The sequence below is a fragment of the Rhipicephalus microplus genome, chromosome X (assembly GCF_043290135.1).
Source record: "Rhipicephalus microplus isolate Deutch F79 chromosome X, USDA_Rmic, whole genome shotgun sequence".
NCBI classification, from domain to species: domain Eukaryota; kingdom Metazoa; phylum Arthropoda; class Arachnida; order Ixodida; family Ixodidae; genus Rhipicephalus; species Rhipicephalus microplus.
This window is the reverse complement of record NC_134710.1, coordinates 27178299-27466656: the sequence shown is the minus strand read 5'-3', so window position 1 is coordinate 27466656 and position 288358 is coordinate 27178299.

The following is a 288358-nucleotide window of genomic DNA, read 5'->3' as shown; positions in this document are numbered from 1 at the left end:
AGTTGTAACGTTAGCCAGCTGACCAAACTTGGGCGCGATTCGACGCATCTTGAGCGTTTCAAACGTTCGGCAATGCTGAATGACGTCGGACACATAACTGAGGCTTTCTTTTCCAATTAGAAAATTATACACGTCCTCAGCTATCCCTTTTAGCGGATGCCCAACTTTGTCCTCTTCCGACATGGTAGCACAGACCAACTTGCACAGCCTTAACACTTCTTCTATGTAAGTGGTGCATGTCTCACCTGGTAGCTGTGCCCGTTGCGACAGTGTTTGCTCAGCCCGCTTCTTTCTAGCAACCGAGTCGCCGAAACACGCCCTGAGCTCTTCAACAAAAAGATCCCACGTCGTGAGTGCGTCCTCGTGGTTCTCGTACCGTACCAGTGCGGTGTCGGTCAGGGAGAACACTACGTTGGCTAGCATAGCGGCTGCATCCCAACCGTTGGACTTGCCCACACGTTTGTACTTGGTGAGCCAGGCGTCGCCATCTTCTTCGGCTTTTCCTCCGAAGGGCGGTGGAACTCGGTAGTACGGAAGCGGGCCAGATGGTGCCGTCCTGGAAACCCCTGCTTCTTCGGGCATGTCGAAGTCACTCACGGCAGATGGTGGGAGACCGGCGAATCGACGGCTTCGTCGAAGCTGTGGCAGTGATCGTTCCGTAGTTGAAGCGCTTACCCAGCTCCTCCACCACTCTGTTACGTTTGAAAGAGACTGGTAGACGTTGAAAGGGGCCGTTTATTAGGTCGTGAGGGGCAGCTCAGAAGCGGCCGACTGGTTAAAGATCCTCCTGATCCTCTTCTTCCTCTCTCGCTCTGGGCGAGAAGTTCGTTCACCGTGTACGCTTCTTTGTCTTCGTGCATGCATGTATATATATACGCAACAATATGATTATGAGAGACGCCATAGTGGAGGGCTCCGGAAATTTTGACCACCTGTGGTTCTTTAACGTGACCCCAAATCTGAGCAAACGGGCCTACAACATTTCTGCCTCCATCGAAAATCCGGCCGCCACAGCGGGGATTCGAACCCGTGACTTGCGGGTCAGCAGCTGAGTACCATAGCCACTAGACCACCACGGCGGGGCAAGTGAACAAGTTGATGTATGGTTTTTAGTGCCTTAACTCAAAATATACTTCGTTTTGTTAAAATCTCTTGGCTCTGATTCAGTCTTTGGACCACAATCGGCGTTTGTTGACGCACTAAAACAACCTGTACTTAAAATGTCGTGTTTTCATACTGGGTTTTGGAGGCTGACACTTCAGCCTTTCGTATATAGCCGGTGGTTGCCTTTCTCTTAGCAAGGTTTGTGACGAGGATGTAGGCCACTTGTCGTAATTGGTTCGCGTTGTAGACTTTTATATATATATATATATATATATATATATATATATATATATATATATATATATATATATATATATATATATATATATATATATATATATATATATATATATTTATAAAGCAACCAGAAAGGATGAATATCAGCCTCGGCGTGTTCACGTTGGGAGCTGACTGCGTTTTATTTATATAATACCGCCACGTTGAAAAGTTCACGCTAAAAAAATTTCTGCCAGTTTTAGATGAGGTATAGTTTCCTAAGAAAAAAAACGAAAGTGACTGTTCGGGCAAAAGCTCGCTAGAAATTTTCTTTTCGGTGACCGCACATTGATTTGCCCTTCTTACCCGGTGCGAAAAATGCGCCCCTACAATGGCGCAATGAACAATGTCTTGGAGTTTGTCACTTTTTGTAGCATATGAGTTGCACCAACTTGTTTAAAGCTGACCTTAAATCGTTCCAAAATTTTGACGTGGTGCTAGCGTTGACGTCGCTTCTAGGTGAACGAGCGTGCTTCACAAAGCAAGGTGTCCAACGATCGCCAAGGAACGTCTCGGGCAAGAGATCGAAGTGGAACATCGTGTTCAAGCCTTTTATCGAATAGAAAGAGAAAATAAGGAAAACAACATGAATGAAAATCTTTCTAATATGAAAAAATTGCAAAAACAAATAAAAAAGCACAATGTCTTTACCATCTGACACAGATTTCACGAAAATTCAGCCATCGATTGTCACTCGGGTCTTCCACGTGGCCAACCAATTCAAGCGCCACAAACAAATCGCGAAAAGGAGACTAGACAACGGATTGTCCTAGCTTTAGCGCACTTACGCAATTTGCCCTCAGGTGTCGAATCGATTCGTATTATAGGCGACAATCGGCACTGTTGTGACATCCTGGCATATGTAAGAAAAAGTGGCGGGCACGGGCAATGGGAAGATACACGTGGTTAAGTGTGAAGAGTTGCGAGGAGGGCTGTCGTATCTGTGGAACGCCCGTTGGCGACGCCCCCGGTTGCGGCTGCGAGCGGCAACAGCGCTCCGGCCGTCAGAGCCTGCTGTTGGCCCGAAGAGTGAGCCCGCAGTCGCTCGCAACAGCGGTGGCGGGCCCGTAAATCAAGCGCGTCTCTACATTCGTCTTGCTTAGCACCACAACTCGAACGGCTGCACTGCGTGAGCGAGCTGCCGTCGGGGGAAATGGACCATTCCTTTTTTTTTTCAGTGTTTGGCTTCCAAATTTTCTTTGGGCCGTTTGCTGTTGCCGATGTCTCGTGGCCCGGATGGCTCGAGACGAAGAAGCCGAAGATCTGACTTTTGGTTGAGGAGTGGTCGAATGGTACCATACGCACTCATTTCGTATCGTGAGAGATGACAACTATATATATATATATATATATATATATATATATATATATATATATATATATATATATATATATATATATATATATATATATATATATATATATATATATATATATGTTTGTATGCCATGACGAAGGCCATAACTTTGGCAATAAAGCATTGTTTTTCGTTTGCTCGTCCGCTTCATCTGATGACATAACTCGACCGAATCCAGGAAGACTTTCAAGATATATATATATATATATATATATATATATATATATATATATATATATATATATATATATATATATATGAAATACAATAGACTGTCTTCTCAGCCGGAGGCGTAGATACCTCCTTTACGTGACGCAGGCTCAACAAGTAAGATGGCAAGTAACTCTGAGAAAAATCTTAGGCTGCAATACTGGTCAATGGGCAAAGTGCCCTTCAAAGTAATGCAGGTACCAAATAAGAAAGAAAGAAAGAAAGAAAGAAAGACGCTGGCGTCTGTCTCCTTGAGTTGTCTCGTGACAAAACAACGAAACGCTGATTGCCAGCGTAAAGGTGTAGAGGAAAAAAACAAAGGGACACAGGACGCTACAGGCCGATAGAACAGAAAATGCCCAATAAAGTGCAAACAAACACCACAAATTCACGAGCCATTAACAAGCAAAACATTCCCGAATCCCATCCTTGCAAGGTGGGATTACAACCGGAGCCTACGATTTCCCTCCATTCTTCTAGGGGGGGGGGGGGGGGAGGAGAATCCGCCTAGCATTAAGCGGGCCAATGCAGCAACAATAAGGCGAAGGCAAAAACTGGCGCGTGCCGTGCCAGCAAGATCTAACCCCGTCAACGTCGAGTATCAGCGCTGCAATGGCTGCGCCCCTGTCTTGGAATCCGGAAGAAGCCAAACGCTGGACAGGCTACTTATCGTGTCAACCAGAACCACGCCGTTAAACGGCTGATGCCGGCTTCTAGACGGTATGTGTGATTCGGTTTCTTTGTTTGGTGCTTTTGGGTAGTTTTAGCATGGGTATATTGGAGCTCAGATATTAAGAGACACGTGGAACTTCCGGTAGCTAAGGCCACATAGGCCTTTCATAGCCGTATCGATTGCGCTGCTGACAAGCAGCACTCCTCCAATGTTTGCCGCTAAAATCTCGCTGTAAGCAATAAGCAGCACTCTATATTTAGGCTCAGCAAAATTGATAAACAAGAAATAACAGAGATTAGCGCAGCTGCCACCATTTCTCTAAATTGTAGGAGGCTTCAAACGCATGACTTCTCTGTCTACAACAAACAGTGAAGTTTGATGTTACTTTAAATGATTCGACTTCTTGTCTAGCACCATCTACATAAAGACAGGAGAGTTACGATGTTCTTTAAGGATGAAATAAACACCATAGAAAGTACCAGCGAAGCATATTCTTTCTTTATTTAGTTATATATTCTACTCCAAGCATTTGTGTATTGTTATTACCTTTATTTTTTTGCCGCTTGCCCGGCCCCGATGGTCTAGTGGCTAAGGTACTCGGCTGCTGATCTGCAGGTTGCGGGATCAAACCCCCGCTGTGGCGGCTGCATTTTCGATGGAGGCGAAAATGCTGTAGGCCCGTGTGCTCTGATTTGGGCGCACGTTAAAGAATCCCAGGTGGTCGAAATTTCTGAAGCACTCTACTATGGCCTCTCTCATATTATTATAAAGGTTTTCGGACGTTAAACCACACAATTTAATCAATCAATCAATCAACCAATCAATCAGTCAGTCAGTCAATCAGTCATTTTTTATTACTGGGCAACATAAAAAAATTGAGCATCTGAGGTCGGTCCTCTTTACCGCTACATCCCTGCAGTAACTCGTGCGTTACACACGAGAACCGGTGCGAATCACGTAGGTCTACATAGAACTGAAAATATACAAGGTCTGCCTTGACACTGCCTCCAAAGTTCGCAGCTGCTGCTCATGTTCTTACATGACACGCACACCATGATTATCATGTCTGTACGTACGTTTCACTTACCTTTGTTGTCCGTTCGCCTCACGTAAGACCAAATTTGGTATATGTGAAGCTAGCGAAACGGCTGCAAGCGCATCATGAGCATTACATGCAGTACTGTTCTCACATGACACGCATGTCATGATTTTCACGTTAAGGCCTGTCACTTATGTACGCCAGGCAGTCATATCGTACCCTATCACGCTTTTGCAACATGCCATGTGAACAAAACCACCGCTAAAGCAGCAAGACCATGACATGTAAATCATAATATTCATGACAATCGTAATGATTTTCATGTTATGACTAGTAACCTGTACTCGTCATATAGTCATGTTGCGCCTTACCAATTTTGGTATAGATTACATTATCAATACGACCAGGACTGCTAAATGTCGCAGGTGGATAGATAGATAGATAGATAGATAGATAGATAGATAGATAGATAGATAGATAGATAGATAGATAGATAGATAGATAGATAGATAGATAGATAGATAGATAGATAGATAGATAGATAGATTCAAAGTCGCCGAAGTTCGCTTAGAAATACTTCGCAAATAAAAGACGACGAGTATATATACTATAGGGCTGACAAACTAATAAAGTTCAAGCAACCCTACAATGACGGAAAGTCATCAAGTGATCAAAGTTTGCAGGTGCTGCTCGAACGACAACTTTCCCTCACCCCCCCCCCCTTTTTTTTTCAGCGTTCCTTCATCTTCGTTCACCCGATTAAAGACGTGCGCGGCGTTTCCTCTCTGCTTGAGAAGCCATCGAAGGCAGGCCTCCCAAGCGGGACGATGTTAGCGCATGCGCCCTTCGGGTGACCGCGATTGCAGGCTCGTTTCAACGCGATAGCGTCAGACAGCTCGTGTCGCAGAAAACCCGCAACCGGCGTCGGCCCCGTTGGTTGTGAGCGAAAAATAGTCTGTGCGTTCTGTAACCGAAAAATCAAGTTACCGAGATAGCCGCGGGAGGCCGCTACTTGTCCACGCGTGCGCGTGCGATCACATTGAAAAAGCCGTGCATTCGAAGAAAAAAAAGTGCTCAAGGTCGCAAAGCGCGCGTGACGTTTTTCTGTGGCCCTGTCATTCCTTCCTGCTTAGCTTCCAGCGCTTTCGTCGGGACGAGAGAAGAGATAATGCAATTGCAGCATGCGACAAACCTTTGTAACTCCACTCGCACCGGACGAATTTTTAAAAAATTTGCTCTCTTGAATTCGTGAGGCAATAAGCTCTTCTAGTGAATTAATTCCACGGTTACTTGAAAAGGTGTTTCAGGGCTCCTTTAACGCATTTTTTCGACAGGTGTCACGACGAAAATGAGCCCATTCGGCGAAAATAGCACGTGCTGGTTCAATCTACTGTGTGCGTGTTTGTGTGCGTGCGTGTGTATGTAACAAAACATAAGTATGCACTTAGCGCTTGAAGGGTGCGCTAGGGGCCGGATTTCGCTGTCGTGTTCAACTCTTAAAGGCGAAGCTTAAGGGTCTCCAATTTGTATTTCTACTTTTGCGATTCGTTTTTACCCAGCACTCGCACGCTTTCAATTGCTTGCACGTAAAGCAGCGGTTGACGTTATCGATTTGGACTTTACACGGAACATGACGGAGATGGCGAAAATCCTCGGAGAGTGTACAAAATAATTGCTATCGCCATAAAAATGCGACTTAGTTCTCCAGGCCAAATGATCAATGACCGAGCTTCACGACAACACGGATTCTTGTCGTCTATTATATCGAGGGCGCATGCAGTCTTTATGGTGTTTATGCTGAATAGCTGTTTAAATTGTAATTATTCATCTTGATTTTCATGTTTTCAAAACTGCGATTGATTGATTGATTGATTGATTGATTGATTGATTGATTGAGTGAGTGAGTGAGTGAGTGAGTGAGTGAGTGCAAGCGTATTAAGATCCTACTGCGCTCAGAGCATGGCCATTGTTGAAATGACGTTAAACGTCACACGCATGCAAAATGTTGAGTACGTGCGGATAGTGGAGAAATATTGTTTGGTGGTCAGGAAATACGCATATTTCGGCAATAGATAAGGAAGCACGACTCAGCGGCCTGGGAAGGAGGAAAATATAGCGGAAAATAAAAGTATGCACGGATATGATGCGAACTTTCCCAGACAGAGGTACTCACACCACAGAACGACACTTCGGGGTACCTGTCTACCCGTTAGACAAATGGGTAGGTACTTGGCGGCAATGGTTATCGAACCCAGTATCTCCTGCTTTGGAAGCAGACGCTCTAACCACTTGATCACAGCGGCGTACAGGGGCGGCTGGCGTTGTTAGGCCATTGCCCCTCGGAGCAATGGTCTTAAAATGCAGCGCAAGCGTTCTGACTTGCAAGTAAAGAGGTGAAACAATATGCCGTCATGTGCGTCGGCAGAGGGGGGGGGGGTGCAAAAGAGGCACTTGCTCTCTTGAAGCCACACTTGTCCCCCATCCAAGCTAAACCAGCGTTGCCCACTCACTCAACTGAGATGCGACACTTGTGTGCACCACCCAAGACGAAATCCCGTTGACGCTCATGTATGCTGTTTGTTGTTTTTGGATGTGAGCACAAAAAAAAAAGAAAAGGTGATTGACAAACAAGATTTAAGAAGAATGACAGACAAACAAATCCGCATCGCTACCCTCACCGTTTCTTGTGCACTGCCTACGCCAACACCGCTGCATGCACACACCCGTGGCTGTGGCTCGCGACATCTCAAGAAATCGAGAGGCAACGAGATTCGTTCGCTTACTTCTGTTTTGGGACGTTACGCGTGGCAGCCTAGAGATAGACTGTGCTAGAGTGCATCGACTTAAATGTGCTCGAGTAAACCAGTGCGCGAAGACACTGACGCTAACTAATTTCATTTGCCATGGAATGTTTACTGGCATGTATCAGGCCAATAATCAAAGTCTGCGTACAGCTTTTTCGTGCGCTGCTATAGCTATGAGTGCTTCATCGGTCGGCTGACCTTTCCTTGTTCTGTCTTTTTGCCCCATGCCTTGTACAGATCTTTGGGACCCTCTCTTTCAATGCCTCTTATGAACGTAATGAAATGAAGCATGCACTCAGTGCTCGGTTTACTATCGGCAGAGCTCTTAGCCATAGTTTAAACGCAGCCGCCGTTGCCGGGGACAAGACTGAGCAAGACATCGCTTTAGGGGCTGAGCTACCAAACTTTCCTGCTTCCTTTTCTAAGCAGAGCACCTTGGCCCCACCGAGCCATTGCGGTTGGTTCTGGCCCTGGCGCGAGGGCCATACATACAGCATTCCTCATTCAAGCTGCCCTACAACGTTCAGTGTCGAGCGAGCCACGCACGCGCCTTGGCTGTTCGCGTGAAAAGAGAGGAAGGAGGGCGCGGACATGTGCGGAGCACGAAGAGCTACTCGTGATCGATGGGTCGCCTGCAAGGGTCTCCAGCTCGCAACAATGGCAGCGACAGCGATCGCCTCCCTCGACTCAAAGGAGCGGCGGCGACGAGCCTCGTCGGCACCCGTCCAAAGACAAAAGGGAAGTCCGTGCGAAACGCCGTGTAAGCGTGCTCCGGAGAAAAGAACGCACTCCCCTTGTCGTCCCCAGCACGCTACTACTACTGTACCCCGTGGCGCTCATTCGAAAAAAAAGAAAGCCGTTTTAGTGAAAGCGTGTTCGCCCTTCACCGTGTCTTTCTGCGTCAGAATAGCTGGACGGAGCTTGCAAAGCGCCCAAGGTGCAGTGTTGTATACGCACTACAACAGAAACGAAACCTCGTTCGTACACATTTTTTAAACGAGTTCCGGTTACAAGTTTCTGCAATGCGATTAAAAAGAACGATGGATTGAATGCGAAAGCAATAAACTCGATGTAGTGGTAGTGAGGCTATAACTGATAGATTTCGATACATTTCAAAAATTGGAATGTGCCATTATAATAATGGCACACTTGACTTTTTGATGCATAAGTGTAGAGTGTTCTATAGAAAAATATAAATTATTTGCCTAAAGCTTACATCAACATGGTCTATGATAAAGGCCTACGATAAATAAATACACTGAAACAAAAATGAAACTAAATAGCTGAGCGGCAACAACGCCTGCCTTCATATTGCGGATGTGATTTCAAATCTCGCCTAGAGATTTTTTTTGCCAAGAATTACTTTCTTTCTCTATGTCTTTCTTTCGACCTCTTTTTTCTTGTCCTATCAAGAATTAATGTTATCGCATCCAACGCCGGACAAATCAGTTCAGGGGTTCTGAGAGTGATGTAGAAGAGAAAAAGGATTAAGATCACAGGCGTACGCAGGAACCCCTTCAGGGGGGGTGGAGGGTGAAGGCACTATATGGGTCTGATTCCCCCCCCCCCCCTTTCCTCGTTGCAGCGCACCCTCTCTATTTCCCAATATAGAGGGAAGACTTTGCGGCCCTCTCTTAGGTGACCAGGAGGGGGCGCCCCCCTGCCCCCCCCCCCATGCGCACCCTTATGATTAGGATAGTGCGTGCTCGTTCAATTTGATGATGCATTTTCTTTTGACAACAGACAGGAAAAATCAAGCACAGCAGCTCTGCTATAAAGAAATCGACTGTGCTTCTGCACGCGGCAGGACTCGGCATCGCGGGCTTCTCTGCGCCGGGCGCCTTGAAATTAGAACCAGGATGCAGCAAAGCCAGGTGCGTGATGCGGTCGGCCATGCGCCGCTGTTCTACACGATGTGCTGCGTGCAAGCGCACGCCTCTTGAATGCCGTGGAACGCTTACAGATGGAACACCGTTCCTATTGCCGTTCCCCCTGCCGTTCCGTCATAGACATAACGCGCCACCATTACAGCTCCGCCGATCGTGAACGGTGGCGTGCCTCCATTCCTCCTAAAAGTAACTAGTTCCTAGAACGTCATTCCTTGGAATGCCGTTCCATAAACTACTGCCACGGTGTGCGTATTGCTTTTAGATAAAGGGCCCCTAAACCAAAGAGCGGAATCTCCCTATACCTCCCGTGTATTAGCTCTCGGCAGCAGCAGCGCCACTTTTACCACTGGCGGTTGCCAGGCATCCTACTAGAAGTAAATCACGAACCAAAAACTTCTGTCATGACGTCACATGTGAGGTCCGCAAACATAGGGAAAGGAAAAAAAACCGAGAGTAGGAGGGTTGCCGCGGAAGCCCTCCTTTTTCACTTCGCGCCCTACCGCGGTGGTCTAGTGGCTAAGGTACTCGGTAACCGCAGGTCGCGGGATCGAATCCCGGCGGCGGCGGCTGCTGCATTTCCGATGGAGGTGGAAATGTTGTAGGCTCATGTGCTCAGATTTGGTTGCACGTTAAAGAACCGCAGGTGGTCTAAATTTCCGGAGCCCTTCACTACGCCGTCTCTCATAATTATTTGGTGGTTTTGGGACGTTAAACCCCACATTTCATCATCCTTTTTCACTTCGCATGCAAGCGGAATGCGCTCGTGCCTTCTTTCAAGTGTCGCTTGGGCAATGTGGGCATAAAATTTTATCTTTTTTCTCATTTTGTTCGTGGTTTTCGAAGAGGCAAAAGTTAAGCTGACTGATTTCTCAGTAAGACGAAACTCCATAGGCACAAGTAAAGTTAATTTTTTTTATTGCACGTTTTGCATAAAGCAGACATACACGTATTGTGTAAGTGTCAATCTATAAAACCAGCTCGAACTTACAACTGACATAATATGCAAGTATTGGACCCAGAATATCCTAACCAATGCGAAAGTTGTCAACAATCGCGATAGGAGAGTTCTTATTTGACTTAATCATATTTGTTATGATGGCGCGCATAGTTTTTCTTACAGAACTTGAGTAGCAAACGAGACTGAAGCCTTCAGAGACAAAGAGAGGCTTGAAGTGATCAGGTGTTCTTCGAGAAAGAACGTTGCTGAAAACAGTGTTTCGGCATGTTGACTTGTCTTCGTCAGGGCAAGCATTGCCTCGACGAAGAAAAGTTCATTGTGAAAACGTTGGCTCCATCGACATTCTCTGCATTCATTGTCGGCGTCGATCATCTGACACGCTACACTGAGACTGCAGCTTTACCGGCAGCGACCGCCCACGAAGTTGCACTCTTCATTCTGGGCAGCTTCATTCTCCGCCATGGGGCTCCACGGGAATTACACAGTGATAGGGGTCGAGTGTTCCTGTCGGAGGTCATCCAAGCTATTCTCGCTGAATGCAACATCATCCACCGGAAATCAACCGCATACCATCCACAGACGAATGGTCTCACTGAGCGGTTCAACCGCACACTTGGCGACATGCTGAGGATGTACCCCTCCTTCGACCACTCTAACTGGGCCGCTGTATTACCTTTTGTTACTTTCGCTTACAACACCGTGACACAAGCGACTACCGGTTTTTCCCCGTTCTTTCTGTTGTACAGCCGCGAACCACCCACCCACTTGACACCATACTCCCGTACCGCCCTGATGCATCGGAGTGCTTCCCGCTTTCGGAAGTCGCCAGATACGCTGAATACTGCCGTCAGTTGGCTCGGTCTACGACAAGTGAGGCTCAAGGTCTACAAAAAACCCGACATGACGACGTTCATCATATAGTGCCTATGTTTGGTACTGGCTCCCTTGTGTGGCTTTGGGTGCCCCCGCACGTTCCTGGCCTTTCTTTTAAACTTCTGGCCCGGTACCATGGTCCATACCGTGTCATTGACGCAATCTCGCCGGTGAATCACATCATCGAGCCCCTAACACAATCGCCAGATTTGAGCCGTCGAGGACGCGAGACCGTATACGTCGACCGTCTCAAGCCCTACTACGACCCCCTCATTGTGCCTACTCCCTGAGTCGCCAGGATGGCTACCCTTCACCCCGGGGGTATTGTAGTGGAGCATACACACTAACGCGTATGCGCCTTCCAAAGAGAACGAAAAAACCCCGTGCTCTGATTGCACGAGGACCTGTGCCACCTTTGCCAACTTGCCGTACGCCCATTTTCCGTCGCGGCCTCGTCGCGACTTCTCTGGTTTAATAAACGTCATCACACAAGCATTTAGTCAGTCGCATGTATTATGAGTGACACTATCAGAAGACTTACAAAATTTTGAAACCGTGGCTACAAGAATTTCATGAGCAGGAAGCAGCCTATTATTGCTTGACATCATTTGAACTACACGACAAAAGTAAAAGAAAGTAAAACTATGTAGCAGCATCAACTCGAATCGAAGCCTTTCAATGAACGCATTTTTCCGACAGGAGCATGGCCGCCATCTTCACCAATTAGTCAAGCGATACTGCACTTCTGCCAGTCCATGCTTGCAGAGAAGGGGGTTTACTCATAAGTACTCCTGCAAAACCAATACCGGCTCAAATAAAGGGCCGAAATTCTTGTGCTCACCCGTTGTCTTCAAGAAACGCTAAAAAAGCTTCGCGGAACTAGATATGTCAGGGTTAGCACACCGCAGAGCCACGGAAAACACGTTGCCATCTGCGATGAATGCATCTGCGATGAATGCATGGTTGACTTGTTCGGCGTAGCTCACTATGGCTTCCTTTCTCTGTGCGCCACAACTTGTATGTTGTCTTGATCTTTACTGTGGTTGACACACCGACCGAGCGAGATAACTGAGCGCGATCGAGCATCTAATGTCGCTAAGCGAGGGGCGAGAAGGAGCAGATGCAAGCGCTAGGAACGCAAGTCAATCACTTCCGGCGCTTCGCCTGATTTAAAATTCACGAAACAATAAGAAAAAAACACATAAGCAAAGGAAAAGTTCTTTACATGGGTATGATTTTTTTTTAATTTGCAAAAACTTGTGAAAGTCAATAAATGCGAACATTCACGTTAACTTCACTCCGTTCAACCGTATCTTAGGATGCGCATGCAGCAACGGCTATACGAGGGTGCATGTTGTTTGAAACCGAAACTAGCGCTGAGTTTCCGGGGCCTGCCTAAACTACACCGATTTCAAAAGTGAGACAGTAGTGTATTTCTCGCCTTGAATGTCTTTTTTACAGGCGTTATCTCTCTCTCGCCACGTATTTTTCCAGAAAACATGTGCAATCTGAGAAGTAAGCCAGTAAGCTTTGAGCTAGCCAGTACTTCACGCTTTTCGACTACACGCTGCCATCTCCGCTTGCGCAGTCGCAAACGCAGCAAACCAATTGATATAGCATTTCGCGCAAAATATTCATGCGAGACAAGGCAGAACAGGCGTGCGACTGCATGGCAAAGCAGGGTGCACGGGAGACAATTCGCAACAGATATATCTCGTATATCGACCAATTGAGAGCTTATTTCATTTGAACGTGTATGGCCAAACTGCTGGCGTCACGAATATGGCCGTAAATACGGGAAATACCGGGATAGAATAATGCGTTCGTTCTTCGCATGCTTTAAGAGCTTGTTTAGGCGCCCTCTAAGTGTTTGCGAAGCAATCGAAGATGAAACCACCTTGCATTGGGGATCGCCGAGTTACGAAAACGAACAGGATGTTTTTTTTTTTTTAGAGAAAGAGGGTGTACACCCTTGCAGATTTGCCTTCTTTCACCCTCGTGAAAGAATGGGTATCTTTTCATGTTTTTTGCAAAGGAATTGATGATGACCTAAAGCACTATAAATTTAGTTGCGGTCTTTCTGCGCACACAAGTACATATCCATTTTAAGTTAAGCAAATAGATAAATAAATAATTGGCAAAACGATAATGACGTTTGAAGTTACTGATTGAAACTGGAGTAATTCAATTCTTTTAGTATATTTCAAATCTGGAGGTCCATGTCCCCGATTATTACATGCCGCGTGTCTCAGGAAATTACGGCAGTTGTGATGTATATCTAAACTAATTCTATTAAACTAAACGCCCTTTTCTCAAGAGAAAAATAAATATTCCCAAGAATTTTTTCCTGTAAACTTGCGCTCGCTTCGTTATTCGCAATGAAGTTAATGTAAATGACGCGAACCCAACTCTTTGTGAAAACTTCCTGAAACATCTCCAGCAGAAGCAAGCGAGATATATATTCTTTGTCCCATATGCGACAGAGCAGTGCATACATGCGACGCATTTAAGGCAGCATTGGATTAATACATCCATGATTGTAGGTAGCGCGACACATTATTAGGGACATGCGCAAAAAGTACAAACCCCAAGCACTTGTGGTTTGTCATCTTTGTATCTGCCCGTATATATGAAGCTTCCAAAGTTGCGGGTTCGAGCACTGTCGGGACCAAGCTGTTTTTCCGTATTCTTTACTTTCTTGACATCTATATGACAATGGCCACAGTGTACTTGAAGGGGTACATTTAACTTTCCCTATATACCTTCAATATCTTCGTTATTTCCTGGTTTTCGGTAAAGTTTCATTGTTAAGGCTGTGTCAAAAAGAAACCGAGCCCTCAAAATGTCTTTCCTTTGTTCAATGAGATATTTGGGAACTACTCGATGAGATGACATTCAGTAATCGCTGACATCAACTGCTGGTACCACGGTGTAAAAGACGCACCTTTATTTTTCTTGCACCTTTCGAAGTATTGTACTTCCGCGTGTCTTCTTCAAAACTTCTTTCGAATCCGAGTTTGCTTGTTCTAGGACTCTCAAAGCTTTTCAGAACACACTTGTCTCTTCCCTTACTTTCATTTTCACTGCTGTTATTACAGTGACCAGATTTGTAGCAAAGGAAGCTTACAAGGGAAATGACAGAAACTTCGTTTACGAATATTAAATGCAAAACATTTCGTATATACTGCAGACACTTTGAACGTTTCTATCTACGTATATATCTAACCGCCTAAGTCTGGGTGATTTCGTTGTCACCTTCTTAACTTTGGGTGAACCAAAGTTAGCATGGAAGGGTCAGAGGATATGACGATGAACTGTCTGATCCTGACATGGATAATGTGAAAACCCCATCGCGTACGACTTCATACCCTTTCCTACACGCACACGTGCGGCACCTACCCGGGTGCCGTGGGCCGCCTTATGCGGGTATGTGCACCGCAGGTGTTTGACAGTTTATATCTGCCGAGAAACGGCGAGAACAAACAACCGTTGCCGGAAGAGCAGATGATCATGTCCTCGTCACAAAAACGCCATCACCCTGAGGAAAGCAGCGATGACGAAGCAGACGAACGGCGCAAGCTGGTCCTAGCCAATCCTTCCGGTGGAGAAGGACACCAGCAAAGGCAGTTCGGAAAATACTCATTGCGTCAAGAAAAACCGACTTTGGCAGCGTTAACACTACGAATGCAGAGAATAAATATTTTGGACCCAGCAGTAATTGAACCCAAGCATTCTGTGTGGAAATAAAGTATTGTAAGACACAGCCATGCCAGGTCTCGGAACTGCTCTGGAAAAGGACCCTACGAAGGCGTGATGTGGGTGAAACTGAAACGTCATCTGTAGTTGCAGTCATCATCATCATCATCATCATCATCATCATCATGATCAGCCTGGCTACGTCCACTGCAGGACAAAGGCCTCTCCCATGTTCCGCCAGTTAACCCGGTCCTATGCTAGCTGCTGCCAATTTATACCCACAAACTTCCTAATCTCATCTGCCCACCTAACCTTCTGTCTCCCCATAACCCGCTTGCCTTCTCTGGGAATCCAGTTAGTTACACTTAACGACCAGCGGTTATCCTGTCTACGTGCTACATGTCCAGCCCATGTCCATTTCTTCCTGATTTCAGCTATGATATCCTTAACCCCCTTTGGTTCCCTAATCCTCTCTGCTCTCTTCTTGTCCTTTAAGGTTACACCTACCATTTTTCTTTCCATTGCTCGTTGCGTCGTCCTCAATTTAAGCTGAACCCTCTTTCTAAGTCTCCAGGTTTCTGCTCCGTAGCTAAGTACCGGCAAGATACAGCTGTTATATTGCTTCCTGTTATAGTAGTTGCAGTACTGTCGTTTTATTTTATCAACATTACATGTGTACTCTAATGACACACACGTCTCTTCAGGTGAGCGTAGGTTCTAGTCAAGCGCCATCCAATATGCTGGTGTATACGTAGCAGTTTACCGTGGCTACCATCCTCGCAAGCGCAAGCGCTACATGTTGGTTTACCGTTTCTGGTGCTGGTGAAACCAATCTTGCTCTTGACGTCATTACGCAACTATAAACGAACAATTTAAAGAAAAGCATATACGACTGCTCCGTACACATGCCTGTGCGTATAACATTTGTACATATCGAGTCATTCCGTAACGTTTCGATCAACAAAAAAATTATAACACAGTCACCTTCCCTCTGAATGCTCTACATGACATCGATTCGCCTGGCACGTGAGATCTGCTGAATTTTTCGGATGCATTTTGCGACCCCTACTTGCTATAAGAATAGTGGGATGGCCTTTGTAACAGCGCCTTCAAGAGCACGGGTGCAATCAATCAATCAATCAATCAATCAATCAATCAAGCATAAACAAATAATTAAATAAATAACTCAGTCCCTCAGTCAGTCAATAAATCAATGAATTCTTTGAAGCACGTTTGCTTCCGTTGCCACTTTAAAGTTTGGCAGACACCGGAAAACACACACAGTTACTCTGTACAACTGCACAAACAAATGATAGCAGCTTCTTTTCTTGTGCGTTGAGTTCTCACTTCATCCTCCTTTTCTTTGCGTCCCTCACTGCAGCTCTCGCAGTGCTCCTGCGAAACACGCAAGAAGCTGGGTCCGCGTTCTCACGTACGTTCTAGCAGAGCCACTGAGTTCCTAAGCGAGATGTAGAGTGGCGTAGAGTAGAGAGAACACAACGCCGCAGGCACGCGAAACGGCTTTTTGGTTCGCGGCGGGACATGCATGCTGATGGCGGAGACACCCAACGACGAAAACTGCACGCGAACGCCGCCGCTCGTATACGAACTCGCGGTCGGGGCCGCACGGAGGCTGCCGCCGCCGTCGTTAAGAGCAACCAGGCGATGAGCGGGAAAGTCGCACAATTAGTCGGCCACGCACTTCATTAGGCGGCCTAGGCCGTAGGACCAACAGCTACGCGGCCAAACACTGAGCAAGCTTCGCCCTTCTCGGGCCGTACGCAAGGCGAATAACGCTCTAGCACAGCCATCGGTGCACCATTGATGGCCTCCCCTCCTCCGGCGCTCTCATTTCAGACGGACCCCGCCAGTCGCACCTGGCGGTGCATGAATACAGATGCGGACCACTCGAGCAACGGCAGCTCGACGCCTCACTGACTGCCGCTCGTGGAGCCGGCGACGATCGGGGTGATTTGCTTACCGCCCGCCTTTCCACCCGTTTACCCATTCGCTTAACCGAGCCCGACTCCTCGGAAACAGACCATGGGCACGCTAAGCGTGTAAAGGGCGCGGTACAACACTGAGAGAGCAATCATTGCCTCAGGACTGCGGGGGGTAATAAAGCCGGCTACGCGCACGGTAATATTGGTCGTTTGCGCGCCTTTTGGTCTTACGAGTTCCCGTTTGCGTGTTTACCACCAATGCCGGAAAGCGGTGCATTTTTCGAATGCCCATTATGAGGCATCGTTTCTGATACGGTGGACGACATGAAACACTCATATGTTTTTTTCGTGACAAAATAAATAATGCCACTTGACTGCGAGAAAACATCAATTCATCTTTATTATATGAAATAGACAAAATCTGGTTGCAGTCATTAAATCATAGTGCATTGTTTTTTTGTGTAGAGTAAAAAATGTGCTCTCAACTAATACGTCATAATGGCTGGATGTATAGGCGCGTAGGCCTGTACCATCTTTAGCTTGTATCTCTTTTCAAGTTTTATTACAATACCTGCCACCATTTAATTAATTCTACAGTATTCTCCTATCTTAACAGCTATTTTGTCGTGGATTTTTAACCCCACTCCCCGTTCTCTTCTGTCAACCAAGCCATGATATCAAAGGACGTGCCCATTTTGTTGCTCTGTATAGGTCTCATCTGTCTTTTTAACCTCATTGAGTCGTTTAACATCCCATTCAACACCCTCTAGTTCATAAAATAGTACAGCTAGACTTGCCTCACTAGATAATGCTTCAGTGTTAAACGTTGCAGAGTTCAGATTCCAATGGCGGCCTGTCCGCACCCACAGATTCTTAGCAACTTCAACTGCGTGGCAGATATGGCCCCCGCCGTGTGGTCAGTTGCTTCGCAGATGCTAGGGATGGCGGGCTGAAGGATGGCGGGCTGAAGGAGTTAGTAGCCAGATAGTGCACCAAGGGGGCCAATCCTTTTCTGGTGAGGGAGTGGGTTACCGGCGGGGGTCACCGGCGAGGCCGCACCCCAGGCCTCTTTAATGCAATTCCATCATCACGCGGATAACCTTTTTTCAATCCGGAGGCAAATTGCGCAGCACCAAGATTCGATAGCGTAGAAGTTGAAAGCTCTATGAAGGCGTGAAATTGGTAATGAGTAAGGTAAAAACGCAGGATACTACACTGATGGTCGACATCAATGACAAGGTAGTGAAGAAGCAGGCTGTAGACAAGGCAGTAAGGGATTATGGCATCAGTACGGGAAATGTCAGAGGGGAGTTATTAGTACGATTAGCAGAACGCAATAATTTACGGATATTGAATACCTTCTACTGAAAACAAGGGAACCGTAAGTGGACATGAAGGAGCCCTAATGGCGAAAGTAATAACGAAATAGACCTTATACTGAGTGCACACCCAGGCATCGTGCAGGATGTAAAAGTGCTTGCCAAGATACGATGCAGTGATCATAGAATAGTAAGATCTTGAATTCGCCTACACCCGAAGAATAAGTAACAGAAATTGATACGAAGAAAGCCAATCCATGAGCTAGCGCTGAAAGGGAAAGTACTGGAATTCAGGGTTTCACTTCTGAACAGATATTTGGCTCTTATCGAGGAAACCAGCCTTATCGCTGACGCAATGAATGATATATCAATGAATGATATAATACAAAGTGTGCAGTGAAAGTTGGAGGTACGGCAGTTAAGCAAGACAATAGCAACCTAACGAGGAACTTCATTGCGAAATGTCAAAGCATTAAAGCATCCAACACAAACGCAACAGACAAAATAGAACTGACAGAGCTTTCGAAGTGGTTTAATAGGCGTAAGGCATCCAATGTAAGGAGGTATAACATGGAGACTATTTAGCTTGTTCTAAAGAACGGAGGAAGTGCCAAATGGTTGGAGAGGAAACTTGCTATGGACACAAACTAGATGTATGCACTGAGGGACAAAGAAGACAAAGTAACTACTAATATGGATAGGAAGTGGCGTAGTAGTTTTGCAGAGATCCGTACAGTAGCTGGGAAACCATGACCATAATGCAAGAACTAGCAGTACCTCAGATAACATCCCACCAGTAATGGCAGAAGTAGTCAGGAAAGCGTTGGAGGGAATGCAAAGGAGCAAAGCTGCTGGTGAGGATCAGGTAATATCGGATCTGCCGAAATACGGACGACAGATTGTCTTAGAATAACAGGCCACCCTGTTTACGAAGGGTCTCCTTACGTGGAGGGTGCAATAACCTTGGAAGAATGCTAATATCATCTTAATCCATAAAAAAAAGTACGATAATTAAGGACCTAAAGACAAAAGGCCGATAAGCTGGCTCTCCGTCGTACAGAGGCTATTTACAAATGTATATGGCAACCGACTTAAGACGACATTAGAATTCAATCAGCTGAAGTAACTAGAAGGATTTCGGACAGGCTCCACAACAATCGACCACATTCAAGCTATCAGTCAGGTAATAGAGAAATTCTCAATATTCACCCAACCACTATACATAGCCTTCATAGATTACGAGAAGACATTTGAGTCATTACAAATATGAGCAGTTATGCACACACTGCGGAATCTGGGCGTCGACGAAGCATATATAAACATCGTGGGAGATATATACAGAGAATCAACTGTCACCATAGTGCTCTATAAAGAGAGTGACATAATACCAATAAAGAAGGTTGTAAGACAAGGGGATACGATTTCCCCATGGCTATTTACTCCGTACTTACAGGAGGTTTTCAGATGCCAAGAAAGGAAAGAGTTAGGGATACAAAATGATACGAAATAATGAAAAGTATCTTAATAACCTGCGCTTTCTCGATGACATTGCATTGCTGAGTAACTTAGGGGACGAATTTCAATTTCCTGTTACTGGATGAGATAGGAGAGCAGAAAAGTAGGTCTTGAAATTAATCTGCAGAAAACGGAAGTAATGTACAACAACCTCGGAAGAGAACAGTGCTTCGATGTAGATAGCAGTGCACTCTAAGTTGTAAAAGAGTACATTTGCTTAAGGCAGGTAGTAACCACGGATCCAAACCACGATATTGAAGGAACAAGAAGAATAAGAAAGGGGTGGAGCACATTCGGCAAGCACTTTCAAATCATGACTCGTAGATTGCCTCTATTCCTAGAGAGGAAGGCGTATATTAGCTGCATCTTGCCGGTACTTACATACGGAGAAGAAAGCCGGAACAAGACTCCCGTGTGGGGAGCCGAAACGTCTTTTTAAGTTTTGTGTATTTCACCTTGGTCGGCGTTTTTGTTATTTTGCACTATGTTTATCCCCGACCAGACGGGATTCCGTCGGACTCTTGGCTAGAAAAATATAGGTGTCACCATAAGGGACAAAAAGAAAGCAGAGTGTTTCAGGGAACAAATGGATGATGAAGACATCACAGTCAAAATCAAGACAAAAAATGAAAATGGGCAGGAACGCAGCGCGAAGGCAAGATAACCGCTGTTCATTGATTGATAGATGTGTGGGGTTTAACGCCCCAAAAGCACCAAATGAATATCAGAGACGCCGTAGTGGAGGGCTCCGGAAATTTCGACCACCTGGGGTTTTTTTTTAACGTGCACCCTAATCTAGAACACGAGCCTGCAGCAGTTTTGCTTTCATCGAAAAATGCAGCCGCCGCACCCAGGATTCGTTCCCGCGACCTGCGGGTCAGCAGCCGAGTACATTAGCCACTATAGACCACTGCGGCGGGGCTCCATTTCATGTATACGTTTTGCAATAGTGGTAAATAATGAATATATTTAAATATTACTTGTGTATTCTATACTGATTTGTTTAGTTTGTTGTGATTTGCATATATAGATTTGGATATTGATTGACAGTTATTATTAACAACTTACACTGTACACCCATGTATTCACAACATGGTATTCCTCCTGCTTGTACTCTGTTTTTTTTTTACCTGCTTAACAAACTTGTATGCCCACCTGCTAAGGTCCCGGAAAGAGACTGGTAGTAATAAAAATAATAAATAAAACAGTGGTTTGTGCAAACGTGAAGGTATACGTTTACGTACGTATACGTAAATCTTTATGTATGGTGAGCTTAAAATTTCTAAAACATGCGTTCCGGTAACACGGTACTCGCAAGCCGGTCTTCCAGTAATACGGTAGTGTTAAAATGTGTACGCGCAAGCGATAGTCCTTTATAGCGCCGTTAAACGAAGCCCGATGGTGATAAGAACTATAATACAGGCACATGTCTAATGAATAGTCATGCGCATCTGCCTTTTTCTAGGCCTTTCCGGGAACCGGGCAACGAGACGCCGCAAACCGGCACTCATCGGCGGTCGTGGCTCACGCGTTCAGGTTGAAAAATATGGGCGGCTGTGCAGTCGACCACAAAAGTTTACGGACCACGGCAGCATGACCAAAAGCTTTTTCGCCACACTTCCACTCCGTCAGCGGCGATTCACAGCACCGCAGCGCCCAAAGACGCATCCCTCCCTTGAGAGGATACTGACACAAAAACTGTCACCTCGCGTTTTTCTGCGGCAATGTGTTGCTGAGGGCTTGTTAGTCATAACACGACACACAGTTTGCAGCAGCACGTGACAGACAAACAATTACAGGCCCCTCACAATCGACCAGTATCCGTTTCAGTTTTAGAGAGCTCCAGAAACGAGAAGCCTCCGAGTGCAACCGTCGCCACCTATGGTGTGTGCAGCTCTCTACCACGTCAGCACACAGAACTATGGCTGGCTACCGCATGGCCCACATCAAGAATTACTTTTAAATTATATACGGGACTGCAGTGACGCCAAACCCCAATCTTTTCAAGTATTGCGCTACGGCCATGCACTCGCGACCAGCCGCCGAAAAAAATGGAGCGTGGGAACAAACACGACAAAAAAAAGAATGTCGGCAATGACGTCATCATAACTTCTTTTATTGACTTCAGTGGGTTTATTGACTTCAGTGACATCCATTTACCTCTGCCCATTTCAGTGACGTCAAGCGCCTTTCGGGTATATGAACAGAAAAACCTGAACTTTCTGGCCAATTTCAACAGGCTCTGACATCACTTCTTGTGGAAACGTAATATATTAAGCAGCGGGGATGTATTTTAATGAGTAATATACGTAGTATTTACCTTACCAACGAAAAAGCACATATAGTTAACAAGGAAACCCCCAAGCATGGCTCCGTTGCACAGGCTGGCACACCACAGCTTTGCGGGCGGCGCTTGTACTAGCTTCTAACCGACTATAAAGCGTACACGCATTGGCCGTCAGCGCCAGTGATGCATTCGGTAAGCCTCGCACTCAGACACAGCGCGCTGCAATTTCTGCATCATAGTTCTAAACGGAATGCGATAAAACTATCTCGATGCAGAAGCAAGTGTCGTTTCAAAAACGTAAGTTTTGTATTGTTTCGATCACTTGATTAGCAAGCGTGCTTGGAAGTGACCGCCGCTGTGTAAACTTTAAGCTTTGGTGTTTCCGCTTAGTCGCGAGTTGCGCCGTCTCTTGCGAAATGTTTCTGTGCGTAAATGTCGGTAGAACGAATTCACTGCGGGTGGATTACAGCGACAAGTACAACGGAACACATTTGACCAGTTAGCTTGAGCTCTTAGGCAAATGTGTGTGTCCTGCAGAACCATCCAGACAGACAGCGTTCCTTCGAGATTGTTTGCATGGGAATGGGAATCGAATACAGCTCTTCATTTATATTTTCCTAAAAACTCATCAACAGCGACAGCTTCGGCGCTTTCTGCGTAACACGCTAGCTTTACAGTTTGCATATGCAGCAAAGAGCCATTGTTCCCTAAGCTTTCGTATAAGGCGGCAGTCTTTCTCAGCCAGGTTCTTTACTTTTTGTCAAAAAACAAGGACACGTTCAATAGATTAGTGTCATTACATTGCGAATGACTGAGGGAAGTACAGGCAGTTAAATATTCTGGAATTGATCTTGGCACTAATTGTTGTGAAGTAATCACGACAGTTGCTAAAGCGGTGCAAATGGCACTTTAAAAACTTTCCACAATTTTCATGGTTTCAATATGTATCTCAAAATTAGTTTGTGTAACTTGTTCATTGTTTCAAGGGGAGCGGGGAGGGAGGGTTAGACGTTATACGGTTTATCGTTCGTAGTTTCTCTCTCTCTCTCTCTCTCTGATTTTCTAAAGAGTAATTACAGGGCAGCCAAGCCAGTTTTCTAACCTAGTTAACCTGCACAACTAGCGGCGCTGCACAACTTTCTCTCTCTCCTCCTCTCTCTTTCTCACGCCCATGGCTCTCAAAAATAATATTTTTAAGGTTTTTTAAGGTGGAAGAACCACCATATGATCTCGAGGTTGAGGAAAAGTTCCCGATTATTTACACCACTCAGGCTTGTTTAACGTGCATTGACACTGGACAGCGGTACACGGTGGCTCCGCCGCGGTGGTCTAGTGACTAAGGAACTTGGCTGCTGACCCGCAGGTCGCGGGTCCAAATCCCGGCTGCGGCGGCTGCATTTCCGATGGAGGCGGAAATGTTGTAGGCCCGTGTGCTCAGACTTGGGTGCACGTTAAAGAACCCCAGGTGGTCGCAATTTCCGGAGCCCTCCACTACGGCGTCTCTCATAATTATATGGTGGTTTTGGGACGTTAAACCCCACAAATCAATCAATAAGCGGTACGCGGTGCTCTGGCATTTTGTCTCCATCGAAACGTTACCACCGTGGCCACAAAATGGAACCTGCGTTTTTCGGGTCAGTGACGACCTTTGCCTTGTCATAACATAATATTTTTTGTTATTATATTTGTTAATATATGTAGTTTAGGAGACGTCAGCGCTCTTATATAGCAACGGCTACTTATTTTCGTAGATACTATGATACGTGAAAATCACAGCAACGAAAAGAAAACTACGCAGAAGAACACCAAGGGAGTGCTCATACAAGTCATTATAAACCAAGCACCAGCTTTATTGACAATCTCTGTCACTGTGGATGGCCACCCGGAGCGCAAAGCAAGGGCCTATTCGCTCAAAAACAGTCAATGCGCACACGTAAGTTGGCAGCCTCGATGAAATACCTCACAAAGTTGTTCACGTGTTGTACAATTCGGGTGAAACACACTCTTGGTCCCGTTAGGATATACATGGACGACGACCATACAATTTCAGGGGAAATCTTCTAGACAGTATAATGTGCACAAACTTTCCCATACCCAACCCGACAGGCTCAATGCGCAAGTTGAGCAAAGAATATGACCTCTACACTAAATGTCTTCTTGATTGCGCCGTTGAAAACTGAAAGAAAACGGAACAAAGCCTCTCATTGCCCTTCCAAAAGCACATGAATGTTGCGTTCTCCTCGTGCGGAAAAAGCCTCTTCTTCGCTATATGATCTTCTTGTTGCGTGTGCGACTTTCATTTGTCTGATTCCTCGAACGTAAAGACAAAGAAAGAAAAAGGCGACGAGACGGAATTGCCCGGGTGCCCGGGTCGTTCTAAATCAAGATGAAAGCGACTACGGAAACGATGATGGCTTGCACGGAGGAATTTCTCTACAGCTAGCCCTGAAACAAGCGAACACTGGCAAAAACGAAATCGATCGCCGTCTGCATTGCTCTCTTTTTCTTAGGCAAAAGAAACTGGGACGTATGTTAGTGCTCTTCTCATCTTCGTGGAGGCCATGTGCAGGGCAAGAAGACGCGCTCGCACCTAGAACTATTATGAGCGTCGCAGGGTTCGCCCCGTCTTAGACGACGATTGCGCAAGCACAAACGTTTTCGCTAGCAACAGCGAACCCCCACGGATGTGCTAGATGACGTGGTTTTTGTCATTCTGCCATTAGGCATACGCAATAATCAGGAGAGCTGCATTGCAAGGACGTTACTTAATACCATAGATATCCAGGACAACCATGGTAACGCACTCGCTCTGGAAATCCCTGCCGTCTAAAACACTTGTTACATATCACTACCTGAGATCAGTGCTGCATTACCTTAATATTTAAATGAAGTTTAAGAGAGGAAGAGTTAGGAAGCCTAAATTACCTCCTAGTGTGTTTTAACAGCGAAAGCTGTTATGACATCACAACAAGGGTCACATGCGCCTTAGTTGTTAGCCGCCGCCGCCGCCGGTGTTCGTAACCACTATCACGCTAAATGAGGAAGAAGAAAAAAACAGCAATGTTACGCTGGGATTTGATCCCGCGTCTTCTGCATGCCAGCCCAGTGTTCTACCATTGAACCGTGCCGGTGATTGATTCTCCGTTGCAAACTGACCCAAGGCAGGCTTGATGTTGGGAAAAGAATTACGTTACTATGAGTAATAAAGCGTTTTAGAACAGAGAAAAAACAATCAGGCGTGAAACAAAGTGAATTGCTTACCGAGTGGATCATCTAATGCTTTAACCCATTAATAAAGCTTCAGGCATATTTCACCATCGTCGTCAGTCACAGCATAAAAAAATTGCATAAAATGTTTTAAGAGGGTCTAGCGGGTACCACACTTCTTCGAAGAATGATGAACGATGGCAATGTGAATTCCTCCCTATTACACCAAACTTATGATGATCTATGGCATAGTGGTTACCCTGCAATTGCGCTAAGAGCAGTTACCCAGAGAGTGTTAAAAAAAATTCGGCAGATACCACGTACCTTGGAAGGAAGGAAGGAAGGAAAATAGAGGGAAAAGAAAGGCAAGGAGGTTAACCAGCCTATAGGCAGCCGGTTTGCTACCCTGCGCATGGGAGAGGGATGGGGGAGATGAAAGAGAGCAGAGAGGGAAGATAGAAACAGCACATTCGGCAGCACATGCGCGCACACTCAGTCATAGTCCAGTCTTGTCTTTCGCGGTGTGTGACATTGCTGTTACAGTCGCTTGTTCAAGTCGGTGTCGCGTAGGAATTTCAACAGAGCTTTCGTCGCCTTCTGTTGCAGTGTCTTCTCTCGGGCACTTGACAGAATAGTGTCCACAGACATTTGGCTGTTGTCGATGCGCGCAAAAGCAGACGCCAGTGACTGTCTCTGGATTTCATACAATGGACAGTCACACATGATGTGGTGTAGCGTCTCTTCGCAATGGCAGGCATCGCAGAGAGCGTTGTCGGCCATTCCTATGACAAAGGAGTAAGAATTTGTAAATGCCACTCCTAGCCATACGCGATGAAGTAGGGTGGCTTCTCTTCGGTCGAGTCCAGTGGGCATGCGGAGAGCCATCAAATAGGACAGGTGGTGTTGACGATTCGTATCGATGCTTGGTGGGCACCATAGTGAAAACGTGATTTCACGCGCAAGTCGTCGAAGATTACTGGCAGCATCAGTCCTCGAAAGTGGTATGGCTTCTTCTCGTGTTCCTTCAAGGGCTGCCCGCGCGGCAATACCGGCATGTTCGTTCCCTTGGAAATCGATGTTATGCGAAGCATGCGAAGGGAGGGCAACGAAATGGTAATTGTTTTTATCAGCGAAACGTTATGAAATGAAGGTAAATATATGTACAAATGTTGTACGAGCTGATATATGTGAAGCAATCGCATGTTTACTGCTGTGTATAGCGATGCCAACAGGAACATTGGTGTTAGTAGCACCAGAAGTGGTAGGCTGATATGTAACGCTTGTGCCGCAGAGGATGGTGGCCCTATACACTGATAGATAAATGAACTTCAGCGAATGGCACGTCACTACAATTTTCGTTAACCCTACGTGACGATTACATGACAGGGGTGCGTATGTACTGTTTATAAGATTGGATAGCCAGCACTGCAAGCAGAATTAGGGTTTCACAAACGTTACAGTGTACTTGAAAAGCAGTTCCGAGACCTGGCATGGCTCGGTAGTAGAACGTTTGATTTCCACGCAGAATGCTGGGGTTCAATTCCTGCTGGGACCACGATATTCAATCTATGCAGTCGTTGGGTCAACGCTGCCGATTCCAGTGTTTAGGGCAAAGCTCCTTAGGGTCGACCTAATTGGCGTCCATGACACGCCACTAAACCCAAACAGAAACTGAACACCCGCACAAAAAAAAACAACAACATGCGAGCAAACAACCGACTTTAAGAGTAATCAACTATACGACAGCACTATACATAACCACCCGTGCCGTCCATCTGTCCGTCCATTCATTCATCCACGCATCCATTCATTCTTTCATGAATCTGTCCGTGCGCCCGTCTGCCCTTCCGTCCATCCGTGCGTCCGTCTATCTGTGCGTTCACTCATTTGTGCATCCGTGCAAACGTCCACCTATTCGTTTGTCCGTGCATCCATCCATCTTTTATAGTAGTCGGGGACTTCAACATAGGCGTTAATGACCTTAGCACCTATAGGTTCACCCACTCATCCTCATTCACTTCGTGGAGATGCACTGCTTTTTCTTAACGCACTCGATTTAAAATTACCAATATCTGTACACGCCGTTCTTTTCTTGATATTTCCATGTTACTTCCTCAAGTTTTCTTATTACCCCGCTACGCTGTACACGATTCTCAGCGCCAACCGCGCCAACAGTGGTTGAGAAGCTTCAGGGCTGCCGTAGATCATTTTGTTGAGATTACGCCCACGTCGTGAGCTTTTCAGATTACTTAGAACCTAAGTCGCCGCTAGAGATAGCGGTAGAATGTTCGATGGCGAGTATATAAATGCCGGCATGCTTCGCCGCTTGTCAGTGTATGGATGGTCGATGCTCTGCTCACCGCTATCAGTGCCAGCGTCTTGGTGTAAGCTGACCTTCTCTTTACAGGGCCACACGTTTGGCCCGAATAAGCAGCTTATTATTACACCTGTAGTCTGCTCCCTTCGTCCACGTCACGACCCCGTGACAATATAAACTGTCAATCAGATTGCATTTCACTTAACTATACAGTTGATCTTAACTCGACGTGGCAGCTATATCGTATGAGTACATAAGCGTATTTAATGTTTATAAAAGTGTATAGCCGTCTAGTACATCCGCACTTGACGCTTCACGAACATTACGGTCTATTTGAAAAGCAGTTGGGATACCTGACGTGGCTTTGTAGTAGTACACTCTATTGCCGCGCAGAATGCTGGGGTTTGATTTCTGCTGGCACCTTGACATTTTTCGTTTACATTCGTCGGGTCAGCGCAGCCGAAGTCAGTTTTTCTTAACACTCTCTCGTTCAAATTAACACTCACCCATGCACTTAACACTCACCCATGCCTGCTTTCGCAATTCCTCGGTAGATGTGAAGTGTAAACAACCTGTGGCCCATACCCGCATATCAGTGGCACATACCTGCCCCTTGGTATGTGCCACTGTCGGGCGGAAAGTGTTTGACCGCGTACTCGACGGGATTGTCACATTATTCATGAGATTACCAGTGAGTCGTATTGATCAAACCTCCGTATCTTCATTAATAACTTTGGTTTAACCCAAGTTAAAAAGGTCATCACGAGAACACCCAGACGGAGGCGGCTAAATCGATAGATGCGTAGGTATATACGTAGAGAGCGCCAAAAGTGCTTGCAGTACGCAAAAAAATGCTTCAAATTCAAAAGGCTTTGAAAGGCCGTTCTTCCAGCTTTCGCTGTGACAATGCTGCGTATTGCGCAAAGGCATGGCGTTTTTTTTTTAATATCTACTTCTCATTCATTACAACGGTACCAGTAAATTATAAGTCGCCGGTGTTGTCGTAGCCTGTTCATGATGGAACTTTTTAATATATCAGCCTTATAAGCAGTCACTCAATCAATCAATCAGTAAAATTGCCGAGCAACAACCGAATTAAATGCCTGAATAATGGCTCACGTATAAAGTGACCACCAATATAAGGCATATAATTATGAGATTTCACAGAACAAAACAAACAATCCTATTGTAGCGAAACTTTGGCGGTTGTTTAAGCTAGGCCCCTCTGAAGACCATCAACACGAAAAAGTGTGGGGGCAATTTGCTTAGGCAAGCGATCACAAGTCGACACGATGATTTCGGGGAGCACTCATTGGTGGTTTATTTATCTAATACAACCTAAATTTACACAATGCACTAAGTCGCAAATACAAAACACGAAAATTGATGGCATACCCCTCGGCTTGCATGACTGGTTTCCGGTGGTGAGATGCGCTGTTGACCCCCGAGTCCACTCTCCCGAAAAAGAGCCTGAGTCGCTGCTTAAATAGAGTTTTTCAGCATCCATGGGTGCGCAGACCGTGCGGAATACCACTGTTTTGCACCAATTGGAAAACGGCTTATTTGGACCAATCAGGCAAGCCGAGGATAACCAATCCCACAATACCAACACAAGTTTTCATGGTCGTGTGAATCCTGCGTCGCAACAAAACTGTAACAGCTTCTTGAAACAGGCACATTTTTTATAACAGCCTTGACGCGCAAACAAGTGCTCAAATTTTGGTCCCCGATTGCCCCGGAGGACCCAAGTGGCGGCTCGCTCGTTTGGGTTGGGGGTGGCAGTGGTTAGAAGAGGAGAAAGGCGCCTAAATTTCTGCAGCCTGGTCGGGAGCACGGCGCAATGCCTGGTTTGGGGCGCGGGGCGCACAGTGACCGACCGGATGCAGCTTTTTCTCCTCAGACTCTCATTCTTCCTCGAAGCTCCCTCCTCGAGAAAAGTCGTTAAATAGCACCTCTAACAAGAGCATCTGGCAAAGAAAGAATTCCAGCTGTAGCTCAAAGAGAAAAAAAAAGCTTTCCGCAAGACATTGCCTTCACGACACTATTATGATTCTCTAGCTTAATTCAGGATAAATTGAGGCTACCTTGGGTTTTGTACCTAAATCTCAGTACACGTACGTTTCTGCGCTTCCCCGTGACTTAGATTGAGATCTGAACCAGGCGCTCACTACAAGTCATAGCCCAGAGTGAGAAGTAGTAGTAGTAGTAGTAGTAGTAGTAGTAGTAGTAGCAGTAGTAGTAGTAGTAGTAGTAGCAGCAGCAGTAGTAACAGTATACTAGGAGTTACGGGAAGTAGCAGCAGTTGCCGGAGCATTCGTTCGAGTGTTTATCATCACCAGCAGCCCCATTACCATCAGGATCGAACGTTAGCTCAAATCGAACAGTCATGGCTGTTTGTGAAGCATACTCGTCCCGCATCCGAGAGATATCTGCATCATATCAAGACCATAATAATTGTTAGGGTTTAACGTCTTACCACCATCATATTAATATGAGAGATGAAGGTTCCAGAGATATGGAACATCTGGGGTTCTTTACCGTGCACATAAATCTAAATACATCAGCCTCGGGCACGTTAGCCTCAATCGAACGTACGACTGGCCCTTCTGAAATTCGATCCAGCGATCTGTGGGTCAGCAGTCGAGCACGATAGCTACTAGACCAACGCGATGGGTGTCAAACCAAGTCAAGCAACACTCGAATAGGCTTGATTCTCGCGAACTTCCAGTATATATACGCAAAACGCAATGTACGGAAACAATCAAAAATCAAACACTGTGAAATAGAGATTCAAACGATGAAAAAATACGGCTGCTACGTGGGTGTGAATGTGGGTAAATCATACAAAATTGATATTCAGAGATAGAGAGAGGTAAATAAAGGAAAGGGAGGAATTTTTTTATTTGTAAGGAAAAAAACGCAGTAAATAAACTTTTCACTTGGTCTATAGAAAAGCTTTTGTTACATGTTTTGTGAAGTCAAACCATAACAGAGTGACTACTGCAACAAGGCCACGAAGGAAATGTACACTACTTATGCCTGGTATTTTTTTCGCAGCACATAATTGTGCACATTCTTGGAGCATGGGACACTGCGTAGTGTCATGACTCATGCATCCCCTTAAAATCAATCGGTCAGCTAATTATTTATTATTAATTGATCAGTTATATCTGACTACTGCAATAATAATATCGATAATAATGATAAACATTGATAATGATAATAATGATAAACTTTAGATTTCAACGCCGAAGTTGGCGGTTTCAGTATCAAGGCAACAACAACAAAAAAAAAAAAACGGGAAGCCCAGCGCACTGAACGCAGTAGAAAGCTTGCCATGTCGGTGACCTGTGAGGGCCACTGGAACTGCGTATAGAAAACCCGGCGAGCCGCTTCACAGTCTGTCCTCTGTCGGCAACGGGCCTCGCACAATGGCCATCGGTCAACAGAAAAGTGGGCAGTACGTTTGCCAGGCCGCCAGGACCGAGTATTTGCTCCGACGTCTCACGCAGCGAGCAGGCATCGTCCGGTGGCTGTCACGAAAGCCGCCGAGTCAATATCGCATCCCCCGTGTCCGGCTGGCCCAAGTTCCTCGTCCTTTCAACCATCCGCTCATGGGCAGCCACGGCTGGTTTGATTGAAAACTTGGTGCGGCTTCTCAGAAGCGGCGGAAGAGAAAGAGATCGGCGCACGTCGCGGCAGTTCCACACGCGCACACGGTGATCATCGGGCCGAGATGTGACCCAGTTTGCAAACAAGCGAGAAAGTTGTGGCCGCAGGTCACTCAACTATAACTTATTTACCCCCAGATTTGCCTCGACGGCTGATGACCAGGCTGAGTCGTGCCCATTTCGCACACACCGAGGTGTTTTCGCGAAGCTTTGCAGCTCGAAAAGTGTAAACAACGAAGGCTTGATGAAAAAACGATTTCTTTCCCGACGCCACTGAACAACTATACCGCCGTTCCAGAAAGTGCGTGAGTTTCCCTTCCTTGTGCCACCAGAATTCTGGAAGCAATAATGAAGCTTTGCGGGAGTGCATGCAGGGACAAAGAATCCGATTGTGGCGAAAGATTACCAAATCTTGCTTGAGCGGCAGGCTTCAATTGATGTTTGAAATGCGAAGGGCACAATAAAAGAACAAGCACGAGTAACTACCCCAACGAAGAAATTTGAACTTGACGGCTGGTGTTGGGGGAGCTTCCGACAACACAGAGGGACGTCATGAGTGGAGTTTTTCGATGGGTAAAAATGTATCCATCCCCACAACAACCATGCCATTTATTAATAATAATAATAATAATAATAATAATAATAATAATAATAATAATAATAATAATAATAATAATAATAATAATAATAATAATAATAATAATAATAATAATAATATAATACAATTTTATAAAGCTGTGAGAGAGAAGAGGAAAATTGAAAATTAATAACGTAAAGGTATACATGCGTGCGACAAAAGTGCAAGCCATTCTGAGGCTCTACCCTAATATTCCGGAATTTGGGAGACACGATGGATTTTCGAGGACGTACAGAAAGCTCACTGAAGCCCCTGTTGCAGAATATTCTCTTGGAGCGGGCCAGACTATCGAAGAGGACGAAGCGGAAACAGGCATACTCTAGAAAATGACAGCTTGATCTTCATGACGAACTAGTGGGTCGTCACCGATTAACGTCAGCGGACCAGATATTTTGTGACATTTGGTGCACAAAACCTGGGAGACACCCTTTCGGAGACTTCCCTGAATGTCACGACCATGGCAACCGCTGACCATTTTCGGAAGAAGCGTGGCTGGATCAAAACTGGTGTCACTCAAGCCCTAGCATTGTTATCGGACCTTCTGCAGCAACTGGATCCTGATGCCTCCCAGATTAACGGCCACATGGATTTCCTGAAAGATAAAGAAGCAGCACTTTCAAGGCTCAACGAAGTCATTCTGGTAGCAACGAACAAAGAAGACATGAACCACAAAGTGGAAGCAGCAAGAGAGTACAACGAAAAGATTCTCTACGCCGTGTCACGAGCCACGTTCAGGCTACTAGAACTTGAGAAGGCAACCAGAGCGCAGGCGCGAGCCACAGGACCCAAGCCAAACAACTACGAACTTCCGCACTTCGGCAAAGCAGCAGGACATGTGAGAGCACACCGTCCGCTTGCGCTTCAACTGCCCCAGCTCCGCATGCCAACTTTTCATGGAAGTCTTTGTGGATGGCTGTCCTTTTGGGACCATTTCATTGCTACCATCCGCAAGAATACTCAGCTGTCACGCATTGAAAAATTCAAGTACCTCCTAACCTACTTAACCGGGAGCGCGGAACGAGCTCTTGAAGGCATTCGCCTACCAGAGCAGAATTACAACCTTGCAATCGAGACCCCTCACGGATCGCTTTGGACGCCAGGATCTGCTTGTGAACGAGATTGTTGGCCATCTGCTTGAGCTAAGCCCCATGAAAACCTCGTCACAGATTCTACGGCTTCGTCTGCTGCACGATAATCTGCAGTTCCATGTTAGTGCCTTGGAAGGCCTAGGAGTTTTGCCCGACCAGTACACTGTGGTCTTAAACTGTGTCCTGATGCGATGTCTGCCGGAGGATCTCCGCCGTTATGTACATGCAGAAATTGAAGGAATCGCACTGCGCCTCGAGCATCGCCCAAACGCCTGATGACCGAACGTGGCTAGCTGCGGATTTACTAATGTTTCTGCACATTCAAGTAGAAATCCGGGAGGAGGGCTGGTTACAGCCTCCTCATGTGTTGCAAGAGGAACCCAAGACCCACATATCCGAAGAAATGTATGGCACAGAAAATATACCATCAGCGTCCGTACTAACGGGGTCAACCTTGCCTGTAAGATCAGCATGCCCACTCTGCCACAGGAAGGATCACATGATCGCTGCCTGCAACGCCAACCTATCTACTAAAAAGAAGCGGGCAAGGCTACAGTACACTAATTGTTGCTTCCACTGTGGAACAAAAAACAACATCGTCAGAATGTGCAATAAATCGTTCAATCTTAGGTGTGGTACCTGCCAGCACCGCCTCCTGACGATTCTGTGCGAGTTATCCAGGCCTGCGGGACATTCACGGCCAAAAGATGAGTCATCCTCGTCTCACGAAACTCCGTCAGGTATCATGCGAATGGTCACGACCGCCCGAAACAGTCACATCGAATCTACTCCTGTATTATTTCAGACAGGCCGAATTTGGGAAGAGTTCCGAGACCGACGACTTCTTGTGCGATTACTGTTGGATAGCGGCAGTCAGCGCTCATACATTCGTGCAGACCTGTCGAAAATTCTTGACTGCTTCGTCACGGAAAAATAAGAGCTATCTCTCGTCAAGTTCGGCCAATGTAGGTCATCGATATGAATATGCACAGAGCGTGTGAACGTGCGACTGCACAGCCAGTTCGACGACTCCGCAATAACCGCCGAAGCATTAACGATTCCGTAATTAGGCACCATCACAAGCCCAACACTCGACCCCAACATTTTGCACCGGCTCGACAAAGGGGGTACAACGCAGCTGACAGCTCTTAACCAAATACGTAGCAACCGGACGAGATTAGTATCATCATAGGATTCGACGCCTATTGGAAAGTAACCACCGCTAAAATCCACCACGTAATCAAAACGCTAGCAGCGATAAAGACAATGTTTGGCTGGATGGTACAGGGGCCCTTGTCGTCTGACAGCATCCAGCGCCCGTCTAGCGCACTGTTTGTCTTGAGCTACAATTCTTCTGCAACGCACATGGACATATACTCTATGTGTCATTTTGGTGCCATCAGGAGAAATAAAGTGCCTTAATAAACCTCAAACCAGCACCACGATCTATCTGTATGGGAGCAACGTATCTCCTCAGGAAAGAAGTGCCATCAGCCTGACTACGTGGTTGCTGGCGGCAGGAACTTGGAAGAGGCGGAGTCCCTGAACAAGCACGTCGATGCTCATCACTGCAGTGTGCGTTGACGTCGTCGGTGCCAGCGTGTGCATTGTGACGCTATACTTGAACAACTCGTCTCAGACCGGCCAGCTTTTGGGCGACCACCACGACAGGCATCGCGTTTTCGTAATTCTGCATGCCAAGCACGTCAGCCTAACGCACGTGAAGAACATTCTCCGTCTTATCAGCATAGGTTTTGGAGATGGCAAGGGGTGCGACAGCCATGAATAAACGGCCGTTGTGCACAGCAACTCCCGGTAGCAAAGCAAGTGCATTTCAACACAAACTGTGCTCTCGCTGGGTACAATTCTCCTTGACCCCCCTGGGATGATGTTCAATAATAATCCAGATCGGAGCACGGAGCAACCTGGAGTGGTCCAGACTTCATCGATGCGTGCGAGTCATCTTGGCCCCCTGGGAGGACGTTGCAGAATATTTTCTTAAAGTGGTCCAGAGTATCGAAGAGGACGAAGTGGGGACAGGTACGCTATAGAAAAGGACAGCTTGGACTTCATAACGATTGAATGGGTCATCTCAGATTAACGTCTGTGGAGCGGTTATTTTGTTACAGCATCTGTGTCGATAAGGGATGATACGTTGGAACCATTGACAACCATCGCAGCGAATAGGATGTTTGGGTTTACAGTGAAGACGACCTCTCCCTCCGATACATGTCCTTGAAAACAAATATGCGGCGGTTCTCCAAGTCAGGCGTCAGTCTCATAGAACTAATGTAACGGCTGATCTGTCGCGCAATTATTCATGTACGGCAGGACACCCTCCCTAGAGAATGATGTTTAGTTTGTTTGTGGTGGTGCATCTTTCAACCTGATTATATCGGTAGAGTCAGAAGGAATGTACTTCAACCCTTGAAGAACCTCATCGGACGTTACAGGCGCCTTTGTTTTCATCTGCATTCAACTTCTCCTTTTCATTTCCTGTACTATATATAGGTGACACGATGCATGGTCCAGGAAGTTTCAGATCAGCATCATACAGCTACTGTTGTTTTGCGGAGTAATATTCGAGCAAGTTCACACAGTTTTTCATATATGCTTGAATACATTGTCCGCAAACTCTACTGAATTCTTTCCGAAGACACTAACAACGTTGTCCTTCCATGACTGCCATGAATCTTCTTTATGTTAGACAAAACGCTATTAAAAGCATTGCTTGGCATATACAGAAAGACATGCTGACATATTTCGTATTTTGTGGCTGTACGTGTACTAGTGATTATGTTCACATGCACACTCAAATGCGTTCAACCAATTATCAGCACCAAACCTGCCGTCAGAGTGTCCGGGTTTCCTATCATATGAAGAGTCCTGTCTGATGCCAGAACCATAAAGAGTGGTCCTTGTGGCTACTGTAGTTGCTGCTTTTGCAACCACTTGAACTGAAAAAGCACGTTCCAGCAGCTTGACGTACTTGTATTTACACCAGAATGAGTCGAAAGTTGCTCCTTATTGGTGTTTTGCATTTTCAAGGCTTAGAAATTTGAAAAGACAGATTAAACTTAAAGTACCCCAGGCGATGACCTCGATAATTGGCTTTTTGCCAATGGTGGCGATGGGTTTGCTTCGACCAGCTGTTGTCATCTCTTCTGACGCTGCGACAAAATTCTCGCTATTTGACTCATAGCCTGCAATCAGTAACTGGCCGTATACCGCTGTGTGATGTAGAAGGTCACCCACATTTTCCGGATCTGTAAGAGGCTATGCCAAATGTAATGCGGTTTGTTTTCAGCCGTGCTTGCTTGCTTGCTTGCTTGCTTGCTTGCATCTCTGCATGTGGTTGATATAGGAGAAAAATTTTAACCTTAGATGAAAGAAAATGAAGTACTCAGTTGTCTAAGGATTATATAACATTATATTGGTATGTAATCAAAATATACAATACAATACAATTAGTCAGAAGAAGTAATGAATTTTGATTTCGAGGAACTTCACATATATATTCTTTTTGTGCCTTTAAGATTAAACTTGCAGACGGCAATGCAGACGTTCCTGTTTTTATGGTTCAGAAGAGAAGCCACAAGGAAAATAATATTTTCAGAAGCGATCCTCAAATTCCCGATTAAAAATTTGAAATGATTTTTTATATGGTTGGTGAAAGGACGGCAAGGAAGTAAAAATTGATGTTTTCATGCTCATCCTTATGCAAAGGAGACTGCACATAAACATACCTGTATAAGCCATTTTGTTTATTATCTTCCTGGTTTCATCTACTTCTTTTTTAGGCTCTTCTTTCCCACATTCTCCAACCAAATTTCTTTAGTATTTGCAGTACACAATAAAAACAATAACAATTCTTATTTTCACCTTCATTAGTATACATCACAAATAACAGGCCTGTCAAAGACAAAAGCGGGCTTGCAGGACTAGGCTGGACACATCGACAAAAGAGAGACGGGACCCAGCGATGTACATTGAATAGTTTGTTTCGTATATTAATAACCGAAAAAACTACAAGTACGTACTTTATTGACACCACATTTACACAATAACATGGAAGAATTGAAGCGATGGTAGCAAGACAATTAATTTAATGGTAGAACATCAAGCCAAAAAGAGAGTTATTCTAAACAGTTTTATATCCGGTTTCAAAGAAACTAGAAAAAACATGACAACTGGTGCAGCATTAAAGTGACCTTTGGATATCGTGTTAATTACGCTTTGTTATTGCAGAAAAACCTTGCCATAGAGTTCATTAAAAATAATGGAGACACAGACCTTTCTAATAGATTGGCTATATCTTGTTTAGACAAATGGTACAGGAAAGTTAGAAGTTTTTCTCAATACAAGAGAGGCTATGAAGCGTAGAAACGTGGGCAAGCTGGTGAGAAATAATTGAATATAAAAACAGCACAACAAAAAAAGACCGACGAAGATAACACGCACATCCCCGACAAAGATTTATTAGCGAAGCGATGTACATATATACGATAGAAGTGTCGGCTTGCGCATAAGGGTGCAGTAATAATGACAGCGATAACAATACCACCGTAAACTCTCGTCATTTCTTGATTAAAGAGGAAGCTAATACACAACCTAAATTTCGTAAGTAGCGCAATTGAAGGAAAACCTACACATGCCCTGTGAAACTTTGTATGTGATGAGCCTCAATAATCTCACGCGTAGCCTGCGAGCGATGTTTTCTTATCACTTTGCAATGCTCAAAGAGGGGCACGCCACCGCAGTCGCGACAGTGAATTTCAATGTGTCCTTAATCTGCATTGTGCACATTGTTGTGAGTCTCTCTTAAATGATTGTTTAAAGACATTACTGTTTTTTATGCATTTGTTTTCACAAGATAACCGAAGAAAATACAAGGTTGATACAAATGGTAGCGAAAGCTCCACAGAAGCTGATGCGTTCAGAAAAAAAAAAAACGGCTGATGCGCTGCTCATGGCATTTAGCGTCATATCTGCGAGGAGGGAACACTTCCGGCAGAACAAAAAATAAAGCGTATGTGACGTAATAGCTGGTGAACAAGTAACGTCATTTTGTGTGTACTAGCGCGAAATTCGATGTCAGATTTTTGAAAGAAATTCACTTTCTTAGTGCACAGGGAACGTTTCAGAAAGAAGACAGATAGGACACACCGTGCACTTACAATCATTTTATTGCGCAGATGGCGGGAGTATATATACAAAGTCAGGGCAATGAGATGACATACCAAAAAAAGACAAAAACTAATGGCGCATGTGCCAAAACATTTTATTTAAATCTTGAAACAACAATTTAACTGAAAAAAATCACAGATTTGCCACAAAGGCGAAAATATGAACGCAATAACAACAAATGGAAAGGCCAATTGAAGAATGGCAAGCAGATTGAAATGTGTCCCGCGTTTCTCACGCACAAATGACGCACGAAACGTTCTCAGAGGTACAGATGAACGCGAATAAGCATCTCAGTTGTTACATCGCTGTGTCTGAAAAGTGCGGCTCTTTTCGCAAACGGAGACTATGCAACGAGTGAAGTGACCTTTGTGCACCAGGTAACTTCAACGCAATTGTTCAGGTGAAAGCCTACGACATACGATTGTCCCCACTGCGAAATAAGCAAGTGCAAGCGTCCCCTATCCGCTGGGTAAAGTACGCGTGGCAGAATGAGAGCGCGTGCCGCCGCTTCGGGACGATCTGGTGACGCGCACTCTATGCGCAATCTCCCTAGTAATGCTGAAAATACAATAGTTCCCCTAAGGTGCCCATCGGCAGTGGTAAGTGGTAGGTATAAATAGCTCACCGTTTGAACGCTGAAAGTGGTGCTCCTTGGTGGCTCAGTGACTAACGCCTCGCACTGACAATTCGGAGGTCGGACGTTCGATTGCGCGCGCCATAGAGCCTTTCACTGTATAATTTTTCTTTTTTTGCGTTTTGATATATTTATATGCGTATACATATGCGGTAAATGAGGGTGACGCCAGCGGCAAAATCAAACCGAGAGTGTCCATATATTTGCTATCGCAATAATATACTTGTATTCATTGTCCAACACTTTAACAGACGGGGCTCTTACACACACAGTTTCTGCTTTACGAATAAAAAAACGCTTCGTTTATTTTCCATGCTCTCTTGTTCCTATATTTGTCATTTCTTGGCAATCATCAAACTTTGGGGAGCCCCCACACTGGGCACAGTGACTTGCCAGGTGGCTGTACACTGATCCGCGCATGAGATTTACCTGGGCAATCCTTTAAACAGCGCCCCATCTTTCTGATGTAGTATCGACCACATGATAAAGAAATCAGATATATAACGCATACTCTGTCTTATCTTTCTTCTTTCTGAAATGTTCTCTGCGTGCTCAGAAGGTATATTTTTTTAAAAAATCCAATATCAACCAGCCCAAGTAGCCACTCTCTTGATCTGAAGTTCCTTTTCCTAGGCTCCTGATCGCTAAGAATTCGCGCTAAGGCAATCGCCGGCGAGTCCTCCACGAGTGCGCTTTAAGTCAACGCCAGCTAATCTGATACAGACTCATGACTTCATAGTGAATAATGTGTACTGTGTTGACTTTTCGTCGGTTTTACAAAGAAACTTTCTTTCGAAGTTTTATTTGGCATTCATGGCATCTTTCGCACATCAATTAATGCAACCAACTGGGTATATCTGTCATATCTGCAGCGTTGCTTATTTGCTTCACATATACGCAGGTTCTTTAGCGGGCACAATACTTGTGCTGTCGAGCTTTAACAAAATGGAATGACGCCTACTCACAACAAAATTATGGCATTTCAGTTTTATTCAATGGTCACAACAACTCGACTTTTTTACACTGCACGCAATCGCAATAAGCACTAAAAGTCTTCGGACACTACTTGCGTTACGTTTTTTTTTTTGCATTATGATTCAATAAATTATTGCTATGCGTATGCGAATGGAAACATCCGCATTGTAGCGTAATAGATAACTTGGCTTTCTGCCCACAGCAGACGCAAATAATCGTAGGCACTGCATCCTCAAGAAGGAAACCTGGATAAACCTGGCTGCAAGGTTACTGCTGGATCAAAGTCCAGCGAGCACTGTATTCTAAACCATTACCCTTGTTGCTTATCTAGAAGATGGGTCACCAGGCTTACGTTTGTTACCACTGCATTCGTGCACAGCACATAATTTTCGCAGGTACCAATGAAGCCCCTTCGACACTGCGCTCAAGACGTTAACCAACGATAAAATGCACCTCACAATTTCGCTCACAGCAGAAAATGCAAACAAGTGCGGAACACTCAAACACATGAGAGAGTGTGTCATTGCATACAAATTTTACGAGCGTGCCTTTCCATGCAGTTCAAGGGCAGCAGTGAGTAATAATCAAGGTATGTGTAAACTGGCAGCGTAAGTTCCATAGAAGCTTGAAAGTAAACATTCGACAAGTAATCTCCCAGTTCCATGGAAGCCCATGTATCCAGTAGTTGGTGGCTCGTTGCCACCTTTGCCGTCTACGTAAGGAGGGGACAACCAACAACAAATAATGAATAAAAAAGAAATATGACCCCGCTACAAAAGCGGTATACCAACGTCGTGCATTAATGCTACATGGCACAAAATTGAAAATTTTCTTGATTGCTTACGTTTTACGTGCCGCTATAAATGCGCGATTTTATTGCGCCTTATGGCTCGCTATTTGCGTGCGTGAGAAAAGAGGAAGACCAACTTGAAAGACTGAATATGCAAGGTTTTTTTCTTAGCCGAGTAGTAAACTTCTCTATATGACAACAACTTTCCTTCCAAATTAACTCATATACGTTTTTTCTCTCTTTCTCCGTTGTGGTGAAATTGTGACAACTATTCAAAAGCACAATAATATATTAGTTCAAAAACTCACGTTTCCTAATCGTGGAAAACCGTTGCAGTGAGACAGCGGCCTTGAGAATATTGCGTTGACAACCATAGAGCACAACATCTTGTTGCTTAGCGCGCCGTATTCCCCGTCACCAAAGGCGAGGGGACACCGGCTGTGAGCTAGGAGGGGCAGTCGGCAGTCACAACCGCAGCTATCTACACATTGTGTGAACTAGTTCAGCTATCAAATCTCACGCCAGTGAACAGCACACCAGCAAATAAATTACTGGAGGTACGCACGAAACTACCACGCAAAAGTGAGCGATGCCTCATTGACCCGGCAATGAGCCGAACTAGACACAAGCCAAGGCCCATTCAAAGTTCGGGTGAAAAGCTTGTTCACAAGCTATTCCCACCTACATCAGCATAAGGAGTTATAGGAGCTGTTATTGAAGCGTGACTATGTGTGGAGGGAACAAACAGTAACAGTGAAAAACCAAGTTTGATTGAAAGTTGGCGCTATCACTATGTTTTAGAAAGGACAATTCTTTTTTTTTCCCAAACAATATTGTGTAGCTGTAATGAGCAAAGAATTTATGACAGCCTTTCGTTATAACGAAAACTTTTTTTCTAGCACCCTCTGCCCATGCACGCTATTATTAGTCAGTGCAACCCTTGCGCTGCATTGAAAGAAGCGCTCATAAAATTTGTCTGCAATGGCACACCCTCTCACGTGTTTGAGTGTTCCACACTTGCCCACGTTCTCACTTGCCCACGTTCTCTGCTGAGACCAAAATTTTGAGGTGCATTTTATCGTTGATGAAGGTCTTGAGTGCAGTGTCGAAAGGGCAGATTACATTTAACACCGAGTGCTTTTATCGGTACGTGTGGAAATGATGTGGTGTGCAAGGATTTAGCGGTAACAAATGTATGCCTGGTGACCCGTCTTCTAGATAAGAAAGAAGGACAATGGTTCGGAATACAGTGCTCACTGGACTTTGATCCGTCAGTATTCTTGCAGCCCGGACTGGCCAGGTTTCCTTTCCGAGGATGCAGATTGATTGATTTGATGATTGATATGTGGGGTTTAACGTCCCAAAACCACCATTTGGTTATGAGAGACGCCGTAGTGGAGGGCTCCGGAAATTTCGACCACCTGGGGTTCTTTAACGTGCACGCACATCTGAGTACACGGGCCTACAACATTTCCGCCTCCATCGGAAATGCAGCCGCCGCAGCCGGGATTCGAACCTGCGACCTGCGGGTCAGCAGCCGAGTACCTTAGCCACTAGACCACCGTGGCGGGGCTTCCGAGGATGCAGTGCCTACGATTATATGCGTCTGCAGTGAGCAGATCAACAAGTTATCTATTACGCTACAATTCTTATGTCTGCAATCACATACGTATAGCAGTAATTTATCGAATCATATTGCAAAAAAAACGTAAAGTAGTGTCTGGAGACTTTTTGTGCTTATTACTATTGCGTGCAGTGTAATAACTTTGAGTTATTGTGACCGTTGAATAAAACTAAACTGCCATAATTTAGTCATGAGTAGGCGTCATTTCTTCCAGTTAAAGCTCAACAGCACAAGCACTGTGCCTGCTAAAGAACCTGCGTATCTTTGAAGCAAATAAGCAACGCTGCAGATATAACAGATATATCCAGTTGGTTGCTTTAATCGATCTGCGGAAGATCCCATGAACGCCGAATAAAACTTCGAAAGAAATTTTCCTTGTAAAACCGACGAAAAGTCAATGGCAGTACACATTAACATCACTATCAAGTCATGAGTCGTTATCAGATTAGCTGGCGTTGACCTAAAGTACACTCGTGGAGGACTCGCCGTAGATTGCCTTAGCGCGAGTGCTTAGCGATCAGGAGCCTATAGGAAAAGTAACTTAAAATCGAATTTCGCGTTAGTGCACACAAAATGACATCACTTGTTTACCGGCTACTTCGTGACATCCACTTTACTTTTCGTTCCACAGGAAGTGTTCCCTCCTCACAGAGATGGCGCTAAGCCCCATGAGCAGCTGATCAGTCCCCATTTTCTCAATGAAGCATTCGCTACCAGTTGTATCGACCTTGCACAAGCCCTGATAGTAGATTGCCTAGATATCCGCCCCCCCCCTCAGTTCTGGCACTGGAGCAAAAGATGTGGCAATCAACCATTAGTCAAGTGTCAAATAAACCGTTAAGTTTTTAGTTAACTTTGGCTTATAGAATATTACGACTATTAGAAAAAAAGATATTGATTTTTTTGGTTTTGGATAATTTGCCCCTCCTCACCTAATCTCGCTTTCATAGTCGGCGGGTGTTGATGCCAGTGGCAATAGGTTTTCGACACCTTTCGTTCTAAGTTTCACGACCGATGTAATTTGACCATGTAATAATAGCGTGGGCAGAGGGCTCCAGAAGAAATGTTTTCGTAATATTAAAACACTGTCACAAATTCTTCGCTCATTACACCTACATTATATTGTTGGGAGAAAAACATCACTTGTAAACATGGTGATTGCTTCGACTTTGAATCAAACTTAGTATTTCATTTTAGAGTTTGTTCCCTAGCTCCATACACAGTCGCTCTTCAGTCGCAGCTCCCAACACTCCCCATACTGATGTCGCTAGCAAGAGCTTCTGAACCGCTTTTCGCCCGAACTTTCGCGACCTTGGAAGATACATGACAGCAGTGGCTCAAGGAACGAAGCGCGTTCGGCATTTCACAAAGCATCTCACTCTTTCTGCAGCTGGTTCATTCACAAGCTTTCAAAACTTTGATAGCTTTTTCGGAGCGAAAAAGCAACTGTGCTACCAGCACGTTGGCATTTTTTTCAGCATATACGAAACGTTTTGCAGTTACAAGACTGCAACCTATTTTTTTATGAACTTGCACATTTTGAGACCGAGATTGCCGTTCTTGGTACTTAATTTGCTTCAAAAGCTTTGCCGCTACCACAGAGATCCAGACTTTCCGGTAACGAGCGCTGAAGAGGCGCTCAAGAGGCGTTTGAAAGGCACTCAATTTGTGCTTATAAACTGCGTTGCATCGACTGCGGACATGATTGAAGGGGCAGTGCATCTTTATTTGAACTCAGAGCTGGCCCCGGATGCTCAGTTCTAATTTCAGTTTGAGGGAACATGTGCGCTCGTATAGTGGTGGCCGGCATAGAGTTTCGTAACATACACTAGAGGTAACTCTGGCGCAAGTGTCTATGGGAGCTGCAATAGGCTGATTGATTGATTGATTGATTTGTGGGGTTTAACGTCCCAAAACCACCATATGATTATGAGAGACGTCGTAGTGGAGGGCTCCGAAAATTTCGACCACCTGGGGTTCTTTAACGTGCACCCAAATCTGAGCACACGGACCTACAACGTTTCCGCCTCCATCGGAAATAGAGCCGCCGCAGCAGGGATTCGATCCCGCAACCTGCGGGTCAGCAGCCGAGTAACTTAGCCACTAGACCACCGCGGCGGGGCTAGTTCTCGGCTGGTGACATAAAATCGCGCGTTTGAACCCGGCCATGGAGGTTACATTTCAATGAATGCGAAATGCTAGAGGCATGTTAGGGAACACCAGGTCTTCCAAATTGCCGGAACCCACCTCTACAGTGTGCCTCCTAATTATATCCTGGTTTAGGGACGTAATATTCAAGGTGTTATTTTTCAAGGCTGATGGCAGAGAAGTTGTCTCTGAAGATCTAATAATAATGAAAATCACAATCCCCAACACTGTGCCCTGATTCCACTGCTGCAAAGGCACAGATGTACCCTGAATACCTGCTGGTTTATGCATTTTCAGAAATATTGAATCTATCAAGCTCGTCTATTGATAAAGTAGTAAGGAAGGCGGAAGATGGTATTGACTTACTTAATCCAAAGAGGCCTTTCGGTGCCACGTAGCTCCCTAGAGACGCGCGCAAAATTTTGGTTGCAAAGATCAGCTGTGAGCGCAGTCACCAGTAGACACGTCGGTAGGTTTAGCATCGCTACTGTTTATACCTCTAAGGTGGTGTATCAGTGACATCCTTCATATCTGGTTTCTAAGAGCTCTCTGAAAGTGATGTTGAAATATTCGCCACTTTGTGGATCGGATAAGGACCACCACTTTTTTTCTAGCGATTATGTAGGGGATACCAAATGCTGCATTAACAGGGAAGCGTTTCAATCGTTTCCACTGTAAGTTTAAGAAGGGTAAGAGCGCACTGAATACGAATACACAAATAAAGGCCCCACACACACACACACACACACACACACACACACACACACACACACACACACACACACACACACACACACACACACACACACACACACACACACACACACACACACACACACACACACACACACACACACACACACACACACACACACACACACACACACACACACACACACACACACACACACACACACACACACACACACACACACACACACACACACACACACACACACACACACACACACACACACACACACACACACACACACACACACACACACACACACACACACACACACACACACACACACACACACACACACACACACACACACACACACACACACACACACACACACACACACACACACACACACACACACACACACACACACACACACACACACACACACACACACACACACACACACACACACACACACACACATAGCGCTACTTTCAACAGTTTATTTTTGTGATGACAACTCTACTTATAAGGCACAGCGATAAGCACAACTCCTGCGCAGAAGTAACCGCAACATTACTACGCATCATAATGGACACCAAGGAAATCAAATTCCTTCTTCGTCAGCATGATAGAAGGCATACTAACACACCTGTCACCCAACTTTTCAATCTCTCCTGCCTCTATTATCTCGCTTGTAAGCTGATTCCTATCATCTTCGTCAGCGCGATAGAAGGCATACTAACACACCTGTTGGGTGACAGGTGTGTTAGTATTCCTTCTATTGCGCTGACGAAGAAGGAATTTGATTTCCTTGGTGTTCATTATGATGCGTAGTAATGTTGCGGTTACTTCTGCGCAGGAGTTGTGCTTATCGTTGTGCCCTATAAGTAGAGTTGTGATCACCAAAATAAACTGTTGAAAGTAGCGCTATGTGTGTGTGTGTGTGTCCCCTTTCTTTGTCTATTCGTATTCAGTGCGCTCTTACCCTTCTTAAACATGGAATACCAACATGCCCACCTTTCCACCTTGGTGATCCACTGTAATCTATATTGGTGATTGTTTTGAAAATATCTAGGGACAGACAGTTCTGAAGTTAGAGGAATGAATAATAATAATAATAATAATAATAATAATAATAATAATAATAATATTAATAATAATAATAATACGGATTATTCGATGTTAAAAAGAGAAGACGAAAAGAATCAATGAACATTGTCGTTCGGCTATTGTATGAGCGATGCGATTAGCACAATTTTACCGCTAGAGACGCCACGTCTTTGACCTTCTCTAGAATTATGTTTTTGGGCGACATCGGCATTACACCTTCCACATTCCTTTTAGCGTTTTTTAGCGTCTAAAACGCCGTATTCCTCACTTAAAGAGCACATCATGAACACAGAAACGTGTGCTTGCTACGAATTTCCGTAAAGCGTGAATTTTCGTGCTGCACAAAGCCACCTTTGTCGCTTAGTATCTTGTTCTAGAGAGTAACTTCATTCCGCATCCAGGAAATTTGTCAAAGCTTTTTTATCAAGGAAAGCATTCTTTTACAATTATTTTCTTTTATCAAGGAAAGCATTCTTTTACAATGATTTGAATGTATCCACATTCTACAAACTTGGGTACGTAGACTAGTGGTTATGACACTTGAGTTCAGTGTGCGCGGGCCTGGGCGCCCAGCCCAGGCCCGCGTGGTGAGTAGAGTGTCGTGTGTACGGTGCTGGCTTTGCGCCTTATATAGTTCGCGTCGAGGTTCAAACATTGCTCACATCCTGCGACACTCATACATATGGCGTGGAACGTGCACGCATTACAATTCAGACAGCACAAACACCCCAGAGTTGGTGGAGTCCCTCCTACGTGCCTCCGAGCCAGAAGACCAACGCTGCCTCATCCAGCATGTGGTGGATGCAGCGGTACCTCAAGGGAACCCCACCAACCTCATCTGAAATAGCGCAACCAGTCTCTGTACTGGTCCTCTTCTTTTTTTTTTTTGGGGGGGGGGGATAAATATATCGCCCCTACCACCAGCCAGCAACACCAAGAAAACGTCTGTTTTGAACACCTTTTTTTTTTTTAATTACGATGACTGTCTTAGGTAACAGGGGGACGGACGGACCGAGAGTACTTTGATGGAGTCGGAACATAATTGCGAACGCAATATATAACGTATTCACGAGAACAAGTTTAGGCAATTTATAAAGCTGCTGGTGGCCACGTTCAACCAGTCAACACTCAAAAACGAGCGTACCACTTACTTTGCTGAAATGGTAGCAGCCGCGTGCAAAACGCCCGTATAATATAAAGCTTCTATGTATAAATGATGTGAGAAGCCACTAGAAAGATTGCACAAGCGGGCTTCTCCCCCACATTAGTGCTTAGTGTGGCGAAGGAGAGCACACCTATGTACGCATGCGAAGCCCACTTCCTGTGAAGTATAATGACCTGACTATGCGAGTGTTGACGTTGACTACGCGAACAGGTGTGAATATCTTGCATCTGGTGTTGTAATCATCCAATGACAGTGAGTAATGTGATACTGGAGGCATGACACCGAATTCGTTCCTGTGTGCATATAAATATTTTTACTTATTTCTCTATATATCAATTTATTTATTCATTTTTTATTTATTTATTTGTTTATTTCTGCTGACTTGCTTAGGAAGCCATAAGCAGGAGTGGGTTGTACAAAAAGCTACAAGAAACAAAAGTAATGAACTGTGAATACACATTGTGGGAAAAAGGAAAAAAAATGCAAAGCGATCTGTCTTGAACAGTATTTACAGCGTGTGAAATATTGGAAACAGTAAATAATAACAAAACGCAAAGCATTGCAAGTGAAAATGCCGGCAAGCAAACACATGAATAAAAAACAACAGAACAAAAGAAACGAACTGTAGCTAATAAAAGTAACAATAGAGGAATGAAAAAAAAGAAAAACGTGACAAGAATGCGCAAAACAGCACTCGATTACTTAGCGCTCAGCTCAGCAAAAAAAAAAAAGAATATGTTTGTGTTGAAACACCTCGTGTCATAGATTAGTGAGAGCATGGACGAAAAACAATATGGTTGAGCTCTGAAGTAAATATTCAAGCAATTCATTTCATTCATGGATGGCACGAGGAAAAAAAGACTGTTTGAAGTGTTGGTTCGGCAGGAATATTCAGTTAATTTGAGGGAATGAGATGAGCGAGTAGGGCCCCGGCCACACGGTTTGATGTACAAGTTCTTGTCCATTTTACCGTGTTCGTGGTGAATCATGTATAACATTTAAGCCTTTCTCGATGGCGTCGTGTCTCTAGAGGTTCAAGATTCACGTCTTGTATAGTAAAGCACTTACGGGTGTGTGACGATGATAGGAATCGAAATTGAAACTGACTGATTTTCGTTTATGCTCTCGATTTCACTTGTGGTTGACTGGTTGTAGGGACCCCAGACAGGAGCAGCATATTCTAACAGTGGCCTAATATATGTCTTATATGCCAATAATTTTATGTTACTCGTGCATTTAGACAAGGTCCTCTTCAGGTATCCAAGATTTTTCTTGGCTTTATTTTTAATGTAAGCTGTATGACAATTTTACCTAAAGTCCGACGTGATCACTAGGCCAAGATATTTATATTCAGTAACAAACAATATGTTGTGACCGTTGATGCTCTATATAAAGAGTAATGGATTTTTTTTTGCGTGTTATGACTGTCGTAACTGTTTTTTTTCAGGCTAAGGTTCATCTGCCATTCTAAGCACAATGTAACTATTGCGCATAAAGATGAATTAGGCAGAGCCTGATCTACCTCGCTGCGAATTTCTTGGTAATGTATACAGTCGTCTGCAAGCAATCAAACTTTAACTTCTATGTTTTTACTATGTCATTATTAAACAGTACAAAATAATAAACAGTAGAATGTTAATAGTAATATCTGGGGTACTACACGTCATAACCATGATATGATTATGAGGCATGACTTAGCGTACGATTCCGGACAGTTCGACCATACCGCGTGTTCTTTCACGTGCACTAACGTAACACAGTACGGGTTTCCGGCATTTCGCCTCATTCGTAATGCAGCCACCTCGGCCGGCATCTAATCCGGGCCGAGCGCCACAAACAATGTACCACCGAGGCAAACATACATACAAATGTTGCCGCGTGACGAGACAAGATGAGACACACACACACCCATCTATATAATAGGTGAACTTTTGTTTGGGTTGTTTTACCGAAGAGGAAAAAAAAACAAAACGATGTTCGTGTTTTTGCGGCATTGATTGACGCCGCATAGAGGGCGCGCGACGCTTCGATTCGCTGAACGTAGACTGGATTGACACGAAGCATCGCCTCTCGAGGCTCGCAGTAGCAGTGCACTTGCTCTGCGTTGAGGGATCCTCGGAGGGAGGTCCGCTCTTTCACAGGAAATAAAGCATTCGAGGCCAGAAATTAAATTCCGGTTAACCGAGATAAAAGGGCAGAAAAGTTCAGGCTTTGCATCAAATGGTATCCCCGTCGTTTCACTCTTGTTCGGCTACTGTCCAAACTCTAAAAAAGTGGTGTTTAACTGAACATCAGGCCTCGAAACTGCTGCTCGCAAGCAAAAAAAAAACAGTAACTATTTTGGCAGAGGCAGCGCCTTCATTGAAGTAGGAACAATATAGAACCCAAAGTATAACTATTACGGATGTTTCTGCCATGAATTGTATTTTCAGATACCAAAGCCAAGGTTTTTTTTCATAAAGTTTTTTTTTTGCTTCAATTGCGCTATGTTAACTCGTCTACAGGAGAGAAAAAAAACTTCTATCAAGCCTCAGGCACTCTCAAGTTCCAATAATCACCATTAAGAGCAAAAAGGATATCTCGGCGCATTTCAGCGTAAAGAACATGCGGTATATCTACTGACTTATGCACTGTATTGAACTTTACTCTTTTCATATAGGGGCAGGGAGCGCAGATGCAACTATTTTCAGTGCACGCGTGACCAACCAATGCAAACGCACATTTGAGTTGGAAGCCTTGAGAGCTCAAAACGGGCTTTTTTCTTGAGCTAGTTGGCACCATCTTGCCACACTGCCTTCAGAAAGACCATGGCTATCGAATGTGCTAAGATTTAAAACTATGTCGCCTGCCTTCTGACAGGATTCAGCCCCACATATATGCTTGGGATAACTGCAGGGAGCTTCATTCAGTCTACGTGCAACTTTCAGTGCGAGAAATCAGAAAACATAGCTCTCATCACCTGCCCGTGGTTTTAGACTAATGGGGTTATACGAATCGTGAGGTGTGTGAATTTTTGTGCGTGCTCTCCCCTCTCTTTTTTTCTGTATGTTTAGAGCTCCCTCATCGTTTTCCCCATTGTAGCTTAGCATACCGGTTCTTCTATACTGGTTAGCATCCCTGCCTATTCTTGCTCTCCTGTTCCTTCTTTCCTTCATTTTAGTGAGTACAGAATAATACTGCTTAACACAGTATCATGCATACGTTTATAAATACTACTGATTCATTCGTCCTGTGATGTACCACGTAATTATTTTTATGATTTCTTTTTCTTCAACTTACTGTAGGTCGTCAGTGGGTTATGGACACAATTTTTCCCGTGAAATTATCATTTCACGTGACTGCTCTTAAATTTGTGCGGACATAGAATGAGTTAATAGTTTGGAGTTCTTTGACGTATTGTGACGTAATAACGCTAGTTTTGTTTGCTGAAGCTTTCTTGGCCGGTTCAGGAATTCCACAGTTTCCACTGAGAGACAGCGTCTCATTGCCAGAACTTTGAGTAGTTCAAATGCTTCGACGGAGCCTATTCACCTTGCTTTAGCGCACAGGTGGTGTCGTTCAATTATGTCGGGTGAAGTGAAGTGGAAGCACCCCCCCCCCTCTCCCAGACGCTAAGCGAGTATTACCACGAAGAAGTTTGGCTCGAATTGATCAGGGGAAAAAACCAAGCTATTTAATCTAAAAGTGCACACAATCGATTACTTACGAATACAACACACATCGCAGTATTCATTTGATTAAAGAAAAAAACCTCAAAACTGGCGTTTAAACTCCTCATTTTGCGATACGCGATGCTGCACCCCACGTTAACATATCCCGGTAAAGATTACTGTTGCGCAAGCAACCACGACGGTGGCAGCTTGAGACGCGGAGAGTGACGACAGAAGCCTTTCATATAAAAGAAGCAGCTTATATATTAGAACAAGGGGTTATCGTTCGTGGCTGTAGTATCGACATTACGAAAGCCAACAAATACGACTGGTTACTGTCGTTTGTCAGGGACAACTTCGAACTCGTATTCTACAATGCCCCAATAAGCCAAGCCATCCGCTGCGCTCTTTACTGTATCCCTTGTTTTCCTTGAAGTTTGTGCAGCAATTCAATTTTTCAAATTTTCCACGCCATCCACACTGCACATATGGTATTTGAATTTTTTTTCTTGGCCATGGATCTTGTGAAAGTGGCGTTTATCTATGTTCTGTTCCGATGATGCAATTATACGCGGTTATCAGCTTTGGTTGAAATAAAGTATTATAAAAAGACACTTCGAAAATTCCAAATATATATGGCAATGTGTGAAAATCTCGGTGGCTGTGTTGCATAAGTCTTGTATGCAAGAACATTGCACTTTTCAAATCGTCGTAAATCACTCTATATTATGTAAGCGCGTCCACCCTTATATCTACACACGTCACAACGAGGCCTAGCTTCAAAGCATTGTAGTCTGAACTGCGGCACGCTTAATTTTCAGTGGCTGATCACTTCTAACAACTAAAATATATGTCAATAGTCTCGGGGCCATGATAGATGGAAACAGAAATCACAGAAAATGTACAGTCTGCTTCACACTCAGGGCGTGTCATTATGATTCGACCATGATGCGGCCGGCGTGGCAGTCGCAAGAAGGCAGCAGTTCGCGCGTGCGCAGACTCTTGAGAAGCGTAGCGCTGAATGGTTGGATTACGTCATCGGCTACGGCGGCGAGCACTGGCCTCGTTATCGGACAGCGGCGAATTTTATCGTTACGGCGGGAACTGGACCGGCATCGCTCATCGCTTCGCTGTACACATCGCTACCGTCCAAAAGGAGCGCTGTCATCACTGCTGCTGGGGGCATGGCGACTAATCGAGTGAAGTTGGGAAGCCTGACGCGTGCATTTTGGCACCGGGGAGTGATTACTGCCTCATGTAATGAATGTCATCGAAAAGAAGCACGTTCAGGTCGTTATCCTGACCTACAGCCTTCCTCAACTCGTTCTTGTTTAGTTTATTGTGTTAAACCCGCATAGCTGCACGGCAGTCGCTGCAGAGGGCTTAGTTTGTTTTCTTTACCGTGAAATAAATACCAAGCATCATACGTGCTCAATATGTGGTCTTCCCCATCACAGCGTACTGCGGTGCAAACAGAAAGAAATATACGTGAACGCACTCCGCACCACGATGTTTTCGAAAGCGCAAAGGAAACCCCGCCTCGGTTGTCTAGTGGCTAAGGTACTCGGCTACTGACCCGCAGGTCGCGGGATCGCATCCCGGCTCTATATACCGGCTCTAAATATAAATACGAATCTAAATACTTGTGCTCACATATTGTTACTAGAAAAGCTCGAAGACCTTCGCGGAACAGGAAATGTCTGGGTTAACACACCGCAAAACCACGCAAAACATTGTGTGCCCCGATTTAGCCATCTTCGTCTGATGCTTTATTGGCCTGATTTACCAGGCCCACTGCTGCTTCCGTTCGCATTACGCCACATGAAATGTTTTATCTTTGCCGTATTTCTACTTGTCATGCTAACCGAGTGAGAGAACTCAGTGCAATCCAACATCTTATATAGCTGAGCAAGTGAAACACAAGTCTTCCCGTGTGTTGCCCGACTCAAAATTCACAAGATAAGAAATAAAAGAGACCAATAAGCAATCTATTTCTTTTTTAGAGCTGAACCAAATTTTTTTTTGTAAAAACTGGTGAAAGGCAACAAATGCAAACATGCACAATAAGCTGACTTCAGTGAAACAGACGTTAGGATACGCGGCCACCATAGAGTTTCCTAAAATTAACTTGAGGGGACTCTGGCGCTGCAATCGTTCAGCGACCATGGGAATGATACGTATTACACGTATTTGCCTAGTGTTCGTGCTTGCGGGGGACGAATCGTACTTGCGGCTTCGTTTATTGCTGTGTTTCGGTTTTGTTTTGAAAGAAAGATTCAAACCTTTTTGAACTTCGTTACCCGATTCGAAATGGTCATCCTAAAAAAATAAGGTGGCGAAGCGCAACGACTGAACATTTTCTGGTTTTTGTTGCGTGATAAAACAGCTCCAAGCCACACGAACACACACGGATCCAGACGTTCAAAGATTAAAAAGATGTGTGTACTACCCATCATTGCCATGCTCACTGAAGCACAGCCTGTTGCAGCTAGTCTAGTGGCTAAGGTACTCGGCTGCTGACCTGCAGGTCGCGGGATCGAAACCCGGCTGCGGCGGCTGCATTTCCGATGGCGGCGGTAATGTTGTAGGCCCGTGTGCTCAGATTTGGATGCACGTTAAAGAACCCCAGGTGGTCGAAATTTCCGGAGCCCTCCACTACGGCGTCTCTCATAATCATATGGTGGTTTTGGGACGTTAAACCCCACATATCAATCAATCGAACGAGCAAAAGAACGCATGCGGTGAAATACTGTTTCTAAAGCTTCATTACTGCCAATAAAGGATGATAGGTAGGCATCGCACAATGTTTGGTACAAAATTTTTGCCCTACTTGTCACAGCAAAGATAGAATCACAGGTTGCCCGACAATGTGGCCTGTGCGCACCGCTGTTGCAGACCATATAAGTTTCCCAATATACACTAGAGGGAACTCTGGCGCTTGTGTCTATGGGAACTGCAACGCACGGCGCTTCAGCGAGCATGGGAATGATGGGTAGTACACACATTTGTCTAAACTTCGTACTTCTGGTCTGCTTTTGGCTCCGTGTGTGTTCGTGTGGTTTAAAGCTGTTTTCCCACGAAACAAAAATCAGCAAATGTTTAGCAATTGTGCTTCACCACCCTATTTTTTTTTCGAATTGCTTTTCCAAATTGGGTCACGAAGTTCAAAAGAGTTGAATCTTTCTTTCAAAACAAAATCGAAACACAGCATTAAATGAAGCCGCAAGTACGATTCGCCGCCCGCACGTACGAAGACTAGGCAAATGTGTGTACTACCCATCATTCCCGGGGTCGCTGAACGATCGCAGCGCCAGAGTGCTCTCTAGTTAATTTTGAGAAACTCTATGTCGCCGACGGTGGGCTTCTACACCACGCTTCTCATGCGCTTGCGCGAGCTGCAACTGGCGCGCGACTGTAGCGCTGGCTGCACCACGATGCCATGCACTCCAAAATTTCACTGAAATTCGAAACACACTGTACAAGCGCGTGTGTTAGTTGATGTTGTTTCACTGCTTAACTCATGTATAAAAGTCAGCTGTTTCCCCATCTTTTTGTTGTTTCATTTGTGAGCTAAATGTAACCTAAACTTAAATTTAAAACCCTCATTTAAAACGTAACAATTAATCTCAAAATTGTAAGACACAGCTTTCAGTGTTCTTAAACCTAGATTGTTTGGAAAACCGCAGTTTATCTCTGCAAAGCTTGGGACCTTACTCCGCCCACCAGGGAAAGTAATTTCAATACCGAATTACGATCACTCTGTCATCTACTCCTTAAAATATAGAAATAGACACAGAGCGGCACGTCTGGAACATCGGAAGTGCAAAACTGTCAATTAGGAGCTGCATATTTACCTCTATGCAGACTACTACAAAAAAAAAATAACGCGAATAAGAACACATGACACCCAATGCGTACACGTTGCATGCAGGCGATGAGACAATATCCGAACTCAAATGGGAGGCGCCCAAATTGTGGATTTTCGCGTAGCCTTTTCTAATCGGAAATGATCAACCCGCATCCTAACAAGCCCTCAACAAACAATTTGAGATACACAGAGCCAGGATCGAGCGCAGAGGGTGGTCAGCCCGGCTTCATCCTCGCCATCGTATGATGAAGAGCGGCTCCAACACAGGGCGACATCTCGGCAGGCGCTGTCCTACCTGCCTCCAGAGCACCACCGATCGATAGTATTGGGACAAAAGTACGAGACGGCAGAATAATGTGCCCACACACACATATACACACACACACGTGCGCACGGAGCCATGGGCCCAAATCGCAGTCTTAATCGACGGCGGCAGCAGGCGAATGCGCTATATAGGGGGCAATCTATAATAATCCCCGGGGCGCCAGAAACAGCACAGTCGTAGCAGCTATGCCGTACTTTTTCTCTCCTCTTTCTCTATTCTAGCACGTCTAACAAAACCTGGCCCTAAAAGAGCCTCTGAACCTCTTACCCTCTTCCACCTCCCGCACTTGCCATCCCACCGGAACCTCAGCTGCGTTGAATTATTCAGCCTGCCACTAAAGCAGATGACCGTTGCGGGGGGGGGGGGGGGGGGGGTATGAACAAGGTGGCTGGCGTCTATTGCTCGGATCCAAGAACTCACTTTCTCTAGGCTGTGCAGCCGACATATATATATAGTGTTGTCAAAACTGCAAATGCGTGCACGCTCCGGCGGCAAATAAACGCTGCACTCAATTCTATGTGGCCGAGTGGTACATCCGCGAAACGAGCATATGTAAATCAAATTTAGATATTGGTGCACTTATTCGTGTCTTAGATGGTCTATTATACTTCTATTTTCAACAAGCGGAACAAACAATGCGGATGTTCTTGCGCGCCACCTGTTTTTTCAATTTGATATTGCTAGTAATAAAAACGAGGTAACAATGGCGACCACATAAGGAGGCGATAACTAAAGAAAGTGTTTAGTGTCTCACCAGCAAGACCCGTTCAGATTCTGCTAGGTAGGAGCTAAAAAAAAAACGGCCTATACGTACGGAAAATAGGCCAGACAGATATACAGCCCAGAGCCTTCGTGCATGCCCATATATAGACTGCACGCTTACGCATGCATCTAGTCTTTGATGAATCCTGCAAGCCACGAGGAGCTTACACCATCGCTGCTGCCGACGCTTCTACACAGCTTGCGGGCGCTATCACCGAAGAGCGCAGCCGGTGCAGCTGCATTAAACGGATGCAAGGCCGGCGGGCGGTGGCCCAATGAACGTTTCTAGGGTTACCTATTTATGCTTGCGCAAATCGCCATCTGCTCGGTGTTTTTTATTTTGTTCTGTCTTCTGTGTTCTATGAAGAACTGGCATACCTGCTGCAAACCCCATAGCAACCACTCTGATATGTTTGAAGAAACGTTGCGCAAAAGAATCATATTAATGTGAACGCTTACAAACAGGTCACATACACACAAAAAAGAGTGCCATATTTGCGCGAACTTCAGTCAAAGTGTTTGAAAACATAGATCCCAAGTGCACACAACATTCAACAGAGTGACTGTTATCAAAAATATTCGTGTTTGGCCGTTTCCTGAAAGCATGCCAAGGAATGGAAGACGATTGGTAGCGTTCTCTCGCTGCGTCATAATGCATTGCGTCGTCATGAACAACGTTACAAATTAAATTGTTATAAAACATTATAACAAAAATATCAATCGAATACTTGAACTCAAAACTGCACCAATCGATTTTAGTATTGAGCAAAGGCATGACGCAAAAACGGGCGGTACCCGCACGAATCTGAATTCTTTCACAATATTTCAGCTGTATTCTTCGAACGCACTCTGCCACGATGAGATTATCGAGTGGCTTGATTGATTTGTGGGGTTTAACGTCCCAAAACCACCATATGATTATGAGAGACGCCGTAGTGGAGGGCTCCGGAAATTTTGACCACCTGGGGTTCTTTAACGTGCACCCAAAATCTGTATCGAGTGGCTTGACTTATACACAGTACACTACCCGTGTTCCGAGGAATGATGGCTGAAATTTCCAGCCAAATATGTTGAGTCCTCTCTATACTTTCTGAGCAATAAAATGCTGCCACAGTTGTATGCGACACATCCCACTCCAAACGCACTGTGCAGCACGACTAATCACGTTCGTTTAGATTTGGCCAAGACCAAAACATTGCGTTAACGATGTATGGAAGTTGCAAGAAAGCGCAGCAAATGCGTACTATGTTAATACAAGAAAGCAGAACCCTCTTAATGTTGACAACTTGCAATCCTTGCAGCTTAGCCTACACCTTAACATAACGAAGGAAGAGGCATGGTCGAATATTTCTCGTAACCAATGACATCGTTATTGCTAATTCTAATTAAAGCAAACAAGAACGTTGAGAGCAACACATGATTCCAGGAATAACTCGGGTTGAATAATGCTGGCTTCTTCCGCTATACTGTGAAGATGTAAGCCAGCGAAGCTCGAGTGTACGCAAGCACCAGCAGCGACTGCGGCGACAAGTTGTGCGGCAGACGCTTAACGTCGCTTTCATGCCCATTCACGTTTTTTTTTGTGTGTTTTGACGTTCCTTTAATTACAACTCTTCCTTCCAGCTAACGAAACAACACGCGTTCGTTTTTCGATGGAGGCGGAAATGATGTAGGCCCGTGTGCTCAAATTTGGGTGCAGGTTAATGAACCCCAAGTGATTGAAATTTCCAGAGCTCTCCACTACGGCGTCTCTCATAATCATATGGTGGTTTTGGGACGTTAAACCCCACAAATCAATCAATGAAAACGCGTACGGTACATAGTGAGTTCAAAGGGTAAGCACAAAATAAACAAGCACTTTAGAGAAAGGTAATATATAAGAAGCGATAGCACGAACTAGCTATAGGGAACCTGAGAGATGGCAATGCGTAAACATTAAGCGGGAACAAAACTGTTTTTACTGCATTTGTCTTTTTATGAGCGATAATGTGACCGCTTTCACTTTTTTTCTTTTCTTTTAACGTGCGTTTCCTGTGCACCTGCGCCGACTTCGCGAAAGAGGACAGAACTGCCTCAAGTCAACATGTGCCTCGTGCCCGCTTTTTGTAAGCGCATTTACATGCCGAACAGGTTTACATGAGACCAAAAGGCATCTGTTGGCATCACTCTAAACACTTAACGTGCGAGTACGAAAAAAAAATGTTACACCAATGCCGAGCAGCTGAGCACCTTAGCCACTAGACCACCGCGGTGGGGCCAATGTAATATCATCATGTGGAAACCATTATCTGGATCTCGTAAACGACACGCCTTCTTCAGAGAAAAAAAAATTAACAGGGAAACGTGTGTCACCTGCTTTCACCTCTGTTACAAAACAGTCTTAAAACATCAGCATAAACTGCTAGCGACAGCTTAGAATTCCAGCACTTGCTTTCAACGAGCACCGCTTAACACACTGAAGTTTTTATTGACCACGACCTACTGTGGTCAAACTAACATCCCGAACAGGAGGAGGTTTACGCAAGGAAGTCACATTGAAGCCGATAGAAAAGCAAGCATTTGAACAATAAGTTCAAATGTACGTAGTAAATAAATACACAACACTGACAGCGGCAACAAAGGCTCAGAGGGAAATCACTGCCAAAAAATTTTTAAAAAATGCCAGATCTGTGCGGGTTTACGCAAGGAAGTCACATTGAAGCCGAGAGAAGTGCAAGGATTCGAAGGATAAGTTTAAATTTACGTAGTATATAAATACACAACAATGACAGCGGCAACAGAATCTCAAATGGAAATTGCTGGCAAAAAAAAATGCCAGGCTTTTGCGGAACGCGCAGAACAGTCACAGCGAAAGCTGGAAGATCGTCCTTTCAGAGTCCTTTCTAGACATTCTTTGAGTAACGGCTACAAGCACACTTGCCGGCTACACACTACGACATAAATAATAATAAATTTTGTGTAGTAGGCTGCCATTCACTATGCCATCCTTCGTCATTCTTCGCAGAAGCGCCGAATCCTCTACACATTTGCAAGGACTTTTGTGCAAACATTACACGCAGTGGTTGACGGCGATGAAGAATTATGCCTGAAGTAAGCATGCGCCACATTTAATAGGTGATGAAAAACAAGCTTTCGCAATGGGTTGAAGCATTGAAAGACCCACTCGTTGCGCAATACACAATACACCGCCTGGTTGCCCCTATGCTGTTCTAAAACGCTTTATTACTCATATTAACACAATTCCTCTCGCGACATTGAGCCTACCTAAGGTCAATTTGCAAACGAGTTCCAAGCAGCGGCATTGCTGGGTGGTAGAACACTGAGATGGTACGCTAGGGATCCGGATTCGACTCCCACGATGTCCCTGACGTTTTTTACTGAGTTTTTTTATTCTTATTTCGTGCGAAAGTGGTTACGCACACCAGTGGCGGCGGCGGCAGATAACTACGGCGTCACGTCAAACGCGGCCCATGTTGTGATCTTATAACAGCTTTCGCGTTAAAGTAATAAAAAGATCCATGCAAAAAAGTCTATACCTGTCACCGCAGTAAAACCTGCAGAAATCGATGCCACAGCTCATTCGGTACCATAGAGCACTACAGCGACTACGTAACATAACTACAATGTGGCTACATGAGCGAATTACTAAAAAAAAATTGGCCCCGTATCTGCATGTTAATCTGCAAATGTCGTGGAAAGACGATAGTCTTGCGTCTGGAGAGAGTGAAAAAAACGTTTATTTTGATGTTCTGCGCAAGAAAATCAGTGAATGGTGTTCTGGAGGCGCTGCGTTAGAGTGCCTCGAGCGTGCAGTGGAGGCGAACGAGCGCACCAAGTCATGTCCCACGTGAGACATGAGCACTATCTGTCAGTTATCTTGGAAAACGAAATGCACGGCTCTGAGACGGGCGTGCGCGCCCGTCTCAGAGGTGATAAGGTGTAGAACGCAGGGCGATGGGTAGGTGCCACCACCGTGTCGTCTTAGGAAAGCGAGGGAAACACTTGCCTTTTCGTGCAAGCGTTGCATAGTCAGTGCAACGGGATAAACACTACGGTCCTTAGAATTACTTATGTATGCCTTTTCTAGTAAGAGACACACATACAGAATATTGACGTGTTGTTATAGTGCCTCAGATATGCACAACTATTGCTTTTTAACTGACAATCGCACAAGTATCAATGCTGAATCTTGAGCAACATCGGTGGGCGCTGCGGAAGGGGCCGGCCGTTTGGGGTATCGGCTAATGTCGTTTAAAGTGCGCGGTACCGTTAAGGGTGGAAAAACAGACAGACAGACAGACAGACAGACAGACAGACAGACAGACAGAAATTTTTGCGTCGGAGGTCTTCACAAGAGACTATCGCCTTTAAAAAAAATAAAGGTAGCAAGAAAATGGAAAGCAGCAGACCACACCAGCCATCGGATGAAAACTAACTGCGCATCTACCCGTCCGGTCCCACCGCCGAACAGCAGCGCAACAGCATTTCCTCTTCACCACTGATAAGGGAAGCTACTGAAGAAGTCGCATGGCAGGCCGATAATGTCGCCTGCGTGAATGTCTGGCGAAAAATATTGTAACAATAAATTTAGTGCTCATAAGTACTACGCACAACGCGGAATTCCAACATTACCTTTCAATTATGAGGCAAACAGCACTATTCTGCCAAAACGATGGTTCTCTTGGTTCTAAAGATTCTGCTTAACACGGAATCTCTAGAAGGAAACTGCGTTTACGAGGTTAGGATTTTGAGTGAAAGCACTATTTTTTGTTTGATTTTTTAATTTTTTTGTGCAGCGGTAATATCAACTTTTCACCGCCTTCTGCAATGGCTGGAACTGGAGACTTTCCGAGGCCCGGGGCAACTGCCGATAGCAGCGTTAGCGAGATCTCTCTATATCACAAGACAGAGGCGCACACCGACTGGTGCCAAGTGCCACCACCAAGTTGGCCGAGTATTGCGACACCTGTGAAAGAGGCATCAGTGATGGCGAGCAGGCTAGAGCACACCTGTGCTAAAGCACTTGATACGTAAACCAACTCATATTGACCACCTAATGTTGTTAATAGATGCGAACCAGCTCTTTAACTAGCCCCGCCGTGGTGGTCTAGCGGCTCAGGTACTCGGCTGCTGACCCGCAGGTCACGGTATCAAATCCCTGCTGCGGCGGCTGCATTTCCGATGGAGGCGAAAATGTTGTAGGCCCGTGTGCTCATATTTGGGCGCACGTTAAAGAACCCCAAGTGGTCGAAATTTTCGGAGCTCTCCACTACCGCGTCTCTCATAATCATATGGTATATTTGGGACGTTAAACCCCGCATATAAATATTAGCTCTATAACAAGCATGTGTAACGCTGCCCGTCCGTGTATACGTGCTAACGCGCCTCACCACGCTCCCTTCACCGCAGGTGTTCGGGCGGTGCCAAGTAGGTCAGGACTTCCCTCGGAAAGCGCGGTGACGTCCCTCTCTCCCTCGCCTGCCACGCACTCACCACGTGCCACCTCACTCTCGCTTCACCCTCTTCACCACTCGCAACGTTCAAGCGCGCGCACATCGAGTGAACACTCTTTCGGCTGGTTTATCTGCGATGAATAGGACGCCGGAAAGCGAAGCTCCTTCGCCCGCCGAAACATGCGGCGAAGCAGTTTGGCCTAACCCAGCCGTAGACGCCGTTGTGAGGGTTAGCAGAGCCGATAGCGTTCGCGAAAGGTGACGCCACACCTGGAACACCGATGAACCGCGAGCATGGAAAGCCGAACGCAAGCGTCGGCAGTGAAAGACCAACGATACCTACGAGGTTCGAGTCTATTACGCAGATCGCGTTCGTGATTGAAGACAGGGCGCGAGTAACATAGAGGAAACACGAGCCAAGGTAGCAGAGCGCAAGCTTCTTGAACGCGTCGGCAACACCGGCGAGACGGAAGGCTAGGAAGCCGAGCAGAAGCGCCCACAGCGGAAGGCCAATGTTGGTGAATCCTCGACGTCGTCGTCTCCCCGCCGCAGTGATCTAGTGGCTAAGGTCTGCTGATCCGCAGGTCACGGGATCGAATCTCGGCTGCGGCTACAGAATTTTCGATGGAGGCGAAAATGATGTTAGTCCGTGTGCTCAGATTTGGGTGCACGTTAATCTTTAACGTCGGTAGAAATTTGCAGAATCTCCACTACGGCATCTTTATTAATTATATGGTGGTTTTCAGACGTTAAATCACACATATCAATCGATGTCGTCGGCAACATCTTGAAAACGCCACGCGTTCTTCACCAAATCTTCCATCGATCACCTCAACGCTGCTGCTTCGCATCCCATCAGGGATGCCTTTGCGAAGACGTTAATTTTTCCACGTGTTAGTAGCAATCAGCCAAAATTTAGTGTCGTACAGGGCAGGAAGAAAAAAAAGCTTGTAAGACGCTCGCGCTTCGTTTCCGACAGTAAAACGTCATAGCTTAATTAGCCCTTCCAGAGGCTTTGCGCCTGGGTAGATACGTACCTCAAGCCGCGGTTCGAGGAAAGGAATGGCTGCGCCTGTAGCATCGTCATTCCTTGAATACCTACTGGAAGTGCATTCGAGGATGCCTTCATATTGTTTTATTTCATAATTTCGTGAGTTGCCCAGCAACCACTACGCCTCGGTACAGTGTTTGGTCGCTAAGCCGCAAGTCGCGGGATCGATCGCGCCCACGGCGTTAGCATTTGGATGGAGGCGTTTCATATCGCACGCTAGATATGCTGCCAATGGTGACGCATATATAGCATGGCGTCACTGATAGACGTTTGTTGGGCATAGAATAAGTTTGCTCCAGGCAATGCCATGGTATCGCTTTTCAGAGGTTAACTGTTGCAACTTCATTGCATTGCAGAGATCTGCACCGTCAGCTCGTTGGACGCTTGGAACCACTTCTGTGATGACAGTTTTACCTGGCATCTTGCTATCTGTTTTACGAACTTCAGTGGCATTTACATGCGTAAATATTAGTTTAATTAAGACTTAAATTTATTATTTTTGAGTGCTTGCAATAACGCGTAAACTAGTTTATTGTTTCACTTTTCCTAATCATGAAATTTATTAATCATTTTCCAAAGCATGCACTGCATTCGTACTTAATCACAAATAAGACTTGATAGGACTGATCTATATTTTCATTCAAATATTTAGTTAAATTACCTTCAGCAGCTGTCGCCACCCCCGACTGATTCTAGATGTTCCTTTGTACTTACTAAAGAAAAAGCGAATGACGCAGGTATGGGAAAGCTGCATAAAAGTTAACCCATCTAAAGTTATTTTAGATAAGTCAGTGACACACGAAATAAGATTCATCCATGAACAACCGAAGTATATAGTAAGTCTGAAAGGGAAGTTTAATCTCCTACACTAAAGTCTCTACAAATGATAAAGCTTGAAACTGAATTGCTTATATTTCATTTATTTCATTTCATTGATTTTACCCTCAGGGGGCATAAAAGGCGTTAGAGGGGGGATAGGTTGATGATATGTGGGATTTAACATCCCAAAACCACCATATGATTATGAGAGACGCCGTAGTGGAGGGCTCTTGAAATTTCCACCACCCGGGGTTCTTTAACGTGCACCCAAATCTGAGCACACGGGCCTACAGCATTTTCACCTCCATCGAAAATGTAACCGGGATTCGATCCTGCGGCACAGCAACCGGGTTTCTAAGCCACTAGAACACCACGGCGGGGTAGAGGGGGTGGGTTATACAAAAACAAAAAATGCAAAAGATGCAAAATAGAAATGCAACATACTAATGAAAATATATGTTCACACAAATTAAGGTATTACAGGCTGAAGACGTAATCAGTTAGTGCAGCTTTGAATGATGAAGCCTCCTCAATGCAGGTGATGGAAGGGGGAGGGGGGTCGTTTTCGGTAAAAAGGACTCTGAAAAAACATTAGTGCCGCAAAAACGAATGAAAACTTTATACCAATGATCAAGACGCGATGATTTGTATAAAGATGTTGAGATGAGTTGCTGTTTATGTGAATTGTTAGGGTATAAAACCTTTTGGAAAAGACATAGACGAGACATTTTTCTTCGAAAGTTCAAATTTCTTCGTCTAAAGTCCAATTTCATTAGTGACACGCTAGATGTGCGGAAATAGTTTGGGTTAATGAAAAGCGCTGAACAATTTTCAACAGATTCAATGATGGTTGTTAATCTTTTTTGACCAGGCTACCAAACAGCAGACGCATACTCAAGCTTGGGTCTCATTGATGTTTGTAGAGAAATCAATTTAATGACATAAAGTTTTGGAGAAACTGCGTATGTATACCCGAGAGATCTGTTGACGTTGTCAGTAATGTTTTTAAAGAGCGCATGCCAAGAAAGGTTATTGGTGAGCTGAATCCCTAGATATATACATAGTGTTACGAACTTGTAACTTCATACAGTGCCTCATTAGTCAACCTATCCGGCGTAGTTGGCGTCAACACAAATGGCAATAACAAAAGACTAAATAAGGAGTTCCCGAGGCACACGAGCGAGACACTTCGTCTTTTCGCAGGCGTGAAGCAGACTCCACGAAAAAAGTTTCTGGAGGTCTTCATTAGAAGCCGCTGAACTTAAAATTGTAATAACTAGTTAACCAGTGAGTGTCTCTCAATAGGTTCCAGGAATCGCCATGCTCTTTCTGTTATACGTATACGTAAGCCGCATTTACATGAAGGCGACAACTCGCGCATTGCATCGCTAGAGTGTACTAGCACCGCATTTCTGGCACACCGCATTTATGAAAGCAGCCATAATGCACTGGATAAGGGGCGTGCAATTAGCGCGCCTGGCGGGGTTATATTTACGCGTATGTGTCGGCTCGTGCCAGCGCAGGTCAGAGAAAATGGCCTTTGCCCTTGTGCGAGCCTTGCACGGTCACGCGATGCCAAAGAGCAGCAGTGGTAAGAGGAAATGCGCTCCACCTGTACCAGGCGTCGCGCCGCTTTTCCTAAACATACTCTAATAATGATAAGACTGTCGGGTGTTTCACGTGCCGAACCCATGACGTGTTTATAAGTCATGCCATAGTGAATGGTTCCGGAAAGGAATGTAACGTAGGAAATTCGGCTAGTTGGAACGTGCTGATCACGATAAGCGTAAAAAGAGAGAGAGAGAGAGAACAAGACAACAAAAGGAAGTTCATCACGCAAGCGCTGTCTAACAACTGAAAGGTTAAGAAAAAAACATGGCATACACAAGCATAAAGGTATACCACTGAAATTATTATCAATCCCCCCCCTCCCCTAAGCATGTAACCCCGTATGCTGTAAAATAAAATTTCAGCATCCTAGACCGATTGAAGGCTGGCTCACGCACCTGTCTCTTGCATTTATGATTTCAAACACTTCAGCGATTTCACGGGTGCGCTATTCCCTGCGCCTCATCAGCACAGCAGCTGTCCTTAGTTCGGCTGCTCAACCACACTGCCGGCAATTGAGAGAAAGAGGCGTAGATGGTGTACCTTTCAGAGAGCTAGCGCGCTGACTTAGGACCGTTCCACGCGCTTCCCGCACAGCCGCAACGCACGTACCGGGACCCCAACCGCACGCAAGCGGAGGACAAATAAGCCAATTGGCGACGCTCTTTCACGCTCCGCTTGAGTGCGGCAGGAGTGCCAGCACGTGCGTTGCGGCTGTGCGGCTAGCGCGTGGAACGGCTCTTGGACGTTGAAGAAACGTCCAGTCTGCCCAACCGCATGACAAAGGAATGCAGAAGACCACTCCGCTCGCCGCACAGTCAGTGAAACGCATGGAGTGTTTTTTAGTGATTGAATAGTGCTCGAGTCACTGCATTCTTCTTTCTTCCTACTGTCACCTTTTATCTTTCACTCTTTTACACCCCTTCCCAAGCACCACCTCATCTGAGTTGTCAAGTGTTTTTTTTTCTGGTTTTGTACAGAAGCATTTAGAGGCGTTTCACGTGGTTGATCTTTTCCTTGCTCGCAACTCGTATGAGGTGGTGACAGTGTTGACTGTTTTGATTGATATGTGGGGTTTAACGTCCCAAAACCACCATATGGTTGTGAGAGACGCCGTAGTGGAGAGATCCGGAAATTTTGACTACTTGGGGTTCTTCAGCGTGCACCCAAATCTGAGCACACGGGCCTACAACATTTCCGCCTCCATCGGAAATGCAGCCGGGATTCGATCCCGCGACATGTGGGTCAGCAGCCGAGTACCTTAGCCACTAGACCACCACGGCGGGCCCAGTGTTGACTGTTACCAACCATTCAAGTTTAATGGTATTTAGCGTAGACGTACAAGACCTGTTATAATTTTTGCCACTTGGTTACCTCTTGAGCTGTGTGAAAGAAACTAATATAGATGACAATGATGAAGTGGTGGTGTTGAGAAACAATGTTGGTATTGCAATGGAAATCTTCTGAGAGTTAGTTTGGTTTTAGTTATGTTCTACAGTCGTCTCACTTGGAGAGAGTCTGTACATAAAGAAATTGTCGATCTGAATTGGGTGAAGGGTAGCCCCAGTTCTAAGTAACATATTTCTTGGAAACGTGGATCAAACTCTTCAACAAGATTTCGAGGGTATTGCACGACATATTTTTAGATACGTCAATGACTACTTGGTGCTTGTCAATCACGTCAAGTTTATGTGATCTCTCATCCAGTTCCTGATTATGTTTAAGCAAAGGGTCAAAGATTTGTGCTTTACTTCTGTAATCAGAAAAGAAAATGTCTTGCAATTCTTAGATCTTTCATTACAGTTCTTGAGGGATCATTTTTACTTGTATCATTCCCCCCCTTCCGTAAAACCACATTTAAACTATCACTCTGCTTATTCAAAAATTGTAAAGAATGGGTTGGCCACGTGTTGTCTTCATTCGGCTTTACAAAAGTCTTGTCTTCACGCCTATGAGAGTACTGACACCCCTTGTAGAGTTTTTTGCGCCGCGTGGCGCTCGTGTCTCGCATAGAAGCCGTCTTTCGGAGGTGACGACTGTTGAGCGATAGGTGGCATTCTGTTCGCGAGCGGTGATCACCACTATCATCATCATGGTTGGTAGAGCGGTAGCGCCGGTGGTGACCCCTGTCGGAAGGCAAGCCTTGGTGGTGGGCGAGAGAGTTGAGCGAGTCTCTTTGGGCCTGGGGTGGTAGCGCGGACGGTTGCCTCCAGCATTGGGTCTGCCGTGGACGGCACCGTGGGCTCTCTCCGGTGGACCCACGTGGCGAGTCAGGCGTTAGCGACACCGCCTTGTTTGTCATGTTGTTGAATGTTGTTTATTATGGTGTAGGAATGTCTTAGTGTTTTGATCACGATTGCTGTATAGTAATTCGGCTGACAATATCGTCGATCAAAAAGCAGTTAAATAAATGTGTATTGTTTGGTTTGTTTTGACCACGTCTGCTGTGTTCGTTCACTTCAAGAGGGTGGCACTCGCTCGCCATATCAACACCCCCACACGCTGCGCGTGAGAGTTTTTTATGGCAGGCTGACAGATTGAAAGCGGGTGGTTTCCCGCACTTGGTCCTTGTCTCCACTTCCCAGCAATCGTTTTATCGCTTGAAAAAAGAACAAAAAAACGGCCTTGATGCTGCAGTTTTGCCCTCCGATATATGCGAAAACTGTTCGTCGTTACCCTATATCTCCAGTCGATCTCACACTGTTTGAAGAAGGTTGCCAGTCATTATGACACAGATGTTGTCTTTTGTGCAGGCAAAAAGCTGGGAAGCGTGAGGGCCAGAGTTGACAAAAACATACAGAAGAGGCAGGAGGCTGTGAGCGCTAAAGGTTGCTCTATAAATCACTCTAAGTAATTCACTGACTGTGCGAGCAGAGTGGTGTTCTGCATTCCTTTGTCATGCGGTGGTACGTACAATGGGCAGACGGACGTTGTCTCGACGTGCATCTAAGGGAGCACTCAAGCTCTCCGACCCCCGTATTCACAAACGCTCCTCGACTCCACTTTCACCCTTCACTTGACAGAGTTGAGCACTGCGTCACCACTCGGCTGAAAATGACGCTGTGCCACTCAAGAATCGCGACAGACTATCACTGATATGCATTGACTTGCCGTGCTTAGAGATGGCGTTCCAATCAGCTTCCTCAAGTGAAGGCGAAGCGTTGAGTGAAGGGAGGTTCTAGAATACGGGGGTAAATGTACGCCATCTACGCATCTTTCCCTCCATTGCCGGCAATGTGGTTGCGCAGCCGAGCTAAGCAAAATCGCTGTGATGATAAGGCACAGAAACCAGCGCACGTGCGAAATAGCTGAAGCGTTTGAAATCATAATATCAAGATACAGGTGCGTAAGCTATACCCTTCAATCGCTCTCACAGATGCTGAAATTTTATTTCGACAGCATACGCGAATTCATGCTTGGTGGGGATTGATAAGATTTTGAGTGCCTACCTTTATGCTTTTACACGCCAAGTTTTTTTACATTAAACTTTCCATTGTTAGACAGCACTTGTGTTTAACCCTTGCTTGTGTTTTTGCGTTTCTGTTTAACCCTATTGCGTTACAGAGCTAGTGTCACATTAATTCCGCCATCGGCGTCGGCACCGTTGGTTGCGAGCGAAAAATCGTCCGTGGACAAAAAATCGAGAAAGAAGCAAATAAAATAGAGAATAAAATTTTCGGTCCCATTGATGATCGAACCCGGGCGATTTGCATGGCAAATAGGTGTCCTACCACAAATCCACAATGTTAGTACAAGCTGCTTTGAAAAAAAAAAACACTACATAAATGCCAAGTAGTGGAAGGAGTCTCCTTAACGCATTTTGTTCGGACAGGTGTCACGACAAAAACGAGCCCATTCGGCGATTTGTAGACGCATTTGGGAGGCAATCAAACTACGTAAAAAGAGGCCGGGATAGTGCAGCCATCGCCGCTAAAAACGCACAGGAACTTTCAAACAGTTCTAACAACTATGTCCATGTAGCGAAAAACATATCATGCCTTTGCAGAGGCGTTGATCCAGCAAACAGCAAACGCTGGATAATGTGCTGCCATCTGTAAGGAATTGTGATACTCTTTATGCCCTTTCAAAGAAATGCCATTTCAACAAACCACAACACTTGCAAAGATTTAGTTTTTCATTCTCACGACACCATTACAGAAGTGAAGTACTGCAGTTGCCATTTCACCGACCACAAGGCGCGATGCTTGTTGCGGTTGGCCGGAAGAGGTCTCCAGAAGAAGAAGTCGAACAAGTGCGAGATAACTAACGCATCTCTTGATCTTCCGATTGTGCCAATCATGCCTCCTACAGCTTATGTAAGCAGCGAGGTTTAGAAAACTTTCCCTTCTTGAAGACTCATCAATAATCATGATACCAAATCCAGATTTCTCGCACCTACACTTCACATGGAATAATAAATGGTGTCCCACGCGTAAATTGGAAGTCTTGATAACAAAATTACGTTGCCGTGTACCACCTCTTAATTTCTACTTAAACAGGTCTGGTCTGGTGCCATCCCCTCAGTGCTCAAGCTGTAACGAACCTGAACATCTCGACCAATTTCTTATCACATGTCACCGTTTCAAAAATGAAAAACTGCTTTGAAATTTTATTCAAAAAACTAGGAATATCACTTAATACTCCCAATATTTTGTCTTTTGGGGCCATTTCATTGGCACACAGCGACAGGAACATCTGCGGGGCTCTCTGCGAATTCATATATAACACAAGAAGATTACCTTGCTGAGTCAGCGATCAGCTCTAGAATTTTACTAGCCACACTGCCACTTAATATTTAGCTGACACACTGCAATGATTCAACTTTCAGGAGAATTTCATATAACGATTCCACCTCAGATATCCAACAAACTCTATTATTTCTCTCCCCCTCTTTTTTTCTTTTTTTACATTGCACCAAATTATTTTCACAGTCAAAACACAGTAATCATATTCCCCTAGTCTAGAAAATCTGAAGGTATTGACTTGCATTAACCACCGGCTTCTTGGCCAATCCCCCTTAGTGGGTGAGAGCCACAAAAAATAGGGAACAAGCAAGCAAGCAAACTAACGCAAAACGGACGACAGAATGTGACCATTTACGAATACAAGTGTCACGCTTACGCGCACTTCTTAATACATGACCATGCGACTATATCACTGTACAATTTATTTTTATGAAGTTGTTATAAAAGTGCTGTTAAATAGATCGAAAACCTGTACTATTACTATAAACACGTCGCACTTGCGCGCGCGCGCGCGCGTGTGTGTGTGTGTGTGTGTGTGTGTGTGTGTGTGTGTGTGTGTGTGTGTGTGTGTGTGTGTGTGTGTGTGTGTGTGTGTGTGTGTGTGTGTGTGTGTGTGTGTGTGTGTGTGTGTGTGTGTGTGTGTGTGTGTGTGTGTGTGTGTGTGTGTGTGTGTGTGTGTGTGTGTGTGTGCGTGCGTACGCGTGTGCGTGTGCGTGTGCGCGTGCGTGTGTGTGTGTGTGTGTGTGTGTGTGTGTGTGTGTGTGTAACAAAACACATTAATAAGTATGCACTTAGCGGTTGAAGGGAGCACTAGGGGCCGAATTTCACTATCGCGTTCAACTCTTAAAGGCGAAGGTTAAGGGTCCCCCAATCTTTATTTTTTTTGTCTGAAAATTGATCTTTCACTTTCACCGACATCTCACAGCACAGTGGCTTCTAGCATTTGTCCTCCATCGAAATGAAACTGCCGCGGCTGGGATCGAACGCACGACAAGTGGTGATCTGAACAAAACACTGAAAGGAGAGCCAATGAATACTTTAATAGATCCCCGACATTTATTGTGATTGATAGGTGGGGTTAAAGTCACAAACTCACCATATGATTATGAGAGACGCCGTAGTGGAGGGCTCCGGAAGTTTCGACCACCTGGGGTTCTTTAACGTGCACCCAAATCTAAGCACACGGGCCTACAACATTTCCCCCTCCATCGGAAATGCAGCCGCCGCAGCCGGGATTTGATCCCGCGACCTGCGGGTCAGCAGCCGAGTGCCACTAGACCACCGCGGCGGGGCAATGGATCCCCAACAGCTTTCGTCCGAAGTTTTCTTAGTGTTGGTGAGCCCAAAAGTAGTTTATTCTGAACGTATAAGGTATGTATCTCTTAAAAATTTGTGACAGCAATGCCTCTTCTTCCTTACATAGATTTGCATTCAGCTGTACTGAAACAGAATTGTCAGCGCACATGAGTCAGGTATGCCAGGAGCTCGCTGTGCTTTTCTTCCTCTTTGTCTTGCTTATACTGAAAGTTACTCGCAAGATTCTTATAACTTTTTCATTTCTTGGCAGGGAGGAGGGTGAAAGAAACATCATCATCATCTGCTATTACATCTAAGTGCGCATTCAAGTGAGTGCCACGCATGTCGGCAGGCTTTCTTCACCGGCGTAGACCTTATGCAAACATATTTACTTTCTTTTGCTTTTTTTTCTTTGAGTGCTTTATCGTGAATTCAAAATTAAGCTACAATGGCCAGGCGAAGAAATGTAACACAACTTTTAAGCGCTTTATAACTTGTGAGGGGTCTGAAAAAATACTGGGAATACTTTTGCGCAGATGTTGTCCGGCCTCCTTTCATGAAGCATATAAAACGCTAAGAAGAGATAATCTCGAATGCACTGTAATTCAAAGTGGGAAAACTGTTTCACTGCTTTGGCATCTTCTTTCAGCTGGGCTTACAGCCCTTAGTGCTGGACTTTCGAAATTTTAGCGACGGTTGAAGCGAAACCCGGTCCAGTAATAGAAGAACGCAAAGGATAAGACAGGTTATAACCAAAACGACGCTGGGAAACTGCGCTCGCGTTTTTGCAGCTTCACATTGGTTCATCGTCGTAGGAAACATCTCGGCGACTCATTTGAGTGCCGGCGAGTGGGCGGCAGAAAATTCAGAGCAGCAGCCCGAGTGGCACGATTACATGAACGGCCTCCACGGGGCTCAGCCCGTTTGACGACTCGCTCTTCCGTCCGTTTTCCTTTATTCTCACAATCAGCTCGTTAGCGCGGTGCTGCTCAGTGCCGAGAAGGCTGCCCCGTTCTCTGCTTTTCCTCCGTGCACCTATACCGCTATTTTTTGCCACTACGGACGGTGGGGAGCGATAAATTAATTTCTTTAATTGTTTCTCGCGTGCGCTGTTCATCTCCCTAAGCGGTTGTCCTTTTTTAATGAAGCCGGAAAGCAGCTATTTTCTCTGGACGGCAAATGCCGCCAAGAGTTCGAAGCTTTAGTGGCAGCTGTGAGGCATTGATGTTCTGTGCTCGCTTCATTTCACGTTGTTCTTGCCATTCCTCCTGGGTAGAGTCTCATTTCTAACGTTATCTTTTGGGGAAGTACCTTTGTTTATATTTCAGTTACTATATGACACGAGGAAATGTAGTTTAGGCACATGCATGAAACTTTAAAGGAAATAATCTGGTGGCTTCCTTCTAATTCTTTGGCAGCTTTTGGAACAACGCATTTAGCCTATACCCATCACTTGGTGTTTTCATTTACAGCCCCCCTGCCTTACAGAGCAGCCATTCATGCGCCAACCTCTGAGAAACGGAATCACTTCCACTCCTCGGCCTGGAATAACTAAAAGGTAAAGAACGCAGACGTTCAAATAAGACAAGTGCAGAGAAAGGACAGCTCTTCCCTTAACTTGAGTACGTAATTGTGCAGGTTCTTTGAAGGAAAAAATTACCGCCATAAAGTCTGCGACAAGACATTGACACATTATTGCGATTTTTGGAGAAATAGTTGACGCCTGAGATATTGGCTGCTCTGTGGGCGAATGATGATGATTATTATGATGAAGATGATGGTGATGATAATAATAATTATTATGATGATGATTCTTGTAATACTGGCGCACACCCACATAGTGGGATTGGCCGAGAACCGGGATATAATGCTTCGAAAGCTTTCTTGCGATAGAACTGAAAGACTGTCTTCCTCTTCGCTTGGTTAATCGTCTCTTAGGTTGGCTGGAAAGTTTGTGTAGTGGCGCGAGGTGCAATAAATAACAAAATAAATATATAAAAGTTAGAATAAATGTTCAATGGATAAAGTCATGGCACATCCACTGTTTGAACTCCCATACAACTTTATGCAGATAACATATTTTCTAGTACTATAAACCTGGTAATTAAAATGGGTATACACTGTTCTAGTAATGAAAATAAATTAGGTAATTTAATTAACCAAACCTTAATGAGTATCCGAATTTTTGTATTCATTATTCACTTCAACATAATGTGGACATGCACAAATGGCTGTCGCACTATTTTGCAGCATACGTTCAGCACGAGAAAGGCCGGAAGCATTTTTTCAGCTCTTTGTTCCTCGACCTCAAAGGAGCCTATGATAGCAATTTGCATTCGCTGTTAGACACACTTCAAGTGTTTGTAGGCAAGCGGAAATCAACACACAATGAGGCCGTACAGCAGGTACTGAACGCTCTACGTCCAGTGCTTGCAAGCCTTCAGTCGGCACTATGAACCGGCAATGTAGAGCGGAACGTGATACGCCTGAAGTCCTGCGCCCACTTCTATCGAACACAGCAGTCTAGTTTAAGTTTACTTGTTTATGTTCTTTCTTTCTATCTCTCTCCGTTCATCCCTCAATCCCCATCCCCCGGTGCAAGATGGAGACGCTCGTCTGGTTTACTTTCCTGACTCTCGTTCATCTGCCTACTTCCTTCCTTTCTTTCTTGGGGCCGTGCTTGCTGCACTAGAAGGGGTTGGAGTGGATACTCCAACGAATAAATGGATACGCAGCTATCAAGTTACCCTTTTGGCGTGGACGGAGGGCGAGCTCATCTCGTTACGTTTTAGTTGTCGTTGTTTACCTCAGGGTGGTGTACGGGGTGCTGTGCTATTCAATCGAACGCTGAGCGCACGCCATATTCACCTACCAATCAATGTTTGTCTATCAACACACGCAGATGATATCTGCATCTGGCCACCTGCGGTAACTGTCCTGCAGTTTAGAGCGAAGACCCAGAGACTTGTCACTGAAAATTTCTAGTACCTCCGTAGTCTAGGCCAGGATATTTTTTTTCCCGGAAAACGTGCTCTTTTGGCATTTAGGCGAAAACCCATGACGCCCGACAAAGGGCACAGACCCTACACTTTTTTCGACCAACAGTAACCATGCATGATGAATCTCTGCGAACTTGCTTCGGGCCTGCGGTGACACCTTCGATTCCTAGACGGAGCCTCAACAAGCTAATCATCAACCGAATAATACCAGGCATCCAAAAAAAAACAAGATTTGTCAACACCACTTTTTAAGCAGTTCGCCTTACTTCTATTACACGTGAACTGCGAAGACTGTGTACACCCTCTGACACCAATGGCTCCGTCCTACCAGACAGCTCAACTGCGATGGCTGTGATTGCGACGAGATACACAGCTATCAAATTCAGCACAGTTAATAAAACAATGTCAATATCAGCAGAGCTTGCAGCACTTCAAGCCACGCTGCATTTCATTAACGGCAAAATGACACAAAGGCGGACACTTTTCTGCGGCTCCGAGGCGGCACTGCACTCTCTTCTGTCAAGTATACTGAACTGTTCACACGGACAGTAATTTTTTTAGACGGTGAAAATGCTACACAACATCACCGAGAAAGGGCACCACATTATATCTCATTGGCTACTAAGTCACTGTGAAATTATAAGTAATGAATGGGCCAATGAAGCTGCCATTTTAGCCTATACAGAATATCCTTTCGAAAATTCTTATTGAAGAAACAAAGAGAAGTTATTGAGCAATGACAACAGATGGAATCGAAAATACATGACGGTTCAATTAAAATGCCAGTGAGGAAATTGTTGGCCAGTATTAAAAATTCGCCCATGACTTTCAATTGAAAGCCATCAATGAACTCGATATAGATTTATCATTGAGAGAAAATAGAAAGCCATCAATTTCAGTTGAAAGCCATCATTTTGAAAAAAAAATCAATGCTTATGCACACTCGAGAGCGGCTTCTCGCCAATAATGTGGTAGATATTATGACCATTGGTAATTAGGAAACCATTAACATTACAATTACCCACATCTGCAGACCACCGCAGAACTGGAATCGAACTCGGGACCACGTGATGCAGATGTCTCACCTATTGCGCTACAGCGCCACCACGTGAAGGCGAATCTTTTTGCGGGTATATATCTACCAAATGGCTTTGTGCAATTCGTCGGCGAAACTTAAAACTTTTTTTGTGCCATCAGCATTTCTTTCCGCATGCATTAAATAAGCGAATCAATTGCAGGGCTTAATGAACTCGAGACAACAATGGTGAGCACTTTCGGCTCCGACTTTTTGTGGTGCACCATTCCGCAAGAACGATTAACGTGTGTTCATGCGTCGTTTTAGTGCTTCCCCGTAAATCGCGGGTCTTTTGCTCACTGACTGAATTCGCGGATACCAGCGCGACGACGCTGTGTTCGGCTGTCAAAACCTACGTACGTTTCCCGCACGTGCGTGAGCTGTAAGCAATTTCGCTGATTTGTGTCGGGAGGTGCACGCGTGTCAGTGACAGCAGCCTTTTCTCAGCTGTTTGAAGACAATGCGCTTTCGCACGTAAACGTTGCATGGGTATTTTAGCGTGCCTACTCTAACATTTGCATTTCGTACGCGCGAACTACCGCGAGCTGCACGCTGGGGCAGCAGCACCTTTCTAGAATTTCGACGATTACTTATTTCCGCAATTAGAATTTATGTGCATTATTTCGCTATATAGAGTGCTTTTTACTCATTTTCAGTCTTTAACTGATCTTATTTATGAGAAGTGGCTGCTCTTACCTTTATTCAGCATCTCACCGCTGTTCAAGTGAGTGCCGAAACGTGCACCAGGCTCAAGTATGACGCACACAAATTAGCGGCGGACAGGTCGGTCTCCCTCCAAATAAGTAATGCTTCTGCACATATCTTTCGCGAATGTCCGCGTGCAATTGGGGTCAACAAATGGTGCAGAACGAACCTCAAAATCTTTATTGTTACTGCATGCAGTTGCTCTTTAGAAAATTGGGATTTTTATAGCTGGTACATGATCTCCACAGCAGTACACTGGTTGTCTTGGCCGTGGTTCACTGTTGCTGGAATATGAGAACTGTACATAATATTCAAAAGAGTGAGCGAATGTTGGTGGCGTTCACTCTCCTGCTGACTTCTGCACCTGACGTCTGTATACTTGATGTTCAAGTTCATCGTCAAATAACGCAACCACTAATCAAACATCAACCAACCTATTTTCAATTTTGATCTTTCCTTGTCTCGCTGCCTTCCGTTTGTTTCTTTCTTGCCATGCTTTCCTAAAATCATTAGTTCAATTTGTTTTGTAGAACACGAGCATCAACATATAGGCCAGTGTTTCAGTACTGTCACGCATGCACTATAGAGCGGCCGTAGCGCGAACATAAAACTTCTCAGTTTCCGCGGTACTCGCCTCTGTTTTATTTTTCTTCCCCCCCCCCCTCTCCTTCCCGCGCGCGCGCTGGAGAACATAAGCGGGCACGCGTCTCATTTTGTCCTATGAAATATTGCTTACGAAATCATTCTTTCATGTTTTTTGATAGAAATGAAACAATAAAAATAATATTGCAGAATGCTCAACAGAAATATTGTTCAAGAAATACTACGTCAATGGTTTTTTGAAAGAAGTGAGGCAATAAAAATTTTATTGAAGAGTGCTCAACAGAAATATTGTTTACAAAATACTTCCGCAATGGTATTTCCATAAAAATGAGTCAATAACATTTTTATTGCAAATGCTCAACAGAAATATTGTCGACGAAGTATTGAAAGAAGTAAATGAGTAATGCGGAACCATTGATGCCTAATGGTGTCAATCCTTCGATCACAGCCCGACAACGGAAAATCAACAGTCATTTTCGTAAGGGGACCGCGACCCATCAATACCTCTCTCTAGCATCAACGGAAGCTCCAGATGCTTGTTCTTCAATGATCCATGTCACATGAAAATGAGCCGCTTTTATGCATGCACATCTACGCTTCATTGATCTAACGTCAAGCCTTAGATTTACAGCAAAGCTCCGACGAGGTGACGCTACTGTTCTGTGCAGAATATGACTGGCGTCGCGTTTACCTACTCGTATGCGCTCTGTATGTGGATGGCCGACACCACCTGCTGCGTACTCTGCGGATAGAAATAGACAATTCGACATGTCCTGCGTGACTGCCAGGAACATAGCATTAGAGGCCCATCTCTTTCTAATGCACTGAACAAGTTAGGTGACCAGCCTTTGTTAGAGAAAGGAATATTTCGCCATTGTCCAAACTCCACATCGCAAAAGGCTGTGCAGTGCTACCAGGATTCCTGCAGACTGCTGCCCTGCCTGAAGGACTCAGAGAGCAACGCTATCGTGCGTGTGCGTGCGTCTGTATCTTAATTTTTATCTTTCTCCCTCTCTTTTTGTCTTTAACCAACCTATTCACCAACACTAGTGCAGGGTAGCATACCAGATCCTAGCATCCGGTCAACCTCTCTGCCTTTTTTTTCTCTTTTTTTTTTCTCTTGAAAGTGCAATGCATAAGTATTGAAAATATTTAAAAAAGGTGCTTTCTGTAATATAGTTATTAGCGTTATGCAAAATAAATTAATAAAGGTACAAAAAATAATCTTATTGAGGTAGAGCATTTTAATTTTCTGTGGTCTGAACAAGTATTGCAGCTAAAGAAAGCTGCGAAGAGAGTGAAGTTATTATATTCGAGATTTTTAATAATTTAAATCAAAGAAGGTCACCAGATGCCAGACTCTACCTCAATGCTAAGCTGTAGCACCATTTTGCCCCTCTAATGCTATTCTAAATCACGATGGTTTGCTGAGGCGAACAGACACCACTGCCTTTACCTTCAGGTGTATAAGTACTAATAACATTGAAGTTTGATAGCACTACTTCGGCAATGCAAATGATATACTGAAACAATCTTTGACTGCAATTACTTGGGACAAGTAACGTACAGGTAAAAACAAAGTGTCAGATTTTTTCTTACATTCTATCATTCACACATTTAATGCGCACGTTGCTTCGGTCTCCTAATGAAGTAATCGTAACCAAGAATTATGGGCTGACAGAGTAACGCTGGTGTCCCTTGCAAAGGCTCTTAAAATTGTCACATAAACGCGTCATTGTCACATCGCAAGATACTTTGGGTCTGCACTATAGACCATTATCTAATTCAACGAAATAGTCATTCTCTTTTTTTATCAGCGGACAACCTCGTCATTCATTGAACTGCATCGCAAAAACACAACATGTTGGCTCCGAGTTCTGTTATTTGTGCACATATCAATATTACGTGCACAGGGAAGCAATTCATGCGATAGCAACTAGTTGCATTAAACAAGTTTATGCGTATTGGTCCAGCCTTTCCCGAAAAGTCTTCGGATATGCGATCATGCCCGCCGTGGTGGTCTAGTGGTGAGGTACTCGGCTGCTGACCCGCAGGTCGCGGGATCAAATCCCGGCTGCGGCGGCTGCATTTTCGATGGAGGCGAAAATGCTGTAGGCCCGTGTGCTCAGATTTGGGTGCACGTTAAAAAACCCTCGGGGGTCAAAATTTCTGGAGCCTGTATAACCATATGGTGGTTTTGGGACGTTAAACTCCACAAATCAATCAATCACTATGCGGTCATGCAGAACATTCTGGCTCACGCGAAAGAATGCCTTATAGGATTGCCTTATAAGAACGCTTTACACGAAGCAGGCAAAATTTTAAATAATTTTGTTTGTATTTTTTGCCGCTGGTTCAACACCTTTGCAAATCGTCAATATTGACGAAAATTTTGATGTATTTATTCATCAGAAATAGTTTTTGTTTTCAGGTAAGGTCGGTAAAAAGTTTCTCTCTTAGTGTTGAGAAAACGGTTCCCAATATTTCTGGCTGAAATACAGAAGTTTCAAGTTTCTCAACCAGTTTCGGAAGAGACAACACATTGTTTGATTCAACCGCTGTACAGAACCGCAGTGCAGAACAAAAACTCGGTGAGAAAAGAATTGTTGGTATTTAGCATTCTTTTCGGTGACCAAACAGTGGGCCATTAAAGTCGCATACTGCTCGGATGTGCCTGAACTTTCCGACCACGTACCGCTTCGCACTCGCAACATGGTCTCTACACAGGCACTGTGTCGGTGCGGAGAAGGGTGGCACCGCCACAATTCGTATTTGCGACGTTACTCGGTGCTTTTCGGTCTCGCCTACAGCAGGCAGCGCACACACACAAGAAAAGATGCAGCCAAGTAGCACTGGCTTTGAACGCGGTAAACCGCAGACCTTGGTCGCAAGGCGTACCTGAAGAGCAAAAGAGAAAACGCAGTTGCGCAGACGCGCTCAACCAGCGATCGTGGCTGACCCTCGGCCAACACACCAACCAGACAGCAGCGGACGAGTTGCACTGGCTGGCACGAAGGTTACGTAAAGCAGAAACAAGAAAAGTAGAAGGGTACACTAGCTGTGCCCAGCCCATGAATCAAGCCGCTCACGTCGACAGAAAGTTGCGATTGCCCGGCGGCGTCGCTAGGGCTTATGCCTGGTCTACTCCCCAAAACGGCCGCGGTAGGCCGGCGGCAGCTAGGCTCGATACCCGTACGTGCGCCATTCCCCCAGAAAGGAACGTAGCGACTCCGGTTTGGTTCTTTCCGGTACTTCTTCACTTTTCTCTATGCGCTTTTGGGAAATGTCGCATTCCTTTTTCTTCTCAGACTGCCTACATACCTATGGCTCAGTCAGCGCGCTTGCTTACGCCATTTCACCGTCGCCCTGCTTCCCGATTTTCGCACCCTGCAAGGGCTGGGTGCACGACCATTGAACGCGGTTGAGGGGGCCACTAGCCTCAGTGCTAATAAACGACCACGCCACCACTACGAGCACCAAAGCGCGCAACTCGGCCAACTCTCGCACAAGGCGTGGAGTGGATTAAGGGAAGCGCAGTGCTTTCTCGTTTCGGCAAACAGCACACACTCAAGTCAGAAGTCCCTCCACTGACAAACGCAGCTCGGCTCTCCCCAGCCGTCCAGTCGCCGGGGACGTATCTCGACGTGGGCGTGGAATGGGCTCCACAATTTTTGAGAGCGTCTGGGATACGCCGCGCCTGAACCAGCCAACGTGATGAGGATTGCGGAGAGAGGCTCACGCAATTCTCACGAAGCCCGCGAGGGTCCACTTATCAAACCGTGAGGGGGAAACGCGGGCTATCTCTATGAGCTTCCTCGAAAACCAGTGCGGAGCGAGAACGTTGCCATTCGGGCAGCAGCGGTGGCCTTTTGAGAGTTTCGCAACAGGCCGCCCGTTTTATCTGCGGCCCTTGCGCCACGTACACATTTGCGGCCGCCGCAGCCCTTGTTGTTATTTTCATTCGCTTCCAGTGCCACACAAGGCAGTAGCCTATTGTGTCTCGTTTTTTTTTTTACGTCGCTTCCTGCGCACGCTATCAGTTTACCTTACAGTGCCGACACACTTGTAGTGAAGAAATGCAGTTGCCGTTCTGCCCAGTTGTTATTCAAACCGTTTTGTTCAATCTGTATACATTATTATGGATCGATTATGGTGAAATAAACCAAATCTCAAAATCTCAAATTAACGAGAGCAATGCAGGAGCAGCTGTGCTCCCTAATTTTTTTTTTTTACCAAAGGTGATCTGTATTTTATGAACTAGGCCAGAAATGGAGTCTAATACTCAGTAGAACGTCATATCTGCTTCCGAGGTGAATGACAGCAACATAACACAAACATCTCTCTTCGAAAAATGAGTTATGCGTCTGCGGCTTAGGGTGAGGCATATAAAAACATTTGGCAATATTTTAGCAGGAAGTGTTGAGTCTCTCACCTACACACGGTTTCTACAGTTTGACCAAATGCGGTATGCTGATACGTATTCAGAAATGAAAAAAAAAGCGTCAGAGTACTTTCTGCTAACTCAATTATCATTAAACTTTGACCACACTAATATAAGTAAATATCGCGCAAAATTGTACACCTATAGCAAGCATCTTAAACAGTCTAGTTCTGCTGCTCAAATGCAAGCATACTCATAACATTTAGAGAAAGAGATTATTCTGTCTTGCAGTGAGCATTATTTGGTGAATGATGCGATGATACCAATGAAAAGTTCACCTCACTCGCACATTACAAAAGTGAGGTGAACTTCGTTGATCTATGAATAAAATTATAAAAATATTGTAAGGAGCGTGATGAAAATGCTCGATAGGAATTCATCAGAATATCTTGCCTGTGCTATTGGTCGTGCTACAGTCATTATACTTTTGTTAGTATTTAAGCACTCTGCTATTTCCTTTACACAAAAGCTTCTTTTTACCCCAGCTTTAAAAGTGGTGTCAGCTATTGTAGTTTTTCTTTTATTTCATTATTAAATAAATGATTATTGGACAAAACATTCCCCTTTAATGCCCTGACTGTTACAGTAGATTACTCATCAGTACCAGGTTGCCTCTAAAGCTCAAAAATAGTTATCACGAAGGGCTTTGCTATGACGCGCTTTTGTCTTATACAGCTCTTCAAGCTAGCTGTCAAACCGTTAAATACAGCGAATTCACCTTTCACGTTAGCGATTTCTGGAACGATGGTGCCCGCCACTGATAAGCTCTCACATATATCGAGTGGACACAGCAAAGGATCCTACGGCTCAAAGCAAGAAACAAAAGCCATCATCGATGCTTTGCTTGCGTACCTAACATTTCGTATGCATGAGAACCCCGGCCAACTTTTTGGTCTGGACGGTAAAATAATCAAGGAAGAAAAAAGAGAAAAGACCAAAACTGGCAGAAGGCGATAGAGTGGGGTGCGCCGTCTTGCGTGCTTGTTTTTGACGGGCATCGTTTTCTTTTTCTTTTCAGGGCTTCCTTCACTACGTGCTCACGAAATAGGGCAATTTCTGACCGCGAGTGAGGTTTCCGCAGGCGCGTTTCCAGGAACCGGCAATTACACCAGCCGGCATAAATTCACGCAGCGCCGCCGCGGCTTGCACAGCGTGCACTGGGCACGCAACGTGAGGGAGAGGTGGTGTAGGCAGGTTGGCCGGTAGGTATGGACACTCTTCTGCCCGACTTGTGGCTAGCGAAGAACAAAAGAGGGCAAAATAAAAAAAAACTGCAGTGGGGGGGGGGGGGGGGAGAGCTGCGTCACCGCTGCATGACTTGCAAAAGGGGGTGAAAAAGAATGCAGCAAAGTTGCACTACAGAGCATCGCAGCTGAGAAACAAAGCCAAATTGCAAAAAATCTTGCATGGAAATATAAAAACAGAAGTGAAGCAAAATTGTAAGCGCGCTTCCATACACCAACCGGTGGCTGCCTGCTATGCTTTCCCGAGAGGGAAACCAAGAAATCAGCGCTAAGAAACGAGCCGGTCGAAAGAGGGGCAAAATAAAATTAGAGCCGAAGTGAAGCGCACTGCTGCCAAAGTTCAGGGGTAAAGAAGAAGACCAAGAAGAAAAAAAAAAGCTCCTGTGAAGGGTAGGAACGGCGTTGAGGAGCGGAAGCTACATCGGAGATGAAGTGCGTGGGCGGAAGGAGAGCGAGCTCAGAAAGAGTAAAGCAGAGAGAAACGGGCCGGCCCGGCTGTTCGCTGGGCCGGAAAATAGGCTCTCAACGTAGTCATTTCAAGAGGTAGAAACCCGGCAGGCTTCCTAACTAGGCTCGCCGATTTCTGCCGGCCCCTTCTCGGCATTGCAGCGGAGGAGGAACGCGAGCGCGCGCTTTTTGCGCGACGCCATCGCAAGCCCAAATGAGATAGCGGCGCCAATAAGAAACCGGCCCCGGTCCAAAACGCCTCCTTTGTTGAGAGAGTAGACGAAGGGGCAGAGAGCGATGCTTGCGAGGAAAATAAGAGAGCACAGGTTTGAGCAGCGGGAACAAAATAGACGGCGGCGCGCGCGGCGATCTCCGCCGCTAGGTTGTATCAACCCTTTCTCAGGCTCGCAAGTTGGACGATACGACTATACGTATTGATTGATTGATACGTGGGGTTTAACGTCCCAAAACCATCATATACGTATGAGAGACGCCGTAGTTGACGGCTCCGGAAATTTTGACCACCTGGGGTTCTTTAACGTGCACCCAAATCTGAGCACGCGGGCCTACAACATTTCCGCCTCCATTGTAAATGAAGCCGCCGCAGCCTGGCTTCGATTCCGCGACCTGCGGTTCAGCAGCCGAGTACCTTAGCCACTAGACCATCGCGGTGGGGCACGGCTATATGTATTTAGAGCAGTTTTGATGCACGGGAGCGCCGACCCGAGTGTACGACGAGTGAGATAATTAAGAAAAAGAAATAATTTGGTCCAGCAATTATTTTTCGAAACTTGGTGGGATAAGCTCAAAATATTCCCAATAGATTCAAAGAAAAAGGTACAAACTATAAAAAAAGGAGGACAAGTTAGCCAACTCCGGATGGCTCCTCTTCACGGCGGGACGAGGCTGTTGATTTAGTGGATGATCGGGAAAATAGATTCTTTGCAGTAAAACGCCCCGGACTCACAATTTCAAACTCGAAATTCATTGTCGAAGTGTGTATAATATATCGGCAACACAAAACCACCTGGGTTACGGAACATGGCTTTAATTTAGTGAAAATGTGTTATAACGGAGAGGCCTTCTTGACCACAAAGTTATGGCCATTGTTAACGGGCGTTGGTTTTTTACTAATGGTATAATGGTTAATAACTCGTGTGATTCATCGTGGTAGTAAGCAATCGCGTCAATTAGTGAAATCTATGAAACATACGGCATTGTTAAAACCGCGTTGGGAAGGCTGCCACGTTGTGTGTCTTTGGTAAATGATCAAGCAGAAAAGGTTGGTAGAAGGCGTTCAACAACTGAATATGTCGTCTACATTACCACCTGTGCGAGAAACGCCTACGATGGCCAAGCATAAAAAAAGCCCCCATCTACTCAATAATTCCCTTAGTGTTCTACAAGTGGAAGTTTCCGCGTGTGTAGATAAACTCGTTACAATAAAATCACCAAGCTTCTTGCAGTTCCGATATGTTTATTTCTTACATTTTCGCCGATACAAGACGAATAACAGGATTTGGAAAGAGACATCCTCAACGAAATTCCCAATGCAACATTGACCAGGCAGGTTTCCTTAGCTGCTGCAGACGCATGCTTGAATCAGGCCGAAAGTGCTGTCATAACTTTTCCCATTGGGACCCGAGTTTTTCTTATTGGTTTAATGTACAGTGTAGCAAGTGCCGAAAATTCGCAGAGGAGGATTTAAAAATACACTTTTTTATGTTAGCGCGCTGCATGAAGTGAGAAAGATACAGAAGACACCTACTTCTCTGCCGACCGGAGCTGTAGTTCAGCTACCGAAAACCTTTCACATGCTCGCGGGATATTCAGGCCCTCTCTCGAAGGTGTTCTTTACTCGTTTCAAACAAAATTATGCCAAGAAAGATAATCTATACAATTTCAACCAGGAGCATGCAGCCACTAAAAACATGACAAGTGTATAATGTGGTTTGATGTAAAATATGCATCCTGATTCTTTTTTCTACGAGTCCGAGAAAATTATAAAATGTTTGCGTAGGCAGAATATCTTTCGCAAGTCACAGTCTGGGTGGTCTCGGCAACGCGCGCTGCTTGACAGTGACGCATTTCTACAAAAACATGACAACGCGTACAGCTCTTCAAGAATCTTCACGACTGCAGAAATTGGCGAGCGCCAAGTTTTGGGAAATATTGCTTTACATCTTACATTTTGGTGAAACGGACATGCATAAGCTGTATTATCAGGGTATACATGTGGCACATTCTCTTAATTGTTGTATGGTTCTCATTATACTGATCTGTTTATCATGGTACAGCTTTTATTAACCGCGCTGTATGCAGCATCAGAAACTAAAAAAAGTTTCCCTGACAATTATACAATTGCTGCATTGCCCGTATTGTTAAGAACATTCTGATTTCCCGCCGTTTATTTCTGTGCGTGGGTGTTTGTACGTGTTAAGGGATATAAATCTGTTTACTTGCTTTTAAAAAAAAACAAAATGACCATCGATGTGCTTTGGTATGGTTACCCAATGATTCATTTTAAAAAAATGGGAAGAGAACTGCACACAGCTTTGATCAGAAGAATTTAGAATCAGACTTCGGCTCCTGGAAACGCTGTTTAGGAGCTGGCTTTATTTCATTCGTAAACAGGGACTACGTGAGGCAGCTAAGCACAGCCATGCATGCACGGTGAGCTGTAGATTAGAATTCTGCGACTACCCGGCAGTGTGGTACATGTGTTATATAAAGCAAGGGTGTGTATGCAGCCTAATGTTGTGCTCTCATGTTGAAGTGCGCAACTGCTGCGCTTGAAGTCTTCTACCACACAATGAGAAAAGATGGCCTACTGAAAGAAAGTGACGAATTCTCCTGTTACTGCGGTCTCTCGTTTATATGTATCTACATAACGTTGTATTTCAGAGTTTATTTTTTATGCAAGATGTTTAAACTCCACTTATGACAGGCAGATTCAAGTTAGCGACCCGATCCTCTCGACGACTCATGGCTGCAGTCTGTACTGTACTGCTTGAAGACTTCAACTTTCCGATACCACAATATTTTTCATCTATGAACGGGTATACGTAATTTGCATTAACGTGCCCTCTCAGCTATTTAGAGTGCGTAAAGAAGAGCCCCTACAATAGGTTATTTTGGCGGAGTTATTTCCGGACATAACACCCATGTTTTCTTTGCAATACAGTTAGTGGCCGATTTGTTAAAAGCGCATAAGAGACCTCGGCAAAGTGAGATGGTAAAAATGCGCTGCCATAAACAGTCAAGGTACACGGATATAAAAAATACCAGTTTATTGAGGCCAAAGATGACGCCTTTTTTTCTGTTTTTCAGCTTTTTTTTTCTTTGCTGATACAAGCAAGCTAACGGTGTTTCGAAGTCAGCTGATGTACTTCTCCGGCGCGTGAAAGCGGTAATGCAAAGAGGCTTCAAGTTCTTGAAGTCGCCTCGCGACGCTCGCAATTGCTTTTCACGAAGAATAATGTACGGCAGCAACAAAAAAAGAAACACTTCTAAGTTAGTGACAGTGTCGCGCTTCACCACATTAGTGGTCCACCAGACGTGTCGCAGGAAACCTTGCCACCATGATAAGCATGGCCTTCCTTTCTCTCCTCTGCAGCCTTCTCTTTGGTCTCTCGCGATAAAGTAGCAGGCGGCGCCGGTCCGAGTTCCCTCTCAATCTTTCTTTTACCGCTGGCCACGAGCCGTGCCAGTGACAGGATTTTAATTAGATTCTTCGCACAGACAGCAAAAAGCCAGTACTTTTTACCCTGCAACTAAAGACTAACGGAAATGAACTCAACTGAAAGTGCCACACTGCCTCCAGCCCAATGTCATCTTGCTTGTGGTTGTAACACTTGGGGAGACGCACAAGCGTCCCAGACCTGAACACTTTGACAAACGCTAGCTGCCGCTAAGAAAACATCTCCGTTCCTGGACGACGTGATGGTCTCAGCCCTCCGTTTTTTCGACTAGTAGTGTTACAGTAAAACCCCTCCGATGTTACAGCAGATGGGGACTTCCATCGCTCAGAGCACTCCTTTTTCCCAAGAAACCGACTGTTGCGCCTAGAAGCGCGCAATAGCGAGGGACAGCTGCGGGCGACGTAGAGCAAACGCGGCGCTACTGCGTAGGGAAACGTGCAATCCAAGTAACGTACGCATGCATAGCGTTTACAAACAGCGAGCTAGCGCTTTCGAACAGGTGTACATTCTACGCCTCCCTGGGCACAATGTTTCGACGCGCTACGCAACAACCCCGCTTCCTTTTTCTTGCCCACGGCGTTAAAACCTTTGCCGAGAGAGCAACGTTAAACACTTTTTTTTTCTCCTGACGTCTAGCGATCAATCACGACCAGTTCTCCTGCCCGAGTCAGTGTTCAACTCGAGCAGCTGCGAGCCTCCTTCTCTCCCTGGACCTACTTGTAAGGCGGCAACATCGCGCCCCGTGGATCCATTTATTTTGGCAGCCGCCCGACGATGCCGCACTGCAGCTGACACCACTGCGGTCGCCGCCGAGTTATGAATGTGTGCGACACTTCCGAGACATTGCACGGACCACGCTTGGGCTACGCGAGGTCAAAGCCGTTTTCCAGCTTGTTTGGCGGATTGCCCTTCGCCCCTGCGTTGAGTGGCGGCTTCGGTATAATCGACGTGGCTGCGGTGCAGAGCCTGGTTGTTATTAGAGACCATGCATGCGCCTCGTTCCGTCGAGAATTTGATCAATATTCTGTTTATTAGAAACATTCTAGTTCAGCAAGTCGGTGCCCGTGGGTTGCATTAGTGGTCAACTCGCCATCAAACAAAATTTCGTGATCTTTTGTAAAGCGTGCTTCTCCTTTGACACGCGTCACAAAGAGGAAGCCGACCTGAGGGATGAAAGGATAGCTCATCCCATCAAAGCTTGCGTGCGTGTTTGGGGGAGAAGGGTGTGCGTACACGACGGTTACGCGTATACGCACGTACTTGTGATCGTGCGCGAGAGTATGTATGTGTGCATTGTGAGCACAGGCATAGGCGTGCGCGTACGCGTGAGTACGTATGCGATTGCGTGTGAGCGAGTGTTTGTACAATGCGTGTGAAGTATGCGTGAATGTGCGAATCTGTGCCCTGACGTACGTGCATCTACGCCAGAGTCACCAGATGATACCTGGCTAGCGAGCAGATAACCATCCCAAATAAACTTCGAAAAAAAACTTTTTAGTTATCATACTCTTGTTTTATGTAATTTATTGATAATAAAAATATCACTCACATGCAAAATGAGATGAAAAAAATCGGTTCAAGTACTTTGTACAGTGAATATATGCACCATTGTGAACGAAAACACACACTTACATTTTAACATTGTCCCCAGAGTAGTCTCAATTCCGTTGAATGGCTGGTTAGCTGTGTATGATTGACGTCACTTGCTGATATGTTTGCCTTGCCGACTTCAACATTCAACTTCTCAAAGTAATTGACAAACGCCTTATTAGTCAATGAGTAACGCGCTATTGATAAATTTTATGATCAATATTATAGCTATTTGTGCTGGAAAATGCAAATAAGCCCCGAAACCGTCACAAGAAACTGTAAAGTTTTACTTGGGACCTGGGCAAAAGAGAAGCTCAAATCCGCTTATAATACTAGGAACAAACAACTCTGATCTGCGCTTAGTGTGTGTGTTTGTGTGCATAGACACACGTATAAGGATTTTTTCTATGTGTCTGGTTGCATGTGTGTCTATGCGTATACATGCCTGAATGTGTGCGTATTTTCCTGGTTGCGTGTGTGAGTATCTGCTCGTGTGCGTGCGTCATCATTGCTTATGAACCACAGCTTTTGATACGTGTGATTTTTTTTATTTTTTCAACAGCTTGTTTTTGATGAACTTTCAGTCTTCCTTGTGAGACTGCTTCCTTCTGCTTTTTTTTTAAATGGCTGAGCTAAGCTTTTCTAAAACTCTTCGTAAACGTATGATGCACTATATATTGCACGCCTTAAGCTAATCATTCGAATTGCCTTTGCACTGTAATCACTGCCTCTGTACTACAATCAATGTGCATGTATACCACACATAGATAAAACCAGCAATCTATGTAAAAACAACAGAGAGTTTTCCCAAGAATCAATGAAAGCGCACAACATTAAGTAGGGAGAGGTATGCGTGAGCCAAGCTTTCGTATCACTTCGTGATAGAGAGCCTATGTATATCTAAAACTGATAATATGTAACCTGGGGCATGTATCTACCCCAAAAGAGGGTGATAAATAGATCTTAATGTTGATGTTCAAATAGATTTTGCATGCGTAACAGCCTTCGTAAACTTGCATGCGTCTGAGTATTTGTTTACTGTTTGTTCAAGCCTCTATATACGTTGTCCCATAGAGGGGCTATAGAGAAGCATATTTACTGTGATCATTTCATAAAGTAATTAGCGTGATTAGCGGTGCAAAAGGTAGCAAGTCTGTTAAAGTTTCAATTTTTATTTTACCATACGCATTTGCAATAGATTTGAGACGCTACTATGAATGAGGGGGAAAATGTAGAGCAAGAAAAGGTGGGCAGGTCAACCAGACGAGCATTCGGTTTGCTGTCCTACATTGGGGAAAAGGAATTGAGGAATGAAAAAAGGAGAGAGAAAAAAGAGAGCATAAAAATCACGTGAGCTCGAACTAGACTACCAAATGCACATTTAGTTTATGAGCTGAACAGGTTCAAACATGATGTTGCTGATTGGAGTTAACTAGTATTAGTAACCGTACTAACAAATCTGTAACCACCGCAACACTTTAAAAGCTGTAATAACAGGCTCAATTTGCATTGTTCACTAACTACAAATAGCAGTGAGTATACCACCCTACATTTTACTACGCCCCCCCCCCCCTCCTGCTAAGAAGTTAGTGTTGTTTCTGAAAATGTATAGTATAGAGTTAGCGAATATGCCAACCTTCTTTTTTTCTGAGGTTTTAAGGACTTCTAGTACTAGGTAGGCGACAAGAGCCGAAGAATGCAAGGCCAACATACTTAAAGTGTAAATGACGATCAAACTAGTCGAAGTCGATAGCAGACTGGTTTTTAGTTAGCTCGGAACACGGATTTAAAAAGTCTTACAAGAAGTTTGCGCTAGGAGCTCTCATATAGCACGAGGAAAATATTTGAACCTAGAAATGTGAAGCATTGCAACAGCGTTAATGATACACAAGGTCTCCACCAGTCGGAGAAGTCCTTCTAGCATTCCAGGGATTCCGTGCCGACTTCCTCCAAGGGGATACCTATAAAAGGGGTCCAGGGTTGCTACCACAAGGATTCCGAGGCCCCCTTTTTACCAGAAACTCGACCAACGCACGTTACTAGAGCGTAGCTCGGCTGCTCAAATTGTTTTTTTCTTTACTCATTCAGCCGCAGCCTTGCGAAGGCTCAGCGGCAGCCTTTATAACTATTCCTAAGGCTTGCCTCAACAGCGCAAAGCGGTCTGCAAAAGGAGAAAACTGGTAGCAGCGTCGTGGAGAAAGTGCAACAGAGAAATAAATAAACTGAAGATAAAGCTACGCAGGTAGAATTGTGAACAAAGCTACAGTTCACGACAGCGCGAGAATGTTTACTCCGACCGCTGCGCTAACCTCAGCAGCGGCGGTCGTCGTCCAAAGTCCACGCGAGGCGCCAGCGGTGGCCGTGGCTGGATGCGAACATTCTTCACAGTCTACTCCTTTCTGCGCGCGTGTGTTTGTTTGTTTCAGAGTAATTAAATTGCTCGCTGCGTCTCCGCCGGAGCGCGCACGCGCGAGTTTCGCCCCTGAGATGGCTGGGCTTCTGTTTTCCTGGGAGAGCACCCGCTTACTTAGAGCTGCGCAAAAGGAGTGGGTGCGTTCCACCCACCGGGCCACTCTGCTTTGTGTACTTTTCTGGCTTTCAAAGTGCAACTTTCTCTCTACACTGTGCGTGCGGCAAAACAAAAGAGTGAAAGATTGCCCGGAAGACGCAAAAGAAGCACGACATCTTCGCTGCACGCTTGAGCATATAAATGGCACACTTACGCACGCGCGGGTCGGGAGGCGGCACGAGCTCACTTGTTGCGAGCTCTTGCCGAAGAAGCGCGGGCTGCCCCAGTTTAGCGCGACTCACCTTTGCTCAGCCACCATTTTTCTACTGTAATCACGTGAGTGGCACAAACTCACGCATATCTCTTTGCTTTGAGAAGTAACAAATGACTATGCAAACACCTACATCTCTAAAAGTTTATTGCATGAGCATCAATAGCATTCACGTTACAGTTTTTTCCCATTTTCTCGCCAGCGTGATTTCGCTATCAACTGAGTAAAAAACAAAGAAAAAAGGCGAAGAAGACTTAAAAATTGAGCTGGGTAAAAATAAAAAATAATAACCCTGTATATCGATCAACAGTGAACGCAGACAGCAGCACGAATGTGACAGTTTCGTAAGTGGGCACGTGCTAAAGAAGCACTAAAATTTCCTTCATTCATATGACCTGACTCAAACTTGTGAAAATTAAACGCATTTTTCTCATGGTCATTTCAGATATATTCTAACAATTTTATCAAGGCAACATATTGTGATGCATGCAAGCTTTCGTTCAATATTTATTTTCCCGAATGTTAAGTCGAACACCAGTGCGTAAAGTTACAGGGGTTTCTCTTTAATGGAGCAATTTTATGTTGGTCTTCCTTGGACATTCTTTCTCTACCCTGAATCTGCAATGGGTTCATTTGGCAGCTATTACCCAGTTGAAAGGATTCGCCAGCTAAGCCTCACGAATAATGGAGGAACTAAACTTGTCCTTAAAAGGTGCGTTAATCTTCTCTTGAAACTCTCGAATGATTAAGTTGAAATTTTCTTTTATTGTTTCATTCCATTTGTAATGTCCCTCCCAGCGGTTATTTTATTTTTCATTCAACACCAACTAAGCCCCTACATTAATCAAAGCATACTAGTATGACAGATTACCAGGAGTACATATCATATAGCACTGTATCTCTCAACGCGCCGCTAATTAGGAGGTGACCTTTCTTTTTGCACGTATGGTATTCATTTACAACGGCAAGCAAACAGCTTTCACTATTAAGCAGTATTACCGAGCAAACAAAATATTGGTTCAGTTAAAAAACTTTCAGGTTTAGAAGCACGGATATTTAGGCGAGTTCTCACTTTTTGCTGGTTTCTCTTTGTTTTTTTTTATTTAAATGCGAGTTTGCTTCTTTGCCTAAAGGCATTGGCTCGTGCATCTTTTCAGAGTCTGCAATCAGTTCCTCGGGCACAGGAGATCGCGCGCATTCTGCCTGGAGTGGAATGTTGGGCAATACCGACTGGGTCTGCCCGATTTCAGCCCAAACCAACGTATCTCTTGCAATTTCAGCGTCTCTCTCGCTTTTTGCAAGAAAAAGAAAAGAAAAGAGACTAGCGGCAGACAAACAATATAGAGCAAAAACACCACTCGAGACCGACACGTATGCTACCGCTGCGCCGGCAGGTACGCAAAGGTATTGCGATTTGTGCGAAAACCGTGTTTAGTTCGTCTAGCCAGGAAGAGGACAAAAAAAATGAAGTGGCTGAGCGTATCTCCCCTGTAGCGACACGTGTACTGCAAACTAAAAGCGTGTCCATACAACAGCAACGTATAGCGGTCGAAGCACTGTTATGTTTGCTTGGAAGACATGGCTTCTGTGGTGCCGGTGCAGGAAAACATCGAACTTCTCCCGTTAAGGCAACGCATAAACACATACACAAAGTGATCCATGCACGCACGCACGTTCCGAAAAGCCTTTTTTTTTTCGTTGAAAAGCTCATTACAAGAAATGAGAAGTGTCTACCAAAGGAGCGCCTGCTAGTTTTGTCTTGTTGTAGGATGCATTATCGCAAGACGACACTCCGTATTTAAAAGTTGACCCTGAAGGATTATGCCTCACGTGTTTCTTTGCTTCCAGCATCGGAATGCGCAAGTGCACAATACAAATATCATTGCAGGTATAATAGCGAAATAAAAGCAGGCAATACGTTTAAAGTGCCGTATAGTATAGAGACGCCGTGTTGTTTGTCCTTAGAAGAAAGTTGTGTGGATGAAGACAAGCCGAGGAAAACATCATGACCAGTTTGTTTATTCAGTGTTTGTTTTTTGTACCCTTCATGAAGTCTGCTTTTAAGAAGTGTAGTTACGTATGAAAACATTAAGTCACATACAAATTAAAAGGAGACGGTGATTTATAGCTAAGAAAAACAGCAACAAGAAAAGCGGAGCAGCAGAAGTTAGTGTCTGTAAACGAAAATGGTTACCACGATTTGATATTGCGACGAGTTAGTCAAATAAACAGGGTCCTTCCCCCAAGAACATTATCAGTGACTTTGAATATTACCATACGGTATGTTGAAAGTTCCTTGCATCCAAAAGAAGTGTTCAAGTGGTCTATTGAACGCAAAAACGTTTACGCGCTTGCACATGCACCAGCAACAAAAAACAATGCGTGTCTTTACAGATGCGTCAGTGACAGATTGACGACTGAATAGCGCAGTTCGACCGTGTTATACATTCTGCCATTCTGGTAAAACAAATTTACCACTTGTCGCATAAAATATCATCCGCAACAGCAGAACTAGTTGTCATTTTACCAGCAGCGACCTTTACAGTCACGACAAAACACAGTGACTTATTGATAATTCACAAGGCTAATCTCCAAAGCCCTTTGTAAATAGGAATATAAAGCTATGCACGTAAATACAATTTCTTACTGGTCAACGAAATTAATAAAATATCGACACTTGCCAATGGCTTATCGGTTTTGATCTGCATAGACCTTTTGTTACACTTTCTCACTTTTCCATATTGTCGACAATTTGTTTGACCTTCGAAGTTTTTAGCAATAGCCTCTTACATGAAAAAAAAGAATCACCAGGCCTGCGTGGAACGCACAGCAACGTCACAGCGAAATCTGGAAGATCGGCCTTTCACAGCCGTTTTTAACACTCTTTGGGTAGCTGCTGCAAGCACAGTTGCAGGGTACCCACTACGCCATCAATCTATGTAGTAGGTGGGCATTCAGTATGCCACACTTCGTCATTTTTCGAAGAAGCGTGGTACGCACTGCACGATTGTAAGGAATTTTAGTGCAATTCGTTTGTGCTGTGGCAGACGACGATGAATTATGCCTGAAGCTTTTGTAGTCCACAAAATCACCCACAATGGGTATAAGCCACAGTTAATAAGTAAACAAGATCAAGTTTATGAAAGGGGTTGTAGCATTTGATGAGCCACTCGTCGCGCGATGCCAAAAGTGGCGTAGCTACGCAGCTTCACACCGGCCGTGAGATGTCGAGATATCACTCACTGCCGTCGAGGAACGCACGTACTAGTTATCTACCACGGGACGTTTTCCAGTTCTCTATACGTCTATGTGTCTTTGTGACTGCGATTGTTGCTTTAACTGGCTCGGAATGCGGCTCTGAATCTGGATTTATCACCTGCGATTGGGCGGTTCGGTATCGTTGGGCACATGGTCCGGCAGGATCTGGCATGAACCACATGCGAGCGAAGTGCACACGGTGTCGACGCAATGGCAACGTTGTCAGCTTTGTGTTCATGAGCATTTAGGCAACTAATACGCACGGACAGCAGCAGGGAAACGCGATCAAAGATTGGCAATAACGTGCCCGGCAGCCCGTCATGCGTCATTGTCTTCGTTTGTTTCTGGCCCCGCCGCGGTGGTCTAGTGGCTAAGGTACTCGGCTGCTGACCCGCAGGTCGCGGGATCGAATCCCGGCTGCGGCGGCTGCATTTCCGATGGAGGCGAAAATGCTGTAGGCCCGTGTGCTCAGATTTGGCTGCACGTTAAAGAACCCCAGGTGGTCGAAAATTCCGGAGCCCTCCACTATGGCGTCTCTCATAATCATATGGTGGTTTTGGGACGTGAAACCCCACGTATCAATCAATTCGTTTGTTTCATCTGTCTCTCAGCTTGGCTGCTGCTAGGCACACGAACGTCATTACTTTATAAAGTGCGTATTGCATTTCTTATTGAAGCTTTAAACTACCATTTGTAGCATTGTGCTGTTCGCCGCCGAGAGCTCTTTTGTTCTCTTCATTCGCGTATTATTTTCATTGATTGCGCCAAAAAAAGAAGAAAAAAACACAGATGTTTGGAATGCTGCGCAGCACGTATGCGAAAAAAAAATGTTTCCTGGCTCATGAAAGTGAGTCACCGCTTGCTTTGTTAGGTTTTATTTGTGCTGCTTTTCGAATTCAGTGCATGTGTGAGATTGTGTAATAAGTGCCGTTATGCTTAGTATTGTGATCTGTGACGTTCGCAAGTCGCTTAAATCTCTATCGAGCGCAATCAAGGAGAAGTGGCGAATCTAGAAAATAGTTCGTTACCTAAAGCTAGGACGTAACCTACTAAATAAACACTCCTTCCTCGTTAACAGCTTGGGGGATACCAAAAATTGCTTTGTTTTTATTTGCGGCAACTGCTTGTGACTGTCTTTCGCGAAATAGGGATGTAAAGTGTACGAGAAAATTAGTGCAAAAGTGGGATACAAAACGTAGCGAAAAATGTTTCTTTTTTTTTTCGTTTCATGCCCTATAGTCAAGTTCTGCGGCAGCTATACCGCCGTGTTGCGTTGTGCACTTTATGTGTAGTTGCGTGCGTTTATTGCAGTTTACTGTTCTGCGAGTGTTTGTTAATGTCGCCTATATGTTTATTTCTTATATGTAATCTATACTTATGACATCACAGCTGTATTGCCACGCTTTGTGGTTCAATGAGGCTGTCTCTTCGTGCCCGCGTTCATCAAACATTAAGAAAGCGGGCTTGTGCTTACCGAGAATATCACTTGTTAACAAATGTTTTCGCCCTTCCTATGATTCCCATGTTTTATGTAAAATGTGTGCATGGACACACAGTGGCATTGTGTGCCTGCCAGTCTGGCGGTGCAGCTTACACGAAGCTAATCGATGCATGCAAACAACGCTTTAAAAAGATGAAGTACGGCCTCAGAGACGGAAATAGAAGTGGCCTAGAAGGCTGTAAAATTTTTCTAATCGCTAGAAAACTGCCTTCAAGATGATCATTTTGGCGGAAACCATCTCTTAGGTGGCAGTTCCCCCCCCCCCCCTTCCCTGTTTAGTGCGCTGCGAACCCAAATCAGCCGCAGTGCACCAAACGGGAGTGTTTTCTCTTAACGTTTATATATATTACTCTATCCCTCAACCACAATTGACGTTTCATTAACATTATGACCGCATAGGTTCTCCTTCCACTGAAGGTTTGAGGCCTCGCGTAGCTGTGTTTGAAATTTGATTGTCACGCAGAAAGATTCGATTCTTGGTTAGACCCCAATATTCATTTTTTGATTTCGCCGGGTCAACGCTGCTCGTAGTCAACGCTGTTCTCGTAGTTCCTGCGTATATACGAACTGTAAATGATCTGTGGTGCATACTCACATACCATGTTCGTAATTTACTGGTATGACCCACACGTATTTTGCGAAGAGTTTGACAACGTATGAGACGAAATTTCCGCAATATTCCAGTCACAAAAAAGCAGACACATTTTTCAGAACCTCTTACTCTCTCATACCAATTTTCGTCTAAGCAAAGTTAAGAAAGTGATAACGAGAGCAGCCAGAAATTGGCGGCCAGATAGGCTGACACAGAGAAAAAAGACTTTATTGGATGATCCGGTGCACGACTATCCTAGCCCATAGAGTTTCTCACAAATCCCTAGAGGGAAGTGTGGCGCTACCGTGTTTGCGAATTTCTTAACGGGCGATGCTAGAGCGTTGGAAATGACGGTATATGTGTCGGCGAGGCTTGTGTTGGCAGGTAATGAGCGAGGATTCGGCTCAAAAGCTAATACGACGGCGTAAATAAAGGTTTTATAAAACCAAACGTTTATAAGTGGATCTCGTTCACGCGTATTATATTCTAAAATGAAAGTCCACTTACCTTGACGGCACAACAAACGGTGAAAGAAAGCAACGGACAACATAAACGGGGCGAAAAGAACGCTCGCTTTGTCGTCTGCCTGCCAAGTTTGGCGGTCGTTGGTTAGTTCTTCCGCTTCGTAAAATTGTACATCAACGTAGAAGGTAGGTTCTAGTGTTAGATAAAACCCGTCTCTGTGAAATGACAAAAATAAATAGCTTATTACGTGCTTCTTAGTAAGAAATCAATCATTTTAACGTGAAGCTAAATGCGTCTTTGAGGTATACAAATCAGAGTCAACTTCGAAGCTCACGTATCCCGTCATTCCACAGACAGATAGACAGACAGACAGACAGACAGACAGACAGACAGACAGACAGACAGACATACAGACATACAGACAGACAGACAGACAGACAGACAGACAGACAGATAGACAGATAGATAGATAGATAGATAGATAGATAGATAGATAGATAGATAGATAGATAGATAGATAGATAGATAGATAGATAGATAGATAGATAGATAGATAGATAGATAGATAGATAGATAGATAGATAGATAGATAGATAGATAGATGGATGGATGGATGGATAGATGGATGGATGGATAGATGGATGGATGGATGGATAGATGGATAGATGGATAGATGGATAGATGGATAGATGGATAGATGGATAGATAGATAGATGGATGGATGGATGGATAGATGGATGGATGGATAGATGGATGGATGGATGGATAGATGGATAGATGGATAGATGGATAGATGGATAGATGGATAGATAGATAGATAGATAGATAGATAGATAGATAGATAGATAGATAGATAGATAGATAGATAGATAGATAGATAGATAGATAGATAGATAGATAGATAGATAGATAGATAGATAGATAGATAGATAGATAGATAGATAGATAGATAGATAGATAAGCTCAAAGTTGCTGAAGTTCGCTAAGAAATGCTTCGCATTTAAAAGTTGGAGGGCGCTCGAGCATCGCGATAAAGAGTTTTTTCTTTCTATGTTCTTTGTTTCTATGCACTAACCCCATGCCCATCAGAGTTATTTCACCCCACCACGAAGAAATCGGCGCTGCGGGAGACTGGGCGCCGCAAGCACGTGGTCGGGGATCGGAGGAGAAGACGAATCTCAAGCCCACCGCCGTGATGACGACGTTTTTGGGAAGGTGAACCGGGGACTTACCGAACTCGAACGACTACGCAGTTAAAATTGCGAGAAACTCTGAGCCTGAGCACACAGTTAATTTAAACAGCAAAAGCATGCGCAAAAGTGGAATGACCTTTTGTTTTGATGAACAGTGGAATTCTTCCATGTGAACAAGGCTACTTGATGGACGTGCCGGGGGGGGGGGGGGGGGGGTCTAAAGTTCCCAGACTACGCTGTTACAGAAATACATAGAATAGTGGCTAAGGAACTTATTACCACCCCTGTAATTCATCTTATGGTAAAAGTGCGTGCTTTTTGTCACGTTTTATTCGAATGAACGATTCAAAAGTTTGCATGTAGCCAGCTTCAAATGGAATGGGACCTTCGCTGTTTACAAGTGGGTAGAATCAGTGTGTGTATAAATTAGTGGCCAATTTCTGGACGAAGATACAGAACGACAAACAACGGTTCAACAAAAAAGCTAAATGGCACGTTTTTTTTTTTTTGACAAAACAATTATGTTGACTGCTCTGCCGAGAACAAGCGCAGAGTAAAAAGGAGTTTTCTTAGTGACATGTCCAATTAAAACTGACTCTATACGCAGAAGAACTGGTGATCTCCTGGTCTTGATTCTAAAGATGAATTTCACACAGCGAGTGAATAACTTAAGCCCTAATTTAAGCCTCAATGTCTCTCAAAAATGATTGCTGAATTCAGTTCAATTATTAGCACCTGAACTGCAGCTCTTATTCTTATTTTGTGCGTACACTTCGAGCAGCACATGTGAAGTTATACTTGTTCATAAAAGCGCTGTTTGCCTTAGCCACCTAAATGTATTCCGTAATGTTTTTTTTTTCTTTCCATGCTCTTATATTTACTGAAAGCAGCTTTCGCTATTTCTTCCTATTTTGCTGCTCCCCTCTAAATTCCCACTGGGGCCTTCTTACAGTCAGTAGCAGGTAGTTTGCACTTGTATCGCACTCAAATTTATGGACGAAAGCTTTGAGCAAATACATCTAACGAGACCACCAAAAAACGCTTATACAATTACAAAAAAGCGCGTTGCTGAGGTCAGCAAGGGCATAGCTGCACTCGACTAAACACCTCCTTTCTTTCTATGGGATTGACAATCAACAAAGAAATTAAACCATGGCAACGTCTAGTTTCATACATGACTCTTCTGGAAGTGCTGAATTTTTCAACAGTTTGATTTTCTTTTTAAACGAACATTAGCGTAACAAAAACAGGGAAGAATTTATTTTGGACGACTTCGATCACGAAAAATGAGCCCCTCTTAAGTTGAGACTGAACAGCTATAGGCCAATAGCATTATGTGGGGCCTAAGCAAGCATGCTAGCATTATCTCCACATGTCTTTCAGATTTTGCGCCTTCATCATAGTCTCTTTATTATGTGTCCCACTCGTTGACTGCGCTTCGTTATCGTGCGTTTGCTCACGCTCCACCGAATTCTCGCCTGCGGAACCTCTCTCAGAGGTCAGAATGTGCGCAGGCATCTCGTTTGACTGCACTGCATTTAGCCGAATGAAAGCATCAGTGCCATCGCTGCTCGGGCTGGCCCCAATGAATGAAGGAAATTGAAACGCTGCGCGGCGAGATTTTCTGTAATAGCGCTATCTCTGTCCGCTTTATTTCTTCGCCCTTCCTCTCTCGCAGATACTAACACATTCGTCGAATCGCCCACCACGTGCGCTTGGCCTTTTTTCCCTTTATTGCTGGAAAAAACAGTTCGGACGGACAGCACGGAATACTTCTTCCGCTATCACTTCAACGACGCCCATCCACGATTGCTGCCTTCAAGGGCCGCTCTTACGCTGCCCTTCGACCGTCTTTCCCTTGTTCGTATCTAGCCATGTGCCATCGCTCCCGCCTGTCTCTTCATGCTTCTGCGAGGGCCGGTAGCTTCGCGAAATTGGACGTTTAGAAAGTTTCGAATCTTTTATTTTTCTTTCTAACGCGAATAAAATTTATTTCTGCGTTTTGAGGTTTATTTGGCGCAGTGAAAGCAATCGCCAATGACCCTACGTACGAGAGCGCCGAGTTTAAATGTGCAAACTTTTCGGTGAGAAATGAGGGCCGGTCGTTAACGGCCACATAGCACGCGTGCAGAATGAACGGCTAGGGAACATGTAAATGACCGCCGTAATGCTGTTAGCATGAGGTACATATGACTTAGATATTTTTAATCAGGCATATAATCACACGACCCTGCCGTTCTGGCTGGCATGCATAGTAAACTCAGTGCTTGGTTTGAAACAGCGAGGTGCACACGTGAGCTACGTGATCAGGAAATCCGTGGATTCAAATGTTGAAATAAGGCGCTGAATTAATGTGCCATGGCTTCATAGCAAGCGCACTATCATGCAGTTTCATTTGATCTTTTACAGTTGTGGTGGCACAAAGATTTCAGCACAAATATTAGTGCAAAATATATAGGCAGTAGTAACTTCTAAGACTTACCAGAGGCGTACCCCCAAAGGAAAGGCCCCAATGAGTACGACATTAAGTTTGGTTTTATTTTATAGAACATAAATAAACCGAAAAATCCTGCCCTTTGAATATCTATTTCTCTGCAAGGTTTGACGCGGAATCTTGTGAGCTCACTGGCTGCGCAAATAAAAATGACGCCCTCGGAGGTTAGCGCCACATTTTGAATATGAACCAGAGATATTGTGAGCATTTTTGAATAACGTAATGATAACACGGACGAAAGAAAAAAGGAGAGCAAACCAGAAATATGACCAGCGATGTTGGCACATTGCTATCAACATAACGCTTTCAAATAAAGTAATTATATATTGAATTTTGCTCTTTTAATTACAACACGTCACCGCACAGTAAACTGAACAGGCCTCCGGCATTGACGCTCAGACTCCTGTATAGGCCGAAGCCTATCCCAGTCCCGCACTCTTGTACAAAATTTACCCAACAATACAGACGTCAAGCACACGCGCACTTCCCTCAGCCTTTGCCAACTTAGATCATATGCCCTGGCAGGGCCCTGCGTTACGGGTCGAAAAAAGTGGAATCCTGCGCTACGCAGTATGGATTTAAGGACGCAACTGTGGGCATTCCAACGGGCCCACGGCGGGGTGGACAAGGTAGGCCTATCTATTCCGACGTTAGATCGGCCTGCTGCGTGCTACAGTTCACGCCCCGACGGACCTAAATGAAGTTTTTTCATACCCATACTCATATTAGAAACTGTGCAAGCTATCGCACTAAATAGTTTGTTACCCATTCAGTTCTTACTATAGCCAGCACCGACGGGAGTATTCAACTTTGTAAATTTCGCCCACTAATCGGCCGTCTATCATAATCCGTGACTGAATAGGATATAATAATGAAAGCCGAACCGAAAAAAAACATGCACGTGTATAAAAACAAAAAAAAAAACATGCCCGTTACCTCGCGTGGGAATTCGAACACAGGGTGTACACATTTTAAGTCGAGAATGTACGCTCATATTACGTTAAAAGCATGCATACGTCCCATAAGTCCTTACAGCCACTTCATGCGTGCTGTATACGTATTTGAACAAATCATTTCTGGGGATAGACGTTGCTAAGATGACGGAAATGCGTTACGACTGTGGCGAAGAAATCAAAGTGTCGACTCATGCTATACGTTTATGTTCAATTATCATGACATTTCGCGAGTACGAATTTCCTGATTAGCTTCCTTGTTTATTGGAGATGTAAAAAACGAAACAAACAATCTTTTATTCCGCAAACATGCGATGCTACAGATTACGTTTAGTATATATCCTTATTTATTAATAATGGAAAACGTCGGAGCACCTCTCTTTGGAGACCACCGGCAGTAGAGACAAAGTTTTCAGACTAATATAAATAAAGTTATAGTGATTAGCTTTAAACTATTTCACGAGTACACTATGACGAACGCCTGAACAACAGAGCATAAACGCAAGAACAACGCATAAACAACAAAGTGTTTTCTTGGTACGTTGTGAAATGCTTTCGACGTTGTTCGACCAATGGTTTCAGTCCATTGGTCCCAATTCGTCAACTTGAAGCAGGACAGTACAATGAATTGGGGTAAGAATGGAAAAATATATTTGGGCAAGGTGGCATTTCACATAGAACATTCATTGTAGACGTGACTGCTTCTGAGTTAGATAATCCTGAGTGGAGGCTGTGAGGACAACTTGCTTAGGCTCGCGTTTGCGCAGTGTGTTTACAAGTTTAAGCACATCGGAGAAAAAAAATAACACAAGAACATGAACTACAATCGACGTATGAAGCGCGTACTCAAGATCACCGCATGACGGTAGGAGCCGCCTCGTTGCCGTGTGGTTCTGCGCGAAACATTACCTGTAATATAGCCAAATACGTATTTGAGGCATTATTTATTATGTATTTGCTTTATTCTGTGCGGGAATCAAGTGATTGTTTTATTTATTTGAATATATCGTGCAGGCTCAATCAGCCCTTGAGTAAGTGGTTACAGAGGGGAAAAAAGCATTTCAAAGAAAAAAAAAGAGAAAGTCACAATTGAACAGAAATGATGACATACATTTTATATATTTGAAGCTCGCTAGCGGAAGCGAATGTTGATGATATGTGGGGTTTAACGTCCCAAAACCACTATATGATTATGAGAGACGCCGTAGTGGAAGGCTCCGGAAATTTAGACCACCTGGGGTTCTTTAACGTGCACCCAAATCTGAGCACACGGGCCTACAACATTTCCGCCTCCATCGAAAACGCAGCCGCCGCAGCCAGGATTCGAACCCACGCCCTACGGGTCAGCAGCCGAGTACCTTAGCCACTAGACCACTGCGGCGGGGCTATGGAAGCGAATGTTGCCATTTCAAAAGCGCGGATAGTTATCTAGTCGAAGCAAAGCCACAAAACAAATGTCACAGTTACGGCACATTGTCTGAATCAATGAATTCGATAGCAGCACGTCAGACTGTTATAATAAGTAAGGATATGATATTTATAAACCATACGCAATGTAAAGAACATAGTCGATTGTGCCTGAATTGACAACATGCAGTAACCACAACATTTAAACAGGTGTTTTGTACATAGTTGACAGCATGACGTTAGACAGGTGGCGAATTCCAAGTTCGGCATCGAGAAACGCGACAAGCCAATGGTTTTCACGTCGAAGTACATTAATATTGAAGTCTCCAGTGACTATCGTGGGCACATCCTGTAGGTACACCACACGGGAGTTGTGCAGCAAGAAGTTTATGACGTAAGTCCGCAAGGTTCCTGATGAAGCGTAGTACACTATTGCGACGACGAAACTGCGATGGTTTAATGGCGCAAGCGTCATCACAACTCATCTGGGGAAGGGATGTTGAATTTGTCTGTATAAAGTGATCCTGGCGTGCACATTTCGCTGGAAACCAAATTCAGAGGCACGACAGGATCAGCAACTTCCCGAATAGTCCTGAACTTGATGCGAGCAATTATTTCTGCGGCCTCAGAGGAAAAGTGGGGCCACAGACATCTCGAAATTCCCTTTCATTCAACTGTAGGTGCTTCAGGGAACCCACGTCTCCGTTGATCGAGCCGTAGGATACGTCAATGTTGAGAGAAAGCATGTATGGTTCGTACAAACAAAGTACATGCTTTCTTCAAGAATGTTTTATTCTAGTTAATTGACAGTAAAATAGTGACAAATGATGTATATCTATAACTCGCCACTAGTGCGACGAACAGTATAAGCGACGTGGCTTAGTTGCTCAATGCAGCACGCTGAAGATGAGAGGACCCTGGGTCGAATCCCCGGAGGATGCCTTCAAATTTTTTCTTCTGATTTAAATATCTTTGTCTTCTATAAATATGTACATCCTACTACATATGCGAAGCATGATGGTGACGGCGAAATCACCCAAGAGTGTCGCTATAATTGCTATCGCATAAAACTAAGGGCTCTTGAACAATGCTCCGATGACGAAAGCACTCAGTTGCAATGAAATCCTGAACGCATCGGTAAGGATGATCAACTATGACAAAGATGATGCCAAGCACGTTGACGCAGAGCTGCAGCCAAGCAAATGAATCTTGAGTGGTGATAATAATGGGGATGATTAAAGGGTTCAACGTGAGGGTTAATGCGTTGGTGATGGTGGCAATAAGTGATGATGATGAAAGTGTTCAATCAGAGCCGTTAGCAGACGGCCACGTAGACGTTTATGATCATGTTATTAATAATGAACGTGTTGAACTGATGATCATGATGGCAATACTGTAAGTAGTGATGATGATACCTATTATTAAGTTGGAAAAGAGCCGTAGGCGAAAAAGAATTCCCGTGTAGAATATGGACCCAGTGTAACTGGTCTTCCCAGCGCCTACATTTTATGAACTCTTCTCTTTTAGAAGAAAAGGTAGAATTTCCAGGTTTTTCATTTATTCATGCTTTCGTATGTATTGTGATTTCACATACGCTAAAAATATTTACTGGCGCAACTATCGACCATAGCGTACAAAATAATAAAATAGTTTAGTATTTACACCAAGTGGTATTTGGGATTTCGCCATAGAATCGGAATCATTGAAACATTGTAGGTTATTTCTCTTTGACCTACACAGTATATGCCAACCGGCATGATAGTTTCACTTTCTATTTAGATGCTAGGTTTGTCTCTATTTACTTTATCAAGCAATTGTGCAAATCACTCGAAGTGCTTAAGATAGGGGGTCACCACAATGAAAGGCTCAATGTTATTGACCAAATATATAATCTGAAATCCTTTGAAACTTGTGAGAAACCCGGTTTCTTAGTGTGGTATGCTGCGGCTTGTTTTCAAAAGGCCTGTAATAAAAACAGCGCGACAAGGGCGGGCCCCACTGGTTGATTTTTCCTGGAGTCCTGGCACAACCCACTACAGGGGGTCAGCCATGAAACGGACGGTATCCTATTTTTTAGTAATTAAATTGTTGTACAAGCCGAACACGTTGAGATATGAATTGTTTTAAAATTAAGGCTATGGCAAAAAATAAATAAATAAATATAGAAATAAAAAAACACTTGAACAAGATACTAGGGTTTAAAATTAAATGAATTAATGCTTGAGCTTGACATTCTATTCGTTTTCTTTCCCTTTGGGGATCTAACACGGCTTCGGAAACGTTCCTGTTGCTCCAGGGGAAAGAACCACTGGAAGGGACAAATTTAAATCGATCCTATTGAGAGTCTCTTCTAACAATCTTTTCCTTTGATTTGGTGAATATGTCTCGTTCTGCGAGGCTGTCTGAGCACACATAATTTCCGTTTTCTGCGCATTTCCGGTGTGGCAATATCCTGCTCCCACGTATATGTTAACAACTTCAGCTACAAGGGTTAAATCATAAGCATGGCCGTTAATCGTCGGGTTGGTGACGTGCTACTAGGCGTCAACGTGGTTGCGTCTACGCCGAACGGTGCCATGGCTGATGAGGACCAAAGGAGATTGTACAAGCTCTCATATATAAGTGCATAATTATATTCAACTGCTTTAGTGAAGACACGTTTAACTTTCGGGCTATACCAATTTGTATGAGGCATGGATCAGTCATTTTTCAAGGGAAGCTGCTTAATCTGCCGTAATATGTATGTCCTATCAAGGTTCATAACGGATCACCAATAATCCACTAAAAAGAAGAAAGCAACAGTTAGCGTAACACTTGGGTGTGGGCCACATTCCCACTGCTGAGCCCCCCCCCCCCCAAAAAAAAAGGAGTTAGCCCAATACTAGGGAAAAAAAGCAACAGTGGCTGTGAGATTTCATCATCGTCATTATAAACAGTTATGTGAAGTTGGGTGAGTTCAACCGCTGATGTACTCAAAAGCAAAAAAAAGCAACCGTTAGCCCAACAGTCATAGCGTCCAAGAAGGCATTCCCGAAGAGGAAACTGTGATCTGCGATGTGAGGCTTGCTGTCGATTTGACGAAGCGACAGTCGCTTAGTCATGCAAGACAAGCTGCGACTTCATAGGAGGAGCAACGACGAGGTATGTTAAGAACTGAAGATGAAACTATGGTATTCTGTGGAAGAGACGAGCCCCAGGACTTCCCTAGAGTTCAGATTGGAGGACATTCCTGTGATGATGACAAATCTTGATCAAGAAGGACGACTTCTCAATAACAATTAGAGTCTCCTCTATTCGCAGTTGTGGTCACCCTCGGTCAAAATATTCGTCCGGCTACTGCGCCTAAACACAACATTGTAGTTATTGGCTACAACGTCGTAGTGTTTAGTTAACACCTTAGTACTTTGCTAACGTCGTAGTAGTGTAACGCCGTAACTCTTGGTTTAACTTGGCTATAACTTCGTAGAACATAGGTAAAGCCTAACAACGACCTAGAAGCAATCAGATTAGCCTTAAGAATCGTCCAGTTTTGCCCTTTATTTGCTTGCGCGGCTCAATGCTTAATGGAAGCGTCGTCAATTTTCTTTTTTCACGTTCGACGACTTTTATGAGATGAGAAATAATCACTCAGTGCATGCATACTTTGAAAGTGTTGTGTCAATCAGCAAGGCTCGAAAGTCGTCCGTCATCTACGTCAGGCCCATAGCCAAAAAAAAATTTTTGAGAAAGACAGGCACTTGCTGAATGTCTTGATTATTAGAAAAATACACTTCCTTATACAACTAATGTTACATTAAACACCCTGCGCATTAAATATTTCTAGGGGGAGGAAGGAGAGAGACTACCTGCAGGCCTGACCTGCGTTGTCTGAGTTTTGCTGCTCCGTCTGCATATAGTAGTACTCATGTATACAAACAAGCCAGGTTGCGGCCACTGTGAACAAAAGGAAGTGAGCATGGCAGTTAAATTTTGTCATCTGTGTTTTCGTTGCGCTGTTTGTCAAACAGAAGCCATCTTCTACCAATGACCCTAACCGTACGTCATTTTGTGTCATCTAATGTTATTCGGATTACTGCCGTGCGGCTATCTAAAGCGTAGAATCGGTGTTATTGTTTCTCATTTTCTTGCCATTAAACATATCACATTCACATATTCTGCATGTTGAGCGTTTTGAAGCTCTCTTTGATTCGATATCGAGCAGTTATGTATGCGCTTGTTTCCAAACAGCTAAATCTTAATTTAGGTGCTCAGAGTTTGCTTAAGCAGCTATATTCAAAATACGCTCCAACTTTTCATTTCAACTTGGTTAATCGATATGGTTCTACAGCTTGAGAGTTCAAGTTCAGAGAACAGGACTTTCTCATTTTTCGTGGTTCAAGATACTACTAGGGGGCAAAAAACTACGTCTTTGCGTGCCCAACTTATCTACGCAAATGTCATCTTCAAAGTCACATGACGCTGCACCACAGCGGCTTGGAGTTTCCTTTTCTTTTTTGTTTATAAGTTACCTTGTAATATCTCTGTGAGGCAAACTTACCATTTCTAAGAGGTTACTGTGATGTGTGGTGAGCATTTAAAGTGTGCGCCTTCAAAGTCACATATATTATTAGAAGGGCGTGCGCGAACGGCGTCCGAGGCAATGACGACGACGTCAAAGCAATGTCGAGCTCGAGACGCGCGGCGCAAGGTATCAACGTGCAAGTGGCCTAATAATACTTCATCACGGCGAATCCGTAGGCCAAAAGCTGGGCACCACGATACTTCAGCATTACCAATCACTTGCTGACGCGGCAATCCAAAAGCCCGAACGAGAAGCCGATGAGTCGACCCTAAGAAGGTGAGAGGCAGGGTGGGGGCAGTTCGCCAGCGTCACGGTCGTGGTTTGCCCCTAGTGTTTGGTAGAGGTCAAGAGTTGGAGTGGCCTGCTTCGCTGACCTCAAGCTTCGACGGTCCACGGAGCCAGCGGGAGGATACCGCAGCCACCAGGTCATGATCAAGGTTTGCCCCGAGTGCTTGGCTGTGTCCCCTGGTCCGTGCGTACGAGAAGACTGCCTGACTTCCTCGGCGTGGTCTTCAATACCTAGCTTTTCCGTTGGTGCCTACATCTTAGCATTGCCATGCTGTTCGCCGAATTCCTGCTGTACTGACTTTCCCGTGTTTTACTTCCTCTACATGGACGAGCCCCACATAAGCTGCAAGCATCCATTGGTCAGATGGCCTCGTGATAGGCCTAAACACGTTCGTTGCTTTTTCAGGGTTTTTTGTGTTGTATCGCGTTGTGTTCCCGTATAGCATCCTCGTTGTGTGTCTATTGTTGTGCTTTGTTTCCATAAAGTAAGAAGAAAACAGAGAACAGTCTCGTCTTTTTTTTAATTGAGAGCGTTGCTGTCCCCAACGCAACGTCTACTTATTCTAAAGAACCCCATCACAGTTACAAAAAACGCAATGTGCGTTATTCAATAGGCCAGAAGCCTTAGGTTAGCTGTCGTCTGTTGAGCTCTATAATCAGTGTAAGATTAAGTTAAGCGGTTGGACATGCGGGCATGAGGGAAAAAACAAAGGAAGAAGAGTATACACTTCTCGCGTTTCTCAACTGCAGAGAATGATGAGACATGGCGTGTTAAGCACCATCACTTTTCCCGCAAGGACGAGCAGTGCAATAGCTGCCGCTGTAACGCATGCATGAAAGCAGGCTTTCCGAAATGCGAGCTCTCGGGTTGGAGCTCGAACAGCGAGCTGCACGACACTTGAGCTCGAGCGCGCACAGAGGGCGCGATCGGCGGGCACCCGAGCGTCCTCAGCCGCCGGGCAATGCGAGCCGAACCGTCGCTCTGGTGAGCTGCAGCCTCCAGCGAAAGACACACGCCGGCGCAGGTCAACTCGCGATCCCATTCTAATTTATTAACCCATTTTCTTCGTCTCCGATTTCACGCATCACTCTTTAACCACGTTCATGTCGTGCTACCCCGCCCGTATCTTTAGCTGTATCTGTTTTGATTGGTGTCATTTTATCCTGCCCTTTCTCACTTTGAATCTCCTTGCGGCATCCGTTTCCATGCCATTAGTACTGTGCAGCGCATTATAACCGAATCGTGCAGTTCATCGCTATGCTGACACATTTAGTGTTTTGTCTAAGTGGATTTTCTGGCTGACGCAAGTACGTGCCGCTCCAGGCGTGTCATCATGTCCTAAGAGAAGAACCCAGCTAGGACATTCTGCGTGGAAAAGTAACATGCGCTCTTAGCTTCGGTTTCTCAGCGCGCAACTAATGACTTTCTACAGGATGGCTGTACGTCGGTGATATCCCACTCATTCCTCAGCTTTCTATAACGTCAGCAGCTCTGCATCTTCACGGAGTTGTGGCATTTTTTAAGTACTTTTTACTGCAGCTTTTTCTATTTGTAGTTGGTCCTTTCGACTGTGGATCATATGCTATACAGCTGGACGTAACTTTCCCTCTGAAGGCAGACCGATTCATCATCCAGCTCAATGCGGGTGCCCCGGCTGCTTTTTTTAGGTCCTTTTGGCTGAGAGCTGCGATTTCAGGTGATCACGCTCTTCATTCAGGGAACGATCCTTTTACTCCTGCCATCGGCAATGCACGTCTGTCGCTGTATGCCCGCCCTTGTTTAGTTTTATGGACTACCCTGTCACCTGTTTGCTTCATATTAACCTTGTATCTACAGCGGAGGTTGCAGATTATGCTGTTACTTTTCTTTATGCTGGTATGACGCAACACTTTCGAGAAATTAAGGTACGGACGCCTGATAAACACGCATAAATTAGGCACTCGTCGGTATAACTTAACTTCCATAGGCTCTCGACAGAAGAGTAGCTTTTTTTCTAACACACTTCTAAGCTAAGACAGGCTAAGACAGCCGGAGGTAGCAGAGTTACTCCTTAAAATAAATAAATACCATTGTTTATTCGTTTTCTAAACTAAAAATATAAATAAACTGGAATACAAAGTACACCTGCCCAGAAGTAATGACATTACATATACTATCACTTTTGAAATGTAATGAAATAATTTTGAAATTACTTATTTTATGTTCACGTTCACACGCTCACTCCTGGCTTCGGGATCAACTCCGGAGAACACTCGATTGCTCCTCACGACTTACAGATGCTGCCGAGACTGATGCCTTTTCGTCTTTACTCCATCCTCTCCTGAAACTAGCCTGCTGCCCCTAAACCGCCGCTGCATAGACTTGGCGCCATCCTTCTCTTTGGGCCTGAGAATCTAAACCATCGCGACGACATCGTGGCACCACTTCTTCCGAAGCTTGCTTGACTTTTCTTGGCTCAAGAATAGTTTGGTGGTGAATGGGACCTATAGGACTACATGACCTACATTTGTATCGAAAACTCCTCTGTCGTGGTAGAATATGGTAACCAGTTTGAAATCTGTGTCTTGTTGCTGAGTCGTCTGACATTTAGGATAGCGCTGAGCCACCGTCGATCTATATAATATCTGAAGTTTGAAGGTCGACGACCTTCCAGCATCATCAACCAACGTTTTTTTTTTATTTAGAATACTACGTGACTTTTCGTGAGCCTGCCTCGTTCCAACGCTTGAGTTCTTTCTGCTCAAAGGTTGACTCGTCTTCGTTATTTTTCTTTCCCTTTCTAGTCAATTTTCTATATCATAAGGTAATCGAACAGGCTATATTTTAGTGAAATGTAGTCAGTAAAGTAATCAGCGACTTTTTTGAATTTGCTCGCTTGGAGCAATTAAACCATTACTGAATTACTAGCCCACAAAACTTATGGATTCTATCAATTATTTCAGAGAGTAGTTTAATTACTGTAATTTTATTTCTACCGAGTCTGAGGATAACAGGAAGCCTTCATTCTAACTTTGCTGCACCTCCTCACGTCGCAAGTGTGAAAAACCTAATATTCTTTCTGACCGTTTACACAAGATTAACGGATGCTCTTACACAGCATGCCTAACAATTGATTGATTGATTGATTGATTGATTTGTGGGGTTTAACGTCCCAAAACCACCATATGATTATGAGAGACGCCGCAGTGGAGGGCTCCGGAAACCTCGACCACCTGGGGCTCCCCAACGTGCACCCAAATCTGAGCACACGGGCCTACAACATTTCCGCCTCCATCAGCATGCCTAACAAGCTCAACGTAAACTTTGGTTCCAGAAAAGCTGAAATACGCACTTTCTTCTCATTCATTGTGAATCGAGAGAAGCGAGTGTTGAACCGAGTGTTTACCGAGAAAAACTTTGCGTCCCGTTAACTGGCCATCTACTTTCTCACAATACACGCCCACCATAGCGTGCGGTTAACTTATGTTCGTACTATGCTACATTTATTGGCTCTGTTCCCGTTGTGGTGTTAAAACAAAATTCTTTCTGTGGTTAAATTTGTTACTAGCTGGTTTTATTGCTTTGTTCTACCTGCCATGGTGTTCCAGCTCATGTCCTGAGCTCTGCACTGCTTGCACAAGTTTGCCCCGTATACTGGCCATTGTCCCGATCTGTTTGAACGTGTGTTCGCTGTGGTGATCAGTGTACGTGACATAAACTATACCACGTTCCCCTGGAAAGAGGCAGGGCCGGAGCATCTAAGACAAGTGGCGGCGTATGCAGCGCACTGCCACTGTATGAGCTTATACCGCAGCTGAACCTGCAGGAGCCGACGCCTACAACCGTGCGTGTTGGTGCTGTGGGCAAGACTAGTTGAAACAATGTAAACGCGCAGAGGAAGCGATAAAGACACAAATGGGGAAAGGCAGGAAGATTAACCAAAGGGAAACTCCCATACGTTCACAAAAATCAAATGTCTTATTGACAGTATGACACCACGCAATCTAGCAAAAATCTTGTTTAGTCTCTCAAATATTCTCTGAAATTAGGCCTTACGAATCTTCAAGTTTGATTTCTTTTCTTGACGAAAAATCTATTTCTAAAGTTTCGCAAAAATCGCTCGCTACAAAATGATAGAACTAGTCACAGATCACTAAAAGTAATGATTCCTCCTTTTTTTGCGAATACATGCCGGAGATGTTTTCATAAGTACTGTTAAATTTAGAAGGCACTTATAACTACAAAGTGCAGCATTGTATGTAGAAGATTACGCAAAGTACTGCAGGTGCGAACTGGTGCCTGTCGTGTTCGACCAGCGAAATTCATCATTCGCCGTTGGGCCAGGACAAATTCACATACCCTGCGTACACACGAGCGTATAGATAGGCCTGCAGAGCGGCGGAACGTTCTACACCCTTTGGCGATGGCAATTATTCATAGAGAACTACGGTGCCTACCGGGCAGGTAGTTTTATATAGCCGTAGTACCTGTAAAACGAGGAGCACAGTGTGCGCTGACCTGGCGGACCATTAGGTTTCGAAAGTTGCGTGCTCAGAACTATTCTTCGACCCTCTGATTGAGTCGGGTCACGCAAGCACTTCGCAACCGTCGAACCGCCACCGAGATGAACGGTTTCTAAAGTGAGCGCTTTTGATTCCCGCCGTTTGGACGGGCATCGAATGTACACGTTTAACAAACCCGCACAGCAATCATAATCATGGAAACCTGCGCGCAGATGGACGTGGTGGGAAGGTGGCACGGAGTTGAGGCGTTGAAAGTACACCTTGCGTGTATGACATTAGGTTAAAATTAGATCAATCTTCCAGCGTGTAAACTATCGTCATTGGCAAAGCGACAGTGGGTGCGGTTGAAATGGCTGTATCCTCCATCTACTGAATTTTTTTAAGTCGCACCACTGTGAATATACATGCCCACCAACAAACACGCTGGACAATACATAAAGAGTTTTAAAAACCTCCTTTCCCCCTTTACCGTTGAAAAAAGAAATAGTAAAAAATCCACGAAGAGAATGCTGATGATGGGGCACAGCATCTTGGATGAGTATGAAATATTTATGGCATGTTTATTAAATGACTACGATGGTGCCAGGCGGCCGCCGGAGTACATATATACGGACGCCGGTTGCGTCGGTCACACCTCGCGTTGGACAGTCTCAGACTCGACGCTTTGCTTGCGTAGCGTCGATGAGGCCACCATGTTCAATTGATCGTGCAAGAAGTTAGACGCACGCATCGTGTTCCATTCTGACCGACCTGGTTTCAATGGGCAGAGGCTTTCACCGAACACACTTTAGAAATTCCAACGTGACAGATGCACGGACAGACGTATGGTCGGACGATTAAAGTACAGTCCATCTCTAAACCATTTGTGTGCTATGAACGCTTTATGTACGGTATATGTAATGCCAGTGTTTCGATCCAACAGAATGCTACGACAACGATGGCGTCACTGGACATCGTGCGAACCTCAGAAATTTCGCTCCTAAAGAATGACTGTTTACACCCTTGGCTATATCATTACCTAAAGCATGGCTTCATTCTCTATGTAGTACTTTCCTTTCCACACGTTCTAAAGTAGTTAACACGTCACACTTTCACAAAAGTATAAGTGTAAGCTAAAATAATTATATGGCCAAGATTGCCGCTTTTGATGGTGTTGAAAAAGATTTCGAGAGATCTTTTGAGATTGTAGGTTGGTTATAATCATTCGTGGGCTGTTACACTGCACTACACGAAAGGTGCACGATTCACAGAAAGAGTAAGCAGATTAGATACCGAAATTGGCTAGAATTCACTTGAGTAAATAACCCTAGAGCAATAGACTTCCTCTAAATACTTGCCCATGACTTTTACTATCCCCGTGCACTCTAATTAAGTAGCAGAGGTATAATAAATAAACATGGAATCAGCACAATAAATAAAGCGACGCGTAAGTAAAATAATAAATCACTTTATAGTGACAAATTATGTCACGAAATATCTAGTAGCATTGATTTCACGAAAATAGTTTTATTGAAAGCAGAGAAAATCGATCTCAAAAGTTCATGTTTTGTTCCAGCCGAAATTTCTGATAGAGAAAACACGAATTCCAATCTTTGTTTTTAACACGAAAGTGTTCTATGCCGGTGTCCATAAATACCTCAATGACACATTTTCGTCACGAAAAAAAAAAGCGCACGTCGTCAGATCGCTAAGAAAGAAAGTGATGTCACCCGTAGTCGTACATATCACCTTTCGGTCCGCGACAGCAGCAGCCGGGCACACTAACCACTGCTCCACAGACACATATTGTGGACTCTGTACAAACTTTCTTTTTCGCACTTGACTAAACAATAATTTGGCAGGCGTTGATGCAATGAATGATGACCGCGGCCACCGCGATTAACTCCTGTAACGCTCGTTTGCTACGCGTCTGCCTAATTCGGTACGCTTCCAAACAGGAAATTCGTTTTCTTCAACGCATTAAAGCAGAAGTGACACCAACTTTACGCATGTGGCATTTCTTGCGTCAACACGTAGTTATTGATCTCCCAGTAACAAGTCGGTACTAACTATGCCACAGAGGGATGAATTATTATTAAAATATTGATTAGCAAGGCCAGTATTGAACCATATTCAATATGGCTGCAAATCCCGCTAATTTTCAGCGCTGCCAAACGGTAAACTCCCGCAGTCCCACCCCATCTGATCACTTGGCCACACGGAATGGTGACGCGATCTTTAGTTGACATTTCGTCTACTCGGCACGCACGTATCACGGAAAAAAATTGGCATATCTTCGCCACGCCCATTGTCGTCGCCGCCGTCCTCAACGTTCACAAGCGAAGATTAAAACACTGTAGAATGTGGTGTCGCGGCGATTCGTGTCGTGTCGAATTATTTTTGGGTTCGATCCTTTTCTGAGCAGTGATTCTGAAATCGAGGCCGGGCCAAGCAGCGACGAGGCACCTGGAGACGCATGTGTGATTGATTGATTGATTGATTGATTTGTGGGGTTTAACGTCCCAAAACCACTATTTGATTATGAGAGACGCCGTAGTGGAGGGCTCCGGAAATTTTGACCACCTGGGGTTCTTTAACGTGCACCCAAATCTGAGTACACGGGCCTACAACAGAGACGCATGTCTGGGCCACGCTAGATGATAAAAGATATGAACGCTGCGCGCCTGTTACTTGTTCGCGATGACCGTAGCTTCAAATAGTCATATTCACGCTCACCACTTCACGACAAATCACCCGAAACAGCAAAACTAAAACGCAGGATTCACACAAAGGCGCTGCACAAAGCAAGCGAAACAAAGCAAGTGAAGCCGTGGCAGCCAGGTGGTGCCGCCAGGGGGTACCACATGTAGGCACCACAATTACAACACTAAAAGTGCCGACGTCATCGCTGCTCGTTCATCGCCACTCGGTGCCTGAGGCAAGGCATACAAGCTTGCTGAACATGTCAAAATACTGTCGATTACTCATGGCCGACAACACGCCGATGAGCCAATGCTCTCTGCGCTCGGAATATAATAGCTTCTACATAATGGACGCGATTCATACTGCGATAAAAAAACTCATACGTACCAAGCAATTGAATGAGCGTAATATCTCGAGTTTGAAATTTGGTGTCACTGTTCCTTTAACACAACGCGAGGTCGGAGCGTCGCCCCACCGCGGTGGTCTAGTGGCTAAGGTACTCGGCTGCTGACCCGCAGGTCGCGGGATCGAATCCCGGCTGCGGCGGCTGCATTTCCGATGGTGGCGGAAATGTTGTAGGCCCGTGTGCTCAGATTTGGCTGCACGGTAAAGAATCCCAGGTGGTCGAAATTTCCGGAGCCCTCCACTACGGCGTCTCTCAATCATATGGTGGTTTTGGGACGTTAAACCCCACAAATCGATCAATCAATCAATCAATCAAATCAGGTCGGAGCGTTAGCCCAAGCATCGGCCTCGTTCATAGCATGCATCCATACTAAAAGTATCTTTGTAACGCCCGCCTGCCTTTAGCAGCTGTAAAACCAAGTTCAACGCTTACCCTGAAATACTCGTGGCCAGGCTAGAGAGAAAACAATAGGCACGCCACATTTCCCTCTGGTCCTGCCGTGGCGTTCAGCTCTTTAACACACCACGGGATGCCTACCTTAGCCCAAGATCTTCATCCAGTCCGTGACGCTCTTCTAGCTGTCAACACTTTCTTTGATTACGCTCTTACTATATACTACAGCTACCAGGAATTTTTTAGCCATATATTATGGACATTCATCGTCGGGATGAAGATGTCCCACAAAGCGTCCACATGGGTGCATCAGCGTTAAAGCACCAATAGACGCTGTGCAAGCTCTCTCATGTCCCTGTGCAGTAAGCAACCGACTATTTCTGTATTAGGAAACGTCTTACTGTCGTGATATACTCCTATGATGGTGGGATCAAAAGGTTTTTTTTTTTTTTGCTTGACCACATTAGCTAAATGCAATTTTCTGAAAGCTGGTTATGTCTCTGGCTCTCTCAGAAGACAACGTACTTCATACTTACAGATTATATGAACTGTGCAGGCCCTAAAGGACGCTGTCGAAATTGATGACGTCATGGTGACTAGCGCGCAATCTTCGAAGGGAAAGTGTCGCCCCACGGGTTTCCTGTTCTCGCGCTTACTAAGCGTCTTCTTTCAGCAAGCGTGACGTTTCGTGAAAGAGTAATTTACTAATAAAAAATGGCTTTAGAACACCGCTTTATGCACCCCTTCTGACGTTGAGTGGCGTTGCCGTCGCCATCATGGCGTAATCAAAAGAAATGAAAAACTGATTGTCATGAAAGAATATATTAAACATATAAAATATAGCCAGCATCAAAAGAAGTTTCAACCAGCAGTGGAAGTCTTGTATTCTACCAGAGAGCTGCGCTATCGCTCAAAACTGATTTGCGAAAAAGACTCCCTGAATGCAGACGTCATGTCGGGCAAATAATCGCGTTACGATATCGTCTTTTAACGATTGCGATAGTAGCAGCAAAAATTGTACACAAAGAAACTTCCGGTTTCTTCATGTATCAGTCCGTAATATAAAAGCAGAGACCTCTCAAGTTATCTCAGAGTCATCATCATCATCATCATCAGCCTGACTACGTCCACTGCAGGACAAAGGCCTCTCCCATGTTCCGCCAGTTAACCCGGTCCTGTGCTTGCTGCTGCCAATTTATACCCGCAAACTTCTTAATCTCGTCTGCCCACCTAACCTTCTGTCTCCCCCTAACCCGCTTCCCTTCTCTGGGAATCCAGTTAGTTACCCTTAATGACCAGCGGTTATCCTGTCTACGCGCTACATGCCCGGCCCATGTCCATTTCCTCTTCTTTATTTCAACTATGATATCCTTAACCCCCGTTTGTCCCCTAATCCACTCTGCTCTCTTCTTGTCTCTTAAGGTTACACCTACCATTTTTCTTTCCATTGCTCGCTGCGTCGTCCTCAATTTAAGCTGAACCCTCTTTGTAAGTCTCCAGGTTTCTGCTCCGTAGCTAAGTACCGGCAAGATACAGCTGTTATATACCTTCCTCTTGAAGGATAGTGGTAATCTACCTGTCATAAATTGAGAGTGCTTGCCGAATGTACTCCACCCCATTCTTATTCTTCTAGTTACTTCAATCTCGTGGTTAGGCTCTGCGGTTATTACCTGCCCTAAGTAGACGTAGTCTTATACAACTTCAAGTGCACTATTACCTATCTCGAAGCGCTGCTCCTTTCTGAGGTTGTTGTACATTACTTTCGTTTTCTGCAGATTAATTTTAAGACCCACCTTTCTGCTCTCCTTGTCTAACTCCGTAATCATGAGTTGCAATTCGTCCCCTGAGTTACTCAGCAATGCAATGTCATCGGCGAAGCGCAGGTTACTAAGGTATTCTCCATAAACTCTTATCCCTAACTGTTCCCATTCTAGGCCTCTGAAAACCTCCTGTAAGCACGCGGTAAATAGCATTGGGGAGATTGTGTCCCCCTGCCTTACACCCTTCTTGATTGGTATTCTGTTGCTTTCTTTATGAAGCACTATGGTAGCAGTTGATCCCCTGTAGATTTCTTCCAGAATGTTTATATATACTTCATCTACGCCCTGATTCCGCAGTGTCTGCATGACGCCTGATATTTCTACTGAATCAAACGCCTTCTCGTAATCTATGAAGGCTATGTATAGTGGTTGGTTATACTCTGAGCATTTCTCTATTACCTGATTGATAGTATGAATGTGGTCAATTGTTGAGTAGCCTGTTCGAAATCCTGCTTGTTCCTTTGGTTGATTGAATTGTAATGTTTTCTTTACTCTGTTAGCAATTACCTTTGCAAATAGCTTGTATACTACAGTGAGCAAGCTGATCGGCCTGTAATTCTTCAAGTCCTTGTCATATCCTTTCTTATGTATTAAGATGATGTTAGCGTTCTTCCAAGACTCTGGTACCCTTCCCGTCAGGAGACACCTCGTAAACAGGGTGGCTAGTTTTTCTAACACAATCTGTCCTCCATCTTTCAGCAGATCTGATGTTACCTGATCCTCACCAGCAGCTTTGCCTCTTTGCATGCTCTCCAAAGCTTTTCTGACTTCTTCTATCATTACTGGTGGGGTGTCATCTGGGTTACTGCTAGTTCTTATAGTATTAAGGTCGTGGTTGTCTCGGCTACTGTACAGATCTCTGTAAAACTCCTCCGCTATTTTAACTATCCTATCCATATTGGTAGTTATTTTGCCTTCTTTGTCCCTTAGTGCATACATCCGACTTTTGCCTATCCCAAGTTTCCTCTTCACTGCTTTGACGCTTCCTCCGTTTTTCAGAGCGTGTTCAATTCTCTCCATGTTATACCTTCTTACATCGCATACTTTACGCCTATTAATCAACTTTGAAAGCTCTGCCAGTTCTATTTTTTCTGTTGTACTTGACACTTTCATGCTTTGACGCTTCTTAATTAGGTTCTTCGTTTCCTGGAAAAGCTTGCCAGTGTCCTGTCTAACTACCCTGCCTCCAACTTCCACTGCACACTCCGTAATGATACTCGTTAGATTATCATTCATTGTATCTACGCTAAGGTTGGTTTCCTCACTAAGAGCCGAGTACCTGTTCTGCAGCGACACCCTGAATTCCTGTACTTTCCCTCTCAGTGTTAGCTCATTGATTGGCTTCTTGCGTATCAGTTTCTGTCGTTCCTTCTTCAAGTCTAGGCGAATTCGAGACCGTACCATTCTATGGTCACTGCATCTTACCTTGCCAACCACTTCCACATCCTGCACGATTCCTGGGTGTGCGGTCATTATAAAGTCTATTTCGTTCTTATTTTCGCCATTAGGGCTTCTCCATGTCCACTTGCGGCTTTCTCGTTTTCGGTAGAAAGTATTCAAAACCCGCAAATTATTGCGTTCTGCGAATTCTACTAGTAGCTCTCCTCTGGCGTTTCTAGTGCCGATGCCATAATCTCCTACTGCCTGGTCTCCAGCCTACTTCTTCCCTACCTTTGCATTAAAGTCGCCCATCACTATAGTATACTGTGTTTTTACCTTACTCATTGCCGATTCCACGTCTTCATAGAAGCTTTCAACTGAAGCGTCATCATGGCTGGATGTAGGCACGTAAGCCGGTACTACCTTCACCTTGTATCTTTTATCCAGCTTAATTACAATACCTACCACCCTTTCATTAATGCTATAGTATTCCTCTATGTTGCCAGCTATGTTTCGGTGAATTAGGAACCCCACTCCCAGTTCTCTTCTGTCTGCCAAGCCCCGATAGCAAAGGACGTGCCCATTCTGTAGCACAGTATAGGCCTCATCTGTCCTCCTAACCTCACTGAGCCCTATTATATCCCATTTAATACCCTCTAGCTCCTCGAATAGTACAGCTAGACTTCCCTCACTAGATAAGGTTCTAGCGTTAAACGTTGCCAAGTTCAGGTTCCAAAGGCGGCCTGTAGTCCAGAGATTCATAGCACCCTCTGCTGCGTTGCAGATCTGACCACCGCCATGGTCAGTTGCTTCGCAGCTGCTGGGAGCTGAGGGCCGCGAGTTATTTGACGTATGCATGTGGGAGGTAGTGGCCAGATACTGCACCAGGGTGGCCAATCCTTCTCTGGTGAGGGAGTGCGTTCCCGGCAGTGGTTACCGGTGAGGCCGCACCTCAGGCCTCTTAATGCAGTTCCATCAACACGCGGATTTTTTTTCCGGTTGGGAACTGCGCGGCATTAAGAGTATGGGAGACTATTTTTACGTTTCGGAGGGCGCGCACAATTCAAAAACACATCTCATGGCTTTGGATATGCCATGGAATAATATCTGCTTGAGATATCTGGCTAAAAATGCCGACAAAAATATCGATAGTCTGCGGGCTACTCACAAAGGTCTAATAATATTAATGTCTGAGGTTTTAAGGCCCAAAATCTAATATAATTATGATAAATATTGGAGGACTCAGAAAAAGTTGACCATCTGGTGCCCTTTAACGTGCATCCTGCACAAACATCGCACATTACGCAGGCCTCTATAGCATTTTGCCACCATTGAAAGGCGACTGCCACGACAGGGACCTAAGGCGCGACTTTCGGGACAGCAGTCCAACACCCTAGCCACTGTTCTGCCTAGCCGGACCTCGCAAATGCTTGTATTCCCCGCTATGGTTATTAGTATGCGGCGTCAGTAAACAAAACTAGACGTCGTTTAAAGTATCTCTTTGTACACAATGAAAACGTCGGCAGAAGAGTAAAATGATTGATATGTGGGGTTTTACGTCCCAAAACCACCATATGATTATGAGAGACGCCGTAGTGGAGGGCTCCGGAAATTTCGACCACCTGGGGTTCTTTAATCTGCACCCAAATCTGGGCACACGGGCCTACACCATTCCCGCCTCCATCGGAAATGCAGCCGCCGCAGCCGGGATTCGAACCCGCGGCCTGTGGGTCAGCAACCGAGTACCTTAGCCACTAGACCACCGCGGCGGGGCAGAAGAGTAAAATGACAACCAGTGATCACACAATGCTAAATGTTCGACGAGTGTAAGATTGATTGATTGAGTGACTATTTTAACCAGGCGCGACCCGCCATGGGAAATCGGCCATGAAACGAGCCGTGCCTTGCTATATAACAGAGTTTGTTAACAATGTCAAAATGTTAGGCAATAGATCATTTTGAAATAACTTTTTAGAAAAATTTACAAGAAAGAAAGGAGAGAAAAAAAAAGGAGAGACTAAAGTTTTTTTAAAAATATGCTTAATTTCGATAACTTTAGAAAAGATTTATCGCTTTCTACCCACTGCAAGGTGCACAGCCATTAATCTTCACCGATATTAGCCACGTGCAGCAGCAACCAATGGGCACACAATGTCTTCAGAGATGAGTAGGGGGTACTTCGCTTGTTCCTACAAGGACGAAAAGCTTGGAGGACAATTTGATTGATTGATTGATTGATATGGGGGTTTAACGTCCTAAAACCACCATAAGAATATGATAGACGCCGTAGTGGAAGGTTCCGGAAAGTTTGACCAGTTGGGGTTCTTTAACATGCAGGCGAATCTGAGCACGCGGGCCAACAGCATATTCGCCTGCGACGAAAATATTGCAGGACAATTTAGCTTCGCGATCAAGAATAGAACGCGATGGCAAAGTCCGGCACCATGCGCACGCCATCTCAAATTGATAGCCTAGCTTCGGTTCTCGGCGCATGCATCAACCGTGCTATTAGGGCGCGTTCACACTTGGCCTCGAAGAGAGCGAAAGCGGTGGAACTCAGCGGAAACTGGCTCGTTTTGCCACCCAAGCGGCCAGACAACAGGGCTGCGCGGCCGGCGCGCAAGAATCGCGGTCTGAGACCGTTTTTCCCGCCACGCGAAGGAGGCTTTAGTTTCTGCTTCACGGCTTTGGCTGCACTAGACCAAACAACGTGATCTATAACCAGCCGGCCGCAGATTCAACACGGCGGCAAAGGAGTCGATGGCGGCTCGCATCGGCTCAAATCGCGAACTACCCTTCCAGCATGCATGACCAAGATTGACGGCCTCTCCGAGGTCGCGTTCATTGAGAGCCTGGTTTGGATTACGATCACCGAGAACTCTTGAATTAGACGGGGCAGTAGCAGCGAGTCGGCATTCTCTAACTTGTCTCAATTTTCTGAACAGCTAGTTGAATTCGCCACCGCCGCTGGCGGTTAGTTCGCTCGTGTCGTTTCTGGCGTGTCTCCCGAAAGAACGTTTGAAAAGGTGCGAGGTGTTTCTGCCCGTAGTTTTTGTGAATAACTAAAATTTGGTGCCGACTTTAGTTTTCAGAAAGCAGATAGAATTGAATTAATTGTCGAGGTAGCGACGGAAGTGCCGACGGCATGGGGCCGAACGAATGTGAAAATCTTTGACGCGCGTGGCCGTGGTTTTTCGGCCACTCTGACGTTTTTGTAACAACTTCACTTCTGAAGTGTGAACGCACCCTTAGGAAACGACCGACTGTACTCGTGACATTGGCCGTTTCAAACCATCCTAGAAAGCCTACAGCATCTCTATTTGTTAAATACATTCTACGTCATAATTCTTTCTTTTACGAAAAACCGAAGGACTCACTACACGTCCGTAAGGCAACACGCAAATCTACGTAACTGCTCGCTTTGTTGATGCTTTTACAGCTGATGGTCATTAAATATGCATGAGCGTACTGTAACAGTTGCGCATTGAAAAACTCGTTGCGCTATACACATGGTTTGCCGCCTGGCGTGATTCTAAGCTTCTGCAACACAATCTTACCTGCTTTGAGACGACTCCTACTCCATGAGAATCACTGAGCGATTTTTTTCCCAAGCAATTCCAAGCAATAACACGGCTCTGTAGTGGAACATATGCTTTCCACGCAGACCACCTAGGTAAAATTATCACTCGAAATAAACATTTATATTATTTACTTTATTTGCATCTTTGTCTATCGGTTACCGACAAGGTGATTTTATATTTTTAGCGAAGTTATCTTAGCGAAGAATCTAAGCGTCCGTCTATCTATCTATCTATCTATCTATCTATCTATCTATCTATCTATCTATCTATCTATCTATCTATCTATCTATTGAGTTACTGTATATGCTACCTAAAGGTAGCATATACAGTAACTCTAGACACGCGTAGGGTGCCTCGATGCGCGCGCCCTCGCTCGCCCCCGAGGAGAGAACATCGAGGCACTCTAGACACGCGCTCCGGTGTTCCCTTTAACAGTGAAACCCTCTGCACATGCCGTGCACATCGTCAGCTCGGGGTCGTTTCGCTCGTTTTATTTACACCAAAAGTGGCGCTGTGCGACGTCACTTTATGACGCACATCTAATATAGGTGACGTGGCTATAAGGAAATAATAAGTTGCACGTCACGCATAACACGATTCACAAGCCACAATCATGATGAGCTCGCGTTAGTTGTAACCGCTTGATGTACACCCAACTTTATGTTGTGAAATGAGACAGTTTCGCTGAGATATATGACACAAGGTAACGTGAAGTAACGATGTGCATGTCATGTGCGCCATGATTTACGTTCCGTGCTCGTGGTGAGCTTGTGCCCATTTCTTTCGCTTAATATGGACCAAAATGGTGGTGTGATGTGACTGTATATCAAACATACATGACTTGAAATTAGTGATTTGTGAGGTGCCTCTATGATGAACATATACTAAAGGTGGCACAGGGAAATAATGATATGCATGCCATGCATGCCATGACTAATGAAAAGCTCATGGTGCACTCGCTGCCATTTCAATCATTTGATATACACAGATGTTGGCGTTGTGCAGCGTGCCCGTATGGTGAATATATATGGCGGGTTCTAACATGAACATAAATAATTGGAGGTCATGCATGGCATGATTGAATTACCACGCTCATGTTGAGCATGTCATGGTTTCACTTGCTTTATATATGCAAAATTAACTGCATGACCAATATAGATGTCATTCGGTAACATTATAGTATTGACAGGCCTGTCATGTGCACCGCAACTTACCTGTATACCGCCCCTAGTTGGCTGTTTCGCATTGCATTAAATTCCCGGTGCGTGGGATCTGACATAATTTTTTTTCACTCACACAAACAGTGACACCAACACCACCAGAATTTCTGCCAAATGAACTCTTCAACCCTATCGAGTAATGACGTAGTCAGTGCAGTCCTACATCACAGATATTATCATTTATGATTTAGTCGATACTTCATGAAAAGCCAAACCTTCAAACACAGTGGACATTGACCTAACATTAAGCTGGACTCATAATTTGCCATAGGCAGTATCGTAATCGTCAGTGATTTTTTTTTTACCTACTACCATGTAGCGTTCTATTAGTCTGGCGTATACACAAACGGGGACAACTCAACTTACAGATCATTGGTCCGTCACAATGCAACAAGAGCGACACAAAAAAGTATACCTTTTTTACTAAAGGTGAATAACTTAAAATCACTTAAGAATTTACAGTGAAGTTCTAAAAAAATGCAGACAGATACACCTTTACATGCGACTTGAAAAGAAAGCCATCGTTCTGTGGGCCCTTACCATCGTTTGGTCATGAAAGTTGGCACATATAGATGTTTTATGAAGTGCTGAAATAGTGTCAATCTTTCAAACCAATTTTTAAGCCAATCCACTGGCTAGCTAGATCCCTCTTCAGTGTTCCGTATTATCCCCGTTTGTGGCCGCTGTGGTATATAATGAGGAGCAATCGCACGTTTGCCGAGGCGGTGGCACGCTCTCGTACCCATTGCCGCTGTTCGCCTGATGCTTCCGAAGCGTTTTTAGTGATCTTAATGTATTTATTAAGATTACCCCTTATTTATTTGTGTTATTACCTTAGCTTACAGTTACTTTAACCCGCCTTTGAGAATTGGTAGCCTTGCTTTAGGCCTGTGCTAATCACGTGTTTTTGAGCCTGACCGTGTGACATGAGGCCATGGACAAACGACAAGCAGAGCCCCTAGAGTTCTATGCTTTTAGAAGACTGTTTTACGGGTTCGGCTATTATCTTTCTATATGCTATCGTCAGGATGCCTCTTCCTTGGCGTTCACTACACATACGTTGACATGAAGGTACAAGAATTACACTTTCAATCAAATTTGGTACCGAACGTTTCGACGTACATAAGTGGCGTCTGTACTGAAGGAGTCGAGTTCTAATCCTTTCGTGAGAACATTTTTCTATTTATGTGGTGCACATATGTGCTCTTCTGATATCCTTAATGTATGTAACACTAGCCATGGTCTGGTTTCCAATTAGTTGGCCGTTTCTGTCAATTGAGAAGTAGCGCAAGAAATAGTGTATCACTTAAAGTTTCATTTAAAGTCTGAAATACTACATGCTTTATTGCACGAGAGTTGACTGTAATAGCTTGAACTTATGCATTTTGATAGTTATTTTGTAACAGAAATGGCAAATTTAGGTGCTTGATTTGCTCCTCGAGTTTTCTCCAATAATTATTACAATTCAGAAATACACATTAGCATTTGGACTTGCTAAACGTATCCCGCTCCCCCCCCCCCCGTGCTACATTAGGCTGCATAGACCGCTAACTTTAAATTGCATAGGTGCATATGCAAGTGATCAAGTATTTCATGACCCACGTAGGGCTGTTTCCAGACGAACCACTCGACCATTAGGGATCGAATGCGAATCAGCTGTGTGAAGTGTTTTGTTATCGCAATAAGCCCACTTGCAGTCTACAAATGGTATGTCACGTTGAGCTAGTAAAGTCGTTTACCGTATAACATTAGCTGTGTCCAAGCGAAGAGGCTGCAGATTCTACAGCCTTTGCCGGAAATTTCCAAAACTACTGTAGTGTTTTCAAGCTTGGTTGTAATATAGCTGAACCTAATCCGTTATGACAGCTAATTAATGCACCATGCCATCTACTTCTTCTGTTTCCAATCGCAGATCACTGTAAAGCCGACGCTGCACTATCATCAGCGTGGTTATAAAAACTGTGTTTCATTTTCGTATAAAAGTTTGATGATGAATCCTTAAATTAGCAATGAATTGTCTAAGGATAACGTAACAACATTCACTCTTTAGTGCGAAAACCGAAGCATTGACAGCGACTGCAAGTATTAGCTACACGAATGTTCCTATTCTCATCGGCTCTACACAGTAAATATTCGCTTATCAACAAAATTCTCAAGCGTGGGGCTACATGCTTAAAGACAAACATCTCACTGTCGCAATGAAAAACACAAGCACACGTGACCAAATTGTTCCCGCTGCTCCTCACTTCGAATTGTAATAACTTCCAACGCAAAGTGGGCTGAAAGAAAGTGCCCACACAGCCACCAACAATCCAACAATCCAGGCTATACAACCTTCATGCACTCGCCTCATATTACATGTGTATGAAGTTGTTACGCACAATAGTCGTACAAGGCAAGGAAGAACGAGGGAGTTGGCTGCATGGCAAAGTAGTGCAGGATGAATGCACATTTAATATTTTGCGTATGTGGATCAATAGAAAGTATTTACATTATCAACGTCTCGGGAATCACTATTCATGCGTCACGAAGTGCACTAGAAAGGCCATAAACGCCAGGAGAGGCACATTCAGTTTCACCGCAAGCATGTAGCAATGGAGGCGAACAGCAACAAATTGTAATGTTATACGAAGTCAGGCTGGCAGCTAACTATTCTTAGTCCAATTTCACGCAACTCTTCAAAACGCTGGTGTAAGAGAATACTGCCGCTCCAGGGACACTTTTCGCGACAGTCTTGTTCGCGTTGACACAGCAGCACGCCCGCTGATGGGTGCTGAGATAGCGAGATCACGCGTGCGCCAGCGATGGTTTCCGCGCCTGTAAAACCGAAATTCACAGTTGGTGCTCGAGTTGACCCCCTCCCTTCGTTCACATCTTTCGATGCTCGGGCGAGGCCTTTCAACTCTGCTTGAGCGTTCGAGGGCCGATCTAACAGGCAGGCAGATCTTTTCGAGCCCGCTCTGCGAGCGCCGGAGATCGGCTGGCTCGTCTGATCTCTGTTTCAGGCGCGTTCTACGCCCCTGCTCCAGCGCTCCTGCCCACGTGGAGAAGATACAATGCACTGGAGCCTCTTATCAATTTGCATTTTATACAGGACATGACAGCAACGGCTACTGTGATGGCGAAACCCCGCCAAAATTGTCCATACAAATGCTTGCGCAATAATAATGCACTCGTTTTTCGTGTTCCTTAAGGCTGCATTCATAAGGCACTTAAGATGCCCAGAGCGCACTTCGCATCGCGGCACATTGCGCCTTTCTGTTCGCCACTTACGATAAATGTACGTGACAGGGTTCTTGTGGCGTCATGCCAAAGGGTTGCAGTTCATGACTAAATCATTTTAATGTCGATTCTTGCGTTTGCAAAACTTTCTAAAATATTGCGGTGTTTGATTGATTGATTGATTGTTATGTGATGTTTTACGTTCCAAAACCACCATATGACTATGAGAGATGCCGTAGTGGAGGGCTCTGGTAATTTCGACCACTTGGGGTTCTTTAACGTGTAGCCAAATCTGAGCATCTGAATCTGAATTGTGGTGTTATAATGCTGCGTTATTGAACGTTGGTTCTCGCTACGAGCAGTAGCTGTAATTCTACTTAAAGCGCGTACGAACATCAGTTCGCGCTAATCAGTTTTCAGTAAAGCCTGAGTCGCTCTAGCGTGGTATGGTCGACCTCATCTACACCATTCGATACAGGCCACTTCACAGTGACGCAACTGAGGAGGGGGTTCGAATTTCCGAGAAAAATTTCAATTTTTCATGCGTATATATTCAACCACACGTACTAACGCACGCAGGAACATACATGAAGTATGGTTGAGCCCCCCTCCTCTCCCTAAAAAAATTTCTGGCGACGCCTCTGCCACTTGCAGAGGTCGCAAGTGCTTTTTGTGCTTTATCAGATTGGAACCCAATGTCTAGGCTTTTTATGTCGTCACGTGGCAGGTGTTCAATGTGTGTTCTTCCTCGCGAGAAAGCGGAGCAAATCAACATGAGGTGGTGAAAATTTGCTCTGCATAATTCCTGACAATGGCGGTACCGGGAAGTGTTCCCATCCACTTGTCAAGTACACGTGGTGTGTATGAAGCATTGACCATTACCAAGGTTGTCCAGAAAAAAAAACACCAGCTCCCACCAAAGGGAGCCATGTGTTGATGTGAAGCCGCGAGCGCTAGCACTTACACTGACGGTGGCGTTGACGCTGGCGCTCATGGCGGCGTTGCGCAGGAGAGAAACCTGGGGAGGCGCGAAGGGTGCAGTGATGGACCGGTGTTTCTTACTGCAACGAGCCAATCGCTGTGAATGGGAAATGAGAGAAACAAGACTCCCATTGGAAACTGAGACCCGCTGTCAGCTTTTAGTTTACGCGATGTGAATTTTTATTGGTCAACAAGGCACAAGAGAAATTTCTTACCGGCACTATTTTAGAGATGATGATCCAGTGCCTATATATATACGGCGGGGCCAGTAACGGCTGTGCAGCAGGAGAAGTCGATTTTTTTTTTCAATCAAGGAACGTCTAAGCAGACGCTGCCTGCGTCGGCGTTGCGAGACGAGAGATGGTGAAGGGTAAAAGAGAACTGAGAGAGAGCGCGCATGCGCAATGAGGGTGCAAACGCCACTGGGGGGATGCCTAGAGGAAAGAGACGGGAGCGAGCGTAGACTAGCAGAGGCTGCTGGCGTCGGCATTGCGAGACGAGAGAGGGGGATCGTAAGAAAGAAGGGGGGAGCGCACATGCGCGTTGAGGTTGTAGACGCCGCGCTGAAGGAAGCCTAAAGAAGAGGGGATAGAGTGCGTGCGCTAGCAGGCACTGCCTGTGTCGCCGTTGTGAGGTAAAAGAGAGGAGGGGATGGACGCGCATGCGCAGTTAGAGTGGTAATGCCGTCCACCGGATTGAGTTCGACTACAAGAAGCTTCGCATCTATTATCTCTTGCTGGCAATTAAGCCCGCCCTTGTCGCTTAACAGAGGTGGGGATGTAGCTTGTACAAGCCTTCGTTTACTGTCCGTTTTGAGTTTTACACGAATACATAAATTCGCTGCTAGGAGAGCCTTTGCAGAACACTTTCAGGGCACATTCTCATCTAAGCGCTGTTTTTGAAACTTCAAACATTAGTTCGTCAAGGCATCGAACTTAAATATAAAGCAGTATTTTTAAAATAACTTGGCTGATCAAAAGACGGTTGCATTTTAAATAGACTGTGTTGCCTCCAAAACTGTCTCTACGCCTAACTGCGGTTCTGTGCCGCTGGTATTGGTCGTGCAAAACTACGGTGGCCGCGTAACCCCTCTCCCGCCATAACACCTTGCGATATTTTATAGCTTCACTAGCCGTCGAGGTTGACCAGTTTCGCATTGATTACCGAGAGCCGTGCTGCGCACGCTCGAAGAGCAGTGACGTCACACGGCGCACAGATGGCACGCTGGAGGCCTGGAAGTTCTTGGAGTGACGTGTCACTAGTGGACTGGCGCTTGACTCACGCAAGTGCACTCGCTGATCTATTCGTTCGTCCGTCTTTCTGTCCGCATGTCCGGCCGAAGCTCACGCTGCCTATATCGTGGGAAGGCTGAGCTGAACAACTGTTAGGTGAGGGTTCTGTTTTTTTAGATGCGAAGCAGCTCTTTGAGTAGCCTGTGTAATGCTGTCCGTCCGTGCCTACATGCCAATGCACCGCACCACGCTCCCATCATTGCGGGTGTTTGGGCAGTTCCAAGTAGGTCACGCCTTCTCTCGCAGTGCGCAGTAACGTCAATCGCTCCCTCGCCCGTTGCGTGCTCGCGGAGTGTCACCTCTCTTTCACTTCACCCTCTTTACTGCTTACAATGTTTGAGCGTACATCTTTGGGCTCTTTTATCCGCAATGGAGAGGACACTGGAAAGCGAACTTCTGTCGCCCTCCGGCACCCTTTCTCGAGAAACGAGAAGGCACCCTTGCCCGTGAGAGACAATGCTGATGGGTCTGCCAGCGATTTTCTCGATTGAAAAACTGACTTTTCAAGCTGAACAACCATTGACCCTCCACCCCGCAAATATAGGCACTATTGGCCGTGAGGTCGAGCAGAAACGCCGTCCGGCGGCAACTGGCCGAAATGGTGAAGTGTGGATTGCTCCTTGCATCGTCTGCTAGCCACGTCGTGCTTCTATGTGTGCGTACGTCATGCTCGTTCTCAAAGTGTGGGTTGTCCGGTCATGTCAGCGCGAGTATAACAGTTTTTACGTATGCCTGAAACGACGTTACGAAAGCATTCGGTCTTGCTCGGCTGCTGATACAATGTAATAAGATCGGCAAGAGCAACTTTCCAGAGTGCTGTTTATTGTAGTCGTACCCTCCTTCACCAGAATAATTTCAGAGTGGGTGCCACTTTCTGTTTCAAGCACATCGCAAAATGCTCTTGGCATCCCCGCAAACCATAAGTATTATTAAATGCTCTGTGAATGCAGCGTTTTATGGCGACTCAGTTGTAGAAAAAACAGGCTTTAGGTCATGCACTTGCGCGCTGTTGGTAGGTGTACAACTACGGCACTGTAGACTATCTATCATGCGAGGAGCCTTAGTTGCGTTTATCTGGCCGTGGACCACTACATAGAAATATTACTATCACATAAACTGTGAAACTTTGGTACTTACACTGTACTTGAAACAGAGTTACCGTGCGCAACCATGTGCTTAGAGTTAAAAACGCTTTAAAGGGCCCAGATGTTGAAAGTTAATTCAGATGGCATGCCCTATAAATTATGTATAATTTCACAGAAATTTTGATCTTTTTTACAGTTTTTTCAGCGTTTGTGGGGCATTATTAGTGACCGACGGAAAGCAGTGGCAATTTTCGTCTGAAAAAAAAATATGCTGGTCCCATTAACCGGGTCTTTGTTGTAGCACCGTCATGCACTTAATCCATCGATGAAAGCTTTCTGCTGAATTTCTATATAATATGTTTACTGTTGCAAGAACATGTGCGTACACTTGGTAAACACAGTGTAGTGCAAAGCGCTGTCACCCACTAACCTTTCTTGACTAGACTTATAGACTGCCGCACATTTCATGGTGAACAGAAAGGAAAAAAATCATATGTCTATAGGGTGCACTTGAATGGTGACACTTAACGAATCGCACAGATATGCGGGCTTTCTACGATCTTTCTTTCTATATTTTTGTAGTATACAGATGACGAAGATGTAAATAAGTAGTTCAGTCACGCTACAACAGTGCGTAGCAGGTGGAACGCAAGCTAACCACGTATAAACAACGCAGCAAAGGCGTGATTTTATGCGAAAGCGTGAAGAGAGTCACCCAGGGCGAGCATCCCTATGAAAGGCAGAATGCGCTTAACTTGTGGTTAATGTTAACGTTGTATTAGAGTTGTGCATTGATTCAGTTCAGAAGAGCGTAGATATTAACAGTAAACTGTAGTCAACGCATCTTATCTGCCGACAATCGGCTCAGACCGCACGCAATGAAGTGCCAGTGCGTGTATTTTTATACGCGTCGCCGACCGCCTATCCACCCTTTCGCGGGGCAGTGCTGCCACCTATAGCCCGATCTCACCGCGTATACCTCAGCCTGCAATGTTGTGCCGGTGGGAGATATCTCTTGCGCGTATAGTTCAACCATGAAGATTCGCAGCATGTGCGTTTGCTAAAAGCGGACCGTGGGTCTCTGTGTCCAATGGGAGTCTTATTTCTCTCATTGCCCATTAAGAGCGACTGGCATACTCCAGTAGGAAACACAGTTTAATCACTGCATGCTTTTTTTCCTCCCCAGGTTTGACGTAAGTGGAGCTCTTTTTTTATGCGTATATAAGACTGCTTAATTAACTCAGCCGCCCCTTCATCCGGCTTTGGCGTGCGTGTAGTCTATGCGCATGAAACCCTACCATCCTTCTGGCTCATCTTCGTATACGCTTTTTGGCCACCCACGATGGGGCGCGCGCAACCTGCGTCGTTGTAGCACTCGGGCTTAATGATTACCATCAAGGTGGCCATGGAATCTCGCCTAGAGCATGAAGAAAAAAATGTGTAGGAGATAGAGCATGGGCGCAGGTGAGCGAACCGAAAACGTCGCAAAATTAGTATGAGCCGATAGAGGAGCATGCAGTGGCAGTGCCTTGCGATAGATTTAGGATAGCATAGAGATACTGATTCGACACGTAGCCGAACGAGATCAACATGGGTATAGTGGTTTCTTTGGTGGTCCGAACGGTGGTAGGGCGCTTGACATCTGCCGGATAGCGCTAGCATGTCAACTGCTAGGCACGAACATCGAGGCACCCCGAGTATTTCCGCAGGCGCATGACCTCATCTATTGATTGATATGTGGGGTTTAACGTCCCAAAACCACCATATGATTATGAGAGACGCCATAGTGGAGGGCCCCAGGAGTTTAGACCACCTGGGGTTCTTTAACGTGCACCGAAATCACAGCACACGGGGCTACAACATTTCCGCCTTCGTCGGAAATGCAGCCGCTGCAGCCGGGATGCGAACCCGCGACATGCGGGTTAGCAGCCGAGTACCTTAGCCACTAGACCACCATGGCGGGACGTGACCTCACCTAGTTGCCACAAAAGCAGTCTACACTCCCAAATGTTTGTCGCTCTATGACCTTTAGGGATTTTATATTGCCATTTAAATGAAAAGGTTGGCACTACTGTATCACTCTATCATTGTCGTTTCATACTTGTAAACACCACAGACATATCTAAGAAGGAGAGACGTATCACAATGCTGTTTCGGTGGACTTATACGATACCAACGCATACATTACGCCGATAGCCTCAGTATACTCACCCATCGCCCATTCATGAATACGCATGCGTCTGTTTCAGAGCTGCGCGCGGAACTATATATAATTTGTGGCGTTAGCTTACAGGCTCATCCAAATCATCGCTCTGGAGTGGTCATCTCAGAGGGAGCTTGAAGCTTTCAAGGCCTTTTACAGGAGATCAAAAAGCATTGTTTAAAAAAGACTGTTTTAAACAGCCTCTTGAGGTAATGCTAGCGCACGCTCGCGTCCAGCTGGTGGTGGCAGCGTTATCGCTGTAGCCCATGTACTCCTTGACCGGCCTTTCTCTAATATATCTGCGTCTTTGTAGCCTTCCCAGAATCGCGAAAAGGGCCGCTTCACACTTCCTGCCTCGACACTCCGTCGCGGTGTCAATCCATTCACGCGTCGTGGCCCACCGCCTTATTCCGCTATTGAGCGCCCATTAACAATGCAGTGGCGCGTGTGCCTGCGCGACTACGGGCGCCCAGAGCGCCGTGCCGGCCGCCGTCCTCCGCGGGAGCCGTCCGCAGTCAATCCATCAATCGGCCCAGCGGCGGACTTGGCACGGACAACCACAGCGCGGAGACAAATGGACCGGCCAGCCGTCGCGGACGACAACAGAGACGAGAGGTCGACTCCGGAACACGCGAGCCGCGCTGACGGCGGCGACGCTTTTCCAAGGCAGCGGCGCACGAGCGAGACCAGTCAGCGAGAGAAAAAGGCCCGAACTTTCTGCTCGATAGCGGCATCGTTTATTCAGTGCTGGCGGTCTCGACTCGCAGCCCCCATCTGTCTTCGTTTCGGGGAGCCGGTGCGGACAATTTCGAGGCGTATCTGGAGATGGGACTAACGGGACGACGACAGTGGACGACCACACCAGCCTCTCTATTCGAAAATATTCTTTCTTCTTTAGAAAAAAAATAATATGAAGAGCAATGCGAAGAAAGCACCCAAGAAAGGTTCGAAGCGACATTTGGCAGCACCGTTCACTTTGTTGATTTTTCATGTCAGGTCACTTGGATGGAAGCGCAGTCCTAAACAACTAGAAAGTTATTGAAGGACAACGACGACGATGCATTCATTGTTATTTTACTGCTTTTCGGATTATGGGCTATTTAGATGCATTTCAATATCGCTGCTGACGCGCTGCATTTTGATTCAAATTGAGCGGGACATGGCGCTGAATGTTGCGTAAGCCGCAACGCGGCTGCCCCATTGTCGCCAATTTCTTCTCATTGTTATTTTCTGCAAAACAAGTCCTCCGATTCAGGACACTCGTGCGCTGTAGAATAAAAAAAAAACTTGACGGTATCGTTCATCTCATCGTGTAAAGTTTGCACCATAGTCATAAATCCTGCGTAAGAACCTTTTCTGCACAACATCGCTGAAAGGTGAAGTGCGCGTGCGGTGACAAATGCGGCAGGAATTTCGCGCAAAATGTCGCAATGGCGGTGCCAACGCGGGCTTTCTGGCGAGTGGGAACCGGCATTTTGTCGCAGAATTCATTTGTGATTATCGACAAAGAGACTAGATTCAAGTGCCTTCGGTAGCACACGGTATCTACTGTGCCTAGTCGGTCTTCATTTTGCAGCATCTGCTTGGAAACATATTCGTGGCTAATAAAAACTACAGATAAGTCTTCAACATTAACAAAAGATTTATCTTAAGTAGAAGAAAATAGAAGATATTACGTTCGCCGGCAGACTCAGTGAGAACAACCATGCAGATGGCGCGTTCGGCAGGAGTAACGCATCGGCTTTCACTACGGTCTTTCTATTCGAAAAGAATAAACGAGATATTTACCATATCATGGGGAAATTATGATGATCATCTCATTTGAAACACGGCAGTCACAAGTATGAAACTAGTCTGCCCGATGCAATTTTTTTTTTCAGCAGCCATCACTGTCTAAAGAGAGGAAGCACACGCTCTTTAGACGGTGTTCCAAGGGGAAATGCAGGCAGGTTAACAAAGGTTTGGCTAGGTTTTTTTCCTTCCAAACCAAAAAAATTATCATTGAATGTTGGGTAAACTTACAGGCATTTAGTATACAAAAGGAAGTCTTATAGTCAGGAGACTGAAACAGGCCCTCTTGTACGAAGGCAAATACGGTAGTAAAAAGTTCGGCAACAGTTGTGAAAGATAATGATCAAGCAAAAAATAATAATAGCAAAACAATACACAAATAATCACATAAAACACCATGGTTTTAACAGATCAGTAAATAAAGTATAAGGTAAAAAATTAAAAATACAAGCGATGAACCTTTATCCAAAATACACTGAACAGGACACTTAATACACGAAAGAAACAGACTTACTTTTGGTTAGTCTCTTTCTTAAATTGATGTAATGATCTTGTTTTTGTGATTAGTGTAAAAATGTACCATAATGAAATGAAAGTCAATTTTACAGTTTTCTTACCATAATTAGTAAATTCTGGGTGAAGGAAAATTATTGTTCAATGTGAATTCAGCCGTAGTATTAATCGTAAGATTAGAAGACGGAAAATGGCATTCAGAGGCTTGTTATTAGGCATTTGGTAGACAAAAATGTCTAAGTTGTATTTAATGAGCTAAGTAATGTTAAGGGTGCTATTCTCACATAGTAAAAATTTGGCATGGAAAAAGCGTGAGCTGGATGCGATTATTGTAATAACGTATAGTTGTGAATAGTCTTAAAAGATGCGATATGAGTACTGTATTTACCAAACGTAATATGCTATAAGTAAAATGAGAACGGACAAAAGAGTGAAAAAAAGAGTCTGCAATGTGATGCGTGAGAAGTAAAGAATACTCCACACGTGGAGAGGAATCGCAGCACAGCACCTTGGTTGTCTCTTCGCAATTCTTTATTCCTTCTTATAAAAGCTTCCGTTTCTGTATTTTGTACCCACACCTGTAAATACGCTTGTGCTTTTCACCACCGCCATACCTTTCTTCTACTAAGATTTTAAGCGTACATTTTAGTATGCCGATTGCTCATTAGTTAATGCAAATTCATGTGCTTCTGAAACACGAATGTTTAGGATTTTGGCTAGGTTCATATCTTTAAACACAATTACAATTTTGAGTGGTCTTCTGAGTTTAATCGAACAACGGACATACTTTGCAATGTTTGTAATGGTATGCATTTCGTGCTCACGCAGCCAGACCATGCGTACAAACCGCTAAACCCTGCGCCTGACGTTATCCTATACTTAATTTTGTTCCATATTTAGCCACATTTTTAATTGACTCTGGTCTTTTCTTCATATTATTCTCATCCAAAATGTGTATGTTACTCCCGCTGCATTTTCGATGCCTTCTTCATTGCCCCGGCGCAGTGGTCTAGTGGCTAAGGTACTTCGCTGCTGAACCACAGGTCGCGGGATCAAATTTCTCATGTAGGCGGCTGCATTTCTCATGTAGGCGGAAATGTTGTAGGGCCGTGTGCTCTGATTTGGGTGCACATTAAAGAACCCCAGGTGGTCGAAATTCCCGGAGCCCTTCACTACGGCGTCTCTCAAATTTTATATGGCGGTTTTGGGACGTTAAACCCCACATATCCATCAATCAGATGCCTTCTCCATTCAAAATACACACTAAAGTAGTTTTAACTTGGTTGTCAACTTTCTGCACCCTTCCTTGCGATTAGTGTGTATATATTTATGGTACGCATGTTTTTGCCACATTAATGCCCCCTTCTTTTCATTCGCACTCGTGGGATTTACCCGAACCTGACTTTACTCTGTACTTCATCGGTTTCAAAAGAAACCACACTTGTATGCACTGATACACTCGTGCCTTTTCCATGGGCTCCCAATGCCACTCAGCCCCTAACTAACTTTCGGTTAACTTCCAGCCCTGACAAGACCTCCTATTGCAAGCTCAAAACTGCGTTTTGGAAACTTAAATCATTAACATTGTTGCTGCTTTCTGAACTACTTACAACCAAATGTAGGCTTTTTATTGCGGAATTCTTCGGCCCAACATCTTCACATCAACTTGTCGAATATTTAAGTGGGTGTTTCTTTCGCTTGCGTATACAGCCAGGTACTTATTTGCTTTATTATACACTCTTCGTCAGGTGCCGAATAACAACAAGCATATAGGCGGCACGCTTCTGCGTACTGACTAAAATCCTGTCTATAGAGATCCTAGCAATAAAAAATACCCGTGACGGCCCCGCAGCGCGGAAGTAATGCCTACAGCCGGTAAGAGCAGGTGAAATATAGAAAGAAAGAAAAAAAAGGGAGAGCGGCCGTCTCTATCGCGCCAGCCAGGGGCCAGGAGCTGGCATCAACTTACGCAGAACCGTTCAGCGGCCACAAGCGCGAGCACAGAAAAAAAAGAGGAAGAAACACCGCCCCCCCCCCCCCTTGCCGTCGCCTAACCTGCTCGGCGCCCGGTGCCAGCATCACGTTCACCGTCACCTACATGCCGTGGCATTTGTGCGTCGCCGTTTCGTTCCACTGTCTTGTGATGGTCGTTTTTCTACGAGATGATCTGTGACGGAAACCTTTTCCAGTGCCTTACGGCACACTTTATTGAAGATATCATACATCTCCCTGCATTTCGGCAAACACTGGGATGTGCAGTCCCAGTGTTACTCTTTTGATTTCAGTAAAAGAGTACAAACAACTTTTCGTTTAACAGTTGTCGAGGTATGACATTGTGTCATGCACAAAATAAGAAAACTAGTGCTTGCCGACAGCTTACTGAAACACTGACATATGTATGTTGATGCTCGTATTCTACAAAACAAGTTTAACTGATGATTTTAGGAAAGCATGGCAAAAAAGAAACAAACCAAAGGGTGCGAGACAAAAAAGATCAAAATTGAAAATCTATTGGTTGACGTTTGATTAGTGGTTGCGTAATCTGATGTTGAACATCAAGTACAGAAGTCAAAAGTCAGGTGCAGAAGACAGCAGGAGAGCGTATGTCACCGACATTTGCTCACTCTTTTGAATATTAGGTACAGTTCTCACATTACAGCATGTATTTGTAACAGTGAACCACAACCAAGACAACCAGTGTACTGCTATGGAGATAATGTGCCAGCTATAAAAATCCCATTTTCGAAACAGCAGCTGCATGCGGTAACAATAATGATTTTTAGGTTCGTTCTGCACTATTTCTTGACACCAACTGCACGCGGACGTTCACGAAATAGATGTGCAGAAGCATTACTTATTTGAAAGGAGACGGACCTGTCCGCCGCTAATTTGTGTGCGTCATACTTGAGCTTGGTGCACGTTTCGGCACTCACTTGAACACGGGTGAGATGCTGAATAAAGGTAAGAGCAGCCACTTCTCATAAATAAGATCAGTTAAAGACTGAAAATGAGTAAAGACCACTCTATATTGCGAAAGAATGCGCACAAATTCTAATTGCAGAAATAAGTAATCGTCGAAATGCTAAAAAGGCGCTGCTGCCCCAGCGTGCAGCTAGCGGCAGTTCACACGTACGAAATGCAAATGTTAGAGCAGGCACGCTGAAATAACCATGCAACGTTTACGTGCGAAAGCACATTGTCTTCAAACAGCTGAGAATAGGCTGCTGTCACTGACAGGCGTGTACTTCCCGACACAAATCAGCGAAATGTCTCACAGCACACGCACGTGCGAGAAACACACGCAGGTTTCGACAGCCGAACACAGCCTCGTCCGCGAATTTCAGTGAGCGTAACACCCGCGGTTCACGGGGAAACACTACAACGACGCACAAACACACGCTTATCATTCTTGCGGAACGGCGCACGACGAACCGAAGTCGGAGCCGAAAGAACTCACCTTGGTTGTCTCGAGTTCATGAAGCCCTACAAACTATTCGTTGATCAAATGCATGCATATGGCACAAAAACAGTTCAGGCTTCCGCCAATGGTTTGCAAAAAGCCACTTGGTAGATATATACCCCGCTAAAAGGCTCGCATTCATGTGGTGGCGCTGTGGTGCAATGGGCAAGACATTTGCTTCACGTGCATGCGGTCCCGAGTTCGATTCCAGGGCTGTGTGTGCTTTGCATGTTAATCTCGCAGATGTAGGTGATTGTGATACTAATGGTTTTCTAGTTACCTGTAGTCAAAACACCCGCCACATTATCGGCGAGAAGCCGCTCTCAAAAGCGTAAAACAATGATTTTCTTGTAATGCTTTTAGGTATATCAACTGGCTTCGTGCCCGTAAAGCACTGACTACGATGATGGGGCCTGTTGAATTAAACCTCTTGTTTTGGACGCCACCGTCATGCGGTTGTGGTGGTGTAGTGAGTAGACGCACAGTTGAAGGGGTAGTGCTGTGAGATCGACAGTTTCAATTACCCTTTTATTAATCACTTTTGTGTTTTATTTTCACGTTAAACCCTCAAGATTGACATTACTGCTCTCAAGGAGCTGCAATATAGTATTTTTTTTCCTTCAATAAAATCATGGCGCTGTTTGTGCCGGCTGTGGACAGCCCTACCACGTGGATTTTTTTTTCAAGGCGCTTTGGGTACGTCGTTGGTGTGGTACTTTCAGTTCATATCGCACTGACCAAGTACATGTTTCTCGTTCTTTTTTGCTGACAATTTTGTTTCGGGTTATGCTGCGTACTTTAATCAGAAAATTTCGTTGGGCAACATCCTGCCGTGGAGCGAAGGGAGGAGCAGCTGGCCAGTAAGAATCTGGATTATGAACTGAATCCCGGGGCTCGCTATCGGACCTGGCTCGCTGAGAGGCAGCCACAGTGGAGCCCTGGTTTTAGCTTCCCTCGCCGCCCCCCGCCTCCACAAAATCCGCTGCATTACTGCAAATATAGTAAGTCTCACCACCATCATTTAAAGTCCATGAACAGACTTTACTGCATCATGGCAACACAGCTGTAATGATGTAATATTGAGGTGGCCCGTCTTAACTGCACTGCCTCTAGTGACGGGCCCCGACATGGTGCTGCTGTTTGGTCTCTTGCTGATGTGATTGTAGAAGTTTTTCTTGTTTTTGTTTGGCAATATGAAAAATTTGGCGAGTTGGTGCAGACTCATTGTTGCTAACAGCGCGAAGACCCAGACATAAAGTATATGTCTGGGTCTTCGCGCTGTTAGCAACAATTGTCTTTGTTGTTTGCCGCTGCCCGAGGGGACTGCGTTTAAGCTCTCTACGGCTACCTACCCTCAGCGTAGGATACATCGACGCTGATAGATGCACGTTCATTTTTGCGTATTCGTTTCATCGACTCGGTCACACCTTGTAGTTTACCCAAGCCCTCAGCCCCACCAGTCAGCACTTGCAAATTAAAGCAACCAGACGACCGGTAACGCCGATGCCTTCCGCACGCCTGCATTTCAATCACCGAGAACGATACGGGACACGTCTCGCTCTCGCGGGAAAAGCGTCGTCTCAGGATTGGAAAACCGCTACAGAGAGTGCACCACCACCCGAGTATCTACTGCACCGTAAAGAGCTCGCATGTCTATCGACGTTTTCATCGCAATAGAACACCTTCATGAGACAAAAGCGACATATTACCTTGTTTAAAGAAGCCGATTCAGTCACGTGTTGCCTGTGTGTGCGATTTCAGCGAAGTAGTCTCAAACTATGAGTTACGCGTGTTGTAGCCATATGCATTGAAGTCTTGGTACTCATTGAAACATGATGTCCAACTGCACAGCCCTCAGTGTTCGAACACATTCTGTGTTGACTTGCACTACGCTTGGCATCAAGCTCTATACAGTGACACGAAAAATATGTAGAACGAATCGATTCCGGCACATCACATTATGTGAAAAAAGGTCGGAATGAATTCAAGTGAACGGAAACCTCACCAAGGGTGGTTTTTTTGTGCTATAAAAAGGTTAAGAAATTCCCATGCATACAACGAAAAGTGAACTCGCCCACGGCAATCGAAAATAGTCGAAAAAAGGTCTTCATTCCACGTTGTACCTAAAGAAGGTTGATAGTTATCTCTTATGAATAAACACGATTATTTTTAAATTAGAAGTAAATATACTTAAAACAAAAATGAGAGCCGAAAATTAAAAAAAAAGAGAGTGCAATACAAACCAAAGTCACACATTAACAGCACTACGCCATGAAGTCCGCACGGTAGGGCTGTGTAACAGTCACCACTGCCAGTGACAGGAACTTCTTGACAAAAAAAGCAATATTACGACTCCTTAAGAGCAGTAACCTCGATCTTGGCGCAATAACGCGAAAAGAACAGACAAAAAAGTTAACAAATTGAGATTTCGAATTGCAAACTTGGCAGCACTACCATTTCTCCAACTGCGCGTCCACCCTTTACGCCACCCCAACCGCATCGCGACAGCGTCTGAAACGAATAAAAATTTAGGGCAAAGGGCCTTCTCAATTTCACTATTACACTGCAGTGACGGGCCCCCTCTCCATAGTCATTGCTTTACGGTGACGTGGCCAGTCAATATATTTGCATCGCTGTTATGACGGGCCCCCTCACTGTTGCAATTGCACAATATGCTGACGGCCCCCCTTCACTCTAGCGAGTATTGCGCTGATGGACGCCGTCACCGCGTTATAGGCCGCGTTCACACTGAGCATTCCGGCCGCCGAAAGTGCTCCGAATCCGTTTCGGCCGTGGCGAGATCCGCCGAAAGGTCCCCCTCCACGCCGATCGCTCTCGGACCGATTTTTGCGGCGTCTGCCACCGAATCGGTCACTGCGGACCAATAGGAGCGCTAGTCAAGGAATTTTGAAAAATGGTGGCCAAGCCCTACTCACTTGTGATGCCGCAGTGCACGTAACTGAATGTTAAAACCAACGGGAGTTTAACCTATTCTGTGCCTACTTCGCCTCCGTATTTCGTGAAAGAGGTGACCGAGCTTGCTTTTGGCGTGACCGTGCTTGTTGTGGTCTTGCAGAGCAAAACGAACCCACCAACGCCGCTGGCGTCGGTGGTTTTTATGCTCTTCGTGCATGACAAGACAGCCACTTGCCAGCAAAGTAAGCTGTACTGTCTTTTCTTGCTTCTTGCGTACGAGAATCGTCGAAGTATACACCACCGGATAGCGTAGTGGCGTTTGCGAGCCGCGACAACAACCGGGTGACAGCGCATCCATCCCGCGTTCGCCCCGTAGTAGATGGCATATTCGGCGGCGCGGGGCGCGTCCAGTGCGAACGACGCTGCGTTTCGGCGGCAGGGGAATTTTGGTCGCTGTATAAAGCGGATGTTTCAGAGTGAACTAGGCATTACTGCCGAAAAATATACCTAAGAGCATCGGGTTCTGCACACGTTGTCGATTTGATTCATTCGTGGGGTTTAACGTCCCAAAAACACAATATGATTACAAGAGACGCCGTAGTGAAGGGCTCCGGAAGTTTTGACCACCTGGGGTTTTTTAACGTGCATCCAAATCTGCACACAATGTCAACACTTGCAGCACGTATCCCAAACATAAAGGCGTAACAACTGTGACAGTTGTTGATTGCCGCTTGTCCTGTGTGTAATACCTACGTATTCTCTTAGAGCGTCATTCTTTGGTGTTCAGCAGCGCGCCGCAAGTGTCGAGCTGCTTGACGTTCATCTGATTTTCAGGTGTCTTGCTATCGCATTCATTTCTTGACCTTTGCGGCGAAACTGTGACTTCATTCCTTAATTTAACATTATTAGGGTTTGCATGTTTGCATCTGGTTCACTCATGGTTGTTACCGTACTTGTTATTCATCATTAAACTGGATTTCTCTTGCCTACAATAAGTATCAGTCTGCAATTGAGGAGTTCACAGAAATCATTGTTTTTGTGAACTCATCTTATTGTTCACAGAAATATTTCTGTGAACATTATTCTCTCTATAAAAATAAACGTTATTATAGCGCCAGAAATTATTGAGAGTTGAGACCACCTTACTATCTGATACAAAATAATTGATTCCTGGCATGTGAAAATGAGCACCGACCTTATTCTGTCTACCGAGGCGCCGATACCTTAAGAGTCTGACGATTTGAGAAAATTGCGAATTGAGTTTTCAATAAATGGGACCACCACTGTGTGTGTGGGGGGGGGGGAACCTTTTCACTTTCGTGCTTCTATATCCTTTGCATCCACACCATTCTTTCACTTTGGCAGATGATTGCGAAACGAAACTATCTCTAAAGTGTGTTACATATGCGTACAAAGTAACTACACCATAGAATGTCAGTACAGGAATAAAGCGGACAGTTTATACTGCGTGTATATAAACAAGCTCATGTTATGCGTCAAAATGTCACGGAGCGAAACAACTCGTACTGTTTTCTTCCCATCACGGTTAAAAACGTGCAGCCATATATGCCACATTTTATACATCCCGTTGCCCGCCGTGCTATCCGGAATGCCTTCCCTGCAGAAGGCAGCAGCCTGGACCTTCCCGGTACAGCTCATATACATAGCGCCGATTTCCTTTCCCGAAATGAGACGAGATTTGGCCGTGGGTTGCCCGGAGCGACAAGGCTGCAGGCGCAGATCTCTGCAGCAGCATCACTTGCCTGTGTTTAAGTGCAAGGCGAGGTGAAGCGAGGGGATGGGGTGCATATGGCTTTCTTGAATCCAATCTCGTTTCGCTCACCACTGGGAGCGCTAGCGTGCGGTATAGGCCGGATGGAATGCAAAATGCCATGCTGCCTGATGAGGAGGAAGAAGAAAAAGGCACCGGCCGAGGCGGATCACGTTGCACAGGCGCCTTATTACGCGCCACGGGACGGGCCGTCATTTCCGGCCCCCACGAGTTTCATATAATGCCAGCACGGCGTCGAGCGTGCGCGTCTCACGCTTCCGAGGCCTGGGAGGCCGACTGCTGACGCCGGCGCCACGGGAAATATTGCCGCCAAAGCCGGGATGATCGACTCGTGGCGGTGAGAGAATGCGGTGGATTTGTTTCACGAAAAAGCAGCCACGGAAGTACACACGCTGACCCACCAGGGTTTCGTGAGATCGCCGAAGGCCGCTTATGTTGGAGCGTACAGAATGATAACACCAGATATGAAAATCCCGGAAACACGCCGAAGGGTGTCCGCAATCACTCTTCCAATGGAAGTCTCGGACAACACAGGACGCTCTGAAACAACCTACAAAGGCAGACGCGCATGTTGGACAGAAACTTACTGGAACACAAAGAAGCGATAAAAAGTAATCGTGCCTCAGATGCGAAAACATTTTCTTGCTTGTCAATAATGAAAGCGGAGACTAATCGGGCATACCTTAATGAAGGCAATATGTGATTCTATTATTTTTCCTTCCGTCACCGTTCCACCCTTTCATTTTGCCCTTGACAAATACGTTCCAGTGTTCTGTTTCGCTATCGTTGACTTAATGGGGATGTAATATAAGAGATTTTCTTTATACTTTTGTTAAAAGTTTAAGGAATTGCAGGAGCGGTGGTAGACTGATACTGATGCGGGATGCCGCACAATACTGCTGGTTAATGACATTGTATGTGTGCCCATAGTTCCTTAGATTGCTCTCTCTCTCTTTCTCCCTGATTCTCTCTTTATTTCTTCCATTATTTCCCATGTGCCAAGTAGTACACAGAATATTCTGAACTGGTTAACATCCCTGCCTTCCCTCTCTCCTAATTTTTCTCTCTTTTTTAATGACGCTGTTATGGCATGACAGCTCTTTGCAAATACGGGAAGCAATCAGATAATGAAGCCAGTAGCAGCGCAGGAAGCGCTATCAGCACTTGTTTGCATAAGTGTAGCAAATATTAAATAAATGGTAGACGAATCAAAGTGGACAAAAATACAACCCATCGCTGGTGCTCCCTGATCGCTTAAGTTGGGGGTTTGATCTTTTACGGCAGCGGGTTGCATTTCATCTACGTTCATGCTTCATGATCTCCTGATTACATATTAATAACAAACTAAAAATTACACCTCCCATTTTTCTTTGTTTGAATATCTGTTTCATTCATGTATTTGTGCCTAACAACAAACGGGTCCCTCACCCATTCTTCTTTCGTTGATTTTCAAGTGCTACACCATTTACGATACTTGACATATTTTTGTCGAAAAATGTCTTGCTGAACGCAAGCTTACGATGCTCAAACATGGAGTCCCACGCGTAACGGGGTGTCATTCTGGACAGTGTCCAATTCTGTCATATCACATTCCGCAATCGATCGATGTTGATTGGCCAAGTGAGCCACTACGACCACTGTGATTGGCTCAAAATTCTACCATTACAAATTTTGACAATATGGCGGAATTAGACAGTGTCCAGAATAGCACCCACGGTGAACTAATTGCAAGGTTGAATGTCCCAAAAATAAATGGCGCCATTATGACGAAAGAAGATCGAGACAGCGCTGTGACGTTTATTTGATGACGTGATGATGGTACTGGATAAATGACCCCTGTTTTGGTGTACTGGAATGGGACAGCATCGTCTGGAGCCTAAAAGTAGATCTCTTTGTGAAGCCTGCCCTTGGTTCTGGAGCACGGCCGGCTACATTGCCGGCAACTGAAATATTTTTTTGGTAAGCGCACATACAAAGCCTCTGACACTGCAGCAGTTGCAGTTGCCACGTTAGTAAATAAGATAGATCGTGTCCATGGCCACGTGACCGAATTTTCGTGAGCTCATTGCAAACTCAGTGTTTGTGGAAGTATGATGCGATGTAGTTCTCGCAGACTGATTAGAACTCCAGGCTCGTTCAGTTCGGTTACATCCAAGATCTACCCAAAATATATAACATGCATTTTAAGCTGCATTCCTGCACCTGGGAACTCCTTCGACGAGTGAAATGTTTTCTGAAGTGTAGCGGCAATCCTTATCGACCACTGTGTTTTTACTAAGCAATGCCTGCCAAACACTATTCTGCCTGATTGCAGGAGCGGGGTGCCCCAGAAACTCACCTGACACAGTTAATATGATCTTTCCAAACCACTTGCTCCATTCAAGAGACTTTTCAGTGGAAACTTTCTTCAATTTGAACTTCAGTGATAAATGAAAATGTTTTTTTTTTTTTGCGTGAACACTAAAGGTGTATTCAATCATGGGCGCTCCATTTCAGCAACCGAGAATAGCAAGGCTTAGTACAAGACGCGCAGCTTCTGTATCGGTGTTGCGTCCTAAGAACGCTGTATTTCTCAAATCGCACATAAAAAGTTCTACGAACACGCACTTTATGTGAGACGCAGAGTTGTTACGCAAGCAATGCCATTACGAACGCGCAACGAAAACTCTTTGTTGTATCTATAAAGAAGCGTGCATATATCTTCCATTTGATAATATCACGCACGTTTTTCTATTCCCATGTTTATGTAACGGGCCCATTACATGTGCAAGCAGCCTTATGTGCGAACCGCATCTGAAAGTCTGGCAACATCACCGATTATTTTAGGATCTATCAATAAGACTGTGAACAATAAGACGTGAACAATAGAGCTTATTATGGAACTGAACCGCCCGCCAGCCATAACGTTTGACTCTTCAATGCAGCAGATATACAAAATGCTGACAAGGTTTATTGATCAGATAGCCGATTAGACAGGGCTTGCCACTGTCAATGTACAGATCGTACCGCTTGGACTTGAACTTTTCATTTCCTTGTCAAAATCGTCCGAATAAAGAGTTCCATCTTGAACGCGCTGACTGCTGCCTTCCTAACGTCACGACCACGTGACAGTATTATTTTGAGCGTAAAGGGAAAAAATAACCGGGAAAAAATAATCGACGATTACGAGATGCGACATGTGCGCGCATCTGTGCGGGTGTTTCCCTTTGGCGATATATCGAGGCAGAAAAATTTACAGAAATACATAGGCGCACACTTACAGAAAGCTATTTATCGTTTTCATTGGTGACCGTTACTCCACTTACACAGTTATAATTTTTTGTGATATTTATTGTTTTGCCTTTAATGTAAGTTTAGTGGTTTATTGCAGTTCAGAGAAAGAAATGGTAAATAAAGAAAAGCAGGGAGCTTAACCAGACCAGGAAAGCCCGTTTGCTACCCTACCCATGGGAGCGGAAAGGGGACATTGAGAGAGGGACAGAAAAGATTGCGAAAAGAGAGAAAGATAACACATAACACAGCACACACAAGCACGCTGCTCGGGCGAGTTGGTCATTCATAGACGTAGCATGCACTAGCACATGACATATAAAGAAAAAAAACACAGGTTAGTGTAGACGTATTTGTTTCTTGCTTATGCGTACCTCGTTAACACACGCTTCATTTGTTTATTGTAGCTTCTTGCTTGTTATTTTCTGTTTCGTTCGTCTGATCTGTAATGCGAAAGAAAAGATATATCGCATGGCTTGACGAAAGATATTTCGCCCACTCACAAGTTGGTTACAGCGAAGGCCAACGACGTTCCACCCATTGGTAGAACTTTGTTGGCATTCGCTATAACCGAACGAGCATCGAAGAGCAGCACGGACAAGCATATAAGAGCAGCGCTATAAAAAAAAAGTTAACTTTTGCCCAACATGAAACAAAAAATGGTCTGAAGAAAATCATATTTCTCACCATTCTGCCTTCTAAAAAGAAGCAATGACCATAGGTGTTTGGTTGCTACATGTGCTTACTTTCAATAACACTCGCTGATCTTCATAAACGCAAAACACAATGCACATAAATGTCTTACTGTGATATTATGATAACAAGAATAAAACTTTCAAAGCCATACACCATCAGTGTCCCTTCACATTAAGACGATGCCACAGGTCGACAAACTTGCAGATGAGTCGACTCATTAAGAGTCAGATCGGGCTGACTCTGGCTGGTGAAAATTTTGGTGAATCTCAGTAGGAGTGTGCGCAAAATATATTCCTTGAGTGGGTGAAAATATCAAGCAGTGCCACGTATCACCGATTATGTGAGATAACGGAGTTTAAGAACATTGACAGTGTGACCGAGAAAAGTAATTATACGTAAATGCTTTCCAGAGTAGAGTAAATCGGACTCAGACTCATTACTTGATCCAGTGAAATCGAAAGTCATCACCTCATCACACTCTTCCCCTCCCATCCCAAAACAATATCTTCAAATATAAATATAATCTGACGCTGCAAACACTGAAGAATAAAAAAATGAAAATAAACTTGGAGAAGGCTTCAAGTAGGAAGTGATAGCGTAATCGGGTCCCTTGCGCATCGCCCCCAACCATGTCGCAAGGACTGCAAAGTTTGTGCGTTGGTAGCATTGGCTCTTCCAGAATGTTTTAGAATGCCTACTGCGCCCACAACCCCGTACTTTTCGGATATGGTGAATGGCCCCCCTACACGTTCACAAGGTGCCACGTGGCAGTGCGCCACTGCACATTTTTTTCATTGTCGTGGTGCTTTAGACCCCCCCCCCCTCCACTCGTTCGGCAATTCACATGTTTTAACACCTGCTGCTTTTCTACGTTTCTGCCACGCCATATTCTATACGTTGAATTACCTCCACCATAAAAATATTCTTAGAGCGTTTACTTATTTTTATTTGTTCTTACGAGGGAGTTTCAAGCACTGACATGGCTTATTGGTATACCACCTGCTTACCCCGCAAAAGACCTAGGTTCAATTTTCTCTTTGATCGAATGTTTGTTACTACTAATTCAATTGCATTTTTCTGCAATTTTCGCTTACAGAGAACGCCAAGTTTTAAATCGCAACCAACGACACCTACATCATGATTCCTGCGAAACGACCTCTTTATTAACGTTTTCGGGTTAAAATCATCTAAAGAAATATCGATGCACTGCGTGGACGGGGCTCCTGTTCCCTCACAGGAGAATGGGAGCTCTATGATGCGCTGCCAAAATTGGGTGACAATGTGTTTAGACGTCACACGCGATGCTCCGCCATGGTGGTCTATAGTTACTAAGGTACTCGGTTGCTAAGCCCTAGGTGGCAGGATCGAATCCCGGCTGCGGCGGCAGCATTTTCGATGGAGGTGGAAATGTTGTAGGCCCGTGTGCTCCGATTTGGTGGCACGTTGGAGGACCCTAGGGGGTCAAAATTTCCGGAGCCATAATCATACGGTAATTTTGGTACATTAAACCCCACATATAAATCATCACCAAACTCAAAGTATCATTGAAACTGGTAATGCTCTGCCGAGTGAGTATCAATTCAAAACTTGCACATATTATGAACCTCTCAAAATCCAGAAGCGTACGAGCTTCACCATCGATGTCCGCATAAAAACATAGTCGAAGCTACTGTGATAATGCATTCGTTTCTGAGTGCTGACATCGCATACACAGAGATAAAAAAATAACATGCGCAGATAAGTACGTAGGTAAACAATACGTGCACAAAGAATGACATATGACCAAAATTAGCGCCAGGCCCCACATTTGAAGGCGCATGTATGTCTCTGAAGTGTGCAATTTAGAATAAACACTGCTAGGATTGCGACGGTATTGGAAAAAAATGCATGGGCAAGAGTAAAAGGCTTTGTTGAACGCAGAAATTTGTAAATTTAGCATCTTCAAGTAAAGGTTTCAAATCGCTACATGGTATATCAGGAAATAGCCAATTTCGGTTATACAGGCACAACCTTATCGACGTGGGACACCGGTTTTTGTTGGATAGTTCGAACTATGGTTACATTTCATGAAGGCTCACGAAAACGTAGGATTGAAAGTAATCCCTTTAAACATCATCAACTTTCACTATTCCCACCCACGTTCGGAGTGGGGAAAATGCTTTTGAAGTGGTATAAATGATTCCGGTGTTTTCAAGCTTTCCATTAAAGCTGCTGCTTCTATTGAAGCTCTCCTGAATGACTGCTGACTCTTTTCTAATATTCAATTCACGTAAAGTGCGACAAATGTGTATTACATAACAGCAGGTGATTAGGCCTTCGCTCCTGTAGAGTTCCTGCATTTAGATTCTTTAACACAGGCATCTGTTTTAGCTGCGATGTATCGAGGCTTGTCAGAGCATTTCGAGAGATGAGATGCTTAAAAAATTTTCTGTGGGTGTTGATTTATTTGCATCCATCAACCACGTAATAATATTTGAACGCAAATTAAGACAACGTCCATTTACCTTGCCCACTGCAGGTGACAGCCGTTTTTCTATGGCGTGCGTGACGTCATGTGCTGAATGTAATGAAGTCATCGTCTTCTACCAAAGTTTCAGCCAGGGCAAATCATGCGATTTCATTGTGAAGACAAATAAATTTGAAATAGACACGTGGCTCCACCCGAAAAAAAAAGTTACGCATAAATACAGACGCTTGCACAGCGAGCAGCCTGCTACGAGGGCTCCAGTTTTGCACTACTTTCAGGCCAGTAAACAAAAAAAAACTCCAGGAGCCGCGTAGTTTTTATTATGATTCCTCACAAAGGTGGTAGGCAGCCCTTGCAGAGAATAAAAAAGAACTAAGGCAAGGTTCCGCCTCTCAGTATGTCACGTATTGTTTTTCTCGTCATAGAAAAAGACCGATAAAAGTTTGTTGAACAGTTTCACAGACTATCGCTTGATGAGCTCCTGTGCCTTTCATGCGGTACAAGGGACAATGTGTTTGTGCTGCTTGCATGAAAGCAGTTAAATAGTCTTGAAAAAAAATACTTCTTGTGATGACAAAGTTCCTTCACACATATTAAGATGAGAAGTAGGTCTGCATAATGGCGCGTCCGGTATATATTTAGTTTTCTTATCAAGGCTAATATTTGTTTACTAATATAGTGTTTTTTTTCGTCCGCTTTGAAGGCGATGCAAAGTTGCCGTCTGCATCGCGCACGTCTGCTGCAGACGCACTGTTGCGGTTGCCGAGAACTGCTTCCGTTGTGACAGATAATACTCTACTTCAAAAATATTTTTCACGTTAAAAAAATAATACCCTTTTGTAACTTCTCACATATTTAAATAATATGCAGTACTATTGAGCGAGTTATTACGCATATTTTTCTTCTGACCACCAAGGTGATGTTTTGGCTAATTGTAAAAATGGCAACTTTGCAATTTTTTTTCGAGACAAACTTTGATAGCCTAATTACCTAAGACATTTTCTCTTGTAATATGTCAGAGACCACCACTTACTGCTTCATTAATAATCTTTTCGTTAGCATGTTTTTGGGAAAATATCAAAATCAACTTTTTTTTCATTTTTTGTGTAAAAAAAGGCAATAAATATTGACCGCATTCTTAATTTTTTTTCATTCATGTCACTTCATAAGCTTTCTGTAGACATTACCTTATTGACTGCATCACATAATGATGTATTGCGAACAATTCTTGCTCGATGCTCTGCAGCCTGATCAGTGCAAATCTATCAACTATCACAAATGGACGGCAAAACTTTTGCCAACGAAAAGAAGCGGGCGGATTGAGTTTTGACCTTGCGCAAAAACAAGTGAGGTGCGAGAGGGGAAAGCTGCGTGTATCAGGGAAGAAATGCGCACTTTGAATAACAGGGCTGGGTCGCCCGCTGTTCTGCGCTTATCTCTAGAGAAGATAAGCAGATGGCTCCCAGCTTTGAACGTATTGTGCTATAATCGCAAAGTTCACAATGAAGTGATAGACGGCGCAGCGGTCGCTTCGCTTACCACGGCTGCCGCGTTTCCTAGAGGAGTGATGGATTGATTGATTTGAGGGGTTTAACGTCCCAAAACCACCATGTGATTATGAGAGACGCCGTAGTGGAGGGCTCAGGAAATTTCGACCACCTGGGGTTCTTTAACGTGCACCCAAATGTGAGCACACGGGCCTACAACATGTCCGCCTCCATCGGAAATGCAGCCGCCGCAGCCGGGATTTGAGCCCGTGACCTGCGGGTCAGCAGCCGAGTACCTTAGCCACTAGACCACTGCGGCGGGGCACCCTAGAGGAGTGGACTGCTAGTCTTTCTTCGCAAAGCATACCAATTTGTTGATACCCCATTCATAACTTTATCTATTCGACCAAACTACGATTTGTTATGTATAATGTATTCAAAATTTATTATGCTGCTTACGACAGCTCTCCTTGCAGCACTGGTGATATCGACTTGTCGGTTACAAAATAGCGTAATAAACGTGCAAATTAAAAAAACACAAAAAAACAACACAAAAAGCAGGCGTCTACTGTGGTCACAGCGTGGGGTAAACAGATGCAGTAGCCAAAAGTACGGTTATAGGCGAACAGCTTCCGCTGAAAAGCACCAATGTGCTTGTAGCGCAAAAAAAGCGATGAATAAAGAAAACAACTTTTTTCATAACGTTGGCATGCCTATGCGTTTGCGATCACGCCCGCGGGCAGCGCGTGATGTGATAAGTATAAATATATATATATATATATATATATATATATATATATATATATATATATATATATATATATATATATATATATATATATATGCGCAAGCCTACTCTGTTGAAACAAAAGGTGTTTGTACGAAGGAGTGAGTACGTAATAAAGTATTTTTGTCTAAAAAAGGCTATACTGAAAATAAACTTAAAAAAAAACACAGGTCAAATAATAATGACTGGCCGAAAGCAGACAAAACAGCACCTAACGTGGCTCGGGTAACGTCGTCAACCGGTTTTAAGCAGAGAAACGCAAAGGAGAGCAAGGAGAGCAAAAGTTGAACAGATAAAAGCGAACACGGGGTTCCGAAATAAAGTGCTCTGGGAGCTAACGTGCCGTCGGACGCTGCTCCAGCGTGAAAATGGCTTGCAAATGTCTCCGGTGGGAACCATTACCCGTTTTCAATCCCAATGGCGGGAACCAGTTTTCTGCTAACACCTCCGGCGAACTAACGGAAGAACAATGCACGATATTGTTGTTTAATTCGCCTTTCGTCGAAACGTTTATAGGTGTCCTGTTTGCTCTTTCACGTTTGTTACTGTTGTCACCTTTTTAGCGAATTTCTCGTTTAAAACTTCCCGTGCCGGCTTAGCGAGAACACGTATAGATAGAATGCGGCCAATCACATACGCACCAGAACGGAAAGTGTCGTTCGCAGGCGATCGTTTTCAACCGTGCGAAATTGTATTTATCGATGTGACTTACCAGACTACTGCCGCTTCAATGTGCGCGGCATGCGGGCTTAGCAAGGTGAAGAAATTTAAATGTCTTAAAAAAAAGTCACAGCTTTGCCGGAAAGGCGAAGCAATGAATGCGACGGCAACAAATTCGAAGGTCACGAGAAGAATGGCAAGCAAATCGAAATATGCCCCGCGTTTCTCACGCAGAAATGACGCACGAAGCGTACTCACAGGTACAGATAAACGCTAATAAGCGTCTCAGTTGGTATTTCGCTGTGTCTGAAAAGCGCGTCCTTTTCGCAAACGGAAGCTGTGCAACGAGTGAAGGGACCTTCGTGCGCCCGGTAATGTACAACAGAAGCGTTCCGGTGAAAGCGCAAGGCATAAGACTGTCTCCACTGCGGGACGAGCGAGCGCACGCGTGAGCGTCTCCTCTCCGCGAGGCAAAGTACGCATGGCAGATAAGAGCGCGCGCCGCTGGGTTATGACAATCTGGTGACGCGCGCTCATTGCGCCATCTCGCTGGTAATGCTGAAAGCACAATAGTTCCCCTAAGGTGCCCGTCGGCAATGGTAATTGGTAGATAAAAATAGCTTGCCATATAAACGTTGAAGGAGGTGCTCCTTCGTGGCTCAGTGGCTCGCGCCTCGCACTCGCAATTCAGGAGGTCGGACGTTAGATTCCGCCCGCTGGAGTCTTTTTCTGGATTACTTTTCTTTCTAGCGTTTTCATGTATACACATACGTATTTATATATGGTGAATGACACCGGCGGCAAAATCCAGCTGAGAGTGTCCATTTAACTATTATCGCAATAAAACCAGTTTCGAAAAACTGAATGAGTTAAGGAAATATGCTCCAGGTTCGACACCGTACTTGCGATGTAGAGTGTTTAACTGTGGTTGCGCGCATGCTAACATTTTTTTTCATCGACATTTCTATACAGCGCTGTTCTCTGCTGAGATCTTTGAACATCACTTTCGCATTGTACATAGTAATTATCAGATGGGCTTGCAAGTACAAGGGCTCCTGTGAAGCATGTCTCGTCTTTGGCTCGTGTGTCTTTCTTGAAAAAGCATTCAAGGGAAAATAAAGATTCATTGATTCATTAATTCATTTATTCAATCAATACGATCAACTCATGATATAGGTATTACCTTGAAGGGACACTAAAGAGAAAAAGAATTTCTCGAGTAATAGTAAGGTACAATTTAACAGTCCCGAAACTGTTACCGCGAGATGATGTTTAGTATAAGTGAGAAAATGCGCGAAAAAGATATGCGTGTGGAAACGTTATCTGAAGATTCCCGCACCAAACACAGTGACGTCATTGATTTCGACGGCGTCTACTGGGTCTTATGTACTTGGTTTCTCAGCGGCGAAAATGAAATGTACTGTCATCCACGGGTGCCATAGGTATACACTCTCAGTCAAATGCTGCCTATAGAAAGCAGGTCTCCAGAAGGAAATCCGGTCAAATTTTGGTTGCTTCTATTGTCAGTTCGCGGCTCCGTAGCCGGGTTCTATAGAAAGTGGCCCCATTCTAAATGGCCTTCAGAATAACCGTGATTTATGCAAGATATTTTATCTGGCTAGGTACGTTCTGCAGTGACGGGTAACATGACCATATGCGGCCTGTCTGTAGACAGGCCTTAACGAAGTTGCGGAATAAATATTGAATTTTTACGCTCCGGGTGTGTGGTGTCGCTTCTTTGTGAGTGCTATTTCTATATACAAGTAATTGGAAGATATATAGTCGCAAATTCATGCGAATCTGTGACAATGAACACACTAATTCCACACAGCACTATAATCGAACTCGGTACCGGATGTATTCGAAGCCAGCATGTTACCAATTGCACCACAGCGCCGTCGCATTCATGCTCCTTTTTTTCGCGGAGGTATATATCTACGAAGTGGTTTGAAAACCGTCGGCTGAATATAGAACCTTTTTTCATGTGTCATATGCATGTATTCGAGCGCGTATTAGGTCAGCGGATCGTTTGCGCGACTTCATGCACTTGAGACAACTATGCTAAGGGCCTTCGGCTACGACTTTGGTATACGTGGTGCCCTGTGACGTAAGAACAATAAACGCGTGTTTCTGCATCGTTTTAGTGCTTCTCTCTCAACCGTTGGTGTTTCGCTCACTGAAAATGTGCGGATACTAGCGTGACGAGGATATCTTCAGCTCTCGAAACCACGTACGTTTCTCCCAAGTGCGTGTGCTGTGAGCAATTCGTTTCGCGAAGAACGCGCGCATCAGTGACAGCGGCCCGTTAGCAGCTGATCGAAGACCGTTTCATTTCGTACGTTAACGTTTCATGGGTATTATAGCGCACCTACACCATCGTTTGTATTTCTTGCGCGTGAACTATCGCGATCTGCACGCTTGGGCTGCAGCGTTGTTTTAGTTGTTTCGACGATCACCTATTTCCCCAATAGCATCTCCGCATGCTCTTTCGTGGTATCGGTGGTTTTTTTTTTTTTCAGTCTTTAATATTTCTTATATATGGGGAGTGGCTACCCTTACTCAGCATCACACCGCTGTTCAATTGAATGCCAAAATGTGCGCCAATTTCAAGTATGACGTCCACAAATTACCGATGGACACGTCATCCTCCAAATAAATAGTTAATATATACTTTCACGAGCACATCTCTTTCGCAAACGTATCCGTGCAGTTGGAGCAACAATAAAATGCCGTACGAACCTGAAAATCTTTATTGTTAATGCATGTCTCAATATAAAACAGCTGCTCTTTTGAAAATAACATATTTTCATAGCTGGCACAATATTTTCACACCAGTACACAGACTGGTTTGATCGTGGTTCAATGATACGAATGCCGGGCTTTGAATACGAAAACTGTAGCAAATATTCAAGAGCGATAAAATGTCGGTTGCCTACGCTTTCCAGCTCATTCGTGTACCTCGTTGTTCAAATTCATCATGTAATTACGCAACCATTATTAAAACATTACCCACGAATTTTCAATGTTGATCACATTGTGTCTCGCCGCCTTTCGTTTATTTCTTTACAGCGATGCTGTTCGAAAATCATCTGATCAAGCTGTGTTGAACATGAGCATTAACATTTACAGGCCAGTGTATCAGCTGTTGTGCATGTGCAAGTATTCTTTTTTGTCAACGCATGACAAATGTCATACGTTGCCAACCGGTAAAAGAAATTTCCTTCGTAGTTTTTTATCTGTTTCCAAACAGTAACAGTGGGAGTGTGTTTGCCAGTGTCAGCCCAAGTGCGGAGAGATGTATAATATTTCGAACAAAGTGTGCTGTGAGGCACTGAAAGTACAACCCTCGTAAACCATTTTGTTAAAAAAAAGAACATGTGGGTCAATAATGGTCTCTGCCTCACGAGAAGAGCCTTCCATACTAGGATATCAAACAAAGATGTTCATTGCGCTTTCAGCATTTCTGAAATGAATGTTTCACTAAAAAAACTGGCTCGGCTTTATTACTGCACATTTCTACTAAAAACATGAAAAAAATGCAAAATTGAGATGTTGCTTGCTGAGAAATCGCACTGAGATTTAGACTTAGTGAGCAAAGGGTAGAGTACACCGTTGTTCTTGCGATATGTTGATAAACATGGCAAAGAGAAAGCAGAGTAGGTTAGCTAGTTCACGTTTTTTTACCACGTCTTAACGCAAGCCAAAGGAACACTGTTTTATAAAAGGTGCTTTTATAAAAAAAATGTTCATCGATTCATTCTCAAGACTTATTGCACGTTCATCTGCCAAGTAATTGAATCTGGGGCTAGATTATATGAAACTGATGTTTAACTAACGAGGCATACCAAAGTGGACAGTTTTGATTCGTTAATGTGCATTTAAATCAAACTGTGTGAATGCCCTGCCCGTACCTAACTATCCTTATTAGTGCTTCATTACCTCCTGTCTAAGCCTGTAAAGATGTACTTAAATCCTGCCTGTGAGCTAGATGGCACATAGATGGTCGTTCGAAGCATGTTAGTACTGCCTTCACAGTAGCACGGCCACTGGATATTTTTTTTTTTTATCAAGCGTCCGTGACAGTAATCTTTTCACGCGCATCAGGCACCTCACACCATTTCTATGTACACCTAATGTCCTTTTCTTATTCATTTCGCTTTTCATTTACTTTCACCGTGACACACTGTACAGAACTACACCTGCAAGCAACCCAGCAACGACGGGAACGAGCAAACATAGCACAGGAGCATTACTTACCGTTCTGTTTCCGGATTGCGCCGAGCACGCAGTGTGCGTATCATCTGTCTTGATAGTCGTGGTGGCAAGCTCGCTCGAGTACCGAGACCTTCACAAAACGAACGCGCTTGCAGTATACTCCAAGTTCTATAACCGTCGCAAAGCGCCCCCGTCAAAAGCACGGTCAAGCTGCTAGCACAAAACACGCACGCACGGTTGACGCCGCCGAGCGAATCGGAAGCGATCATCACAAGACAGCGAGATGAAACGGCAATGCACAAAAAGCCATGGCGAATATGTGTGCATCAGCTGATGCCGGCCCCGGGCGCCGGGGGTGAGACGGCGGCGGGGGCGGGACAGCGCATTTCTCCACCGCTATTTCTTTCCTTCCGCGATTGCACCTGCCGCTGAACGCGTGTGTGTCACGTGATGCCGACGCCGGGCGCCGGGTCTGGCGAGACGATGGCGCCTCTTTTTTTTTTTTTTAACATCAAAGTATTTCATGCCGGGTTCCACCACGGCTTCGTTGACGTACTTCTGGGACAGAAGTGACGTTGAGAAGTATAAATTGCAAAGAAACCAAAAGGCAGACATCTGTCACGTGTACTCGAACCAGCAACCTCTACACATTGAACGCGCGGTACTAACCACTACGCCACAAAGCAGACGTTGTCTGGTACGCTAACGGCCAGTTATTTATATACACTATAAATTGTTTGGCAGTCCCTTTAGCTTTGAAACTTTAGCGCGTTTTCGTCATCAGTGGTGGTATGTCGTGACAGGCTCGCGTTGGCAGCACTCCAAAGGTCGTCGTATCCACGAAGCGCCGCCTCCACAGAGTCTGGTCTCGCCTGCGCGCGTACTTATCAAACTCGTAGTTCAGGAAAAGACGAAAGTCACTTCGACGCTGCCACGGCCGTGTTTACGAAAAGAGCGCGCTGCTGACACACGACGCAGGCAGAATTGTGACAGTTGTTCTCCCTTGTCCTGTGTACCTTGGGCGCTCATTTCGAGCCTCTTTCTTTCTGTTTGAACAGCGTGCTTTAAGTGTCGGGCTGTGACAGTTGTTAGTCCGCACTCATGCTGTGTATGCTAATTTTGTGCGTGTTTCCTTGCTTTCTACTCGATGTGTGCGCTGCAATCTTTGAGCTGCTTGCCGTTCCTAACCTGACTTTGCAATTGGTTGCTGTTGCTCAAACAATGCACAATAAACGCTCAACTACCTCTGTAAAGACATCTTTCACATATGTGTTGCAACGATTCCTATGATAGTAGGCTCAGCCACGTTTTTTTTTCTTCCGCGCTTTCACCCGCCATCCATGTGTCGTGAAGTTTTCATGTCACGTTCCACCGCCTTTACACGCCGATAAGCAGCACTCCCGCGCTGCGTGACTGTCACGGGTATTTTATTTTTCGCTGTGCTCTCTACAAACAAGATTTTAGTCAGCGCGAAGAAGCGTGCTGTCTCTATGCCGTATGTTATCCGGCACCTTATTGAGGGTGTAAGATACGAAGTTTCCTAAAATTCCCTGGAGCCCATGTCGTGAAAACAAAAAAAAAGATATTTTGAAGTTCGTTACGCCATGAGCTAAAAATCAATGCGATATTTAAAAATGAAACTTCATCCTTTATTTTCTTCGCTAATAATGAAGTTACGACAGTCAAACTTGTGACATTAGAGTTTGCAGACTACAGCTAAAGAATTTAAACCAAGTCATTCTTTCATGTAGGTGTCTTTTAAGGTGACAGGAAGAAAGCAGTGTGGGTCAAGAATATCATAGTGGAAATCAAGAAGAATAAATGGACATGGGCCAGGCACGTAGCGCGTTCTTAACAAGTACGTTCTTAACAACAATCACGGGATTCAAATCAGCCAGAAAAAACAGATAAATATCCGTTTCGAGTGTCATAAACACTATTTGTGAAAAACTGATTTCGAAGAGATTGAAAAAAATTCCTAAACAAAAACAATGTAGTTTTGCCTTGAGCAGGATGGCTTTGTATCAAATAGGTGGACATCTACTGCAGTATTAACACTCTCCCGAATAATAAATTCAGCGCTTCACGAAAATAAGTTTGTTATAGGACTACTTTTAGATATTAATAAAGCGTTTGATACCGTTTCTCACTCCATATTACTGCAAAAACTAAAAAGTGATGGTATCACCGACAATTCTCCTGAATTCTTTTCCAGCTACTCTTACTCGCAGAAACAAAGGGTAGTAATGGGCGACTATTATTCAACATTCAGCACAGTCACAAGTGGAGTCCCACAAGGATCAGTGCTGAGGCTAGTGTTATTTGCAAGACAGATTAATAACCCCCTGATGGTCTTCATAACTCTAACGCGCGAATGTACGCAGATGACACAGCATTATGTTTTACAGGTGACACACTATCAGCACTCCAAATAGAAGTGATGGATGATTTAGTAATCATTTCCTCGTGGTTTGCTAAAAACAAACTCTACATAGCAATAAAACTAAATATGTAGTTTTTCTCTCGAAGAGAAATAATGTTGACCCCAGTCACATAGGTATTAGCTTAAACAATAGCCCTTTACAAGAAGTTGGCATATCTCAGTATCTGGGCGTCATTTTCGACTAACATATACATTGGGAAGCGCATATTCAGAGCGTGTGCAGGAAAATAACGTGCGGATGTCACCATACCTCATTAAAGCAAGGCAATATTTTCTCCATGAAATACTGAAATCTCTACATTATGCGTTTTGCCATAGCCACATCATTTATTGTTTATATTGATGTGGCGTAACTTACAAGACATACCTACAACCTTTACAAAAATTACAGAAAAGGGCACTGAAAATGATTATATCCTAGCAGTAGCAATGGTAGAATACACGACATTTTTCCAGACACAGCAACTGTCATCGCTTACAGCTCTGTGTAATCATAAGATTTCAATTTCAGTTAATAGGATTATGTGCAATAATTTTTCTATTTCTCATAATGTCTTTTGTTTTCCAACGCACAGTACGAGACACGTGCTGAAAGGCAATCTGTATTCACCAACATGTAAGAATGTATTCGCTGAAAGAGTGATTGAATTCAATGGAACTAAAGCCCGGATTATTCTACTTTTGGAGGCTTAACTTAAAGCAGTGTAGTAAATTCTGTTTTCTTGCAAATCAGAACCTTCAACGCATGTGCTACATCTATTCTGGTGCACCATTGTTCCTTTGTTTGTTAAGCCATTTTATTGTATGCCTTACAAGAAAAAGTTAAATAAGTAATGATATATATGTAAAAAAACTGCACTGACCTACCGGATACTAGCCATCCCAGGCTATCGGTCCAGATATCTGTATGTGCAATATTGTAAGAGGAAATAAAAATAAAGCACTTACAAAAAGGGGTGGGTGCGGTTTCTTCCACTTAATTAGCGCAAGTTAAACTGCTTGTACATTTGCCTAGCAATATCTACACATGCGTTTAGCCTTGCTCGGCTGTATATTCATTGCAATAAAATCTGTGCATTTGCCAAGGTGGGCGTGTATCGTCATCATACCCTTCATCTGCAAGGATCATTTCGGTGTAGGAGCCGCTTTGAGGTTGAAGCACATCGTAAAGTGCACTTGGCCTCGTCCCAAACATGAGGAATAATAAATATTGTGTGAATTCAGCGTTTTGGTGACTCTGCGATAAACAAAGTTTTGCATAGTTGTTAAGTGTTTACCGGCGTCACTGTTGCTTATCGGTAATGTGACGAGTTTTAATTGGGCTTGAGATTACCCTTTATTGTACAGTCCTGGTCTCACTACAGGGAAATTTTTGTCTAGTAAGTTGTGACACTTTAGTACACGAGTTGTCCCTGAAAAAGAGAAAATGAAATATAATGGAGGTGGTTAAACGTAGGCCGCCAAGCGCAATTTTAACATTGTAAATTTTAGAGATAAACTCTTGTGCTTAGATTTGGGTTCACTTTAAACAAAATTGTTTCCACATGTAAGTTGTTTTTATCCATTAAAGAATCCAGACAGTCAAAATTAGTCCAGACGGCGCACCTCCCACTGGTATGTCATTAAACTTTATACAAAAAGTAATCTTTAAAAAAGTATCTTGAGCAATTTTGTGACATTGTCAAAGACTGATGGAAGAAGCGGATAATATTTGACTGAAAAAAAAACATTTGTTCCGTCAAATAACCGAAGCGTATGTGCACAACTAGCATGCAGATGATCAATTGAAGAAAGCTGGTTGCTGAAGTGTTATCTTTTTTAAACTGCTGTTTGAGAAAGAACAAGCGCGCTAAAGCACTTTCAGCCACGTAACTTTGCTGAATAAACTTTTCGACGGTCCTGCTGTCACTCCACAGTGAACTGAATAGGAAAAAAGTGTGGATGCTTATTCGCGTTTATTTTAGCTCATCATCCAAGAATATGAAATTTCTTTATTTTTAAACATAGAAGACCAGCATGCAGAAAGCAAATAATAAATTCAGTCGCTATACAGCAGTGCGTAGTATACGAGACACGAGCTAAACTTTCAAATTAACATACAAGAAACGTTACGTAGAGTGAAATACAGACAGTCACTAAGCACGAACACCCCTTTCAATGGCAGATAGTGGCCGCCATGGTAGATCAGTGGCTAAAGCGCTCGGCTGCGGACTATAAGATCATGGATTTGATCACATTTCGGCGGAGACGAAGTGGTAGAGGCCCATCGCTACTTCAACTTTCCGTATGCGAGTCCAATAATTCCATGTTTCCATAAAGAATACATATGTGTCTCATATATTTTCTATATATTTCAGTAAGATTCTTACGGAAACATACGGAATTATTGGGCATCGCATACGGAACGTTTCAGTAGGGATGTACTGTGCGGTGTAAGTGCACGCTAAAAAATACGAGATGGTCAAACGTTCTGGGGTCTTCCACTACGGCGTTTCTCATAACCATATTGTAGTTTTTGCACGTAAAATTCTAGATATTACCACCATAATTATTCACAGGTAGCGTTTCTCTCACATGCAACATTGAGTGAGCTTCGTCCATCCATTCGGCGATGAACGACATTTATACTACGAGCAGAATGCAGTCAACGCATTTCATTGACTGACACTCAACACGCAACATTCACACACAAAAAAAAGCAGCGGTGTGTACATTTGTACGCACGCCGCCAGCCGCCTATCCACACTATAGTGCGGCGACGGTGCTGCCACCTGTAGCCCGATCTCGGGGTGATTTTCGTCACCCCTCTCGCTTAGTAGGTTTTTGGCTGCTTGTGCCAGAAATCTTTCTCTTTTATTCTGGGTGGAATATGGTTAAAGCAGCCCCATCACTTTATTCTTCATCGCGCGCAGGCCCTCCGATTTGAAAACAGTGCATTCAGCCTCACCGAATCTTGAGCGCACGCCGAAGATTAGGTGAGGCTACTTGCTGATGGTATTTAGGCGATATCCTCAAACTGAAGAAAAAGCTGCTCGCAATTATTGACGCTAGCATTGAATATATATTGTTTTAGAGCACTTAGGACTCAATTTCACTGTCAGTGGTCGTCATGAAGTTTGCAGGCGTAACAAGGCAGCAGAAAACAGAACCAGCCCGGGTTGATTGGTAGCCCATTTATGAGAGGCCTTTGCTCTGCAGTGGGCGTATATTCAGGCTGATCATGATGATGGATACTATAAGTAATGCATTTTCTATACATCTCTTTAGAACGCTCCGACCATATGACAGGGAATGTTCTCCAGCTACTAATTACGCATATCGACGCATAGTTAAATCGAAATGCGGATGCTTCGTACTCTTCGAGCAGTCTCTGCGGGAGCATCAAGAGCTACTGGGGAATTTCGATAGGCGGAATCATTTGCATTACTTTATAAGACGGATGAGATCGGGCTTTACGAAGCGAAGCTCTCATATCTCGAGGTAAAACGCCAGCTAACAAGACTTGAACTTGGGCCAGTTGGTCACGGCTGTCGAGTTTACCAGCCACTTGAGCCGAGTATGAACGACGAAAAGTTCGCCTTCTACCGGGGTGCCACAGCCAAGCTCGCACGTTAGCTCTGGCGTTGCAGTTTTGTCATTCCTAAAGTCTGTGAATAGCTGTGGTTCTATTCCATTTGCCTACGCCAGGGGAGGCCTTGTATTAGCTAAGAAGACCGCGTTAAGCCAATAAGATAAACCAGCTTCACTGTTTTTTTTTTAATTTTACATAGCTAGCGTAAACATCTGCCAGTAATTTCTTTTTGCAATATTGCGCCTGTTCTAGCAATTTATTATACCTACATGTGGCCTAGATGTCTCGAAGGCGATTGTGTGAGGCCCACTACAGTAGAAAACGCCAAACGTTAGTCATCGTAAGCGCAACCGTTCCACCTCTCTTTCGTGAAGCCCTTCATTGAAATGAGAGATGCCTACGAAAATTTATTTGCTAATATATGCAACTGATCCCAAGTCACTAAGGCAGGCATATACCTATGGGCAGAAAGATTTCGCGTGCTGCATCATGATTGTCCCGCTAAAATATAATCTCATCGCTGCGGATTTCAAAAAACGAAGGCTTAAGCATGTGTACCAGCTCCACTCGTGTATGTTATGCGGCTAGGACGCTGTAGCATCACTGCAGTAGTGAATCAAAACAGATTTTCAACTATTAATAAGTGGCTCAGTGACTGGCATTATAGCATGGCACTTCATGCGAAACCATTCTGTGACAAACAGAGTAAACCATTCCTTCTCAGAATTTAATATGTGAGCATTCAAGTCAACGATGGTAACGGGTGTATATGGCTACCCATGAAAAGGTCGTCTTTCCGTGGTGCGGCCCAATATTACGCTTTCTCAGGCAGATAGATATGTGGGGTTTAACGTCCCAAAACCACCATATGATTATAAGAGACGCCGTAGTGGAGGGCTCCGGAAATTTTGACCACCTGGGGTTCTTTAACGTGCACCCAAATCTGAGCACACGGGCCCACAACATTTCCGCCTCCATCGAAAATGCAGCCGCCGCAGCCGGGATTCGAACCTACGACCAGCGGGTCAGCAGCCGAGTACCTTAGCCACTAGACCACCGCGGCGGGGCACGCTTTCTCCGGCATGAGCCCCAACTCGCCTGTTTCTCTTTTTGACGCAGGGACACAAAAATACATGGACACATATCCACATGAAAATTGGCTGCACTCTAAAACGTACCTTCCATAAGAAATCTCCTCGGTGCTGCACATGCCACTATTTGCATAAAGCTACAGCTCACGCGGTCATCGTTTTATACAAAAAAATAATAAATTGAGGCCTGCGTGGAAGGCGCAGTACAGTCACAGCGAAAGCTAGAAGAGCGGCCTTTCAAAGGAATTTCCAAACATTCAACCTGTAACTGCGGCAAGCCCACTTGCTTTATACTGACTATGGCATTAATATTAAGAATTGTTGAGTATTGGACCGGCATTTTCTATGCTATTTTCCGTCATTTTTTTCTGAGAAGCGTGGTATCCGCTAAACACTTGCAAGGATTTTTCTGCCAATTATTCGTGCAGTGGCTGACGACGATGAGGCATTGACTTTTTTTCGGGACAGCGCCCTTAGCGGCGATAGCCAGAAGCAAACTTGGTGGCATTCCGGTGAACGCGACAGCGTGGGAACTTGTGCAATCCTTTGCACCCATTGCCTCCGAGATGATGTGCCGACAATTTTCGGTGGCCACGAGGCACCAAAAATGTTTCGAGGTGAAGCCGTTGAAGCGTATCCGGTGCACATGAAAAAGGTTCATTATATCTGAAGTGGGTATGCGCCACAGTCAATAGGGGAACAAGAACAAGCTTTTGTAATGGGTTGGAGCATGGGACAACCCACTCGTTACGCTATGACAGGTTGTTCTTTCGCTGTTACAAACGCTTTAAAAGTCGTATTTGCGCGATTGCTTTTCTGATATCAAGCCTGCCTAAGGCAAGTTTGCCAACAAGTTCCAAGCACCGGCGTGGTAGAATACTGGGCGTGGTAGAATACCAGCGTGGTAGAATACCAGCAGACCCTGATTAAAGTCCCACTGTGTCATTGGTACTAGCTTGTTTTCCTATTTTTGTGTGATGTGGTTACGGACACCGGCGGTGGTGGCGGTGGTGGACAACTACGGCGCCGCGCGTGACTCGAGTTTTGATCTCATAACAGCTTTCGCTGTAAAACGCAACATGCACTACGAGAACCCATTTCACCAAGCGGCATCCCTGACTTCAATCATCATTTTCAAGGGTGTCTGCCCCACTTTCGTTATCATAGCCAGAAAATTGTTTATGTAACTGAATGATTGTTACATTTCACTTTTCTTTTTCAATGCCCTCGAGAGAAACAAAAATGATTCTCTTGAAAGCAAAATGCGAGCTAGTTGGTGCATTTCACAAACTTCGAGCATGAACTAAAAATGGGACGAAAAGAGAAGGGACGACACCAGCACTACTATCAACTTGTATCTTCATTAGGCGAGATCAGTCATATGTGTACACCCAACCAGAGCACATCACCCGCTGCTCATGGGCACCGTCTAATTGGTGCACTACCAGGCACTATCACACCGTACCTATACTTGATAATCCCTTTCCTTTAGACGCGACACTTTTTTGCTAGAAATCACTAATGTCGGTTCGATATAGTTGGTGGCTCTCTCTGTGTCTTTGTCATTTTTCGCGCTCAAAGCTTTCAAAAAGAAATCTTCACGCTGAAAATGGGTGACTCAGGGAAGATGTATTTTTCTCCCAAAGCTATAAAAGCACAAGAAAAAATATATTGCAACAAAACATAAATTGAAGCATATGTAGGTATAATCATTATAAAAAGAATCCTTAATTATTGCAATTTAGTACGCCGCGCTCGAATGACTTTCAGCGTCAAGAAAACATAGTCACAACTCACATGCTCTATGAATACTCCCGTTAAGCCCTATAAACCTGCAGAAAAGCGGAAAAAATTGCACTTACTCGAGAGATTAGCATCGGAGAATCACCGGTGCTTCGTTGCTTCACCGACGAAAAACATTCTTTTCTTGCGTAAGAATAAGTGCGCCATAGCGCTAGACAGAGCGAAGGAATGGGCTTCTCTAAAGCCTTGTATTATGAAATGCATGAAACTTAGATTGAGAAATCTGCTTTCAAGCTTTTGCAAAAAGGCCTATATTCTGATGCCGCAACTTACGTTCCTTCGGGTGCATGTTGGAGTGGTGAAAACATGAGCGCTATTCTGCTCATTGATTGGGAATTTGAAACAAATCGGGTCAAGCGCGAAACACTTCTTTCAATGACGGACGTCTCACGTATCGAGGATCGAGTGTCATATGCAGAAGCCTTTGAAAGCGCACGATGTCACACAAAACTGGCGACTTCGTTTCAAGGCATATCTTGTTGAACGTAGTTCCGAACGTATACATTAAAACTCCGCAGTCGGGAAAATAGGATATCGGGAGCCTTTCATAATGCATTCGCAGCACGTGGAACTCTGGAAAAGCGCGTCCCTTAAGAAACGTAATATTCGCTTAGGAATTGCTTTTGTAACCGGAACACGGACCCTCGATGTGAAACTTGAAGCCATTGTTTTTTCTCTCAAGCGGTTAAAGGAAGATAGATATATAGAGGAGCACGTCGACCTATGTATGTACACACACTTCTTTCGTTCTGTTTCCTGCTGTTCAATCACGCTTTGTCGAAATTAGGTGTACTAGCCGGCATCACATGCCCATAGTGTGGAGCTTGGAGCATCGGATTGTTTGTTTTATAATAAGCTTTGCAATTTAAATCCCCTTGCACATTTAATTGTGTGCTAAAGTGCCTCTATAAATATACTGCCTGGTTTTGAATTCTGCCCCCAAAAAGCAAGAGAAGACCTCGATTGTCTATACAAAGAAAGACTAGTAATAGCGGTACAGGGGCTTCTGGGAATAACATTGACAACATGTGCTGATGAAGCAAGCCTGCTTACGAAGCAGCGACAGCGAAAAGATCGCAGCGCAAGAAAGACTTTGCTGTTTGACGCTGTTCGAGCACTACGTCTAACCGTTGAACAACTGAAACGGAAGCGTGGTGTAATTCGGGATGCCCTGAGACGGTTTATCAACAAGATAAAAGCACCGATGATGAGCATGCAATACACTAAGACCAACTTCGCAACATCTATTGCAAGTCAAGACACGTATGATAGAAATGATGCGTTTTTTAAAGAGTCAAACACAGAAACAGAAAGTAGGGTAAATTTTCGTGGAACGTGAAGCATGCCTAAGTATCTTCAATTTCTAGAACAGTTATAATAAGAATGGGGCAATTACTTATTGTAGTATTAGCTCAAAAAGGCAGTTTTTAATTAAAATGAGCCAAGTACTCCAACTGTTTCAACCAATGTGAGCCACAAAAATTAAACCAGGACTGAGCCAACAAAAGTTATCAAAACAATCAACACGGTCCCACTCAAAATGTTTCATCTGTGTCTTAGTTGCCTTGTTATCCTGTTTGTGTTGCACAATTAGGTTTTCTAGCACGAGTTGGCATTTACCCAAGGACATGATGTTTAATGACAAAACTCGGATTGTAAAGAGTAAGAGGCTGACTTGTCTACTTCTTTTTGCATCTTAGTGATTCTTTTCGACTTCAGCCCAACAGTATCTGGTCCTATGTTCATTGCGACATGGTATAATTGAAATAAAACGGGCATGAAGTAAAGATGTTGGGCATCTATCTATTCCGTAAAAAAGGGGTGAGAAATGGCATGTCATAAAACTAACTGGAACACTTTTCAAGGCCTTCCATAGATGCCAGGAACAAGAAAACACCGATGACAGTCCAGAATATTGCGCCTGTTGTCACGAAGGACCACTCGCTCATCAAGCCTAGTAACCGCCATTACGCCCATGCATCAAAGCACTTCACTGGCGGAAGCACAAGTATGATGTCAATTCTATCGCAAAATATTGCTATACCGTACAATGGAACTGTTCTACGCCTATTTTACGAGCAAAGTCATGTCCAAATGAAATGCTTCATTCTACATGAGCCAAATACAAACTTTACTATACAACAATAAAGATATTTGGCTATGTTGATTTTAGCCACAATATAGATTCGTGGTATTCAGGGGAGAGGAATATACTCGAAAAAAGTTGTTTGAGCAGGTCCAATCATATTGTCAGTAGAAAAAAGTGCGTTTTTCTCAGTTTTATTTAAAGGGCATTTGGTTCTTTTAGAAACGAAAACGCCTCAAATATTCATGTATATCTAGAATTGTAGATAGTACGTTTTTCAAGGACGCCCCGGAGTAAAATGGTAGGATAACGTGGAATAAGAGTCTATTTAGCTGAAGATGCCGAGAAGGACGTGTCGCTTTGTGGGCTAGTTGGTTCATGCTGAGATGCTCTATCATTCGCACCCCCTTTTTTTTTCAAGTACGGGGGCTGTGTCCATTACCTTTCTTCAAATAATTAGGAATTCATTTTACTCTTGAAAAGAGTGCAACGCCTTGCACGCAGTGCCTCTAAACTTCACATGTACTAGAGAGATGAAAGCACATCCCAAAATTGTAGAAATTCATACACACACAACAAAATATGTAGAATAAGACAACCATATATAAGCAAATAAAATTGCTTTTTATGCCATCTTTTACTCCCCTCAGCCACTTCCCATACACAGGGTGGCCAACTGGTTCGAGAACTGGCTAACCTCTTTGTCTTTCATTACATACCCTTTTTTCTCCTACTCCTTCAGTATTGTGCAAAAAATTCATAACTTTTCTTTATAACAAGGACAAAATTTTACTTAAACTGACCTATATTATAGTATGGCTTCATAAATACGTATTGTGTAATAATAATATTCATGCCATTTGCAAGGTAACAGGAATCTGCGTCGTACAAACAACATTTCAAATATATAGTTTTCATAGACATAGAAAATTTCTTCACATTCAATAGGGGTATTAGCAGCTGCAGGAACAGGGTATAACCAAGCAGTATACAGGAACCATACGTGATCATGTTCGAAAGTGCGTATAATGACGCTCCAGCTAATTTACATATCCCCAACAAGCGTGCAAGCACACGGACCAAGAAAAAAAGTCGAGAAAATATACAAACAATCTATCCCTGTGGTTGCCACAAGCTGGGTCAGCCTAGCAGACTTGGCCGGCAATTTCTCGGCTTGAGCGACTCTTTCCATGAAGTTAGACTCGCCATACATTCCTTAATCTTGTTCTTTGTAAAAAACATGAAAGTATAGTAGCTAATTTCTTGAGAATCATATATACGTACACCTTCCGGAAACACGTCTTCGCAGATCCCGTGGGGAAAACCTACTTTTCGTCATACTGTCCATTAGTACGTCTCTCCCTTTCAGATCAAAAGTGTTTACAGGACCACGCATGGCGATGTATATACCCAACTTCATTGCACACAGTGTACAACGCGGAAGGAGTTCTCACCATAAACGATCACGCACGAGTGTCAGCCGATCGTGTTCTTGCACTATACAGCAGGGCTGACTCGGCGCGACCATGTCCTCTTGTGACACATGACTCTAAACCGGCAATGCAAACACTCCTTCAAAGGACTCCACTCCTACAAAAAAGATGGGCCTCCAATCGCTAGCATCATTAAAATATGCTACCGAAAAGCGCTTCAATATAAAAGCGGAAAGTTTCACATGTTTGTGTACGCGGCAACAAAAGACCAGACGCCCTTGCCAGCAAAACAGATTCAAGACAGCCGGCTGCCGAAGCTCCTGTGAATCGGCTGGAGGAGGAGGAGAAGGAATGAAGAAAAGGCAGGGAGGAAAACCAGACTACTGTTTGGTTTGTTACCCTCCATGGGGGGAAGGAATGAAGGGGTTAGCTGCCAATGCTGGATTTGCTTTGCTGGCTTGTGACGCATAAAGTCAGGATCTGAGAATCTGCTCTTCGAAAAATGGTCTGTCCTCAAGTTTGTTGAGTGCATTGCGTAGAAGGGTGTCCTAAAGGGCCAGTTTGTACATCATACAAAGGGGAAAACAGCGTGGTCAAAACAGTGGTCATTCTTTCTTCGATGTTTCACTCTCATCATTGGGTAAAACATTGCGTTCGAAATATTTTCTATAACATGAAATATGTTCCTTCATTTCGCCATTGTTGCATGAGTCCCATATGAAGGTGTCCTTTATTTCTCTGCGAAAAGAGTACGCTTTCGTCAAAGGTACTCCTAAACACACGTGGCACAGTATATGTGGGGTCATGGTGGGGAAGGTTCCATGGAACCTATGGGTTTAGTTTGTGTAGACGACGGTTCCCAATGCTAGGGTCGCTCAACCAAGTTTGCGACATTGTCTCAGCGAACGACCGAAGGTCCCTTGCCATGTCTGTTTTCGACAAGGGTAGTAGAGCTGTCGGAGCGCAAAGTGGGCGGACTGAGCAGCCGCATCAGCGATGTCGTTACTGACAATGCCACAATATCCCGGCAGCCATTGACACACAACATCATGTTCCTTCAATAAAACTCAGTGCAAGACTTCTTCCTTTACTAGCTGCTCATGCACCCTTCCTCGTAACGCTGATATCAGACTCTGAAGGGATGCCTTCAGAGTCCTCAGAGCCGCTAAACACAGCCGAATTTTGAGGCTGGGGTTATGCGATATAGTGGATAGCAGCACGTAAGGCGGCGAGCTCCGCTACTGTAATGTTGTCCTGTGGGATACCCTGAACTTGATAGTCATTTGGTACATCGGAACAACAACAGCAACTGTGGAGCTTATGATTGAGACCAATACATCGGTGCAAATGTTTGTCGTTTGTGTGAATCAGAAACTACCAAAACAGACAATTCGGCTCAATTATTGCTTTTTATGAGTGTTCTGTCCTATAACGTTCAATACAGATTTATATTCAGGCTACTTACATCAAGAATAGATAAATTTGTGAGAAGAACCTATTACTTATTAAAGAATTGAGGAGTGACAACAACCTAATCGACCAATATCTCAGCTACCTAAAATTACACGTGGGTCTCCGGTTTAGCAACGCTTGCAATGAATTACAACATATGTTGGAGGACCTAAACCGAGTCAGTGCAGCTGTGCGGGCCTTCATAGCGAGCGTTTGATTCGTTACTACCTTTCAAATTGAGAACGTATGAAGCTTTCTTGTTGGGTGGAGTTGCTGAATCTCGCCACTGTCAGTAATACGAGCAGAGTTTAGCGAGCGAAGTCTTCCGGTTGTCGTCGTCAATTCGGACACAGGATGCCCGTCTTTGTCCTCCGGAATTGCACGTGCCCGGCTTTTGTGCGCGGACAGCAATCCAGCTTGCCAGGCTATAAGCAATCAGAACGGCCGCGTTGTGTCGTCCTCCTCGGACGGACGCTAATTAACGCGGGCTCCCTTTGTCGCCTAATTGGTTTAGCTACCAGCCACGCACAGCCATGGCTGACGTTCCATCCGGAGGGGATCATACCAACCGTCCGCGCAAATCCCTCTGCACACGCGCGGTGGAGCAGGTCCCCACCCCTCGTTTCTAGCGCTCTTCCTATAAGGTCGCAGACCCTTCGGCGCTCGCCGCCCTTAATTGAGTCAGGTTGTTTGTGCAAAGGGATTAGGAAATTAGGGCGCCATCGTAAACCCTCCTCCCCCCCCCTCACCGCCCCTCCATTCCCTCCCTGCCAACGTGTTTTCCATCTCGTGTGTCAAAGAGGAAATCGGCCCTGTCGTATTGACACAAGCGCGCGCTTGCTTCAGGAATTCGTCCCCCGAAACACGTTCAACTTTCTGCCGTCTTCTAGAACAGTATAACCGCGCGCCTGTGCGCCTCGTGCGTGTGCAGGCGTGCGTGTGCACCTTGTGGTAACTTCCGTGCGTTTACAGCATCCTGCATAAGCAGTTTTTTGTGCAATATTAGTAATTTTTCAGTTGCAAATAGGCTACGCAGTACTAAACATTATGTCAAATTATTTTACCATCACACAAACAACGCCGTACAATCTCAGAGGCACATCGAAATACGAAATTGGCCCTGCTGACTTAGTTGTTGCTGGGCTCGGCTGCTGATCCCGACCACGTCAGTCGCATTCCGATGAAGGGGAAAAGCTACAGACCCCTATACTGTGGAATGTTAGTACCCGTTTGAGAACCCGACTTTATATTACTTGAAATTATACAAAGTCCTTTATTTCGGCGCCCTTCAGAGCACATGTTGCGTTTGGACGTCAAATTCCGTAAACCAACTACGCTACGAAAACGTGTCCAATCTTCGCACAGCTCATTTCCTCCAAAAGAACGTGTACTCATTAGCCCAACGGCAAATCCAGCTGCACATTAATGAGACAGTGCAAGGCTGGATTGCGATGGGCTATAATCATTTCTGTGGCTTCAAGTGTCAAAACTAGCATACGATGAGGGAGCTTGCTGTAACGAAGACTTCGGTTTGATTTTGACCACCTGAGGATCTTTAATGTGGTCTTCAATCCAAGTAAACGGAAGTGTTGCATATCACTCCCACCGAAAGTAGGCCACCATTTCTACCGGCAAAAAACCCGTGTCATCGAGATTCACATTGAGCGCGACATTTTACCTGCTAAGATACCATTGCGAATGATCGTGGTGCATGCAGACACTGGCAGTTCGCGTCGAGGGAGGAAGAAAAAGCAAGACCACAATAGGTGCACGCTCTCTCGCACTCTCCAGAGAATCCCAGTCGCCATAAACGGGTTACGACTAGTTTTCGACGGTTGTGGTTGCGTCCTAGTATGCACAGTCACACACATCGTATTATTACTGCACTCCGCGAAAAGTTGTGATGCACTTTACTGTTGCACACTTGTGAAGGCGGATGATGTTGGCGGGCTCGTAAAGAAGAAGCGAGATTCACCCAGAGAACACGCAATTTATTTGAACGTTGTGCAAGCGCCTGCGTAAGCCACATCTTTTCAAGGGAAGCACTAGCATAGCACAAAATTGAACTTGGTGAGCAGTCTTGAAAAAATTCAGGGCACTGTATAGTTGTTAGTATAATAAAAAATTCTAGCCAATTCTCAAGTTAGATGTGTTGTCAACTAAAGTGGCTCCACAAATGTTAAAAACACAAACAAGGCCATTCAATGCTACCCTAGAAAAAAAACATTAACACATGGGTGTTAACTTGTTAAGGTGTTCTTGTGTTGTTGCAGCAGAATACAACAGCAAGGAATCAGCTATAGTGGACGAACTTTTAAACATACGCAGAAGCTCATACACAAAATTTTCTTGGTTTTACGTAGTACTGCCCAAGTCCTATAATTTATTTTCTTATTTTTTACACTGAATCTTTCTTCCTACCTTCCATTCCCCTTTTACTTCCCTCTTCACGAAGCGGGTGTTGTGCCTCTCCATAGGTGGCGCTTATCAACTCGCTCCCACCCCGTTTTCTTTCTGGCCTGGTGTGTTGGTGCATATTTATCACGTCACTAAATAAATAAATAAATAAATAAATAAATAAATAAATAAATAAATAAATAAATAAACAATGAAATAAATAAATGATGTCATAAATTGTCACCCCTCTGATTTTATTTGTTTTTGTTTCGAGCTTGATAATCTGTTTCTTTAGCTTAACTTCAATATTAAGATCGGTTATTCATTTCCATAGGTTTCATGAAAACACTAACGTCGCTTCCAGTTACAGCTGGCTATGTGGTCCTTTTTTAAAATCTTACGGGATGGGTTTTCTTGGCCGCTTTGTGGTGAATTTTAAACACGCGAAGCTGTTATTCGAAGCTAACAATGCTTCAATGTTTTCAATAGTATATACAAGTTTTTATTAGAAATTTACCATTTCAAAGAATACAATAAAGGTTGGTTTATTCAAATGCTAAGAATGCCAGCTCAGAGCTAAAAAAATGTGTGAGTGGCTGAATAAGACAACAAAGCCGACATCGAAGCGCCAATGAGCGCAACTGGCAGGAGACTAGAATGACGTCAATGTTCACCCGAACGATTGCTGTGGTGTTACATATTCCAAATTCGTTAACGTACACGAACAATCGGGAAATAATCTCAAGCGCAGCCCTCTCTCTCTCTCTCTCACACACACACACACACACACACACACACACACACAAATACGTCCTCTGGAAGCCTAATATGAAGATGCTGAGATATATTTATTTGTTTATTTATTTATACATACTGTCAATCCAAGAGGGATTATAACAGGCGGACAATCTAAGGCGGTGATTAGGTACAGTCAATAGAAAGGAAAAAAATATGAAAAGAAAGTAAAAAACAACAACAAAAAAGAAAACAAATAAGCACATTTGTCAAAGTACAATCATATTGGCACTTTACTTAAATAACAAGAAAGATCACATAGCACCATGTTATGTTCGCGAGGCTATCAAGTCGCTTTCTACTAGTTTTGTAAAACTGTGCTACTGGCAATGGAGGGGGACAGGTTATTCCATTCTCTGATCGCAAGCGGGAAGAACGAGAATTTGAAGGCATCGGGGTGAAATCTGTAATAGGCAAGGGTATGGGAGTATTTGTGGCGGGTAGTTCTAGCTGCGGATAGCTTTATGTAGCGGGACTTGTCTATGTTTAGGTGACCATGTAACAGTTGGTACATCAGCTTTAGGCGTGCCAATATCTCCCGGTTTTTTATGGTTAGTAGTCCAGCCTTCTTAAGCAACTCTGTAGGTGAATCTCTTCGGTTAAATTTGTTAAAGATGACCCTAAGCGCTTTTCGTTGAACACCTTCGAGCTTGCCGGTTAGTTTTTTGTGTACGGGAACCAGGCAGTGTTTGCGTACTCCAGGATCGGTAGTATAAGTGTATTGTAGGCCAGTAACTTTGTGTGTGGTGCTGCTTGCTGTGATTGTTTTTTTATAAATAACAGTCTTTTCAGCGCAGATGATGTAATATAATGAATATGAGCGTCGCACCGTAGGTCATGTGACAGAATTACCCATAGATACTTGTGTTTCGTGACTTTAGAAAGGGTAGCTGAATTGATGACGTAATTGAAATTGGATGGATGCTTTTTTTCTAGTTACAGATAAGAGCGCGCACTTTTTTTCGTTGATGTTCATTTTCCAATCACTGCAACAGGCTGAAACTGCGTCTAGCGCTGTATTTAAGGCGATATGGTCATCGTGTGAGTCGATTTCTTTTTACAGGATGCCGTCATCTGCAAATAATCTCCATCCAACATTAACAGATGAAGGAAGATGTTTTACGAAAAGTAAGAATAATACCGGCGCCAAAACACAGCCTTGCGGTACGCCAGAGGTAACCAGTACGATTGTAGATTGGACATGGTTTTTTTCCACAAACTGCGACTTGTCTGTTAGGAAGTTAGTAATCCAGTCAAGAACATGGCCCTTGCCTAGAAAAAGTTGGAGTTTCAAGACGAGTTTGCTGTGCGACACCCGATCAAATGCTTTCGAGAAATCTAGCAGAATAAGATCAATTTGTTTTTGGCGATCGATGCTTAATGAGGCGTCATGGGCCATTTCAATGAGTTGTGTTACAGTAGACATGCCCTGGCGGAAGCCGTGTTGAAAAGGGGACAGTATTTTGTGTTCTTCAAGGTGTTTTGTTATGTGCTTTAGGATTATATGTTCGAGCAGTTTACCAACATTACATGTTAATGAGGTGGGCAGATAAATGGAAGGTTCGTTTTTATTTCCGGACTTATCTATAGGAACCACTTTTGCTATTTTTCGATCCTTTGATAGGGTACGCGACGACAATGATCGGTTAAAAAGCAGGCACAGGTATTTTGTTATCCATTCGGCATATATTTTAAAACGCGTTAGGTACGATTTCTAGTCCGGAACTTTTTTTTGCCATTCAACTTCAATAGTAAGTTGAAAACTCCCTCTTCTGAAACGAATAATCGCTGAATAGATTTCTCGTCTCTAATTTCTATGTGAGGCTGTTTTCCGTCGTCAACACGTTTTGTTTATGACGTAACAGGATTTTTCTGAAATATTGTTGCAAAACGACGGAAAAAAGCAATTTGAAACACAAATACCAGAATTCTGTACAAGAATACAATTATTTAAACGACGATTTCCGCAAACGCATTCATTAGGCGCAAGCTGATATTGCGATGAATGTTTCACCACATCGACACTTGCAATCAAGCGTATCGCTCAAACCACCCAAATGCACGGAAGCTAGAAGCGGCTCTTAGCGAGCTTCGCGGGCCGCGGTCGTCGCACGCTAATTCGGAATTTCTGCGCACGGGCCGCAAGCGCGAAGGGTGGCTCACGCTACGACACATGCGCAGCGGCAGCGACCACACCACAAGAGCTCGCTGTGCGCTATTTTAAATCTCTCTATAAGTGCGAGAATGGAACAAGAGAAAGTACGCATCAACTGTTGGCTAAGTTGCTACACTATGTCTTATTGCGACGCCGGCCAATCCCGCAGCTGCCACCACTGTTGCGACGCGCGCCTCCGACGACGTTACGAAGGGCGCCTCGAATCTCTACGCTGCAACCACTGTTTCGAAAGACGGCGACGCCAACACGGTCCCGAAGGCACCACTGCTTCGAACTCCGCCAGGAAGGTCACCAGCCGTTTGGTAGCGTAGGTTTCTCAGCTCGCGACTGCTTCTGCGCAGAGCTGATAGACGAGCGGACGAGACGACGGTGAGTTAAACAAGGTTTATGTACAGCATATATACAGAGGCGTTGCAAATTCGGCACTGGGGCCGCAGAGACGCGAAGAGCCGAGCTCTTCTTTCTAACACATAGGTCTGCTCTTAAATGGGTCCGCTATAAAAAGGGGTCTCTCTCGACGCGCCGCAGGGCTTCTTTTATATGCCCTGGGTCCAACCCAAACGTCCAACCCGAAGCGCCGCTGGTCGCGAGGTCAGAATCCTCCAATGAGGTCGCCGCTGGGCCGCGTCCTTCTTTCTCCTCAAATCTGGAGAGGCTGCGCTGCAGGTGGCTGCACCCAAGGATGAGTGACGTCGCAAGGCATTGCCTCAGACCCGCCAGACAGGAAGGCGCCAGTTGTTTACCCGACGGGCTCGCTTGCGGAGATGACTCACTGCATGTGCACGCCAGAAAGGCGCCGTTGAGTTGTTGATCGCGTCAGGCGGGCGACGCGGGCTGGCCTTGACACAGATTGCCTTTTTCAGAGGCACGGACGTTCGTTGTCGACTCGCAGGCATAACAGTCTATATCGGAGGTATTGAACGCCTGCAGCATCTCTGCGCTCTCGCATCACATATGTGGGCGGCACGCCGGGAAGCCACTGCTTCCGGCTGTTCTGTGCCGCTACGTCTATCGCAGCTTTAAAAAAATTTGTAAAAAGGTAGCAGCTACATGCAAAATGGTAGCAATTCCAGTGCCAACTACCTTCCTCGGTTCATTACTAACATTTTGCTACGCGATTACTACCTACGTTAGTGAACAGTTACTAGCTGTAACGGTTGCTAAAATTTTGTTATCGGTTTGCTACCTACATTGGTACACAGATAGTAAATATAATCAAAGAGACAGTAAATGGAGCTGTTGCTAATTTTTTTGCACCATTATTAGGTACACTTGTATATGTATTATGTACGAGAAAGTACAAGGTAATGTAAAACAAAATAAAACGAACAAGTACAAGCTAATGAACTATAAGCAAGTGCTACACGTGTTTTAGTGGACAATTACAACAAACTTAAAAAATTACATCATGCTAACATTACAGGCAGATCAAAATTAACCAGGCGGTCAAAATTATTCTGAATCCCGAACTACGGCGTGTCTCATAATAATATCGTAGTGTTGGCCCGGAAAACCCCAAAAATGAGTAATAACTTTTAGCTGCCGAAGTATTCAAAATGCACTGAGGCGAGGTTAGTAAGTTCGGTACCAAGTTGCGGCTGCTGTACATAATGCTTTTTTAAATACATCATATCACTTTTTTGAATACATTTGATTAAAAGTATGTCGTTACGCTCCAAAACACACGCACTAAAGTGGTGAAATATAATGTTTGAGGTTGGTGTTTTTTATAATTCATCTTCTAACATAATTGCTGACTTGTGCAGTTGAGCACGTTTGTTTACACTGAAGATGATCAGTTGTGTCTAGCTTGCCATCAACTTTGGGGCCTACATGCCAGTTCAAGCTTATAGACCCCCAAAGTTGAGAATAAATAAATAATAAAAAAAGATTTAGTGACGCGTCCGCAACGGACGCAGCCTGCTAGCTATTCGTAATGGCAGGCTGCACACGCGCATCCACTCGACGTGTGGGCGAGCGTTGCAGGAGGTGGAGAGGGTGCAGTGAAAGGGAAGTGCATTGCGAGGAGGTGGCACAAACGAAGAGAAAGCAGCACCTCACGGCTAATTTGAACTTGTAAGGATAACTTAATGTACAAGACAATACAGAATCGAATAATATTTTACATAAATATTTGCATAAAGGCTTTTCAACTCAGAGCGAGAGGCTTATTTTGGCTTCATGCAAGCATGCCGAGTACTGGGCAATCTTTACCAATGGCAGCTGTGCATTAGACAAATTTACCCGGCAAGGCGTTACCGTTTGGTTTCCTGTTTTGCAACGTAGATAATCTGAGTGCACTGTATAGCTCGGTTGGTTAATACAAGCTTAATTAAAGATATCTCACCTTTAGTGAGCTTCATGCTTTTTTCCTAAGCGTTTACAGGTGTCTCGAAAGAAAGAAAAGAAAGGTTAAGTGAAGGGCATGGAGGTTATCAAGAAAAAAAAATGGCAGCATATCCACGGAGTGAATGATGGATAGAGGGGCGAAGCATCCGTCCGTCCATTCGTTCTTGCTTCCGTCCATCCATGAGTGCGTCTGTGTGGCCGCCCGTGCGTGCGTCTGTTCGTGCGTCCGCGCGTTCATCTGTGCATCCGTCCCTGCTTTCGTCTATGCATCCGCTCCTGTGTCCGTCCATGCGTGCATCCATTCGTGCAGCCATCCGTGCGTTCGTCCATGAATCTGTCTGTGCGTCCGTTCGTCCACCTATTCAACACTCCAAGTATCACTATCTTGCATCTTTTCATCGTATATTCTTCATATAGAAGCACCGCCTTCGAGTGGACATTCCAAGGACTGAACGAGAGGAGGCACACGCACACTTTCTTATGGCTTGCGCTTCGCGTCTACTTCCCACCTTTAACCACCTCGAGTTCACTATATTCATAGCACTGCGGCTCAACGCTCGCTGAACCTTTCTAAAACCTAGCAGGATACGCCCAGCGAGTATAACGTAGCAACCCTTTCTTGTCTTCTGTGCGTTGTTGAACAATAAAAAATTCGCAGCATGCGCGCTAACTAAAAGCCGAATTCTTCTGCCTCTCATTCTTCCTTAGCAGCCATTGGCATGTACATTGAGCACAATCTTTTCTTGTTCAACAACGCACAGAAAAAAATCTCTCGCCGGCCACCCCTTGGAGGTCAAAAGGTTATACTTATTAGACACTACTATAACGGCTAGGAAAGACGAATGGGTGCCACTATAAGAAGCTTCGCCCCTGAAAAATTGTGGTTCCCTGCCTAGTCGGATAGGCTTCAGCGCGAACTTGTCAAAAACCTCGCGATTTCGTCGAATTCGTCGAAAGCCCGCGAGGACTGTTTATAATCAAATCTCGCGGGCTGCTTCGTGTGCTCTTTCGATGCAAAGCTGTTCGAGACAGTGCTTTTGTTGCTGAGGCCTTTTCCATGTGCAGCTTTCAACGAGATCGCCACGATGTAGGACGTCATCTTCATTCATAAATGTTCGTCATGTGACGTGAAACGCTCGCTTTTAAATGGTGTAAAATAAACCTCTGTAAATATATCCCGAAGAATGTGCCTTCCTCCCTGCAAGATGGGCTGAACGGGTCCGGTGGCGGTGGCCAACGAGACCCGCCCAACCCGTTCCGTTACGACTGGTAGCCCAGGTAGAATGCCGTGAGACCCCCAGTCCTAACTACACACACACACACACAAACACACACACACACACACACACACACACACACAAACACACACACACACTGTTATGCCTGCGAGTCCACACCGAACGTCCATGCATCTGAAAAAGGCAATCTGTGTCAAAGCCAGCACGCGAGCCCGCCTGACGCGAACAACTCAACGGCGTCAATACGCGGCGGTGCCTTTCTGTCGCGCACGCATAGCCAGCCCGTCGAAGTGATCGGCGTCTTCCTGTCTGGCGAGTCTGACGCAATGCTCGGCGACGTCACTCGTCCTTGGGTACAGCCACGTGCAGCGCAGCGGCTCCAGATTCGATGAGAATGACGCGGCCCAGCAGCGACCCCATTGGAGGATTCAGACCTCACGACCAGCGGCGCTCCTGGTTGGACATTTGGTTACTCAAAGAATCCTTCCGGTGCATATAAAAAAGCCCTGCGGCGCGTCGCGAGGGTAGACCTATGTGTTAGAGAAGAGAGCTCGGTTCTTCGGGTCTCTAAGCTGTCGGCACCAGTGCCGAATTCGTAACGCCTCTGCATATATGCTGTACATAAACCTTCTTTAACTCACCGTCGTCTCGTCCGCTCGTCTATCAGCTCAGCGCAAAAGCAGTCGCGAGCTGATAAACCTACGCTACCAAACGGCTGGTGACCGTGTCAGCGGAGATTGGAGCAGTAGCACCTTCGGGACCGTATTGGCGTCGCCGTGTTTTGTAACACACACACACACACACACACACACACACACACACACACACACACACACACACACACACACACACACACACACAAATACGTCCACTGGAAGCCAAATGTGAAGATGCTGAGATATCTTTCTTAATTTCTACGCACTGCCAATCCCAGAGGGATTATAACAGGTGGACAATCTAAGGCAGTGATTAAGTAGAGTCAATAGAAAGGAAAAATAATTAGAAAAGCACACACACACGCGCGCACGCACACGCACACACACACACGCACACACACACAAACACACACGCGCTCACACGCAAAAATACGTCCACTGGAAGCCAAATATGAAGATGCTGAGATTAATTTAAACATACTCTCAATCCCACAGGGATTATAACAGGTGCACAATCTAAGGCAGTGATTAAGTTCAGTTGATAGAAAGGGAAAAAGTAATAAGAGAAAATTAACAAAACAACAACAAAAAAGTAAACATAGAAGCCCATTTGTCAAAGTACAATCATATTGGCACTTTACTTAAATAACAAGAAAAATCACATAGCACCATATTATGTTTGCGAGGCTATCAAGTCGCTTTCTACTAGTTTCGTGAAAGTGGCTAAGGATATGCTACTGGTAATGGAAGGGGACAGGTTATTCTATTCTGTGATCGCAAGCAGGAAGAACGAGACTTTGAAGGCATCGGTGTGAAATCTGTAAGGGGCAAGGGTATGAGAGTATTTGTGGCGGGTAATTCTAGCTGCGGATAGCTTTATGTAGCGGGACTTCTTTAAGTTTAGGTGACCATTTAACAGTTGGTACATCAGCTTTAAGCGTGGCAATATCACCCGGTTTTTATGGTTAGTAGCCCAGACTTCTTAAGCAACTCCGTAGGTGAATCTTTTCGGTTAAATTTGTTAAAGATGACCCTAAGTGCTTTTCGTTGAACAGCTTCGAGCTTGCGGGTTAGTTTTTTTTTTTTTGTGTGTGTACGGGAACCTGGCAGTGTTTTGCGTACTCCAGGATGAGTCGTATAAGTGTATTTTAGGCCAGTAACTTTGTGTGTGGTGGTGCTTGCTGTAATCGCCTTTTTATGAATAACAGTCTTTTCAGCGCAGATGATGAGATGTAATGAATATGAGCGTCCCACCGAAGGTCATGTGACAGAATGACCCTTAGATACTTATGTTTCGTAACTTTAGAAAGGGTAGCTGAGTTGATGACGTACTTGAAATTGGATGGATGCTTTTTTTTAGTTATAGATAAGAGCGCGGACTTTTTTGTGGATGTTTATTTACCAATCACTGCATCAGGCTGAAACTGCGTCTAGCGCTGTATTTAAGGCGATATGGTCATCGTTTGAGTGGATTTTTTTTACAGGATGCAGTCATCTGCAAATAATCTGCATCCAACAATAACAAATGAAGGAAGATCGTTCACGAAAAGTAAGAATAATACCGGCGCCAAAACACAGCCTTGCGGTACACCAGAGGTCACCGGTACGATTGAAGATTGGACATGGTTTAATTCCACGAACTGCGACCTGTCTGTTATGAAGTAAGTAATCCAGTCAAGAATTGGGCCCTTGCCTAGAAAAGTTGGAGTTTCAAGATGAGTTTCCTGAGCGACACCCGATCAAATGCTTTTGAGAAATCTAGCAGAATAAGATGAATTTGTTTTTGGCGATCGATGCCTAATGAGGTGTCATGGACCATTTCAATGAGTCGTGTTACAGTAGAATATGCCCTGGCGGAAGCCGTGTTGAAAAGGGGACACTATTTTGTGTTCTTCAGGGTGTTTCATAAGGTGCTTTAAGCTTATGTGTACGAGCAGTTTACCAACCGTACATGTTAATGAGTTGGGCGGATAATTAGAAGGTTCGTTTTTATTTCCGTACTTATGTATGGGAATCACTTTTTCTATTTTCCGATTCTTCGGTAGGGTACGTAACGACAATGATCGGTTAAAAAGCAGGCACAGGTATTTTCTTATCCATTCGGCATATATTTTTAAAACGCGTTAGGTATGATTTCTGGTCCGGAACTTTTTTTTTGCCATTCAACTTCAACAGCAAGTTGAAAACTCCTTCTTCTGAAACGAATAATTGCTTAATAGATTTCCAATTTCTTATCTCTATGGGAGGCTGTTTTTCGTCGTCAACACATTTTGTTTATGACGTAACGAGATATTTCTGAAATATTGTTGCAAAACGACAAAAAAAGCAATTTTAAACACAAATACCAGAATTCTGTACAAGAATACAAATATTTAAACGCTGATTTCCGCAAACGCATTTATTAGGCGCAAGCTGATATTGCAATGAAAGTTTCACCACATCGACACTTGCAATCAAGCGTATCGCTCAAACCACCCAAATGCACGGAAGCTAGACGCGGCACTTTGCGGGCTTTGCGGGCCGCGATCCTCGCACGCTAATTCGGAATTTCTGCGCGCGGGCCGCAAGCGCGAAGGGTGGCTCACGCTACGACACATGCGCAGTGGCAGCGACCGCACCGCAAGAGCTTGCTGTGCGCTATTCTAAACCTCTCTATAAGTGAGAGAATAGAACAAGAGAAAGTACGCATCAACTGTTCGCTAAGTTGCTACACTATGCATCTATATCGGAGGTGTTGAACGCCTGCAGAATCTCTCCGCTCTCGCATCATATATGTGGGCGGCACGCCGGGAAGCCACTGCTTCCGGCTGTTCTGTGCCGCTACGTTTATCGCAGCTTAAAAAAAATTGTAAAAAGGTAGCAGCTACATGCAAATTGGTAGTAATTGCAGTGCCACCTACCTTCATCGGTTCATTACTAACATTTTTCTGCCCGATTTCTACCTACGTTAGTGAACAGTTACTAGCTGTAACGGTTGCTAAAATTTTGTTATCGGTTTGCTATCTACATTGGTACACAGATAGTAAATATAATCAAAAAGGCAGTAAATGAAGCTGTTACTAAGTTTATTGCACCATTATTAAGTACATTTGTATATGTATTATGTACGAGAAAGTACAAGCTAATGTAAAACAAATCAAACCGACAAGTACAAGCTAATGAACAATAAGCAAGTACTACACGTGTTTTAGTGGACAGTTACAACATACTTAGCAAATTACATCAAGCTAACATTACAGGCGGATGAAAATTAACCAGGCGGTCAAAATTATTCTGAAGTCCCGAACTACGGCGTGTCTCATAATAATATCGTAGTTTTGGCCTGGAAAACCCCGGAAATGAGTAATAACATTTAGCTGCCGAAGTATTCAAAATGCACTGAGACGAGGTTAGTAAGTTCGGTACCAAGTTGCGGCTGCTGTACATAATGCTTTTGTAAATACATCATATCACGTTTTTGATTACATTTGACTAAAAGTATTGCGTTAAGTTCCAAAACACACGCAATAAAGTGGTGTAATATATTGTTTGAGGTCTGAAGTTTCCATAATTCATCTTCAAACATAAATGCTGACTTGTGCAGTTTAGCACGTTTGTTTACACTGAAGTTGATCACTTGTGTCTAGCTTGCCATCAACTTTGGGGCCTACAGGCAAGTTCAAGCTAGTAGACCCCAAAGTTGAGAATAAATAAATAATAAAAAAAGATTTAGTGACGCGTCCGCAACGGACGCAGCCTGCTAGCTATTCGTAATGGCAGGCTGCACACGCGCATCCACTCGACGTGTGGGCGAGCGTTGCAGGAGGTGGAGAGGGTGCAGTGAAAGGGAAGTGCATTGCGAGGAGGTGGCACAAACGAAGAGAAAGCAGCACCTCACGGCCAATTTGAACTTGTAAGGATAACTTAATGTACAAGACAATAGAGAATCGAATAATATTTTACATAAATATTTGCATAAAGGCTTTTCAACTCAGAGCGAGAGGCTTATTTTGGCTTCATGCAAGCATGCCGAGTACTGGGCAATCTTTACCAATGGCAGCTGCGCATTAGACAAATTTACCCGGCAAGGCGTTACCGTTTGGTTTCCTGTTTTGCAACGTAGATAATCTGAGTGCACTGTATAGCTTGGTTGGTTAATACAAGCTTAATTAAAGATATCACACCTTTAGTGAGCTTCATGCTTTTTTTCTAAGCGTTTACAGGTGTCTCGAAAGAGAGAAAAGAAAGGTTAAGTGAAGGGCACGGAGGTTATCAAGAAAAAAAATGGCAGCATATCCACGGAGTGAATGATGGATAGAGGGGCGAAGCATCCATCCGTCCATTCGTTTTTGCTTCCGTCCATCCATGAGTGCGTCTGTGTGGCCGCCCGTGCGTGCGTCTGTTCGTGCGTCCGCGCGTTCATCTGTGCATCCGTCCCTGCTTTCGTCTATGCATCCGCTCCTGCGTCCGTCCATGCGTGCATCCATCCGTGCAGCCATCCGTGCGTCCGTCCATGAATCTGTCTGTGCGTCCGTTCGTCCACCTATTCAACACTCCAAGTATGACTATCTTACATCTTTTCATCGTATATTCTTCATATAGAAGCACCGCCATCGAGTGCACATTCCAAGGACTGAACGAGAGGAGGCACACGCACACTTTCTTATGGCTTGCGCTTCGCGTCTACTTCCCACCTTTAACCACCTCGAGTTCACTGTATTCATGGCACTGCGGCTCAACGCTCGCTGAACCTTTCTAAAACCTAGGAGGATACGCCCAGCGAGTATAACGTAGCAACCCTTTCTTGTCTTCTGTGCGTTGTTGAACAATAAAAAATTCGCAGCGTGCGCGCTAACTAAAAGCCGAATTCTTCTGCCTCTCATTCTTCCTTAGCAGCCATTGGCATGTACATTGAGCACAATCTTTTCTTGTTCAACAACGCACAGAAAAAATCTCTCGCCGGCCACCCCTTGGAGGTCAAAAGGTTATACTTATTAGACACTACTTTAACGGCTAGGAGGGACGAACGGGTGCCACTATAAGAAGCTTCGCCCCTAAAAATTGTGGTTCCCTGCCCAGTCGGATAGGCTTCAGCGCGAACTTGTCGAAAACCTCGCGATTTCGTCGAATTCGTCGAAAGCTCGCGAGGACTGTTTATAATCAAATCTCGCGGGCTGCTTCGTGTGCTCCTTCTATGCAAAGCTGTTCGAGACAGTGCTTTTGCTGCTGATGCCTTTTCCATGTACAGCTTTCAACGAGATCGCCACGATGTAGGACGTCATCTTCATCCATAAATGTTCGTCATGTGACGTGAAACGCTCGCTTTTAAATGGTGTAAAATAAACCTCTGTAATTATCTCCCGAAGAACGTGCCTTCCTCCCTGCAAGATGGGCTCAACGGGTCCGGTGGCGGTGGCCAACGAGACCCGCCCAACCCGTTCCGTTACGACTGGTACCCAGGTCGAATGCCGTGAGAGCCCCAGTCCTACCTACACACACACACACACACACACACACACACACACACACACACACACACACACACACACACACACACACACACACACACACACACCACACACACACACACACACACACACACTGTTATGCCTGCGAGTCCACACCGAACGTCCATGCATCTGAAAAAGGCAATCTGTGTCAAAGCCAGCTCGCGAGCCCGCCTGACGCGAACAACTCAACGGCGTCAATACGCGGCGGTGCCTTTCTGTCGCGCACGCATAGCCAGCCCGTCGAAGTGATCGGCGTCTTCCGGTCTGGCGAGTCTGACGCAATGCTCGGCGACGTCACTCGTCCTTGATTGATGCCACGTGCAGCGCAGCGGCTCCAGATTCGATGAGAATGACGCGGCCCAGCAGTGACCCCATTGGAGGATTCAGAACTCACGGCCAGCGGCGCTCCTGGTTGGACATTTGGTTACTCAAAGAATCCTTCCGGTGCATATAAAAAAGCCCTGCGGCGCGTCGCGAGAGTAGACCTATGTGTTAGAGAAGAGAGCTCGGTTCTTCGGGTCTCTTAGCTGTCGGCACCAGTGCCGAATTCGTAACGCCTCTGCATATATGCTGTACATAAACCTTCTTTAACTTACCGTCGTCTCGTCCGCTCGTCTGTCAGCTCAGCGCAGAAGCAGTCCCGAGCTGATAAACCTACGCTACCAAACGGCTGGTTACCGGGTCGGCGGAGATCGGAGCAGTGGCACCTTCGGGACCGTGTTGGCGTCGCCGTGTTTTGTAACACACACACACACACACACACACACACACACACACACACACACACACACACACACACAAATACGTCCACTGGAAGCCAAATATGAAGATGCTGAGATATCTTTCTTAATTTATACGCACTGTCAATCCCAGAGGGATTATGACAGGTGGACAATCTAAGGCAGTGATTAAGTAGAGTCAATAGAAAGGAAAAATGAATAGAAAAGCACACACACACGCGCGCGCGCACACACACACACACACACACACACACAAACACACACGCGCTCACACGCAAAAATACGTCCACTGGAAGCCAAATATGAAGATGCTGAGAATAATTTAAACATACTCTCAATCCCACAGGGATTATAACAGGTGGACAATCTAAGGCAGTGATTAAGTTCAGTTGATAGAAAGGGAAAAAGTAATAAGAGAAAATTAACAAAACAACAACAAAAAAGTAAACATAGAAGCCCATTTGTCAAAGTACAATCATATTGGCACTTTACTTAAATAACAAGAAAAATCACATAGCACCATATTATGTTTGCGAGGCTATCAAGTCGCTTTCTACTAGTTTTGTGAAAGTGGCTAAGGATATGCTACTGGTAATGGAAGGGGACAGGTTATTCTATTCTGCGATCGCAAGCAGGAAGAACGAGACTTTGAAGGCATCGGTGTGAAATCTGTAAGGGGCAAGGGTATGAGAGTATTTGTGGCCGGTGATTCTAGCTGCGGATAGCTTTATGTAGCGGGACTTCTCTATGTTTAGGTGACCATTTAACAATTGGTACATCAGCTTTAATCGTGGCAATATCACCCGGTTTTTGTGGTTAGTAGCCCAGCCTTCTTAAGCAACTCCGTAGGTGAATCTTTTCGGTTAAATTTGTTAAAGATGACCCTAAGCGCTTTTCGTTGAACACATTCGAGCTTGCTGGTTAGTTTTTTTGTGTGTGTGTGTACGGGAACCTGGCAGTGTTTGCGTACTCCAGGATGAGTCGTATAAGTGTATTGTAGGCCAGTAACTTTGTGTGTGGTGGCGCTTGCTGTAATCGCCTTTTTATGAATAACAGTCTTTTCAGCCCAGATGATGAGATGTAATGAATATGAGCGTCCCACCGAAGGTCATGTGACAGAATGACCCTTAGATACTTAAGTTTCGTAACTTTAGAAAGGGTAGCTGAGTTGATGACGTACTTGAAATTGGATGGATGCTTTTTTTTAGTTATAGATAAGAGCGCGGACTTTTTTTTGTGGATGTTTATTTATCAATCACTGCATCAGGCTGAAACTGCGTCTAGCGCTGTATTTGAGGCGATATGGTCATCGTTTGAGTGGACTTTTTTTTACAGGATGCAGTCATCTCCAAATAATCTGCATCCAACAATAACAGATGAAGGAAGATCGTTCAAAAAAAGTAAGAATAATACCGGCGCCAAAACACAGCCTTGCGGTACACCAGAGGTCACCGGTACGATTGAAGATTGGACATGGTTTAATTCCACGAACTGCGACCTGTCTGTTATGAAGTAAGTAATCCAGTCAAGAATTGGGCCCTTGCCTAGAAAAGTTGGAGTTTCAAGATGAGTTTCCTGAGCGACACCCGATCAAATGCTTTTGAGAAATCTAGCAGAATAAGATGAATTTGTTTTTGGCGATCGATGCCTAATGAGGTGTCATGGACCATTTCAATGAGTCGTGTTACAGTAGAATATGCCCTGGCGGAAGCCGTGTTGAAAAGGGGACACTATTTTGTGTTCTTCAGGGTGTTTCATTATGTGCTTTAAGATTATGTGTTCGAGGAGTTTACCAACCCTACATGTTTATGAGTTGGGCCGATAATTAAAAGGTTCGTTTTTATTTCCGTACTTATGTATAGGAATCACTTTTTTTTATTTTCCGATTCTTCGGTAGGGTACGTGACGACAATGATCGGTTAAAAAGCAGACACAGGTATTTTGATATCCATTCGGCATATATTTTTAAAACGCGTTAGGTATGATTTCTGGTCCGGAACTTTTTTTTTGCCATTCAACTTCAATAGCAAGTTGAAAACTCCCTCTTCTGAAACGAATAATTGCTTAATAGATTTCCCTATTCTTATTTCTATGGGAGGCTGTTTTTCGTCGTAAACACATTTTGTTTATGACGTAACGAGATATTTCTGAAATATTGTTGCAAAACGACAAAAAAAGCAATTTTAAACACAAATACCAGAATTTTGTACAAGAATACAAATATTTAAACGCTGATTTCCGCAAACGCATTTATTAGGCGCAAGCTGATATTGCAATGAAAGTTTCACCACATCGACACTTGCAATCAAGCGTATCGCTCAAACCACCCAAATGCACCGAAGCTAGACGCGGCACTTTGCGGGCTTTGCGGGCCGCGATCCTCGCACGCTAATTCGGAATTTCTGCGCGCGGGCCGCAAGCGCGAAGGGTGGCTCACGCTACAGACACATGCGCAGCGGCAGCGACCGCACCACAAGAGCTCGCTGTGCGCTATTCTAAACCTCTCTATAAGTGCGAGAATGGAACAAGAAAAAGTACGCATCAACTGTTGGCTAAGTTGCTACACTATGCATCTATATCGGAGGTATTGAACGCCGGCAGCATCTCTGCGCTCTCGCATCATATATGTGGGCGGCACGCCGGAAAGCCACTGCAGCCGGCTGTTCTGTGCTGCTACGTCTATCGCAGCTTAAAAAAAATTGTAAAAAGCTAGCAGTACATGCAAATTGGTAGTAATTGCAGTGCCACCTACCTTCATCGGTTCATTACTAACATTTTTCTGCCCGATTTCCACCTACGTTAGTGAACAGTTACTAGCTGTAACGGTTGCTAAAATTTTGTTATCGGTTTGCTATCTACATTGGTACACAGATAGTAAATATAATCAAAAAGGCAGTAAATGAAGCTGTTACTAAGTTTATTGCACCATTATTAAGTACATTTGTATATGTATTATGTACGAGAAAGTACAAGCTAGTGTAAAACAAAATAAAACGACAAGTACAAGCTAATGAACAATAAGCAAGTACTACACGTGTTTTAGTGGACAGTTACAACATACTTAGCAAATTACATCAAGCTAACATTACAGGCGGATGAAAATTAACCAGGCGGTCAAAATTATTCTGAAGTCCCGAACTACGGCGTGTCTCATAATAATATCGTAGTTTTGGCCTGGAAAACCCCGGAAATGAGTAATAACATTTAGCTGCCGAAGTATTCAAAATGCACTGAGACGAGGTTAGTAAGTTCGGTACCAAGTTGCGGCTGCTGTACATGATGCTTTTGTAAATACATCATATCACTTTTTTGATTACATTTGACTAAAAGTATTGCGTTACGTTCCAAAACACACGCAATAAAGTGGTGAAATATAATGTTTGAGGTCTGAAGTTTCCATAATTCATCTTCAAACATGAATGCTGACTTGTGCAATTTAGCACGTTTGTTTACACTAAAGATGATCACTTGTGTCTAGCTTGGCATCAACTTTGGGGCCAACAAGCAAGTTCAAGCTAGTTGACCCCAGAGTTGAGATTAAATGAATAATAAAAACAGATTTAGTGACGCGTCCGCAACGGACGCAGCCTGCTAGGTATTCGTAATGGCAGGCTGCAGACGCGCGTTCACTCGACGTGTGGGCGAGCGTTGCAGGAGGTGGAGAGGGTGCAGAGAAAGGGAAGTGCATTCCGAGGAGGTGGCACAAAACGAAGAGAAAGCAGCACCTCACGGCCAATTTGAACTTGTAAGGATAACTTAATGTACAAGACAATAGAGAATCGAATAATATTTGGCATAAATATTTGCACAAAGGCTTTTCAACACACAGCCAGAGGATTATTTGGGCTTCATTCAAGCATGCCTAGTAGTGGGTAATCTTTACCAATGCAAACTGCGCATTAGATAAATTTACCCGGCAAGGCGTTACCATTTGATTTCCTGTTATGCAACGTAGATAATCTGAGTGCACTGTATAGCTTGGTTGGTTATTACAAGCTTAATTAAAGATGTCTCAGCTTTAGTGAGCTTCATGCTTTTTTCCTAAACGTTTACAGGTGTCTTGAAAGAGAAAAAATAAAGGTGAAGTGAAGGACACGGAGGTTATCAAGAAAAAAAGGCAGCATATCTACGGAGTGTATGATGGATAGAAGGGCGAAGCATCCGTCCGTCCATTCGTTCTTGCTTCCGTCCATCCATGCGTGCGTCTGCGTGGCCGTCCGTGCGTGCGTCTGTTCGTGCGTCCGCGCATTCATCTCTGCATGCGTCCCTGCTTTCGTCCATGCATGCACTCCTGCGTCCGTTCATGCGTCCATCCGTCCGTGCAGCCATCCGTGCGTCCGTCCATGAATCTGTCTGTGCTTCCGTTCGTCCACCTATTCAACACTCCAAGTTCTACCATCTCGCATCATTTCATCATATATTCTTCGTATAGAAGCACCACCATTGAGTGGACATTCCAAGGACTGGACGAGAGGAGGCACACGCACACTTTATTACGGCTTGCGCTTCGTGTCTACTTCCCACCTTTAACCACCTCGAGTTTATAGTATATACTAGTTCACTGTGCTCATGGCACTGCGTCTCAACGCTCGCTGAACCTTTCTAAAACCTAGGAGGTTACGCCCAGCGAGTATAACGTAGCAACCCTTTCTTGTCTACTGTGCGTTGTTGAACAATAAAAAATTCGCGGCGTGCGCGTTAACTAAAAGCCGAATTCTTCTGTCTCTTATTCCTCTTAGCAGCCATTGGCATGTACATTGAGCACTATATCTTTTATTTCTTCAACAACACCCAGAAGAAATCTCTCACCGGCACCCCCTTGGAGGTCAAAATGTTATACTTGTTAGACACTACTATAACGGTGTCACACAGGTCCCATTAATTAGGGAGGCGACCACCGGGCTAATTCCAAGGGTCGAAGTATCGGCCCTCCGAACCGCACCACGAAAGCGTGGACAATTTAGAAGTGGTCCTTTTTGGCGCGCCAGCGGACGCCGGCTGTGGCCCAAAGAACAAGTCAGAGCCGAGAGTTGTTAAACAAAACAAATATTATATTCTCAAAATAGCAGATCGAAAACAATACAAAAGGATGCACACTCCACAATAGTTACATACAATACGTCACCAATCAAACAACGTACTACACAGTACAATTAGCCACACTTGAACAACGGACACAGACAACAGTGCACACTACAATGCAGTCGCATGCATTGAACAACCAAGACACTTAAAGACTAAAGAGTTAGAAAACCTATTCAGTCCAAAGTCCTTGGAACAACAGTCTGAATGATACTCTTCCGAGAATCACTCACTCAAAGTCCAGCGTTGTTGCCGTTCCGCTGCCCCGAAGTTTCTCTTCCAGGAAACCTCGCGTCTTCAATTGGCCACTCTCCAAGCTTCAAACTTCTTCGCCGGAAACACGTCGGCTTCACACACGCAGCTGTTGCCACGCGTCTTCGCTCGATAGCGGTAAACCCACGCTCTTACCTATAGCTCGAGCCTTCACCCCTCAGGTGGAAATCCTCTTCTTCTCCTGCTTTGTCGCTACGGACAAAACCTTCGCCGACTCCACGGCGGAATCCCTACGCGCTCCGGCGCTAACTTCCGTCTTCTCCTGATCTCTCATCTCGGCTGCTCGGTCAAATACCTTGCCCGCGACATTCCAGAAGGTTCTCGTCATTTCGTCGGCGCGATACGCATCGAAGGCTGGGAAGAGGGCGAGACGGTTGGATGCCCTTCGCGGCCGATGACTCAACTCGGTATGACCACGCCCCTTTCGTTCTAGAACTTTCGCGGGCTATCTCGGCCGCGGATGTGGGGTGAGGAGGTTCGTCGGCGAAGCCACGCTTCCAAGGGGAGAGCGCACGCCCGGGGAGCCTTGGATGTTTGTTTTCTTTTTTTTTCTTTTGACATCCCGGCGTCTCTTCCGCGCGTTACCGCAAGAATTTGGCGGCGCGCCCATTTTTAGCACTCGTTCTGTGACAAACGGCTACGAGGGACGAACGGGTGCCGCTATAAGAAGCTTTGCCCCTGAAAAATTGTGGTTCCCTGCCTAGTCGGATAGGCTTTAGCGCGATTCGTCGAGAACAAAGAAGACACACAGGACACAGACGAATGGTGCGTGTCTTCTTTATCCTCGTCAAATTTGCGCTGAAGCCACTACCAGAGTATGTAACAACTCGCCCAAGTCAAAGCACTATTACCTAGCCGGCGATGAGGTAAGGGGGATAAACGGGTAAAATAGGAAAAACTATAGAGAAAGGGTTGTTAGAGTCATTAGGAGCGTTGCGAGGAGATGCCAAACAAATCCAATGTGTGGTGCCTGGGCTCACAAGGGAGCGGCGTCCTTTTGATTCCCGCACAAGTCTCCGAACCGCTGCCAGTTTATCTCCGCCATGCATTGTCCCTCCTGACCAGAGGGGGAGGCATCCTGTCGCCACGACGGCGTAGGCAACTTCTCGAGAGGACGAGAAGTGTTTACGCGGTGGCAACATCATCCTTGCAAGGTACAGTGGCGGAAGCCGCAAATAGCACCGCTAATTGGGCGAGCGGTTCGGCAGACCCGTTTGAGCTTGGTTACGGCGGCCCTTTTGACGTAGGTTGTCGTGAGCTCGGGAGCTCTCGCCCAGTGGGACGCACACGACAAGCAAGAACCACGTCGGTGACACAGTGCACTGCAGCGACCAAGCCTCAATATTGGACGTATACTCGGCCGTGCGTGCGCGTCACACTCGCAAGTTGTGTGCGAGAGGTGACTGGACAGTGTAATTTGGTGCCCTCTGCCACCAATCAGGGATCGTGGGAAATGGGACTGTTTGCAATCAGCCCTCGCGGGCTGCTTCGTGGGCTCTTTCTATGCAGCGCTGTTCAAGACAGCGCTTTTGTTGCTGATGCCTTTTCCGTGTACAGCCTTCAACGCCATCGTCACGATGTAGGACGTCATCTCGATCCATGAATGTTCGTCACGTGGCGTGAAACGCTCGCTTTTAAATGGTGTAAAATAAACTTCTGTAAATATTTCTAGAAGAACGTGCCTTCCACCCTGCAAGATGGGCTGAACGCGTCCGGTGGCGGTGGCCAACGAAACCCGCTCGACCCGTGCCGCTACGACTGGTAGCTCAGGTGGAATGCCGTGAGACCCCCAGTCCTAAGTACACACACACAACACACACACACACACACACACACACACACACACACGCACACGCACACACACACACACGCACACACACACGCACACACACACACACACACACACACATACATACGTCCAAATACGTTCATTGGAAGCCAAATATGAAGATGCTGAGATTAATTTATTTACTTATACATATATTCAATCCCAGAGGGATTATAACAGGTGGACAATCTAAGGCAGTGATTAAGTACAGTCAATAGCAAGGAAAAAATAATCAGAAAACACACACACGCGCGCGCCCACACACACACACTTACCAGCACAGACACACACACACAGAAACACACAAACAAATACACACACACGCACACACGCACAAATACGTCCACTGGAAGCCAAATATGAAGATGCTGAGATTTATTTATTTATTTATTTATACATTCTGTCAATCCCAGAGGAATGATAACAGGTGGACAATATTAAGGCAGTGATTAAGTACAGTCGATGTAAAGGAAAAAAATAGTAGGAAAAAACTTTAAAAAACAACAAAAAAGAAAACATATAAGCACATTTGTCAAAGTACAATCATATTGGCACTTTACTTAAATAACAAGAAAGATGACATAACACCATATTATGTTTGCGACGCTATCAAGTCGCTTTCTACAAGTTTTGTGAAAGGGGCTAAGGATGTGCTACTGGCTATGGGGGGACAGGTTATTCCATTCTCTGATCGCAAGCGGGAAGAACGAGAATTTGAAGGCATCTGTGTGAAATCTGTAAGGGGCAAGGGTATGGGAGTATTTGTGGCGGGTAGTTCCGGCTGCGGATAGCTTTATGTAGCGGGACTTGTCTATGTTTAGGTGACCATGTAACAGTTGGTACATCAGCTTTAATCGTGCCAATATCGCCGGTTTTTTATGGTTAGTAGTCCAGCCTTCTTAAGCAACTCCGTAGGTGAATCTGTTCGGTTAAATTTGTTAAAGAAGACCCTAAGCGCCTTTCGTTGAACACCTTCGAACTTGCTGGTTAGTTTTTTTGTGTACGGGAACCAGGCAGTGTTTGCGTATACTCCAGGATGGGTCGCATAAGTGTATTGTAGGCCAGTAACTTTGTGTGTGGTGGTGCTTGTTGTAATCGCCTTTTTATGAATAAGTCTTTTCAGCGCAGATGATGTGATGTAATCAATATGAGCGTCCAACCGTAGGTCATGTGACAGAATCACCCCTAGATACTTATGTTTCGTGACTTTAAAAAGGGTAGCTGAATTGATGACGTAATTGAAATTGAATGGATGCTTTTTTCTAGTTATAGATAAGAGCGCGGACTTTTTTTCGTTGATGTTCGTTTGCCAATCACTCCACCAGGCTGAAACTGCGTCTAGCACTGTATCTAAGGCGATATGGTCATCGTGTGAGTAGATTTCTTTGTACAGGACGCAGTCATACGCAAATAATCTGCATCCAACATTAACAGATGAAGGAAGATCGTTCACGAAAAGTAAAAATAATACCGGCACCACAACACTGCCTTGTGGTACACCAGAGGTCACCGGTACGATTGAAGATTGGACATGGTTTAATTCCACGAACTGCGACCTGTCTGTTAGGAAGTTAGTAATCCAGTCAAGAACTTGGCCCTTGCCTAGAAAAAGTTGGAGTTTCAAGATGAGTTTCCTGTGCGACACCCGATCAAATGCTTTTGAGAAATCTAGCAGAATAAGATCAATTTGTTTTTGGCGATCGATGCTTAATGACGCGTCATGGACCATTTCAATGAGTTGTGTTAGGGTAGACATGCCCTGGCGGAAGCCGTGTTGAAAAGGGGACAGCATTTTTTGTTTTTCAAGGAGTTTCGTTATGTGCTTTAAGATTATGTGTTCCAGCAATTTAGCAACCGTACATGTTAATGAGATGGGCCGATAATAGGAAGGTTCGTTTTTATTTCCGGACTTATGTATAGGAATCACTTTTGCTATTTTCCAATCCTTTGGTAGGGTACGCGATGACAATGATCGGTTAAAAAGCAGGCACAGGTATTTTGTTATCCATTCGGCATATCTTTTTAAAAACGCATTAGGTATGTTTTCTGGTCCAGAACTTTTTTTTGCCATCCAACTTCAATAGTAAGTTGAAAACTCCCTCTTCTGAAACGAATAATCACTTAATAGATTTCTCGTCTCTAACTTCTATGTGAGGCTGTTTTCCGTCGTCAACGCATTTTTTTATGACGTGACGGGATATTTCTGAAATATTTTTGCAAAACGACGAAAAAAAAGCAATTTGAAATACAAATACCAGAATTCTGTACAAGAATACGAATATTTAAACGTTGATTTCCGCAAACGCATTCATTAGGCGCAAGCTAATATTGCGATGAATGTTTCATCACATCGGCTTTTGAAATCAAGCGTATCGCTCAAACCACTAACGAATACCAGTGAATAAAAAAAAAGGTATACCTTTATTCTAGACACAAGATCTCCATTTATGTGATGGTTGTTGCATCAACTGCACTTCAGCAACAGCAGCTTCTGCAATAGGCAATCATTTTGACGATGTTGGTTCGCCTTCAAAAGAAAACAAGATTCTCGAGATTACTGACAACCCGAAAACGATAGAGGGGCGGCAGCTACCTTGAAGAACTGCGATGTTCGAAGGAAGAGCATTAACTTCCTCTGCGATTTTACCGTCACCGTGTCGAGAAGTTTGCCATATGGTCCATACTGTGCCTGTAAACCCTTCACCGCCTACCACTGTGTCTGCGACATGGCTTTGTGGGCGAACCACTAAATATTCATTTCTCCTTAGAAACAGGTCAGCTCATTTCAAACAAAAGAACTAACGTAATTATTGGTTCCTGTAACGTATTGCATATATTTGATAAAGCTGGAAAGTACTTATCAACTCAAATACTAACATATATCGGTAATGTACCTCGATAGTGGCCAGCCCTTAGCCATATAATAAATACAATTAAGGGCCCCTAACAACACCGCGCTCACAGACGACGGAGTGGTTTCTTGCCTTCACTACCTTCTCTAGAGTTGATATCTCATTCGTGCCGATTACTTCTGCACATGTATGTACAATGTCAGCAATAAGCGTTCAGTCTATCAGGATTTCTTGCTTCTAGGTTACACGCCGTTATCTTCGCTTCTTCAGTAGGAAAGAGATAAAACGAGTTCATATCAGTTGATCACGCATGATAAGGACACGAGATAAAGAAGGAAAGTTGGCAGCTGCATGTCAAAGCAGTGCAGAAGACAGTTTACAACTGATATTTCGCGTATGTGAACCAGTCGAGACCATGTAACATAACGGCGTGACGTGAAGTGCTGTTCTTGCGTGACGAATTACACCAGACAGACGATGAACGCCACGAGAGAATAACACGCTCGTGTTTGTTTTTTTTTGCATTTTAAGAGGTTGGTGAGCGGCCATTTAAGGCTTTACTTGCATGTGCATATTGTACCTTGCATCGAACTAGCCCTCCAGTACTGTCTCTATTCAGCTCAACCAAGCCCATTCGTGCCATGCAGCAGAAATGCAATGCCCTCTGGCCCGATCAAGACTTTCTAGAAGTGGCCCCCCGCCGTACACCAGTCAGCCCGAGTGACGTTTTCGTGTAACACTGGGTCCGCGCGCAGTGCTCTACATCTCGCTTAAGCTGCTTACCTTTCGCATAACGCACTCTCGAAGGGCCAGCAAGAACGGCTTGCACCACAGGGACGAACCATTCTCGGTCGCGGAAGCCCAGAAGCCGAGACACGCATGAACGACCTTCTTGAACGTGTTCAATGTGCTTCCCTGCGAGGAAATTTTGCAGAAGCGTGACACAGAAGCTGCGAGGAGGAAGGTTAGGAAGCCCATGAACATGCAAAAAGCGTGTGTCGCGCGTCGAGAAGGGCCGTAACAATGAATACAAAAAGCAGCGAAACAGGACAAAATCCAGCCTGAAACGAGGATGGGCATACAAGGGAGAAGGAGGTTTGGCTATGCGCTCCATGAATTGTGTTGTTTGCTGAAAGGATTAGTCAGAAGGCGACGATTTCTGACTGGTGGAAAAGAGTTGGAATGTGCCATCACAGAAGCCCCCCCTCCCCCCCCCCCCTCCCGAATGGGAACCACGCGTGCTCGCCTACGGCTGTTTGCCGCCAAGGCACAAATCAGCAGAAGCCGGGTAGGGCTCGAAAGCGGGGTCGCGGGCACCGAGTCCTCAGAATACGTTAAGTAAATGGCACAAATCGGGTTAATATGTCAATTACGAAATTGATTCTGCCAAGATAGAAGTGCGAGAGATGAAAGAGAGGTGCGGGCGCTGTATGGTGGCTTAGCGGACCTCTTCAATTTTCTCAATGCATGCCCGCGTGTCCTACGCTGTAATTCTTTCTCATTACGAGGAAACTGTGCAAAGCGACCTGCAGGGGGAAAGGGGACGTTCGTTTCAGACACGCTGGTGATTTGCTTGTGGGCTCACTCTTCATCAGCATTGCATTGGTTAAATAGTAACCTGTCGGTGTGACATATGTGCCTGACATATATTATTTTTTGTGTTTCACGCGTCTAATTCGCTGGCATGACTTCTTTCTACCAGCTCCTCGGAGAGTTACAAAACTGCAGTTAGGCCTAGTAGGAAAAAAATTTATCCCAATGTTTTTTTTTCTTCGCAAACATACGAGGAAGAAGAATGAATGCCGACCGACGAGCACAAATGCTCATTCGTGTGTATTGCGCAAGAAACATCAAGATAAACCTACCATGTAACAGCCAGGGGTGACACCTCTCGATACTGTGCTGAGTCAACATGCCAAGAATCCTCTGATGATGTATGGAGAGAAAATAACAGGAATAATAAGACCTTTGACTGTATGTTAATAAACAGTCTGTTACTGCAAAATTATTCCGTGATATTCCATTATAGGTGGCGTCACAGAGAAAAAACAAACACCGTTAGTAGCATTCCTTTGTTTAAAGTGTGAATACACTTTATAAGCGACCTCAAACCATCTACCGCCGTCGGCGGCGTCCGCAGTCTTCCCTCTATCTTTTAAAGAAAGAGGACTTGGCGGGCCGCAGTGTGACGCTCTACCGAATAAGCCACGGACGCGACGCTGATATCGGTGTCAGTAACGCGCCTTATATCTTTAACGCCGCTGCGCGCGTCCCCCTCCCTCTTCGCTCGCTCCTCCGCTCTCCTCGCTCGCTGCAGCTGCGCGCACCCCTCTCTCTCGCGCGCCCGCCTTCTCTATCAGTCTCCCGTCGAGAGCGGGTCGTGCGATGGATGTCCCGGAGGCAACGCTACCATCAACAACGAATGCAGTACAACCGATGCCAGCACTGCACCCGTCGTTGGAGGTGACGGTACCGCGGTGGTTTCGCCGACGTTGGAAGACAAGGCGGCGCTGCGAAGGGCTCGTGAGACCGAACGTAAGCGGTCGAAGCGTGCAGCGGATGCCGAACTGCGTGCTCGCGAGGCCGAGTGCAAGCGGGCGAAGCGTGCAGCGGATGCCGAACTGCGCGCTCGCGAGGCCGAGGACAAGCGGGCCAAGCGTGCAGAGGATGCCGAACTTCGCGCTCGCGAGGCCGAGGACAAGCGGGCGAAGCGTGCAGCGGATGGTGAACTGCGTGCTCCCGAGGCCGAGATGAGGCGTCAGCATCGAGCCGCGAACGCGGCCCAAGAAGCGGAACGACAACGCAAGCGTCAGGCGGAGAAGGGCGATGAAGGCCGGCGTCAAGACGCCGCTCGCAATTGTCAACGGCGACTGGACGTTCCCGAAGCCGTTCGAGCCAGTGAACGTGCCGCGCGGGAGAGAGTGCGAGCCCTGGACTTTGCTCGTCCGGACGCGCGTTTCAAACGCGACGTTGTGGATCGCAGCTTCGGTCACAGCTGCGCCGTGTGTGACCGGCTGTGGTTCGATAACAACCTGAGTTGCATTTCCGGCGTGAGGAACGAGACCAACAGGTTGAACGCGTTGCGGGTTCTTTGGAACGAGTTCGGAAGACGGTCGGGCGAACACCGATGTGACGACATGGATGCGCAAGACCCGCGGCTGACTCCCTTCGGTGCGTTCCGGGTGTGTGCGTCTTGCCGAGAGTCCCTGCTGGCCTGGCAGGTTCCGCCGTCTTGCCGGATTCGCTCACCGTACATTTCTCGGATCACAAAGCGCTGGTACTAACCGTGAGCTACAACGATAACACGAATAGGTGCTAATCGGTAGTGTAGTTTGTGTGTGTGTGTGACGCGCTCGCGATGTGTGCATTTAATGCATCGTACGAAAATTGTGAAGTGTAAATAAATAATACTTCGTATATAATGTATCTGTGTACAAATGCTTCATGACAAACAACTCTTAAATTCGTTAATTACACTTTAATCATCATCATCATCAGTATTAAAACTCCCAAGCATTTCCCCGAGGGTGAACATGGTTAAGTGTGAATGCACGGGGTGATGCTATGAGGGGGAGTAATGTTAAAATCCGTTGGCATTCGCCAGTGAGTTAACGTAAACTCCCCCGTGTGATCAAAGTGCGATTCCCAGGAATACATTACACCATAAAGGCACCATAGTGTGATTAATAAATATAATAGTGCGAATTAATAAATACCCCTCATAGCATCACCCCGTGCATTCGCACTTAACCATGTTCACCCTCGGGGAAATGCTTGGGAGTTTTTTTTTTCTACTGCGTGGTGTTCTGTTTTCATGGCGTCAGCCTAGGTGGATCACTCGTTACGGTGCACGCCTACTGACTCTACGATCGCGGTTTCGATTTCGGTGACGGCGGTGGCATTTCGGGGAAGCAGAAATGGTAGAGGCTTGTGTATGGATGTCACTTCTCAGAAAGGAACACCAGATGGTAGAAGTTCCGGAAGCCCTCTACTATGGCATCAATCAATAAATATTATACATTTTGGACGCAAAACCAAATTTATTATTATTTCGTTTCTGCGGCAACAACAATAGGCATGTATTTGGTATCCAAGCAAGAATGGCCTGCCTGCCTACGTGTCTGTCTTAAAGGCATCCACACAACCACCCACCCACCCACTTATCTATCTATCTATCTATCTATCTATCTATCTATCTGTCTATCTATCTATCTATCTATCTATCTATCTATCTATCTATCTATCTATCTATCTATCTATCTATCTATCTATTTATCTATCTATCTATCTATCTATCTATCTATCTATCTATCTATCTATCTATCTATCTATCTATCTATCTATCTATCTATCTTATTTCATCGTGCTCTCGTGATCGTCTCCTTAGAGTGGTTTAGATACCAAAATTAGCACAGGAGGGTGAATCTATGAGGGCCGCCATTCGCAGTTTATGATATGAAAAATTCGACAGTTTCCACATGCCTCGGTAATCGACGTTATGAAAATTATGTGGAGGGGAGGTGACCATGTTGTATTTTTTTATTTAGTGGCACTTTATAAAATGACGCTAAATACATGTACAAATGTTGCTTGCACAGAAATATGTTGAACAGTCGCAGATATTTACATAACCAGTTTTTTGCACTTGCACACGATGCCAACATGAACATTAGTATTAGCAACACCAGAAGTGATAATCTTATATGAAACGCTTGCGCTCGCGAGGATGGTAGCCCTGAACACTGGCTCATTATTCAACTTCATCGGATGACACCTAACTACGATTGTCGTTAACCCGACTACCGTTCTTTGGTAGAATACTAAATTTCCACGCAGAATGCTTCTGAGACCCCAACACGTATTCTTTGCATTCAACGGGTCTACGCTGCCGATGTCAACTTTTTTCAATGCTCATTCGTTAAACTTATTCATGAGTGTTCTCACCGTTCCTAGGTAGATACTAAGTGTCAACAACCTGTGGCACATACCCGCATATATACCTGTGGGGCATACCCGCCTGTGGGTACGTGTTTCTGTCTGGCGGAAAGTATTTGACGACGTACGCGACGGCATTGTCACATGATTCATGTCTATACCAGCACGTAATATCCGTCAAACCATCTTGCCCTAGAAACCATCTTGAGGGCGCTACTAAACACAACATACAGGAAGAAAGATACCAGGACAGGCTCTCTCATACTAATTTTGGTTCACGTCATAGACGTTACGCGAAGCAGGCGGAGAAAATGGGGCTAATTTTTTATTGAGAGAAACGTTATGAAATGACATTAAAGTTATGTACAACTATCGTATGCACAATTACAAGTTGACAGTTACATCGGTTTCACATAACTTGTTTTGTAACAGTCACAGTCACTCTCTCCCCCTGCTGTGTTCAGATTAGAAGAGTGGGTCGAAGGATGAGTATAGTCCGTCAGTGGGGTATCGGCAGAAAGTGGTGATTTGGCAAGATCGTCTGCAGCCTCGTCCCCCACGATGCCGACATCTTAGGAGAGCCATCGAAGGATTAGATCACCGCCGTACTCTAGAAGGGCCAGCAGGCTGAGTGTGGCGCACTGAACAACGAGCAGGCCGCGTTGCTCTCTCGCAAGCTGGCTAAGGGCAGCTTTTAAAACGCAGAGGATTCCTGCACTCGCGATGGCTCGTAACTCATGCAGAATGTTGGCAGCTAGCTGAAGCCCGACTATCTGAGCTGTAGTGAAGGGTGCACGTCATGTCAAGCTGAGGGGCTATGCAGGCGGCCGCCACAGAGTCATCCCTCAGGACGGACCCACAGGTGAACATTTCTCTCCTCTCTGCCAGGTGCCCGTACATTCGCACCGTAGCCTTCTGCACCATGACACTGAATAGGATGTGGCGATTTGATCGTATTTTCGGCAAGTTTGGGCTGACTCGAAGAGGCGCTCGACGGTGCGGCGATGGCCAGCGCGAAGGGAGCGCGGGATCCCAAGACACAACGTCGTTGACGTCCAGAAGTTGGCAGACATGGAATTCGGCGCATAACGTAACCGCACGAGCAGGGTGCCAGCCTCGGGTGCTTGGTGGAGTCGTTTCAAGTGGCACAGTGTGCACAAGTCTGCCGTGAGACACGCAGGTCAGCCGTGAGCTTCCGCGACAGTCTCAACCACACGAGGGCCACGAGGTATTCCGCGACACATACGGATCACACGGCGTAAGTTCTGGTCGATGAGTCGCCAGTATGGCACTAGCAGTTGGCACATGGGCAGTGCGTAGTGTACGGTAGATACAGCCATCCCCTCTCGTATATTGCAGGTGGAGGCAGCAGGGCAGCCGTTGCCACTAACAAGTAGCTGGCACACGACTGATTTCATGCAATGCACCGTCTGACGTACGTGCCGCACAACCGGTAACCATCAGAAGTATGTCGTCAGGCCGAGGTAGCGCATGTCGTTCCGCCAAACTATCGGCACACCATCCAGCTGAAGGCACGGGAGACTTCGTCGGGCCTCAGAACGAGGGGCAACAAAGAGGGCCTAGGTTATCAAGATCGTGAGGTCAATATTTCTCACGAAGGCGGCCATACGCGCACACTATATAATCAATCAATTATATAGTGTGCGCTTGGTAGCGATGAAACTGGCGTCTCTGCTTCACATTGCTGACCTTATGCCACGCATTCTTTCTACACGTAAGTGTTATCTGCGTGCCTGGTATGCACACGATATGCCAAAAACTGTACTCGACTTATATTGCCACACTCCTTAAATACTCGAAACCGTTTAATAACGTAGTAATGCTTGGCTCAAAGCGAAAAATTAGGCAGAGCGTGCTACCACTTGACTGCTTCACATTAAACTAATTCCAACAATGTGTAGAATCTGCAGATTTTTTTTCATCTTTTATTTTCGAATTTTAACACTAACAAGGTTTGTGTTATCAGAGAGAAATTGATCAAAAGGAACATTTGCTCAATAAACACATATCGTGGCATACTTTCTTCTAAGATCCCGACTGACATTAACAGGCTCACTGTACATTTAGATATACGCCACACACAGACTCACGAAAATGAGCACTGTTATAAGATGAAGTAGTTAAAATGAAGCTTCAAGCTGTAAATGGTTGTCTTCAGTAATTTTTTTGCGTTTCATTTCATCCTCAATATTTCTGTCGTTGTGACGATATACATATTATAGCCTAGGCTATATGCTGTGCATGCCCGATATTATTAAACAGGTAATCTGAAATAGTGGGCTTAAGGGGACACTAAAGTCAAATAACAATTTATGTCAGCATGAAAGCTCAATGTTTGACAACGTCTAAAATATTATCAACAGCAGTGCCCTACTTATAGCGAAATTATTTCAAACGCATGAGAACACACGTGCTGCGAGTAGGACATTCACAAAATGATCCCGATGACGTCAGAGTTACCATCTACAATTAATCACTACTATTCGAATTAGCGGCACCCGTGTGCTCAGATTTGGGTGCACGTTAAAGAACCCCAGGTGGTCAAAATTTCCGGAGCCCTCCACTACGGCGTCTCTCATAATCATATGGTGGTTTTGGGACGTTAAACCCCACAAATCAATCAATCAAATCGAATTAGCTGCACACACTAAAAAGTCTTCCGTGTATCAAAAGACGTAATAAAGCTCTGCTTCTTCATTTCTCTTTGATTCATGGAACAAAGAACCAACCGACGTTACCATGGGGAGGAGTGCGAGAAGTTCAAAAGTTCAATTTTCGCCCCGTTAAACTGGAGAGGTCGTGCCATCTACGAGGCCCATGTGAACCAAGCACGCCTGCCATGTCGGATGCCATGGCAGTAAATTGTTCTCTCATTTATTTTTTAACTCTCCCTTTCTCTTTCAACCTCCTATTCCCCAACCCCAGTGTAGGGTAGCATACCGGATACTAGCATCTGGTTAACCTCCCTGCTTTCTTTTTTCTCGTTTCTCTCTCTCTGTTCAATGGCCGTGGTTGGTGCTGTGGCTCCCGTAACTTTCGATCTGTTGCTACTAGTGCGGTGGCTGCGCAGTAAAACCGGGCGACGTTGTGCACAGCAACAGTGACGTGTAAGTTTCCGCTTGAGGCGGATAATTAGAATTTGCTAAAGTGTTGTGCATCACTAAAAAGTGATTTTACTTCAAAATAAGCAATTCCTTGGCACAAAAATAGCACTACGAGGTTATGGACCACTATTTCAGCAATCAACACTGACGTAATATTTGTCTCTAGTGCCTCCTTAATCCTCACATTGAATTTAAGTGCAAAGTAGCTCAAAAATCACTGCCACTGGTGTTGATGCGTTTAACTGGGAGTTCACTCTCCTTCAAAAATAAGGCTTTCATTTTATGGGCATGTGCTGCCCAGTAAAGACGTCGGCCCTTGACGACAGGCTTGATGCAACGCCATTTTGTTGGTGAAAGGTTACTTACGTGCAGAGAGGCGGCGGTGTTTTTGGGAGCACACACGGAGTGTTGATCCCCCTCATGGAACAAAGGCGATGCTATCAGACCATTCATAACCGTAGATACACCTTTCTAACTAACACGCAAAAAGTGCCGGTGTTTTATCTTGCAACCACAGTGCATCACAGAGGGCATATACGAGTGGCCAAGTTTACTACCCGAAAGATACAACCTCCAGCTACGTGCATAATTGTTCTCTAAGCCGGCTTGACAAATTCATTTTGGCCGCACAAAGTTTGTTTTGTCAGTACGTGGTACGATTTTTCGCGAACTGCAAACAATGCGATGCAAGAGACCCCTAATCCTCTTTGTGCATCGAGAACTGCCTAATGCAGCTAGTAGCGGTATGCACACAGCCACTCGGCAAGTGTGTTGTTTCGACAGAATGAATGCCCACTTAAAGCTGACAAATGTACCCATCCACATTTACCGAGACACAAAAGGGAAGTTGCCCAAAGCGGGCCCTTTTCTCGCTGCAGGGGAATGTTTACCTACACACATAAAAAAACTAACAAAACAAGAGTTGGTGCCGCATGGCTACGTTGCGTCGGGCAAGTGGGAGCCAAACATACTGTGTTAATACGTAGTGGCACCGTGAGAAATATTTATAGGAGTGTGCATAGTTGCTGGGTGTAACCGCGCGCACGTGCACTGGCAAATACACATTCTCAATACGCGCAATTGTTAAGCCTCCTGCTGCACAACCTTTGCGATCGGATACACAGCTTCATCTGGAATGTCATTAGCCTGTAATAGATGGAATTAATCCGTCTGGCTATGAAGTTAACGCAGGTGTCTTGAAGAAAGTAGGGATTCTTGGAATAGCAAGTTGACTCATGCGGAAAGACAGCGCGCGCATTATGCGGAGGGTTAATACAGCATTTACTGAATATCGGTGGGCCGAAGAGCAAGGACGCCTGTCGTGTGGATTTAGTTGCATGTAAAACAGTCCCTGGGGGTCAAAATCAATCCCCAGTTGATTGATATGAGAGGTTTAACGTCCCAAAACCACCATATGATTATAAGAGACGCCGCAGTGGAGCGCTCCGGAAATTTCGACCGTCTGAGGTCCTTTAACGTGCACCCAAATCTGACCACAAGAGCTTACAGCATTTTCGCCTCCATCGAAAAATTTATCCAGTCCTCTACCGCAGTGGTCCTGATAATGGGCTGACGCCTTTAGCAGGTATTTTTTTTAAATTAAAGCCATACATACGGTAATTCTCTAACGGGGTTTCGGTTATAGCTTACATGGTTGAGATTGCTGAAACCATCGCGAACACTAGACACGCATTGAACGGTAATATTATTTATTCTAACAACTACAACGTATATGAAAAACATTTATTAAAATTTCACGGGAGAAAAATTTGGATCCAACTATCCAAGGAGTTTAAGTGGCACGAAACTTTAAGCGTAGTGAGCAAATATTTTGCCTCAAGCATCATGCAAGACTTGTAAAAAGTTTCTTCTTATGTGCTCCTATTGTGCTCGTCCGTTGTTGCACCCTGTTGTATCTTACACAAATGGCAAGAATGAGATTGTGTACGAGATGTATGACGTGCCTACTTTATGATATTATTTTTTTACTTGCCTGTCTATGCATAATAATTTGTGTGTATATAAATATATTGTATATCTGAAGTATAAATATATATATGTATATATATATATATATATATATATATTGTTACGCCTGAAGTAGGGGTACGGGGGTTTATTGAACGGAAGCTGGGATGGCGAGGCCGCACCGGATAAAACTGCCGAGAGATCTTCTTCTTCCCAAGTCCACACTTCTATTCCCTCTTATCAATCCGGCACATACACGTCGTAATATTTCCCCCTTCGCAGACGAAGCGCACCGCGCGTTTCATGCATCGTCCCGCAGTCTAAAAGCTTTGAGGCGAGCCACATGGGTAACCTCGGTCTTGGTTGATCGTCTCCCACTAGCTGTCAGTCGTGCTATTTTATAATCTACTGCACTGAGGCGCTCAAGGACAACGAATGGGCCAGTGTAGTGGGCGAGAAGTTTTGTGGACAAGCCACGCTTGCGGATAGGCTTCCACACCATTACAAGGTCTCCCGGTTCATATGTGACGTGGCGGTGCTTGCTGTCGTAGCGGAGCTTTGAGCGGTCTTGCGATGCTATAGTACGCAGGCGGGCAAGACGCCGAGTTTCTTCTGCAAGGCATAGTGTTTCAGCTAATGAAGGATCGTCATTGTCATAAAACGAAAAGATAGTGTCCAGGGTATAACGAGGGGGTCGAACGTAAAGAAGGAAGAAAGGGCTGTGGCCGGTGGTTTCGTGTTGGGCAGTGTTGAAGGCATACGTGATGAACGGTAAGACGTCGTCCCAGTTCTTGTGATTGGACGCCACGTACATTGAAAGCATATTCACCAGTGTCCGGTTCGTTCGTTCAGTAAGGCCATTCGTCTGTGGATGGTAAGGTGTCGAATGACGAAGTTCCGAGCCACACATACGGAGCAGTTCCTCAACAACGTCTGCCGTAAACTGACGGCCGCGGTCGCTTATTATGACGCGAGGAGGTCCGTGGCGCAGTATGATAGAGTGCAGGAGAAAGGAGGATACTTCGCCAGCAGTCGCAGATGGCAGGGCGGCCGTTTCGCAGTAGCGGGTCAGGTAATCGGCGCACACTACAATCCAACGGTTGCCTTTTGCCGAGCGTGGAAAAGGGCCCACGAGGTCAATGCCAACTTGCTCAAAGGGAGTGCTGGGAGGCGTCACAGGCTGTAGAAGTCCAGCCGGAGCAGTCGTGACTGATTTGTGCGTCTGGCATTGAGTGCAACTGGCCACGTACTGCTCAACTGACTGGCGCATGCGTGGCCAGTAAAATCGCTCCTGTGTACGAAGGAGTGTTCGCGTCATTCCCAGGTGACCCGAAGTTGCGTCGTCGTGCATGGCGCGCAGAATGGAGGAACGGAGTGTGTGCGGCACCACCAGCAAGAAGCGGGAACCCGTGGCCGAGAAGGTCCTCTTGTAAAGTAATCCTTCACGAACGCAAAAGCGTCCGGCCAAAGTGGACGCTCGTGCTTCAGCAAATAATGGCTCCAAGCTGACATCCTTCCGCTGTTCATTTTCAAAGGTTGTCTTGTCCGGGAATACTGGAGTCACTGACGCAATTAGGTGATCGAAATTGTCGGCATCGCAAAGTGTTGTAGTAAGCGGCATCCGCGAAAGGCAGTCAGCGTCAGCGTGCTTCCTGCCACTCTTGTATGACACCGTGAAGTCATACTCTTGCAAGCGGAGGGCCCAGCGTGCCAGGCGGCCAGATGGGTCTCGGAGGCTTACAAGCCAGCACAAGGAATGATGGTCTGTGACCACTTGGAAGGGACGACCGTACAGGTATGAACGGAATCGCTGTACAGCGAAGACGAGTGCCAAACATTCTTGCTCAGTCACTGTGTAATTCCGTTCTGGTTTACTTAAAGTTCTGCTGGCATACGCAATGACATGTTCCTTTCCACTGTGTCGTTGTACTAGAACTGCACCTATGCCAATGCCACTGGCGTCAGTATGAACTTCGGTCGGCGCCGAAGGGTCGAAGTGTCGGAGAATGGGCTGCGATGTGAGTAAGAACTTGAGTTGGTTGAAAGACGTCTCACAGTCATGTGTCCATTCAAAGCTAGTACCTTGACGTAGCAGACTGGTCAAGGGGAAGGCAACGTCGGCGAATGCGGGAATAAATCGGCGAAAGTACGAGCACAGGCCTAGGAAGCTGCGAAGCTCTTTCGTTGAGCGAGGTGGTTTGCACGCTTTCACAGCTGCTGTCTTGCTCGGGTCAGGCCTGATCCCATCTTTGTTCACAAGGTGCCCAAGTACTAAGGTTTGTCGCTCGCCGAAATGACACTTCTTCGAATTAAGAACAAGGCCAGCGTTTCTAATGCATTCCAGAACAATGTCCACGCGTTCGTTGTGCTCACGAAATGTGCGCCCAAAGATCACGATGTCATCTAGGTAGCACATACAGACGTTCCATTTTAGGCCACGCAGAATGGTATCCATGAACCTTTCGAATGTGGCAGGAGCATTACATAATCCAAACGGCATCACGTTAAATTCATAAAGTCCGTCTGGAGTTATGAAAGCAGTCTTTTCCTTGTCCGCTGGATGCATGGGAATCTGCCAGTAGCCTGAACGTAAATCGATAGACGAGAAGTATGACGCCGAATGGAGACAGTCCAAGGCGTCATCAATTCGTGGAAGAGGATAAACATCTTTCTTCGTGATGGAGTTCAAACGGCGATAGTCGACACAAAATCTCCAGGTACCGTCTTTCTTTTTCACAAGGATCACAGGAGCTGCCCAAGGGCTCGATGATTCTTGAATGATGCCCTTTTGGAGCATTTCACGCACTTGATTGTCTATTATCTTGCGCTCGGACGGCGATACTCGGTACGGTTTTTGTCGGATTGGCTGTGCTGTTTGTGTATTTATCCTATGGCGTATACGAAATGGAGGAATGGAAGGCGTATGGTCACTCTGGGAGAAATCAAAAACTTGCAAGTACTTTAACAAAACGTCCACAAGCATTCTGCGCTTGTCGGCAGTCAGCGCCTTATCAACCATAGGTAAAACTTTCGAACTGTCTGAGCAGGCGGTCACTTGTTCATCCCGTCGAACGTCACTGAGGACAGCTACTGTTGTTGGCGAGTATTCTTTAAACGACGCTAGCTTAAGTCCTCCTGGTAGCAGCACCGGTTCGTTTGAATAATTCGTTGTCCAAAGGTCTGAACGACCTTCACTCACTGAAACTATGCTGTGGGGTACCAACGTGTTCTTCTTTATACAACTTAGATGGAAAGGCTCCACTAGCGCATCGAAACTGGTCTTATTGTCGTTAATATGCGAAGAAGCTACTGGAACGCGCACAGCACAGAAGGCCGGGATAACGGTATCTTCATAGACTCGGAGCGCACCGCTTTCCGTACCCGAATTCTCGATAAGTCCATGAGGAACAGCGTCACTTATGATAACTTCGCCATTTCGACAGTCTACAGTGGCTCCGCACATTCGCAAGAAATCTATGCCTAGAATGATGTCATGAGTGCTCCGCGGAAGAACCGTGAATTCTGTCACAAACACTTGATCACTCAGTAACACTGCCGCGGTACAAACACCAATCGGACACAACGAGTTGCCGCCCACGCCACAGAACGTTATCGCTTTCTCCAACAAAAAGGTCACCTTTCTTCCCAAACGAGCTTTGAACGCAGCACTCATGATCGACACGGCGGCTCCAGTGTCCACCAAAGCCATCGTATGTACACCATCAACAAAAACTTGCACTTTGTTTTTAAACATAAGCACCGGTGGAGGTATCTCTTCTTGCAGCGAATCACCAGCGACCTCACCCCCAGCGGCCGCGCTGCCTAGTTTTCCGGAGGCGGCGAAGGGTAGCGGCGCCTAGGAGACGGCGACCGATTGGAGCGAGGGGCTGGCGGGGGTGTCAGACTGCGGTCAGAGGCTGGAGAACGGTTTCGCAGCGGCCTTGGTGTCTCGTAAGATGCGCTTCCAGGGAACGTTGGTGCTTGTGCAAAGTCGGACAGGTGGGATCTCGGTGGCCAGTCGTACCTCGGCGGCTGCCGGTAGTTACAGTACCTGGCAATGTGGCCTTCGACGCCACAGTTGTAGCAGATGGGTAGGGGTCGCTCGCCGAACCACTGCTGAGAGCGCTGGGCTGTGTAGGGTCGCCTAACCGAACGGGGTGGAGCAGATTGCTGAACGGGAGCTGCGCGCCTCTGTGGGGCGGGGCCGGGACGAAGACGTTGGTCATACCGCTGGTCAGACGCGAATGAGTCTCGGCGTGGCCACGAAGCCCTAGCTTCGCGAACGTCTGTCACACATACTGATGGTGGCAGAGGAGCGAACGGGGCCGGGTAGTAGGATGAACAGGTAGGCGTATGGCGGATGGTGTCGTGGAACAGTGTGTCTTGTCGCTGTAGTTCTTCCCGCACTATTGTCCGGATAGTAGCGGCAAGGTCGGCGGGCGGGCTCACGTCGACGCTGGCGACCGTTGTTACATTTGCCAGCCTACCAAATTTCGGGGCAATACGACGGGTCTTTAGCTTCTCAAAAGTACGGCAGTGACGTTCGACGGCGGAGACGGAAGTGAGGTCTTCCCTGCCTATCAAAAAGTTGTAGACGTCCTCTGCTATACCCTTCAGAAGGTGGCCGACCATGTCCTCTTCAGTCATGTACGGGTCTATGATCTTGCAGAGCATCAGGACCTCCTCTATGTAGGTGGTACACGTTTCTCCAGGAGTCTGAGCTCTTTGAGCCAACGTGCGCTCCGCGCTCTTCTTTTTTGAATCAGAGTCGCCGAAGCATTTCTTGAGCTCTTCAGTGAAACGATCCCACGTTGTTAAGGAATCTTCGTGGTTTTCGTACCACATCAGAGCTGTTTCCGTGAGAAACAGCGCGACATTTCCCAGTTGGTCGGTGGCATCCCAGCAGTTGTACCGGCTCACCCTTTTGTACTGTGTCAGCCACGCATCCACATCTTCTCCTGCTCTTCCCGCGAACGGGCGGGGTTCCATATAGTGATATCGAGGTGCAGCTGGCACTGACCTTTGTGTGGTTGAGAAGGCGTGACCTTCGCTCTCGGCCATGGCAGTTGGTGTCGGTGGCAGACCGGCAATACGACGGCTCCGGCGAAGTTCGAACAGCTGTGGCTCCGTGGTTCGTCGACGTATACTGTACCCAGCACCTCCACCACTCTGTTACGCCTGAAGTAGGGGTACGGGGGTTTATTGAACGGAAGCTGGGATGGCGAGGCCGCACCGGATAAAACTGCCGAGAGATCTTCTTCTTCCCAAGTCCACACTTCTATTCCCTCTTATCAATCCGGCACATACACGTCGTAATATTATATTTATTTATATATATTTGTGTGTGTTTGTGTGTGTGTGTGTGTGTGTGTGTGTGTGTGTGTGTGTGTGTGTGTGTGTGTGTGTGTGTGTGTGTGTGTGTGTGTGAGCACAGGTGTGTTAATATATATGCTCGGCCAATCTGTATTTATGCACTCTGTTTTGAACAAACCGCTAGCCAATGAAGGTTTCATATAGTGTGCAATCACTGCTTATACTTTGTCAATAAAATTTCGATTGGTTGATTGATTGACTTAAACATAAAGTGTCCTGACATGCCGTTGACGGTTATAACGCGGCCTCTTACAAGGCTTCTTATTCTTAAACACCAAATGCTTGCCAGGAAAATTGTACACTTCGACCTCTTGAAGGCTTTTCAGGTGATTTGCAAATGAAGTTATTTGTCATACTAAAACAACCACCTACCTCAGTAATATAATCTGGCAGGCTAGTTAGTTCATTGCTGTTAAACGTCCTTAAACTGCATGAAAGGATCAGGACACGAGTGAGAAAATGCACAGAACCACACGAGCGCAGGCTACCAGCTGCTTATGGACAGCAAGGAACATACATGTTGTTTCAGCTAAAAAGCACTAAGGAATAAAAAATTAAAAATGAATGCTACGCGTCTCCAGCTAGCACAGCATTGTCCTTAGCTGCATGTAAAACGTCAGAATATTTCATTTTGATCCGCCAAGCACGGTAATAAACAAAGATTGCCTAATGAACTTCTTAAATACTGTCTCTAGAGAAAAATTTCTATACGAGCCTTGTAGCTGTTATCCAGAAATTACAAAATTTTTTAGTTACGCTAAGATAACAACGCTCAATAATTTTTTTTGCAGGATTTGTTTAGGTGTGCGAAATAAAAAATATACCAGGTGATTGCCGCCTAACGCGCGGCGTTTTGAGTGCCCTCAAATGTACGTTGAGCGAATTAGCGAAGCCTTCTCACGCACGAAGGCCTCTTTAACAGGCTATAGGTGACTACGATGGACATTAGGCGATGGTTGGATGGTACCATTAAAAAGTGTGGGGGGGGGGGATGAGGATGAAAGAAGAAAAGAAGACAATAAACTTCAACAAAAAAACAGCTGCCACGTGCATTGCAACACAAGACCGGAGGCAGCAGTCGGCACAGCGCAGACATTTGCTGTTGTTTTTTTTTCAGGTCCAATGATAAATATGATGGTGAGGGAGAGCGCCCGAATAGAAATCGTATACATACGTGAACATGTAGGTATACATGTTCACGTATACCTACACCAGAGACACGACACCTAAAATGTTTAATTATAATTTTTTCAGTTTCACTTTATTGAAAATTCTTCGAAACATACACTTACAGTGGTTTTAGTTTAGTGTATGCATTAAAGTACACAATTAGGGACTAAAAATGAAATACACGCAAATATAGTGCAAAATAACAAAAACAAAACGCCGACCAAGGTGAAATACACAAATTTAAAAAGACGTTTCGGCTCCGCACACGGGAGCCTTGTTCACAGTGACCGCAAATGGCGTAGTGTGCTCTTCTTATGCACGTCTCATCACGTCTCACGTCTCATCACGTCTCAAACGGGCAATTACAAAAGAAGGCTCCGAGAACATTTTAATGACGTCAAGAACAAGAAAGTAGCTTCTAATGCCCTCGCAGAACATGTTGCGTCTACTGGGCACGCTATCGAGTGGGATAAAGCCTGCATCATTGCCATGGAAAGAAAGTTGTTACCTAGATTGCACATGGAATCTCTGGCCATTCAAACTACTGCGCATACATTGAACAGACATATTGGGACACTTCCCCCTGTGTACGCGTGATGTCTGCAACACGTGATGAGACGTGCATAAGAAGAGCGCACTACGCCATTTGCGGTCACTGTGAACAAGGCTCCCGTGTGCGGAGCCGAAACGTCTTTTTAAATTTGTGTATTTCACCTTGTTCGGCATTTTTTTTTTGTTATTTTGCACTATGTTTGTCCCCGACCAAACGGGATTCTGTCAGACTCTTGACTACACGCAAATATATACTTATAATTCCTTCAAATATATACAATCACCGTGAATTCACATAAACGCATTCATGTGTACAATCAATCACGAGAAATGATGTACACGAAAATATACACAGGTAATTCTTTCAAATGTATACAATCACACTGGTTTCAGTTTTGCATTCCTGGTAATGAGAAATTATATACACGCAAACATATATGAGTTTTTCTACACACAATTTCAGCGAATACTGGAGAAACCAATACAACGATCAGAAAAAGAATAAGCTAAAACGAGCACGAATTTGAGTGAGCACATACAAATAACAAAAGAACAAAGTAATGCATAATTATGGCTAATGACACAGCTGGGTCAATCCGCGCCAAACGTCCCAGCCATTTTTGCGACCATATCAAATGTATTTCAAAATAGTGGTGCATTGAAAACAGTGACTTCTAGAATAATTCAGAGAGAAAATATTGCTCACGTGGCTGCCTTTTCAACTTCCTGAAATGCCGTCTGGGTGTTCTTTGCGGAAAATTTTATTTTAAAAGTACTACGTGCTCCTTCTTTCTACACCAAAATCGGTCTACATGTTAAGTAAATGTGCTTGTTTAGGGTATTTGAAGCTCAAAATATTAGGGAAGTTTCTGCTTCGTACGCCTACAAGAAATTAGCCAAAATATGTTAAGATTGAATTTCTTGTGATTGCAATACTGCACTTCGTATAAATATCTGAGCAGTAAATGCCAACTCCAGAGAAAGGATATATATGATAAAAAATATTTTTAGACCTCTCAAGCTCCTAAACATTCGAGAAAAAATTAAATTCGCTAAATCAACATTTTTCTTTATATTGAGACGCAATTTGCACCATGTGGTGGTCCAATTAAAAATCGCATTTGCACTTAAAAAATCAAGCAAGGAGTTCTTTTTATATAGCTAATATTACCACTACAATTTTTGTTTTAAGGAAGAAATTAATTTGTGAAGTTTCCTATTGGCAGCTATCTTCTATTTGGTCATACGACAGCTGCAGCCTTGCAATTTCTCTTTGCAATCAATGAGAAAGTTCAAACATTTTCTTCCTTAAAACAAAATTTGTAATGATAAGAATTTCCACATAAAAATAACATTATTTCATTTCAAATAATAACGATGATTTTTAATCTGATCACCACATGGTGCAAATTGCGTCTCAATACGGAGAAAAATCACAATTCTCCGAAATTTATGATAATTTACCAATAATTTAACCGCTTGAGTGGTCTGAAGATATTTTTCTTAAAAATATGCCATCTTTGGAGTAAGTATTCACTCCTCAGATATTCATACAAAATTCAGTATTGCAATAGAAAAAATTCAAACATAACACATTTTAGCTAAATTCTTGCAATTGTATGTGACAAAAAACTTGCACTAGTATTACTGAGCTTCAAGTACCTTACACGAGCACATTTACTTGACATGTAGGCCGCATTTGGTATAGAAAAAAGGAGCGGTACTTTTAAAATGAAAATTTTCACAAATGCTCACACGGCACTCCCAAAAAGTTGAAAAGGCGGCTACGTGATTAAAAATTTTTTTTCTCTCTGAAATATTCGGGATGTTCACAGTTTTTGGAACAGTAAATCAGCACACTTTTTTTTTTTCAAATACAGGGATGGTCGCCAAAATACCTGCGACGTTTAGCATGGAATGATCCAGCTAGAAGTCTGCAAAATAAATTACACAAATAACGACATTGTATAGTCTACCACGACCACATTAAAGATAGTTCTTCAGGTAATGTGACACTGAATCAACAAGTACTGCTGAATGGGTGAGTTGGTACATGATAAATTGATATTGCTTTAGTGCATGTCAGTTTTTAGCATGAACAAAAGATGCTACGCAGTAACGAAGGGGAAAGAAACAGACGACAGTGTAAGCGCTAACTTCCAACGCTTGTTTATTGCGTACGTTTACAACATACCATATAGCTCGTTCCACGTGACGCCAGACAAATGACAAAATCGTACACGTGTGGGACAGCACACGCTACCTAGGGCAACCTAGTTGTGATCTGACCTCAAATTAACAATCCTATATCAAAGATTGACAGCAAACGCTCCGAAACATTGAGCTTTTCTTGAGAATAAGCCAAAGAGACGGCGTACTCACACACATCTACGAACATTTTGCGATTGCGTTCGCTTCAATAATTTTCCGTGTTAACTGGTTACAACTGTGGCCCAAGATGACACAATGGTCAAGGAATTAGGTGCATCCAGACGTCTTCCAATTCATAGCCAGGAAAACACCACAAGAAATCTTGTTTTTTAGATTGCAAGAGTGATCGCGCAAGCGGTCATTAACACACCTACCAGTCTGGATGGATAGATAGATGGATATGGCTGTAACTTTTAGATGGGGCGGTGGCTAGCGCCACCAAGCCGCAATACTTAATGAACCAAAAACTAGATTTATTTTTTCCCTTAAATAGTGAGGTTGAGGATTCGTACTTTGCAGTGAAGGGTTTAATTTTCCCTCGTGAATTGACTTTAGCCACCAATCAGATAACCTCCTTCTAGTTAATTTTACCCGCTTAAAGTCTATTTTGCACTCACTGTCCCTAAGCCCCAGTTCTTTGGAAAACTCTGCGTCATCATCCCGAATTGTAGGGTGAAGCCCTTTCCAGAACCTTATCAAGTGTTCGGCAGTTTCTTCTTCCTCTCCACACACACTGCATACCGTGTCTACCCCTTCGTATTTGGCCCGATATGTCTTGGTTCGCAATACCCCCGTCCTGGCCTCAAACAGTAGAGAACTACCCTGAGTATTATCATAGATCCTTTCCTTGGCAATTTCCTGCTTAAAAGTTCGATAGATCTCTAGTGTGGACTTCTAAATCATGCCAATTCTCCACATATCGGTCTCAGCTTCCTTCACCTTCTTCTCAACCGATAGTTCTGTTTGGTTTGGCCCCCTGCTGTTTTCCAAGTATTTACCAGTCAAATGTCTGGTTCTCTTCCTCCATTTTGTATCGACATTCTTTATGTACAAGTAACTGAATACCTTCCTAGCCCAACGATCCTCCCCAATTTCTCTCAATCGCTTCTCAAATTTTATCTTGCTGCTAGCTTCCCGGCCCTCAAATGATGTTTATTCCATATCACCTTGTACTCCCTTATTTGGTCTATTCCCGTGAGCTCCTAAGGCAAGCCTACCTATTCCACGTTGCTTAATTTCTAATCTTGCTTGAACTTTTTATTTCATGCACAAGACCGCATTGCCGAACGTCAGACCAGGAACCATGACCCCTTTCCATATTCCTCTCACAACATCATACCTATTGTAATTCCACAGTGCCCTGTTTTTCATTACCGCTGCATTCCTGTTACCTTTAGTCGACCCGTATATTTCGTGTTCCCTTAAGTACTCGGCCCCATGGCTTATCTATACGCCCAGAAAATTGTATTTATCTGTTATCTTTAGCGTGACCTTCTGTATTCTAAGCTCACTACCTTCATTGTCATTTATAATCATGACTGCTGATTTTTCCTTACTGAATCTGAAATCTAACCTATCTCCCTTATTACCGCAGACGTACACCAATCTCTGCAAATCTTCCTTGTTGTCGGCCATTAGCACTATATCATCTGCATACATCAATGCTGGTAGTGCCTGTTCAATGAGTTTTCCTTGTTTGATGAAAGAGAAGTTGAAGCCTAGTCCACTTTCCTCTTATTTGGCCTCTAATCCTTGTAGGTACATCATGAATAATAAGGGTGACAGGGGACACCCCTGGCTAAGCCCCGGTTTTACCTCTGCAGGCTTGGATACTTGTTTTTAGCACTTTATAAAGTTGCCTTGTTACCTTTACAGATATCCTTTAAAAGATTAGTGACTACATCTTCTACGCCTATTGTGTCCAGTATTCACCACAATTCCTCTTCACCCATGCTATCGTAAGCTCCCTTGATATCCAAAAATGCTAGCCACAGGGGCCTGTGTTCCTTTTCTGCTAGTTCGATGCACTGCATCAGTGAGAACAGATTGGGTTCCAACCTCCTGTGTTTCCGAAACACATTCTGAAGTTCCCCAAGTACCCCCTCATCCTCTATCCATTCCTGCAGTCTTTCCTTTATAATCTGCATCGCCAGCCTGTAGACCACTGATGTCACTGTTATACGACGGTAGTTGTTTATGTCAGCTTTGTCCCCTTTCTGTTATATATCATGCTCATCCTGCTAAGTTTCCGTCCATCGGGAACTTCTCCATCGATTATTATTTTGCTCACTGCCTCTCTCAAAGCCTGCTTAAACTTCGGACCTAATGTCTTTATCAGCATAATTGGAATGCCATCTGGGCCTGTTGAGGTACTACTAGGGACCATTTTCTCAGCCTTTCCAGTCTATCCTGTGTAAACTGCGCCACACGACAGCAGGAACGTGTAGACAACAGCTAGGGAGTATTCAACAAACTTAGTTACATGCTTCTTTCCACAGGTGGATTGCACATCCTTCTTGGGGTTCGTAAGCATGCATAGAGGGCTTAGTTTGTCGGAAGCAGAGAACACTGCGCGGACATTTCCTCTAAGGGGTATCTGTTTCAAATGGTGTGAAATATTAAGTACGTACGGTATGACACTGGTTTCCCAGCATCGGGCTCAGCATTGGTCTGCAGCCGTCCCCGCATACGTGGATTATGCAGCAGACACTCAGCTACCGACACTTGCACCAACACTGAGTAGACTCTCAAGGTATGGTTATGTTTTAGAAATGCCCTGTTGAAGTCCTGCCGTCACACTATGGCCGCGAGGTTTGCAAGACAAAGGAAGCGATCATCCTTGCAAGTGATTATTCGAGCTACGTTGCTCGGCCTCTAATCCGAAGGTGACGTGTTTCATGCCGGCCGTGGCGGTCGCATTAGGACGGAGGCGAAATGATAGGAGCCCGTGCACTGTGCGATGCCAGTGCACGTTAAAGAACATCAGATGGTCAAAATCTCGGGAGCTCTGCACTACGGCGTCCCTCATAATCATATCGTGGTTTCGGGACGTGAAACCCTGCATATTATAATTCTGTGTTTTTCTTTTGCTGCATATTCCATCTGATCCAACGTTACCTACACCCTTCTCAGGCACAAGAACACCCTTAAAGCCAATTTTAGGGTGCTATCGAGGCAAGCACCCAAATAAGAAGTCCTTTTTTCTAAAATTGTGCACTTATGGGTGTTAAAGAGTATTCGGAAGGGTGCTTTAACGTAAAAGCACTCTTTTTACACGCTTTTGGGTGTAAAACTTTTTACTGTGCAAGCATCAGCTAATAAACTATGAAAGGAGCCAGCCAAAAGGAAGCAGCTAACTTGCTGATTCGACCTGACTTCCTCTTTACGCTCACAGGACCTATCAAGCGTGAAATTCGAGGTTTGATCTTAAATGACGATAGTTATAGAACGAGAACAGAACGACGACAAAGAAAAACTTGGAAGTGCGAAATCGACGAGAATATAAAGGAACACAGACAGACAGGACAGGCGTGTGTCCTGTCTTTGTTTGTTCTTGTCCGCGTCAATTTTGCACTTGCAAGATTTAATATTATGAATCAACTAGCCCAGGACGCATTCTTTTTATTCTAGGCTTGAGTTATGTTGCTCCTACTAACAAAGCTTGATTGTACACTTTAAAACGGAATAAGGGCGTTTTTTTTTCGTCCTCGAGTAGTAAGGCAAAGATACGTGTGGTCGCCAAAAGGTGTTTAAGGTCCAAGGAATGGAAACATGATTGTTCCCAGCTAGTTTATGCGTAAAAGTGAGCCCTTCGAAAACTGATTGAAAACCCATCTGTATACGATTCCTGTGAGAACCTTATCGCTGTGTCCGTCTGCCAATCCCATGTTCTGGCTTGTTGTCTTAAGCGCAGGATAATCCTTATTCAAGTGCAAGCACTAGTTGGCCATCTGGTTCCATCCTGGGGCCACGTTTGGAGAATATCTAAGATATTAAGTTGAAGTCCCAGTGCCAGAGGAACGTTAAATTTTACTCCGACTCGCTAACAATAGTTCTACGAAGTTACCAGAACGGGTTCGTGATGACTGACGGTATCGCCGATCGCAGAAGGTTATCTGCAAGTGCCGCGGACTTCCTGTGGAAACGTGTGACTACTCAGAAAAACAAGCAAAAAAAACATCCGATAGCACAATCACCGTTCTCGGAAACATCTTTTTGCCCGAATACATAAAAGATATTTCGGAAAACATTCCCAGTAATCTCCCAGTAAAGGGAACCATGAGTAGTATAAGAAGCAGCGCATAGGTCTACTTAAAGTTTCCTGAATAACAGACACCTCACCCGTTGTTGACGAGTCTTTGCAACTGGAGCACACCACAAACTCGCTGTAGCTTCTGTTGCTGTTCCTCGTTTCAAACTCTTATTGGACCACGCCACGTGGTTTCTTGGCCACGCCACGCGGTAGCACGTAGATTTATCGCGCATATGCAGAATCACCTTCCCCGACGTCATCACGTGATTGCTGAAGAGGGAGATGCCACAGCGCCTTACCCAGGCCCTTCCACAGGCCAGAACACGCTAGCGCATTGTGGCAGTGCATGGGCCAGCTCTTGCGCATGCACAGCAAGAGTGATCACACCACACACCACTGGATTGAACGCCGCCATAAGCTGCTTCGCATCTAAAGGAGCCATAATTGTTTTCGAGCCAGCACCCATACGCTGCAAGCTTCTCGATATGGTGCGATGAGCGGAGCAGTGAGTTCCGCAAGACCAATGTAAACGTGCCACCTGGTACGAAGTTGACTGCTTGCAACGCAGTAAAAGTAGACACCCGGTAAAGAAAAGCTCCGTGAGAGTGGTTAGCTAGCTCTAGAAAAACAATATCGCTATCTTACAAGCAGACAAAGAAGGTGGCTTCGTCATAATACTCGCTGCCACTCATGATAGAAATACAACTGCTGCCATAATTAAGATTTCAAGATGGCTGACTTTCTTTGAAAAAAACAAAAGCGTCATGCCGTCAAACTTCTGTATAACATGAACCTAGATTCATTCAAAAAGACTGTCGAAAGCAAAGCGAGCAGCCACTTCAACACTTCAAGACATTATTCACTGGCAAGACACATAAACCAGACTGCCTTCTGCGAGACATTAATTCAGAAAATGATTACTGGCAACAAGCAATCGGGAACTGGCTTCAATCAAACCAGAACCGATAGCAGCCTAAAACCGCTTTCTGTATACACTGGCGCCATTCAACGGAAGTTTCCGGCTTCCTGAAACAAGGTCTACCTTGGAACACTACAGGATTTTAAATTGACATCGAAATTTTATACTACTTGATCCCACATCAAGATTCATTCGCCAATGTCAGGCATAAAGCTTAATATTCTGGAGAAGTATATAGCCTTCCGGAATGCAGCAGGGGTGAGCACAGAGCATTCCCTTGAACTGTTGGTGTTTTCCTTGAATTACACAGCTATTGAGTTAAATGGAAATATTATGCACAAAGGCCAGAAACTGTTGAGGTTCATCTGTTGCCCCCATGCTTTGCAATATATCATTGTGTTGACGATTATCAAGATTTACTGCATGTGTCCGCACACTATAAGCATGACGGCGCAATGAATCGCGTACTGAAGCTTTTTGAATAAGTTTCCAGAGGGCTCACCTTCAAGCACGAACTAGTAAGAACAATTAGCTTCAGCTCTTGGACCTAAAACTCCTTTTTGGCGATAATGATATCTCGGGTTCAACGCCCCAAAATAACGATATGATTATGAAAGACGCTGTAATGGTGGACTTCGAAAATTTCAACCTTTTGGGGCTCCTTGAAGGCCCAACTCTGGCACTTTCTTGAGGTCAATGCACCACTGTGAAATTTGCTAGGTACGTTTCTTTGCACATTACCATCATCTATGCCAAATTAAAGACCTGAGAGATTTTTTGGTTGTTTGCAAGCTAATTTTAAAGATTGCCTCGAAACAGCTCACTTGGCTTACCAGAGTTATTGGCAACACTATCTGTGTGTCGTCACGTTTGGCATGCTAACAAAAGAGACGCAGCCGGTAGCATCGCTAACTTTGGCCACTGCAGCGTTATGCTGTGCTGGCCACGAGGCGACGGCGGTGGTGTTCGTTGGTGTTCTGTCTTCCTCCGTGGTGTTTGGCCTGCGTTTCGCTGGTCTTGCGCGCGATTTTCTGTTCCCTGTGGATGAGTGTGCGATGGGTGGTAGTTAGTGTTGCTGGGCTGCACAAACCACTCACACAAGACGCAGAGTGTTTGCTATCACGGCTTTCCACGTGACAGTGCCCTCCGTGAGAAGTGGATCAGTGCGACAAGGCGGCACAATTGGTTACCAAGCAAAACGGCCCGTGTGTTGCGATCAATTCTCGCCGGAGTCGAATCAGGACAGCGTTTGGCCAATGTTTGGCAGGCGTCTGTCTGTCTGTTCGTGCGTCTGTCTATCTGTGTGTCCGTCAATCCGTCCGCCCGTTCGTACGTTTGTGCCTGCTTTCGTCCATGTACATGTCTGTCCGCCCGTCCATCTAGTGAACACTCCAAGTACCGCCATCTCGCATCTTTTCATCATATATTTATCATATTGCTACGAAGAGACCGACTCGGAGGGGTGGTCACAGATGTATTTTCAACCGGTTAAGCGAGGAGCGCCAGCCACAGAGATTAGCTCGCACCAGTCTATATGCTTTTCTTCTTCGTCCCCATGCACTGACACGTAGCATGACCCCCGGCGGCGGAGGCACCATCCCGGTGCTTCAAATGTCGTTATCTGACGCATTCTTGTAGGGCTTGATCCGCGATACGTGTACAATATCACTGGACAGCACAGCAGATGATGATGGATAGATGGGGCTGATCTCATAGGTGACAGGTGCTACTTGACGCAATATACGGTAGGGTCCCGTGTAATAAGACAAAAGATTTTCTGATAGGCCCAGCCGACGATCAAGGGACCAGAGTAAAACGAGGGTACCGGAAGCAAAATGTACGTCTCTATGTTCCACATCGTACCGACGGCATTGGTTGGTTTGCGACGCCATCAGCCGAGCGCGAACGAGCTGACGGGAATGATCGGCTCGCGCAATCGCGTCACGGGCATACTCGCTGGTGGACGAGGTGTGAGCTGAGATGACTGTGTCCAGTGGTAAAGTCGGCTCTCTTCCGTACAATAAGTAGAACGGCGAAAAGCCCGCTGTGTCGGGACGGGATGAATTATACGCGAAAGTTGCGTAGGGTAAGGCAAGGTCCCAGTATCGGTGGTCGGGCGACACGTACGTAGCGAGCATATGTGTTAGAGTACGGTTAAATTGTTCCGTGAGGCTATTTGTTTGAGGGTGGTAAGCGTTTGTCAGTGTGTGTTGCGTTGAACAAGAACGCAGAATGTCGGTGATGACTTGGGATAGAAAAGTACGGCCACAGTCTGTGTCTCGAAGAACCGTGAATCAATATAACGTCCCGTAACAAGAAGTCAGCGACGTCGGTTGCACAGCTGGTCGGTAGAGCTCGCGTAAAAGCGTAGCGTGTAGCATAGTCTGTATTCACGGCTGTCTATTTGTTTCCCAATGTTGATGTGGGAAAAGAACCAAGCAGGTCTAACCCAACACGGTAAAATGGTTCCGCTGGTATGTCTATTGGTTGAAGTTGGCCAGAGGGTAGCAGCGACGCTGTTTTACGACGTTGGCATAGGTCGCACGTGGCGACGTATCGGCATACCGAGCGAGCAAGGCCTGGCCAGAAGAAACGGCGCCCGACGCGCTCGTACGTGCGGTATACGCCAAGGTGTCCTGCCGTGGGAGCATCGTGAAGTTCGGTGAGAACACAGCGGTGCAAATGCTTAGGCACAGCAATGAAAAGGTCAGGCCCGTCTAGTCGGAAATTGCGGCGGTATAGCTCACATTTTTGCGACCATAAAACAGTTAGACAACTATTCAGTCATCTGAACGTTGATCAGTACTCATTATTCCCTCATGCTCTTTCATTATGGAACAAGTTACCTCAGGAGGTCGGTAATGCCGGCACGACACAATCGTTCGCCCGTCTGGTTCATGACCTAACACTTGATTTTTAACATGCAATATATTATGTTCCTCATTAGTGCTGAGATTGTTGTATTTCGGTGTGAATGCCATTATTGCTATGTATTACTTATATTTTCTCTGATGTTGAGAATTTCCTTATTTTTGTACCTAGTATTGTATTTTTCTTATATTTTATTATTCTGTTTTGTCACTGACATTTGTTACCCACTCCTGCTTGGGCCCGAACAGGGCCTGCTGTAATGTAAATAAATAAATAAATAAATAATAAAATTTTTGAATGACAAAGTAACGGACGGAAGCATCATTTGGGGAGGATTCCGTATAGCTGATGATGTCAAGCAGCACTGTGTCGCGCTTCTGTTCTTCCCCAATGTTAAGGAAGTCGGACACTGACAAGATAGAGTTCTCCGTGGGCTCGTCAGTGTCCTCAGGATCGTCGACAGGGTACCGGGAGAGGCAATCGGCATCATGGTGTAGACGGCCAGATTTGTAGACCACCGAATAGGAAAACTCTTGCAGGCGCAAAGTCCAGCGACCAAGGCGGCCTGATGGATCTTTCGGAGAGCTGAGCCAGCAGAGCACGTGGTGGTCGGTAACTACCAAAAATGGGCGTCCGTAAAGATAAGGTCGGAATTTGATCACCTCCCATACAAGAGCCAAGCACTCACGCTCTGTGATCGAATAGTTGCGTTCAGGTGCGGATAGGAGGCGGCTGGCATATGCAATAACGCAATCATGGCCAAGTTGTGTCTGAGCCAGCACTGCACTAATGCCATGTACACTTGGATCTGAACAGATTTCTGTAGGGGCAGCAGGGTTGAAGCGTGCCAGAATCGGAGTAGTAGTGAGAAGAGCGATGAGAGTCGAGAACACAGAAGCTTCTTCGGAGCCCTATGAAAACGGGGCGCCTTTCTTGAGGAGCTGCGTAATCAGCCTCGCTATGTGCGCAAAATTTTTCACGAAGTGTCGGAAGTAGGAACATAGTCCTATAAAGCTGTGTACATCCTTCACAGATCGTGGTACAGGGAATTTGTTTTTGACGGCGCTGATTTTTGCCGAGTCTGGTTGTATACCGTTGGCGTCTACTAAATGGCCAAGTACTGTGATTTTATGGCGTTCAAAGTGACATTTGGACGAGTTGAGCTGCAGGCCAGAGCGACGGAAGATGCCTATGATGGTTGAGAGGCGCTCTATATGAGTTTCAAATGTTGGTGAAAAGACGATGACATCGTTCAAGTAGCACAAACAGGTGGACCCTTTGAATCCTCTGAACAGGGAGTTCATCATTCGTTCGAAGGTGGCTGGAGCGTTACAAAGGCCGAAGGGCTTGACCTTGAACTGATATAGGCCATCAGGGGTGATGAATGCCGTCTTTTCACGGTCCATTTTATCTACCTCTATCTGCCAGTAGCCGGAACGAAGGTCTATGGAGAAAAATTAGTGGGACCCATAGAGGCAATTGAGCGCATGATCTATTTATGGCAGAGGGTACACGTCTTTTTTGGTAATTTTGTTGAGGTGTCGATAATCAACGCAGAAACGCCATGCACCATCTTTCTTGTGGACTAGCACTACAGGAGAAGCCCAAGGACTCCAGGATGGCTCAATAATGTCTTTGGCGAGCACTTTGTCGACCTCACTTTGGATAATGTGACGCTCGGCCGCCGACACACGATACGAACGCCTATGAATAGGATGTTCATTACCAGTGTTTATGCGGTGGGTCATACCAGTAGCTTTCCCCAACAGACGGCCGCTTAGGTCAAAAACGTCGATATAGGACAGCAGAACCCGGTGAAGCTCGTGAGTCTTCTGCGGCATTAAGTTGGAAGCGATCACCGACGTAATAGCGCTGTCGGAGCAAGTGTCAGATCGATGTTTAGGGTACGGGTCAGAAGGAGCGGCCATCGTGAAAACATCTACCGCATTGTCTTCTAAGGTGCAGAGCAATGCCAAAGAGATCCCTTGTGGCAGCACTTGAGGTGTCAAGCTAAAGTTGACAACTGGGAGACACGTGGAATTTTTCGCGATGGACAGAATGGAGTGCAGTATTGTAATGCCACATTTTATGAGGACAGCGGTGATAGAGCTCAGAACACTCAGCGTCGGGAACTGGTGGTATTGAGACGAGCTCTACGTAGGTTAGTGTCTGTGGAGGGAGGCGCATATGTCCCGTTGTGCAGAGGCGACTCGGCCGTTGTGCAAGAGGGTTCTGTTGCGGGCAAATGTAGACGGAGCGTACTGGTCGAACAGTCTATGAGGGCAGAATGCGCGGACAGGAAGTCGAGGCTTAAGATTACGTCGGGGGGGCATTTATCAAAGACGGTGAAGGGAACACTGTGTGTCAATCCGCAATGCTTACACGAGCGGAAGACATTCCAACAATAGATGCTATTCCGCAATCCGCAACACGGACGAACTGAGTGGTCGCAGGTGTGAGAACCTTGTTGAGCTTGCGGCTAAAATCACTCGCCATCACAGAAAGTTGAGTGCCAGTGTCGACAAGAGCAGTAAAATTTACGCCGTCTACTTGTACATCTATAAGGTTCCGTTTTGTCCGTATCGTCAAGAGAGGACTTTCTTTTAATCCGAGCGATGCAGCGCCACCTCCGGGGGCTGCAATACTTAGTTTTCCGTCGGGGAACCTCGTGGGAAGGCGGGGCTTGAAGACGGTCGGCGGGGCTGTGGAGAACGAGACTGGCGACGTAGGGGGGGTGGGGAGCGGGAGTAGCGGTGTTCAGTAGCAGGTTCCTGGGCAAAATGGTCGCGGCTGGTCTCATGACAATAGGCAGGACGTGGCTTGTGCAGGAGGACCCCAGCGACTTCTGCAATGGCGAGAAATGTGCCCGGTTCGCTGACACGAGAAGCAGATCGGCTTGTCATCGTGTGTTCGCCATGCGGACGGATTACAGAACGTTGAGGGAGAGCCAGTCGGGAAGGGACGTGCAGGCATGTGTTGGGGCTGGAAGTCGGTGCGGGGAGGCGGTGAAATACAATGAATTCCCAAGCTGGCGATTTCTTGCCAGACGACTGCTTGAATGAGGGGCAACGTATTTGGAGGAGAGGGGTCATGGGACGTTGGTCCCACCTTAATTGGAGCAGCCGCTTCAAGTTCCCGCCTGACTAGTCGCGTCAAGTTGTCACAGGTATCTAGTGGATGGTATGTGTCAAGACACGAGGACGTCGCAGCGGTGTTCGGAAGGCGCTGGAACTGATGAAAGATGTGCCTGCTTTTAGTTTGTTGGAACCGGCGACATTCTTGAATAATCACATCAACAGATGACACATTGTTGAATACCAACAGGTTGAACACATCGCCGGCGATACCCTATAGAATATGCGCAACTTTGTCAGGCTCGGACATATTTTCGTAAGCTTGGTGGCATAATGAGAGGACAGCCTGAATGTAACTGATGTAGGACTCCGTGGAAGACTGTGCGCGAGTCGACAACTCATTGTTTGCAGCTCCACGACGACCATAGAGGTTGCCAAAAGCTGACGGATCTTTTTCTTGAAGCTGTCCCAGCTTGTAATGTCGTGCTCGTGGTTGTCAAACCAAACTCGAGGGGTTCCGTCGAGATAAAAGATGACGTTCGCGAGCATATGTGTGGGGTCCCACCTGTAAGTGGCGCTGACGCGTTCGTAGAGGCGCTGCCACTGATCGACATCGGAACCCTCGCGGCCCGAAAACACGCCAAGGTCTTTGAGGGCGGGAAGCGTCACGAAAGTTGTTGCGGGAGCTTGGTTGACAAGCCGGGCAGAAGGGCGGGCGACCGGGGAGGATGTAGCCGAGTCTTCAGTGGTCATGTTGAAAGCCGTGAGGAAGCGCCCGCTTTGGAGTTCCGTGGCGAGGACGGGGATCGCACAACTCCACCAAATATGTTACGAGAAGGAGACCGACTGCGAGGGGTAGTCACAGATGTATTGTCAGCCGGTTAAGCGAGCAGCGCCCGCCACAGAGATTAGCTCGCGCCAGTGAATATGCTTTTCTTCTTCGTCCCCATGCACTGGCACGTAGCAATATACAAGTATCGCCATCCAGTGGGCATTGCAAGGACTAAGAAAGATGTGCCTACCTACTACTACTACATACAACGCGGACGCACAACCCACGGCAAAAGGAGCTTCGCCCCTAAAACAGCGAGGTAACAGAATCATTTGCGTCAGAGTCACCGCTGTCGGACAGCTCTGATACACTGTCAGTCTCGGACATGTTAGTTGACGCTCAGCACGTCCACCTCTGCTGCGAGCTGAACTTCGAGCGTCTGCTCGGTCCGCCATTCAATGTTTTCATACACCGCGCCGGCAGGACCAGCATGCCCTGTACAACCTCTGGTTCGAGGTTCCTACCAAGCGTTACGTCAAACGTAGACTCTACGCTCAGTTGAATTTTGGTTTCGGTACAGTGTCTTTTGATTACTAAAAATTATTCTCAAACTTTCTTAGCATTTCAGCTATCGGGCGCGTGACAAGAGTGTCTCCAAAAAACACATAAACGCAATTGGCCTGACTTGGTCAAAACATTGCCGGAGTTGGCCTCTAACGTGTACCTAAATCTAAGTACACGAGCCTCAAATATTTTCGCCTTCTTCGAAAATGCAGCCGCCGAAGTGCTTTTTGACGACTAACACAAATGTTGGTATTACAATCATAGGGGAGAAAAGCGCCCATACCGTTTGAAAGTGCACATTCAAAGCTTTTTAGGGGGGCCAGTACAACTCTAGCCTGAGAGTCCATGCATGATAAATCCTGTGGGCATAAAGTAGCAATCAGGTTCAAACAGCAAGTTAGGCACTTCATTTGGCTGGCTATCCTATCAGTTTATTGTCAGGTGCTTGTGAAAGTATCTTACAAAACCGCATAGCAACAAACCGCCAAAGGAGAAATTCCGAAGTGATTACCTATAGGGGATGTCTCACGTTCATCGACTTTGTCACAACATAAAGAATAAAAAAGTGGCAAGCCTGTATGGGATCAAGGCCAGCTTTTCGGTTCCATGTAAATGTGCGCCTTATGGTAACAGAAAAGAGCCAGACTATGCCTCAGTACACAAGAAGGCACCACACGAATTACACGAAGTAGGTATGTGGGGTGGCGTGTTCCCTTCCCCTGACTTGCGAATGTTTGTATATTGGACAGACGGGATGGTGTTTCAATGAAGGGGCATGGGACAACCAGTGGCATGTAAAGAACAATGCACTAGTTAGTTTGCCTCATCAATGCAACATATGCAGAGGACAAGATGAGGGCGGACGAAGTACACCATGTCAATTTATTCTTCAAAACACCAAGTTCTTGTTTGAATCGAGGGACCTTACCGAAAGAGAGATTTTCGAAGTGATATCGCATCATAAAATATGGTGACAAATGTATTAGCTAGCCATCTGTTTTGCCATTGCCAGAAGAAATTGGTTTTTTGGAGAGTGTCCCGTAAAAGTTTTTGCCTTTCCTTCTTGCATTGTTCGTTTTACATGCGGAAAGCTCAGTGGAATTGGTTCCATTTTTTTTATCGGTGGGTATTTAGCCTCTATCTTGGGCTGCACCATTATTCAGCAATGTTAGCCTTTTCTTCGGTACATGCGAGATTCAGAGATTGGTCAAGTGTCTATAGGTTATTCTCTGATGTATTTGTTTCTCCCTTTACAGAAAATAATGAGTTGGGAGTCGTCGCTCGTGCTGTTCTGTACTTTTTCGTACTCGCGCCTTGGCAATTTCGCGCACATTAAGCAGGTTTAAGAACCGTAGATCTCACGAGTTAACAAAATAAGGGGGTTTCGCACGCACTTTTTTATTGTTCCATAAATAACGTAGGCCATTATGTTGTAACGATATAATATCTGGAGTTTTACGTCCCAAAACCGCGATATGATTATTATGAAAAACACCGTAGTGGAGTGCTCCGGAAATTTTGACCATGTGGTGTTCATTAACGGGCACTGCCATCGCACAGTATATCGGCCACGAAAATTTCGCCTCCATTGAAATGCGACCGCCGCGGCCCCGGGATCTAACCCGCTACCTTTGGGCCAGCAGCCGAGCACGCCAACTTCTGTTTGACCGAGGTGGACGGCCTCAATGTTGAGCGAAACATTTCCGGAATGTTTCATTTCTTCAGCAATCACTTGTGACGACTGGTAGCACCACTCAGAAAGCTGGAAAAATGCTGCCCGGCCGGCTGGCGTCGCATACTTTTTCACGAAACAGCCAGGGCCCTCTGCACCACGCAACCCGCTGCTCCCTCGGGGAATGCAGAGCACGATTGTTCTTCCGTCGCCGAACATGTCGGCTGAACGGAAACGCCGCTCGCCGCGCCAATTGGGGGGAAAGCGCCAAAGCTTGATTAAACGTGCCGCTGGACCAAGGATGAACTGTCCCCGTCGCGCTGGCTTCTCAAATGAGCGTCGTCCCAAATTGCGTGTCCGTGAGCTCGGCGCTGGCCCATTGGCCGCGGAAAGCGAATGCGCAAAGCAAGAAGGCCCGGCTACCTATGGAATGCGTGCCCGCCCTCGCCGTCCAGATTCCGAGTCCGCGCGCAGTGGTAATTACAAAGCCGTCAAGCGAAACCAGTTTCCTCTCGGAGTTGTAACCCGGTCTTTCATCTTTCAGTCTCTTCCTTATTGCCTTGTAGTTCTCTTTCTTGTCTTCCTATTACCAGCTGTGCGCAATTTTACGTGCGTTCGCTTGGCAGTTTTTTCTCCGGTGTTTCGACCACATCAGCAGCCTCAAATTTTTTTTGTTTAACACTAATACATTTCTTTGTTTTCATTCTCGCCACGTCTCTTGAAATTATCCAGGTGTATGCTTTCAACGCGTACGCGTCAGGTGCCGGCACGGAAACAGATACCTCCACTCTCCCGTGTTCCCGGCGGTAATTAAAATCAGGGCATGGAAAAACATGCCTTTAATCCGAGCTCCTGGCGGGGTTTATGCGGTGGCGCGCCGGCGCCGCGGCACTTCATCAAACACGAGCGTGGAATTAGCGCTCGAAAATCCGTTCGCGGGCATCGGTCCGCAGCGGTGAAAGGGAAAGCAGCGATTCTTCTCATCGCAGCGAGAGGGAGAGAGGTGTAAAATAAATGTGCAAGAACGGTTCGTTCTTGGCGGCCGTTTTTTTTCCCCACTTTTGCTTAACAGTGGCTTGTGTTTTTTTGTGTGTGTGTGTATAATAGCTGCGTCAGTGGACATTCAATGGAATCTGGAGTCCCTTTTTTGTACTTCGTAAGAGTGAAAATTAAACAAGGTGAGACGAAAAGTTGAACGGCAGCTTCGCTGCCTTCGCGTGCGCTAAACTGAGGTGATTATTCACACGTTGCGTTCTCCTTTTTTTTAGTTCCTTATTTTTCGTTGTTGTTTTGTGGCTGCTTTATTCAAACAATCATTATGACGAAGCGCTCGTCAGCGTGTTCCATATTCTACCCCAAGGTGCACCTCGTTCTTGAGGTTCCCTCAAGTTGCAAATATCAGCCGCCGTGATGTGTACATACGGCATTTCAATTTCAGAATTCTTTCTACCTGTCTCCTTTGAGAGTTCCACCGTTATTTTTGCGTCTCGGGAACTTTCTGATTGGTTCGCTCGCCGTCAAGCCTCAGAGCACACACACTCGAGAAATGTGACCCTGCAGGGCACGCGTGTTTTGCAGCTGATTTCTAAATGGCTGTAAAGGCTGTATATCATGGCTCCTGCCGCTAATGAGATTCCTGAATTATTCAAGAGACGCATTCACATAGCTCGTATGAATTTCGATTACTTATAATATTGTACAAAAATCCAGTATGCTTAGTGCTGGAACCGAGCATATGCATTATAAAAGAGCCGAGGTTGTGTTCTATAGTAACAGCGCGACAACTTCCGGAAGAGACAAAGGAGACTGGAAAGAGCACTGTCTTTTTTGTGTTTTCCTGATGTTGAAGCGCTGTTACTATAACACAACCACGATGAACCAACTTGCCCAAGTTAAGCTCTTGTTGCTGCAAAAGAGCCGAGTAAATAATTCTACTTATCGTAATGAAAAAACTGTGATTTTTTTCTTAAGGGAGCTATGCAAGTGTGCCTGTCGCATTTCACTGAAAATGAAACAGTGGCTTGATACTTCAAAAGCTTTCGTTGGCGCTGGAGATCCTGACATGTGCTCGCTGAAATGACTTAGGCGCGTTGCCACATCTCGGGATGTCGGGTAAAGTGAGTGAATATGCAACTGTATATGCACGATATTCACACTCGCTACTCTATTCAAAAGGACCTAGTAGGAGCTTTAGTACGAGGACCTGTTCGCCTAAAAAAATAACTATTTGTCCAGATTGCACACCCATAACAATCTGCAAGCCGTCGTTATATACGTCGCTAAAGTGCATTTGGGGAGTAAGATACATATCTTGAGTAGTACTTGTTGGGTGCGTCGGAAAAGAAATACATAAGAAAAAAAAGGTGGGAGGTAGCAGAAAGGTCGGGCGCTAAACTTCAACTGTTCGCTCGTAAGAACAAGCCACCACATTACAACTATATATCGGTGCATTCGAGCATGTATATCGCCAAAAAAGTGGTAACAGTCACCTATCAAAGAGCTGCATCTCATTTTTAAAAAGAGAAGCAGACGTATCACTGATACAACTCGTGCATCTCCTCTTAATTTGAGACGCCATCTATAACTGCCATGCTAATTTGTCGTCGCTTCTGCCTATTATCTTAACCTCAAGAAGCCGAAGATCAAATCTGCAGGTTAGGCGGTGCACGTCGAGTGATATGAAGGCTATCGCTCACGCTTTGACCGACAACTACAACAGCACCACGTCCCAGAATACTTTTTCGAGGAAAAGGTGGTATCACGCAAGCTTCGCCCAGTATACTTATGGTTCGTTAAGCTGCAATCTTACCATTTTTAGAAAGCAGATTAAATGAAGCAATGCCAAGCACCGGCTTTAACAAATCTTTCCCAGCAGTTTTGTCACCATATACAGTCACGCGCTATATGAACGTTGTCGCACAAGAACCTACCTGCTCGACGTTCCATGGGCCTAGTTGCACCTTTCGGAACAGTGAAAATCAAGATTGCGCATTCTTGTTTCCCTCGTTGGCTGTTCCATGCTACAACAATCACCCCTACAATAAACTCTACACCATCTCTTTCTATTTAGAGCGTATACCTATTTTCACAAAACCATGATAAGTCGTATACAACACCGTTCTCGCATTTTACATGAACTCTGGTGTGCTTCCGCTGGCATTTGAGCTCCTTGTCAACGTGGCTGATACGCGTACACATTCTAGCTAACCTACATGGCGCGGAGAAGACTACGGGCACAACGTGCTGATTGGCAACCTTCTAGAGGTTATGGGAAAGTTGGTAGACGCATGGGACCCCTGCGAGCTTTCTTTCTTTTATAGACAGGCCTATAGACCTATTTCACCCTTTTGATGTCCTTCACCTTCTAAAGGAGTGTTTTCGAGACAGTCGCTAAGACTGAGCCCGGGAAGCCGGCTGAATATGGCGTTGCCAGTCGGTTTTCAAAGCTATCCTGCATGGCGTGAGGACACGGCTTCATAAGGGCAGACTCGGGACAGTGGGTAGCAATTGCTCTCTTTACTAGCTCAGGGGGAGCAAAGAGAGAGAGGAAGAGAAATAACTCTTGATTGAAAAAAACATAGGATTGAGCCGGTATATATAAATCGCTGGCTTGCTACTACTCTGCGTGGGGAAGGGGATCGGGGATTGAAAGTACGGATAGGGAGAGAGCAGAGGGAGCAGAATCTTCCGCGAACATATTTATCTATCCGAACATATTTATCTAGTTGGACTGCCAACAATGTTTTTATCGAACGTTAAAGACAGGAAATTAACTTGTGTTATGGTAAGGGTATTCATGTGTGTTCTGCTTTCTCCTATGCTTTCGAAGTTTGCGCTATTTGTACCCCTATGATGTTAACACCCTGCCCCAGCAACAATCTTACTGAACCAAGATTCTGGAACATTAGGCCATTTCTGCAGCACACCTAATTCTAGCTACACCAACCTTCAGTTTCACATCGTCTAGCCAATGTGTCGGTGAAGGTCAATCACATTCTGCCTGTAGAATAGACTCGTGCCTGACGAGGTCAGTCCCATTTTCGATTCTTAAATAAAGCTTGAGTACGACATATTAGGTGCATTTGCAAGATTATTTACGCGCGTTTGTGGTATCAAGTCCAACTCTGCTGGGTGCATTTGCGATTCTATTGCTACGTTTCACACCCTCCCTGGACCGCTGAGGAGCCGTTTCCGAATCCCAAATGCCAGGCATCCCAGGCAACAAAATTCGGGTGCTCAAGATGCACGAGTAATCTTCTGCAAGCTCCTACTAATAAGAGGGTGGTGTAAAAAGGTGGTGTCTGGTCCCTAAAGAAGATATTTCTCACCCGCAGAACATCGCTCGCATTCTAGACACTGCCAAAGTACAGTAGAGAGCCTGTCATATTAGTCCACGAACTTATAGCCTTAAACAGATGAGCATTAAAAAGCCGCAAGTGAAGACCAAGAACATTGTCTACTAGAGACAGTGATTGCTATCAGTCAGATGGCTAAAACGTCGGATGTGGGAAGGTCAGATACCCAATTAGGGTGGCTCTATCCTTCTTCAACAAAAAAAATTATCTTTGACTTCTTAAGTTGGCTAAATAAGGAGGCATCATGGTGTTTGTTGGCAGAGGATGTGTTGAACGACAAGGCGCAAAGAGAAGTACCAAAAAACGTTGCACCCGTGAAAAGTAAACGCCACAAAAGTCAAGAAAGAAACCTTAGCGTCGTGCAAAGTTGTCATCTTTTGGGTTTAATGAAGGCATTAAACGAATGGAAGGTTGATTCATAACAGAATCGTTTCACTGGGAAATCAGACAAAGAAGAAATTCCGTTCCGTGCTATCGTAAGCCAAAGATGCTATTGGCTGCAGGCAGTTAGCCGGTTACTTCTAAAATACCTTAAAATCTTGCATATCGATGATCGTTTCGACCCGAAAAACGTTTTTACTGCGTCAATTCGTTCTATATCATTGCTTCTACTGAGATGTTTCCTTACGGCAAATAAGCACTCCGTTTCGCGCTGTGTACCCAGCGCCTCCCAGTAACATGCCTCTCCAGCGTCCCAGTATTTAGCGTCATACTGGGCCCATAACACGGCATGGCAATGGTGGGACCCTGTAGCGCTGGCTTCGGAATAGGGAATGATTTAGTGAAACTGCCGGCAAATATGCTAGCCCAAGCAGGAGGCGCAATACAACGACGAGGTGTTTAGGAGAGACCGACAATGGAAGAAAGACGAACTGTACATGAGAATGATACAACCTTTGAATGTGGCCTCAAGCATTCCATTTTGAACGGCGCCCTGAGCAGCACATTCATGACGTAAAGAAATGAAATGTTAAATCCCGTGCCTTGGCTGAGCACGCGTCAGGTGGTCACACAATCGACTGGGGGAAGGCACGTGTTCTCGCTAGAGAAAAATGATTGTCACGGCGTCTTTAACTTGACTCGATCGTGATACAAACCACTCCACGCACTCTAAACAGGAATGATGGTAATTTGCCGGCAGTGTATTCGCGCTGCCTGCTTGATATATTGTAACGTACAGTGTAAATTTTATAAAATGAAACACGGGAGCGGGTGGCCTGCGCACTGCGGTGGCTGCTGGCAGCGCCTTCAAGTGGGAGCGAGAGCAACCACAGTCTCTTCTCGCGTCATCTCGCGGCGAGCAAAACAACCATTCGTTGCTGATATGAAACCAGCGGCAAGATTCCTACCCTCTCCCTAGTTAATGCGATTACGGATGAGCCGGATATCGCCTTAAAGGGATAGGGGGTTGCTATCTCGCCACTGGTTCCATATCAGCAACGAATGGTTGTTTTACTCACAGTGAGATTACGCGATAAAAGACTGTGGTTGCTCTCGCTCCCGCTTGAACGCGCTGCCAGCAGCCACCGCAGTGCGCAGGCCACCCGCTCCCGTGTTTCATTTTATAAAATTTACACTGTACGTTACATTATATCACGCAGGCAGCGCGCATATACTGCCAGCAAATTGGCAGCGCATTCAAGTGGTTGCTGGCAGCGCGTTCAAGTGGTTGCTTGCGCTCCCACTTGAACGCGCTGCCAGGAGCCACCGGAACGCACAGGCCACGCGCTTCCATGTTTCCTTTCATAAAAATTTACACTGTACACAAGGAGAACTGCTTTACACATGTTTTTTTTTATTTCACTTGTGAACAAAGCTCTCTTAGCGGAAACGTCTTTTTTTGCATTCTTTAAAACTTTTACTTTGGTCAGCGAAGTGTCTCCAGATTTTTTACCTTCAACCATGTATCATCCCGACGAGACGCCTTCCGTCAAAATTTACACTTCATCAACTTTTACTGTTAGCCACCAGTAATTCCGCAGATCCCATGTACCTGGGAAATGACACTACGTGAAGCAAGCGGAGGGAAGGTGACCATGCTGCAACTTATTTATTGAGCTACACGTAATCAAATGACGCTCAATAGATGTACAAATGTTGCACATACAGACATGTGTTGAAAAGTTGCAGATGTTTATATAACCAGTTCTTTGCACTTGCGCAACGATCAACTGGAACATGTGTATTAGAAGCACCAAGAACTGAAATGAAGCACTGATGCTCGCGAGGATCTGGCCCTGGACACTGCTACATAAATCAACTTCAGTGCATGGCAACTAACCACAATTGACGTTAACTTGACGTGACGGCTGTATCAAAGGAGTACATATATAATGTTTACAAAATTAGGTAGGCAGCACTGCAACCACTATTGACGTTTCACGAAGATTAGCGTCTATTCGAAAAGTAGTTTCGAGACCTGGCTCTCTGTGGTAAACTGCTTCATTGCCGCGCAGAATGCTTTCGTTTCATTCCGGCTGGAAACCTGATATTTATTTTTTGCATTGGTGGGGTCGTCGCCACCGATGTCGGTTATTTTATTACGCTCGCGCGTTAAAGCTGCCCTTGTGTGTACTCGTCATTCTTGGGTAGTTATTAAGAGTCAATTACCTGTGGCACACATTCACCCGTGAGTATAGGCCACTGTCTAGCGGGAAGTGTTTGATGACGTACGCGACGGGATTGTGACATTAATTATGTCTTGACCGGCGCGTCATATTCGTCAAACCACCTTACCCTCCCATGCTAACCTTGATACACGACAAGTAGAAAGGATGACCGCGAGAGCACGCATACGTAAGCGGCTAGATCGATAGATAGATACGCTTAAAGTTGCCGAAGTTCGCAAAGAAATGCTTCGCATTTAAAAATGTTTCATACTATAGATCATTGATTGATTTGTGGGGATTAACGTCCCGAAACCACTATATGATTTTGAGAGACGCCGTAGTGGAGGGCTCCGGAAATTTCGACCACCTGGGGTTCTTTAACCTGCACCCAAATCCGAGCACACGGGCCCACAACATTTCCGCTTCCATCGGAAATGCAGCCGCTGGAGCCGCGATTTGATCCCGCCACCTGCGAGTCAGCAGCCCAGTACCTTAGCCACTAGACCACCGCGGCGGGGCATACTATAGACCATCGAATAATGAAATGCTTCTTTTGCACAACCGTTGACAAAAATGAAAATATACGAAAAAAAAAAACACCAGGCCTGCACGGAAGGCGCAGCACAGTCTCAGCGAAAGCTAAAAGAGCGGCCTTTCAGAGCCTCTTCTGAACATTGAATGTTTAACAGCTACAAGTACACTTGCTTGATACCCACTATGGCATTATAATAAAATAAAAAAATTCAGTAGTAGGCCGGCCTTCACTATAGAATTTTTCGTAATTCTTCTGAGAAGCGTGGTATCCGCTTAACACTTGCAAGGAATATTGTGCCAATTGTTCATGCAGTGGCTGACCACGATGAGCAATTACGCAGGAAGTGGGTATGCGCCACAGTTAATAGTAGAACAAGAACAAGCTTTTGTAATTGGTTGGAGCATTAAACGACCCACTCATTGCGCTATTCGCATTGTGCGACGACTGGTTGTTTCTTCGCTCTTTTAAAACGCTTTATAAGTCGTATTAACACGATTGCTTTCTCGACATCAAGACGGCCTAAGGCAAGTTTGCCAACAAGGCCCAAACACCGGCATAGTTCAGGGGTAGAATACTGGGCTGACACCCAGCTGACCTGTGTTTCAGCCAACTGTGCATTGATAGTAGTTTTTCTTTCTTATTTCGTGCGGCAGTGGTTACGGCCAACGGTGGCGGTGGCGGCGGACAACTATATATACGGCGCTGCGTGAGACCCGAGTCGTGATTCTGTAACAACTTTAATTGGCTGTAAAAAAAGGTACATCAACGCGTCTCTCATATGTCTGCAAAAAAGTAGGAAATCTAAGATGGTGTTGAACTGGTGATCATAGAAATCCTTGTGAGCAAAATTTCTCGGTAACGTTTAGAGTCTATAAGTTAAGAAGAAAGTAATTGCTCCATTTCTTCTCCGCGTGTAAAAAAAAAGCGCTCGGGACCAAATTCTAAAGCTTCAATTTTTAAAACAATCTTTGTGATTGACAGCTGACTTCTCTCATTAAAAACCTACACCTGGATTGGCTCAAGTTTACTCTTACGAACACACACATCGAAATGATTTTTTTATTAATCTTGGCCCAGAATTCCTGGCAAGCGACAATCAAATGAGACAACAGCATGACACCTTGAACGTAGTTGCAAAGCAGCCATATATATGACCACCGGAGCTTTAAAAACTACAGATTCCGGTAACCTCATTAAAAACTCATTAGTAAAGAAGTCCGCGAAAAAAAAACTTCGGTCGTATATCAAGATCGATGTGATGAAACTAAGCGTCACCTACACTGCATGGCACTACACTCCGTATTTTGCATTATGCTCACAATACTTGCATTTACTCCCTGATGATTAATTATGCACCGGGCTAAAGTGATCGTATATTAACAACTAAAGCCCTAATAGCAAGAGCCTATAGATACTCGCGTCACCTTTGTTCATTCTTATATTGTATAGCGAGCTAAAGCCATGACAAAGGTCGTAAAATACGGCAATAACAAATAAAATTCATTATGCTAGTATAGAATTTATTTCTTCATTAGGAAAATTCTGTAAGTATGGCTTCTTGTATTTATTTTAAACCAACCCATCTATTGATCCAGTGCAGCAAAATAGGGTAAAATTGACTTCTGCACATAACGTGAACAAACAAGGGAAGAGGGAAAAGATAGAAAAGCATGTTATAGTTCCTCAAAGTAACCATGTATCCAAATACGAATACAAAAAATGCATACAGTACGCAACATATTTCAGTGAACGCTGCAGCTCTAATTACATCTCTTGATAAAAATAATGCACTTAAGCGGAGGATTAAATTTCAGTGCTTTCCAAGTGGTTCAAATACCCGCTGAAACCCTGGTATTCCTTCTATGCATCCGTCGGGCCAACGCACGGATGTCAGTTCTTCTTAACGATCTCGTACTTAAATTACGAGTGACTCTTCTCACCATTTCTGCAGGTTGATATGAACTGTCAGTCACCAGTGGCGCATACCCACGTACTGCAGCCTAGGTATTCGGGTATGAGCCACAATTGTGTGAAAAAAAGGGTCTCTCGACGTAAGCGACAGAATTGTTGCGTTATTCATGTCATGATCAGCCAGACATATTATTATAATCATCTTAACCTTCCGTACTGAATTTGGTCTCACCCAAGTTAAGGAGGTGATCACGGGAGCGCCCAAACGTAGATAGATAGATAGATAGATAGATAGATAGATAGATAGATAGATAGATAGATAGATAGATAGATAGATAGATAGATAGATAGATAGATAGATAGATAGATAGATAGATAGATAGATAGATAGATAGATAGATAGATAGTAGGGGAGGGCTCCGAAAATTTTGACCACCTGAGGTTCTTTACCGTGCACGCAAATGTGAGCACACGGGCAAACGGCATTTCCGCTTCCATCGAAAATGCAGCGGCCGCAGCCGGGATTCGATCCCGCGACTTGCAGGTCAGCAGCCGAGTACCTTAGCTACTAGACCACCGTGACGAGGCTAAACTCATACTACGCCTTCTGTGCTATTTGTCCACAAATTTGAAGATGATATCGAATGTCATGGCTACTTTGGATATGAGCAAAATGAGGTATTGGGCTAGTTGGTTTTTTTATTATTAAAAAGCTGCACTGTAGTTACTGCGCAATCTGAAGTTAAGGAGAAGATACAAAACGAAGTGGACACTACAAGTTTGTACTTGCGCTTGTTATGCCCACTTCATCCTGTGTCTTCTCCCTAACTTCGTATTTCGCCGTAACTGTAGCGCAGCTTTTAATGATACTTTGTATACATTTTGGCTTGAGTTCTGGCTGCTTTTCAAGTCCACCCAATGGCAGTCCTGGTTACAGTAGTGCACATACATTTAGGACATGCCGCACTGGCAACTTCAAACGCACATTTGAGTTGCTAGTTGTACGATCATCTTACTTGGCAACTTATTGCGCATTATTCGCGTTTCGAGAAGCGTCCGTTGTGTAGGCGCACTTTCGAAAGAGGTTGTATTGTTTTCAGACTATAAATTTGTATGAACGCAGGCGATCTTCTCTTTGTACTTTCATAGACATATCCAGCTTCATTTCATTGAGTATTTGGTAACTTGGCACTGCCTGGTCGCTGCCGTTCGCTTCACGTCGACTTCTTCATTTGGTGATAGGCATCTCAAATGGAAGCGCCACGCAATCGCGGAGGCCTACACGGCACTGAAGCTACAGCTTACCAGGGTGGGCGTAAAGCACCGAGTGACTGCGCTGCCATAGTATATCCCATCTGACTTACGGCCGTGGGACGAGAGTAGTGCAAGAGGTGAAAATCAAGAAAGGAGAAAGAAGAAAAAAAAACACGATTCTGTTGGATTGGCGGGGTGGAACAGAACCGAAGAAGGCGAACGGACCGATACGGTTGCGCAGGCAGCCAGCGAACCATCGGTGCCGTATAGTGAGGCAACTACAAGAAAGAGGAGTCAAACACGTAAGCACTCAAAGGAGAGCAAAGAGCGAGAGCATGCAGGAGAGGCCAGTGGCCAGTGCGACTGCTGGCGCTCGTTTTCGACCTCGCCATTCACGACGAGTGGCAGATGCCGCGCGAATCACTGCAGCTCCGTTGGCCGGAATCGATCATGCACGCAGCGTGGAGGCAGGCGTAAAAGAAAGGCAGCCGAAAAAAAAAAGACTGTGAAGACATGAGAGCGAAGCGAGCCGTCGGCGCTTGCTGCCGAACAAGGCCTTGGGCCTCCCGAGAACGCGCCGATGCGTGCAACGAGAGAGGCTCGCGAGACGAGTGGCTTCACGTGTGACGGGCGCTCCTTTGGAGAGCCTGGACGGCCGCGCCTATGCAAAACAACGACGAACAAAAGGGGAGCCAGTGGCTGGTCTCCGGAACCACGGCGAAGCCCTTTCTTGGGTGCGAGGGTTCAATTACTGCCCTGGCCACCTGGGGTTATGCGGAGACAACTGGCCGGCCAGTGTAACGAGCTCTCGGATAAACCGAATCCAGCCCGATTCTGCACAACGTGTTTGGGTTCGATGCCTTACGAAAAAAAAAAACTCAATAAAAATTGTGTCTAAATTCTCAAGTTTCCTTGCTTAATTTAGCAAATTGGATTGCGGCGCTTGAAGTTCTGAAGCTGCACAGAGTAACTCCAAGAGACGCCATGATGGACTGCTTATTAATTTTGTCCACTTTAGATTTCTTACGGATAGCTCAGGGCACGGGACACAAGCCTTTCGATATTCCTGTTCCACTTCCTTAGCCGAGACTTTGATGCACAGACTTGCTAACTTCAAGCGCTTCGTGTTGTTCGGCACTTAGGGCAAATGACAAACACTAACGGCGATATTTAGACAAAATTTAAGATAAGGCCACCCTTCCCACCCTTTTTGCATATATCTACGAGTAACAAATACGGTTGATAACTGGGCTGGTTGGTGATCAATCATTTTAACATAAGGTTCAGTAGCCAGTTTGTTACATGAACGAAGAGGAGTGTGGTTTCCTTCTTATCCTTCTAGTCAATGTTAAAAACTGCGCTACTTAACCTTATGGTAGAATGCGAGTAACCACGGCGTCTGCGACTGAGGGCGTCGCCCACCTATGAACGGTCCTCATCGGGTTCTCATTACATGAAACATATTTGTATCTCTCTGTCTCCTGAAGGCACTCATTTTGTTTCCAATAATGACATCGCTATAACCTCTTCTCACTCGTTGGTACTTACAGACTCCATGCTTCTTGTTTTCACTGTTTTGGATTACTGGATCCTGATAGCTGATCGATGGAAGCAGGTCCGTAGTCTTGAACACACGTGTAAGACTTTCGCACTTAATCACGAGTACTGCACACGATAACTTTATAAAAGACAAAATTCTGGCACATAAACGGCTCTTCCTCAGAAGGTTGTTGAAAAATTTTAAATTATGTCTAAACCATGCCAGGCACCGATGTCTCGAGCTTAAACCGAAGTGCATTGACAGAGCACTCGAAACATAAAACATCGCAAAAACACGAATTTGGGATGACAAATACACGGCTCCACCTTCGCATTATTTATTGCACTGTTTCATCACCTAGAAAAATAAGAAATAGTAAAGAAGGAAAGGAGCACTTTAGGAAAACCAGTTTTGTACCCTACTCCTGAAAGCAGGATGAGGAATACTTAAAGGTGCAGATCATAAAGAGAGAGAAAGACAACACACAACGCAGCGCACACACATGCAGTCACACTGCGCCACTCTCGCGTAGTTCGTGACATCACTTTCATAGCGGCTTGTCCTAACCATTTTATTTGTAATCCGAAGTACTGACTTCGTCGCCTTCATCTGTGGTGTTTTCTGTAGACAACAGGTAAATATGTTTCATAGAGATATTGTTCTATTGTAAATGTGCGCTAGAGCGGACGATAGGAGCAGTCTCTAAACATTATAACCCGGGCTGTCGCGCAGAGTGTGCTTCAGCTCTCCCTTGCAACGACAGGCATTGCAAGGAGCGTTGCCGCCAATTCAACTCTTAAATGAATAAACTTTCACGAATGCCATCCAGGACCGTAAGCAGTGAAGTAGAGTGGATTCTCTTCAGTGGAGTCTAGCTGTCATACAAAGATATGGTAGGCATACAGAGGACAGGTGGTGGTGATGGTTGCTCCTGTTGGTCTGGATGCTTGATGTGTACCATAGATAGAGTGTGATTTCATGCACAAGCCCTCGAAGCCTACTAACAACATCAGACTTGAAAGTGGTATGATCTCTTCCTGTGGCTTTCCAGAGCTGCCCGAGCGGTATTATCGTCTTATTCGTTTCCAATAGTGCCGCAACGACTTGGAAGCAACTGCAACGCCGTGGTCCAAGTTCAGTAACGTACCAAGCAGCCTGAATGGAGACGCTATGGCAGTTTCTCCGGATCACAGTGGCGCCCCAAAGGCGGCGTGCACTGAAGAGTCTAAAAGAAGGCATACTGGGGTCTGACCAGCGAGCATCGGCAGAATGAACCTGCCTTCTGAAAAGGCGAAAATAACAAGTTCAATCACTTTATAGAGACGGACTTCGTACGTGCACATCGCCCTGTTTTTCCCAACTACCAAGCCAATCCATCACTGCCTTTCGTCAAGGTCATGCCATAGTCTCGATGATCGATACTTTTCTAATAAAAGTAACAGCTGCGCTCAACAGTGGTTACCTTAGTTTTACTATTAGTGATGTCGCCTAAAAAAACAGAAACACTGGATTTTCACGAAATCATATTTTGCCCATTATCGACGCTTCGTTTAACCCTTCACAGTAACTATGGGCTTTTATAGCTTTCAGTGTTTTGTGGGGAATATAGCTTAATAACTTTCCCTTCCCCGCAACCTTCTTTTCAAGTTGAGCAAACGAGTTTCTCTTTAGTGCACCACGGTATTCTAATGTCGGCAGAAAATATGGAGCTCAGTGAGACTCACTCATAAAACAGTGTTTTCTTGGGACACACTCGCATTCAGATTCGCCAATAATTTCTTCGAACGGACTCACTAGAACTCAGATTTACTGATTTTCGTTTTCATTCAGACTCGACCTGGCTCAAACTCGAGGCTCTACCAGAGTTTCAGTGAGTCTTAGTGAGCCAACTCACGAGTCCGTGAGCGTTTGGTCGGCTTCTTTAAACTCCGTGTAATATCTCGCGTAATCGGTGCTCTACTTGGGGCCTTTTGACCTCGTATCCTTAGATATTTGATATTAGTGGTTGCAATCTAGGAAGAAAGCTTTCTACTGAAAGAGATCACTAACATAAAATAAATTTGCCAAGAATTCTTAGGAAAAGGTGGAGGTCACTGAGACTCACTCCAAAAACACATTTTGGACTTAGGGCTCCCTTGCACTCATACTAAAAGGATTTGCCTCACCCGGGCTCACTCATAGCACCGCCGCGGTGGTCTGTGGGCAAAGGTACTCGGCTGCTGACCCGCAGGTCGCGGGATCAAATCCCGGCTGCGGCGGCTGCATTTCCGATGGAGGCGAAAATGCTGTAGGCCTGTGTGCTGAAATTCGGGACCAGGTTAAAGAACTCCAGGTGGTCTAAATTTCCGCAGCCCTCCACTACGGCGTCTCTCATAATCATATGGTGGTTTTGGTGCTTTGAACCCTACACATCAATCAATCGTGCCCACTCGTACTATAAACTAAGCAAAGCATAACCCCATCGACTCACTCAAACTCGGACTCGCGACTCGGTTTGAGTCTGAGTGTGTCGGAGGCAGTCGACTCATGGGTGAGTTCTCCGACCTAAGGTCGGAGAACTCACTCAAAGTGAGTGTGTAAGTGGCGTAACGTTGAATATGCCACTTACACCCTTTGAAGTAACAGCCCTTTCTTTTTTGGCAACCATACGAACATTTAACACAGTAATTGAAGCAGTGGCATTTTTAGATGCATATATTCATGCTGTAATGAGATGCCATTGTAGTGGCAGTATCAAGCTATACTAATACCTTTTTTGTGCAATAAGGAATGTGAATATACTTTCGTGATTTCGATTTTAATTATTTGTTCTGACCAGATTATTATAAAATAAACGTGTGTGAAGTATGCTGTTAAGCATATAGCAACTACTTAAATACCACTGTCTACCTTTTGTTATTATGCTTTTACATATTTTTTCCTTGTGTATAAAATTATTGTCTTTGTGCAAGTGCATGCAAGACTCATGTGACGCATGTATAATTGTTCGTTTATTTATTCACAAAAAAGAAGTGAACAAGTAAATCTTTATTTCAATATGTCTAGTGTGTACATGTACAGTGATTTACGGGATATTTTTTGTATAATGACTGCTGCCCTTCAACGGGTTCTTACATTCTCCATAGACATCTCCGACATATTTTCGCCTAAAAACGTCCTACATGACGTTGTTGGACACTAATTTCACTCTACTTGACATTAGTTCTGGTTCAGTCGCACTTATTTGCATATACCTTTGAGTCCATGCATTTTAATAAATCATAGTCGTGATTTCGTGCCGCAGTCGTTACACCTTGTTCCAATATATCTTCGGCCAACACTGCCACAAGTGAGTGAATTCACGTCACTTCTTCAAAGTGTTGTTATTGTTTATGAACTCTTTGGAAGTGTCAACTTCATGTAGGATTCGGATTACAGTCGCAATTATCCGATCCACGCATGGAGTCTTGTCTTGCATTAGAGGCTACCACCGCTAAGTCAGTTTTGTATTCTAGCAGTTGCTCCATGCAGAAGCCAGGGGCGTAGCCAGAAGAGGGAGGGTTGTTCAACTACACCCTCCCTCCTTGAAATTGTTCAACGTTTTATGTACATATCTACGTGTCACACATAGAAACACATGCGTGAACACAAAGCACAGTATAACCCTCCCCCTACACTCAAAAAATATTTTCTAGCTATGCTAGTGGCAGATGTACCTCACAGAATGTCTTTCAGCCTCGTCACAGTTATTCCCAGTGCCATCCTCACAAATTCATGTTGCCAGTGCAGGCGTCATTCTATTTCAGTTGCCATTGTTAGCATCGTCTAGTTCCTATCAGGTAATTCTAGTCATGATCTTCGTCCTTTTACCGTCTGCACTTTATCTTACGAGCGTTCGTAGGTGAAGATGAGATATCAGGTGATTAGCGCAATTAGGCACCATTCGGAAGGAGTAACCAGTCTCACAAATTCATGGAGCCTACAAAATTTTTTGTTAATTTTTTCGCGTTATCTTCAGTGTTTTATCTTTTGTTCTTGTCCACATTCTCTCGCTGTTGCATCGGAACTAATGGAGCATTATCAATCGAGAGTACACGATGAGCCTCATACGATGCGTCTTGCACTCTGTCTGCACAGTCGGCGATGCCTCTTCGGTCAAGTGGACGTAATGCTTTTAGTCCGCATAGAAGCGGGACCAAATGTGATAGTGACAAAGTGGAGCATAAAAAAAGAAGCAACGGAGCGACGTGTGTATGGCTAGCGAAGGAATAAAAAGAAATCATTAAACCAGTCGAGCGCAGTAGTAAAATAGATAAGAAAGTGGAGTATACGCTGAAAGTGGCTTAAGCATGGGTCTGGCACCACATGTCTGGTTGTAATAGAAGGAAGACATGTCTCAATGCCACAGTAGCTGTTCAAACAAATGCGGCAGTTGCTTGAGAAATCAATTTGAGTATTTTCTGTGGTTCTGTTACAAAAGAGAACACGAGACCACAGAGGCAGAATACCTTGCGTAAGGTGGTTTTGCGCTTTAAAGAAGGTACGAGGATTATAATGCTACTAAGGGTGGAAAAACTTGCCACAGGATGACACGAAGAAAAAATACCGACGACGTAATTCTTCTTACATCATCACAATACCTCTTATTTTCATTGTCATTGTGCAATACGAAATGCACAAAACGATAGCGCCTGGATGTTTTGCTCAAAAGTAGTGTTTGCTGCCCTCTTGACACTTACGTGTCAAGCTAAATTATCATCAACGCAGTTTCTTTTCATTGTCTGACTGGTATGTTTCTTTTCATCTTTAACGAAAGACCCCTAGAGTATTTTTAATTTTACAAAATTGATTGTAGTTTACTGTGTACTTCTTATTGACAGGTTACTTCAACATCTATCATAATTTCATACCTTGATGTCACAAAAAGTCTTTTTTATCACATATTAACTCAGCGATGTATGAAAAGAGTGTGCCCTGTGAGACGCAGTTCAGTGCTACAGACGGGTTGCAAGTTATCTAAACCTATAGTTGCCTATTTCTCGGTGTAATATATTTTAAACACCCCAAACAAAAGCAACATTTTGGGAGGGACAGCTCGTCAAGCCTTCGCAGTGGCAATCTTCACGTGCCGCTTTCAAAAGGAAGGCCTCTCGAGCACCGTAGTGACACGTTTATGGATGTGCTTAAGACTATTAAAACTAATAGCGATGCTCGCTTTACATATTGCCTATAACAACAAGGACAAAGATTTGCATTTCATGTACTTTTCTTTACTATAATATACAGAATTCTTTGGAACTGATTTCTAATAATAATAATATGGGGGGTTTTATGTCCCACAATCACAATACGAATATCAGAGACGCTGTGGTGGAGGGCTCCAGAAATTTTGACCATCTGGAGTTCTTTAACGAGCGCTGACATGGCACAGCACACAGGCCTCTACCGTTTCACCACCACCAAAATGCGACGGCCGCGGCCGTGGTCCGACCCGCAAACTTCGCCTCAGCCACTGAGCGCTATAGCCACTGATCCATCACAGCGTAAGAATTTTTCATGACAAATACTGTGTTTACGCTTTCTGCTTCTCCGTCCGATTTTCTCTTCCGGATCGTCACGTTTTTTTAATTGCGTAATATTCTTACCGGGAGTAGTCAAGGGAATGTTTACTTGTAATGTTTGCGCTAAATAAGCGATTGTGACTGTCCACAATTTAACAAGTTGTAGCTTAGAAATGTATATTTGAATGAATACGGGACGTCCCGGCTAAGCTGTGCCAAGATTTAAAAGATGCATTGTTTTGGCGCTCGCCACAACTTGTGCCGTTAAGCGGGTCAACTGGCTGACGCGGGCCAAGAAACGACCGTCAACTTATGGGCCTACTACTGCAGTGGAGCCAGCGAGTCGCGGCCGCTGCTGATTTCATTCACTCAAACCGCGGTTGAGAGCATCGTGAACGTGGTGCATGATTGCGACAGGGACGGTTTTTTTTTTTTTGAGAGTTTCCGAAGAGAAATAATGCAATCGGGTTTCTGAAAATGCTGTACAACTCAGAAAATTGAATTTCTTGCCTCAAGTATATTTAGCACTTTAGTTAAATCTACCTATTTAACATAAGAATTAACTAGAAATAAAAAAAAACTCTGTTTAATGCGCAAGGTGGCTCTCAGCAACATGCAACTGATTTCGCTCACCTGCCTCTAATATTGCATTTTGTAACCCTTGTCACAAGTTAACTGGAACACCCAATACATATTCGAACATGAGTCCTGCATATCTTACGTGTTAAGGCATTATTACACTATAGGCATGCACACAAGGTACCAGATGGGGTGTAGGTAGTGGTGCTCCCGCTAATCATCTGAACGGGGTGAAAATTCGGCCCACTCGTTTACTCAGTCAGACCTATCTTGTCGTTCTTAAATGTGCAAGGTTATGAGCAAGCAGATCTTTGGCGATAATGGTGGTCGAGTACCAGTGATGTTGGCTTTCAGGAACTACTCACTTTTCAGTTTTACCCAGGCATCTGGTTGTGAAAAACATGACGTAGCTTCATTTCTCTTTTTGAATCCATTGCACAGCTTCTTTTTTTTTTCGGACTCAGCGAAGTCAGGGGGGGGGGGGGGGGGGCTGGAGCTTGGTCTCCGTAGCATGCCAGGGAGTGGCACACCAGGCCCTTGCACCCGCCCCCCCCCCCCCCCCAATTTTTTTCATAGCATACAGAAACAAAAATTACCATTTCAAACAAGTCCCCTCTCCCCCTCCCAAAAAAAAAAGCAGCTTGTGCCTATGCCCCTGCTTGTTAGATTTGTGGGGTGTAACGTCCCAAAACCACCATATGATTATGAGAGACGCCGTAGTGGAGGGCTCCGGAAATTTCGACCACCTGGGGTTCTTTAACGTGCACCCAAATATGAGTACACGGGCCTACGACATTTCCGCCTCCATCGGAAATGCAGCCGCCGCAGCCGAGATTTGAACCCCTGCTTGTTCCTTCTTAATGAAGAATCATACGCCCGTCAATCATGACAACAGGTCGTTCGCCAACAATTCGTACCTTCAAAGCGAGCTTTCTTACACAAATAGTATTATTGCGGCAGAGCATAGTTTATGTGAACCTATAGTTGGAGAAATGAGATGCTAAAGGCGGCGAATTTTAACAGAAACGAAAATATCCAGTTGTCCTACATTGGAAAAGGAGAAATGGGAAGAAGAAAGATAATGAATTAAATACTAAATATGAACTAAGGGGGACGCTTTAGTGGCTACATGGGTTTAAAGAAAGGCAAAACTTGCACACTCGAAGCATGGAAGGTGGAGCCTTGCCGAAAACGAGCCTATTTGTCTATTTGTCTGTACATCGGATTTAGCGACTTCCCGAGTATTTATTTATTTATTTATTTATTTATTTATTTATTTATTTATTTATTTATTTATTTATTTATCGATACTGCAGGCCAATATGCTGGCCCATGCAGGAGGGGCAAATACAAAATACAATAACAAAGCATTCACAAAAAGACTAACAATGCAAGAAGAAAACATACAGTGCAAGACGCTTGCTTCGCAAAACGAATTACACAAGTGATAGCAACGAAAAAAAAATCTTAAGACAATAACAGGGCACTACACAGAGCATGAGATTCACGACACAATTGTAAGAAATGTTTAACACTGATCATATTTCTCTTAACACTGATCATATTAACACTGATCATATTCTCTCTAGTTCAATTACTTCTTCCGATTGTTGGCGCAGGCTTCGTGGTTCCCGCCACAGACACGCGGAACCGCGCGCGGTTCGTTTTCGACGCGAACACTTCGACAAGTGCGGCGCTCGCAGGAGAGAATCGGCAAAAGGAGAACGCTCTCCTTTTCATCTCGTTAATATTCGTAACGGCCTCGTGGTGGCTTTCGCGACGCCGCCGCTGCTGAAAAGGAATCTACTTCGCTGCCACCTGCACGCCGCGGAAGCTGAATAGTTCAGCGAGGCAGCGCCACACCCGTCGCTTTCGCGGAAAGAAGACAAGTGCGGTGACGCCAGTGGTGGCGGGAACCCGCCGCCAGCTCTTCGACGTGGATTCAGAGGCATCGGGACGTGCGCGCGTGGGGGGCCGCGATACATCATACATGAGCACGGGCACGCGCGGCGAGGCTTCCCGCCGCTCAGACCCCGGTGCGACCATTATGCGGAGAAATATGAAACCGCCACGGTGCCGAGCGACTTGCCAGATGGAGTGCGAAGAATAACAACAGGCTGGCTTATGTTCTGGAGCGTGCTCGGGGTTAGAAGACGAAAAAGAGGAGCTGATTAAGCGGTCGCAGGCGGCGCCAGCCAACTGCTATACAAAGCTATATATGTTGTGGAGTGCTTGGCGCTTGATACCGGAAAAAGGCTTGGTGCTTGAAATAAATCGTTTGAGGCCTAGGATTACTATATTTGGTGTTCACAACTATTTACCTTTAATATTGCCAAGGTGTTTTTAACAGCGCGAATAATAAATTCGGAAGTGGTCAAGTGGGGCTTTGTGTGGAAGGATATGCCAAGGCACTCGAGTTACCAATACCCGAGCAAGGGCTGAATCTCCCGTTAATTAGGGTGAATTATAGGCGAGCTTATGTAATTTAAAAGTGAAATACTAGAGAATTTATACCAAATAAATGTGCTAGAATTGGTAAATAACAGTGCCTAATTGTTAAAGTAAATATAAGGGGAATCAAGTGTGAATTAACGCTTCAGCGATTAAGTCTCCGCCTGGATAATCAAAGGTGTTATCTGCGCGATAGAATGAGATCATGAACTAGGAAGTAACGAGTCAGTCGCGCGAAGTGGTAAATCAGATAAGCGGAGTATACGCTGAAAGAGGCTAAACCATGATTTTAACACCACATGTTTGGTCATAATAAGAGAAAGCGTTTTTTGACGCCAAAGTAGTTAGATTCGCCGAAACACGGCGGACGCTTGAGAAATAAGTTTCGGTATTCATGGTGGCGATCATACGACGAAGAACACATGACCGCACGGCATTATACCAAGGAAGAAGTTTACGTAAGGTGTTTATGTACACTGGAGGAAGGAAGTGGCTTATAACGGTACTACGGTCGGCAGAACTTGCCACAGGGCAACAGAATGGAAAAAAAAATTGTAGACGACAACGCAGCTGTTGCATCACCAAAGTACCTCTCATATTCCTTGCCAATGCGCGATAATCATTCCACGGAATGAACAAAAATGATAGTGCTGGGACGTTGTGTTTGAAATAAACATCTGATTGATTGATATGTGGAGTTTAACGTCCCAAAACCACCATATGATTATGAGAGACGCCGAAGTGGAGGGCTCCAGAAATTTCGACCACCTGGGGTTCTTTAACGTGCACCCAAATTTGAGCACACGGACCTACAACATTTCCGCCTCCATCGGAAATGCAGCCGCCGCAGCCGGGATTCGAACCCGCGACCTGTGGGTCAGCAGCCGAGTTACTTAGCCACTAGATCACCGCGGCGGGGAATAAACATCTGATATGCCCTTCTCACACTTTGCTGTCGAGTTCAACTATCGCGAACGCAGTTTTTAACAATGAAGCTGTTTATATATATTCAATGATTTCGTGCCCGTGGGACGTCGTAGATCGGAAGCGGGTAGGAGCCGCCACACACCGATACGCCCACTAGTACTTCTCCTGCTTCATTCACCCACTTGATTCCACTTGATTCCCACTTCATCCACCCCACTTCGTTCAAATTAGTTCATTCAACTAGCTAAAATAATTGGTGAAGCGAAGGCCTTTTTGTAAGCCAAGAGCTTCTCTGTTTCGTCAGTTTCTGCTACGCGCAGATGGTTGAACTTTTTTTTATGTCTAACTTATATCTATTTTTCATCTTTGGCGGTCATCACTAGATTATTTTTATTTAATGCCTATCTCATCGTTTTTTCCTGTCTGCTTCCTCCTAATTTCGGGTCCTTTAGTGGTCCCGCATACCGTGTACGCCTACGCAAAAACTGCATGCCTGCAGGAGTAGGTTATATACCTATCGCCCAAGATATCATTTGAGAGAAATATAGACACACAGCTATATACTTACTTGATGTCTACTTATAAAAAACACTCCCGGTCTACGTTGTTGAGTTGGCTGGTTAGGGCTGCGACCATTAGTCCGGTATGGTGCAGTAAATACCCTGTATAGAGCGCTCCTTTTTCACCGATTGGTTTGAGGTACTTGATAAATCGGTCACATTACGATAGACTGAAATTGGATGAACTCGTCAAGAACTGCGAGATTCTTTGAACGCGCTGCTAAGTTTCCTCGCTATCACGAAATTTCATTTTGTAGGTTGATCGCTTGCAAGCTCACTAAAAATTACAAAACAGCAACACTAACAATTGAGTGGAGGATGAAAACTCGTATGGTCCTGAAGCACAAGCATACAAAGCAAAAATGAAAAAAATTAAAGTCTTCATTTTTGCGTTTCTTGCGCTGGTGGTTTAGAGCTACCCAGGTTTGTTTAAAATATTACTGCGCTCTATCACTGTGACACTAAGCGCTAGCCTAAAAAAATTACGCGATATTCACGCAGTGAATGATGACGAGTGGGGCGAAGTGGACGGACGGACGGATGGACGGACTGATGGACGGATGGATGGACGCAAGGATGCAAGCAGGGGCGGATTGGTGGACGCACGGGTGGACGCATGGACGGACGCATGGACGGACGCATGGATGAACTGACGGACGCTTCGCCCCACTCATCATATTTCACTCCGTGAGTACGCTGCGACACGATTTTTATTGACATGCAATGCAATGAAACTGGCTACTACGACGACTACAACGACATGGGACCTTCAACCCACTGCGTAAGGAACTTCGCCCCTAAAAAAAAGACCAGACTATGTTTTTTCTTAGGTGTTTTAAAATATTTGGGTCTTGAATTCATAAGAAAATTCACGTCCCCATCTTCAGTTACTTGCCCATTTTTATGGAGCATGCTAATGAATTCAATCAAGCTAGAAATGGATCACATTGCTGATTAGTAAGCCTGTCGTAATAATCAGTGCTGCTAAAAAACGCGACTTATTAGTACCTTAGACGTCACATTTATTCCCTTAATTTTTTTTCTCATGCGAAGTACTTCTTGGTGAACTAAAGGCACTTTCAACGTATACTGTTCGTCTGGATATACAAACAAATTACAAATGACAATTTGCACATAATCCAAATCATGTGTGAATCAATGTGAATCAAAACAAATCTAGGGTAATTAAATTACGATTACTTCTAGGTGAGCCACGTGTGAAATATAACAAGCTCGTATGAATTGAATAAGTCGTGCATTGACTCTTGATTACCTGCTGAACCAGAGGTGATATCAACGCGACGAAGAATTATTGAGTAAGGAGAAGTTACCATGCAATCGAAGGAGGACTTATATATCATAGTTTCCGGGTGTTTAAAACACTCAAAAAAGGCAACTGGCTCACCCGACTATAAAGCTTGAGGACGTTTTTTGCGTGCTTCGTATTTGTGGGCTTCAGTCGAGGCGATCGACACTTTCTTCTGAGGTACATGCCTGCTGCTCGAGCGTGTTTAAGTGAAGCATTCAAACTATTTAGACTTGCACAAGGATGAATTCATCGGTGTATAAAATAACAGCTGCACTGAAGCATATCGGATGCCATCTCTTGGACCAGGTGCACGATCTCGCTATTCGAGCCACCTTGACTCATTTACAATTGCAGGAGGCCCGAATTTTGCTGCTGCTGTTTCACAAGTGGGAGAACGGACCTACAGAACATGCCACCATTCTCTCAGACTCTCCTTCGGCAACGCAACAACTTTTTCGTGGGGCTCCTGCAAGTTCGGCCGATATTATTCAATAACATCACTGAAAAAATGCGTGCACAAAAAAAACCAACATAACATTCGAACGGATACCTTCACATGTCAGCGGCAACGCAAAAGGAGATGCCATAACCAGCAAATCACTTTCAAGGAAACACAATAAGACTTCCTGTAAATCAGCAGCTAGAAAAAAAAAGTCCATCCTATACAATTTTCGCTTGCGGTCAAATTCGCGACATCATATAAGTGTCACAATAGAAGGCAGTAGCGCCGAGACAACCCTGCTCTATACATTAAACACAGAATCGGCCAGCACTCCTGGATAGTCGTTGAAATTAAGCGGCGCTCCTTCTCAATCAAGCGTTAAGTGCGAATTGGTTAGCGATGCATACCACTACATCTCTTTCTGCCTGTGTTTTTAACCTGAAAGGCTCGTGCACAACTTGGAAGAGAGAGAACTTTCCGACGAATGCAGCGAACAGCTTACACTTTCGGCAGGAGTTCAGAGTAGGTGTCTGGTATTATTTTTACGTTTAGTGCGATGAGCCACTTTAAGCGATACACGGAGCGACATACTTCTCGGAAGGAGTCGCTCAGGCGGATCGATTGTCTGCCAGAAATGTCAGGCCGACCTATAGCTCGTGGCAACATCATCGTCACCTGTACGTAATGCAGTTCCACAATAAGTGTTCTGCGAGATCATAGGCTGTCGGCTGTACCAACCTTAACGTTAACTAAAGCAAATGTAAGTTTTAAGTGTGGACCTCTTTAGGGTGCCGGGCTGTAGTATGCTGTCGTCGTCGCTTGGCGTAGCGCTTCGTGAGTAGCGTATTGAGCGTGCACTCCCGCCAAGGAGAAGTCCTCTTCCTCATCTTCGAGCACTTATCAGATTGATCACTTATCATCGTGAGCAAACAAAAAAAGAAACTAGTTCGCTTAACGGACGGCGCGTGAAGATAAAAAAAAGATGAAGGAAGCACAAAATAAAAAGGGAGAGAAATGAAAAAATAGAAATAAAAATAGAAACAGGATGAAAGAAGCACAAGTAGATAATGATAGAGGAAGATACTAAGGGACAAAAACAAAAAAAACAGAAAACAACAAAATAACGAAAGAAGTTAAAAAAAAAGAAAACTGAAGTAAAACAACGAAAGATGCCCAGCTCTTCACTTCACAAGTTCATGATTGGCACCACTGGGTGTTGCGAAGCTGCCTTAATTTTTTTTCTCTCCGCTCCTTCGGAGAGCGTAGATTTCATATTTTGACAGTTTTTCACCATGAATGTGGTTGGAGTACCAGGCGTATATGTCTGGCCTCGTTGTCAAGAGAAATGTACAAAAAGTGATCATTAACAGGAACATCAGGAATTGGAGCTACTTTCGTAATCTATTTAGAATAGCTACGTTTCATTCTCTTCAACATTTTCGGCATTAATCAAAGTGACTTGAATAGACTGTTATGGTAAAAAATGATCCAATATTTGTTTATTTTGTTTATTCGTAGAATTGCATACTGGGAAATGGGAGCAAATATATCGTGCCACATCTACTACCTATCTTTACCAATATGGAGTCTGTGAGTGCTCGTTGTTGCCAGTTTGAGCCCTTTACAGATGTAAATACTCCAGCATTGGTTTAAAAACAGAGATTCAAGCAAGAGAATTTTCATGCAGCGAATGCTCAAGATGTCTCCGCACTGTGTTTGCGAAAACTAGCCTGCGGCAATGAGGCGGATCTCTGGCCGACATAAAGGGTACCAACATAGGATGACTGGTTCGCTGTAAATTGCCTGTTATTACTCCACGGAAACGTATGAAAACAAAAGATGAAGTAACAGACGACCACAAACGGTAGCTTTAAACAACAAATTCTATTTCCTGAATAGGTCATATATTCGCAAACAAAGGATAGTTTCTTTTTTGTTGTTGTTGTTGCATCGTAACTCTGGTACCCTAGAAGAAACCTTCAACCTAATCCGAGAACATCTGACAACAGCTTATAAACTGCAAAAAAAAAAAAAATACGTTTTAGGTCATGCGTAAATATTCAATATCTCTAGCGGACAATGCCAGTGACAGTTTTCTTGCACAATAGTCACCAAGCAAAGGGATGCAATTGGATTTTGTCATCAACTTTACAGATTCAACTCTACTTATTGCAAGAATGACAGACAGCAAAATGATTAAAAAAAAACAGTCTCCTAACACACTTTGGCTTTGTTGCTGTGTTCTCTCTCAGGCGCTAGTTTATGCATCTTCCCGTTTTACCTATGCAACAATTTTCGAACTATAAAGGAATGCGATCAACGACGCTACCAGTGAGTGCCACGAACCAATCATTGTTTTTCGTGTCACAACCAAAGTACTAGACATTACTGGAATAATGATGGACATCGCTCAAACAGCTTTTTCTTAGATAAAGCTTTAGAGGTACACCTTAAACGTTTTGTTCGAGATACCAAGTAAATTGCATCCAATAATGTTTTTTTAGTTGAACACAGAGTCGTATAAAAATCATAATAAAACGAAATTTGGGAGCGCGTGCACATAGGGCGCACGAGAACGTAATGTGTGCTTATCGTTTGCTGGAACCAAAGCAGCTTGCGTACGCAAGCATATCGAGTTTCCAGATTCTGAACTTGGCATAGATATTTACATTGATATAGAAGCTGAAAGATCGGCTTGGAAATGAGATTTGATTGCAGATTTGTCGCTTGGTTGATAGGGCAGCGCATGGCAGCACTTACAACACCTGAAATGGCAGCTGTATGGGAATACTGTGTGTGCTTATCTGAGTAAAATCTTTATTATCACTTATTAGGGGCGAAGCTCCTTATAGCGGCACCCGTTCGTCTCTCGTAGCCGTTGTAGTGTGTAACAAGTATAACATTTTGACCTCCAAGGTGGTGCCGGTGAGTGATTTCTTCTGTGCGTTGTTGAACAATAAAAATAGTGCTCAATGTGTATGCCAATGGCTGCTAATGGGGGATGAGAGACAGGAGCATTCGGCTTTTAGTTAACGCGCACGCTGCGATCCCCATTAGCAGCCAGTGGCATGTACATTGAGCCCTATCTTACAAGAAAGGGTTGCTACGTTATACTCGCTAACTAAGGAGGGTGTAAGGAGGGTGTAACCTCCTTAGTTTCAGATAGGTTTAGCCAACGTTGAGCCGCAGTGCCATGAATACAATGAACTAGTATATACCATGAAGTCGAGTTGGTTAAAGGTGGGAAGTAGATACGAAGCGCAAGCCGTAAGAAAGTAAAAGCCGAATTCTCCTATCTCTCATTTCTTATTAGCAGCCATTGACATGTACATTGAGCCGTATTTGACAGAAAAAGGTTGCTATGTTATACTCGCTGGGCGTAACCTGCTTGGTTTTAGAAAGGTTTAGCGAGCGTTGGGCCGCAGTGCCATGAATACAGTGAACTAGTATATACCAATAATTGGAGGTGTTTAGAGGTGGGAAGTAGACCCGAAGCGCAAGCCGTAAGAAAGTGTGCGTGTGCCACCTCTCGTTTAGTCCTTGGAACGTCCGCTGGATGACGGTGCTTCTATATGGGGAATATATCATGAAAAGATGCGAGATGGTGGTACTTGGAGTGTTGAATAGATGGACGAACGGACACACAGACAGATGCATAGATGGGCGTATGAACGGACGCAGGGGCGGATGCATGGACGAACGCAGGGACGAACGCACAAACAGACGCACGCAAGGACGGGCGGACGGACGCATGGACGGTCACACAGACGCAAGCATGGACGGACGGAAGCAAGAACGAATGGACGGACGAATGCTTCACCCCACTCTCCATCATTCACTCCGTGGACATGCTGCCAATTTTTTTTCTCTTCCTCTTATCACTTTGAGAGATTGATTTGTGGCATAGGAGCTGCATCGTTGATGGAACATTAAGTGAAGCCCCGGCAAACGAATAAAAAACCGTATCGGGCACTATGCACTGCGCACCTAAGATTTGACGCGAACTACCATAGACGTCTCTAAAAAATAATTCGAGCGCGAACACACGACACAATTCCTCACACATGCATACACCCAGGCATCAAATACACACAGCGCTGTGTGTGTTTGATGCCTGGGTGTGTGCGTGTGTGAGTGATTGTGTCGTGTGTTCGCGCTCGAATTATTCTTTAAAAATGTTGTATCAACTCGCCCAACAATAAGTTCTTTTACAATACCATAGACGTGCTACCGGTAATCTCATATACTAAACACACCACTCACTTTCCCGTTCAGCCGCCTTCCTATAGATACTACGTGTCGGAAGGGCTTCAAACAAACTTCGCATCGCGGAGCGACTGATCCGGCGATACTTATGTAATTGTTTCGGGAGCAACGCGCGATTCCCGTTGGGAGGAAGAGCATCTGGGTACATGCGGGGGGAAGTCGAGTCACGTGAAATCACGCCAGCGTTTCGCGAGGAGCGACGGCGGTTGCTGGCGTCATTACGGGGAGCACGCGTCGCCGGCGTCATCGACTAATGCAAACCCGGCTGTCGGGGTCACCTAAGCATCATTCCACACTCACGGAGCACTTGCATATTTTACATCGCCCTCGCCTCCAAAAGCACCCCACTTCGCCTGGTGTGTGCTAGCGACGTGTAGCTTTGCACGAACACACACACAAACACGCTCTTTCGGGTCTCCTCTTTCTTTCCGCGCTGCGAGAGTCGTGGGAGAAGCTTGCTATCGCTGTCTAGTCTGCAACTACAAGTTCGTTTGTGCACCCGTGCGCAGCGTCGACCTCGACTGCGATGCAAGCTACACACGAGAAAGTTTCCGTGAAGTAGCCTTCTTCGGTCTTCGTGGTAGCGAGCGCGCAGAAACTTCCTGCCGCTTGCTTTCCGAACTCTCGCCCCTGTTTCTTGGAGCGGCGCAGGAGTAGAAACAGAGCCACGCGAAACTGCCGCCTGCGTCTTTCGGTTGTTCCTTCACATGCAGTCGGTGGAGCTCGAAGTGGAAGTTTTAAAACAGCCTCCACGCTTCCAGCAGCAGCAAAAAAAAAAAAAACATTGCTCGAGTTGCCTGATAATTGTTAGGGCGTGCCGCCCTACTCAGTTCGTACGGTGAGTTCTGCAAGCTCCCACGGTGGTCCACGTTCTCGGGTGTTACCAAAACAAGTAGCTGTTTTTAGCCGGGCTAAATATATTAAAGAAGTGTGACATTATTACTCAGAGTACCACGTGCATGAGCGCCTTAGTTTTTAATATTTGCGTATAAAGGCAGTGGTAATAAAGCGAGGAGACGGAACCTTACTTTCCCCGCCTTATGTAACAATTGCGGCCTTATATGTTTAATTAAAGAAGCACTAGGCGTCGCCTTGAATTTTTTCGTGCCGCTTTAACACACAAATATTTGAAAATGTAGCGTAGTACACCGTGGCCTTGAAATTATTAGTTCAGTTATTTTTGTATCTTTGGTTCAATAAGCTCAGGGCCTCTTTGATTAAGAAGTAGACGCCTTTACGTTAAAGTGACCACGCTGGTGTCTATGAAAAGTAAACATGATTCCTCATCCAGATGCACTAAGCACTTCGCGTTATTTTACCCGCACAGCCATAGACGTTTCAGTGGGTATGAAACGAAAAAAGCTTAATTTTCCTTTGAGAGGAATTGTCTACAACGCTCATAGTTTGCAACACACATCTCTCCGTGTGTGCCTTATGTGCGTAGACGCAATATCAATTGTATAGGGCGTTTGGCGCAACAATAATGAAAAATTAAATAGGAGAAGTGGTTGGCTGCCACAGAATGATACCAATTAAGAGATGCCGTTATGTGCCGCTCCTTTGGTATATGATATGTAATTGCCTAATTAACTAAAATTCACTATGGAACATTTTTAATCAGCCGTTTTGAAACGCCCTCTAGAAAGTTCCGAAATATGCTCGATCTTAAAGTGAATATTTATGTTATCGCCCATTTGTGGGTATAGCAATTGTTTTTTGTCGACAAGGTGTTCGAAGAAAGACATTGGCCCATTGTAGTCTATTATTCCGATATCGTAGAATATTATATGACAAGTTAGGGCGACATTCCATGCACAGTGTCCACTGATCACGACCACGTGATGTGAATACTGAATATCAGCCGCGTTACGTGCGTTCTTTCTTCGGGACAATTCGTTCATTTTGAAACACCCAAAGTTGTCGCTTAGTGGCCATGGTTTTTGACACCTGAGCTCTAGTTCAGGATTTTGACTTCCAGCAGCCTCACTTTGAATGCAGCGGAATGCACGAATGCTTGTCTATGTAAATTAACGTGCACACTAAAAGGTTTTAGGAGGGTCTGCGTTATGTGAGGTCCGTCACTGCCACGCCTCTCGTAGCTGCACATTTGCTTGGAGACAGCGTGAACGCCATTCATCAATCAAATCATTAAAATATAGCAACCAAGTATTTTCATAATTTAACTTTGATAAACATTTTATCGACACGACACTTGAAAACCCACTGATGTCATATTAGTTTAAAACAAAAGATATAATAGGGAAAGTTGAATGAATAAATTGAGCTACGTCTTTAACTAACCTTTTTTTTCTTCTAGTGCGTTCAGGGTATTAAGAAATCAAGTGCTAATATATTTGTGTATAATGAAAGTTTAATTATTTCATTCCATATCTTGAGAAACAGAGCCAGGTACAAGGAAATAGCTCCCAGTGGTACAGCTATTTGCAGAGGTCAAGCGCGTACAATTTTCTTTTTACAGCATATGACATCATACGTGTACTCACGATGTTCTATTTTGAAAGAATCAAAACGTTTATTCTTGCTAATTTGCACTGAACGTAATGTCATCTCATCCTAATTACAATACTTATATTATGGTAGTAACACTTAATCAAATATAGTTGGTTCAGCGTTTGTTCCCTAATTATTGTTCTGCCACCAGAATCATGTTTCCTTTATTTACGCACATCAATAAGCGATAAATAGGCACTATTAGGCCAATTCGTTCTTGAAATTTGTGCAGCTCCTTAAGTTCCGTTGTTTTTTGTAAGGCATACCCAATCGCCTGGCTGTGCTGATATCTCACTGAAGTTTGAATGCATTTTGAAAAAAGAACAGCGATAGCAATGTGCCAATGAAAATTGTCGAGTGCGCATTTAAGAACGAGCACGCATAGTTATATCACCTGCCGAGCAAGTGAACGCATGTGCATGAGCAGCAATACGAGAGAAGAGCGTAGCCTGCGATTTACCCATATACAACAGAGCTATCACATTTGCCATTCTTCTTGTTCTTCTTTTTTTTTTCATCCTATAGGGAAAGCCTGCGTCCGATCGCTGGTCAAGCAAGCGACCCGACGCGAACAAAGTGCGCCGTCGGGTCAGCTGCGGCGTGAGCTTCTGGAATTTAGACTCCATCAGATATCGAAAGTGATCGTGACAGGCTGAAAATAAGACAGCTCCATTGGGGTGATCTGAACGGCAGCCAGGTCCGATCGGTTCTGCTCCGAGATAGTTTCTTCGTGCACTTTCAGATAGACGCAAAACCTCTCTGAAGCAGCGAGAGGTAATATTTCTTTCTCTGGGCAAGGCCCATAGGAACTGAACTGCCCCCGTTTAATAGAAAGATGGGAAGATCAAACAGGGAACAGTACCGCTATGTTTAGTGTATAGCGCGTGTCTACTTCGCTGTAAGCATGACGGTTCAGTGGAAACAGACCATGCACGGTTGCAGAGATCGTGGGGGCCAACATATCTTCGCACGTTTGCAACGCTGGACAAGAGGCCAGTATCATTATTCTGGGCCCACCATTCTCACGCGAAGACCACAACTAAAGAGCCGCACATGCAAGCATTCGGTAAAGTGGTTTAGAAGGAACAGTAACACAAATATGACGAGAAATTATCGAGCGCTTATATTGCATCAGCCGCACTCCACTGCCACTAAAATCCTTTAGAAACAAGTTTAGTGCACCTTAGAAGACACTCTGTGTGAAAGTATGCTCTATAAAAGATGTATCATCATTAGAAACCGAACGAACTCTTGCGTTGTGACATTATCACAGGCAAACGCCGTTGCATCATACATAATTTGCATGTACTAACACGGCGTTTTAATGCAAAGCGACACAGTTGTACGTGAGCTTGTACATTTATTTGTTATCTATAGTAACGATACACGACGATTACCTTATTACCTGATGCTAAATCGTATAGAGCAGCAGGATTGGAGCGTTGGTGGCGCTAGTTCAACAGCTCGTTCAGTACTGTAGTAGCAGCAAGAGCTGCAGCGGCTGACCAAGCACTTCCACCGGTTGCGTCTAAACTGCTCCAGCGTGCGCAGCAATACCAATTGCGCCTTCATTGGGAGCATGGGATGTACAAGGTGGTCTCATATATAATGAACCGTCGCGGAGATTTTCGTCCACAACCCCTGAAGACTATGTAAGTGTTGCTCGCTGTGCTAGTTGGCTGCACATTTGTAAATGGTAAAAACAGCACAAAAGCACACGTATATAGTACAAGCGTCGTGTGTATACCTTGGCTTGTACAACGTTTCCTTTTTGTGCTGTTTTCTCCCTTTGCATTAGACTGTGGGTCCGGATCTCCCCTATGTAAAAAGTACATTTGTGCTACTTTAATTCTCTTTAAGTTAGGTCATAATACACATACTGCAGTTAAAAAGCAACAGCTAATAATAACCCCCATGCTTTCCTTGGCTTGCATCTTGGTCTGCAAAACCCTCGCTGTAATGGCACGATTTAGAGAGTCAACTGTGAAAGACGTGAGGTAATGTGTGCGTGTGAATTCATAATTTACAACCATATCTCTCAACAAAGTGAATGAAACCATTTGTTTCATTATCACTCCTGGTTTGACACAACGTTAAACTTGGACGGCGAAAATTCTTGTCGCAGAGTGATAGCTTCTATATTCGCCTTCTAAAGCAACCTAAGGTGCCATTAGTGCTGCACGCGCGTATTAGGCGGATATTCTCTTAAAGCAGTTGTTTTTTTTTTTTTAGGCACTCCGTCACTGATTTCCTTCCTCCACCCCGGCTTGCGAGAACCCGTCAGCGGCATTATGGCCCACTTTTATTTTCTCACTCAGATGAGCAAAGTGTTCCCGGCGAGTTCATCGCGCCGAGGTTCCTATTTAGCGCGGCAAGGGGCAAAGCATGCCTCACACGGGCAGTCCATATTTTTCTTAAGAGCCCACTGCTTGCTTTTTTTTTCTCGTTTACTTGGCTCTCAGTTTTGTATTTTTTCGTCTACACAGTATGTAACATCGCTTATTACAAGGAATAAATGAGACTAGGCGCAGTGTTTCACAAGTGAGGGGATCGCCCTTATAGGCGCCCCGCCTCTGCGCACACTAAAGCTGATGAAGAGCTTGTTTTGCAACGTGCACTGTGAGAGACGTGAAGACCATTTAGTTTAGAAGACATCGCTGCCAGTAGACGGCAGCACAAGCATAAACTATTGGAGGCTAAATTTGGCACTGAAGCTTATCCTACAGTAAAGCTGAGTGAAAAAAAAAACAAAAAAACTAATAACTAGCATTGCTTCATAGTATCTGTCCATGTACGATCATGTGCAATCTTACTATAGGCTATTATATATTCATCGGCCGATGGCTAAAGAATGTTTTTTCTCTCTTTGAAGTCTCCTGCATATCCTTTGGTATATAAAATACGGTTTTTTTATAAGCATGCACTGCTTCAGCCCAGCAAAGGAAGCAAGAAAAGTTAATTAGGCACGTTAGTGCAAAAGTGTAAAACCAGCAAATAAAGCGATCAATTACGAAATCATTCGTGACTCTTTTTCAATTGCCATCTCGTCACACACCTATCTATAGACGTGGAATTTCTCGTATTGAAACGTAGCGAATACGACTTCTTTGAGCCAAGGTGCAGTAGATACAGTCCTTCAAGTCTACATACCATTTCTTTTTTCCACCTTTATTAGTACTAGTCAGCATCCACATAAAGCTCACAGCGAATCAATTTCCTTATCCAGCAGGTCGTGGGATCTCGCTTTGACCCATGAGGTGTTACCGCGTGTATTTTAAATCGAGCAGTAGATTAACGACATCACGTGATTTGGCAAGCCAATCACATGTACTCGTACGTAAATACAGGGTGTTTAATAAATTTGACACATATTCTTTAAAAATCAGGAATAGGCGCTATTTGCTCGCTGTGTTCGCAGTTGATTTTTTTTATAGTGGCAGGCATCTCAAGAGGGTTGAAGATATTACTTGGAACGGTATTTAGGAAAGCTAAAATGATAAACTTTTTAAATAATGGAGTTAGGCAGTTAAGTCAAACAGTGGACCGCATCGTGGTGGTGTAGTGGACCGCATCAGGTTAGCGCACTTTAAATTACTAGCCTCAAGAATCGGACCATTTCACGTCCCTGTTGCCGAGCAAACGTTGCTCGGCTTTACTGCGCAGCCACCGACACTAGTAGCAGCATAACAAAAGCATGGGGAACCACAGAAATGGCCATTCATCAATTTTCTGCCATTGTCTCCGAGATGGCAGACATGTTTTGGTTCAACTGAGTCCCGGTAGATGGCATAACCTGTTCAGTTTAACCACGCAAAAATTGAATTTTTGAACCACTCGCGCCATTTCTCATAGTAACGTCCGGTGGTTATTTTTTATGAATGAAGCAGCAATGAACAGGCCGCACTGTATTGCGTGTCTTCATGCATGGAAGGTTCTTTATTTAGTGCAGCTGGGCCGATTACTAGTGATTATTTGTAGGTGGTTCGTCTGACGTCATCGGGATCATTTTGAGAATGTTCTACTGCGGCTCATGTATTCTTGTGCATTTACCTCAATTTTTCGGTAAGTAGAGCAATACTGTTGTTAGAGCACTGCTGTTGCAGAGATGCTGTCAGACATTCTCTGACGTAAACTGCTATTTGAATTTAGTGTCCCTTTAAGATTTCTCCCGCTACTAAAACCAACTGTCAAGACTGTGAGCAAGTAGCGTCTTTTGCTAATTTTAAGCAATATTGGACACTCTAAACACCCTGTATGCCGCTGGATCGAATACATAGGGTTGCGTGCTCAAGAAAGTCAATTGCCAACCATCTGAGAGCCGACGATTTCGAAATGCCATTTCACGAAGCCGAGCCAAGGCGGCAATGAAGTGTTTCCGCCACTAAGGAGCACAGAAACGACCCTGCAGGAAACGCCACGAGGGGGATCATGCGCAAAGTCAGCTTAGCTGTACGTTGCGGCAATCTCCTCAGTGTGCATGGGAACGGCTTCGTGCTCTCCAAGCAGCCACACCACTGAACCTGTCCATGACGTCTGCCCTGCCGTCCTCCTTATCTTCTCTATCGGCCGTGGCTCTGGAACTTCGTAAGAATGAAGTGAGCACGGAACTAACGTGCCTTCAGTCACACTTGAGAGGAAGCTCGCACTTAATACCGCAGTTCGTGTGTGCACCGAAAAAATGGGACGACGCACTTAAGCTTTTTTCGGCTGAGTACGGTCTGAAGTCACCAAATGTATCGTGGCATTAGGGCCAGGTCGTGTCGTTCGTGGTGCAACATTAAGATAATAATAATCAATCGATCAATCATTTATTTAACGTGCCCAGAAACAACCATAAGCTCTTTATGCAGGTGCAAGCAAAAATAAAACAATAATTCATACAATACAGACAGCATTCAGAAAAATAAATAAAAACAAAACAAAAACGCTTAGACAAACAGTATTCAACGCAGAATGATCAAATAAAAAGGCAAGACGACAACCATAGAGAGGGAGTGAAAAATAATGCGGAATATTCACAACTACGCGGAAGGCTGCTTTAAAAGAAAGAACCATTGAATTGTTCAAAACTATGGTAAGACAGTGCAAATCTCAGATAAAAACAATAACTGTGGACCATGAAAAACATCAAAAACCATGAAAGACAACATTATAGAGCAATCGTATTCTCTTAACGATACAGTGTTGGAAGAAGCTGGTAGGTACGCGAAACTGTCGATTCTCTCTGGTTAACTTGAACGGAATTCAAAAATTAAAACAGCTGAGACGTTACGAACACGATATTATACCGTAAAGTAGTTTTTAATTAAACATCAGGTCAGGGAAATTTCGTCGGCAGTATAGTGATGACAATGATAATTATCTAGCAGTGTTAGAACGAGATTCAAAGCCATTTCTAGCGAAACGATGGTTGTAAATACACATGAATTTTTTTCTAGACTCACTTATTGTGGTTATTGCTGCATTAAGCAATGTCATGCCAGGTTAGGATGCATACTCAGCTGGACGAAGATACATCGCGCTGAACAATTTGTGGAAGGCTGCAGGATAACTGTATTCTCGAGAGATTCTGCTAACACAGCCGAGAGAACGATGGCCTCACATTACAGCACGCTTATTGTTAGCACGAAATTCAGCATGCCATCAAAAGGAACACCAATATCGGTGAGATCAGCGATCTCAAAAACCTCACATGATGACACGGTTTTGACGAAGTATGAAAACGACATGAAAGATGTTTGGCAAAAATTACTCATGAATTTCGTTTTAGAGGGATTCAGGAAATGGTTATTGTTGTTAGTCATTCGCAAAAAGAACACAAATTTGACTGCATCAAGTTACAACCATAACCTGATTGAATTTTCTTAAAATATACTGAATCCGTCAGCATATAAGAGAATAAAGAAAAACGAATCGCAAAAGAAACATTGTTGTCGTAAAAAAAAAGATAAGGGTGGGCCAATATACCGACCCTTGAAGGACTCCACTGGTGACTTTCTGGAAAGACGTTCGGCTATTTATAGCAACATAACAAGACCTGCTAAGCAGACACCTATGAAGGAGATTTACAGCAGATGAGTCAACATCAAAGTGTGCAAGTTTAACAAGAATAACTGAGTGGCTGACAACGTCAAAAGCCTTGCTCTTGTCACAGTAGACTGCGTCAATCTGTCCTATCTGAGGAATGGTTGGGAGGGTCGCATCATGAAACTAGCAAGATTTGTGGTAGTTGAGCAGCCAGCGATTGATTTAGAATCAATGCTGACTTGAAATGAGCAGTGTTTATTTGGAATCAATGAATTTTTTTCGCCAAAGTACAATATCTGTGAAGAGCCAGCTAAAATATATGCGATGTGGCACACAGTAGCAGAATCGGGCCACAATTAGAAACATCAGTTTTGGAACTTGATTTCAGTACTACTACTACTACTACTACTACTACTACTAATAATAATAATAATAATAATAATAATAATAATAATAATAATAATAATAATAATGTATGACCACATCACGAAAAGAATCGCCAACATCTGCGCAAAACACGAAAAATATGCGCTGCGTTTTAACACGAGTATCCTGTTCATTGCTAAAGATACATATTGCGCGCAAGCACGCATGGACGAATAAATGAATCAGGTAGTTTAGACATTTTATGGCCAGCAATACAGGTAAGTATAATTTGCCCATTGGCACACTGTGCCCTCAAGCTATGCGAGCTCACTTGTGTACGCGAGCGCTCTTATCAATAATCGTGGAAGTGGATATAGGTGCTAGAAAGTGATTCTTCGGTATTGCGCGGATTACCCCTTCAAAAGGGTACGACGTTGGGCTAGTTGGTGCAGCATAATAAGGAGTGAACGACAGCGCACGATAAAAAAGAAAGACGAAGTGAGTGCTGATGTCGTTCGTTCCGTCCTTGTTGTACGCGCTGTCGTTTACTTAAAAAAAAAAACCCTGGTTCCAGTAGAAATGCGTGTTGTATACTCTGCGCGCAACTACTGAAATAGTTACCTTTTTAGCCCAATGCATTATTTGGATTCGTGGCCGTGCGTCATGACTCGTGAGCACTCAGCCTCGTCACACCACTTTGCGTTTTCAGAAAATTAACTCACCCTGGTTACTGTTTATGACAGCTTTATGTTTTCGTATTTGTCTGTTTTCCCGTGGGAAGCTGCAAGATGATGGTTTACTTCTATATATTACCATTTAGTGTGGTCTGTTCTGTAATGATCTATTAGGGCATTCAGTATGTTTCCTTTATTTCCTTTGGTGGCTGCTGTCGTAGTGCATCACTTGTTGCTGTTAAGACTTCATCACGGTTGTGATCGAGTTGCCTCGTTTCACCTCCTTTTTCATTCATTCATATGTGCCTTCATTGTTGACGACAGTTTAATGGTAAGCACTAGAATTCAGGCTGAAAAAAAGAGAAAAGTAAAAAGGGAGGGAGGTTGGCCAGATCAACGCCTGACTGGCTACCATATTGCCACGTTCTTTCCTCAAGTTTTTTTATCACCCCGTTATGCTGTACGTGATTCTCATCGCAAACCGCGCCTACAGCGTTCGAGAAGCTTCAGGGCTGATTGATTGATATGTGGAGTTTAACGTCCCAAAACCACCAACTGATTCTGAAAGACGCCGTAGTGGAGGGCTCCGGAACTTTCCACCACCTGGGGTTCTTTAGCGTGCGCCCAAATCTGAGCACACGGGCCTACAACATTTCCGCCTCCATGAGAAATGCAGCCGCCGCAGCCACGATTCAAACCCGCAACCTTCGGGTCAGCAGCCGAGTACCTCAGCCACTAGACCACCATGGTGGGGCAAGCTTCAGGGCTGCCTTATATCATTTTGTTGAGATTACGCCCACGTCGTGAGCATTTCAGATTATTCTGGAACCTACGTCGCCGCTAGCGGTAACGCTAGGATGTTCGATGACAAGTATAGAAATGCCGACACGCTTCGCCGCTTGTCAATTGATCGACGGCCAACGCTCTTCTCGCCGCTCTTCTCGCCGCTGTGGTTCTGGGTCTCCTTCTATTTATTTTATATATTAACGACATAGTAAACGGTATACCTGTAAATATAAGGCTCTACATGGACGATTGCGTTATTTATCCTGAAATAAAATTCTCAAAGGACCAAGTTTTGTTAAACGAGTCGCTTAACAGGGTTGTTTCCTGGTGCGAGGCTTGGCAAATGTCCATCAATTTTGAAAAAACAGTGTACATGTCCATTTCTCATAAGAAAAACAAAGTAAATTTTTAATACTTTACAAACAATGCCATTCTTTCCGAGGTCAAATCCTACAAGTATCTTGGGTTATGGATAACAAATAACTGGACAAAACACATTGACAGAGTAACTTCCAAGGCTAATCAGAAACTGTTCTTTTTACGAAGGACTTTGAAACTCTCCCCTCCATCTGTCCGTGTTCTTGCTTACAAATGGATAGTCCTCCCCATACTTGATTACGCTGCAGTGATCTGGGATCCATTTACTCAAACTAACATTCATGAAGTCGAAAAAGTACAAAGAACAGACGTTCGCTTCATATATAACAGTTATGGATGAACCTCGGTAAGTGAACTGTTAGTAAGAGCTAACTGATTTGATTGATATGTGGGGTTTAACGTCCCAAAACCACTATATGATTATGAGAGACGCCGTAGTGGAGGGCTCCAGAAATTTAGACCACCTGGGGTTCTTTAACGTGCACCCAAATCTGAGCACACGGGCCTACAACATTTCCGCCTCCATCGGAAATTCAGCCGCCGCAGCCGGGATTCGAACCCGCGCCCTGCGGGTCAGCAGCCGAGTGCCTTAGCCACTAGACCACGGGCGGTAAGAGCTAACTTACTTTCACTTTCACAAAGAAACCGCATATCCCGAATAAAATATTTATATCAAATAATTAATGAGCATTACAAGATATATATTGGAAAAAAATATTTCATTTTCTTCAGGTTACGCCACCACACAACGCCATGATCGTACAATAATGCCCCTGACACACGGGCACCCTGAAGTCCTTTAGACAAGGGGACATCTTTCGGAAAGGCGTTCGGGCGCAGTGACACACGACAAAGGAGTAACTCCTTTCGGGCAAAGATCCTTTTCGCAAAAGCAGATCCCGCATCTACTTTTCTGGCAGGAAGGGAGTACTCTCGCATACAGTGTGCATAATTTATCAATAGAAGAAAACGTGTCGCAACACTGCGGTGCCCTGTCAGTATTTTTTTGCGCTGAGAAAATGTTTTCATTTTCAGCAGCAGTGCGATTTGTTGAAAAGTGAAGGCCTATAGTCTGTTCATACTCTCAAACGCCTGCATTACGTCACTAGCGCGATCATGTTAGGGTTTGCAGCGGCAGTTGCTGTGTCGATGACGTAGTATCTTGTAAAAGTGGAGTCGGCTCAGTCGGTGAAGAAAAAATCGCGCGTCCAGTGGACTGAAAAGGAGACCTGGGTGCTGATAAAGCTATGGGAGGACCATTTGGACGCCTTGAAAGGGCAAAAGCACAGTGGTGAAGTGAACCAGGCGATTGCCGAGAGCCTCACCGACGCCGGTATTCCCCGTACACGGGCGCAAATTCACAGCGAAATTGCCTTCGCGGCGTTTAGCTCATCTTCGATGGAGCCGAGGGCAACAATAGTCAGGCCCACCTCAACTGTTGCTTTATCTCTGTCTCTGCGCGTAGACATCGCAGGACCACGATGAAACGCGGAACGCCGTCACTGACCCAGCTGGACGCAGCCATGTAAAAAGCACGACGAAAAACAAAAACAGCAACCCACCGACTGTTCATAGTTGCCAGACGAACTTAAGTTGCTGCTAAAAAGGCAAAAAAAAAGCGAAAGAAAATTACAGGTATGTGCGTTATAAGGCAGCAGACAATAAAAAAAAACGGTTTTATGCTCCGGCGTCGCTGAATGTGATGTACGTGCGCAGATTTTTTTTAATATTTCCAATCTTGCTGCATCCACCAACAGCGCCATTTTTTCTGCAGCGTTCTTCTGATGCACCGCCTAAAGCAGTAGTCCGGTGCCGTGTGTCATCAGCGCCACTCCTTTCTGCAAATGGTCCCCTTAGGCGACAAAAGGGGTTCACTTCAAAGTACTTTACTTTTGCCAGTGTGTCACGGGTATAACTCCCTTTCGTACCCACAATAACTGCTTTAAATATTCTTTTTTTCCCAGAACTGTGCAGAATTGGAATAGTTTAAATAACCATCAAGTCACAACATAGTCTTTAACATCCTTTGCCGCTGGTCTGGAACAACAGATAAAATAATTTTACTTGTGTGCTAGTTCTGTTTTCTTTTTTTAAAATGAGAGTGATGTGTCACCGGTAAAATTTTGTTACATTTGTTTACGTTGTAAAACGCAAGTGATAGTTAATTGTTTGCTTTGTGTTATATGGCTGCCTACTAAGTGAAATGTGACAGGCTGTTCTATCTGTTTGCCTGGTGTTATATGCTGATGTTTACGTCTTTTGTACCCACCTGCTAAAATCCCTCCAGGAATCGCAGTACCAATAAATAAATAATAAATAAATGAGTACCAGTGTATTACTTTCCTTTTGTGTGGCCACTAGTTCGGCCCGAATAAACAATTTCTTCTTCGACCTGGAGCCTACTCCCTTCGTTCACGTCACGACCACGTGACAATACATATACGCTAGGAGTTCAAGTCAGGGGAATAGAAATATGAGATGAAGAGAGTAATCAAACAACGACGATCGGAAAAACATCAGGCACGTGGACACCTCTGAAAAATACTCACATGAACCCGTGGTCCTTAATAAGCACAGAAGTTTCTCCACTGTTCTTAAAGACGTGACATAGGAAAGGTGGTCGAAGATTCCTTAGTAAGATGACACCCACTGGTGTTGTGGTCCAAGGAATAGGGGGCCTCTGAAATAAATTCAAAACAATTTTGGTAGCGAACGTATCCTATTCATGAGTGTATAGTACGCATGTACTTTTGCGTATCGCTTCCGCTGAATATAGGAGGCCGCCTTTAGGAATTCGTTGTTAAACATGACACTGTAGCCTCTATATCAGTGGGGTGAGTTTCTAATGGCAGGTGTGAAATCCTTTCTTGTGATATTCATTTTCATGTCCCGTGCTACTTTTCTGTACGATGGAGGTGGCCTCTGCTAATTACGTACACAGAATCGATAACAGACAATGTAAAATCACCACATCAGCGAATTCGGCCTGCTGGTGAACCATAACGAAGGACTATGAGTTCTGTCTTTGTTTATCCTCACGCTCTTGCGCTATTCATCATCCTTTACCACTCGCAAGCTGCTGGTGCGATGCTCGGACTGATGTCTTCGGGGCCATTTCTGCGTCCTAACTAACGCATGACAACCAGTGAGAACATGCCAAAGTGGAAGCAAGGGATTGATTCACAATAGCCGCGCAAAGCTCGCGCCAACGCCAGTTCCGTGCACAGATTTGGTGAGCTCTCTCTCTCTCTTTCTCTTTTGTTACCTCGACATTCTTTTTGTGCACCTCTACACATGTCGTAGGTTCGTTAATTTGCAAAACCGGTGAGATAAGCGTTTCTTTGACACTTGGCAAGTAATTAATCACTGAGCTTCCTAAGCTAATTTTCCACTTCATTACAAAGACCGTTAAGAGACCGTCTTCCTTAAAAATAGACTTCCACTTCCCTGAAGCACGGCGCGAAATCGCAGTAATTTTGGAAGAGAACCCCAGCCGTAGCATATATATATATATATATATATATATATATATATATATATATATATATATATATATTTCATTTTTTACGCAGTTTCCAGACTTTACCGCGAAATAATTAACAGCGCATTCGTGCATGGTCATTTAAATACGCCTTCGACGCATTCTCAGCGAGCGTTCTAGGTTGAAAAAAATTCTACCACTGCATGTGAATAAAAGCTGAGATATCTAAAAATACATCTACGGTTCTGCTTCAGGTGATAATTCTAAACAAGAACAACAACTCTTCTTCACAAAAACATGGCCACTTGTTAATCATTTTCTCCGAGGAGACTTGAAATTGCCGACATAGGCTCTAAATAAAACATCATTTTAGTAGGTCCTTTACTCCATAATCTCAGCAGACTTTAACATTGAGGTGTATAAAAAAAGTATACACGAGGAACGCCGCCACTTTACAGTATAAATATGCATATGCATTGCGACTCACTCATACCTTGTAAATAAACACGTAGATGCAAGAAGTTACGCTATTAACACTACGTAGTGCTTGAAAGTTGCTGAGGAAGCCTTCACATCGAGATTATTGATACTACAATAATGCAAGCCTGACGTTGAAGCGCATAGTAACAGATAAACAAAGCTTTATCACACAAATAAATGAAGTAGCAGGATCGACGAGCTTCTCAGACCTCACTGCTATAGTGCATGATGTCGATGCCGTACACAAGTTGCCTTTGATACAAAGCAAAGCACCTGGAATGTCCTCCAAATTGCAGAGCTGTCACTGCGAAATAGATAGGTGAACAAATTCGGAAGATCCCACGTACCTTGGGAATAGACGTTATGCGAAACATAAGCCATAGCGTCTTTCTTTTGCTTCTTTGTTTTGTTGCCTCTTGACCAACTTTGGAGTATGCTTTTTGTTTTAGCACCGAAACAACGTTTTGTTGGTAGAAGAAGTAAGAACGCCTGGTGTTTTGTGCCAGTAAACCATAGCACGAAAGAGCGACGAAAAATACGACGACGAGTAGCCTGCACCAGACGGAAAACATTGTTTTCTGACATTCTGACAGTAATATCTGCGGCCTGTACCCTTGTTCTTCCACTAGCATGTGACAGTATTCAACTCTGGCACCTAACTCACCTAACAGCCAGTCAGTAATTCTGTAGCGGGTCACAAAGCAACAAGTGATATGTTTTTATTCTTGTTATTAAGTAACAGCAGAGCCACTAAAGCATTTGGTATTGAAATGGTGCCAATAGCATTCGTTACTGTCGCAATAGCCTCTTGTCTAGAATATTTTTGTGTGTATTTTTAAAGGCATTTTTTCTCGTGTCAAGCACGCGGCAAAGGTCACATTATTACTAAAAAAGGTGACAAGAACGATACGCAAAATAGCCGCATGGTATCAGTGTAGCCCGTTCTTTCTAAAAGTTTAGAGAAGGTGATTATCTGTGTTCGTTTACTCATCAGTTCAAGATCATGCCTACACAGCTTGATTTTCACAAAAACAGGTCAGCCGAGGTAGCCCTGCTGAGCGAAAAGGAGTTTATATATTAGCAGAAAATTGAAGAAAGAAAAATGGTGCTTCGAGCTTTTCTTGAGATCGCAGGGATATTATAGGCGTAGCCTATTCTAATATTACGTTTGCACAAGCCTCAGTTCCCAGCAGTAGTCTGGAACTATTCTGAGTGGAAACCTATAAGAACAGGCGTCACAAACTTAAGTTCACTTTTATCGTTGCAAAAACTGGCAGAACGAGCAGTTGGAAACATCCCATGTGCTGTGAGTACAACTCCATACTTCAGCTACTATTATATATTGCGGATAATGCGCCAACATAAATTAAGGTTGTCAATGAAAGTAATGCGCTAATTTACTAGCAATAAAACGCTTTTCGAGGAAAAATATCACACCAAACAAACTCGCTATGAACTACATAAAAACAAAATTGTCAAACCCCGATCACGAACAAACTACGGCTTACAAAAAATGACAACGGTATACCTGACATTTTAAACGAATTATCAGGTATACTAAACCTACTACAAAGTAGAATCTCCCCAACTCAATTCGAAAAGTAAGTAAAAGGATTATTGTTTTCTGAGTTTTAAGGTGTAGTGCTCAGTTATGTATTGAACAGTGGTGAAATCCTGTGCATTGTATATTTTAGATTCCTTTTTTTAACAGAAACTGCCACATTTTTACAAACTTTTCGTTGTTTTTTTGTTTTCCTATTATGTTTATGTCTCAAAGCTACAAGATCAGAATTTTTTATTTGCTGCTATTATACCAAATAGGTCGTATTTATATTATGTCAAATTGTGAATGACATCACGCACAGTCGTAACTGCTGTCTGGGTGATGTAGCTTAGTCAAGAACCTTTCGGGCCTTTTGCTGCATCTCCTAAAACAATTGTGAAGTGTCTTGAATAAAGCCTCGAAAAATGAATGAAAAAATATTTGGTCTGTATTTATTAGTAGTATACATTATTGTCATAGTTAAAGCTAATGTATCTTCGAAGTACTTATTTACGCAGGCGACACCAGCCAGGTTTTTTTTTACGGTGACTAGTAATCTGAAATGTTAACTCGAACCAATGAAACGCTTGCAAATATACAAATGTGGTCAACAGAAACAAATATACGGGTAGCATAGAAAAAAACTAAGTCAGAACTTTTTCATGAACATAACAGTTTCAAATATCCCCAATTATATTAATAATATTACCGAAACTACCATACCACCATCTTTCCAATTACTTGGCCTATATTTCTTTAAAACTATGTCACGGCATCGCCAACTATAAATCACATGATTTGTAAATTGTCTCGGGCAACAGGTATTATGCGTCGCCATTAAAACTATTTTCCTGCATTTATTAATATTGAAACTGCAGCACTTCCCACCGCAACGGCTGACCACGTTTCGGACTTCTTGCTACGCTACATCATGCTTCAGCATGGGTGTCCTCGCAATCAGTGATCACGGCCGACAGTTGTTAGTCGACGTTGTAGAGGAGCTAACTGATTCGCCGGTTTGCTTCCCAGATTCGCTATGCTACTTCGTACTACCCACAGACTAACGGACTCACTGAACCCGTCAACAGGGCGCTCATTGACATGCTTGCTATGGCTGTGGATTTAAAGCGCACAAATTGAGACGAAATTTCACCTTTTATTAGATGCAAAGCAGCTCTTCGACTCACGCGTATAACGCCGTACGTACTTTCGTCTGCACAAACGCACTGCAACGCGTTCTCCTCGCCGCAGGCATTAGAGCGGTGCCAAGTAGGTCACGCCGCAGCTGCGCGTTGACGTCACGCTTCCCTCGAACGCTTTCCTAGCAGGTGCACACTAACGTAACTCTCTCCTTCAACTGCAGCACGCTCGCCGCAGCGCCTGCAGTTGCCGGCTCCTCCACTCACTAGTAACACACTTCTCCCTCGCTTCACCCCCTCCACCACCGGCAACGCTCAACCACACATCGAGTAGAAACATTCTTTTGGCTCGTTTATCTACGATGAAGTTACACGAAGCCCTACCTGCCACCCGTGTCTTTGCGTTTCAAACAAACGTTTACTCAAGTAAACGCTACACCGAGTTGCGCTTCAAACCATTCTTCCAGCACCTGCATCGACGCCCATTTTAATCGAGTCAACGCCGTGCGCACCACTGCTGCTTCGCATCCCAACAGTGTTCCTTTCGGGGAGATGGTCGATACTTTTTTAGTTCCGCCTACACTGCGTTGCATGAGACCACCGGTAAAGCCCGTTTTATGTCCGTCCACCACGCACACCTCTTGACACTATTCTCCCGCTTTCAGAACAGAAAAAGCCACTTTTGCAGAGGCACTCTTCCGCGCAGATGAAGCGAGGTGCATCGCGCGTCTGCACACTGTCACATCCCAATAGCGTTTGAAGGCTCTCTACGACAAGTGACATCGACGTCTCTTACAGCAAAGAAGGTGTGGCTGTGCTTTCCATACCACAAGCGTCGCTTCAAATGGGCGACATTATGTTTTTATGTAGTTCAATGTTTCTTTTTTTAGTTCAGTATAAAATTCTAGTCTTGGGGATCTCTTCAGCTCAAAAAGGGAATACGCCTTCTCTTTAAAGCACCACATTTTTTTTCCCACACTGCCCCCTTTGTTACAAAGCTTCAAACTATAAGAAGTGAATAGTTCTACAAATATTGGCTTTTTCGCATACATAAAAATGTAAGAAGTTTAAAAACTGACACTTTAACACAACTGGCATATTTATAGCAGCATCATTCTTTTTATAACCTACCACAGTTAAAACCTCGGATTGTTAACCCGAGTCAATCCAACTGCGATGACCGAATGCTTCAGTTTTCTTTACTCACAGTTTCATATCGATTACGGAAAGAAAATAGTGCTATGTGTATTCCATCTTCAAGCGTGAGTTTGATGCAAGGAAGATCGTGAGTAATATGAAGGCCTTGTATTTTTCAGGTACGTACCGTAAAATGCCGAGCAAGTGCCCCTTACCTCCTCCCCCTTATGGTCAAGAGCAGTACGACCAGACGTGGGAGGGGGGGAGAGTGCTTGCTCCTAAATTAAAGGTGCTAGTGGGAAAGCCACTCAAAATAAAAAAAACACCCAACCCTGTTTTCAATATTTCAAAAAACATGATTAGATACGCATTTAGTATACTCATTCTTGCAGTTCTTTTTACACAAGCAATGCAAACCTTAAAAACAATGTAGCCGAAGGAGAAGAAGGGGGTGGGAGGGGGCGCTTGCTCGGACATTCACCGTATTTCTGAGCGTTGTGTTAAACGATCTATAACCTGCATTCTTAAACGTGTTGGAAAGACGAAACAGTTAGATTACTTCTTATACAAAAGTGTTTCACTTTATTTATTAACCATGCGTTACACTACAAGTAAAATTTGTTATCTGACTATACAAATGAGGAATTCGATATATTAACTGCTTGGTACAAAATACGAGGCGAAAAGCCTGATAGTTATATTGATGGTAAAGCGTGAGCCATTATTCTAAGTGAGAAATAACAATAGCTATTGTTAAACGAATGGGTGAATAGAAAAAAATTTTTAATAGGAAATAATGGAAATGGGTTTACAGAAAGTATTTAATACTGCTAAGGAGGTTAAGAGTATTAAACTCTGATGCCTAAGTATCCGCAATTTCTGAATAGCCCTGTCGAGCGTTTTTGCGAAGCCGCAACAGCTTGATCATGAAAACGCCTGCTAGTGACAGCCTCAATTTCTAAATCATGGCGTCTTCGACGTATACATCGGTTGCTCATCAAGTCTTGCTCATCAACATTTTCCCCTGCATAATCAAGTGTTGTTATACGGAATAACAAAATGGGAATAGTTGTGAGGTCTCATTTCAGTGTTTCTTACACACACGCCATTAGGGAAAAAAATAAGTGAGTTACATCTGCATGTATACATCAAAAGAAAAGCCATAATCATCGTTAAATCTAAATACTTGCGGTATTTTTAACCAAAAGATTATCTTCAACAGAAAAAAAAACACAATACAAACGTTGTCAAGTATCTGGTGCATTACCAACTACCAGAAAACTTTACGAACAGACGAAACAATCAAGTGCTCCCAATACACGTGAGGCGAGCTTGAAAGAAGATTCTAAGATAACAAAAAAGGACAGAGAAAGAAGTAACAACGTTGGAACAAGACAAAGACAAGAAAAAACACACGGCGCTGAATAACAACAAAGTTTCATTGCGTTTACACGCCAATATGTACAGGAGAATACAGCCAGTGAAAGTATCATGGAACAGGTTATCGCCGAAACATCCCGAGTCACATTTTTGAGAGATACTTCAAGTCTTCTTTTTTCGAAGCTATAGTGAAGCCACGCTGACACAACGTTTTCCACTTTCCTGGATGCAAAAACTAATAATATCATTGCGCCTCTAAACTAAGACACAACACAAGGGAAGGGGCAAAAGGGGGAGTTTTAACGGGCTACGAAAGTGTGTACGCGCTACGATATTATTAGTTATGAACTACCAACACGCCCAACTACACACCTTTGGATGCAAAAAGCCTCGAAAATTTCCCGTTGACTTTGTTCTGCGTAAGGGCCTGGAATCTCGCACCTTTTAAAGATTGGCTCACTATCACATTTTCTCCAATTTTGGTTTTCAAAACTTTGATAATTACCTGGTTCTCTTCGTTCATGCCCATCGCAAAGTATTGTAGCCGAAATCCATAACACGTATGTGTGAAATAGGCTGATCTGTTTGCAAATGCTATTTCTTTGTTCCTTTTTTCTACTTTCTGATATTTTTGCATTAATGTTCGCACGATCTTACTATGTTACCTGTTTGCGTTATGCCTATAGTTTTAGTTATATCTTGTGCATTTTTGTCTACCCATTCCTGCCATAGCGCCATTAGCGCTGCTGTATGTGTAAATAAAGAAATAAAAATAAATATAAAATAATTAAGTAAAGCAGCCCAGTTCATAACCCTAAAACAAAAAAGGAGGTGACAATGCACTGCATTATGAATAACAATATTTTGCCACACACTAATAAACAGCACTAATAGAGTGCAATCAGACTTAAGTCTTGTCGCATACATAAGAAAACTGGTGATATTTATGCGCACCTCTTTGAAACGAGGCAGAGGCAATTAGACACATAGCATGTTCGTTGTAGTCAAGTGTAATTCCGCATATTACAGCTGAACTGAGTGATCGCTTCAATCGACTCCACAGACGACCATTTACGATTAGAAAAAAATCTTGGACCACGGCCACATTCCGATAATCAAAGGCGTGCGGTGAGTGTCCTCCGTGATTTTTTTAATAGACAGAAATCTAATGGACTGTCTTTTGTTCATATTATATCTTGCCACTATTTGTACGAACTCTATGCGCAATGTGATCCTGCATGATGTATGAACTGGACTATGCCCACACATACTGTGCTCATTATAAGCCCTATAATGCAGTATAAGCCCTATAATGTATATAGTATGTACATAGTGCCTCTCAGTAGTTTGTTTTTCTTATTTTCTTCCTAATTTTTTGTGTTTGTGTGTTTATCTTCCACATTACTGTCATGATTTTGGGATAGCCGGCTGTAACGTAGCCTACCTTACTGCATTTTGCCAAATATTAATAAAAAATATTACAGCGTCTCATTTAGGCCCCCCTTTTCTCTCTTTGTTTATGTATGTGCCACTGTTGTAAAATGTATGGCTACTTTCGCCCATAGCGCCTACGATTTTTTGCATGTCACACTTGAATTCCTTTTTACGATCACTCTAACGTGTCTTTTTGCTAACGTCAACCACTGACAAATGAATATTTTCACCCTCTTTGAAACTCAGAGGCTCTGAAAAGTGCACACCTTCTAAACCACTTTCTGAAAAACACCCTTTTTAATTTTGTCCTTCTCGGTGATCCAGTGCTTTTACAGCCAAACCAGGAAGTCACGAGTTCTATCTGTGTGAGCAAGCTCCATTCTTTCTGTTGGTAGGAAAGAAAGCCCCACGCGTTGCTAAACATTCGCACAATCTTCAAAACGCCTGGTGTTCACTACACCTGCAGAATAAAAAAAGGACATAAAAAAGCTGGTGGTTCTTTCTCTGCAGTCTCATTCAAATTTTCCTTCTCATCTTGACGCCAACTGCAGTTCGAGTCAATCAATTAGGGGCACCACACTACCACATAAGCCGGCTACGTAAGCGAGGCATTGTCGTGGCGAGCTCCTATACGTAGGAGTGCACTCACCGAAGAGCGAAGGAGGTTGGGGACTCCGTGATCTGGCGCTGACGGCGTAATCGGCTGTCTGCTTCGCCTGCCCAGTCGTCACTCGTGCCCCTTGCTCTCCTCATCGCCGCTCACTCACGGGAGTAGGGGAAGAACATGATGCAGCCGTGCCATGCCCACTGACGGTGCCCATCCTTAGCTCAGAGGCGGTGCCCAAAGGTCGAGGCGAAAGCGTCCGTATGGGCACAGTGTGAAACAACGAATGTTCAGTTCAGTTAATTATTGTTCATTCAAAATACAAAGGTTCATCGTTAGTAGTATGTAGACAACGGTCCCAAAATTGAGCGACTGCAGCGTCTGTTTTTTCGTAACGGTCAAAAATCAGGCATCCTCAGACCACATCTAGCGGAAACTACACTTCCTGCGCTTTTCAGCCACAATTTTTGCAACGCAGATATACGGTAGTGTCACGGCCAGTGTTGTCTTGAAAAGCCACGCTGGCGGACACATTGACGCCATGCGGATGCGAAGTGCCTGGGAGATCTCTGCTTCTTAGTCCTTTTGTCACACGCTGCTTTACATCCTTGTTCAAGTATTCACATGCGCTACGACATGTGAAATGATGTCTGATAATAACATTATTATTATTATTATTATTATTATTATTATTATTATTATTATTATTATTATTATTATTATTATTATTATTATTATTATTATTATTATTATTATTATTATTATTATTATTATTATTATTATTATTATTAAACATCTGGGGTTTAATGTCCCAAAACCATGATATGACTATGAGGACGCCGTATAAGGCAATTCGTTTCACGTGCGCTTACACCGCACAGTGCATGGGGCATCTATCATTTCGCTTCCGTCTAAATGCGACCACAGCGGCTGGAGTCAAACCCACAACCGAGTATTGTAGCCACTAATCCACCGTGGTGGACATGAAATAGTGCCTGATAGGGCTGGTCTGCTTGGGTACGAATTTACTTTGCAAAAGCCCTGTCCAGCTCTATATTGTGTGTTAAGTATCCGTGATAACGGATACTCACTTTTTCCAATATTTCTTTATTTTCGGTTTTGCGCCATGTTAAAATACGCATGTTAAAATTTATAAACATTCTAGAAGAAATCTACAGGGGATCAACTGCTACCATAGTGCTTCATAAAGAAAGCAACAGAATACCAATCAAGAAGGATATAAAGCAGGGGGACACAATCTCCCCAATGCTATTTACCGCGTGCTTACAGGAGGTTTTCAGAAGCCTAGAATGGAAACAGTTAGGGATAAGAGTTAATGGAGAGTACCTTAGTAACCTGCGTTTCGCCAATGACATAGCATTGCTGAGTAACTCAGGGGACGAATTGCAACTCATGATTACGGAGTTAGACAAGGAGAGCAGAAAGGTGGGTCTTAAAATGAATCTGCAGAAAACGAAAGTAATGTACAACAACCTCGGAAAACAGCAGCGCTTCGAGATAGGTAATAATGCAGTTCGAGTTGTAAAAGATTATGTCTACTTAGGGCAGGTAATAACAGCGGAGCCGAACCACGAGATTGAAATAACTAAAAGAATAAGAATGGGGTGGAGCACATTTGGCAAGCACTCTCAAATTATGACAAGTATATTGCCACTATCCCTCAAGAGAAAGGTACATAACAGCTGTATCTTGGCAGTACTTTGCTACGGAGCAGAAACCTGGAGACTTACAAAGAGGGTTCAGCTTAAATTGAGGACGACATAGCGAGCAATGGAAAAAAAAAATGGTAGGTGTAACCTTAAGAGACAAGAAGAGAGCAGAGTGGATTAGGGGACAAACGGGGGTTAAGGATATCATAGTTGAAATCAAGAAGAAGAAATGGACATGGGCCGGGCATGTAGCGCATAGATAAGATAACCGCTGGTCGTTAAGGGTAACTAACTGGATTCCCAGAGAAGGAAAGCGGGTTAGGGGGAGACAGAAGGTTAGTTGGGCAGATGAGATTAAGAAGTTTGCAGGTATAAATTGGCAGCAGCAAGCACAGGACCGGGTTAACTGGCGGAACATGGGAAAGGCCTTTGTCCTGCAGTGGACGTAGTCAGGCTGATGATGATGATGATGATGATGATGAAAATACGCAGGGCTCATCGAGTCATACATATCTGCCGTAAATACGTCTTTTTTGTAAACATTTCCTCCTAATGACAAACGAGGACAAGCAAGTTCAGTACACAGAAGGCTTGGTGCTCACTCGATGATAGGCATATGATATAAAGCAAGCAACCACCCTGAACTGCTACCATAAGGCAATGCAGTGTGTACAGGCAAGGAGAAAAGTTCATCAATGCGGCATCCGGGGAAGAAAATCCATGGTGTCCTGAGCCTGAGCAGGCAGCCTGTATTTTATGTGTACATCTTATAATGCAACCAGCTATGCTCATCCATTACAATATCTCTCCATGTATCTATCACGCGCACTTATAATCTAGTTTAAAGTACGGGTACGTTTCCTCCAAAATAAAGATGGCTTATGTAACAGTCTTCTTTTAAAACGCGCGAAAATAATTTAGGTAATTAGAGACCGATGCCGGGGTATTAGCCAATAAACGAGTTATTTACTCCAAGCTATTCACTTTCTTCGATGAGCATTCACTTATTACATCACCTCAGTATGGTTATAAACATAAATGATCAACAGAAAGGGCTTATTGCGCCAACAATAATTATTTATGACCGACATTGAGAAATCACTGCTGAAACTAGGTGTTTTGCTGACTTTTCGAACTCGTTCAATTGCATAAACCTTATTACTATGTTGAATAAGCTAAAATACTATGGGAGTCTGGTTACTGAAGCTCATTTTTATTAGCTATTTATTCAGGAGTTATTACTTGTTACTGGCAGAGAATTGTCAAAGATCCATGAAATAAATGTGTTCCCCATGGCAGTATCCTGGGGCTGCTTTTTCGCTATTGATATAAAAGATATTTAAACATAGAATACTCCACTAACCACAGCAGGCATGCTGACAAAAACATATTTCTAGCCAAACTGGATGTGAAATGCAGTAGCATAGCGCCGAAGTTATATACGGCCAAACATAATGAATTGTCTATCAAGAACTCACTAATAATTGAATCTTCGATATTTATTTTTATTATTTCACGATACTGCAGACCAGCATGACCCAGGCAGAAGTAGGTTTACAAAATCAAAAAAAAAAAAACAGCAGAGAAATACCTGATTACACTACCAGCACCACACTATTAAGGTATTTCTAAATAAAAAAATAAAAAACTGCACCAAAACAAATCAATACTCTCACAATAAGTTCGATAAAAGTCTCAGCGATGCAATATTCAAGAGAACGAAAGTTGTTTAAGGGCTACATCAAAATTACCTGCCTCGCAAACAAACTCGACCAGACTATTGCGATCCGAAACACTATCGGCAAAAAAACTCTGTTTAAACGCAACGCCTTTAAAATGCCTTTAAAACTGTTTTGAAGGGTGTGCTCATGAGTATTGCGCGTAGTTCTGGCTGTACTGGCTGTCAAATATGACGATGCAGGCATACTAAGCTTGCCGTTTGAAATAATACGCAGGAATTTAAGTCGATGAATTTTTCTGTGGATAGCAGGTAAAAGGATAATATAAGCTTTCATGAGTTGAGTTGGAGAACCTAGCTTTTTATATTAATTAAATATAAATATGATTGTTTTTTTTTGTAGCGCTTCTAAGCTCTGTATATATTTTACTGCGTACGAATCTCATTCCATGGATGCATACTCCAATTTAGGTCTGATAATAGCATTATACGCTTGAAGTTTAACATTCACACTAGCCTTTGTAAGTATCCTTTTGAAAACAAAAACACCGTTTCCAAAAAGCAGAAGTGCAAATAGATAAATTGTGTGCCTTCCACGTCAAGTCACGTGAAATGGTGATCCAAATACCTATATTTCATTAGTGATTGAATGGGAAAACCAGAGATATTGTGGGTAAATAGACATGGGGTTTGTTTTTTGCGTTATATTTTTCAGCACTGTTTTATAAACGTTTGAATCCGTGTCCCACGTAGTGCACCAAATGTCGTGAAAAAATTTCGGTAAAAGGTTATAGTCTTCAGAGCAGGTTATTTCTTTGAGTACAACACAATCATCTGCAATAATTTGTAGACGCTGTGTAAGGGCATTTTTCCACTAAGTCCTTTACATACATTAGAATTTATGGTGTCCCCAACACACTTCCCTGCGGCACAGCAGAAGTAACATTGAGCATCCTAGATACACTGTATTTAACTTCAACATACTGCTTTCTGTCTGTTAAGTCAGCTTCAAGCTGTTTATTAAGATAAAGCGGCCATTCTACGTTTTGTAAATTCAGAAGTAATTTACTATGTGGAACCTTATCAAATGTTTTGTAAAAATCAAGTAGTAGTATATCAGTCTGCCCCAATCGATCGAGTACTGCGATAAGTTCGTGGATAATGGTTACCAGTTGCGGTGCCGGGGACAATCCCTTCCGGAGTCTATGTTGGCAGGGAGAGAAGAGGCTATTATCTGTTAAAAAGCATTGAATATCGTGTGTCACTATGTGCCCTAGTAAATCGCAACTCACTGAAGTTAAAGAAATTGGTCTGTATTTCGAAACTATTCAGTTATCTTCTTTCTCGTGCATGGACACAACACGAGCGATAATTCAGCTATCTGGAACTTCACAACTGCGCACTGATCTGTTAAACAATTCTGTCGAGAAATCGCTTATTTTTGCTTAATAGCGCTTTAAATAAGTATTCGTAATTCGATGTGGTCTTATACTTTTCTTAGTAATCAGTTCTTTTAGTAAAATCAAAACAACTTCGTTTGTGACAATACGAATGTCCACATCTTTAGGAATAGCTGCTGGTAGTGGCGTTTAAAGGTGTGAAGACGGTGTGAAAGTATTGATTAAAAACTTATGATATTAAAACATTCAATTTTGTATTTTCAGTTATGCCTAATTTTATTTACTTTTTTATTGTTTTGTGCAAAAAACCTCCAAAATTTAGCTACCCGAAATCTCAAGAATTCGTTCAACCGAAATCTGTACCATGTAACCTAAACGACGTCGTACACTTAAGCGCCGCTATAATTGAAATATTCCCTGCAGTTGAATGACTGAGTAATTTTAACGAGTTTACGCTTTGAGACAACCACGCTGAATATATGCCAACCAAACATTCAGAAGATTTAGGCATGCTAAGTAAGTGTATGCTTTTTCTTTCAGCCGGTAACAATCGTGTAGTACACACTATTTTGTTCGAATTCTACTGGTTTTATTGTCATCTCGTGTAGGGGTAGCTTTCTAAAAGCGCTCTGTACAGGATTACAACAGCGCAGAAAAATGCTCTGGGGTGGTAGCTCAACAGCCATATAATGCGCACATATCTACATCTCCACTGTTTACAAAAAGTCGGAATATTAAAGTTATGCAAGGTATATGAAGTCGTGTTTTTATCTTTTTTTAAATCTGAAATACGTAAGAACACTGATGCCATGAGAACACTTTCAAACTTGGAGCCCAACATTTCTTCATTCTCGTAAGTTATTCTGTCTCTCTCTTGAGGCACACCAAAATTTGGCACGTAGCATGATCGCGGACAAACTATGGTTTGCAGATGATGCAGTCTAGTTTCCCTAATGTTTCAAATAAATTTCATGTGATGATTGAAACATTTCGTGTATTTTCGAGCAGTGACTTGTCACCGCTTTCTGTGTAATTGCCTGTTATTGTCAGGTGTGTCGTTTCATTGGGTTAGAAACTTGCACATAGTTGCCACCTTACCTTTCGTGCGCAGGTTTCCTTCACTTTTCCTAAAGTGTCTGCTATTTTTGACAACTTTGTTTTCCACTGAAAGGGCCTGTTTGTGCAAGTTTTATTTGCTTCTGCTGAAGTGCCTACTGCTGGGTAAGAGGCAAGGAGGGGGGGGGGGGGGGGGGGGTGAGCAGCCAAGCTACCTGTACTTCGATTTTTCCCACTTTCCCAACCACATCTGAAGGGCAATTGTTTTTGCACTTGTGTGGAAAATAGACCAATTTGAACTTCAGCGTGTGCTACAGCATCGCCAACAACAGTTTCCTAAAGTTTCGACGTGACAGTGTGGAAAGGCTCGTTTCGCAGATGTTATGGTGTCAGCGGCAGCGTCATTTGTCGTGAGCAAAAAGTCAGCGTTTTTCGTAAGCGACATTAGAGATAGAATAAAAGAAATAAATGAACTTTGGCTCGACTGAAAATCGAACCCAGCTCTTCTGCGTGGCAAACGGGTGTTCTACCTCAACCACGCTACTGCCTTTTTTTTGTATAGTGCATGTAAATATTGCCAGTATACATTTTCAACACATATTATGCACAACATATTTTGTAACATTAAAATTGACTCAACATCAGTCATGTTATTCCAGACAGATGTAGGCATTTCAGAAGTCAGGCAGGCGGGCAGGCTGGCAAACACGCCCCACCGCGGTGGTTTAGTGGCAAAGGTACTCGGCTGCTGACCCGCAGGTCGCGGGATCAAATCCCGGCTACGGCGGCTGCATTTCCGATGGAGGCGAAATTGTTGTGGGCCCGTGCTCAGATTTGGGTGCACGGTAAAGAACCCCAGGTGGTCGAAAATTCCGGAGCCCGCCACTACGGCGTCTCTCATAATCATGTCGTGGTTTTGGGGCGTTAAACCCCACAAATAAATCAATCAGGCTGGCAAATACACACACACACACACACACACACACACACACACACACACACACACACACACACACACAAAGTGTCCAAAAGTGCAAGCCGCTCTGGAACAGTATCTACAACACTGCGCACTTGAGCAGTTTTTTCTCACAAGACAGACCTTGACGATCGTGATAGCTCGGTGTGTCTGTTCATTGCTTGGAACTGCGCCCGAAAAGGATTATCTACGTATCCTATGTAATGCTAAGAGTTTCCTTAAAACAGGGAATCTCGCATAGCAGAAGCTTTGAATCATGTCGGAAGTGAAGGCTTGCCTAACGAGTGAAGGGTTGAGAGCATTAACGAAGTGAGCAGCTGTGTAGTTAGGTTCACGTGTCGACTTCCGGGCGAGCAGAACGAAGAATTAGGACGTAATGGGCACTTCGCAGCTCTACGTGCAGTAGGTATGCTAGGTAACAATGCTACTCGCTTAAGACGTCTGCCTGTGTTGCGGCGTGTTTGAGGAGTCCACTGAGAAACGGAACCTGGCTAGCGAATGATATGGCGGTGCGTACAGGGCCCGATTACGCTATCGCGTTTGACCCTTGACGCAAAGCTGAAGCATTCTCAAAATTTATAATCAAACAAACTAAAACACAGTTAAAATCTTCCTTTATCATAGAAACCACTCTGTATTGTACTGCAGAGTAACTTAGTTCATATGACGCGCTCCCACATAAACACGACCTGGCTCAAAATATTTGAAGAGACAGCCTGTCTCCTCAAACATAGTGACCCTATATAGGTTCCAAATTAAAGGCGTTGCACCAAAACCACTAATACACACATACACGACAACTGCTGAGGTTTCCTTTCACTAGCCGAAATCAAGAACATTGTTTTCAGACAATTTATGGCTCCATTTTATTGTCTTCTATCGGACCAAACCATAAAAAGTGAATATGAAGTGAAGTGAAGTTAAGCTACACCTACTGCTTAGATAGATAGATAGATAGATAGATAGATAGATAGATAGATATGTGGGGTTTAACGTCCTAAAACCACGATATGATTATGAGAGACGCCGTAGTGGAGGGCTCCGGAAATTTCGACCACCTGGGGTTCTTTAACGTGCACCCAAATCTGAGCACACGGGCCTACAACATTTGCGCCTCCATCAAAAATGCAACCGCCGCAACCGGGATTCGAACCCGCGACCTGCGGGTCAGCAGCCAAGTACCTTAGCCACTAGACCACCGCGGTGGGGCTACGCCTACTGCTTAACAAACACCATAGGTTTGCGCACTTTTGTATGAACAGCTTTCTTCTGTTCTTTTTTTTTTTCTTGTACCTTGTGCAGTAACATGCTGGGCGGGCTACGGTGAGCGCCTCTATGTGTCTGCAGCCGGAGAAGTGCGACAGCTTCCTCGCATGTGAAGGATTCTGGTGGGAGTTGGTATAGCTGTTGTTGGCATGTGTAATGTTGTGTTACTTCGGGGTACGTGAGAAGTGGGCGACCTAGCTGCGTGTTGGCCGCCTCACTGTGAGGGGGCTTCTCAGAGGGTGATGTTGCGAGCGGCCTCATGAGCACGTTATTCCCGCGGCTGTTAAGCATGACCAGAATTCCAGAACACGTTTATGATGTGGCTGTTGTGTTAAGAAACTTTGGATGTGCGTAAAATAATAAGATGTAGTATTTTGGGACGACCATGACCTGTTAGGAAAGCAATATGAGCACTTCATGCATGAAATATTCCCGGCTCGGTATGGCTGAGCCAGTCCAGAATGTGGCGCTGTACCCACAACATTTCACGTCACCATAGAGTGCACCGCTGCCTACTTTCCTCCCCTCCTACCGACTTCTCAGTCCACCCTAACCCAATAGCAGAGGGGAGGCATCTTTCTTGAGGGCACCCCCGAGCATTCAGCGGGCTTGGGCTGTCGAAGCTTGACATAAGTGTCCCGGAATGGGAACCCTCACCGTATCATTTGCAGTTACATGAAAACAAAAATGTCTTTATCATAAAAATATTATTGTGATCAACATCATCGACATCATCATCTCAGTTTCCACTCACTCAAAAATGACTTATCTTCACTTTAGATCCAGGGATTATAGTAACGAAGGAAGTATCTCATCATTCTGAGCATGCCGCAAAGGAATAATAAATTTATCAGGATTAAAGATCCCGAAACTATTCTCGAATCATGACATTCGCTAAACGTCGAAAGCAAATTCTTATATTAGATTCTGGGGGCCACAAGCTGTAAACGAAATGCCGTAGTAGGAAACTTCCAATTAATTTCGCCATTCTGAGGT